Here is a 247,903-nt window from a genome sequence, read left to right on the forward strand (position 1 = left end):
GCATTTGCAACTGGTTGGCACCGTTTTTGAGTGAATTACCAAAAGTCAGATTTTTGCTGAAATTGTGACCCCGGGGCTTAGGGATTTTTTCAAAAAAAAAATTTCCGCCGGTTAAGTTGTTGAGGGCTGATTTCTTGTCCTGTGATAAAAAGTGTTCTGTTTCCATCGCAAAACCTTTCCGGGGAGCATTTGCAACCTGCTAGCACCATTTTTGAGTGAATTGCTAAAAGTCAGATTTTTGCTGAAATTGTGACCCCGGGGCTTAGGGATTTTTTTCAAAAAAATATTTTCCGCCAGTTAAGTTGTTGAGGGCTGATTTCTTGTCCTGTGATAAAAAGCCTTCTGTTTCCATCGTCAAAGCTTTCAGGGGAGCATTTGCAACCGGTTGGCACCATTTTTGAGTGAATTGCCAAAAGTCAGATTTTTGCTGAAATTGTGACCCCGGGGCTTAGGGATTTTTTCAAAAAAATATTTTCCGCAGGTTAGGTTTTCAAGGGCTTATTTCTTGTCCTGTGATAAAAAGCCTTCTGTTTCCATAGCCAAAGCATTCAGGGGAGCCTTTGCAACCTGCTAGCACCGTTTTTGAGTGAATTGCCAAAAGTCAGATTTTTGCTGAAATTGTGACCCCGGGGCTTAGGGATTTTTTCAAAATAATATTTTCCGCAGGTTAGGTTTTTGAGGGCTGATTTCTTGTCCTGTGATAAAAAGCCTTCTGTTTCGACTGCCAAACCTTTCAGGGGAGCATTTGCAACTGGTTGGCACCGTTTTTGAGTGAATTGCCAAAAGTCAGATTTTTGCTGAAATTGTGACCCCGGGGCTTAGGGATTTTTTCAAAAAAAAAATTTCCGCCGGTTAAGTTGTTGAGGGCTGATTTCTTGTCCTGTGATAAAAAGTGTTCTGTTTCCATCGCAAAACCTTTCCGGGGAGCATTTGCAACCTGCTAGCACCATTTTTGAGTGAATTGCTAAAAGTCAGATTTTTGCTGAAATTGTGACCCCGGGGCTTAGGGATTTTTTCAAAAAAATATTTTCCGCCAGTTAAGTTGTTGAGGGCTGATTTCTTGTCCTGTGATAAAAAGCCTTCTGTTTCCATCGTCAAAGCTTTCAGGGGAGCATTTGCAACCGGTTGGCACCATTTTTGAGTGAATTGCCAAAAGTCAGATTTTTGCTGAAATTGTGACCCCGGGGCTTAGGGATTTTTTCAAAAAAATATTTTCCGCAGGTTAAGTTGTTAAGGGCGGATTTCTTGTCCTGTGATAAAAAGCCTTCTGTTTCGACTGCCAAAGCTTTCAGGGGAGCATTTGCAACTGGTTGGCACCATTTTTGAGTGAATTGCCAAAAGTCAGATTTTTGCTGCAATTGAGACCCCGGGGCTTAGGGATTTTTTCAAAAAAAAAATTTCCGCCGGTTAAGTTGTTGAGGGCTGATTTCTTGTCCTGTGATAAAAAGTGTTCTGTTTCCATCGCAAAACCTTTCCGGGGAGCATTTGCAACCTGCTAGCACCATTTTTGAGTGAATTACTAAAAGTCAGATTTTTGCTGAAATTGTGACCCCGGGGCTTAGGGATTTTTTTCAAAAAAATATTTTCCGCCAGTTAAGTTGTTGAGGGCTGATTTCTTGTCCTGTGATAAAAAGCCTTCTGTTTCCATCGTCAAAGCTTTCAGGGGAGCATTTGCAACCGATTGGCACCATTTTTGAGTGAATTGCCAAAAGTCAGATTTTTGCTGAAATTGTGACCCCGGGGCTTAGGGATTTTTTCAAAAAAATATTTTCCGCAGGTTAGGTTTTCAAGGGCTTATTTCTTGTCCTGTGATAAAAAGCCTTCTGTTTCCATAGCCAAAGCATTCAGGGGAGCCTTTGCAACCTGCTAGCACCATTTTTGAGTGAATTGCCAAAAGTCAGATTTTTGCTGAAATTGTGACCCCGGGGCTTAGGGATTTTTTCAAAATAATATTTTCCGCAGGTTAGGTTTTTGAGGGCTGATTTCTTGTCCTGTGATAAAAAGCCTTCTGTTTCGACTGCCAAACCTTTCAGGGGAGCATTTGCAACTGGTTGGCACCGTTTTTGAGTGAATTGCCAAAAGTCAGATTTTTGCTGAAATTGTGACCCCGGGGCTTAGGGATTTTTTCAAAAAAAAAATTTCCGCCGGTTAAGTTGTTGAGGGCTGATTTCTTGTCCTGTGATAAAAAGTGTTCTGTTTCCATCGCAAAACCTTTCCGGGGAGCATTTGCAACCTGCTAGCACCATTTTTGAGTGAATTGCTAAAAGTCAGATTTTTGCTGAAATTGTGACCCCGGGGCTTAGGGATTTTTTCAAAAAAATATTTTCCGCCAGTTAAGTTGTTGAGGGCTGATTTCTTGTCCTGTGATAAAAAGCCTTCTGTTTCCATCGTCAAAGCTTTCAGGGGAGCATTTGCAACCGGTTGGCACCATTTTTGAGTGAATTGCCAAAAGTCAGATTTTTGCTGAAATTGTGACCCCGGGGCTTAGGGATTTTTTCAAAAAAATATTTTCCGCAGGTTAAGTTGTTAAGGGCGGATTTCTTGTCCTGTGATAAAAAGCCTTCTGTTTCGACTGCCAAAGCTTTCAGGGGAGCATTTGCAACTGGTTGGCACCATTTTTGAGTGAATTGCCAAAAGTCAGATTTTTGCTGAAATTGAGACCCCGGGGCTTAGGGATTTTTTCAAAAAAATATTTTCCGCAGGTTAGGTTTTTGAGGGCTGATTTCTTGTCCTGTGATAAAAAGCCTTCTGTTTCGACTGCCAAACCTTTCAGGGGAGCATTTGCAACTGGTTGGCACCGTTTTTGAGTGAATTGCCAAAAGTCAGATTTTTGCTGAAATTGTGACCCCGGGGCTTAGGGATTTTTTCAAAAAAAAAATATCCGCCGGTTAAGTTGTTGAGGGCTGATTTCTTGTCCTGTGATAAAAAGTGTTCTGTTTCCATCGCAAAACCTTTCCGGGGAGCATTTGCAACCTGCTAGCACCATTTTTGAGTGAATTGCTAAAAGTCAGATTTTTGCTGAAATTGTGACCCCGGGGCTTAGGGATTTTTTCAAAAAAATATTTTCCGCCAGTTAAGTTGTTGAGGGCTGATTTCTTGTCCTGTGATAAAAAGCCTTCTGTTTCCATCGTCAAAGCTTTCAGGGGAGCATTTGCAACCGGTTGGCACCATTTTTGAGTGAATTGCCAAAAGTCAGATTTTTGCTGAAATTGTGACCCCGGGGCTTAGGGATTTTTTCAAAAAAATATTTTCCGCAGGTTAAGTTGTTAAGGGCGGATTTCTTGTCCTGTGATAAAAAGCCTTCTGTTTCGACTGCCAAAGCTTTCAGGGGAGCATTTGCAACTGGTTGGCACCATTTTTGAGTGAATTGCCAAAAGTCAGATTTTTGCTGAAATTGAGACCCCGGGGCTTAGGGATTTTTTCAAAAAAATATTTTCCGCCGGTTAAGTTGTTGAGGGCTGATTTCTTGTCCTGTGATTAAAAGCCTTCTGTTTCCATCGCAAAACCTTTCCGGGGAGCATTTGCAACTGGTTGGCACCATTTTTGAGTGAATTGCCAAAAGTCAGATTTTCGCTGAAATTGTGACCCCGGGGCTTAGGGATTTTTTCAAAAAAATATTTTCCGCCGGTTAAGTTGTTGAGGGCTGATTTCTTGTCCTGTGATAAAAAGCCTTCTGTTTCGACTGCCAAAATTTTCAGGGGAGCATTTGCAACTGGTTGGCACCATTTTTGAGTGAATTGCCAAAAGTCAGATTTTTGCTGAAATTGAGACCCCGGGGCTTAGGGATTTTTTCAAAAAAAAAATTTCCACAGGTTAGGTTTTCAAGGGCTTATTTCTTGTCCTGTGATAAAAAGCCTTCTGTTTCCATAGCCAAAGCATTCAGGGGAGCCTTTGCAACCTGCTAGCACCATTTTTGAGTGAATTGCCAAAAGTCAGATTTTTGCTGAAATTGTGACCCCGGGGCTTAGGGATTTTTTCAAAAAAAAAATTTCCGCAGGTTAAGTTGTTGAGGGCTGATTTCTTGTCCTGTGATAAAAAGCGTTCTGTTTCCATCGCAAAACCTTTCCGGGGAGCATTTGCAACCTGCTAGCACCATTTTTGAGTGAATTGCTAAAAGTCAGATTTTTGCTGAAATTGTGACCCCGGGGCTTAGGGATTTTTTCAAAAAAATATTTTCCGCCGGTTAATTTGTTGAGGGCTTATATATTGTCCTGTGATAAAAAGCCTTCTGTTTCGACTGCCAAACCTTTCAGGGGAGCATTTGCAACTGGTTGGCACCATTTTTGAGTGAATTGCCAAAAGTCAGATTTTTGCTGAAATTGAGACCCCGGGGCTTAGGGATTTTTTCAAAAAAATATTTTACGCCGGTTAAGTTGTTGAGGGCGGATTTCTTGTCCTGTGATAAAAAGCCTTCTGTTTCCATCGCAAAACCTTTCCGGGGAGCATTTGCAACTGGTTGGCACCATTTTTGAGTGAATTGCCAAAAGTCAGATTTTTGCTGAAATCGTGACCCCGGGGCTTAGGGATTTTTTCAAAAAAATATTTTCCGCAGGTTAGGTTTTCGAGGGCTTATTTCTTGTCCTGTGATAAAAAGCCTTCTGTTTCCATCGCCAAAGCTTTCAGAGGAGCCTTTGCAACCTGCTAGCACCATTTTTGAGTGAATTGCCAAAAGTCAGATTTTTGCTGAAATTGTGACCCCGGGGCTTAGGGATTTTTTCAAAAAAATATTTTCCGCCGATTAAGTTGTTGAGGGCTGATTTCTTGTCCTATGATAAAAAGCCTTCTGTATCGACTGCCAAACCTTTCAGGGGAGCATTTGCAACGTGCTGGCACCATTTTTGAGTGAATTGCCAAAAGTCAGATTTTTGCTGAAATTGTGACCCCGGGGCTTAGGGATTTTTTCAAAAAAATATTTTCCGCCGGTTAAGTTGTTTAGGGCTGATTTCTTGTCCTGTGATAAAAAGCCTTCTGTTTCCATCGCCAAACCTTTCCGGGGAGCATTTGCAACTGGTTGGCACCATTTTTGAGTGAATTGCCAAAAGTCAGATTTTTGCTGAAATTGTGACCCCGGGGTTTAGGGATTTTTTCAAAAAAATATTTTCCGCAGGTTAGGTTTTCGAGGGCTGATTTCTTGTCCTGTGATAAAAAGCCTTCTGTTTCCATCACCAAAGCTTTCAGGGGAGCCTTTGCAACCTGTTAGCACCATTTTTGAGTGAATTGCCAAAAGTCAGATTTTTGCTGAAATTGTGTCCCCGGGACTTAGGGATTTTTTCGAAAAAAAATTTCCGCCGGTTAAGTTGTTGAGGGCTGATTTCTTGTCCTGTGATAAAAAGCCTTCTGTTTCCATCGTCAAAGCTTTCAGGGGAGCATTTGCAACCGGTTGGCACCATTTTTGATTGAATTACCAAAAGTCAGATTTTTGCTGATATTGTGACCCCGGGGCTTAGGGATTTTTTCAAAAAAATATTTTCCGCCGGTTAATTTGTTGAGGGCTTATTTCTTGTCCTGTGATAAAAAGCCTTCTGTTTCGACTGCCAAACCTTTCAGGGGAGCATTTGCAACTGGTTGGCACCATTTTTGAGTGAATTGCCAAAAGTCAGATTTTTGCTGAAATTGAGACCCCGGGGCTTAGGGATTTTTTCAAAAAAATATTTTACGCCGGTTAAGTTGTTGAGGGCGGATTTCTTGTCCTGTGATAAAAAGCCTTCTGTTTCCATCGTCAAAGCTTTCAGGGGAGCATTTGCAACCGGTTGGCACCATTTTTGAGTGAATTGCCAAAAGTCAGATTTTTGCTGAAATTGTGACCCCGGGGCTTAGGGATTTTTTCAAAAAAATATTTTCCGCAGGTTAGGTTTTCAAGGGCTTATTTCTTGTCCTGTGATAAAAAGCCTTCTGTTTCCATAGCCAAAGCATTCAGGGGAGCCTTTGCAACCTGCTAGCACCATTTTTGAGTGAATTGCCAAAAGTCAGATTTTTGCTGAAATTGTGACCCCGGGGCTTAGGGATTTTTTCAAAATAATATTTTCCGCAGGTTAGGTTGTTAAGGGCGGATTTCTTGTCCTGTGATAAAAAGCCTTCTGTTTCGACTGCCAAAGCTTTCAGGGGAGCATTTGCAACTGGTTGGCACCGTTTTTGAGTGAATTGCCAAAAGTCAGATTTTTGCTGAAATTGTGACCCCGGGGCTTAGGGATTTTTTCAAAAAAATATTTTCCGCAGGTTAAGTTGTTTAGGGCTGATTTCTTGTCCTGTGATAAAAAGCCTTCTGTTTCCATCGCCAAACCTTTCCGGGGAGCATTTGCAACTGGTTGGCACCATTTTTGAGTGAATTGCCAAAAGTCAGATTTTTGCTGAAATTGTGACCCCGGGGTTTAGGGATTTTTTCAAAAAAATATTTTCCGCAGGTTAGGTTTTCGAGGGCTGATTTCTTGTCCTGTGATAAAAAGCCTTCTGTTTCCATCGCCAAAGCTTTCAGGGGAGCCTTTGGAACCTGTTAGCACCATTTTTGAGTGAATTGCCAAAAGTCAGATTTTTGCTGAAATTGTGACCCCGGGACTTAGGGATTTTTTCGAAAAAAAATTTCCGCCGGTTAAGTTGTTGAGGGCTGATTTCTTGTCCTGTAATAAAAAGCCTTCTGTTTCCATCGTCAAAGCTTTCAGGGGAGCATTTGCAACCGGTTGGCACCATTTTTGATTGAATTGCCAAAAGTCAGATTTTTGCTGATATTGTGACCCCGGGGCTTAGGGATTTTTTCAAAAAAATATTTTCCGCCGGTTAATTTGTTGAGGGCTTATTTCTTGTCCTGTGATAAAAAGCCTTCTGTTTCGACTGCCAAACCTTTCAGGGGAGCATTTGCAACTGGTTGGCACCATTTTTGAGTGAATTGCCAAAAGTCAGATTTTTGCTGAAATTGAGACCCCGGGGCTTAGGGATTTTTTCAAAAAAATATTTTACGCCGGTTAAGTTGTTGAGGGCGGATTTCTTGTCCTGTGATAAAAAGCCTTCTGTTTCCATCGTCAAAGCTTTCAGGGGAGCATTTGCAACCGGTTGGCACCATTTTTGAGTGAATTGCCAAAAGTCAGATTTTTGCTGAAATTGTGACCCCGGGGCTTAGGGATTTTTTCAAAAAAATATTTTCCGCAGGTTAGGTTTTCAAGGGCTTATTTCTTGTCCTGTGATAAAAAGCCTTCTGTTTCCATAGCCAAAGCATTCAGGGGAGCCTTTGCAACCTGCTAGCACCATTTTTGAGTGAATTGCCAAAAGTCAGATTTTTGCTGAAATTGTGACCCCGGGGCTTAGGGATATTTTCAAAATAATATTTTCCGCAGGTTAGGTTTTTGAGGGCTGATTTCTTGTCCTGTGATAAAAAGCCTTCTGTTTCGACTGCCAAACCTTTCAGGGGAGCATTTGCAACTGGTTGGCACCGTTTTTGAGTGAATTGCCAAAAGTCAGATTTTTGCTGAAATTGTGACCCCGGGGCTTAGGGATTTTTTCAAAAAAAAAAATTCCGCCGGTTAAGTTGTTGAGGGCTGATTTCTTGTCCTGTGATAAAAAGTGTTCTGTTTCCATCGCAAAACCTTTCCGGGGAGCATTTGCAACCTGCTAGCACCATTTTTGAGTGAATTGCTAAAAGTCAGATTTTTGCTGAAATTGTGACCCCGGGGCTTAGGGATTTTTTCAAAAAAATATTTTCCGCCAGTTAAGTTGTTGAGGGCTGATTTCTTGTCCTGTGATAAAAAGCCTTCTGTTTCCATCGTCAAAGCTTTCAGGGGAGCATTTGCAACCGGTTGGCACCATTTTTGAGTGAATTGCCAAAAGTCAGATTTTTGCTGAAATTGTGACCCCGGGGCTTAGGGATTTTTTCAAAAAAATATTTTCCGCAGGTTAAGTTGTTAAGGGCGGATTTCTTGTCCTGTGATAAAAAGCCTTCTGTTTCGACTGCCAAAGCTTTCAGGGGAGCATTTGCAACTGGTTGGGACCATTTTTGAGTGAATTGCCAAAAGTCAGATTTTTGCTGAAATTGAGACCCCGGGGCTTAGGGATTTTTTCAAAAAAATATTTTCCGCAGGTTAGGTTTTTGAGGGCTGATTTCTTGTCCTGTGATAAAAAGCCTTCTTTTTCGACTGCCAAACCTTTCAGGGGAGCATTTGCAACTGGTTGGCACCGTTTTTGAGTGAATTGCCAAAAGTCAGATTTTTGCTGAAATTGTGACCCCGGGGCTTAGGGATTTTTTCAAAAAAAAAAATTCCGCCGGTTAAGTTGTTGAGGGCTGATTTCTTGTCCTGTGATAAAAAGCGTTCTGTTTCCATCGCAAAACCTTTCCGGGGAGCATTTGCAACCTGCTAGCACCATTTTTGAGTGAATTGCTAAAAGTCAGATTTTTGCTGAAATTGTGACCCCGGGGCTTAGGGATTTTTTCAAAAAAATATTTTCCGCCAGTTAAGTTGTTGAGGGCTGATTTCTTGTCCTGTGATAAAAATCCTTCTGTTTCCATCGTCAACGCTTTCAGGGAGCATTTGCAACCGGTTGGCACCATTTTTGAGTGAATTGCCAAAAGTCAGATTTTTGCTGAAATTGTGACCCCGGGGCTTAGGGATTTTTTCAAAAAAATATTTTCCGCAGGTTAAGTTGTTGAGGGCGGATTTCTTGTCCTGTGATAAAAAGCCTTCTGTTTCCATAGCCAAAGCATTCAGGGGAGCATTTGCAACGTGCTGGCACCATTTTTGAGTGAATTGCCAAAAGTCAGATTTTTGCTGAAATTGTGACCCCGGGGCTTAGGGATTTTTTCAAAAAAATATTTTCCGCCGGTTAAGTTATTGAGGGCTGATTTCTTGTCCTGTGATAAAAAGCCTTCTGTTTCCATCGTCAAAGCTTTCAGGGGAGCATTTGCAACCGGTTGGCACCATTTTTGAGTGAATTGCCAAAAGTCAGATTTTTGCTGAAATTGTGACCCCGGGGCTTAGGGATTTTTTCAAAAAAATATTTTCCGCCGGTTAAGTTGTTGAGGGCTGATTTCTTGTCCTGTGATTAAAAGCCTTCTGTTTCCATCGCAAAACCTTTCAGGGGAGCATTTGCAACTGGTTGGCACCATTTTTGAGTGAATTGCCAAAAGTCAGATTTTTGCTGAAATTGTGACCCCGGGGGCTTAGGGATTTTTTCAAAAAAATATTTTCCGCCGGTTAAGTTGTTGAGGGCTGATTTCTTGTCCTGTGATAAAAAGCCTTCTGTTTCCATCGCAAAACCTTTCCGGGGAGCATTTGCAACTGGTTGGCACCATTTTTGAGTGAATTGCCAAAAGTCAGATTTTTGCTGAAATCGTGACCCCGGGGCTTAGGGATTTTTTCAAAAAAATATTTTCCGCAGGTTAGGTTTTCGAGGGCTTATTTCTTGTCCTGTGATAAAAAGCCTTCTGTTTCCATCGCAAAACCTTTCCGGGGAGCATTTGCAACTGGTTGGCACCATTTTTGAGTGAATTGCCAAAAGTCAGATTTTCGCTGAAATTGTGACCCCGGGGCTTAGGGATTTTTTCAAAAAAATATTTTCGGCCGGTTAAGTTGTTGAGGGCTGATTTCTTGTCCTGTGATTAAAAGCCTTCTGTATCGACTGCCAAACCTTTCAGGGGAGCATTTGCAACGTGCTGGCACCATTTTTGAGTGAATTGCCAAAAGTCAGATTTTTGCTGAAATTGTGACCCCGGGGCTTAGGGATTTTTTCAAAAAAATATTTTCCGCCGGTTAAGTTGTTTAGGGCTGATTTCTTGTCCTGTCATAAAAAGCCTTCTGTTTCCATCGTCAAAGCTTTCCGGGGAGCATTTGCAACCGGTTGGCACCATTTTTGAGTGAATTGCCAAAAGTCAGATTTTGGCTGAAATTGTGACCCCGGGGCTTAGGGATTTTTTCAAAAAAATATTTTCCTCCGGTTAAGTTGTTGAGGGCTGAATTCTTGTCCTATGATAAAAAGCCTTCTGTATCGCCTGCCAAACCTTTCAGGGGAGCATTTGCAACGTGCTGGCACCATTTTTGAGTGAATTGCCAAAAGTCAGATTTTTGCTGAAATTGTGACCCCGGGGCTTAGGGATTTTTTCAAAAAAAAAATTTCCGCCGGTTAAGTTGTTGAGGGCTGATTTCTTGTCCTGTGATAAAAAGTGTTCTGTTTCCATCGCAAAACCTTTCCGGGGAGCATTTGCAACCTGCTAGCACCATTTTTGAGTGAATTGCTAAAAGTCAGATTTTTGCTGAAATTGTGACCCCGGGGCTTAGGGATTTTTTTCAAAAAAATATTTTCCGCCAGTTAAGTTGTTGAGGGCTGATTTCTTGTCCTGTGATAAAAAGCCTTCTGTTTCCATCGTCAAAGCTTTCAGGGGAGCATTTGCAACCGATTGGCACCATTTTTGAGTGAATTGCCAAAAGTCAGATTTTTGCTGAAATTGTGACCCCGGGGCTTAGGGATTTTTTCAAAAAAATATTTTCCGCAGGTTAGGTTTTCAAGGGCTTATTTCTTGTCCTGTGATAAAAAGCCTTCTGTTTCCATAGCCAAAGCATTCAGGGGAGCCTTTGCAACCTGCTAGCACCATTTTTGAGTGAATTGCCAAAAGTCAGATTTTTGCTGAAATTGTGACCCCGGGGCTTAGGGATTTTTTCAAAATAATATTTTCCGCAGGTTAGGTTTTTGAGGGCTGATTTCTTGTCCTGTGATAAAAAGCCTTCTGTTTCGACTGCCAAACCTTTCAGGGGAGCATTTGCAACTGGTTGGCACCGTTTTTGAGTGAATTGCCAAAAGTCAGATTTTTGCTGAAATTGTGACCCCGGGGCTTAGGGATTTTTTCAAAAAAAAAATTTCCGCCGGTTAAGTTGTTGAGGGCTGATTTCTTGTCCTGTGATAAAAAGTGTTCTGTTTCCATCGCAAAACCTTTCCGGGGAGCATTTGCAACCTGCTAGCACCATTTTTGAGTGAATTGCTAAAAGTCAGATTTTTGCTGAAATTGTGACCCCGGGGCTTAGGGATTTTTTCAAAAAAATATTTTCCGCCAGTTAAGTTGTTGAGGGCTGATTTCTTGTCCTGTGATAAAAAGCCTTCTGTTTCCATCGTCAAAGCTTTCAGGGGAGCATTTGCAACCGGTTGGCACCATTTTTGAGTGAATTGCCAAAAGTCAGATTTTTGCTGAAATTGTGACCCCGGGGCTTAGGGATTTTTTCAAAAAAATATTTTCCGCAGGTTAAGTTGTTAAGGGCGGATTTCTTGTCCTGTGATAAAAAGCCTTCTGTTTCGACTGCCAAAGCTTTCAGGGGAGCATTTGCAACTGGTTGGCACCATTTTTGAGTGAATTGCCAAAAGTCAGATTTTTGCTGAAATTGAGACCCCGGGGCTTAGGGATTTTTTCAAAAAAATATTTTCCGCAGGTTAGGTTTTTGAGGGCTGATTTCTTGTCCTGTGATAAAAAGCCTTCTGTTTCGACTGCCAAACCTTTCAGGGGAGCATTTGCAACTGGTTGGCACCGTTTTTGAGTGAATTGCCAAAAGTCAGATTTTTGCTGAAATTGTGACCCCGGGGCTTAGGGATTTTTTCAAAAAAAAAATATCCGCCGGTTAAGTTGTTGAGGGCTGATTTCTTGTCCTGTGATAAAAAGTGTTCTGTTTCCATCGCAAAACCTTTCCGGGGAGCATTTGCAACCTGCTAGCACCATTTTTGAGTGAATTGCTAAAAGTCAGATTTTTGCTGAAATTGTGACCCCGGGGCTTAGGGATTTTTTCAAAAAAATATTTTCCGCCAGTTAAGTTGTTGAGGGCTGATTTCTTGTCCTGTGATAAAAAGCCTTCTGTTTCCATCGTCAAAGCTTTCAGGGGAGCATTTGCAACCGGTTGGCACCATTTTTGAGTGAATTGCCAAAAGTCAGATTTTTGCTGAAATTGTGACCCCGGGGCTTAGGGATTTTTTCAAAAAAATATTTTCCGCAGGTTAAGTTGTTAAGGGCGGATTTCTTGTCCTGTGATAAAAAGCCTTCTGTTTCGACTGCCAAAGCTTTCAGGGGAGCATTTGCAACTGGTTGGCACCATTTTTGAGTGAATTGCCAAAAGTCAGATTTTTGCTGAAATTGAGACCCCGGGGCTTAGGGATTTTTTCAAAAAAATATTTTCCGCCGGTTAAGTTGTTGAGGGCTGATTTCTTGTCCTGTGATTAAAAGCCTTCTGTTTCCATCGCAAAACCTTTCCGGGGAGCATTTGCAACTGGTTGGCACCATTTTTGAGTGAATTGCCAAAAGTCAGATTTTCGCTGAAATTGTGACCCCGGGGCTTAGGGATTTTTTCAAAAAAATATTTTCCGCCGGTTAAGTTGTTGAGGGCTGATTTCTTGTCCTGTGATAAAAAGCCTTCTGTTTCGACTGCCAAAATTTTCAGGGGAGCATTTGCAACTGGTTGGCACCATTTTTGAGTGAATTGCCAAAAGTCAGATTTTTGCTGAAATTGAGACCCCGGGGCTTAGGGATTTTTTCAAAAAAAAAATTTCCACAGGTTAGGTTTTCAAGGGCTTATTTCTTGTCCTGTGATAAAAAGCCTTCTGTTTCCATAGCCAAAGCATTCAGGGGAGCCTTTGCAACCTGCTAGCACCATTTTTGAGTGAATTGCCAAAAGTCAGATTTTTGCTGAAATTGTGACCCCGGGGCTTAGGGATTTTTTCAAAAAAAAAATTTCCGCAGGTTAAGTTGTTGAGGGCTGATTTCTTGTCCTGTGATAAAAAGCGTTCTGTTTCCATCGCAAAACCTTTCCGGGGAGCATTTGCAACCTGCTAGCACCATTTTTGAGTGAATTGCTAAAAGTCAGATTTTTGCTGAAATTGTGACCCCGGGGCTTAGGGATTTTTTCAAAAAAATATTTTCCGCCGGTTAATTTGTTGAGGGCTTATATATTGTCCTGTGATAAAAAGCCTTCTGTTTCGACTGCCAAACCTTTCAGGGGAGCATTTGCAACTGGTTGGCACCATTTTTGAGTGAATTGCCAAAAGTCAGATTTTTGCTGAAATTGAGACCCCGGGGCTTAGGGATTTTTTCAAAAAAATATTTTACGCCGGTTAAGTTGTTGAGGGCGGATTTCTTGTCCTGTGATAAAAAGCCTTCTGTTTCCATCGCAAAACCTTTCCGGGGAGCATTTGCAACTGGTTGGCACCATTTTTGAGTGAATTGCCAAAAGTCAGATTTTTGCTGAAATCGTGACCCCGGGGCTTAGGGATTTTTTCAAAAAAATATTTTCCGCAGGTTAGGTTTTCGAGGGCTTATTTCTTGTCCTGTGATAAAAAGCCTTCTGTTTCCATCGCCAAAGCTTTCAGAGGAGCCTTTGCAACCTGCTAGCACCATTTTTGAGTGAATTGCCAAAAGTCAGATTTTTGCTGAAATTGTGACCCCGGGGCTTAGGGATTTTTTCAAAAAAATATTTTCCGCCGATTAAGTTGTTGAGGGCTGATTTCTTGTCCTATGATAAAAAGCCTTCTGTATCGACTGCCAAACCTTTCAGGGGAGCATTTGCAACGTGCTGGCACCATTTTTGAGTGAATTGCCAAAAGTCAGATTTTTGCTGAAATTGTGACCCCGGGGCTTAGGGATTTTTTCAAAAAAATATTTTCCGCCGGTTAAGTTGTTTAGGGCTGATTTCTTGTCCTGTGATAAAAAGCCTTCTGTTTCCATCGCCAAACCTTTCCGGGGAGCATTTGCAACTGGTTGGCACCATTTTTGAGTGAATTGCCAAAAGTCAGATTTTTGCTGAAATTGTGACCCCGGGGTTTAGGGATTTTTTCAAAAAAATATTTTCCGCAGGTTAGGTTTTCGAGGGCTGATTTCTTGTCCTGTGATAAAAAGCCTTCTGTTTCCATCACCAAAGCTTTCAGGGGAGCCTTTGCAACCTGTTAGCACCATTTTTGAGTGAATTGCCAAAAGTCAGATTTTTGCTGAAATTGTGTCCCCGGGACTTAGGGATTTTTTCGAAAAAAAATTTCCGCCGGTTAAGTTGTTGAGGGCTGATTTCTTGTCCTGTGATAAAAAGCCTTCTGTTTCCATCGTCAAAGCTTTCAGGGGAGCATTTGCAACCGGTTGGCACCATTTTTGATTGAATTACCAAAAGTCAGATTTTTGCTGATATTGTGACCCCGGGGCTTAGGGATTTTTTCAAAAAAATATTTTCCGCCGGTTAATTTGTTGAGGGCTTATTTCTTGTCCTGTGATAAAAAGCCTTCTGTTTCGACTGCCAAACCTTTCAGGGGAGCATTTGCAACTGGTTGGCACCATTTTTGAGTGAATTGCCAAAAGTCAGATTTTTGCTGAAATTGAGACCCCGGGGCTTAGGGATTTTTTCAAAAAAATATTTTACGCCGGTTAAGTTGTTGAGGGCGGATTTCTTGTCCTGTGATAAAAAGCCTTCTGTTTCCATCGTCAAAGCTTTCAGGGGAGCATTTGCAACCGGTTGGCACCATTTTTGAGTGAATTGCCAAAAGTCAGATTTTTGCTGAAATTGTGACCCCGGGGCTTAGGGATTTTTTCAAAAAAATATTTTCCGCAGGTTAGGTTTTCAAGGGCTTATTTCTTGTCCTGTGATAAAAAGCCTTCTGTTTCCATAGCCAAAGCATTCAGGGGAGCCTTTGCAACCTGCTAGCACCATTTTTGAGTGAATTGCCAAAAGTCAGATTTTTGCTGAAATTGTGACCCCGGGGCTTAGGGATTTTTTCAAAATAATATTTTCCGCAGGTTAGGTTGTTAAGGGCGGATTTCTTGTCCTGTGATAAAAAGCCTTCTGTTTCGACTGCCAAAGCTTTCAGGGGAGCATTTGCAACTGGTTGGCACCGTTTTTGAGTGAATTGCCAAAAGTCAGATTTTTGCTGAAATTGTGACCCCGGGGCTTAGGGATTTTTTCAAAAAAATATTTTCCGCAGGTTAAGTTGTTTAGGGCTGATTTCTTGTCCTGTGATAAAAAGCCTTCTGTTTCCATCGCCAAACCTTTCCGGGGAGCATTTGCAACTGGTTGGCACCATTTTTGAGTGAATTGCCAAAAGTCAGATTTTTGCTGAAATTGTGACCCCGGGGTTTAGGGATTTTTTCAAAAAAATATTTTCCGCAGGTTAGGTTTTCGAGGGCTGATTTCTTGTCCTGTGATAAAAAGCCTTCTGTTTCCATCGCCAAAGCTTTCAGGGGAGCCTTTGGAACCTGTTAGCACCATTTTTGAGTGAATTGCCAAAAGTCAGATTTTTGCTGAAATTGTGACCCCGGGACTTAGGGATTTTTTCGAAAAAAAATTTCCGCCGGTTAAGTTGTTGAGGGCTGATTTCTTGTCCTGTAATAAAAAGCCTTCTGTTTCCATCGTCAAAGCTTTCAGGGGAGCATTTGCAACCGGTTGGCACCATTTTTGATTGAATTGCCAAAAGTCAGATTTTTGCTGATATTGTGACCCCGGGGCTTAGGGATTTTTTCAAAAAAATATTTTCCGCCGGTTAATTTGTTGAGGGCTTATTTCTTGTCCTGTGATAAAAAGCCTTCTGTTTCGACTGCCAAACCTTTCAGGGGAGCATTTGCAACTGGTTGGCACCATTTTTGAGTGAATTGCCAAAAGTCAGATTTTTGCTGAAATTGAGACCCCGGGGCTTAGGGATTTTTTCAAAAAAATATTTTACGCCGGTTAAGTTGTTGAGGGCGGATTTCTTGTCCTGTGATAAAAAGCCTTCTGTTTCCATCGTCAAAGCTTTCAGGGGAGCATTTGCAACCGGTTGGCACCATTTTTGAGTGAATTGCCAAAAGTCAGATTTTTGCTGAAATTGTGACCCCGGGGCTTAGGGATTTTTTCAAAAAAATATTTTCCGCAGGTTAGGTTTTCAAGGGCTTATTTCTTGTCCTGTGATAAAAAGCCTTCTGTTTCCATAGCCAAAGCATTCAGGGGAGCCTTTGCAACCTGCTAGCACCATTTTTGAGTGAATTGCCAAAAGTCAGATTTTTGCTGAAATTGTGACCCCGGGGCTTAGGGATATTTTCAAAATAATATTTTCCGCAGGTTAGGTTTTTGAGGGCTGATTTCTTGTCCTGTGATAAAAAGCCTTCTGTTTCGACTGCCAAACCTTTCAGGGGAGCATTTGCAACTGGTTGGCACCGTTTTTGAGTGAATTGCCAAAAGTCAGATTTTTGCTGAAATTGTGACCCCGGGGCTTAGGGATTTTTTCAAAAAAAAAATTTCCGCCGGTTAAGTTGTTGAGGGCTGATTTCTTGTCCTGTGATAAAAAGTGTTCTGTTTCCATCGCAAAACCTTTCCGGGGAGCATTTGCAACCTGCTAGCACCATTTTTGAGTGAATTGCTAAAAGTCAGATTTTTGCTGAAATTGTGACCCCGGGGCTTAGGGATTTTTTCAAAAAAATATTTTCCGCCAGTTAAGTTGTTGAGGGCTGATTTCTTGTCCTGTGATAAAAAGCCTTCTGTTTCCATCGTCAAAGCTTTCAGGGGAGCATTTGCAACCGGTTGGCACCATTTTTGAGTGAATTGCCAAAAGTCAGATTTTTGCTGAAATTGTGACCCCGGGGCTTAGGGATTTTTTCAAAAAAATATTTTCCGCAGGTTAAGTTGTTAAGGGCGGATTTCTTGTCCTGTGATAAAAAGCCTTCTGTTTCGACTGCCAAAGCTTTCAGGGGAGCATTTGCAACTGGTTGGGACCATTTTTGAGTGAATTGCCAAAAGTCAGATTTTTGCTGAAATTGAGACCCCGGGGCTTAGGGATTTTTTCAAAAAAATATTTTCCGCAGGTTAGGTTTTTGAGGGCTGATTTCTTGTCCTGTGATAAAAAGCCTTCTTTTTCGACTGCCAAACCTTTCAGGGGAGCATTTGCAACTGGTTGGCACCGTTTTTGAGTGAATTGCCAAAAGTCAGATTTTTGCTGAAATTGTGACCCCGGGGCTTAGGGATTTTTTCAAAAAAAAAAATTCCGCCGGTTAAGTTGTTGAGGGCTGATTTCTTGTCCTGTGATAAAAAGCGTTCTGTTTCCATCGCAAAACCTTTCCGGGGAGCATTTGCAACCTGCTAGCACCATTTTTGAGTGAATTGCTAAAAGTCAGATTTTTGCTGAAATTGTGACCCCGGGGCTTAGGGATTTTTTCAAAAAAATATTTTCCGCCAGTTAAGTTGTTGAGGGCTGATTTCTTGTCCTGTGATAAAAATCCTTCTGTTTCCATCGTCAACGCTTTCAGGGAGCATTTGCAACCGGTTGGCACCATTTTTGAGTGAATTGCCAAAAGTCAGATTTTTGCTGAAATTGTGACCCCGGGGCTTAGGGATTTTTTCAAAAAAATATTTTCCGCAGGTTAAGTTGTTGAGGGCGGATTTCTTGTCCTGTGATAAAAAGCCTTCTGTTTCCATAGCCAAAGCATTCAGGGGAGCATTTGCAACGTGCTGGCACCATTTTTGAGTGAATTGCCAAAAGTCAGATTTTTGCTGAAATTGTGACCCCGGGGCTTAGGGATTTTTTCAAAAAAATATTTTCCGCCGGTTAAGTTATTGAGGGCTGATTTCTTGTCCTGTGATAAAAAGCCTTCTGTTTCCATCGTCAAAGCTTTCAGGGGAGCATTTGCAACCGGTTGGCACCATTTTTGAGTGAATTGCCAAAAGTCAGATTTTTGCTGAAATTGTGACCCCGGGGCTTAGGGATTTTTTCAAAAAAATATTTTCCGCCGGTTAAGTTGTTGAGGGCTGATTTCTTGTCCTGTGATTAAAAGCCTTCTGTTTCCATCGCAAAACCTTTCAGGGGAGCATTTGCAACTGGTTGGCACCATTTTTGAGTGAATTGCCAAAAGTCAGATTTTTGCTGAAATTGTGACCCCGGGGGCTTAGGGATTTTTTCAAAAAAATATTTTCCGCCGGTTAAGTTGTTGAGGGCTGATTTCTTGTCCTGTGATAAAAAGCCTTCTGTTTCCATCGCAAAACCTTTCCGGGGAGCATTTGCAACTGGTTGGCACCATTTTTGAGTGAATTGCCAAAAGTCAGATTTTTGCTGAAATCGTGACCCCGGGGCTTAGGGATTTTTTCAAAAAAATATTTTCCGCAGGTTAGGTTTTCGAGGGCTTATTTCTTGTCCTGTGATAAAAAGCCTTCTGTTTCCATCGCCAAAGCTTTCAGAGGAGCCTTTGCAACCTGCTAGCACCATTTTTGAGTGAATTGCCAAAAGTCAGATTTTTGCTGAAATTGTGACCCCGGGGATTAGGGATTTTTTCAAAAAAATATTTTCGGCCGGTTAAGTTGTTGAGGGCTGATTTCTTGTCCTGTGATTAAAAGCCTTCTGTATCGACTGCCAAACCTTTCAGGGGAGCATTTGCAACGTGCTGGCACCATTTTTGAGTGAATTGCCAAAAGTCAGATTTTTGCTGAAATTGTGACCCCGGGGCTTAGGGATTTTTTCAAAAAAATATTTTCCGCCGGTTAAGTTGTTTAGGGCTGATTTCTTGTCCTGTCATAAAAAGCCTTCTGTTTCCATCGTCAAAGCTTTCCGGGGAGCATTTGCAACCGGTTGGCACCATTTTTGAGTGAATTGCCAAAAGTCAGATTTTGGCTGAAATTGTGACCCCGGGGCTTAGGGATTTTTTCAAAAAAATATTTTCCTCCGGTTAAGTTGTTGAGGGCTGAATTCTTGTCCTATGATAAAAAGCCTTCTGTATCGCCTGCCAAACCTTTCAGGGGAGCATTTGCAACGTGCTGGCACCATTTTTGAGTGAATTGCCAAAAGTCAGATTTTTGCTGAAATCGTGACCCCGGGGCTTAGGGATTTTTTCAAAAAAATATTTTCCGCAAGTTAGGTTTTCGAGGGCTGATTTCTTGTCCTGTGATAAAAAGCCTTCTGTTTCCATCGCCAAAGCTTTCAGGGGAGCCTTTGCAACCTGTTAGCATCATTTTTGAGTGAATTGCCAAAAGTCAGATTTTTGCTGAAATTGAGACCCCGGGGCTTAGGGATTTTTTCAAAAAAATATTTTCCGCCGGTTAATTTGTTGAGGGCTTATTTCTTGTCCTGTGATAAAAAGCCTTCTGTTTCCATCGTCAAAGCTTTCAGGGGAGCATTTGCAACCGGTTGGCACCATTTTTGAGTGAATTGCCAAAAGTCAGATTTTTGCTGAAATTGTGACCCCGGGGCTTAGGGATTTTTTCAAAAAAATATTTTCCGCAGGTTAGGTTTTCGAGGGCTGATTTCTTGTCCTGTGATAAAAAGCCTTCTGTTTCCATCGCCAAAGCTTTCAGGGGAGCATTTGCAACGTGCTGGCACCATTTTTGAGTGAATTGCCAAAAGTCAGATTTTTGCTGAAATTGTGACCCCGGGGCTTAGGGATTTTTTCAAAAAAATATTTTCCGCCGGTTAAGTTGTTTAGGGCTGATTTCTTGTCCTGTGATAAAAAGCCTTCTGTTTCCATCGCCAAACCTTTCCGGGGAGCATTTGCAACGTGCTGGCACCATTTTTGAGTGAATTGCCAAAAGTCAGATTTTTGCTGAAATTGTGACCCCGGGGCTTAGGGATTTTTTCAAAAAAATATTTTCCGCCGGTTAAGTTGTTGAGGGCTGATTTCTTGTCCTGTGATAAAAAGCCTTCTGTTTCCATCGCAAAACCTTTCCGTGGAGCATTTGCAACCGGTTGGCACCATTTTTGAGTGAATTGCCAAAAGTCAGATTTTTGCTGAAATTGTGACCCCGGGGCTTAGGGATTTTTTCAAAAAAATATTTTCCGCCGGTTAAGTTGTTGAGGGCTGATTTCTTGTCCTGTGATAAAAAGCCTTCTGTCTCCATCGCAAAACCTTTCCGGGGAGCATTTGCAACTGGTTGGCACCATTTTTGAGTGAATTGCCAAAAGTCAGATTTTTGCTGAAATTGTGACCCCGGGGCTTAGGGATTTTTTCAAAAAAATATTTTCCGCCGGTTAAGTTATTGAGGGCTGATTTCTTGTCCTGTGATAAAAAGCCTTCTGTTTCCATCGCCAAAGCTTTCAGGGGAGCATTTGCAACCGGTTGGCACCATTTTTGAGTGAATTGCCAAAAGTCAGATTTTTGCTGAAATTGTGACCCCGGGGCTTAGGGATTTTTTCAAAAAAATATTTTCCGCCGGTTAAGTTGTTGAGGGCTGATTTCTTGTCCTGTGATTAAAAGCCTTCTGTTTCCATCGCCAAAGCTTTCAGGGGAGCCTTTGCAACCTGTTAGCACCATTTTTGAGTGAATTGCCAAAAGTCATATTTTTGCTGAAATTGTGACCCCGGGGCTTAGGGATTTTTTCAAAAAAATATTTTCCGCCGGTTAATTTGTTGAGGGCTTATTTCTTGTCCTGTGATAAAAAGCCTTCTGTTTCGACTGCCAAAGCTTTCAGGGGAGCATTTGCAACGTGCTGGCACCATTTTTGAGTGAATTGCCAAAAGTCAGATTTTTGCTGAAATTGTGACCCCGGGGCTTAGGGATTTTTTCAAAAAAATATTTTCCGCCGGTTAAGTTATTGAGGGCTGATTTCTTGTCCTGTGATAAAAAGCCTTCTGTTTCCATCGCCAAAGCTTTCAGGGGAGCATTTGCAACCGGTTGGCACCATTTTTGAGTGAATTGCCAAAAGTCAGATTTTTGCTGAAATTGTGACCCCGGGGCTTAGGGATTTTTTCAAAAAAATATTTTCCGCCGGTTAAGTTGTTGAGGGCTGATTTCTTGTCCTGTGATTAAAAGCCTTCTGTTTCCATCGCAAAACCTTTCAGGGGAGCATTTGCAACTGGTTGGCACCATTTTTGAGTGAATTGCCAAAAGTCAGATTTTTGCTGAAATTGTGACCCCGGGGGCTTAGGGATTTTTTCAAAAAAATATTTTCCGCCGGTTAAGTTGTTGAGGGCTGATTTCTTGTCCTGTGATAAAAAGCCTTCTGTTTCTATCGCAAAACCTTTCCGGGGAGCATTTGCAACTGGTTGGCACCATTTTTGAGTGAATTGCCAAAAGTCAGATTTTTGCTGAAATCGTGACCCCGGGGCTTAGGGATTTTTTCAAAAAAATATTTTCCGCAGGTTAGGTTTTCGAGGGCTTATTTCTTGTCCTGTGATAAAAAGCCTTCTGTTTCCATCGCCAAAGCTTTCAGAGGAGCCTTTGCAACCTGCTAGCACCATTTTTGAGTGAATTGCCAAAAGTCAGATTTTTGATGAAATTGTGACCCCGGGGCTTAGGGATTTTTTCAAAAAAATATTTTCCTCCGGTTAAGTTGTTGAGGGCTGATTTCTTGTCCTATGATAAAAAGCCTTCTGTATCGTCTGCCAAACCTTTCAGGGGAGCATTTGCAACGTGCTGGCACCATTTTTGAGTGAATTGCCAAAAGTCAGATTTTTGCTGAAATTGTGACCCCGGGGTTTAGGGATTTTTTCAAAAAAATATTTTCCGCAGGTTAGGTTTTCGAGGGCTGATTTCTTGTCCTGTGATAAAAAGCCTTCTGTTTCCATCGTCAAAGCTTTCAGGGGAGCATTTGCAACCGGTTGGCACCATTTTTGAGTGAATTGCCAAAAGTCAGATTTTTGCTGAAATTGTGACCCCGTGGCTTAGGGATTTTTTCAAAAAAATATTTTCCGCCGGTTAAGTTGTTGAGGGCTGATTTCTTGTCCTATGATAAAAAGCCTTCTGTATCGACTGCCAAACCTTTCAGGGGAGCATTTGCAACGTGCTGGCACCATTTTTGAGTGAATTGCCAAAAGTCAGATTTTTGCTGAAATTGTGACCCCGGGGTTTAGGGATTTTTTCAAAAAAATATTTTCCGCAGGTTAGGTTTTCGAGGGCTGATTTCTTGTCCTGTGATATAAAGCCTTCTGTTTCCATCGCCAAAGCTTTCAGGGGAGCCTTTGCAACCTGTTAGCACCATTTTTGAGTGAATTGCCAAAAGTCAGATTTTTGCTGAAATTGAGACCCCGGGGCTTAGGGATTTTTTCAAAAAAATATTTTCCGCCGGTTAATTTGTTGAGGGCTTATTTCTTGTCCTGTGATAAAAAGCCTTCTGTTTCCATCGTCAAAGCTTTCAGGGGAGCATTTGCAACCGGTTGGCACCATTTTTGAGTGAATTGCCAAAAGTCAGATTTTTGCTGAAATTGTGACCCCGGGGCTTAGGGATTTTTTCAAAAAAATATTTTCCACCGGTTAAGTTGTTGAGGGCTGATTTCTTGTCCTATGATAAAAAGCCTTCTGTATCGACTGCCAAACCTTTCAGGGGAGCATTTGCAACGTGCTGGCACCATTTTTGAGTGAATTGCCAAAAGTCAGATTTTTGCTGAAATTGTGACCCCGGGGCTTAGGGATTTTTTCAAAAAAATATTTTCCGCCGGTTAAGTTGTTTAGGGCTGATTTCTTGTCCTGTGATAAAAAGCCTTCTGTTTCCATCGCCAAACCTTTCCGGGGAGCATTTGCAACTGGTTGGCACCATTTTTGAGTGAATTGCCAAAAGTCAGATTTTTGCTGAAATTGTGACCCCGGGGTTTAGGGATTTTTTCAAAAAAATATTTTCCGCAGGTTAGGTTTTCGAGGGCTGATTTCTTGTCCTGTGATAAAAAGCCTTCTGTTTCCATCGCCAAAGCTTTCAGGGGAGCCTTTGCAACATGCTGGCACCATTTTTGAGTGAATTGCCAAAAGTCAGATTTTTGCTGAAATTGTGACCCCGGGGCTTAGGGATTTTTTCAAAAAAATATTTTCCGCCGGTTAATTTGTTGAGGGCTTATTTCTTGTCCTGTGATAAAAAGCCTTCTGTTTCGACCGCCAAAGCTTTCAGGGGAGCATTTGCAACGTGCTGGCACCATTTTTGAGTGAATTGCCAAAAGTCAGATTTTTGCTGAAATTGTGACCCCGGGGCTTAGGGATTTTTTCAAAAAAATATTTTCCGCCGGTTAAGTTGTTGAGGGCTTATTTCTTGTCCTGTGATAAAAAGCCTTCTGTTTCCATCGTCAAAGCTTTCAGGGGAGCATTTGCAACTGGTTGGCACCATTTTTGAGTGAATTGCCTAAAGTCAGATTTTTGCTGAAATCGTGACCCCGGGGCTTAGGGATTTTTTCAAAAAAATATTTTCCGCAGGTTAGGTTTTCGCGGGCTTATTTCTTGTCCTGTGATAAAAAGCCTTCTGTTTCCATCGCCAAAGCTTTCAGAGGAGCCTTTGCAACCTGCTAGCACCATTTTTGAGTGAATTGCCAAAATTCAGATTTTTGCTGAAATTGTGACCCCAGGGCTTAGGGATTTTTTCAAAAAAATATTTTCCTCCGGTTAAGTTGTTGAGGGCTGATTTCTTGTCCTATGATAAAAAGCCTTCTGTATCGTCTGACAAACCTTTCAGGGGAGAATTTGCAACGTGCTGGCACCATTTTTGAGTGAATTGCCAAAAGTCAGATTTTTGCTGAAATTGTGACCCCGGGGTTTAGGGATTTTTTCAAAAAAATATTTTCCGCAGGTTAGGTTTTCGAGGGCTGATTTCTTGTCCTGTGATAAAAAGCCTTCTGTTTCCATCGCCAAAGCTTTCAGGGGAGCCTTTGCAACCTGTTAGCACCATTTTTGAGTGAATTGCCAAAAGTCAGATTTTTGCTGAAATTGTGACCCCGGGGCTTAGGGATTTTTTAAAAAAAAATATTTTCCGCCGGTTAATTTGTTGAGGGCTTATTTCTTGTCCTGTGATAAAAAGCCTTCTGTTTCGACTGCCAAACCTTTCAGGGGAGCATTCGCAACTGGTTGGCACCATTTTTGAGTGAATTGCCAAAAGTCAGATTTTTGCTGAAATTGTGACCCCGGGCCTTAGGGATTTTTTCAAAAAAATATTTTCCGCCGGTTAAGTTGTTGAGGGCGGATTTCTTGTCCTGTGATAAAAAGCCTTCTGTTTCCATCGTCAAAGCTTTCAGGGGAGCATTTGCAACCGGTTGGCACCATTTTTGAGTGAATTGCCAAAAGTCAGATTTTTGCTGAAATTGTGACCCCGGGGCTTAGGGATTTTTTCAAAAAAATATTTTCCGCCGGTTAAGTTGTTGAGGGCTGATTTCTTGTCCTGTGATTAAAAGCCTTCTGTTTCCATCGCAAAACCTTTCCGGGGAGCATTTGCAACTGGTTGGCACCATTTTTGAGTGAATTGCCAAAAGTCAGATTTTTGCTGAAATTGTGACCCCGGGGGCTTAGGGATTTTTTCAAAAAAATATTTTCCGCCGGTTAAGTTGTTGAGGGCTGATTTCTTGTCCTGTGATAAAAAGCCTTCTGTTTCCATCACAAAACCTTTCCGGGGAGCATTTGCAACTGGTTGGCACCATTTTTGAGTGAATTGCCAAAAGTCAGATTTTTGCTGAAATCGTGACCCCGGGGCTTAGGGATTTTTTCAAAAAAATATTTTCCGCAGGTTAGGTTTTCGAGGGCTTATTTCTTGTCCTGTGATAAAAAGCCTTCTGTTTCCATCGCCAAAGCTTTCAGAGGAGCCTTTGCAACCTGCTAGCACCATTTTTGAGTGAATTGCCAAAAGTCAGATTTTTGCTGAAATTGTGACCCCGGGGCTTAGGGATTTTTTCAAAGAAATATTTTACGCACGTTTAGTTGTTGAGGGCGGATTTCTTGTCCTGTGATAAAAAGCCTTCTGTTTCGACTGCCAAAGCTTTCAGGGGAGCATTTGCAACGTGCTGGCACCATTTTTGAGTGAATTGCCAAAAGTCAGATTTCTGCTGAAATTGTGACCCCGGGGCTTAGGGATTTTTTCAAAAAAATATTTTCCGCCGGTTAAGTTATTGAGGGCTGATTTCTTGTCCTGTGATAAAAAGCCTTCTGTTTCCATCGTCAAAGCTTTCCGGGGAGCATTTGCAACCGGTTGGCACCATTTTTGAGTGAATTGCCAAAAGTCAGATTTTTGCTGAAATTGTGACCCCGGGGCTTAGGGATTTTTTCAAAAAAATATTTTCCGCCGGTTAAGTTGTTGAGGGCTGATTTCTTGTCCTATGATAAAAAGCCTTCTGTATCGACTGCCAAACCTTTCAGGGGAGCATTTGCAACGTGCTGGCACCATTTTTGAGTGAATTGCCAAAAGTCAGATTTTTGCTGAAATTGTGACCCCGGGGCTTAGGGATTTTTTCAAAAAAATATTTTCCGCCGGTTAAGTTGTTTAGGGCTGATTTCTTGTCCTGTGATAAAAAGCCTTCTGTTTCCATCGCCAAACCTTTCCGGGGAGCATTTGCAACTGGTTGGCACCATTTTTGAGTGAATTGCCAAAAGTCAGATTTTTGCTGAAATTGTGACCCCGGGGGCTTAGGGATTTTTTCAAAAAAATATTTTCCGCCGGTTAAGTTGTTGAGGGCTGATTTCTTGTCCTGTGATAAAAAGCCTTCTGTTTCCATCGCAAAAGCTTTCCGGGGAGCATTTGCAACTGGTTGGCACCATTTTTGAGTGAATTGCCAAAAGTCAGATTTTTGCTGAAATCGTGACCCCGGGGCTAAGGGATTTTTTCAAAAAAATATTTTCCGCAGGTTAGGTTTTCGAGGGCTTATTTCTTGTCCTGTGATAAAAAGCCTTCTGTTTCCATCGCCAAAGCTTTCAGAGGAGCCTTTGCAACCTGCTAGCACCATTTTTGAGTGAATTGCCAAAAGTCAGATTTTTGCTGAAATTGTGACCCCGGGGCTTAGGGATTTTTTCAAACAAATATTTTCCGCACGTTAAGTTGTTGAGGGCGGATTTCTTGTCCTGTGATAAAAAGCCTTCTGTTTCGACTGCCAAAGCTTTCAGGGGAGCATTTGCAACGTGCTGGCACCATTTTTGAGTGAATTGCCAAAAGTCAGATTTTTGCTGAAATTGTGACCCCGGGGCTTAGGGATTTTTTCAAAAAAATATTTTCCGCTGGTTAAGTTATTGAGGGCTGATTTCTTCTCCTGTGATAAAAAGCCTTCTGTTTCCATCGTCAAAGCTTTCAGGGGAGCATTTGCAACCGGTTGGCACCATTTTTGAGTGAATTGCCAAAAGTTAGATTTTTGCTGAAATTGTGACCCCGGGGCTTAGGGATTTTTTCAAAAAAATATTTTCCGCCGGTTAAGTTGTTGAGGGCTGATTTCTTGTCCTGTGATTAAAAGCCTTCTGTTTCCATCGCAAAAACTTTCAGGGGAGCATTTGCAACTGGTTGGCACCATTTTTGAGTGAATTGCCAAAAGTCAGATTTTTGCTGAAATTGTGACCCCGGGGGCTTAGGGATTTTTTCAAAAAAATATTTTCCGCCGGTTAAGTTGTTGAGGGCTGATTTCTTGTCCTGTGATAAAAAGCCTTCTGTTTCCATCGCAAAACCTTTCCGGGGAGCATTTGCAACTGGTTGGCACCATTTTTGAGTGAATTGCCAAAAGTCAGATTTTTGCTGAAATTGTGACCCCGGGGGCTTAGGGATTTTTTCAAAAAAATATTTTCCGCCGGTTAAGTTGTTGAGGGCTGATTTCTTGTCCTGTGATAAAAAGCCTTCTGTTTCCATCGCCAAACCTTTCAGGGGAGCATTTGCAACGTGCTGGCACCATTTTTGAGTGAATTGCCAAAAGTCAGATTTTTGCTGAAATTGTGACCCCGGGGCTTAGGGATTTTTTCAAAAAAATATTTTCCGCCGGTTAAGTTGTTTAGGGCTGATTTCTTGTCCTGTGATAAAAAGCCTTCTGTTTCCATCGCCAGACCTTTCCGGGGAGCATTTGCAACTGGTTGGCACCATTTTTGAGTGAATTGCCAAAAGTCAGATTTTTGCTGAAATTGTGACCCCGGGGGCTTAGGGATTTTTTCAAAAAAATATTTTCCGCCGGTTAAGTTGTTGAGGGCTGATTTCTTGTCCTGTGATAAAAAGCCTTCTGTTTCCATCGCAAAAGCTTTCCGGGGAGCATTTGCAACTGGTTGGCACCATTTTTGAGTGAATTGCCAAAAGTCAGATTTTTGCTGAAATCGTGACCCCGGGGCTAAGGGATTTTTTCAAAAAAATATTTTCCGCCGGTTAAGTTGTTGAGGGCTGATTTCTTGTCCTGTGATTAAAAGCCTTCTGTTTCCATCGCAAAACCTTTCAGGGGAGCATTTGCAACTGGTTGGCACCATTTTTGAGTGAATTGCCAAAAGTCAGATTTTTGCTGAAATTGTGACCCCGGGGGCTTAGGGATTTTTTCAAAAAAATATTTTCCGCCGGTTAAGTTGTTGAGGGCTGATTTCTTGTCCTGTGATAAAAAGCCTTCTGTTTCCATCGCAAAACCTTTCCGGGGAGCATTTGCAACTGGTTGGCACCATTTTTGAGTGAATTGCCAAAAGTCAGATTTTTGCTGAAATTGTGACCCCGGGGGCTTAGGGATTTTTTCAAAAAAATATTTTCCGCCGGTTAAGTTGTTGAGGGCTGATTTCTTGTCCTGTGATAAAAAGCCTTCTGTTTCCATCGCCAAACCTTTCAGGGGAGCATTTGCAACGTGCTGGCACCATTTTTGAGTGAATTGCCAAAAGTCAGATTTTTGCTGAAATTGTGACCCCGGGGCTTAGGGATTTTTTCAAAAAAATATTTTCCGCCGGTTAAGTTGTTTAGGGCTGATTTCTTGTCCTGTGATAAAAAGCCTTCTGTTTCCATCGCCAAACCTTTCCGGGGAGCATTTGAAACTGGTTGGCACCATTTTTGAGTGAATTGCCAAAAGTCAGATTTTTGCTGAAATTGTGACCCCGGGGGCTTAGGGATTTTTTCAAAAAAATATTTTCCGCCGGTTAAGTTGTTGAGGGCTGATTTCTTGTCCTGTGATAAAAAGCCTTCTGTTTCCATCGCAAAAGCTTTCCGGGGAGCATTTGCAACCGGTTGGCACCATTTTTGAGTGAATTGCCAAAAGTCAGATTTTTGCTGAAATCGTGACCCCGGGGCTAAGGGATTTTTTCAAAAAAATATTTTCCGCAGGTTAGGTTTTCGAGGGCTTATTTCTTGTCCTGTGATAAAAAGCCTTCTGTTTCCATCGCCAAAGCTTTCAGGGGAGCATTTGCAACGTGCTGGCACCATTTTTGAGTGAATTGCCAAAAGTCAGATTTTTGCTGAAATTGTGACCCCGGGGCTTAGGGATTTTTTCAAAAAAATATTTTCCGCCGGTTAAGTTGTTTAGGGCTGATTTCTTGTCCTGTGATAAAAAGCCTTCTGTTTCCATCGCCAAACCTTTCCGGGGAGCATTTGCAACTGGTTGGCACCATTTTTGAGTGAATTGCCAAAAGTCAGATTTTTGCTGAAATTGTGACCCCGGGGGCTTAGGGATTTTTTCAAAAAAATATTTTCCGCCGGTTAAGTTGTTGAGGGCTGATTTCTTGTCCTGTGATAAAAAGCCTTCTGTTTCCATCGCAAAAGCTTTCCGGGGAGCATTTGCAACTGGTTGGCACCATTTTTGAGTGAATTGCCAAAAGTCAGATTTTTGCTGAAATCGTGACCCCGGGGCTTAGGGATTTTTTCAAAAAAATATTTTCCGCAGGTTAGGTTTTCGAGGGCTTATTTCTTGTCCTGTGATAAAAAGCCTTCTGTTTCCATCGCCAAAGCTTTCAGAGGAGCCTTTGCAACCTGCTAGCACCATTTTTGAGTGAATTGCCAAAAGTCAGATTTTTGCTGAAATTGTGACCCCGGGGGCTTAGGGATTTTTTCAAAAAAATATTTTCCGCCGGTTAAGTTGTTGAGGGCTGATTTCTTGTCCTGTGATAAAAAGCCTTCTGTTTCCATCGCAAAAGCTTTCCGGGGAGCATTTGCAACTGGTTGGCACCATTTTTGAGTGAATTGCCAAAAGTCAGATTTTTGCTGAAATCGTGACCCCGGGGCTTAGGGATTTTTTCAAAAAAATATTTTCCGCAGGTTAGGTTTTCGAGGGCTTATTTCTTGTCCTGTGATAAAAAGCCTTCTGTTTCCATCGCCAAAGCTTTCAGAGGAGCCTTTGCAACCTGCTAGCACCATTTTTGAGTGAATTGCCAAAAGTCAGATTTTTGCTGAAATTGTGACCCCGGGGCTTAGGGATTTTTTCAAACAAATATTTTCCGCACGTTAAGTTGTTGAGGGCGGATTTCTTGTCCTGTGATAAAAAGCCTTCTGTTTCGACTGCCAAAGCTTTCAGGGGAGCATTTGCAACGTGCTGGCACCATTTTTGAGTGAATTGCCAAAAGTCAGATTTTTGCTGAAATTGTGACCCCGGGGCTTAGGGATTTTTTCAAAAAAATATTTTCTGCCGGTTAAGTTATTGAGGGCTGATTTCTTGTCCTGTGATAAAAAGCCTTCTGTTTCCATCGTCAAAGCTTTCAGGGGAGCATTTGCAACCGGTTGGCACCATTTTTGAGTGAATTGCCAAAAGTTAGATTTTTGCTGAAATTGTGACCCCGGGGCTTAGGGATTTTTTCAAAAAAATATTTTCCGCCGGTTAAGTTGTTGAGGGCTGATTTCTTGTCCTGTGATTAAAAGCCTTCTGTTTCCATCGCAAAACCTTTCAGGGGAGCATTTGCAACTGGTTGGCACCATTTTTGAGTGAATTGCCAAAAGTCAGATTTTTGCTGAAATTGTGACCACGGGGGCTTAGGGATTTTTTCAAAAAAATATTTTCCGCCGGTTAAGTTGTTGAGGGCTGATTTCTTGTCCTGTGATAAAAAGCCTTCTGTTTCCATCGCAAAACCTTTCCGGGGAGCATTTGCAACTGGTTGGCACCATTTTTGAGTGAATTGCCAAAAGTCAGATTTTTGCTGAAATTGTGACCCCGGGGCTTAGGGATTTTTTCAAAAAAATATTTTCCGCCGGTTAGGTTGTTGAGGGCTGATTTCTTGTCCTATGATAAAAAGCCTTCTGTATCGACTGCCATACCTTTCAGGGGAGCATTTGCATCGTGCTGGCACCATTTTTGAGTGAATTGCCAAAAGTCAGATTTTTGCTGAAATTGTGACCCCGGGGCTTAGGGATTTTTTCAAAAAAATATTTTCCGCCGGTTAAGTTGTTGAGGGCTGATTTCTTGTCCTGTGATTAAAAGCCTTCTGTTTCCATCGCAAAACCTTTCAGCGGAGCATTTGCAACTGGTTGGCACCATTTTTGAGTGAATTGCCAAAAGTCAGATTTTTGCTGAAATTGTGACCGCGGGGGCTTAGGGATTTTTTCAAAAAAATATTTTCCGCCGGTTAAGTTGTTGAGGGCTGATTTCTTGTCCTGTGATAAAAAGCCTTCTGTTTCCATCGCAAAACCTTTCCGGGGAGCATTTGCAACTGGTTGGCACCATTTTTGAGTGAATTGCCAAAAGTCAGATTTTTGCTGAAATTGTGACCCCGGGGCTTAGGGATTTTTTCAAAAAAATATTTTCCGCCGGTTAGGTTGTTGAGGGCTGATTTCTTGTCCTATGATAAAAAGCCTTCTGTATCGACTGCCAAACCTTTCAGGGGAGCATTTGCATCGTGCTGGCACCATTTTTGAGTGAATTGCCAAAAGTCAGATTTTTGCTGAAATTGTGACCCCGGGGCTTAGGGATTTTTTCAAAAAAATATTTTCCGCCGGTTAAGTTGTTTAGGGCTGATTTCTTGTCCTGTGATAAAAAGCCTTCTGTTTCCATCGCCAAACCTTTCCGGGGAGCATTTGCAACTGGTTGGCACCATTTTTGAGTGAATTGCCAAAAGTCAGATTTTTGCTGAAATTGTGACCCCGGGGTTTAGGGATTTTTTCAAAAAAATATTTTCCGCAGGTTAGGTTTTCGAGGGCTGATTTCTTGTCCTGTGATAAAAAGCCTTCTGTTTCCATCGCCAAAGCTTTCAGGGGAGCCTTTGCAACCTGTTAGCACCATTTTGGAGTGAATTGCCAAAAGTCAGATTTTTGCTGAAATTGTGACCCCGGGGCTTAGGGATTTTTTCAAAAAAATATTTTCCGCCGGTTAAGTTGTTGAGGGCTTATTTCTTGTCCTGTGATAAAAAGCCTTCTGTTTCCATCGCAAAACCTTTCCGGGGAGCATTTGCAACTGGTTGGCACCATTTTTGAGTGAATTGCCAAAAGTCAGATTTTTGCTGAAATTGTGACCCCGGGGGCTTAGGGATTTTTTCAAAAAAATATTTTCCGCCGGTTAAGTTGTTGAGGGCTGATTTCTTGTCCTGTGATAAAAAGCCTTCTGTTTCCATCGCAAAACCTTTCCGGGGAGCATTTGCAACTGGTTGGCACCATTTTTGAGTGAATTGCCAAAAGTCAGATTTTTGCTGAAATCGTGACCCCGGGGCTTAGGGATTTTTTCAAAAAAATATTTTCCGCCGGTTAATTTGTTGAGGGCTGATTTCTTGTCCTGTGATAAAAAGCCTTCTGTATCGACTGCCAAACCTTTCAGGGGAGCATTTGCAACGTGCTGGCACCATTTTTGAGTGAATTGCCAAAAGTCAGATTTTTGCTGAAATTGTGACCCCGGGGGCTTAGGGATTTTTTCAAAAAAATATTTTCCGCCGGTTAAGTTGTTTAGGGCTGATTTCTTGTCCTGTGATAAAAAGCCTTCTGTTTCCATCGCCAAACCTTTCCGGGGAGCATTTGCAACTGGTTGGCACCATTTTTGAGTGAATTGCCAAAAGTCAGATTTTTGCTGAAATTGTGACCCCGGGGTTTAGGGATTTTTTCAAAAAAATATTTTCCGCAGGTTAGGTTTTCGAGGGCTGGTTTCTTGTCCTGTGATAAAAAGCCTTCTGTTTCCATCGCCAAAGCATTCAAGGAAGCCTTTGCAACCTGCTAGCACCATTTTTGAGTGAATTGCCAAAAGTCAGATTTTTGCTGAAATTGTGACCCCGGGGCTTAGGGATTTTTTCAAAAAAATATTTTCCGCCAGTTAAGTTGTTGAGGGCTGATTTCTTGTCCTGTGATAAAAAGCCTTCTGTTTCCATCGTCAAAGCTTTCAGGGGAGCATTTGCAACCGGTTGGCACCATTTTTGAGTGAATTGCCAAAAGTCAGATTTTTGCTGAAATTGTGACCCCGGGGCTTAGGGATTTTTTCAAACAAATATTTTCCGCACGTTAAGTTGTTGAGGGCGGATTTCTTGTCCTGTGATAAAAAGCCTTCTGTTTCGACTGCCAAAGCTTTCAGGGGAGCATTTGCAACGTGCTGGCACCATTTTTGAGTGAATTGCCAAAAGTCAGATTTTTGCTGAAATTGTGACCCCGGGGGCTTAGGGATTTTTTCAAAAAAATATTTTCCGCCGGTTAAGTTATTGAGGGCTGATTTCTTGTCCTGTGATAAAAAGCCTTCTGTTTCCATCTTCAAAGCTTTCATTTGCAACCGGTTGGCACCATTTTTGAGTGAATTGCCAAAAGTCAGATTTTTGCTGAAATTGTGACCCCGGGGCTTAGGGATTTTTTCAAAAAAATATTTTCCGCCGGTTAAGTTGTTGAGGGCTGATTTCTTGTCCTGTGATAAAAAGCCTTCTGTTTCCATCGTCAAAGCTTTCAGGGGAGCATTTGCAACCGGTTGGCACCATTTTTGAGTGAATTGCCAAAAGTCAGATTTTTGCTGAAATTGTGCCCCCGGGGCTTAGGGATTTTTTCAAAATAATATTTTCCGCAGGTTAGGTTTTTGAGGGCTTATTTCTTGTCCTGTGATAAAAAGCCTTCTGTTTCCATCGCCAAAGCTTTCAGGGGAGCCTTTGCAACCTGCTAGCACCATTTTTGAGTGAATTGCCAAAAGTCAGATTTTTGCTGAAATTGTGACCCCGGGGCTTAGGGATTTTTTCAAAAAAATATTTTCCGCCGGTTAAGTTGTTGAGGGCTGATTTCTTGTCCTGTGATAAAAAGCCTTCTGTTTCTACTGCCAAACCTTTCACGGGAGCATTTGCAACGTGCTGGCACCATTTTTGAGTGAATTGCCAAAAGTCAGATTTTTGCTGAAATTGTGCCCCCGGGGCTTAGGGATTTTTTCAAAAAAAAAATTTCCGCCGGTTAAGTTGTTGAGGGCTGATTTCTTGTCCTGTGATAAAAAGCCTTCTGTTTCCATCGTCAAAGCTTTCAGGGGAGCATTTGCAACCGGTTGGCACCATTTTTGAGTGAATTGCCAAAAGTCAGATTTTTGCTGAAATTGTGCCCCCGGGGCTTAGGGATTTTTTCAAAATAATATTTTCCGCAGGTTAGGTTTTTGAGGGCTGATTTCTTGTCCTGTGATAAAAAGGCTTCTGTTTCCATCGCCAAAGCTTTCAGGGGAGCCTTTGCAACCTGCTAGCACCATTTTTGAGTGAATTGCCAAAAGTCAGATTTTTGCTGAAATTGTGACCCCGGGGCTTAGGGATTTTTTCAAAAAAATATTTTCCGCCGGTTAAGTTGTTGAGGGCTGATTTCTTGTCCTGTGATAAAAAGCCTTCTGTTTCGACTGCCAAACCTTTCACGGGAGCATTTGCAACGTGCTGGCACCATTTTTGAGTGAATTGCCAAAAGTCAGATTTTTGCTGAAATTGTGAGCCCGGGGCTTAGGGATTTTTTCAAAAAAAAAATTTCCGCCGGTTAAGTTGTTGAGGGCTTATTTCTTGTCCTGTGATAAAAAGCCTTCTGTTTCGACTGCCAAACCTTTCAGGGGAGCATTTGCAAACGGGTGGCACCATTTTTGAGTGAATTGCCAAAAGTCAGATTTTTGCTGAAATTGTGAGCCCGGGGCTTAGGGATTTTTTCAAAAAAATATTTTCCGCCGGTTAAGTTGTTGAGGGCTGATTTCTTCTCCTGTGATAAAAAGCCTTCTTTTTCGACTGCCAAACCTTTCAGGGGAGCATTTGCAACTGGTTGGCACCGTTTTTGAGTGAATTGCCAAAAGTCAGGTTTTTGCTGAAATTGTGACCCCGGGGCTTAGGGATTTTTTCAAAAAAAAAATTTCCGCCGGTTAAGTTGTTGAGGGCTGATTTCTTCTCCTGTGATAAAAAGCCTTCTTTTTCGACTGCCAAACCTTTCAGGGGAGCATTTGCAACTGGTTGGCACCATTTTTGAGTGAATTGCCAAAAGTCAGATTTTTGCTGAAATCGTGACCCCGGGGCTAAGGGATTTTTTCAAAAAAATATTTTCCGCAGGTTAGGTTTTCGAGGGCTTATTTCTTGTCCTGTGATAAAAAGCCTTCTGTTTCCATCGCCAAAGCTTTCAGAGGAGCCTTTGCAACCTGCTAGCACCATTTTTGAGTGAATTGCCAAAAGTCAGATTTTTGCTGAAATTGTGACCCCGGGGCTTAGGGATTTTTTCAAACAAATATTTTCCGCACGTTAAGTTGTTGAGGGCGGATTTCTTGTCCTGTGATAAAAAGCCTTCTGTTTCGACTGCCAAAGCTTTCAGGGGAGCATTTGCAACGTGCTGGCACCATTTTTGAGTGAATTGCCAAAAGTCAGATTTTTGCTGAAATTGTGACCCCGGGGCTTAGGGATTTTTTCAAAAAAATATTTTCCGCTGGTTAAGTTATTGAGGGCTGATTTCTTCTCCTGTGATAAAAAGCCTTCTGTTTCCATCGTCAAAGCTTTCAGGGGAGCATTTGCAACCGGTTGGCACCATTTTTGAGTGAATTGCCAAAAGTTAGATTTTTGCTGAAATTGTGACCCCGGGGCTTAGGGATTTTTTCAAAAAAATATTTTCCGCCGGTTAAGTTGTTGAGGGCTGATTTCTTGTCCTGTGATTAAAAGCCTTCTGTTTCCATCGCAAAAACTTTCAGGGGAGCATTTGCAACTGGTTGGCACCATTTTTGAGTGAATTGCCAAAAGTCAGATTTTTGCTGAAATTGTGACCCCGGGGGCTTAGGGATTTTTTCAAAAAAATATTTTCCGCCGGTTAAGTTGTTGAGGGCTGATTTCTTGTCCTGTGATAAAAAGCCTTCTGTTTCCATCGCAAAACCTTTCCGGGGAGCATTTGCAACTGGTTGGCACCATTTTTGAGTGAATTGCCAAAAGTCAGATTTTTGCTGAAATTGTGACCCCGGGGGCTTAGGGATTTTTTCAAAAAAATATTTTCCGCCGGTTAAGTTGTTGAGGGCTGATTTCTTGTCCTGTGATAAAAAGCCTTCTGTTTCCATCGCCAAACCTTTCAGGGGAGCATTTGCAACGTGCTGGCACCATTTTTGAGTGAATTGCCAAAAGTCAGATTTTTGCTGAAATTGTGACCCCGGGGCTTAGGGATTTTTTCAAAAAAATATTTTCCGCCGGTTAAGTTGTTTAGGGCTGATTTCTTGTCCTGTGATAAAAAGCCTTCTGTTTCCATCGCCAAACCTTTCCGGGGAGCATTTGAAACTGGTTGGCACCATTTTTGAGTGAATTGCCAAAAGTCAGATTTTTGCTGAAATTGTGACCCCGGGGGCTTAGGGATTTTTTCAAAAAAATATTTTCCGCCGGTTAAGTTGTTGAGGGCTGATTTCTTGTCCTGTGATAAAAAGCCTTCTGTTTCCATCGCAAAAGCTTTCCGGGGAGCATTTGCAACTGGTTGGCACCATTTTTGAGTGAATTGCCAAAAGTCAGATTTTTGCTGAAATCGTGACCCCGGGGCTAAGGGATTTTTTCAAAAAAATATTTTCCGCAGGTTAGGTTTTCGAGGGCTTATTTCTTGTCCTGTGATAAAAAGCCTTCTGTTTCCATCGCCAAAGCTTTCAGGGGAGCATTTGCAACGTGCTGGCACCATTTTTGAGTGAATTGCCAAAAGTCAGATTTTTGCTGAAATTGTGACCCCGGGGCTTAGGGATTTTTTCAAAAAAATATTTTCCGCCGGTTAAGTTGTTTAGGGCTGATTTCTTGTCCTGTGATAAAAAGCCTTCTGTTTCCATCGCCAAACCTTTCCGGGGAGCATTTGCAACTGGTTGGCACCATTTTTGAGTGAATTGCCAAAAGTCAGATTTTTGCTGAAATTGTGACCCCGGGGGCTTAGGGATTTTTTCAAAAAAATATTTTCCGCCGGTTAAGTTGTTGAGGGCTGATTTCTTGTCCTGTGATAAAAAGCCTTCTGTTTCCATCGCAAAAGCTTTCCGGGGAGCATTTGCAACTGGTTGGCACCATTTTTGAGTGAATTGCCAAAAGTCAGATTTTTGCTGAAATCGTGACCCCGGGGCTAAGGGATTTTTTCAAAAAAATATTTTCCGCCGGTTAAGTTGTTGAGGGCTGATTTCTTGTCCTGTGATTAAAAGCCTTCTGTTTCCATCGCAAAACCTTTCAGGGGAGCATTTGCAACTGGTTGGCACCATTTTTGAGTGAATTGCCAAAAGTCAGATTTTTGCTGAAATTGTGACCCCGGGGGCTTAGGGATTTTTTCAAAAAAATATTTTCCGCCGGTTAAGTTGTTGAGGGCTGATTTCTTGTCCTGTGATAAAAAGCCTTCTGTTTCCATCGCAAAACCTTTCCGGGGAGCATTTGCAACTGGTTGGCACCATTTTTGAGTGAATTGCCAAAAGTCAGATTTTTGCTGAAATTGTGACCCCGGGGGCTTAGGGATTTTTTCAAAAAAATATTTTCCGCCGGTTAAGTTGTTGAGGGCTGATTTCTTGTCCTGTGATAAAAAGCCTTCTGTTTCCATCGCCAAACCTTTCAGGGGAGCATTTGCAACGTGCTGGCACCATTTTTGAGTGAATTGCCAAAAGTCAGATTTTTGCTGAAATTGTGACCCCGGGGCTTAGGGATTTTTTCAAAAAAATATTTTCCGCCGGTTAAGTTGTTTAGGGCTGATTTCTTGTCCTGTGATAAAAAGCCTTCTGTTTCCATCGCCAAACCTTTCCGGGGAGCATTTGAAACTGGTTGGCACCATTTTTGAGTGAATTGCCAAAAGTCAGATTTTTGCTGAAATTGTGACCCCGGGGGCTTAGGGATTTTTTCAAAAAAATATTTTCCGCCGGTTAAGTTGTTGAGGGCTGATTTCTTGTCCTGTGATAAAAAGCCTTCTGTTTCCATCGCAAAAGCTTTCCGGGGAGCATTTGCAACCGGTTGGCACCATTTTTGAGTGAATTGCCAAAAGTCAGATTTTTGCTGAAATCGTGACCCCGGGGCTAAGGGATTTTTTCAAAAAAATATTTTCCGCAGGTTAGGTTTTCGAGGGCTTATTTCTTGTCCTGTGATAAAAAGCCTTCTGTTTCCATCGCCAAAGCTTTCAGGGGAGCATTTGCAACGTGCTGGCACCATTTTTGAGTGAATTGCCAAAAGTCAGATTTTTGCTGAAATTGTGACCCCGGGGCTTAGGGATTTTTTCAAAAAAATATTTTCCGCCGGTTAAGTTGTTTAGGGCTGATTTCTTGTCCTGTGATAAAAAGCCTTCTGTTTCCATCGCCAAACCTTTCCGGGGAGCATTTGCAACTGGTTGGCACCATTTTTGAGTGAATTGCCAAAAGTCAGATTTTTGCTGAAATTGTGACCCCGGGGGCTTAGGGATTTTTTCAAAAAAATATTTTCCGCCGGTTAAGTTGTTGAGGGCTGATTTCTTGTCCTGTGATAAAAAGCCTTCTGTTTCCATCGCAAAAGCTTTCCGGGGAGCATTTGCAACTGGTTGGCACCATTTTTGAGTGAATTGCCAAAAGTCAGATTTTTGCTGAAATCGTGACCCCGGGGCTAAGGGATTTTTTCAAAAAAATATTTTCCGCAGGTTAGGTTTTCGAGGGCTTATTTCTTGTCCTGTGATAAAAAGCCTTCTGTTTCCATCGCCAAAGCTTTCAGAGGAGCCTTTGCAACCTGCTAGCACCATTTTTGAGTGAATTGCCAAAAGTCAGATTTTTGCTGAAATTGTGACCCCGGGGCTTAGGGATTTTTTCAAACAAATATTTTCCGCACGTTAAGTTGTTGAGGGCGGATTTCTTGTCCTGTGATAAAAAGCCTTCTGTTTCGACTGCCAAAGCTTTCAGGGGAGCATTTGCAACGTGCTGGCACCATTTTTGAGTGAATTGCCAAAAGTCAGATTTTTGCTGAAATTGTGACCCCGGGGCTTAGGGATTTTTTCAAAAAAATATTTTCCGCCGGTTAAGTTATTGAGGGCTGATTTCTTGTCCTGTGATAAAAAGCCTTCTGTTTCCATCGTCAAAGCTTTCAGGGGAGCATTTGCAACCGGTTGGCACCATTTTTGAGTGAATTGCCAAAAGTTAGATTTTTGCTGAAATTGTGACCCCGGGGCTTAGGGATTTTTTCAAAAAAATATTTTCCGCCGGTTAAGTTGTTGAGGGCTGATTTCTTGTCCTGTGATTAAAAGCCTTCTGTTTCCATCGCAAAACCTTTCAGGGGAGCATTTGCAACTGGTTGGCACCATTTTTGAGTGAATTGCCAAAAGTCAGATTTTTGCTGAAATTGTGACCACGGGGGCTTAGGGATTTTTTCAAAAAAATATTTTCTGCCGGTTAAGTTGTTGAGGGCTGATTTCTTGTCCTGTGATAAAAAGCCTTCTGTTTCCATCGCAAAACCTTTCCGGGGAGCATTTGCAACTGGTTGGCACCATTTTTGAGTGAATTGCCAAAAGTCAGATTTTTGCTGAAATTGTGACCCCGGGGCTTAGGGATTTTTTCAAAAAAATATTTTCCGCCGGTTAGGTTGTTGAGGGCTGATTTCTTGTCCTATGATAAAAAGCCTTCTGTATCGACTGCCATACCTTTCAGGGGAGCATTTGCATCGTGCTGGCACCATTTTTGAGTGAATTGCCAAAAGTCAGATTTTTGCTGAAATTGTGACCCCGGGGCTTAGGGATTTTTTCAAAAAAATATTTTCCGCCGGTTAAGTTGTTGAGGGCTGATTTCTTGTCCTGTGATTAAAAGCCTTCTGTTTCCATCGCAAAACCTTTCAGGGGAGCATTTGCAACTGGTTGGCACCATTTTTGAGTGAATTGCCAAAAGTCAGATTTTTGCTGAAATTGTGACCCCGGGGGCTTAGGGATTTTTTCAAAAAAATATTTTCCGCCGGTTAAGTTGTTGAGGGCTGATTTCTTGTCCTGTGATAAAAAGCCTTCTGTTTCCATCGCAAAACCTTTCCGGGGAGCATTTGCAACTGGTTGGCACCATTTTTGAGTGAATTGCCAAAAGTCAGATTTTTGCTGAAATTGTGACCCCGGGGCTTAGGGATTTTTTCAAAAAAATATTTTCCGCCGGTTAGGTTGTTGAGGGCTGATTTCTTGTCCTATGATAAAAAGCCTTCTGTATCGACTGCCAAACCTTTCAGGGGAGCATTTGCATCGTGCTGGCACCATTTTTGAGTGAATTGCCAAAAGTCAGATTTTTGCTGAAATTGTGACCCCGGGGCTTAGGGATTTTTTCAAAAAAATATTTTCCGCCGGTTAAGTTGTTTAGGGCTGATTTCTTGTCCTGTGATAAAAAGCCTTCTGTTTCCATCGCCAAACCTTTCCGGGGAGCATTTGCAACTGGTTGGCACCATTTTTGAGTGAATTGCCAAAAGTCAGATTTTTGCTGAAATTGTGACCCCGGGGTTTAGGGATTTTTTCAAAAAAATATTTTCCGCAGGTTAGGTTTTCGAGGGCTGATTTCTTGTCCTGTGATAAAAAGCCTTCTGTTTCCATCGCCAAAGCTTTCAGGGGAGCCTTTGCAACCTGTTAGCACCATTTTGGAGTGAATTGCCAAAAGTCAGATTTTTGCTGAAATTGTGACCCCGGGGCTTAGGGATTTTTTCAAAAAAATATTTTCCGCCGGTTAAGTTGTTGAGGGCTTATTTCTTGTCCTGTGATAAAAAGCCTTCTGTTTCCATCGCAAAACCTTTCCGGGGAGCATTTGCAACTGGTTGGCACCATTTTTGAGTGAATTGCCAAAAGTCAGATTTTTGCTGAAATTGTGACCCCGGGGGCTTAGGGATTTTTTCAAAAAAATATTTTCCGCCGGTTAAGTTGTTGAGGGCTGATTTCTTGTCCTGTGATAAAAAGCCTTCTGTTTCCATCGCAAAACCTTTCCGGGGAGCATTTGCAACTGGTTGGCACCATTTTTGAGTGAATTGCCAAAAGTCAGATTTTTGCTGAAATCGTGACCCCGGGGCTTAGGGATTTTTTCAAAAAAATATTTTCCGCCGGTTAATTTGTTGAGGGCTGATTTCTTGTCCTGTGATAAAAAGCCTTCTGTATCGACTGCCAAACCTTTCAGGGGAGCATTTGCAACGTGCTGGCACCATTTTTGAGTGAATTGCCAAAAGTCAGATTTTTGCTGAAATTGTGACCCCGGGGGCTTAGGGATTTTTTCAAAAAAATATTTTCCACCGGTTAAGTTGTTTAGGGCTGATTTCTTGTCCTGTGATAAAAAGCCTTCTGTTTCCATCGCCAAACCTTTCCGGGGAGCATTTGCAACTGGTTGGCACCATTTTTGAGTGAATTGCCAAAAGTCAGATTTTTGCTGAAATTGTGACCCCGGGGTTTAGGGATTTTTTCAAAAAAATATTTTCCGCAGGTTAGGTTTTCGAGGGCTGGTTTCTTGTCCTGTGATAAAAAGCCTTCTGTTTCCATCGCCAAAGCATTCAAGGAAGCCTTTGCAACCTGCTAGCACCATTTTTGAGTGAATTGCCAAAAGTCAGATTTTTGCTGAAATTGTGACCCCGGGGCTTAGGGATTTTTTCAAAAAAATATTTTCCGCCAGTTAAGTTGTTGAGGGCTGATTTCTTGTCCTGTGATAAAAAGCCTTCTGTTTCCATCGTCAAAGCTTTCAGGGGAGCATTTGCAACCGGTTGGCACCATTTTTGAGTGAATTGCCAAAAGTCAGATTTTTGCTGAAATTGTGACCCCGGGGCTTAGGGATTTTTTCAAACAAATATTTTCCGCACGTTAAGTTGTTGAGGGCGGATTTCTTGTCCTGTGATAAAAAGCCTTCTGTTTCGACTGCCAAAGCTTTCAGGGGAGCATTTGCAACGTGCTGGCACCATTTTTGAGTGAATTGCCAAAAGTCAGATTTTTGCTGAAATTGTGACCCCGGGGCTTAGGGATTTTTTCAAAAAAATATTTTCCGCCGGTTAAGTTATTGAGGGCTGATTTCTTGTCCTGTGATAAAAAGCCTTCTGTTTCCATCTTCAAAGCTTTCATTTGCAACCGGTTGGCACCATTTTTGAGTGAATTGCCAAAAGTCAGATTTTTGCTGAAATTGTGACCCCGGGGCTTAGGGATTTTTTCAAAAAAATATTTTCCGCCGGTTAAGTTGTTGAGGGCTGATTTCTTGTCCTGTGATAAAAAGCCTTCTGTTTCCATCGTCAAAGCTTTCAGGGGAGCATTTGCAACCGGTTGGCACCATTTTTGAGTGAATTGCCAAAAGTCAGATTTTTGCTGAAATTGTGCCCCCGGGGCTTAGGGATTTTTTCAAAATAATATTTTCCGCAGGTTAGGTTTTTGAGGGCTTATTTCTTGTCCTGTGATAAAAAGCCTTCTGTTTCCATCGCCAAAGCTTTCAGGGGAGCCTTTGCAACCTGCTAGCACCATTTTTGAGTGAATTGCCAAAAGTCAGATTTTTGCTGAAATTGTGACCCCGGGGCTTAGGGATTTTTTCAAAAAAATATTTTCCGCCGGTTAAGTTGTTGAGGGCTGATTTCTTGTCCTGTGATAAAAAGCCTTCTGTTTCTACTGCCAAACCTTTCACGGGAGCATTTGCAACGTGCTGGCACCATTTTTGAGTGAATTGCCAAAAGTCAGATTTTTGCTGAAATTGTGCCCCCGGGGCTTAGGGATTTTTTCAAAAAAAAAATTTCCGCCGGTTAAGTTGTTGAGGGCTGATTTCTTGTCCTGTGATAAAAAGCCCTCTGTTTCCATCGTCAAAGCTTTCAGGGGAGCATTTGCAACCGGTTGGCACCATTTTTGAGTGAATTGCCAAAAGTCAGATTTTTGCTGAAATTGTGCCCCCGGGGCTTAGGGATTTTTTCAAAATAATATTTTCCGCAGGTTAGGTTTTTGAGGGCTGATTTCTTGTCCTGTGATAAAAAGGCTTCTGTTTCCATCGCCAAAGCTTTCAGGGGAGCCTTTGCAACCTGCTAGCACCATTTTTGAGTGAATTGCCAAAAGTCAGATTTTTGCTGAAATTGTGACCCCGGGGCTTAGGGATTTTTTCAAAAAAATATTTTCCGCCGGTTAAGTTGTTGAGGGCTGATTTCTTGTCCTGTGATAAAAAGCCTTCTGTTTCGACTGCCAAACCTTTCACGGGAGCATTTGCAACGTGCTGGCACCATTTTTGAGTGAATTGCCAAAAGTCAGATTTTTGCTGAAATTGTGAGCCCGGGGCTTAGGGATTTTTTCAAAAAAAAAATTTCCGCCGGTTAAGTTGTTGAGGGCTTATTTCTTGTCCTGTGATAAAAAGCCTTCTGTTTCGACTGCCAAACCTTTCAGGGGAGCATTTGCAAACGGGTGGCACCATTTTTGAGTGAATTGCCAAAAGTCAGATTTTTGCTGAAATTGTGAGCCCGGGGCTTAGGGATTTTTTCAAAAAAATATTTTCCGCCGGTTAAGTTGTTGAGGGCTGATTTCTTCTCCTGTGATAAAAAGCCTTCTGTTTCCATCGTCAAAGCTTTCAGGGGAGCATGTGCAACCGGTTGGCACCATTTTTGAGTGAATTGCCAAAAGTCAGATTTTTGCTGAAATTGTGACCCCGGGGCTTAGGGATTTTTTCAAAAAAATATTTTCCGCCGGTTAAGTTGTTGAGGGCTGATTTCTTGTCCTGTGATAAAAAGGCTTCTGTTTCGACTGCCAAACCTTTCAGGGGAGCATTTGCAAACGGGTGGCACCATTTTTGCGTGAATTGCCAAAAGTCAGATTTTTGCTGAAATTGTGACCCCGGGGCTTAGGGATTTTTTCAAAAAAATATTTTCCGCCGGTTAAGTTGTTGAGGGCTGATTTCTTGTCCTGTGATAAAAAGCCTTCTGTTTCCATCGCAAAACCTTTGCGGGGAGCATTTGCAACTGGTTGGCACCATTTTTGAGTGAATTGCAAATAGTCAGATTTTTGCTGAAATTGAGACCCCGGGGCTTAGGGATTTTTTCAAAAAAATATTTTCCGCCAGTTAAGTTGTTGACGGCTGATTTCTTGTCCTGTGATAAAAAGCCTTCTGTTTCCATCGTCAAAGCTTTCAGGGGAGCATTTGCAACCGGTTGGCACCATTTTTGAGTGAATTGCCAAAAGTCAGATTTTTGCTGAAATTGAGACCCCGGGGCTTAGGGATTTTTTCAAAAAAATATTTTACGCCAGTTAAGTTGTTGAGGGCTGATTTCTTGTCCTGTGATAAAAAGCCTTCTGTTTTGACTGCCAAAGCTTTCAGGGGAGCATTTGCAACTGGTTGGCACCATTTTTGAGTGAATTGCCAAAAGTCAGATTTTTGCTGAAATTGTGACCCCGGGGCTTAGGGATTTTTTCAAAAAAAAAATTTCCGCCGGTTAAGTTGTTGAGGGCTGATATCTTGTCCTGTGATAAAAAGCCTTCTGTTTCCATCGCCAAACCTTTCCGGGGAGCATTTGCAACTGGTTGGCACCATTTTTGAGTGAATTGCCAAAAGTCAGATTTTTGCTGAAATTGTGACCCCGGGGCTTAGGGATTTTTTCAAAAAAATATTTTCCGCAGGTTAAGTTATTGAGGGCTGATTTCTTGTCCTGTGATAAAAAGCCTTCTGTTTCCATCGCCAAAGCTTTCAGGGGAGCCTTTGCAACCGGTTGGCACCATTTTTGAGTGAATTGCCAAAAGTCAGATTTTTGCTGAAATTGTGGCCCCGGGGCTTAGGGATTTTTTCAAAATAATATTTTCCGCAGGTTAGGTTTTTGAGGGCTTATTTCTTGTCCTGTGATAAAAAGCCTTCTGTTTCCATCGCCAAAGCTTTCAGGGGAGCCTTTGCAACCTGCTAGCACCATTTTTGAGTGAATTGCCAAAAGTCAGATTTTTGCTGAAATTGTGAGCCCGGGGCTTAGGGATTCTTTCAAAAAAATATTTTCCGCCAGTTAAGTTGTTGAGGGTTTATTTCTTGTCCTGTGATAAAAAGCCTTCTGTTTCGACTGCCAAACCTTTCAGGGGAGCATTTGCAAACGGGTGGCACCATTTTTGAGTGAATTGCCAAAAGTCAGATTTTTGCTGAAATTGTGAGCCCGGGGCTTAGGGATTTTTTCAAAAAAATATTTTCCGCCGGTTAAGTTGTTGAGGGCTGATTTCTTCTCCTGTGATAAAAAGCCTTCTTTTTCGACTGCCAAACCTTTCAGGGGAGCATTTGCAACTGGTTGGCACCGTTTTTGAGTGAATTGCCAAAAGTCAGGTTTTTGCTGAAATTGTGACCCTGGGGCTTAGGGATTTTTTCAAAAAAATATTTTCCGCCGGTTAAGTTGTTGAGGGCTGATTTCTTGTCCTGTGATAAAAAGCCTTCTGTTTCCATCGTCAAAGCTTTCAGGGGAGCATGTGCAACTGGTTGGCACCATTTTTGAGTGAATTGCCAAAAGTCAGATTTTTGCTGAAATTGTGACCTTAGGGATTTTTTCAAAAAAATATTTTCCGCCGGTTAAGTTGTTGAGGGCTGATTTCTTGTCCTGTGATAAAAAGCCTTCTGTTTCGACTGCCAAACCTTTCACGGGAGCATTTGCAACGTGCTGGCACCATTTTTGAGTGAATTGCCAAAAGTCAGATTTTTGCTGAAATTGTGACCCCGGGGCTTAGGGATTTTTTCAAAAAAATATTTTCCGCAGGTTAAGTTATTGAGGGCTGATTTCTTGTCCTGTGATAAAAAGCCTTCTGTTTCCATCGCCAAAGCTTTCAGGGGAGCCTTTGCAACCGGTTGGCACCATTTTTGAGTGAATTGCCAAAAGTCAGATTTTTGCTGAAATTGTGGCCCCGGGGCTTAGGGATTTTTTCAAAATAATATTTTCCGCAGGTTAGGTTTTTGAGGGCTTATTTCTTGTCCTGTGATAAAAAGCCTTCTGTTTCCATCGCCAAAGCTTTCAGGGGAGCCTTTGCAACCTGCTAGCACCATTTTTGAGTGAATTGCCAAAAGTCAGATTTTTGCTGAAATTGTGAGCCCGGGGCTTAGGGATTCTTTCAAAAAAATATTTTCCGCCAGTTAAGTTGTTGAGGGTTTATTTCTTGTCCTGTGATAAAAAGCCTTCTGTTTCGACTGCCAAACCTTTCAGGGGAGCATTTGCAAACGGGTGGCACCATTTTTGAGTGAATTGCCAAAAGTCAGATTTTTGCTGAAATTGTGAGCCCGGGGCTTAGGGATTTTTTCAAAAAAATATTTTCCGCCGGTTAAGTTGTTGAGGGCTGATTTCTTCTCCTGTGATAAAAAGCCTTCTTTTTCGACTGCCAAACCTTTCAGGGGAGCATTTGCAACTGGTTGGCACCGTTTTTGAGTGAATTGCCAAAAGTCAGGTTTTTGCTGAAATTGTGACCCTGGGGCTTAGGGATTTTTTCAAAAAAATATTTTCCGCCGGTTAAGTTGTTGAGGGCTGATTTCTTGTCCTGTGATAAAAAGCCTTCTGTTTCCATCGTCAAAGCTTTCAGGGGAGCATGTGCAACTGGTTGGCACCATTTTTGAGTGAATTGCCAAAAGTCAGATTTTTGCTGAAATTGTGACCTTAGGGATTTTTTCAAAAAAATATTTTCCGCCGGTTAAGTTGTTGAGGGCTGATTTCTTGTCCTGTGATAAAAAGCCTTCTGTTTCGACTGCCAAACCTTTCACGGGAGCATTTGCAACGTGCTGGCACCATTTTTGAGTGAATTGCCAAAAGTCAGATTTTTGCTGAAATTGTGAGCCCGGGGCTTAGGGATTTTTTCAAAAAAATATTTTCCGCCGGTTAAGTTGTTGAGGGTTGATTTCTTGTCCTGTGATAAAAAGCCTTCTGTTTCGACTGCCAAACCTTTCAGGGGAGCATTTGCAAACGGGTGGCACCATTTTTGCGTGAATTGCCAAAAGTCAGATTTTTGCTGAAATTGTGACCCCGGGGCTTAGGGATTTTTTCAAAAAAATATTTTCCGCCGGTTAAGTTGTTGAGGGCTGATTTCTTGTCCTGTGATAAAAAGCCTTCTGTTTCCATCGCAAAACCTTTGCGGGGAGCATTTGCAACTGGTTGGCACCATTTTTGAGTGAATTGCAAATAGTCAGATTTTTGCTGAAATTGAGACCCCGGGGCTTAGGGATTTTTTCAAAAAAATATTTTCCGCCAGTTAAGTTGTTGACGGCTGATTTCTTGTCCTGTGATAAAAAGCCTTCTGTTTCCATCGTCAAAGCTTTCAGGGGAGCATTTGCAACCGGTTGGCACCATTTTTGAGTGAATTGCCAAAAGTCAGATTTTTGCTGAAATTGAGACCCCAGGGCTTAGGGATTTTTTCAAAAAAATATTTTACGCCAGTTAAGTTGTTGAGGGCTGATTTCTTGTCCTGTGATAAAAAGCCTTCTGTTTTGACTGCCAAAGCTTTCAGGGGAGCATTTGCAACATGCTGGCACCATTTTTGAGTGAATTGCCAAAAGTCAGATTTTTGCTGAAATTGTGACCCCGGGGCTTAGGGATTTTTTCAAAAAAATATTTTCCGCAGCTTAGGTTTTCGAGGGCTTATTTCTTGTCCTGTGATAAAAAGCCTTCTGTTTCCATCGTCAAAGCTTTCAGGGGAGCATTTGCAACCGGTTGGCACCATTTTTGAGTGAATTGCCAAAAGTCAGATTTTTGCTGAAATTGTGACCATGGGGCATTGGGATTTTTTCAAAAAAAAAATTTCCGCCGGTTAAGTTGTTGAGGGCTGATATCTTGTCCTGTGATAAAAAGCCTTCTGTTTCCATCGCCAAACCTTTCCGGGGAGCATTTGCAACTGGTTGGCACCATTTTTGAGTGAATTGCCAAAAGTCAGATTTTTGCTGAAATTGTGACCCCGGGGCTTAGGGATTTTTTCAAAAAAATATTTTCCGCAGGTTAAGTTATTGAGGGCTGATTTCTTGTCCTGTGATAAAAAGCCTTCTGTTTCCATCGTCAAAGCTTTCAGGGGAGCATTTGCAACCGGTTGGCACCATTTTTGAGTGAATTGCCAAAAGTCAGATTTTTGCTGAAATTGTGACCCCGGGGCTTAGGGATTTTTTCAAAAAAATATTTTCCGCAGCTTAGGTTTTCGAGGGCTTATTTCTTGTCCTGTGATAAAAAGCCTTCTGTTTCCATCGTCAAAGCTTTCAGGGGAGCATTTGCAACCGGTTGGCACCATTTTTGAGTGAATTGCCAAAAGTCACATTTTTGCTGAAATTGTGGCCCCGGGGCTTAGGGATTTTTTCAAAATAATATTTTCCGCAGGTTAGGTTTTTGAGGGCTTATTTCTTGTCCTGTGATAAAAAGCCTTCTGTTTCCATCGCCAAAGCTTTCAGGGGAGCCTTTGCAACCTGCTAGCACCATTTTTGAGTGAATTGCCAAAAGTCAGATTTTTGCTGAAATTGTGAGCCCGGGGCTTAGGGATTCTTTCAAAAAAATATTTTCCGCCAGTTAAGTTGTTGAGGGTTTATTTCTTGTCCTGTGATAAAAAGCCTTCTGTTTCGACTGCCAAACCTTTCAGGGGAGCATTTGCAAACGGGTGGCACCATTTTTGAGTGAATTGCCAAAAGTCAGATTTTTGCTGAAATTGTGAGCCCGGGGCTTAGGGATTTTTTCAAAAAAATATTTTCCGCCGGTTAAGTTGTTGAGGGCTGATTTCTTCTCCTGTGATAAAAAGCCTTCTTTTTCGACTGCCAAACCTTTCAGGGGAGCATTTGCAACTGGTTGGCACCGTTTTTGAGTGAATTGCCAAAAGTCAGGTTTTTGCTGAAATTGTGACCCCGGGGCTTAGGGATTTTTTCAAAAAAATATTTTCCGCCGGTTAAGTTGTTGAGGGCTGATTTCTTGTCCTGTGATAAAAAGCCTTCTGTTTCCATCGTCAAAGCTTTCAGGGGAGCATGTGCAACTGGTTGGCACCATTTTTGAGTGAATTGCCAAAAGTCAGATTTTTGCTGAAATTGTGACCTTAGGGATTTTTTCAAAAAAATATTTTCCGCCGGTTAAGTTGTTGAGGGCTGATTTCTTGTCCTGTGATAAAAAGCCTTCTGTTTCGACTGCCAAACCTTTCACGGGAGCATTTGCAACGTGCTGGCACCATTTTTGAGTGAATTGCCAAAAGTCAGATTTTTGCTGAAATTGTGAGCCCGGGGCTTAGGGATTTTTTCAAAAAAATATTTTCCGCCGGTTAAGTTGTTGAGGGTTGATTTCTTGTCCTGTGATAAAAAGCCTTCTGTTTCGACTGCCAAACCTTTCAGGGGAGCATTTGCAAACGGGTGGCACCATTTTTGCGTGAATTGCCAAAAGTCAGATTTTTGCTGAAATTGTGACCCCGGGGCTTAGGGATTTTTTCAAAAAAATATTTTCCGCCGGTTAAGTTGTTGAGGGCTGATTTCTTGTCCTGTGATAAAAAGCCTTCTGTTTCCATCGCAAAACCTTTGCGGGGAGCATTTGCAACTGGTTGGCACCATTTTTGAGTGAATTGCAAATAGTCAGATTTTTGCTGAAATTGAGACCCCGGGGCTTAGGGATTTTTTCAAAAAAATATTTTCCGCCAGTTAAGTTGTTGACGGCTGATTTCTTGTCCTGTGATAAAAAGCCTTCTGTTTCCATCGTCAAAGCTTTCAGGGGAGCATTTGCAACCGGTTGGCACCATTTTTGAGTGAATTGCCAAAAGTCAGATTTTTGCTGAAATTGAGACCCCAGGGCTTAGGGATTTTTTCAAAAAAATATTTTACGCCAGTTAAGTTGTTGAGGGCTGATTTCTTGTCCTGTGATAAAAAGCCTTCTGTTTTGACTGCCAAAGCTTTCAGGGGAGCATTTGCAACATGCTGGCACCATTTTTGAGTGAATTGCCAAAAGTCAGATTTTTGCTGAAATTGTGACCCCGGGGCTTAGGGATTTTTTCAAAAAAATATTTTCCGCAGCTTAGGTTTTCGAGGGCTTATTTCTTGTCCTGTGATAAAAAGCCTTCTGTTTCCATCGTCAAAGCTTTCAGGGGAGCATTTGCAACCGGTTGGCACCATTTTTGAGTGAATTGCCAAAAGTCAGATTTTTGCTGAAATTGTGACCATGGGGCATTGGGATTTTTTCAAAAAAAAAATTTCCGCCGGTTAAGTTGTTGAGGGCTGATATCTTGTCCTGTGATAAAAAGCCTTCTGTTTCCATCGCCAAACCTTTCCGGGGAGCATTTGCAACTGGTTGGCACCATTTTTGAGTGAATTGCCAAAAGTCAGATTTTTGCTGAAATTGTGACCCCGGGGCTTAGGGATTTTTTCAAAAAAATATTTTCCGCAGGTTAAGTTATTGAGGGCTGATTTCTTGTCCTGTGATAAAAAGCCTTCTGTTTCCATCGTCAAAGCTTTCAGGGGAGCATTTGCAACCGGTTGGCACCATTTTTGAGTGAATTGCCAAAAGTCAGATTTTTGCTGAAATTGTGACCCCGGGGCTTAGGGATTTTTTCAAAAAAATATTTTCCGCAGCTTAGGTTTTCGAGGGCTTATTTCTTGTCCTGTGATAAAAAGCCTTCTGTTTCCATCGTCAAAGCTTTCAGGGGAGCATTTGCAACCGGTTGGCACCATTTTTGAGTGAATTGCCAAAAGTCACATTTTTGCTGAAATTGTGACCACGGGGCATTGGGATTTTTTCAAAAAAATATTTTCCGCCAGTTAAGTTGTTGAGGGCTGATTTCTTGTCCTGTGATAAAAAGCCTTCTGTTTCGACTGCCAAACCTTTCAGGGGAGCATTTGCAACTGGTTGGCACCATTTTTGAGTGAATTGCCAAAAGTCAGATTTTTGCTGAAATTGTGACCCCGGGGCTTAGGGATTTTTTCAAAAAAAAAATTTCCGCCGGTTAAGTTGTTGAGGGCTGATATCTTGTCCTGTGATAAAAAGCCTTCTGTTTCCATCGTCAAAGCTTTCAGGGGAGCATTTGCAACCGGTTGGCACCATTTTTGAGTGAATTGCCAAAAGTCAGATTTTTGCTGAAATTGTGACCCCGGGGCTTAGGGATTTTTTCAAAAAAAAAATTTCCGCCGGATAAGTTGTTGAGGGCTGATATCTTGTCCTGTGTTAAAAAGCCTTCTGTTTCCATCGCCAAACCTTTCCGGGGAGCATTTGCAACTGGTTGGCACCATTTTTGAGTGAATTGCCAAAAGTCAGATTTTTGCTGAAATTGTGACCCCGGGGCTTAGGGATTTCTTCAAAAAAATATTTTCCGCAAGTTAAGTTATTGAGGGCTGATTTCTTGTCCTGTGATAAAAAGCCTTCTGTTTCCATCGTCAAAGCTTTCAGGGGGGCATTTGCAACCGGTTGGCACCATTTTTGAGTGAATTGCCAAAAGTCAGATTTTTGCTGAAATTGTGACCCCGGGGCTTAGGGATTTTTTCAAAAAAAAATTTTCCCTCCGGTTAAGTTGTTGAGGGTTGATTTCTTGTCCTGTGATAAAAAGCCTTCTGTTTCCATCGTCAAAGCTTTCAGGGGAGCATTTGCAACCGGTTGGCACCATTTTTGAGTGAATTGCCAAAAGTCAGATTTTGGCTGAAATTGAGACCCCGGGGCTTAGGGATTTTTTCAAAAAAATATTTTACGCCAGTTAAGTTGTTGAGGGCTGATTTCTTGTCCTGTGATAAAAAGCCTTCTGTTTCGACTGCCAAAGCTTTCAGGGGAGCATTTGCAACCGGTTGGCACCATTTTTGAGTGAATTGCCAAAAGTCAGATTTTTGCTGAAATTGTGACCCCGGGGCTTAGGGATTTTTTCAAAAAAAAAATTTCCGCCGGTTAAGTTGTTGAGGGCTTATTTCTTGTCCTGTGATAAAAAGCCTTCTGTTTCCATCGTCAAAGCTTTCAGGGGAGCATTTGCAACCGGTTGGCACCATTTTTGAGTGAATTGCCAAAAGTCAGGTTTTTGCTGAAATTGTGACCCCGGGGCTTAGGGATTTTTTCAAAAAAATATTTTCTGCAGGTTAAGTTATTGAGGGCTTATTTCTTGTCCTGTGATAAAAAGCCTTCTGTTTCGACTGCCAAAGCTTTCAGGGGAGCATTTGCAACCGGTTGGCACCATTTTTGAGTGAATTGCCAAAAGTCAGATTTTTGCTGAAATTGTGACCCCGGGGCTTAGAGATTTTTTCAAAAAAATATTTTCCACAGCTTAGGTTTTCGAGGGCTTATTTCTTGTCCTGTGATAAAAAGCCTTCTGTTTCCATCGTCAAAGCTTTCAGGGGAGCATTTGCAACCGGTTGGCACCATTTTTGAGTGAATTGCCAAAAGTCAGATTTTTGCTGAAATTGAGACCCCGGGGCTTAGGGATTTTTTCAAAAAAATATTTTCCGCCAGTTAAGTTGTTGACGGCTGATTTCTTGTCCTGTGATAAAAAGCCTTCTGTTTCCATCGTCAAAGCTTTCAGGGGAGCATTTGCAACCGGTTGGCACCATTTTTGAGTGAATTGCCAAAAGTCAGATTTTTGCTGAAATTGAGACCCCGGGGCTTAGGGATTTTTTCAAAAAAATATTTTACGCCAGTTAAGTTGTTGAGGGCTGATTTCTTGTCCTGTGATGAAAAGCCTTCTGTTTCGACTGCCAAACCTTTGCGGGGAGCATTTGCAACTGGTTGGCACCATTTTTGAGTGAATTGCAAATAGTCAGATTTTTGCTGAAATCGTGACCCCGGGGCTTAGGGATTTTTTCAAAAAAAAAATTTCCGCCGGTTAAGTTATTGAGGGCTTATTTCTTGTCCTGTGATAAAAAGCCTTCTGTTTCGACTGCCAAAGCTTTCAGGGGAGCATTTGCAACCGGTTGGCACCATTTTTGAGTGAATTGCCAAAAGTCAGGGTTTTGCTGAAATTGTGACCCCGGGGCTTAGGGATTTTTTCAAAAAAAAAATTTTCGCCGGTTAAGTTGTTGAGGGCTTATTTCTTGTCCTGTGATAAAAAGCCTTCTGTTTCCATCGTCAAAGCTTTCAGGGGAGCATTTGCAACCGGTTGGCACCATTTTTGAGTGAATTGCCAAAAGTCAGATTTTTGCTGAAATTGTGACCCCGGGGCTTAGGGATTTTTTCAAAAAAATATTTTCCGCCGGTTAAGTTGTTTAGGGCTGATTTCTTGTCCTGTGATAAAAAGCCTTCTGTTTCCATCGCCAAAGCTTTCAGGGGAGCATTTGCAACCGGTTGGCACCATTTTTGAGTGAATTGCCAAAAGTCAGATTTTTGCTGAAATTGTGACCCCGGGCCTTAGGGATTTTTTCAAAAAAATATTTTCCGCCGGTTAAGTTGTTGAGGGCGGATTTCTTGTCCTGTGATAAAAAGCCTTCTGTTTCCATCGTCAAAGCTTTCAGGGGAGCATTTGCAACCGGTTGGCACCATTTTTGAGTGAATTGCCAAAAGTCAGATTTTTGCTGAAATTGTGACCCCGGGGCTTAGGGATTTTTTCAAAAAAATATTTTCCGCAGGTTAGGTTTTCAAGGGCTTATTTCTTGTCCTGTGATAAAAAGCCTTCTCTTTCCATAGCCAAAGGATTCAGGGGAGCCTTTGCAACCTGCTAGCACCATTTTTGAGTGAATTGCCAAAAGTCAGATTTTTGCTGAAATTGTGCCCCCGGGGCTTAGGGATTTTTTCAAAATAATATTTTCTGCAGGTTAGGTTTTTCAGGGCTGATTTCTTGTCCTGTGATAAAAAGCCTTCTGTTTCGACTGCCAAACCTTTCACGGGAGCATTTGCGACGTGCTGGCACCATTTTTGAGTGAATTGCCAAAAGTCAGATTTTTGCTGAAATTGTGACCCCGGGGCATAGGGATTTTTTCAAAAAAATATTTTCCGCCGGTTAAGTTGTTGAGGGTTGATTTCTTGTCCTGTGATAAAAAGCCTTCTGTTTCGACTGCCAAACCTTTCAGGGGAGCATTTGCAAACGGGTGGCACCATTTTTGAGTGAATTGCCAAAAGTCAGATTTTTGCTGAAATTGTGACCCCGGGGCTTAGGGATTTTTTCAAAAAAATATTTTCCGCCGGTTAAGTTGTTGAGGGCTGATTTCTTGTCCTGTGATAAAAAGCCTTCTGTTTCCATCACAAAACCTTTGCGGGGAGCATTTGCAACTGGTTGGCACCATTTTTGAGTGAATTGCAAATAGTCAGATTTTTGCTGAAATTGAGACCCCGGGGCTTAGGGATTTTTTCGAAAAAAAATTTCCGCCGATTAAGTTGTTGAGGGCTGATTTCTTGTCCTGTGATAAAAAGCCTTCTGTTTCCATCGTCAAAGCTTTCAGGGGAGCATTTGCAACCGGTTGGCACCATTTTTGAGTGAATTGCCAAAAGTCAGATTTTGGCTGAAATTGAGACCCCGGGGCTTAGGGATTTTTTCAAAAAAATATTTTACGCCAGTTAAGTTGTTGAGCGCTGATTTCTTGTCCTGTGATAAAAAGCCTTCTGTTTCGACTGCCAAAGCTTTCAGGGGAGCATTTGCAACCGGTTGGCACCATTTTTGAGTGAATTGCCAAAAGTCAGATTTTTGCTGAAATTGTGACCCCGGGGCTTAGGGATTTTTTCAAAAAAATATTTTCCGCAGCTTAGGTTTTCGAGGGCTTATTTCTTGTCCTGTGATAAAAAGCCTTCTGTTTCCATCGTCAAAGCTTTCAGGGGAGCATTTGCAAACGGGTGGCACCATTTTTGAGTGAATTGCCAAAAGTCAGATTTTTGCTGAAATCGTGACCCCGGGGCTTAGGGATTTTTTTAAAAAAATATTTTCCGCCGGTTAAGTTGTTGAGGGTTGATTTCTTGTCCTATGATAAAAAGCCTTCTGTATCGACTGCCAAACCTTTCAGGGGAGCATTTGCAACGTGCTGGCACCATTTTTGAGTGAATTGCCAAAAGTCAGATTTTTGCTGAAATTGTGACCCCGGGGCTTAGGGATTTTTTCAAAAAAATATTTTCCGCCGGTTAAGTTGTTTAGGGCTGATTTCTTGTCCTGTGATAAAAAGCCTTCTGTTTCCATCGCCAAACCTTTCCGGGGAGCATTTGCAACTGGTTGGCACCATTTTTGAGTGAATTGCCAAAAGTCAGATTTTTGCTGAAATTGTGACCCCGGGCCTTAGGGATTTTTTCAAAAAAATATTTTCCGCCGGTTAAGTTGTTGAGGGCGGATTTCTTGTCCTGTGATAAAAAGCCTTCTGTTTCCATCGTCAAAGCTTTCAGGGGAGCATTTGCAACCGGTTGGCACCATTTTTGAGTGAATTGCCAAAAGTCAGATTTTTGCTGAAATTGTGACCCCGGGGCTTAGGGATTTTTTCAAAAAAATATTTTCCGCAGGTTAGGTTTTCAAGGGCTTATTTCTTGTCCTGTGATAAAAAGCCTTCTGTTTCCATAGCCAAAGCATTCAGGGGAGCCTTTGCAACCTGCTAGCACCATTTTTGAGTGAATTGCCAAAAGTCAGATTTTTGCTGAAATTGTGCCCCCGGGGCTTAGGGATTTTTTCAAAATAATATTTTCCGCAGGTTAGGTTTTTGAGGGCTGATTTCTTGTCCTGTGATAAAAAGCCTTCTGTTTCGACTGCCAAACCTTTCACGGGAGCATTTGCAACGTGCTGGCACCATTTTTGAGTGAATTGCCAAAAGTCAGATTTTTGCTGAAATTGTGAGCCCCGTGCTTAGGGATTTTTTCAAAAAAATATTTTCCGCCGGTTAAGTTGTTGAGGGTTGATTTCTTGTCCTGTGATAAAAAGCCTTCTGTTTCGACTGCCAAACCTTTCAGGGGAGCATTTGCAAACGGGTGGCACCGTTTTTGAGTGAATTGCCAAAAGTCAGATTTTTGCTGAAATTGTGACCCCGGGGCTTAGGGATTTTTTCAAAAAAAAAAATTCCGCCGGTTAAGTTGTTGAGGGCTGATTTCTTGTCCTGTGATAAAAAGCGTTCTGTTTCCATCGCCAAACCTTTCCGGGGAGCATTTGCAACCTGCTAGCACCATTTTTGAGTGAATTGCTAAAAGTCAGATTTTTGCTGAAATTGTGACCATGGGGATTAGGGATTTTTTCAAAAAAATATTTTCAAAAGCCTTCTGTTTCCATCGTCAAAGCTTTCAGGGGAGCATTTGCAACCGGTTGGCACCATTTTTGAGTGAATTGCCAAAAGTCAGATTTTTGCTGAAATTGAGACCCCGGGGCTTAGGGATTTTTTCAAAAAAATATTTTACGCCAGTTAAGTTGTTGAGGGCTGATTTCTTGTCCTGTGATAAAAAGCCTTCTGTTTCCATCGTCAAAGCTTTCAGGGGAGCATTTGCAACCGGTTGGCACCATTTTTGAGTGAATTGCCAAAAGTCAGATTTTTGCTCAAATTGTGACCCCGGGGGTTAGGGATTTTTTCAAAAAAATATTTTCCGCAGGTTAGGTTTTCGAGGGCTTATTTCTTGTCCTGTGATAAAAAGCCTTCTGTTTCCATCGCCATAGCTTTCAGGGGAGCCTTTGCAACCTGCTAGCACCATTTTTGAGTGAATTGCCAAAAGTCAGATTTTTGCTGAAATTGTGACCCCGGGGCTTAGGGATTTTTTTTAAAAAAATATTTTCCGCCGGTTAAGTTCTTGAGGGCTGATTTCTTGTCCTGTGATAAAAAGCCTTCTGTTTCGACTGCCAAACCTTTCAGGGGAGCATTTGCAACTGGTTGGCACCGTTTTTGAGTGAATTGCCAAAAGTCAGATTTTTGCTGAAATTGTGACCCCGGGGCTTAGGGATTTTTTCAAAAAAATATTTTCCGCCGGTTAAGTTCTTGAGGGCTGATTTCTTGTCCTGTGATAAAAAGCCTTCTGTTTCGACTGCCAAAGCTTTCAGGGGAGCATTTGCAACCGGTTGGCACCATTTTTGAGTTAATTGCCAAAAGTCAGATTTTTGCTGAAATTGTGACCCCGGGGCTTAGGGATTTTTTCAAAAAAATATTTTCCGCAGCTTAGGTTTTTGAGGGCTTATTTCTTGTCCTGTGATAAAAAGCCTTCTGTTTCCATCGTCAAAGCTTTCAGGGGAGCATTTGCAACTGGTTGGCACCATTTTTGAGTGAATTGCCAAAAGTCAGATTTTTGCTGAAATCGTGACCCCGGGGCTTAGGGATTTTTTCAAAAAAATATTTTCCGCCGGTTAAGTTGTTGAGGGCTGATTTCTTGTCCTATGATAAAAAGCCTTCTGTATCGACTGCCAAACCTTTCAGGGGAGCATTTGCAACGTGCTGGCACCATTTTTGAGTGAATTGCCAAAAGTCAGATTTTTGCTGAAATTGTGACCCCGGGGCTTAGGGATTTTTCCAAAAAAATATTTTCCGCCGGTTAAGTTGTTTAGGGCTGATTTCTTGTCCTGTGATAAAAAGCCTTCTGTTTCCATCGCCAAACCTTTCCGGGGAGCATTTGCAACTGGTTGGCACCATTTTTGAGTGAATTGCCAAAAGTCAGATTTTTGCTGAAATTGTGACCCCGTGCCTTAGGGATTTTTTCAAAAAAATATTTTCCGCCGGTTAAGTTGTTGAGGGCGGATTTCTTGTCCTGTGATAAAAAGCCTTCTGTTTCCATCGTCAAAGCTTTCAGGGGAGCATTTGCAACCGGTTGGCACCATTTTTGAGTGAATTGCCAAAAGTCAGATTTTTGCTGAAATTGTGACCACGGGGCTTAGGGATTTTTTCAAAATAATATTTTCCGCAGGTTAGGTTTTCAAGGGCTTATTTCTTGTCCTGTGATAAAAAGCCTTCTGTTTCCATAGCCAAAGCATTCAGGGGAGCCTTTGCAACCTGCTAGCACCATTTTTGAGTGAATTGCCAAAAGTCAGATTTTTGCTGAAATTGTGCCCCCGGGGCTTAGGGATTTTTTCAAAATAATATTTTCCGCAGGTTAGGTTTTTGAGGGCTGATTTCTTGTCCTGTGATAAAAAGCCTTCTGTTTCGACTGCCAAACCTTTCACGGGAGCATTTGCGACGTGCTGGCACCATTTTTGAGTGAATTGCCAAAAGTCAGATTTTTGCTGAAATTGTGACCCCAGGGCTTAGGGATTTTTTCAAAAAAATATTTTCCGCCGGTTAAGTTGTTGAGGGTTGATTTCTTGTCCTGTGATAAAAAGCCTTCTGTTTCGACTGCCAAACCTTTCAGGGGAGCATTTGCAAACGGGTGGCACCATTTTTTGAGTGAATTGCCAAAAGTCAGATTTTTGCTGAAATTGTGACCCCGGGGCTTAGGGATTTTTTCAAAAAAATATTTTCCGCCGGTTAAGTTGTTGAGGGCTGATTTCTTGTCCTGTGATAAAAAGCCTTCTGTTTCCATCGCAAAACCTTTGCGGTGAGCATTTGCAACTGGTTGGCACCATTTTTGAGTGAATTGCAAATAGTCAGATTTTTGCTGAAATTGAGACCCCGGGGCTTAGGGATTTTTTCGAAAAAAAATTTCCGCCGGTTAAGTTGTTGAGGGCTGATTTCTTGTCCTGTGATAAAAAGCCTTCTGTTTCTATCGTCAAAGCTTTCAGGGGAGCATTTGCAACCGGTTGGCACCATTTTTGAGTGAATTGCCAAAAGTCAGATTTTGGCTGAAATTGAGACCCCGGGGCTTAGGGATTTTTTCAAAAAAATATTTTACGCCAGTTAAGTTGTTGAGGGCTGATTTCTTGTCCTGTGATAAAAAGCCTTCTGTTTCGACTGTCAAAGCTTTCAGGGGAGCATTTGCAACCGGTTGGCACCATTTTTGAGTGAATTGCCAAAAGTCAGATTTTTGCTGAAATTGTGACCCCGGGGCTTAGGGATTTTTTCAAAAAAATATTTTCCGCAGCTTAGGTTTTCGAGGGCTTATTTCTTGTCCTGTGATAAAAAGCCTTCTGTTTCCATCGTCAAAGCTTTCAGGGGAGCATTTGCAACTGGTTGGCACCATTTTTGAGTGAATTGCCAAAAGTCAGATTTTTGCTGAAATCGTGACCCCGGGGCTTAGGGATTTTTTCAAAAAAATATTTTACGCCAGTTAAGTTGTTGAGGGCTGATTTCTTGTCCTGTGATAAAAAGCCTTCTGTTTCGACTGCCAAAGCTTTCAGGGGAGCATTTGCAACCGGTTGGCACCATTTTTGAGTGAATTGCCAAAAGTCAGATTTTTGCTGAAATTGTGACCCCGGGGCTTAGGGATTTTTTCAAAAAAATATTTTCCGCAGCTTAGGTTTTCGAGGGCTTATTTCTTGTCCTGTGATAAAAAGCCTTCTGTTTCCATCGTCAAAGCTTTCAGGGGAGCATTTGCAACTGGTTGGCACCATTTTTGAGTGAATTGCCAAAAGTCAGATTTTTGCTGAAATCGTGACCCCGGGGCTTAGGGATTTTTTTAAAAAAATATTTTCCGCCGGTTAAGTTGTTGAGGGCTGATTTCTTGTCCTATGATAAAAAGCCTTCTGTATCGACTGCCAAACCTTTCAGGGGAGCATTTGCAACGTGCTGGCACCATTTTTGAGTGAATTGCCAAAAGTCAGATTTTTGCTGAAATTGTGACCCCGGGGCTTAGGGATTTTTTCAAAAAAATATTTTCCGCCGGTTAATTTGTTGAGGGCTTATTTCTTGTCCTGTGATAAAAAGCCTTCTGTTTCGACTGCCAAACCTTTCAGGGGAGCATTTGCAACTGGTTGGCACCATTTTTGAGTGAATTGCCAAAAGTCAGATTTTTGCTGAAATTGTGACCCCGGGCCTTAGGGATTTTTTCAAAAAAATATTTTCCGCCGGTTAAGTTGTTGAGGGCGGATTTCTTGTCCTGTGATAAAAAGCCTTCTGTTTCCATCGTCAAAGCTTTCAGGGGAGCATTTGCAACCGGTTGGCACCATTTTTGAGTGAATTGCCAAAAGTCAGATTTTTGCTGAAATTGTGACCCCGGGGCTTAGGGATTTTTTCAAAAAAATATTTTCCGCAGGTTAGGTTTTCAAGGGCTTATTTCTTGTCCTGTGATAAAAAGCCTTCTCTTTCCATAGCCAAAGCATTCAGGGGAGCCTTTGCAACCTGCTAGCACCATTTTTGAGTGAATTGCCAAAAGTCAGATTTTTGCTGAAATTGTGCCCCCGGGGCTTAGGGATTTTTTCAAAATAATATTTTCCGCAGGTTAGGTTTTTTAGGGCTGATTTCTTGTCCTGTGATAAAAAGCCTTCTGTTTCGACTGCCAAACCTTTCACGGGAGCATTTGCAACGTGCTGGCACCATTTTTGAGTGAATTGCCAAAAGTCAGATTTTTGCTGAAATTGTGACCCCGGGGCTTAGGGATTTTTTCAAAAAAATATTTTCCGCCGGTTAAGTTGTTGAGGGTTGATTTCTTGTCCTGTGATAAAAAGCCTTCTGTTTCGACTGCCAAACCTTTCAGGGGAGCATTTGCAAACGGGTGGCACCATTTTTGAGTGAATTGCCAAAAGTCAGATTTTTGCTGAAATTGTGACCCCGGGGCTAAGGGATTTTTTCAAAAAAATATTTTCCGCCGGTTAAGTTGTTGAGGGCTGATTTCTTGTCCTGTGATAAAAAGCCTTCTGTTTCCATCGCAAAACCTTTGCGGGGAGCATTTGCAACTGGTTGGCACCATTTTTGAGTGAATTGCAAATAGTCAGATTTTTGCTGAAATTGAGACCCCGGGGCTTAGGGATTTTTTCAAAAAAATATTTTCCGCCAGTTAAGTTGTTGACGGCTGATTTCTTGTCCTGTGATAAAAAGCCTTCTGTTTCCATCGTCAAAGCTTTCAGGGGAGCATTTGCAACCGGTTGGCACCATTTTTGAGTGAATTGCCAAAAGTCAGATTTTTGCTGAAATTGAGACCCCGGGGCTTAGGGATTTTTTCAAAAAAATATTTTACGCCAGTTAAGTTGTTGAGGGCTGATTTCTTGTCCTGTGATAAAAAGCCTTCTGTTTCCATTGTCAAAGCTTTCAGGGGAGCATTTGCAACCGGTTGGCACCATTTTTGAGTGAATTGCCAAAAGTCAGATTTTTGCTCAAATTGTGACCCCGGGGGTTAGGGATTTTTTCAAAAAAATATTTTCCGCAGGTTAGGTTTTCGAGGGCTGATTTCTTGTCCTGTGATAAAAAGCCTTCTGTTTCCATCGCCATAGCTTTCAGGGGAGCCTTTGCAACCTGCTAGCACCATTTTTGAGTGAATTGCCAAAAGTCAGATTTTTGCTGAAATTGTGACCCCGGGGCTTAGGGATTTTTTCAAAAAAATATTTTCCGTAGGTTACGTTTTCGAGGGCTTATTTCTTGTCCTGTGATAAAAAAGCTTCTGTTTCCATCGCCAAAGCATTCAGGGGAGCCTTTGCAACCTGCTAGCACCATTTTTGAGTGAATTGCTAAAAGTCAGATTTTTGCTGAAATTGTGACCCCGGGGCTTAGAGATTTTTTCAAAAAAATATTTTCCGCAGCTTAGGTTTTCGAGGGCTTATTTCTTGTCCTGTGATAAAAAGCCTTCTGTTTCCATCGTCAAAGCTTTCAGGGGAGCATTTGCAACCGGTTTGCACCATTTTTGAGTGAATTGCCAAAAGTCAGATTTTTGCTGAAATTGTGACCCCGGGGCTTAGGGATTTTTTCAAAAAAATATTTTCCGCCGGTTAAGTTGTTGAGGGCTGATTTCTTGTCCTGTGATAAAAAGCCTTCTGTTTCCATCGCAAAACCTTTGCGGGGAGCATTTGCAACTGGTTGGCACCATTTTTGAGTGAATTGCAAATAGTCAGATTTTTGCTGAAATTGAGACCCCGGGGCTTAGGGATTTTTTCAAAAAAATATTTTCCGCCAGTTAAGTTGTTGACGGCTGATTTCTTGTCCTGTGATAAAAAGCCTTCTGTTTCCATCGTCAAAGCTTTCAGGGGAGCATTTGCAACCGGTTGGCACCATTTTTGAGTGAATTGCCAAAAGTCAGATTTTTGCTGAAATTGAGACCCCGGGGCTTAGGGATTTTTTCAAAAAAATATTTTAGTCCAGTTAAGTTGTTGAGGGCTGATTTCTTGTCCTGTGATAAAAAGCCTTCTGTTTCCATTGTCAAAGCTTTCAGGGGAGCATTTGCAACCGGTTGGCACCATTTTTGAGTGAATTGCCAAAAGTCAGATTTTTGCTCAAATTGTGACCCCGGGGGTTAGGGATTTTTTCAAAAAAATATTTTCCGCAGGTTAGGTTTTCGAGGGCTTATTTCTTGTCCTGTGATAAAAAGCCTTCTGTTTCCATCGCCATAGCTTTCAGGGGAGCCTTTGCAACCTGCTAGCACCATTTTTGAGTGAATTGCCAAAAGTCAGATTTTTGCTGAAATTGTGACCCCGGGGCTTAGGGATTTTTTTAAAAAAAATATTTTCCGCCGGTTAAGTTGTTGAGGGCTGATTTCTTGTCCTGTGATAAAAAGCCTTCTGTTTCGACTGCCAAACCTTTCAGGGGAGCATTTGCAACTGGTTGGCACCGTTTTTGAGTGAATTGCCAAAAGTCAGATTTTTGCTGAAATTGTGACCCCGGGGCTTAGGGATTTTTTCAAAAAAAAAATTTCCGCCGGTTAAGTTGTTGAGGGCTGATTTCTTGTCCTGTGATAAAAAGCGTTCTGTTTCCATCGCCAAACCTTTCCGGGGAGCATTTGCAACCTGCTAGCACCATTTTTGAGTGAATTGCTAAAAGTCAGATTTTTGCTGAAATTGTGACCCCGGGGCTTAGGGATTTTTTCAAAAAAATATTTTCCGTAGGTTACGTTTTCGAGGGCTTATTTCTTGTCCTGTGATAAAAAAGCTTCTGTTTCCATCGCCAAAGCATTCAGGGGAGCCTTTGCAACCTGCTAGCACCATTTTTGAGTGAATTGCTAAAAGTCAGATTTTTGCTGAAATTGTGACCCCGGGGCTTAGAGATTTTTTCAAAAAAATATTTTCCGCAGCTTAGGTTTTCGAGGGCTTATTTCTTGTCCTGTGATAAAAAGCCTTCTGTTTCCATCGTCAAAGCTTTCAGGGGAGCATTTGCAACCGGTTTGCACCATTTTTGAGTGAATTGCCAAAAGTCAGATTTTTGCTGAAATTGTGACCCCGGGGCTTAGGGATTTTTTCAAAAAAATATTTTCCGCTGGTTAAGTTGTTGAGGGCTGATTTCTTGTCCTGTGATAAAAAGCCTTCTGTTTCCATCGCAAAACCTTTCCGGGGAGCATTTGCAACTGGTTGGCACCATTTTTGAGTGAATTGCCAAAAGTCAGATTTTTGCTCAAATTGTGACCCTGGGGATTAGGGATTTTTTCAAAAAAATATTTTCCGCAGGTTAGGTTTTCGAGGGCTTATTTCTTGTCCTGTGATAAAAAGCCTTCTGTTTCCATCGTCAAAGCTTTCAGGGGAGCCTTTGCAACCGGTTGGCACCATTTTTGAGTGAATTGCCAAAAGTCAGATTTTTGCTGAAATTGTGACCCCGGGGCTTAGGGATTTTTTCAAAAAAATATTTTCCGCCGGTTAAGTTGTTGAGGGCTGATTTCTTGTCCTGTGATAAAAAGCCTTCTGTTTCCATCGTCAAAGCTTTCAGGGGAGCATGTGCAACCGGTTGGCACCATTTTTGAGTGAATTGCCAAAAGTCAGATTTTTGCTGAAATTGTGACCCCGGGGCTTAGGGATTTTTTCAAAAAAATATTTTCCGCCGGTTAAGTTGTTGAGGGCTGATTTCTTGTCCTGTGATAAAAAGCCTTCTGTTTCGACTGCCAAACCTTTCACGGGAGCATTTGCAACGTGCTGGCACCATTTTTGAGTGAATTGCCAAAAGTCAGATTTTTGCTGAAATTGTGAGCCCGGGGCTTAGGGATTTTTTCAAAAAAATATTTTCCGCCGGTTAAGTTGTTGAGGGCTGATTTCTTGTCCTGTGATAAAAAGCCTTCTGTTTCCATCGCAAAACCTTTGCGGGGAGCATTTGCAACTGGTTGGCACCATTTTTGAGTGAATTGCAAATAGTCAGATTTTTGCTGAAATTGAGACCCCGGGGCTTAGGGATTTTTTCAAAAAAATATTTTCCGCCAGTTAAGTTGTTGACGGCTGATTTCTTGTCCTGTGATAAAAAGCCTTCTGTTTCCATCGTCAAAGCTTTCAGGGGAGCATTTGCAACCGGTTGGCACCATTTTTGAGTGAATTGCCAAAAGTCAGATTTTGGCTGAAATTGAGACCCCGGGGCTTAGGGATTTTTTCAAAAAAATATTTTACGCCAGTTAAGTTGTTGAGGGCTGATTTCTTGTCCTGTGATAAAAAGCCTTCTGTTTTGACTGCCAACGCTTTCAGGGGAGCATTTGCAACATGCTGGCACCATTTTTGAGTGAATTGCCAAAAGTCAGATTTTTGCTGAAATTGTGACCCCGGGGCTTAGGGATTTTTTCAAAAAAATATTTTCCGCAGCTTAGGTTTTCGAGGTCTTATTTCTTGTCCTGTGATAAAAAGCCTTCTGTTTCCATCGTCAAAGCTTTCAGGGGAGCATTTGCAACCGGTTGGCACCATTTTTGAGTGAATTGCCAAAAGTCAGATTTTTGCTGAAATTGTGACCCCGGGGCTTAGGGATTTTTTCAAAAAAATATTTTCCGCCGGTTAAGTTGTTGAGGGCTGATTTCTTGTCCTGTGATAAAAAGCCTTCTGTTTCCATCGCAAAACCTTTGCGGGGAGCATTTGCAACTGGTTGGCACCATTTTTGAGTGAATTGCAAATAGTCAGATTTTTGCTGAAATTGAGACCCCGGGGCTTAGGGATTTTTTCAAAAAAATATTTTCCGCCAGTTAAGTTGTTGACGGCTGATTTCTTGTCCTGTGATAAAAAGCCTTCTGTTTCCATCGTCAAAGCTTTCAGGGGAGCATTTGCAACCGGTTGGCACCATTTTTGAGTGAATTGCCAAAAGTCAGATTTTTGCTGAAATTGAGACCCCGGGGCTTAGGGATTTTTTCAAAAAAATATTTTAGTCCAGTTAAGTTGTTGAGGGCTGATTTCTTGTCCTGTGATAAAAAGCCTTCTGTTTCCATTGTCAAAGCTTTCAGGGGAGCATTTGCAACCGGTTGGCACCATTTTTGAGTGAATTGCCAAAAGTCAGATTTTTGCTCAAATTGTGACCCCGGGGGTTAGGGATTTTTTCAAAAAAATATTTTCCGCAGGTTAGGTTTTCGAGGGCTTATTTCTTGTCCTGTGATAAAAAGCCTTCTGTTTCCATCGCCATAGCTTTCAGGGGAGCCTTTGCAACCTGCTAGCACCATTTTTGAGTGAATTGCCAAAAGTCAGATTTTTGCTGAAATTGTGACCCCGGGGCTTAGGGATTTTTTTAAAAAAAATATTTTCCGCCGGTTAAGTTGTTGAGGGCTGATTTCTTGTCCTGTGATAAAAAGCCTTCTGTTTCGACTGCCAAACCTTTCAGGGGAGCATTTGCAACTGGTTGGCACCGTTTTTGAGTGAATTGCCAAAAGTCAGATTTTTGCTGAAATTGTGACCCCGGGGCTTAGGGATTTTTTCAAAAAAAAAATTTCCGCCGGTTAAGTTGTTGAGGGCTGATTTCTTGTCCTGTGATAAAAAGCGTTCTGTTTCCATCGCCAAACCTTTCCGGGGAGCATTTGCAACCTGCTAGCACCATTTTTGAGTGAATTGCTAAAAGTCAGATTTTTGCTGAAATTGTGACCCCGGGGCTTAGGGATTTTTTCAAAAAAATATTTTCCGTAGGTTACGTTTTCGAGGGCTTATTTCTTGTCCTGTGATAAAAAAGCTTCTGTTTCCATCGCCAAAGCATTCAGGGGAGCCTTTGCAACCTGCTAGCACCATTTTTGAGTGAATTGCTAAAAGTCAGATTTTTGCTGAAATTGTGACCCCGGGGCTTAGAGATTTTTTCAAAAAAATATTTTCCGCAGCTTAGGTTTTCGAGGGCTTATTTCTTGTCCTGTGATAAAAAGCCTTCTGTTTCCATCGTCAAAGCTTTCAGGGGAGCATTTGCAACCGGTTTGCACCATTTTTGAGTGAATTGCCAAAAGTCAGATTTTTGCTGAAATTGTGACCCCGGGGCTTAGGGATTTTTTCAAAAAAATATTTTCCGCTGGTTAAGTTGTTGAGGGCTGATTTCTTGTCCTGTGATAAAAAGCCTTCTGTTTCCATCGCAAAACCTTTCCGGGGAGCATTTGCAACTGGTTGGCACCATTTTTGAGTGAATTGCCAAAAGTCAGATTTTTGCTCAAATTGTGACCCTGGGGATTAGGGATTTTTTCAAAAAAATATTTTCCGCAGGTTAGGTTTTCGAGGGCTTATTTCTTGTCCTGTGATAAAAAGCCTTCTGTTTCCATCGTCAAAGCTTTCAGGGGAGCCTTTGCAACCGGTTGGCACCATTTTTGAGTGAATTGCCAAAAGTCAGATTTTTGCTGAAATTGTGACCCCGGGGCTTAGGGATTTTTTCAAAAAAATATTTTCCGCCGGTTAAGTTGTTGAGGGCTGATTTCTTGTCCTGTGATAAAAAGCCTTCTGTTTCCATCGTCAAAGCTTTCAGGGGAGCATGTGCAACCGGTTGGCACCATTTTTGAGTGAATTGCCAAAAGTCAGATTTTTGCTGAAATTGTGACCCCGGGGCTTAGGGATTTTTTCAAAAAAATATTTTCCGCCGGTTAAGTTGTTGAGGGCTGATTTCTTGTCCTGTGATAAAAAGCCTTCTGTTTCGACTGCCAAACCTTTCACGGGAGCATTTGCAACGTGCTGGCACCATTTTTGAGTGAATTGCCAAAAGTCAGATTTTTGCTGAAATTGTGAGCCCGGGGCTTAGGGATTTTTTCAAAAAAATATTTTCCGCCGGTTAAGTTGTTGAGGGCTGATTTCTTGTCCTGTGATAAAAAGCCTTCTGTTTCCATCGCAAAACCTTTGCGGGGAGCATTTGCAACTGGTTGGCACCATTTTTGAGTGAATTGCAAATAGTCAGATTTTTGCTGAAATTGAGACCCCGGGGCTTAGGGATTTTTTCAAAAAAATATTTTCCGCCAGTTAAGTTGTTGACGGCTGATTTCTTGTCCTGTGATAAAAAGCCTTCTGTTTCCATCGTCAAAGCTTTCAGGGGAGCATTTGCAACCGGTTGGCACCATTTTTGAGTGAATTGCCAAAAGTCAGATTTTGGCTGAAATTGAGACCCCGGGGCTTAGGGATTTTTTCAAAAAAATATTTTACGCCAGTTAAGTTGTTGAGGGCTGATTTCTTGTCCTGTGATAAAAAGCCTTCTGTTTTGACTGCCAACGCTTTCAGGGGAGCATTTGCAACATGCTGGCACCATTTTTGAGTGAATTGCCAAAAGTCAGATTTTTGCTGAAATTGTGACCCCGGGGCTTAGGGATTTTTTCAAAAAAATATTTTCCGCAGCTTAGGTTTTCGAGGTCTTATTTCTTGTCCTGTGATAAAAAGCCTTCTGTTTCCATCGTCAAAGCTTTCAGGGGAGCATTTGCAACCGGTTGGCACCATTTTTGAGTGAATTGCCAAAAGTCAGATTTTTGCTGAAATTGTGACCACGGGGCATTGGGATTTTTTCAAAAAAAAAATTTCCGCCGGTTAAGTTGTTGAGGGCTGATATCTTGTCCTGTGATAAAAAGCCTTCTGTTTCCATCGCCAAACCTTTCCGTGGAGCATTTGCAACTGGTTGGCACCATTTTTGAGTGAATTGCCAAAAGTCAGATTTTTGCTGAAATTGTGACCCCGGGGCTTAGGGATTTTTTCAAAAAAATATTTTCCGCAGGTTAAGTTATTGAGGGCTGATTTCTTGTCCTGTGATAAAAAGCCTTCTGTTTCCATCGTCAAAGCTTTCAGGGGAGCATTTGCAACCGGTTGGCACCATTTTTGAGTGAATTGCCAAAAGTCAGATTTTTGCTGAAATTGTGACCCCGGGGCTTAGGGATTTTTTCAAAAAAATATTTTCCGCAGCTTAGGTTTTCGAGGGCTTATTTCTTGTCCTGTGATAAAAAGCCTTCTGTTTCCATCGTCAAAGCTTTCAGGGGAGCATTTGCAACCGGTTGGCACCATTTTTGAATGAATTGCCAAAAGTCAGATTTTTGCTGAAATTGTGACCACGGGGCATTGGGATTTTTTCAGAAAAATATTTTCCGCCAGTTAAGTTGTTGAGGGCTGATTTCTTGTCCTGTGATAAAAAGCCTTCTGTTTCGACTGCCAAACCTTTCAGGGGAGCATTTGCAACTGGTTGGCACCATTTTTGAGTGAATTGCCAAAAGTCAGATTTTTGCTGAAATTGTGACCCCGGGGCTTAGGGATTTTTTCAAAAAAAAAATTTCCGCCGGTTAAGTTGTTGAGGGCTGATATCTTGTCCTGTGATAAAAAGCCTTCTGTTTCCATCGCCAAACCTTTCCGGGGAGCATTTGCAACTGGTTGGCACCATTTTTGAGTGAATTGCCAAAAGTCAGATTTTTGCTGAAATTGTGACCCCGGGGCTTAGGGATTTTTTCAAAAAAATATTTTCCGCCGGTTAAGTTGTTCAGGGCTGATTTTTTGTCCTGTGATAAAAAGCCTGATGTTTCCATCGTCAAAGCTTTCAGGGGAGCATTTGCAACCGGTTGGCACCATTTTTGAGTGAATTGCCAAAAGTCAGATTTTGGCTGAAATTGAGACCCCGGGGCTTAGGGATTTTTTCAAAAAAATATTTTACGCCAGTTAAGTTGTTGAGGGCTGATTTCTTGTCCTGTGATAAAAAGCCTTCTGTTTCGACTGCCAAACCTTTCAGGGGAGCATTTGCAACCGGTTGGCACCATTTTTGAGTGAATTGCCAAAAGTCAGATTTTTGCTGAAATTGTGACCCCGGGGCTTAGGGATTTTTTCAAAAAAATATTTTCCGCAGCTTAGGTTTTCGAGGGCTTATTTCTTGTCCTGTGATAAAAAGCCTTCTGTTTCCATCGTCAAAGCTTTCAGGGGAGCATTTGCAACTGGTTGGCACCATTTTTGAGTGAATTGCCAAAAGTCAGATTTTTGCTGAAATCGTGACCCCGGGGCTTAGGGATTTTTTCAAAAAAATATTTTCCGCCGGTTAAGTTGTTGAGGGCTGATTTCTTGTCCTATGATAAAAAGCCTTCTGTATCGACTGCCAAACCTTTCAGGGGAGCATTTGCAACGTGCTGGCACCATTTTTGAGTGAATTGCCAAAAGTCAGATTTTTGCTGAAATTGTGACCCCGGGGCTTAGGGATTTTTTCAAAAAAATATTTTCCGCCGGTTAAGTTGTTTAGGGCTGATTTCTTGTCCTGTGATAAAAAGCCTTCTGTTTCCATCGCCAAACCTTTCCGGGGAGCATTTGCAACTGGTTGGCACCATTTTTGAGTGAATTGCCAAAAGTCAGATTTTTGCTGAAATTGTGACCCCGGGGTTTAGGGATTTTTTCAAAAAAATATTTTCCGCAGGTTAGGTTTTCGAGGGCTGATTTCTTGTCCTGTGATAAAAAGCCTTCGGTTTCCATCGCCAAAGCTTTCAGGGGAGCCTTTGCAACCTGTTAGCACCATTTTTGAGTGAATTGCCAAAAGTCAGATTTTTGCTGAAATTGTGACCCCGGGGCTTAGGGATTTTTTCGAAAAAAAATTTCCGCCGGTTAAGTTGTTGAGGGCTGATTTCTTGTCCTGTGATAAAAAGCCTTCTGTTTCCATCGTCAAAGCTTTCAGGGGAGCATTTGCAACCGGTTGGCACCATTTTTGAGTGAATTGCCAAAAGTCAGATTTTTGCTGAAATTGTGACCCCGGGGCTTAGGGATTTTTTCAAAAAAATATTTTCCGCCGGTTAAGTTGTTGAGGGCTGATTTTTTGTCCTGTGATAAAAAGCCTGATGTTTCCATCGTCAAAGCTTTCAGGGGAGCATTTGCAACCGGTTGGCACCATTTTTGAGTGAATTGCCAAAAGTCAGATTTTGGCTGAAATTGAGACCCCGGGGCTTAGGGATTTTTTCAAAAAAATATTTTACGCCAGTTAAGTTGTTGAGGGCTGATTTCTTGTCCTGTGATAAAAAGCCTTCTGTTTCGACTGCCAAAGCTTTCAGGGGAGCATTTGCAACCGGTTGGCACCATTTTGGAGTGAATTGCCAAAAGTCAGATTTTTGCTGAAATTGTGACCCCGGGGCTTAGGGATTTTTTCAAAAAAATATTTTCCGCAGCTTAGGTTTTCGAGGGCTTATTTCTTGTCCTGTGATAAAAAGCCTTCTGTTTCCATCGTCAAAGCTTTCAGGGGAGCATTTGCAACTGGTTGGCACCATTTTTGAGTGAATTGCCAAAAGTCAGATTTTTGCTGAAATCGTGACCCCGGGGCTTAGGGATTTTTTCAAAAAAATTTTTTCCGCCGGTTAAGTTGTTGAGGGCTGATTTCTTGTCCTATGATAAAAAGCCTTCTGTATCGACTGCCAAACCTTTCAGGGGAGCATTTGCAACGTGCTGGCACCATTTTTGAGTGAATTGCCAAAAGTCAGATTTTTGCTGAAATTGTGACCCCGGGGCTTAGGGATTTTTTCAAAAAAATATTTTCCGCCGGTTAAGTTGTTTAGGGCTGATTTCTTGTCCTGTGATAAAAAGCCTTCTGTTTCCATCGCCAAACCTTTCCGGGGAGCATTTGCAACTGGTTGGCACCATTTTTGAGTGAATTGCCAAAAGTCAGATTTTTGCTGAAATTGTGACCCCGGGGTTTAGGGATTTTTTCAAAAAAATATTTTCCGCAGGTTAGGTTTTCGAGGGCTGATTTCTTGTCCTGTGATAAAAAGCCTTCGGTTTCCATCGCCAAAGCTTTCAGGGGAGCCTTTGCAACCTGTTAGCACCATTTTTGAGTGAATTGCCAAAAGTCAGATTTTTGCTGAAATTGTGACCCCGGGGCTTAGGGATTTTTTCGAAAAAAAATTTCCGCCGGTTAAGTTGTTGAGGGCTGATTTCTTGTCCTGTGATAAAAAGCCTTCGGTTTCCATCGTCAAAGCTTTCAGGGGAGCATTTGCAACCGGTTGGCACCATTTTTGATTGAATTACCAAAAGTCAGATTTTTGCTGATATTGTGACCCCGGGGCTTAGGGATTTTTTCAAAAAAATATTTTCCGCCGGTTAATTTGTTGAGGGCTGATTTCTTGTCCTGTGATAAAAAGCCTTCTGTTTCCATAGCCAAAGCATTCAGGGGAGCCTTTGCAACTTACTAGCACCATTTTTGAGTGAATTGCCAAAAGTCAGATTTTTGCTGAAATTGTGACCCCGGGGCTTAGGGATTTTTTCAAAAAAATATTTTCCGCCGGTTAATTTGTTGAGGGCTGATTTCTTGTCCTGTGATAAAAAGCCTTCTGTTTCCATCGTCAAAGCTTTCAGGGGAGCATTTGCAACCGGTTGGCACCATTTTTGAGTGAATTGCCAAAAGTCAGATTTTTGCTGAAATTGTGACCCCGGGGCTTAGGGATTTTTTCAAAAAAATATTTTCCGCCGGTTAAGTTGTTGAGGGCTGATTTTTTGTCCTGTGATAAAAAGCCTGATGTTTCCATCGTCAAAGCTTTCAGGGGAGCATTTGCAACCGGTTGGCACCATTTTTGAGTGAATTGCCAAAAGTCAGATTTTGGCTGAAATTGAGACCCCGGGGCTTAGGGATTTTTTCAAAAAAATATTTTACGCCAGTTAAGTTGTTGAGGGCTGATTTCTTGTCCTGTGATAAAAAGCCTTCTGTTTCGACTGCCAAAGCTTTCAGGGGAGCATTTGCAACCGGTTGGCACCATTTTTGAGTGAATTGCCAAAAGTCAGATTTTTGCTGAAATTGTGACCCCGGGGCTTAGGGATTTTTTCAAAAAAATATTTTCCGCAGCTTAGGTTTTCGAGGGCTTATTTCTTGTCCTGTGATAAAAAGCCTTCTGTTTCCATCGTCAAAGCTTTCAGGGGAGCATTTGCAACTGGTTGGCACCATTTTTGAGTGAATTGCCAAAAGTCAGATTTTTGCTGAAATCGTGACCCCGGGGCTTAGGGATTTTTTCAAAAAAATATTTTCCGCCGGTTAAGTTGTTGAGGGCTGATTTCTTGTCCTATGATAAAAAGCCTTCTGTATCGACTGCCAAACCTTTCAGGGGAGCATTTGCAACGTGCTGGCACCATTTTTGAGTGAATTGCCAAAAGTCAGATTTTTGCTGAAATTGTGACCCCGGGGCTTAGGGATTTTTTCAAAAAAATATTTTCCGCCGGTTAAGTTGTTTAGGGCTGATTTCTTGTCCTGTGATAAAAAGCCTTCTGTTTCCATCGCCAAACCTTTCCGGGGAGCATTTGCAACTGGTTGGCACCATTTTTGAGTGAATTGCCAAAAGTCAGATTTTTGCTGAAATTGTGACCCCGGGGTTTAGGGATTTTTTCAAAAAAATATTTTCCGCAGGTTAGGTTTTCGAGGGCTGATTTCTTGTCCTGTGATAAAAAGCCTTCGGTTTCCATCGCCAAAGCTTTCAGGGGAGCATTTGCAACGTGCTGGCACCATTTTTGAGTGAATTGCCAAAAGTCAGATTTTTGCTGAAATTGTGACCCCGGGGCTTAGGGATTTTTTCGAAAAAAAATTTCCGCCGGTTAAGTTGTTGAGGGCTGATTTCTTGTCCTGTGATAAAAAGCCTTCTGTTTCCATCGCCAAACCTTTCCGGGGAGCATTTGCAACTGGTTGGCACCATTTTTGAGTGAATTGCCAAAAGTCAGATTTTTGCTGAAATTGTGACCCCGGGGTTTAGGGATTTTTTCAAAAAAATATTTTCCGCAGGTTAGGTTTTCGAGGGCTGATTTTTTGTCCTGTGATAAAAAGCCTTCGGTTTCCATCGCCAAAGCTTTCAGGGGAGCCTTTGCAACCTGTTAGCACCATTTTTGAGTGAATTGCCAAAAGTCAGATTTTTGCTGAAATTGTGACCCCGGGGCTTAGGGATTTTTTCGAAAAAAAATTTCCGCCGGTTAAGTTGTTGAGGGCTGATTTCTTGTCCTGTGATAAAAAGCCTTCTGTTTCCATCGTCAAAGCTTTCAGGGGAGCATTTGCAACCGGTTGGCACCATTTTTGATTGAATTACCAAAAGTCAGATTTTTGCTGATATTGTGACCCCGGGGCTTAGGGATTTTTTCAAAAAAATATTTTCCGCCGGTTAATTTGTTGAGGGCTGATTTCTTGTCCTGTGATAAAAAGCCTTCTGTTTCCATAGCCAAAGCATTCAGGGGAGCCTTTGCAACTTACTAGCACCATTTTTGAGTGAATTGCCAAAAGTCAGATTTTTGCTGAAATTGTGCCCCCGGGGCTTAGGGATTTTTTCAAAATAATATTTTCCGCAGGTTTGGTTTTTGAGGGCTGATTTCTTGTCCTGTGATAAAAAGCCTTCTGTTTCGACTGCCAAACCTTTCACGGGAGCATTTGCAACGTGCTGGCACCATTTTTGAGTGAATTGCCAAAAGTCAGATTTTTGCTGAAATTGTGAGCCCGGGGCTTAGGGATTTTTTCAAAAAAATATTTTCCGCCGGTTAAGTTGTTGAGGGCTGATATCTTGTCCTGTGATAAAAAGCCTTCTGTTTCCATCGCCAAACCTTTCCGGGGAGCATTTGCAACTGGTTGGCACCATTTTTGAGTGAATTGCCAAAAGTCAGATTTTTGCTGAAATTGTGACCCCGGGGCTTAGGGATTTTTTTAAAAAAATATTTTCCGCAGGTTAAGTTATTGAGGGCTGATTTCTTGTCCTGTGATAAAAAGCCTTCTGTTTCCATCGTCAAAGCTTTCAGGGGAGCATTTGCAACCGGTTGGCACCATTTTTGAGTGAATTGCCAAAAGTCAGATTTTTGCTGAAATTGTGACCCCGGGGCTTAGGGATTTTTTCGAAAAAAAATTTCCGCCGGTTAAGTTGTTGAGGGCTGATTTCTTGTCCTGTGATAAAAAGCCTTCTGTTTCCATAGCCAAAGCATTCAGGGGAGCCTTTGCAACCTACTAGCACCATTTTTGAGTGAATTGCCAAAAGTCAGATTTTTGCTGAAATTGTGACCCCGGGGCTTAGGGATTTTTTCAAAAAAATATTTTCCGCAGGTTAAGTTATTGAGGGCTGATTTCTTGTCCTGTGATAAAAAGCCTTCTGTTTCCATCGTCAAAGCTTTCAGGGGAGCATTTGCAACCGGTTGGCACCAATTTTGAGTGAATTGCCAAAAGTCAGATTTTTGCTGAAATTGTGACCCCGGGGCTTAGGGATTTTTTCAAAAAAATATTTTCCGCCGGTTAAGTTGTTGAGGGCTGATTTCTTGTCCTGTGATAAAAAGCCTTCTGTTTCCATCGTCAAAGCTTTCAGGGGAGCATTTGCAACCGGTTGGCACCATTTTTGAGTGAATTGCCAAAAGTCAGATTTTGGCTGAAATTGAGACCCCGGGGCTTAGGGATTTTTTCAAAAAAATATTTTCCGCCGGTTAAGTTGTTTAGGGCTGATTTCTTGTCCTGTGATAAAAACCCTTCTGTTTCGATCGCCAAACCTTTCCGGGGAGCATTTGCAACTGGTTGGCACCATTTTTGAGTGAATTGCCAAAAGTCAGATTTTTGCTGAAATTGTGACCCCGGGGTTTAGGGATTTTTTCAAAAAAATATTTTCCGCAGGTTAGGTTTTCGAGGGCTGATTTCTTGTCCTGTGATAAAAAGCCTTCGGTTTCCATTGCCAAAGCTTTCAGGGGAGCCTTTGCAACCTGTTAGCACCATTTTTGAGTGAATTGCCAAAAGTCAGATTTTTGCTGAAATTGTGACCCCGGGGCTTAGGGATTTTTTCGGAAAAAAAATTCCGCCGGTTAAGTTGTTGAGGGCTGATTTCTTGTCCTGTGATAAAAAGCCTTCTGTTTCCATCGTCAAAGCTTTCAGGGGAGCATTTGCAACCGGTTGGCACCATTTTTGATTGAATTACCAAAAGTCAGATTTTTGCTGATATTGTGACCCCGGGGCTTAGGGATTTTTTCAAAAAAATATTTTCCGCCGGTTAATTTGTTGAGGGCTGATTTCTTGTCCTGTGATAAAAAGCCTTCTGTTTCCATAGCCAAAGCATTCAGGGGAGCCTTTGCAACCTACTAGCACCATTTTTGAGTGAATTGCCAAAAGTCAGATTTTTGCTGAAATTGTGCCCCCGGGGCTTAGGGATTTTTTCAAAATAATATTTTCCACAGGTTAGGTTTTTGAGGGCTGATTTCTTGTCCTGTGATAAAAAGCCTTCTGTTTCGACTGCCAAACCTTTCACGGGAGCATTTGCAACGTGCTGGCACCATTTTTGAGTGAATTGCCAAAAGTCAGATTTTTGCTGAAATTGTGAGCCCGGGGCTTAGGGATTTTTTCAAAAAAATATTTTCCGCCGGTTAAGTTGTTGAGGACTGATATCTTGTCCTGTGATAAAAAGCCTTCTGTTTCCATCGCCAAACCTTTCCGGGGAGCATTTGCAACTGGTTGGCACCATTTTTGAGTGAATTGCCAAAAGTCAGATTTTTGCTGAAATTGTGACCCCGGGGCTTAGGGATTTTTTCAAAAAAATATTTTCCGCAGGTTAAGTTATTGAGGGCTGATTTCTTGTCCTGTGATAAAAAGCCTTCTGTTTCCATCGTCAAAGCTTTCAGGGGAGCATTTGCAACCGGTTGGCACCATTTTTGAGTGAATTGCCAAAAGTCAGATTTTTGCTGAAATTGTGACCCCGGGGCTTAGGGATTTTTTCAAAAAAATATTTTCCGCCGGTTAAGTTGTTGAGGGCTGATTTCTTGTCCTGTGATAAAAAGCCTTCTGTTTCCATCGTCAAAGCTTTCAGGGGAGCATTTGCAACCGGTTGCCACCATTTTTCAGTGAATTGCCAAAAGTCAGATTTTTGCTGAAATTGTGCCCCCGGGGCTTAGGGATTTTTTCAAAATAATATTTTCCGCAGGTTAGGTTTTTGAGGGCTGATTTCTTGTCCTGTGATAAAAAGCCTTCTGTTTCGACTGCCAAAGCTTTCAGGGGAGCATTTGCAACCGGTTGGCACCATTTTTGAGTGAATTGCCAAAAGTCAGATTTTTGCTGAAATTGTGACCCCGGGGCTTAGGGATTTTTTCAAAAAAATATTTTCCGCCGGTTAAGTTGCTTAGGGCTGATTTCTTGTCCTGTGATAAAAAGCCTTCTGTTTCCATCGCCAAACCTTTCCGGGGAGCATTTGCAACTGGTTGGCACCATTTTTGAGTGAATTGCCAAAAGTCAGATTTTTGCTGAAATTGTGACCCCGGGGTTTAGGGATTTTTTCAAAAAAATATTTTCCGCAGGTTAGGTTTTCGAGGGCTGATTTCTTGTCCTGTGATAAAAAGCCTTCGGTTTCCATCGCCAAAGCTTTCAGGGGAGCCTTTGCAACCTGTTAGCACCATTTTTGAGTGAATTGCCAAAAGTCAGATTTTTGCTGAAATTGTGACCCCGGGGCTTAGGGATTTTTTCGAAAAAAAATTTCCGCCGGTTAAGTTGTTGAGGGCTGATTTCTTGTCCTGTGATAAAAAGCCTTCTGTTTCCATCGTCAAAGCTTTCAGGGGAGCATTTGCAACCGGTTGGCACCATTTTTGATTGAATTACCAAAAGTCAGATTTTTGCTGATATTGTGACCCCGGGGCTTAGGGATTTTTTCAAAAAAATATTTTCCGCCGGTTAATTTGTTGAGGGCTGATTTCTTGTCCTGTGATAAAAAGCCTTCTGTTTCCATAGCCAAAGCATTCAGGGGAGCCTTTGCAACCTACTAGCACCATTTTTGAGTGAATTGCCAAAAGTCAGATTTTTGCTGAAATTGTGACCCCGGGGCTTAGGGATTTTTTCGAAAAAATATTTTCCGCCGGTTAAGTTGTTGAGGGCTGATTTCTTGTCCTATGATAAAAAGCCTTCTGTATCGACTGCCAAACCTTTCAGGGGAGCATTTGCAACGTGCTGGCACCATTTTTGAGTGAATTGCCAAAAGTCAGATTTTTGCTGAAATTGTGACCCCGGGGCTTAGGGATTTTTTCAAAAAAATATTTTCCGCCGGTTAAGTTGTTTAGGGCTGATTTCTTGTCCTGTGATAAAAAGCCTTCTGTTTCCATCGCCAAACCTTTCCGGGGAGCATTTGCAACTGGTTGGCACCATTTTTGAGTGAATTGCCAAAAGTCAGATTTTTGCTGAAATTGTGACCCCGGGGTTTAGGGATTTTTTCAAAAAAATATTTTCCGCAGGTTAGGTTTTCGAGGGCTGATTTCTTGTCCTGTGATAAAAAGCCTTTGGTTTCCATCGCCAAAGCTTTCAGGGGAGCCTTTGCAACCTGTTAGCACCATTTTTGAGTGAATTGCCAAAAGTCAGATTTTTGCTGAAATTGTGACCCCGGGGCTTAGGGATTTTTTCGGAAAAAAAATTCCGCCGGTTAAGTTGTTGAGGGCTGATTTCTTGTCCTGTGATAAAAAGCCTTCTGTTTCCATCGTCAAAGCTTTCAGGGGAGCATTTGCAACCGGTTGGCACCATTTTTGATTGAATTACCAAAAGTCAGATTTTTGCTGATATTGTGACCCCGGGGCTTAGGGATTTTTTCAAAAAAATATTTTCCGCCGGTTAATTTGTTGAGGGCTGATTTCTTGTCCTGTGATAAAAAGCCTTCTGTTTCCATAGCCAAAGCATTCAGGGGAGCCTTTGCAACCTACTAGCACCATTTTTGAGTGAATTGCCAAAAGTCAGATTTTTGCTGAAATTGTGCCCCCGGGGCTTAGGGATTTTTTCAAAAAAATATTTTCCGCAGCTTAGGTTTTTGAGGGCTGATTTCTTGTCCTGTGATAAAAAGCCTTCTGTTTCGACTGCCAAACCTTTCCGGGGAGCATTTGCAACTGGTTGGCACCATTTTTGAGTGAATTGCCAAAAGCCAGATTTTTGCTGAAATTGTGAGCCCGGGGCTTAGGGATTTTTTCAAAAAAATATTTTCCGCCGGTTAAGTTGTTGAGGGCTGATATCTTGTCCTGTGATAAAAAGCCTTCTGTTTCCATCGCCAAACCTTTCCGGGGAGCATTTGCAACTGGTTGGCACCATTTTTGAGTGAATTGCCAAAAGTCAGATTTTTGCTGAAATTGTGACCCCGGGGCTTAGGGATTTTTTCAAAAAAATATTTTCCGCAGGTTAAGTTATTGAGGGCTGATTTCTTGTCCTGTGATAAAAAGCCTTCTGTTTCCATCGTCAAAGCTTTCAGGGGAGCATTTGCAACCGGTTGGCACCATTTTTGAGTGAATTGCCAAAAGTCAGATTTTTGCTGAAATTGTGACCCCGGGGCTTAGGGATTTTTTCAAAAAAATATTTTCCGCCGGTTAAGTTGTTGAGGGCTGATTTCTTGTCCTGTGATAAAAAGCCTTCTGTTTCCATCGTCAAAGCTTTCAGGGGAGCATTTGCAACCGGTTGCCACCATTTTTGAGTGAATTGCCAAAAGTCAGATTTTGGCTGAAATTGAGACCCCGGGGCTTAGGGATTTTTTCAAAAAAATATTTTACGCCAGTTAAGTTGTTGAGGGCTGATTTCTTGTCCTGTGATAAAAAGCCTTCTGTTTCGACTGCCAAAGCTTTCAGGGGAGCATTTGCAACCGGTTGGCACCATTTTTGAGAGTATTGCCAAAAGTCAGATTTTTGCTGAAATTGTGACCCCGGGGCTTAGGGATTTTTTCAAAAAAATATTTTCCGCCGGTTAAGTTGTTTAGGGCTGATTTCTTGTCCTGTGATAAAAAGCCTTCTGTTTCCATCGCCAAACCTTTCCGGGGAGCATTTGCAACTGGTTGGCACCATTTTTGAGTGAATTGCCAAAAGTCAGATTTTTGCTGAAATTGTGACCCCGGGGTTTAGGGATTTTTTCAAAAAAATATTTTCCGCAGGTTAGGTTTTCGAGGGCTGATTTCTTGTCCTGTGATAAAAAGCCTTCGGTTTCCATCGCCAAAGCTTTCAGGGGAGCCTTTGCAACCTGTTAGCACCATTTTTGAGTGAATTGCCAAAAGTCAGATTTTTGCTGAAATTGTGACCCCGGGGCTTAGGGATTTTTTCGAAAAAAAAATTCCGCGGGTAAAGTTGTTGAGGGCTGATTTCTTGTCCTGTGATAAAAAGCCTTCTGTTTCCATCGTCAAAGCTTTCAGGGGAGCATTTGCAACCGGTTGGCACCATTTTTGATTGAATTACCAAAAGTCAGATTTTTGCTGATATTGTGACCCCGGGGCTTAGGGATTTTTTCAAAAAAATATTTTCCGCCGGTTAATTTGTTGAGGGCTGATTTCTTGCCCTGTGATAAAAAGCCTTCTGTTTCCATCGTCAAAGCTTTCAGGGGAGCATTTGCAACCGGTTGGCACCATTTTTGAGTGAATTGCCAAAAGTCAGATTTTTGCTGAAATTGTGACCCCGGGGCTTAGGGATTTTTTCAAAAAAATATTTTCCGCAGGTTAGGTTTTCAAGGGCTTATTTCTTGTCCTGTGATAAAAAGCCTTCTGTTTCCATAGCCAAAGCATTCAGGGGAGCCTTTGCAACCTGCTAGCACCATTTTTGAGTGAATTGCCAAAAGTCAGATTTTTGCTGAAATTGTGCCCCCGGGGCTTAGGGATTTTTTCAAAAAAATATTTTCCGCAGGTTAGGTTTTCAAGGGCTTATTTCTTGTCCTGTGATAAAAAGCCTTCTGTTTCCATAGCCAAAGCATTCAGGGGAGCCTTTGCAACCTGCTAGCACCATTTTTGAGTGAATTGCCAAAAGTCAGATTTTTGCTGAAATTGTGCCCCCGGGGCTTAGGGATTTTTTCAAAAAAATATTTTACGCCAGTTAAGTTGTTGAGGGCTGATTTCTTGTCCTGTGATAAAAAGCCTTCTGTTTCCATCGTCAAAGCTTTCAGGGGAGCATTTGCAACCGGTTGGCACCATTTTTGAGTGAATTGCCAAAAGTCAGATTTTTGCTCAAATTGTGACCCCGGGGGTTAGGGATTTTTTCAAAAAAATATTTTCCGCAGGTTAGGTTTTCGAGGGCTTATTTCTTGTCCTGTGATAAAAAGCCTTCTGTTTCCATCGCCATAGCTTTCAGGGGAGCCTTTGCAACCTGCTAGCACCATTTTTGAGTGAATTGCCAAAAGTCAGATTTTTGCTGAAATTGTGACCCCGGGGCTTAGGGATTTTTTTAAAAAAAATATTTTCCGCCGGTTAAGTTGTTGAGGGCTGATTTCTTGTCCTGTGATAAAAAGCCTTCTGTTTCGACTGCCAAACCTTTCAGGGGAGCATTTGCAACTGGTTGGCACCGTTTTTGAGTGAATTGCCAAAAGTCAGATTTTTGCTGAAATTGTGACCCCGGGGCTTAGGGATTTTTTCAAAAAAAAAATTTCCGCCGGTTAAGTTGTTGAGGGCTGATTTCTTGTCCTGTGATAAAAAGCGTTCTGTTTCCATCGCCAAACCTTTCCGGGGAGCATTTGCAACCTGCTAGCACCATTTTTGAGTGAATTGCTAAAGGTCAGATTTTTGCTGAAATTGTGACCCCGGGGCTTAGGGATTTTTTCAAAAAAATATTTTCCGTAGGTTAGGTTTTCGAGGGCTTATTTCTTGTCCTGTGATAAAAAGCCTTCTGTTTCCATCGCCATAGCTTTCAGGGGAGCCTTTGCAACCTGCTAGCACCATTTTTGAGTGAATTGCCAAAAGTCAGATTTTTGCTGAAATTGTGACCCCGGGGCTTAGGGATTTTTTTAAAAAAAATATTTTCCGCCGGTTAAGTTGTTGAGGGCTGATTTCTTGTCCTGTGATAAAAAGCCTTCTGTTTCGACTGCCAAACCTTTCAGGGGAGCATTTGCAACTGGTTGGCACCGTTTTTGAGTGAATTGCCAAAAGTCAGATTTTTGCTGAAATTGTGACCCCGGGGCTTAGGGATTTTTTCAAAAAAAAAATTTCCGCCGGTTAAGTTGTTGAGGGCTGATTTCTTGTCCTGTGATAAAAAGCGTTCTGTTTCCATCGCCAAACCTTTCCGGGGAGCATTTGCAACCTGCTAGCACCATTTTTGAGTGAATTGCTAAAGGTCAGATTTTTGCTGAAATTGTGACCCCGGGGCTTAGGGATTTTTTCAAAAAAATATTTTCCGTAGGTTAGGTTTTCGAGGGCTTATTTCTTGTCCTGTGATAAAAAAGCTTCTGTTTCCATCGCCAAAGCATTCAGGGGAGCCTTTGCAACCTGCTAGCACCATTTTTGAGTGAATTGCTAAAAGTCAGATTTTTGCTGAAATTGTGACCCCGGGGCTTAGGGATTTTTTCAAAAAAATATTTTCCGCAGGTAAGTTTTTTGATGGCTGATTTCTTGTCCTGTGATAAAAAGCCTTCTGTTTCGACTGCCAAAGCTTTCAGGGGAGCATTTGCAACCGGTTGGCACCATTTTTGAGTGAATTGCCAAAAGTCAGATTTTTGCTCAAATTGTGACCCCGGGGGTTAGGGATTTTTTCAAAAAAATATTATCCGCAGGTTAGGTTTTCGAGGGCTTATTTCCTGTCCTGTGATAAAAAGCCTTCTGTTTCCATCGCCAAAGCTTTCAGGGGAGCCTTTGCAACCTGCTAGCACCATTTTTTAGTGAATTGCCAAAAGTCAGATTTTTGCTGAAATTGTGACCCCGGGGCTTAGGGATTTTTTTTAAAAAAAATTTTCCGCCGGTTAAGTTGTTGAGGGCTGATTTCTTGTCCTGTGATAAAAAGCCTTCTGTTTCGACTGCCAAACCTTTCAGGGGAGCATTTGCAACTGGTTGGCACCGTTTTTGAGTGAATTGCCAAAAGTCAGATTTTTGCTGAAATTGTGACCCCGGGGCTTAGGGATTTTTTCAAAAAAAAAATTTCCGCCGGTTAAGTTGTTGAGGGCAGATTTCTTGTCCTGTGATAAAAAGCGCTCTGTTTCCATCGCCAAACCTTTCCAGGGAGCATTTGCAACCTGCTAGCACCATTTTTGAGTGAATTGCTAAAAGTCAGATTTTTGCTGAAATTGTGACCCCGGGGCTTAGGGATTTTTTCAAAAAAATATTTTCCGTAGGTTAGGTTTTCGAGGGCTTATTTCTTGTCCTGTGATAAAAAAGCTTCTGTTTCCATCGCCAAAGCATTCAGGGGAGCCTTTGCAACCTGCTAGCACCATTTTTGAGTGAATTGCTAAAAGTCAGATTTTTGCTGAAATTGTGACCCCGGGGCTTAGGGATTTTTTCAAAAAAATATTTTCCGCAGGTAAGTTTTTTGATGGCTGATTTCTTGTCCTGTGATAAAAAGCCTTCTGTTTCGACTGCCAAACCTTTCAGGGGAGCATTTGCAACTGGTTGGCACCGTTTTTGAGTGAATTGCCAAAAGTCAGATTTTTGCTGAAATTGTGACCCCGGGGCTTAGGGATTTTTTCAAAAAAATATTTTCCGTAGGTTAGGTTTTCGAGGGCTTATTTCTTGTCCTGTGATAAAAAAGCTTCTGTTTCCATCGCCAAAGCATTCAGGGGAGCCTTTGCAACCTGCTAGCACCATTTTTGAGTGAATTGCTAAAAGTCAGATTTTTGCTGAAATTGTGACCCCGGGGCTTAGGGATTTTTTCAAAAAAATATTTTCCGCAGGTAAGTTTTTTGATGGCTGATTTCTTGTCCTGTGATAAAAAGCCTTCTGTTTCGACTGCCAAAGCTTTCAGGGGAGCATTTGCAACCGGTTGGCACCATTTTTGAGTGAATTGCCATAAGTCAGATTTTTGCTCAAATTGTGACCCCGGGGGTTAGGGATTTTTTCAAAAAAATATTTTCCGCAGGTTAGGTTTTCGAGGGCTTATTTCTTGTCCTGTGATAAAAAGCCTTCTGTTTCCATCGCCATAGCTTTCAGGGGAGCCTTTGCAACCTGCTAGCACCATTTTTGAGTGAATTGCCAAAAGTCAGATTTTTGCTGAAATTGTGACCCCGGGGCTTAGGGATTTTTTTAAAAAAAATATTTTCCGCCGGTTAAGTTGTTGAGGGCTGATTTCTTGTCCTGTGATAAAAAGCCTTCTGTTTCGACTGCCAAACCTTTCAGGGGAGCATTTGCAACTGGTTGGCACCGTTTTTGAGTGAATTGCCAAAAGTCAGATTTTTGCTGAAATTGTGACCCCGGGGCTTAGGGATTTTTTCAAAAAAAAAATTTCCGCCGGTTAAGTTGTTGAGGGCTGATTTCTTGTCCTGTGATAAAAAGCGTTCTGTTTCCATCGCCAAACCTTTCCGGGGAGCATTTGCAACCTGCTAGCACCATTTTTGAGTGAATTGCTAAAGGTCAGATTTTTGCTGAAATTGTGACCCCGGGGCTTAGGGATTTTTTCAAAAAAATATTTTCCGTAGGTTAGGTTTTCGAGGGCTTATTTCTTGTCCTGTGATAAAAAAGCTTCTGTTTCCATCGCCAAAGCATTCAGGGGAGCCTTTGCAACCTGCTAGCACCATTTTTGAGTGAATTGCTATAAGTCAGATTTTTGCTGAAATTGTGACCCCGGGGCTTAGGGATTTTTTCAAAAAAATATTTTCCGCAGGTAAGTTTTTTGATGGCTGATTGCTTGTCCTGTGATAAAAAGCCTTCTGTTTCGACTGCCAAAGCTTTCAGGGGAGCATTTGCAACCGGTTGGCACCATTTTTGAGTGAATTGCCAAAAGTCAGATTTTTGCTCAAATTGTGACCCCGGGGGTTAGGGATTTTTTCAAAAAAATATTATCCGCAGGTTAGGTTTTCGAGGGCTTATTTCCTGTCCTGTGATAAAAAGCCTTCTGTTTCCATCGCCAAAGCTTTCAGGGGAGCCTTTGCAACCTGCTAGCACCATTTTTTAGTGAATTGCCAAAAGTCAGATTTTTGCTGAAATTGTGACCCCGGGGCTTAGGGATTTTTTTTAAAAAAAATTTTCCGCCGGTTAAGTTGTTGAGGGCTGATTTCTTGTCCTGTGATAAAAAGCCTTCTGTTTCGACTGCCAAACCTTTCAGGGGAGCATTTGCAACTGGTTGGCACCGTTTTTGAGTGAATTGCCAAAAGTCAGATTTTTGCTGAAATTGTGACCCCGGGGCTTAGGGATTTTTTCAAAAAAAAAATTTCTGCCGGTTAAGTTGTTGAGGGCAGATTTCTTGTCCTGTGATAAAAAGCCTTCTGTTTCGACTGCCAAACCTTTCAGGGGAGCATTTGCAACCGGTTGGCAACATTTTTGAGTGAATTGCCAGAAGTCAGATTTTTGCTCAAATTGTGACCCCGGGGGTTAGGGATTTTTTCAAAAAAATATTTTCCGCAGGTTAGGTTTTCGAGGGCTTATTTCTTGTCCTGTGATAAAAAGCCTTCTGTTTCGACTGCCAAACCTTTCAGGGGAGCATTTGCAACTGGTTGGCACCGTTTTTGAGTGAATTGCCAAAAGTCAGATTTTTGCTGAAATTGTGACCCCGGGGCTTAGGGATTTTTTCAAAAAAATATTTTCCGTAGGTTAGGTTTTCGAGGGCTTATTTCTTGCCCTGTGATAAAAAAGCTTCTGTTTCCATCGCCAAAGCATTCAGGGGAGCCTTTGCAACCTGCTAGCACTATTTTTGAGTGAATTGCTAAAAGTCAGATTTTTGCTGAAATTGTGACCCCGGGGCTTAGGGATTTTTTCAAAAAAATATTTTCCGCAGGTAAGTTTTTTGATGGCTGATTTCTTGTCCTGTGATAAAAAGCCTTCTGTTTCGACTGCCAAAGCTTTCAGGGGAGCATTTGCAACATGCTGGCACCATTTTTGAGTGAATAGCCAAAAGTCAGATTTTTGCTGAAATTGTGACCCCGGGGCTTAGGGATTTTTTCAAAAAAATATTTTCCGCAGCTTAGGTTTTCGAGGGCTTATTTCTTGTCCTGTGATAAAAAGCCTTCTGTTTCCATCGTCAAAGCTTTCAGGGGAGCATTTGCAACCGGTTGGCACCATTTTTGAGTGAATTGCCAAAAGTCAGATTTTTGCTGAAATTGTGACCCCGGGGCTTAGGGATTTTTTTAAAAAAAATATTTTCCGCCGGTTAAGTTGTTGAGGGCTTATTTCTTGTCCTGTGATAAAAAAGTTTCTGTTTCCATCGCCAAAGCATTCAGGGGAGCCTTTGCAACCTGCTAGCACCATTTTTGAGTGAATTGCTAAAAGTCAGATTTTTGCTGAAATTGTGACCCCGGGGCTTAGGGATTTTTTCAAAAAAATATTTTCCGCAGGTAAGTTTTTTGATGGCTGATTTCTTGTCCTGTGATAAAAAGCCTTCTGTTTCGACTGCCAAAGCTTTCAGGGGAGCATTTGCAACCGGTTGGCACCATTTTTGAGTGAATTGCCAAAAGTCAGATTTTTGCTGAAATTGAGACCCCGGGGCTTAGGGATTTTTTCAAAAAAATATTTTACGCCAGTTAAGTTGTTGAGGGCTGATTTCTTGTCCTGTGATAAAAAGCCTTCTGTTTCCATCGTCAAAGCTTTCAGGGGAGCATTTGCAACCGGTTGGCACCATTTTTGAGTGAATTGCCAAAAGCCAGATTTTTGCTCAAATTGTGACCCCGGGGGTTAGGGATTTTTTCAAAAAAATATTTTCCGCAGGTTAGGTTTTCGAGGGCTTATTTCTTGTCCTGTGATAAAAAGCCTTCTCTTTCCATCGCAAAACCTTTCCGGGGAGCATTTGCAACTGGTTGGCACCATTTTTGAGTGAATTGCCAAAAGTCAGATTTTTGCTGAAATCGTGACCCCGGGGCTTAGGGATTTTTTCAAAAAAATATTTTCCGCCGGTTAAGTTGTTGAGGGCTGATTTCTTGTCCTATGATAAAAAGCCTTCTGTATCGACTGCCAAACCTTTCAGGGGAGCATTTGCAACTTGCAGGCACCATTTTTGAGTGAATTGCCAAAAGTCAGATTTTTGCTGAAATTGTGACCCCGGGGCTTAGGGATTTTTTCAAAAAAATATTTTCCGCCGGTTAAGTTGTTTAGGGCTGATTTCTTGTCCTGTGATAAAAAGCCTTCTGTTTCCATCGCCAAACCTTTCCGGGGAGCATTTGCAACTGGTTGGCACCATTTTTGAGTGAATTGCCAAAAGTCAGATTTTTGCTGAAATTGTGACCCCGGGGCTTAGGGATTTTTTCAAAAAAATATTTTCCGCAGGTTAGGTTTTCAAGGGCTTATTTCTTGTCCTGTGATAAAAAGCCTTCTGTTTCCATAGCCAAAGCATTCAGGGGAGCCTTTGCAACCTGCTAGCACCATTTTTGAGTGAATTGCCAAAAGTCAGATTTTTGCTGAAATTGTGCCCCCGGGGCTTAGGAATTTTTTCAAAATAATATTTTCCGCAGGTTAGGTTTTTGTGAGCTGATTTCTTGTCCTGTGATAAAAAGCCTTCTGTTTCGACTGCCAAATCTTTCAGGGGAGCATTTGCAACGTGCTGGCACCATTTTTGAGTGAATTGCCAAAAGTCAGATTTTTGCTGAAATTGTGAGCCCGGGGCTTAGGGATTTTTTCAAAAAAATATTTTCCGCCGGTTAAGTTGTTTAGGGCTGATTTCTTGTCCTGTGATAAAAAGCCTTCTGTTTCCATCGCCAAACCTTTCCGGGGAGCATTTGCAACTGGCTGGCACCATTTTTGAGTGAATTGCCAAAAGTCAGATTTTTGCTGAAATTGTGACCCCGGTCCTTAGGGATTTTTTCAAAAAAATATTTTCCGCCGGTTAAGTTGTTGAGGGCGGATTTCTTGTCCTGTGATAAAAAGCCTTCTGTTTCCATCGTCAAAGCTTTCAGGGGAGCATTTGCAACCGGTTGGCACCATTTTTGAGTGAATTGCCAAAAGTCAGATTTTTGCTGAAATTGTGACCCCGGGGCTTAGGGATTTTTTCAAAAAAATATTTTCCGCAGGTTAGGTTTTCAAGGGCTTATTTCTTGTCCTGTGATAAAAAGCCTTCTGTTTCCACAGCCAAAGCATTCAGGGGAGCCTTTGCAACCTGCTAGCACCATTTTTGAGTGAATTGCCAAAAGTCAGATTTTTGCTGAAATTGTGCCCCCGGGGCTTAGGGATTTTTTCAAAAAAATATTTTCCGCCGGTTAAGTTGTTGAGGGCTGATTTCTTGTCCTGTGATAAAAAGCCTTCTGTTTCCATCGCAAAACCTTTGCGGGGAGCATTTGCAACTGGTTGGCACCATTTTTGAGTGAATTGCAAATAGTCAGATTTTTGCTGAAATTGAGACCCCGGGGCTTAGGGATTTTTTCAAAAAAATATTTTCCGCAGCTTAGGTTTTCGAGGGCTTATTTCTTGTCCTGTGATAAAAAGCCTTCTGTTTCCATCGTCAAAGCTTTCAGGGGAGCATTTGCAACCGGTTGGCACCATTTTTGAGTGAATTGCCAAAAGTCAGATTTTTGCTGAAATTGTGACCCCGGGGCTTAGGGATTTTTTTAAAAAAAATATTTTCCGCCGGTTAAGTTGTTGAGGGCTTATTTCTTGTCCTGTGATAAAAAAGTTTCTGTTTCCATCGCCAAAGCATTCAGGGGAGCCTTTGCAACCTGCTAGCACCATTTTTGAGTGAATTGCTAAAAGTCAGATTTTTGCTGAAATTGTGACCCCGGGGCTTAGGGATTTTTTCAAAAAAATATTTTCCGCAGGTAAGTTTTTTGATGGCTGATTTCTTGTCCTGTGATAAAAAGCCTTCTGTTTCGACTGCCAAAGCTTTCAGGGGAGCATTTGCAACCGGTTGGCACCATTTTTGAGTGAATTGCCAAAAGTCAGATTTTTGCTGAAATTGAGACCCCGGGGCTTAGGGATTTTTTCAAAAAAATATTTTACGCCAGTTAAGTTGTTGAGGGCTGATTTCTTGTCCTGTGATAAAAAGCCTTCTGTTTCCATCGTCAAAGCTTTCAGGGGAGCATTTGCAACCGGTTGGCACCATTTTTGAGTGAATTGCCAAAAGCCAGATTTTTGCTCAAATTGTGACCCCGGGGGTTAGGGATTTTTTCAAAAAAATATTTTCCGCAGGTTAGGTTTTCGAGGGCTTATTTCTTGTCCTGTGATAAAAAGCCTTCTCTTTCCATCGCAAAACCTTTCCGGGGAGCATTTGCAACTGGTTGGCACCATTTTTGAGTGAATTGCCAAAAGTCAGATTTTTGCTGAAATCGTGACCCCGGGGCTTAGGGATTTTTTCAAAAAAATATTTTCCGCCGGTTAAGTTGTTGAGGGCTGATTTCTTGTCCTATGATAAAAAGCCTTCTGTATCGACTGCCAAACCTTTCAGGGGAGCATTTGCAACTTGCAGGCACCATTTTTGAGTGAATTGCCAAAAGTCAGATTTTTGCTGAAATTGTGACCCCGGGGCTTAGGGATTTTTTCAAAAAAATATTTTCCGCCGGTTAAGTTGTTTAGGGCTGATTTCTTATCCTGTGATAAAAAGCCTTCTGTTTCCATCGCCAAACCTTTCCGGGGAGCATTTGCAACTGGTTGGCACCATTTTTGAGTGAATTGCCAAAAGTCAGATTTTTGCTGAAATTGTGACCCCGGGCCTTAGGGATTTTTTCAAAAAAATATTTTCCGCCGGTTAAGTTGTTGAGGGCGGATTTCTTGTCCTGTGATAAAAAGCGTTCTGTTTCCATCGTCAAAGCTTTCAGGGGAGCATTTGCAACCGGTTGGCACCATTTTTGAGTGAATTGCCAAAAGTCAGATTTTTGCTGAAATTGTGACCCCGGGGCTTAGGGATTTTTTCAAAAAAATATTTTCCGCAGGTTAGGTTTTCAAGGGCTTATTTCTTGTCCTGTGATAAAAAGCCTTCTGTTTCCATAGCCAAAGCATTCAGGGGAGCCTTTGCAACCTGCTAGCACCATTTTTGAGTGAATTGCCAAAAGTCAGATTTTTGCTGAAATTGTGCCCCCGGGGCTTAGGGATTTTTTCAAAATAATATTTTCCGCAGGTTAGGTTTTTGTGAGCTGATTTCTTGTCCTGTGATAAAAAGCCTTCTGTTTCGACTGCCAAATCTTTCAGGGGAGCATTTGCAACGTGCTGGCACCATTTTTGAGTGAATTGCCAAAAGTCAGATTTTTGCTGAAATTGTGAGCCCGGGGCTTAGGGATTTTTTCAAAAAAATATTTTCCGCCGGTTAAGTTGTTTAGGGCTGATTTCTTGTCCTGTGATAAAAAGCCTTCTGTTTCCATCGCCAAACCTTTCCGGGGAGCATTTGCAACTGGTTGGCACCATTTTTGAGTGAATTGCCAAAAGTCAGATTTTTGCTGAAATTGTGACCCTGGTCCTTAGGGATTTTTTCAAAAAAATATTTTCCGCCGGTTAAGTTGTTGAGGGCGGATTTCTTGTCCTGTGATAAAAAGCCTTCTGTTTCCATCGTCAAAGCTTTCAGGGGAGCATTTGCAACCGGTTGGCACCATTTTTGAGTGAATTGCCAAAAGTCAGATTTTTGCTGAAATTGTGACCCCGGGGCTTAGGGATTTTTTCAAAAAAATATTTTCCGCAGGTTAGGTTTTCAAGGGCTTATTTCTTGTCCTGTGATAAAAAGCCTTCTGTTTCCACAGCCAAAGCATTCAGGGGAGCCTTTGCAACCTGCTAGCACCATTTTTGAGTGAATTGCCAAAAGTCAGATTTTTGCTGAAATTGTGCCCCCGGGGCTTAGGGATTTTTTCAAAAAAATATTTTCCGCCGGTTAAGTTGTTGAGGGCTGATTTCTTGTCCTGTGATAAAAAGCCTTCTGTTTCCATCGCAAAACCTTTGCGGGGAGCATTTGCAACTGGTTGGCACCATTTTTGAGTGAATTGCAAATAGTCAGATTTTTGCTGAAATTGAGACCCCGGGGCTTAGGGATTTTTTCAAAAAAATATTTTCCGCAGGTTAGGTTTTCGAGGGCTTATTTCTTGTCCTGTGATAAAAAGCCTTCTGTTTCTATCGCCAAAGCTTTCAGGGGAGCCTTTGCAACCTGCTAGCACCATTTTTGAGTGAATTGCCAAAAGTCAGATTTTTGCTGAAATTGTGACCCCGGGGCTTAGGGATTTTTTTAAAAAAAATATTTTCCGCCGGTTAAGTTGTTGAGGGCTGATTTCTTGTCCTGTGATAAAAAGCCTTCTGTTTCGACTGCCAAACCTTTCAGGGGAGCATTTCCAAGTGGTTGGCACCGTTTTTGAGTGAATTGCCAAAAGTCAGATTTTTGCTGAAATTGTGACCCCGGGCCTTAGGGATTTTTTCAAAAAAATATTTTCCGCCGGTTAAGTTGTTGAGGGCGGATTTCTTGTCCTGTGATAAAAAGCCTTCTGTTTCCATCGCCAAACCTTTCCGGGGAGCATTTGCTACCTGCTAGCACCATTTTTGAGTGAATTGCTAAAAGTCAGATTTTTGCTGAAATTGTGACCCCGGGGCTTAGGGATTTTTTCAAAAATATATTTTCCGTAGTTTAGGTTTTCGAGGGCTTATTTCTTGTCCTGTGATAAAAAAGCTTCTGTTTCCATCGCCAAAGCATTCAGGGGAGCCTTTGCAACCTGCTAGCACCATTTTTGAGTGAATTGCTAAAAGTCAGATTTTTGCTGAAATTGTGACCCCGGGGCTTAGGGATTTTTTCAAAAAAATATTTTCCGCCGGTTAAGTTGTTGAGGGTTGATTTCTTGTCCTGTGATAAAAAGCCTTCTGTTTCCATCGCAAAACCTTTCCGGGGAGCCTTTGCAACTGGTTGGCACCATTTTTGAGTGAATTGCCAAAAGTCAGATTTTTGCTGAAATCGTGACCCCGGGGCTTAGGGATTTTTTCAAAAAAAATATTTTCCGCCGGTTAAGTTGTTGAGGGCTGATTTCTTGTCCTATGATAAAAAGCCTTCTGTATTGACTGCCAAACCTTTCAGGGGAGCATTTGCAACGTGCTGGCACCATTTTTGAGTGAATTGCCAAAAGTCAGATTTTTGCTGAAATTGTGACCCCGGGCCTTAGGGATTTTTTCAAAAAAATATTTTCCGCCGGTTAAGTTGTTGAGGGCGGATTTCTTGTCCTGTGATAAAAAGCCTTCTGTTTCCATCGTCAAAGCTTTCAGGGGAGCATTTGCAACCGGTTGGCACCATTTTTGAGTGAATTGCCAAAAGTCAGATTTTTGCTGAAATTGTGACCCCGGGGCTTAGGGATTTTTTCAAAAAAATATTTTCCGCAGGTTAGGTTTTCAAGGGCTGATTTCTTGTCCTGTGATAAAAAGCGTTCTGTTTCCATAGCCAAACCTTTCCGGGGAGCATTTGCAACCTGCTAGCACCATTTTTGAGTGAATTGCCAAAAGTCAGATTTTTGCTGAAATTGTGACTCCGGGGCTTAGGGATTTTTTCGAAAAAAAATTTCCGCCGGTTAAGTTGTTGAGGGCTGATTTCTTGTCCTGTGATAAAAAGCCTTCTGTTTCCATCGTCAAAGCTTTCAGGGGAGCTTTTGCAACCGGTTGGCACCATTTTTGATTGAATTGCCAAAAGTCAGATTTTTGCTGATATTGTGACCCCGGGGCTTAGGGATTTTTTCAAAAAAATATTTTCCGCCAGTTAATTTGTTGAGGGCTTATTTCTTGTCCTGTGATAAAAAGCCTTCTGTTTCGACTGCCAAACCTTTCAGGGGAGCATTTGCAACGTGCTGGCACCATTTTTGAGTGAATTGCCAAAAGTCAGATTTTTGCTGAAATTGTGACCCCGGGGCTTAGGGATTTTTTCAAAAAAATATTTTCCGCCGGTTAAGTTGTTTAGGGCTGATTTCTTGTCCTGTGATAAAAAGCCTTCTGTTTCCATCGTCAAAGCTTTCAGGGGAGCATTTGCAACCGGTTGGCACCATTTTTGAGTGAATTGCCAAAAGTCAGATTTTTGCTGAAATTGTGACCCCGGGGCTTAGGGATTTTTTCAAAAAAATATTTTCCGCCGGTTAAGTTGTTGAGGGCTGATTTCTTGTCCTGTGATTAAAAGCCTTCTGTTTCCATCGCAAAACCTTTCCGGGGAGCATTTGCAACTGGTTGGCACCATTTTTGAGTGAATTGCCAAAAGTCAGATTTTTGCTGAAATTGTGACCCCGGGGGCTTAGGGATTTTTTCAAAAAAATATTTTCCGCCGGTTAAGTTGTTGAGGGTTGATTTCTTGTCCTGTGATAAAAAGCCTTCTGTTTCCATCGCAAAACCTTTCCGGGGAGCCTTTGCAACTGGTTGGCACCATTTTTGAGTGAATTGCCAAAAGTCAGATTTTTGCTGAAATCGTGACCCCGGGGCTTAGGGATTTTTTCAAAAAAATATTTTCCGCCGGTTAAGTTGTTGAGGGATGATTTCTTGTCCTGTGATTAAAAGCCTTCTGTTTCCATTGCCAAACCTTTCCGGGGAGCATTTGCAACTGGTTGGCACCATTTTTGAGTGAATTGCCAAAAGTCAGATTTTTGCTGAAATTGTGACCCCAGGGTTTAGGGATTTTTTCAAAAAAATATTTTCCGCAGGTTAGGTTTTCGAGGGCTGATTTCTTGTCCTGTGATAAAAAGCCTTCTGTTTCCATCGCCAAAGCTTTCAGGGGAGCATTTGCAACCGGTTGGCACCATTTTTGATTGAATTGCCAAAAGTCAGATTTTTGCTGATATTGTGACGCCGGGGCTTAGGGATTTTTTCAAAAAAATATTTTCCGCCGGTTAATTTGTTGAGGGCTTATTTCTTGTCCTGTGATAAAAAGCCTTCTGTTTCGACTGCCAAACCTTTCAGGGGAGCATTTGCAACTGGTTGGCACCATTTTTGAGTGAATTGCCAAAAGTCAGATTTTTGCTGAAATTGTGACTCCGGGGCTTAGGGATTTTTTCGAAAAAAAATTTCCGCCGGTTAAGTTGTTGAGGGCTGATTTCTTGTCCTGTGATAAAAAGCCTTCTGTTTCCATCGTCAAAGCTTTCAGGGGAGCTTTTGCAACCGGTTGGCACCATTTTTGAGTGAATTGCCAAAAGTCAGATTTTTGCTGATATTGTGACCCCGGGGCTTAGGGATTTTTTCAAAAAAATATTTTCCGCCGGTTAATTTGTTGAGGGCTGATTTCTTGTCCTGTGATAAAAAGCCTTCTGTTTCAACTGCCAAACCTTTCAGGGGAGCCTTTGCAACGTGCTGGCACCATTTTTGAGTGAATTGCCAAAAGTCAGATTTTTGCTGAAATTGTGACCCCGGGGCTTAGGGATTTTTTCAAAAAAATATTTTCCGCCGGTTAAGTTGTTGAGGGCTGATTTCTTGTCCTGTGATTAAAAGCCTTCTGTTTCCATCGCAAAACCTTTCCGGGGAGCATTTGCAACTGGTTGGCACCATTTTTGAGTGAATTGCCAAAAGTCAGATTTTTGCTGAAATTGTGACCCCGGGGGCTTAGGGATTTTTTCAAAAAAATATTTTCCGCCGGTTAAGTTGTTGAGGGTTGATTTCTTGTCCTGTGATAAAAAGCCTTCTGTTTCCATCGCAAAACCTTTCCGGGGAGCCTTTGCAACTGGTTGGCACCATTTTTGAGTGAATTGCCAAAAGTCAGATTTTTGCTGAAATCGTGACCCTGGGGCTTAGGGATTTTTTCAAAAAAATATTTTCCGCCGGTTAAGTTGTTGAGGGCTGATTTCTTGTCCTATGATAAAAAGCCTTCTGTATCGACTGCCAAACCTTTCAGGGGAGCATTTGCAACGTGCTGGCACCATTTTTGAGTGAATTGCCAAAAGTCAGATTTTTGCTGAAATTGTGACCCCGGGGCTTAGGGATTTTTTCAAAAAAATATTTTCCGCCGGTTAAGTTGTTGAGGGCTGATTTCTTGTCCTGTGATTAAAAGCCTTCTGTTTCCATCGCCAAACCTTTCCGGGGAGCATTTGCAACTGGTTGGCACCATTTTTGAGTGAATTGCCAAAAGTCAGATTTTTGCTGAAATTGTGACCCCGGGGTTTAGGGATTTTTTCAAAAAAATATTTTCCGCAGGTTAGGTTTTCGAGGGCTGATTTCTTGTCCTGTGATAAAAAGCCTTCTGTTTCCATCGCCAAAGCTTTCAGGGGAGCCTTTGCAACCTGTTAGCACCATTTTTGAGTGAATTGCCAAAAGTCAGATTTTTGCTGAAATTGTGACCCCGGGGCTTAGGGATTTTTTCGAAAAAAAATTTCCGCCGGTTAAGTTGTTGAGGGCTGATTTCTTGTCCTGTGATAAAAAGCCTTCTGTTTCCATCGTCAAAGCTTTCAGGGGAGCATTGGCAACCGGTTGGCACCATTTTTGATTGAATTGCCAAAAGTCAGATTTTTGCTGATATTGTGACCCCGGGGCTTAGGGATTTTTTCAAAAAAATATTTTCCGCCGGTTAATTTGTTGAGGGCTTATTTCTTGTCCTGTGATAAAAAGCCTTCTGTTTCGACTGCCAAACCTTTCAGGGGAGCATTTGCAACTGGTTGGCACCATTTTTGAGTGAATTGCCAAAAGTCAGGTTTTTGCTGAAATTGTGACCCCGAGCCTTAGGGATTTTTTCAAAAAAATATTTTCCGCCGGTTAAGTTGTTGAGGGCGGATTTCTTGTCCTGTGATAAAAAGCCTTCTGTTTCCATCGTCAAAGCTTTCAGGGGAGCATTTGCAACCGGTTGGCACCATTTTTGAGTGAATTGCCAAAAGTCAGATTTTTGCTGAAATTGTGACCCCGGGGCTTAGGGATTTTTTCAAAAAAATATTTTCCGCAGGTTAGGTTTTCAAGGGCTTATTTCTTGTCCTGTGATAAAAAGCCTTCTGTTTCCATAGCCAAAGCATTCAGGGGAGCCTTTGCAACCTGCTAGCACCATTTTTGAGTGAATTGCCAAAAGTCAGATTTTTGCTGAAATTGTGACCCCGGGGCTTAGGGATTATTTAAAAAAAATTTTTTCCGCCGGTTAAGTTGTTGAGGGCTGATTTCTTGTCCTGTGATAAAAAGCCTTCTGTTTCGGCTGCCAAACCTTTCAGGGGAGCATTTGCAACTGGTTGGCACCGTTTTTGAGTGAATTGCCAAAAGTCAGATTTTTGCTGAAATTGTGACCCCGGGGCTTAGGGATTTTTTCAAAAAAATATTTTCCGCAGGTTAGGTTTTCAAGGGCTGATTTCTTGTCCTGTGATAAAAAGCGTTCTGTTTCCATAGCCAAACCTTTCCGGGGAGCATTTGCAACCTGCTAGCACCATTTTTGAGTGAATTGCCAAAAGTCAAATTTTTGCTGAAATTGTGACTCCGGGGCTTAGGGATTTTTTCGAAAAAAAATTTCCGCCGGTTAAGTTGTTGAGGGCTGATTTCTTGTCCTGTGATAAAAAGCCTTCTGTTTCCATCGTCAAAGCTTTCAGGGGAGCTTTTGCAACCGGTTGGCACCATTTTTGATTGAATTGCCAAAAGTCAGATTTTTGCTGATATTGTGACCCCGGGGCTTAGGGATTTTTTCAAAAAAATATTTTCCGCCGGTTAATTTGTTGAGGGCTTATTTCTTGTCCTGTGATAAAAAGCCTTCTGTTTCGACTGCCAAACCTTTCAGGGGAGCATTTGCAACGTGCTGGCACCATTTTTGAGTGAATTGCCAAAAGTCAGATTTTTGCTGAAATTGTGACCCCGGGGCTTAGGGATTTTTTCAAAAAAATATTTTCCGCCGGTTAAGTTGTTTAGGGCTGATTTCTTGTCCTGTGATAAAAAGCCTTCTGTTTCCATCGTCAAAGCTTTCAGGGGAGCATTTGCAACCGGTTGGCACCATTTTTGAGTGAATTGCCAAAAGTCAGATTTTTGCTGAAATTGTGACCCCGGGGCTTAGGGATTTTTTCAAAAAAATATTTTCCGCCGGTTAAGTTGTTGAGGGCTGATTTCTTGTCCTGTGATTAAAAGCCTTCTGTTTCCATCGCAAAACCTTTCCGGGGAGCATTTGCAACTGGTTGGCACCATTTTTGAGTGAATTGCCAAAAGTCAGATTTTTGCTGAAATTGTGACCCCGGGGGCTTAGGGATTTTTTCAAAAAAATATATTCCGCCGGTTAAGTTGTTGAGGGTTGATTTCTTGTCCTGTGATAAAAAGCCTTCTGTTTCCATCGCAAAACCTTTCCGGGGAGCCTTTGCAACTGGTTGGCACCATTTTTGAGTGAATTGCCAAAAGTCAGATTTTTGCTGAAATCGTGACCCCGGGGCTTAGGGATTTTTTCAAAAAAATATTTTCCGCCGGTTAAGTTGTTGAGGGCTGATTTCTTGTCCTATGATAAAAAGCCTTCTGTATCGACTGCCAAACCTTTCAGGGGAGCATTTGCAACGTGCTGGCACCATTTTTGAGTGAATTGCCAAAAGTCAGATTTTTGCTGAAATTGTGACCCCGGGGCTTAGGGATTTTTTCAAAAAAATATTTTCCGCCGGTTAAGTTGTTGAGGGCTGATTTCTTGTCCTGTGATTAAAAGCCTTCTGTTTCCATCGCCAAACCTTTCCGGGGAGCATTTGCAACTGGTTGGCACCATTTTTGAGTGAATTGCCAAAAGTCAGATTTTTGCTGAAATTGTGACCCCGGGGTTTAGGGATTTTTTCAAAAAAATATTTTCCGCAGGTTAGGTTTTCGAGGGCTGATTTCTTGTCCTGTGATAAAAAGCCTTCTGTTTCCATCGCCAAAGCTTTCAGGGGAGCCTTTGCAACCTGTTAGCACCATTTTTGAGTGAATTGCCAAAAGTCAGATTTTTGCTGAAATTGTGACCCCGGGGCTTAGGGATTTTTTCAAAAAAAAATTTCCGCCGGTTAAGTTGTTGAGGGCTGATTTCTTGTCCTGTGATAAAAAGCCTTCTGTTTCCATCGTCAAAGCTTTCAGGGGAGCATTTGCAACCGGTTGGCACCATTTTTGATTGAATTGCCAAAAGTCAGATTTTTGCTGATATTGTGACGCCGGGGCTTAGGGATTTTTTCAAAAAAATATTTTCCGCCGGTTAATTTGTTGAGGGCTTATTTCTTGTCCTGTGATAAAAAGCCTTCTGTTTCGACTGCCAAACCTTTCAGGGGAGCATTTGCAACTGGTTGGCACCATTTTTGAGTGAATTGCCAAAAGTCAGATTTTTGCTGAAATTGTGACCCCGGGCCTTAGGGATTTTTTCAAAAAAATATTTTCCGCCGGTTAAGTTGTTGAGGGCGGATTTCTTGTCCTGTGATAAAAAGCCTTCTGTTTCCATCGTCAAAGCTTTCAGGGGAGCATTTGCAACCGGTTGGCACCATTTTTGAGTGAATTGCCAAAAGTCAGATTTTTGCTGAAATTGTGACCCCGGGGCTTAGGGATTTTTTCAAAAAAATATTTTCCGCAGGTTAGGTTTTCAAGGGCTTATTTCTTGTCCTGTGATAAAAAGCCTTCTGTTTCCATAGCCAAAGCATTCAGGGGAGCCTTTGCAACCTGCTAGCACCATTTTTGAGTGAATTGCCAAAAGTCAGATTTTTGCTGAAATTGTGACCCCGGGGCTTAGGGATTATTTTAAAAAAAATATTTTCCGCCGGTTAAGCTGTTGAGGGCTGATTTCTTGTCCTGTGATAAAAAGCCTTCTGTTTCCATCGCAAAACCTTTCCGGGGAGCCTTTGCAACTGGTTGGCACCATTTTTGAGTGAATTGCCAAAAGTCATATTTTTGCTGAAATCGTGACCCCGGGGCTTAGGGATTTTTTCAAAAAAATATTTTCCGCCGGTTAAGTTGTTGAGGGCTGATTTCTTGTCCTATGATAAAAAGCCTTCTGTATCGACTGCCAAACCTTTCAGGGGAGCATTTGCAACGTGCTGGCACCATTTTTGAGTGAATTGCCAAAAGTCAGATTTTTGCTGAAATTGTGACCCCGGGGCTTAGGGATTTTTTCAAAAAAATATTTTCCGCCGGTTAAGTTGTTTAGGGCTGATTTCTTGTCCTGTGATAAAAAGCCTTCTGTTTCCATCGCCAAACCTTTCCGGGGAGCATTTGCAACTGGTTGGCACCATTTTTGAGTGAATTGCCAAAAGTCAGATTTTTGCTGAAATTGTGACCCCGGGGTTTAGGGATTTTTTCAAAAAAATATTTTCCGCAGGTTAGGTTTTCGAGGGCTGATTTCTTGTCCTGTGATAAAAAGCCTTCTGTTTCCATCGCCAAAGCTTTCAGGGGAGCCTTTGCAACCTGTTAGCACCATTTTTGAGTGAATTGCCAAAAGTCAGATTTTTGCTGAAATTGTGACCCCGGGGCTTAGGGATTTTTTCGAAAAAAAATTTCCGCCGGTTAAGTTGTTGAGGGCTGATTTCTTGTCCTGTGATAAAAAGCCTTCTGTTTCCATCGTCAAAGCTTTCAGGGGAGCATTTGCAACCGGTTGGCACCATTTTTGATTGAATTGCCAAAAGTCAGATTTTTGCTGATATTGTGACCCCGGGGCTTAGGGATTTTTTCAAAAAAATATTTTCTGCCGGTTAATTTGTTGAGGGCTTATTTCTTGTCCTGTGATAAAAAGCCTTCTGTTTCGACTGCCAAACCTTTCAGGGGAGCATTTGCAACTGGTTGGCACCATTTTTGAGTGAATTGCCAAAAGTCAGATTTTTGCTGAAATTGTGACCCCGGGCCTTAGGGATTTTTTCAAAAAAATATTTTCCGCCGGTTAAGTTGTTGAGGGCGGATTTCTTGTCCTGTGATAAAAAGCCTTCTGTTTCCATCGTCAAAGCTTTCAGGGGAGCATTTGCAACCGGTTGGCACCATTTTTGAGTGAATTGCCAAAAGTCAGATTTTTGCTGAAATTGTGACCCCGGGGCTTAGGGATTTTTTCAAAAACAAAATTTCCGCAGGTTAGGTTTTCAAGGGCTGATTCCCTGTCCTGTGATAAAAAGCGTTCTGTTTCCATAGCCAAACCTTTCCGGGGAGCATTTGCAACCTGCTAGCACCATTTTTGAGTGAATTGCCAAAAGTCAGATTTTTGCTGAAATTGTGACCCCGGGGCTTAGGGATTTTTTCGAAAAAAAATTTCCGCCGGTTAAGTTGTTGAGGGCTGATTTCTTGTCCTGTGATAAAAAGCCTTCTGTTTCCATCGCAAAACCTTTCCGGGGAGCCTTTGCAACTGGTTGGCACCATTTTTGAGTGAATTGCCAAAAGTCAGATTTTTGCTGAAATCGTGACCCCGGGGCTTAGGGATTTTTTCAAAAAAATATTTTCCGCCGGTTAAGTTGTTGAGGGCTGATTTCTTGTCCTGTGATTAAAAGCCTTCTGTTTCCATCGCAAAACCTTTGCAGGGAGCATTTGCAACTGGTTGGCACCATTTTTGAGTGAATTGCCAAAAGTCAGATTTTTGCTGAAATTGTGACCCCGGGGGCTTAGGGATTTTTTCAAAAAAATATTTTCCGCCGGTTAAGTTGTTGAGGGTTGATTTCTTGTCCTCTGATAAAAAGCCTTCTGTTTCCATCGCAAAACCTTTCCGGGGAGCCTTTGCAACTGGTTGGCACCATTTTTGAGTGAATTGCCAAAAGTCAGATTTTTGCTGAAATCGTGACCCCGGGGCTTAGGGATTTTTTCAAAAAAATATTTTCCGCCGGTTAAGTTGTTGAGGGCTGATTTCTTGTCCTATGATAAAAAGCCTTCTGTATCGACTGCCAAACCTTTCAGGGGAGCATTTGCAACGTGCTGGCACCATTTTTGAGTTAATTGCCAAAAGTCAGATTTTTGCTGAAATTGTGACCCCGGGGCTTAGGGATTTTTCAAAAAAATATTTTCCGCCGGTTAAGTTGTTTAGGGCTGATTTCTTGTCCTGTGATAAAAAGCCTTCTGTTTCCATCGCCAAACCTTTCCGGGGAGCATTTGCAACTGGTTGGCACCATTTTTGAGTGAATTGCCAAAAGTCAGATTTTTGCTGAAATTGTGACCCCGGGGTTTAGGGATTTTTTCAAAAAAATATTTTCCGCAGGTTAGGTTTTCGAGGGCTGATTTCTTGTCCTGTGATAAAAAGCCTTCTGTTTCCATCGCCAAAGCTTTCAGGGGAGCCTTTGCAACCTGTTAGCACCATTTTTGAGTGAATTGCCAAAAGTCAGATTTTTGCTGAAATTGTGACCCCGGGGCTTAGGGATTTTTTCGAAAAAAAATTTCCGCCGGTTAAGTTGTTGAGGGCTGATTTCTTGTCCTGTGATAAAAAGCCTTCTGTTTCGACTGCCAAACCTTTCAGGGGAGCATTTGCAACTGGTTGGCACCATTTTTGAGTGAATTGCCAAAAGTCAGATTTTTGCTGAAATTGTGACCCCGGGGCTTAGGGATTTTTTCAAAAACAAAATTTCCGCAGGTTAGGTTTTCAAGGGCTGATTTCCTGTCCTGTGATAAAAAGCGTTCTGTTTCCATAGCCAAACCTTTCCGGGGAGCATTTGCAACCTGCTAGCACCATTTTTGAGTGAATTGCCAAAGTCAGATTTTTGCTGAAATTGTGACCCCGGGGCTTAGGGATTTTTTCGAAAAAAAATTTCCGCCGGTTAAGTTGTTGAGGGCTGATTTCTTGTCCTGTGATAAAAAGCCTTCTGTTTCCATCGTCAAAGCTTTCAGGGGAGCTTTTGCAACCGGTTGGCACCATTTTTGATTGAATTGCCAAAAGTCAGATTTTTGCTGATATTGTGACCCCGGGGCTTAGGGATTTTTTCAAAAAAATATTTTCCGCCGGTTAATTTGTTGAGGGCTTATTTCTTGTCCTGTGATAAAAAGCCTTCTGTTTCGACTGCCAAACCTTTCAGGGGAGCATTTGCAACTGGTTGGCACCATTTTTGAGTGAATTGCCAAAAGTCAGATTTTTGCTGAAATTGTGACCCCGGGCCTTAGGGATTTTTTCAAAAAAATATTTTCCGCCGGTTAAGTTGTTGAGGGCGTATTTCTTGTCCTGTGATAAAAAGCCTTCTGTTTCCATCGTCAAAGCTTTCAGGGGAGCATTTGCAACCGGTTGGCACCATTTTTGAGTGAATTGCCAAAAGTCAGATTTTTGCTGAAATTGTGACCCCGGGGCTTAGGGATTTTTTCAAAAAAATATTTTCCGCAGGTTAGGTTTTCAAGGGCTTATTTCTTGTCCTGTGATTAAAAGCCTTCTGTTTCCATCGCAAAACCTTTCCGGGGAGCATTTGCAACTGGTTGGCACCATTTTTGAGTGAATTGCCAAAAGTCAGATTTTTGCTGAAATTGTGACCCCGGGGGCTTAGGGATTTTTTCAAAAAAATATTTTCCGCCGGTTAAGTTGTTGAGGGTTGATTTCTTGTCCTGTGATAAAAAGCCTTCTGTTTCCATCGCAAAACCTTTCCGGGGAGCCTTTGCAACTGGTTGGCACCATTTTTGAGTGAATTGCCAAAAGTCAGATTTTTGCTGAAATTGTGACCCCGGGGCTTAGGGATTTTTTCAAAAAAATATTTTCCGCCGGTTAAGTTGTTGAGGGCTGATTTCTTGTCCTATGATAAAAAGCCTTCTGTATCGACTGCCAAACCTTTCAGGGGAGCATTTGCAACGTGCTGGCACCATTTTTGAGTGAATTGCCAAAAGTCAGATTTTTGCTGAAATTGTGACCCCGGGGCTTAGGGATTTTTTCAAAAAAATATTTTCCGCCGGTTAAGTTGTTTAGGGCTGATTTCTTGTCCTGTGATAAAAAGCCTTCTGTTTCCATCGTCAAAGCTTTCAGGGGAGCATTTGCAACCGGTTGGCACCATTTTTGAGTGAATTGCCAAAAGTCAGATTTTTGCTGAAATTGTGACCCCGGGGCTTAGGGATTTTTTCAAAAAAATATTTTCCGCCGGTTAAGTTGTTGAGGGCTGATTTCTTGTCCTATGATAAAAAGCCTTCTGTATCGACTGCCAAACCTTTCAGGGGAGCATTTGCAACGTGCTGGCACCATTTTTGAGTGAATTGCCAAAAGTCAGATTTTTGCTGAAATTGTGACCCCGGGGCTTAGGGATTTTTTCAAAAAAATATTTTCCGCCGGTTAAGTTGTTTAGGGCTGATTTCTTGTCCTGTGATAAAAAGCCTTCTGTTTCCATCGCCAAACCTTTCCGGGGAGCATTTGCAACTGGTTGGCACCATTTTTGAGTGAATTGCCAAAAGTCAGATTTTTGCTGAAATTGTGACCCCGGGGTTTAGGGATTTTTTCAAAAAAATATTTTCCGCCGGTTAAGTTGTTGAAGGCGGATTTCTTGTCCTGTGATAAAAAGCCTTCTGTTTCCATCGCCAAACCTTTCCGGGGAGCATTTGCAACCGGTTGGCACCATTTTTGAGTGAATTGCCAAAAGTCAGATTTTTGCTGAAATTGTGACCCCGGGGCTTAGGGATTTTTTCAAAAACAAAATTTCCGCCGGTTAAGTTGTTGAGGGCTGATTTCTTGTCCTGTGATAAAAAGCGTTCTGTTTCCATCGCCAAACCTTTCCGGGGAGCATTTGCAACCTTCTAGCACCATTTTTGAGTGAATTGCCAAAAGTCAGATTTTTGCTGAAATTGTGACCCCGGGGCTTAGGGATTTTTTCAAAAAAATATTTTCCGCAGGTTAGGTTTTCAAGGGCTTATTTCTTGTCCTGTGATAAAAAGCCTTCTGTTTCCATAGCCAAAGCATTCAGGGGAGCCTTTGCAACCTGCTAGCACCATTTTTGAGTGAATTGCTAAAAGTCAGATTTTTGCTGAAATTGTGACCCCGGGGCTTAGGGATTTTTTCAAAAAAATATTTTCCGCAGGTAAGTTTTTTGATGGCTGATTTCTTGTCCTGTGATAAAAAGCCTTCTGTTTCGACTGCCAAAGCTTTCAGGGGAGCATTTGCAACATGCTGGCACCATTTTTGAGTGAATTGCCAAAAGTCAGATTTGGCAGGGATTTTTTCAAAAAAATATTTTCCGCCGGTTAAGTTGTTGAGGGCGGATTTCTTGTCCTGTGATAAAAAGCCTTCTGTTTCCATCGTCAAAGCTTTCAGGGGAGCATTTGCAACCTGCTAGCACCATTTTTGAGTGAATTGCCAAAAGTCAGATTTTTGCTGAAATTGTGACCCCGGGGCTTAGGGATTTTTTCAAAAAAATATTTTCCGCCGGTTAAGTTGTTGAGGGCAGATTTCTTGTCCTGTGTTTAAAAGCCTTCTGTTTCGACTGCCAAACCTTTCAGGGGAGCATTTGCAACGTGCTGGCAACATTTTTCAGTGAATTGCCAAAAGTCAGATTTTTGCTGAAATTGTGACCCCGGGGCTTCGGGATTTTTTCAAAAAAATGTTTTCCGCCGGTTAAGTTGTTGAGGGCTGATTTCTTGTCCTGTGATAAAAAGCCTTCTGTTTCCATCGCAAAACCTTCCCGGGGAGAATTTGCAACTGGTTGGCACCATTTTTGAGTGAATTGCCAAAAGTCAGATTTTTGCTCAAATTGTGACCCTGGGGATTAGGGATTTTTTCAAAAAAATATTTTCCGCAGGTTAGGTTTTCGAGGGCTTATTTCTTGTCCTGTGATAAAAAGCCTTCTGTTTCCATCGTCAAAGCTTTCAGGGGAGCATTTGCAACTGGTTGGCACCATTTTTGTGTGAATTGCCAAAAGTCATATTTTTGCTGAAATTGTGACCCCGGGGCTTAGGGATTTTTTCAAAAAAATATTTTCCGCCGGTTAAGTTGTTGAGGGCTGATTTCTTGTCCTGTGATAAAAAGCCTTCTGTTTCCATCGTCAAAGCTTTCAGGGGAGCATTTGCAACCGGTTGGCACCATTTTTGAGTGAATTGCCAAAAGTCAGATTTTTGCTGAAATTGTGACCCCGGGGCTTAGGGATTTTTTCAAAAAAATATTTTCCGCCGGTTAAGTTGTTGAGGGCTGATTTCTTGTCCTGTGATAAAAAGCCTTCTGTTTCCATCGCCAAAGCTTTCAGGGGAGCCTTTGCAACCTGTTGGCACCATTTTTGAGTGAATTGCCAAAAGTCAGATTTTTGCTGAAATTGTGAGCCCGGGGCTTAGGGATTTTTTCAAAAAAATATTTTCCGCCGGTTAAGTTGTTGAGGGTTGATTTCTTGTCCTGTGATAAAAAGCCTTCTGTTTCGACTGCCAAACCTTTCAGGGGAGCATTTGCAAACGGGTGGCACCATTTTTGAGTGAAATGCCAAAAGTCAGATTTTTGCTGAAATTGTGACCCCGGGGCTTAGGGATTTTTTCAAAAAAATATTTTCCGCCGGTTAAGTTGTTGAGGGCTGATTTCTTGTCCTGTGATAAAAAGCCTTCTGTTTCCATCGCAAAACCTTTGCGGGGAGCATTTGCAACTGGTTGGCACCATTTTTGAGTGAATTGCAAATAGTCAGATTTTTGCTGAAATTGAGACCCCGGGGCTTAGGGATTTTTTCAAAAAAATATTTTCCGCCAGTTAAGTTGTTGACGGCTGATTTCTTGTCCTGTGATAAAAAGCCTTCTGTTTCCATCGTCAAAGCTTTCAGGGGAGCATTTGCAACCGGTTGGCACCATTTTTGAGTGAATTGCCAAAAGTCAGATTTTTGCTGAAATTGAGACCCCGGGGCTTAGTGATTTTTTCAAAAAAATATTTTACGCCAGTTAAGTTGTTGAGGGCTGATTTCTTGTCCTGTGATAAAAAGCCTTCTGTTTCCATCGTCAAAGCTTTCAGGGGAGCATTTGCAACCGGTTGGCACCATTTTTGAGTGAATTGCCAAAAGTCAGATTTTTGCTCAAATTGTGACCCCGGGGCTTAGGGATTTTTTCAAAAAAATATTTTCCGCCGGTTAAGTTGTTGAGGGCTGATTTCTTGTCCTGTGATAAAAAGCCTTCTGTTTCCATCGTCAAAGCTTTCAGGGGAGCATTTGCAACCTGTTGGCACCACTTTTGAGTGAATTGCCCAAAGTCAGATTTTTGCTGAAATTGTGACCCCGGGGCTTAGGGATTTTTTCAAAAAAATATTTTCCGCCGGTTAAGTTGTTGAGGGCTGATTTCTTGTCCTGTGATAAAAAGCCTTCTGTTTCCATCGCCAAAGCTTTCAGGGGAGCCTTTGCAACCTGTTGGCACCATTTTTGAGTGAATTGCCAAAAGTCAGATTTTTGCTGAAATTGTGAGCCCGGGGCTTAGGGATTTTTTCAAAAAAATATTTTCCGCCGGTTAAGTTGTTGAGGGTTGATTTCTTGTCCTGTGATAAAAAGCCTTCTGTTTCGACTGCCAAACCTTTCAGGGGAGCATTTGCAAACGGGTGGCACCATTTTTGAGTGAAATGCCAAAAGTCAGATTTTTGCTGAAATTGTGACCCCGGGGCTTAGGGATTTTTTCAAAAAAATATTTTCCGCCGGTTAAGTTGTTGAGGGCTGATTTCTTGTCCTGTGATAAAAAGCCTTCTGTTTCCATCGCAAAACCTTTGCGGGGAGCATTTGCAACTGGTTGGCACCATTTTTGAGTGAATTGCAAATAGTCAGATTTTTGCTGAAATTGAGACCCCGGGGCTTAGGGATTTTTTCAAAAAAATATTTTCCGCCAGTTAAGTTGTTGACGGCTGATTTCTTGTCCTGTGATAAAAAGCCTTCTGTTTCCATCGTCAAAGCTTTCAGGGGAGCATTTGCAACCGGTTGGCACCATTTTTGAGTGAATTGCCAAAAGTCAGATTTTTGCTGAAATTGAGACCCCGGGGCTTAGTGATTTTTTCAAAAAAATATTTTCCGCCAGTTAAGTTGTTGAGGGCTGATTTCTTGTCCTGTGATAAAAAAGCTTCTGTTTCCATCGCCAAAGCTTTCAGGGGAGCATTTGCAACCGGTTGGCACCATTTTTGAGTGAATTGCCAAAAGTCAGATTTTTGCTCAAATTGTGACCCCGGGGCTTAGGGATTTTTTCAAAAAAAATATTTTCCGCAGGTAAGTTTTTTGATGGCTGATTTCTTGTCCTGTGATAAAAAGCCTTCTGTTTCGACTGCCAAACCTTTCAGGGGAGCATTTGCAACATGCTGGCCCCATTTTTGAGTGAATTGCCAAAAGTCAGATTTTTGCTGAAATTGTGACCCCGGGGCTTAGGGATTTTTTCAAAAAAATATTTTCCGCAGCTTAGGTTTTCGAGGGCTTATTTCTTGTCCTGTGATAAAAAGCCTTCTGTTTCCATCGTCAAAGCTTTCAGGGGAGCATTTGCAACCGGTTGGCACCATTTTTGAGTGAATTGCCAAAAGTGGGATTTTTTCAAAAAAATATTTTCCGCCAGTTAATTTGTTGAGGGCTGATTTCTTGTCCTGTGATAAAAAGCCTTCTGTTTCGACTGCCAAACCTTTCAGGGGAGCATTTGCAACCGGTTGGCACCATTTTTGAGTGAATTGCCAAAAGTCAGATTTTTGCTGAAATTGTGACCCCGGGGCTTAGGGATTTTTTCAAAAAAATATTTTCATCTACAAAAATATTTTCATCTACAAGGTATCAGAACAAAAGGAATGAGGAGGTGGAAGGGGAACCAAAACAGTTTTATTAACAAGTAAACAGCAGGCATAAAAAGGTAAAGGTACCCCTGCCCCTACGGGCCAGTCTTGACAGACTCTAGGGTTGTGCGCTCATCTCACTCTAGAGGCCGGGAGCCAGCGCTGTCCGCAGACACTTCCGGGTCACGTGGCCAGCGTGACAAAGCTGCTCTGGCGAGCCAGCGCAGCACACACGGAAACGCCGTTTACCTTCCCACTAGTAAGCGGTCCCTATTTATCTACTTGTACCCAGGGGTGCTTTCGAACTGCTAGGTTGGCAGGTGCTGGGACCGAGCAACGGGAGCACACCCCGCCGCGGGGATTCGAACCGCCGACCATGCGATCGGCAAGTCCTAGGCACTGAGGTTTTACCCACAGCGCCACCCGCGTCCCTTAAAAACAGCATACAAAGCATAAAATCAAACATACCCGACAGGGGCTACCCAATATCCCCTTCAGCTGCCCAGAGCCCCAGGTAGAGCAGCAGGAGAAAGACCCCGACCGTCAGTCTCCCAGCATCAGGTCCTTTGATCTGGGTAGAAGCTCTCTGGGCCCCTCCCACCTATGGCTTTTATAGCCTGCCTTGATGTAACCAAGTGCACCAGGCATTACTCATGATTAGCCCAGGACCCTGAGGTGGAATTAATACAGAGCGGCTGAGAGTCTCCCACTACATGCAGCCGGGCATCCAGCCAGCAACACAGAAGAACCCAGGAAACTCCTGACAGGTGTGTGAAACACAAGAATCCAGCAGATCTCAAACTGGGGATGTTAAAGGGAAAGGGACATGCCACCTAACTCCTCGAAATACAATTGTCTTCCGCATTTCCACTACACACCCACACCCAGTTAAGTCCTTCAAGCTATTTATCTTTCAGACCCCTGCAGAGGTCTGGAGAAGTCTGCTCCCCTTGCCTAGGGGGCGGTGTTGCACACTGGCATCCGGGACCCTCAATTAGTCAGATTGGGGGCAGGGGGGTGCTGCCCAAGTCATGGGGATTCCCGGCTGTGTAACGCCCCCGCCGGATGTTTAAACTGTGGCATGGCCAGAGGGTATCCTCCTTTTGAGCCTTTGCCGGATCTCGCAGCCCACCCACCCTCTTTTTACGCATTGCTATGACAGTGACCTTGCTATGGACATATGTCAGCCACCATATTGTTGGGGCCAGGTAGGAATTTGTCCACTTGGCCTATTGGCATCAGCCACTTGGTTTTTGCCTACCTTGTAGCAATCGTCACAACTTTGTAAGGTTAGGCATTGGGTAAGCCTTTGTGGTGGGATGGGAGGTTGTAGCCTCCACCTGCCCCTCCTCAATAAGGGTATCTCGTTAAAAGGATCCGGGGGTGTGGATCCTGTCCAAAGCCTGGAGGTGGGCTAGGGCCATGCCACGACCCATCAGGGACCCTGGGGGTGCCCTGATTTGACATATGTCACAGGGCTCCCCCTACAGTTGGTTTACCCTTAGTGTGGCTCCCTGTAGTCTGGTTTCACCCAGTGCCTAAGCTAAACTGCTCACATCTGTAACCAATAAAGTTGTGGCCTGTCTTTTTTGCCCATTAACCTTAATCATCTGTGTCTATTTATTGCTCCCTTTCCCTTATGGGTTATCCAAGAACCCTTAAGTGGGTTCCCTATCAGTAGGAGAAAATAACAGAGGCCAACCAGAGAATATTGAGAAGCAAAGCAGCTAATAAGCCTGATCTTTATTAATCTGTTGCAACGGGGCCCGGGGCCTTGCCATGCAAGTGTGGGGGGCTGAATTGGAAGGCATGTTCCCACCCGTCTGTCTCCTTCAGTGCCCGGCCCCATCTCCTTCAAACCCCAGTGAGGATTGAAAGCCTTCTGTCATCACCCCTGCAAGGGGTTCTTCACAAAGGGGCACTTTGAAAGCTCTGTATTTTGCTACAAATTCTTGGCAATCAGGGCTTCAAATAATATAAGGTAATTGATCGGTGGATAGCCCCATGCACCTGTCATCTCTGGTCTTTTACAGGTGGGAAATAAAGATCTCGACTGCCAGCCTGAAAAGATTTGAGCCACTGCTATAAGGATGGAAGGGTGGATTTGGGGTGAGCTCTAAGGGGAGGAATAGGGGCTGCCAGGATCTAAGCAGAGTTGGCAAGCAATACGAGGAGTAGAGGCAGCCCCTATTTTTACACGTTCCCTTTTCTTGAAGTTCTGCATCAGTAGCTCTTTGGGGATTGGAGTGAGCAGTCGACATCCGACTTTGGAGATTCATGACATTTCAACGGTAAGTGGGATTCAAGGGCAAAGGGGTTATTGGGTTGTTCTTTTTGTTTTTATTTTTATTATGTATTTTGTGGTTTTCTATCCTGATTTTCTTCTGTGAACCGCCCTGAGACCCCCGGGTATAGGGCAGTATATAAATTAAATAAATAAATAATAAAAATTCGCCATACAAATTTCTTGCGGCTTTCAGATGGTTAGAAATAAAACTGTAATCACGACATCAAAAGAAAAGAAAGATAGGCTTTATTTGTGAGTTTCTGTAACACAATACAAAAAGATTGTAGAGCTATTCCAACACCATACCAAACCTATTCTACAGCAAGGTATTTGTGTTGCTCAAATTCCAAAAAAAAACAACACACCCCACAAGCCCAATTCAATTTTTGTCTTTTATATTTGCATGGTCCAACAAAGATTACACACCTTTAGTATGTGTAAAGACGCAGGATGCCAAGGGCTGAAACAAGCTATGGCAATGCCTTTTGATGGAGAGTAGCTTAAATAACATTGAGTAAAACAAAGTAGGGCATATTTCAATTTTAGTGCCCCAGGAAACATAGTGGCGAAAAAGAAAAGCTTTTACATCAGTAGTTGTTTTCAGTTCCATTTGTTGGATCATAGTCACAATAGTTCTTTGAATTTAACAGATCTAGTACTGGGAACCCAGCATATTGTACCAAGGTTGAGAACCAATAGTGGAACATTTTATTAACATGCTCAGCGGTGGTAACCTAAAAGACCTAACATTACTTATCAGCTTTAGGTTTCAGATGTAGCATGGAGATGAAATGAGATGTTGCAAACTAAAGAAAACATAAACAATTAGACTTAATACATCTTTCTCTGTTCCCATTATGGCTGGAAATAATCAAGCAATGGAAAGTTAAATTGTCTACATTGAGAGGGGGCAGGGGAAAGAGAAAGATTTCTTTGCAATTTTTATCTTTCAATGACACTTCAACTATAAATTGGCTCACACAAAATGTTCCTTTGGAACAGAAAGATGACACTTCTAGGGTGAAAACATTAGCTGAAACTGTTGATGGGAAATAATTTGATTTATTTCTGTTTAATACTGTTTCTTGTTATGAACATTATCCCTTGCATTAACATTAAATCAGGTTTTTTTTAAAAAAAAATCTGAATAATTTCAACAGTTTACACACTAGTTTAAGATTACTTTTCTAGCCTATCTCAGGTGGAGAAACTGACATTATCTAAATATTGTTCTTCTTCATAAAAAACAGTGCTTCTAAAGCAGACATAATGGGGGGGGCATTGACAAAACTACAAGGGTCAAAAATATTATATTTCTGCACTGTTATTCTAAAGCACTAGAAAACGTAACTACATTATTTTAAAATAGAGATACAACTTAATGAAATGTGGGGTATATGTGCCAAGTTATTAGCAATGCAAAAGACCAGCTTAAGCATATTTTCCCTAAATCAATTACAAAAAGAAAAGGTGCCTTTTTAACAAGTACGCACAAAGATTGATCAAACATTGTTCTTATTCCATGTTACAAGTGCTACTTGTTTATAAAACTGAAACCTTCTCTTGCATTTAAAATGTACAGCATACACTACATTTTGCCTTTTCTCTTACCCACTCATTCAATCCATTTTGACAAAAATAAACCATTTAACGCACATGTTTATGGAACAATTGCTGATATGTTATGCATTATAACTTGCATAGAGCAGAAACTTTACTTGGAATTGCTAACCGTGAGTCTCAATCGTGCCCATCGTTTGGCAAGCGCCGGTGCCAAAAAACACATTTTGTGGCACATAATCTTTAGCCATATTTATCCAGGAATTCCCAGACATTCAAAACAACTCCTGTATTATACTTCCATTACCAGCAATGGAGTAAGTATTTTGCCTTGGCTTTCCCAAATCAATCCAGCACTGTAATCGGATATGCTCTAAGACCGCATCTCTCCTTACATGTGGAAAGAAAAACCAGCAACGCATTGGTTTCTTTTCTTTTCCAGAGTAACTAGTAACTCAGATGACGTGGCTAAGTGAGTATTTGGTAGATTGCACAGTCTTGGCTGCATGTCAACTATGCAAGCTGAGCTAGTGGAAAAAAAATTGCCGTCCATTGTAGGAACAACACAGCTGGCACAAGAATCGTTCTCAAGCTTGTACCTTTAAGCCAGTACAGGTTTGGCATTTCATTCTCTAAACATTAATTGCAATGGAAAAACTGACAGGGTCTTCCAAGCCTGGCACCTATCCATCTGCCATGAGTGTATACAAACCATAGTTTGATTCTCCTGGTTTAATGTACAGCAAAATGTTTACTGAACGCAGATGGTGAAGTAGAAGAAAAGGGATCACTAGATCCTAGTTCTCCGTAAGAGCTCTGCTGTGCTCCAGAATGTGCCTCTGGTGTCATTCGCTGCTTTCGTCTTTCTCTGAAGATGCAGGACTATCGCGAACAGGCAGCAGGTCATAATGAGAGGGGATGTGGCTGTTTTTTGGCAGATCGTAAAGATCTTGGCTGAAAGGTCCCTTGTTATTAAACGTTCCCTGGATAACGCTGACTGTAGGTTCTGCAATAATAAAAAACATACAAACACATTGGTGCTCCGATATCGGGTGAACAATCACAACATTTAATGAAAATTAATGTAGTAGTCCCACTGTGGTTTTCTGTACTTTAAAGGTCTTCAATATTTCTGATACAGCATCAAACAATCTTCAGTCACATTAAAGAAGACTGTGAAATAACTAACTCAGTACATATTCATGAAAAAGCTTGCATTTTCATGAATATGTACTGAGTTAGTTACAACTACAAAATTAAACATACCCTAGTATGTATATGGATGAAGGGCAAGGGGCTAGAATTTTTTTTACTAAATAAAGACATGAATGAAATACTGTTTTTCATATGTTCATCTATTATGCATTGTGAGCTTATGTCTGGTTTTCAGTTCAGCCACCCTTTGTAAAATATGTATTATTTTTAACTTGAGAAACGCTTCCAGGATGTGCGTTTGTGTGTACAATGATGGCAAAACACTCTGTCAGGACTCACCAACTTCATAGACATTCTTGTTGGTGGAAGCAGAGTTGCTAATTTCTGCATAGGCAGAATCCCTTCGTGCTGGAGACTTCATTTCAACATATCCACATTCTGTATGTTTTGGTGTCAGTGCTGGCGGGTCTTTAATAGTGGCATAAGGATTTTCAGAACTGCTTAAGGAGCAGTTACTTAAATTGTATTCAGAATTCTTTACTAGATCTGAGAAAACAGAAAAATAATGTTTTAATTGTACTCTTCAAAGAATAATATATTTTAATTACAAAATTAAGCAAAATGCATATGATCTTGAAAAATTAAATGACCTTTTTGCTTTTTGGCAAATCTCCTTTGACATTTTCGGATTTCATATTTTAACACAGTGAAACAAACCAACGAACAAAACGATATCCACAACGCTCCTTTTCAAGTACCAATTTATTGCTCTTCTAACACAGTCTATTGTGGAACTCACGGTGAGCTCACATGCAGGACTGATCAGGCCCATGGGCTGCTTAGCTGCAACATAAGATGCCCCAAGACCATTCTCTGAGCCCCAATATATTTAGATCTGTAAGAAAACTCACCTTTCAGAGATTTCCCCGTACAGCCTCTATCGATTCCAAAAGCTCCTGTAAAATATTGAGAGGCACAACAGCATTAAATTGGGATAAACACAGCAGCGTTAAATTCCCAAAACAGTCATTTTAAAAATCTATTGCAATTTAGTCTTTTCATTTTTAATGCACAAGTTTGTTGGTCATTGTTGCCACCCTAAGGTCTGTATAACTGCGTATCTTAGGAGCCTGCATTGATATGCCTGTATATCAGTCAAATTCCCAGAAGCCATACTCTTGGGGAGATAGCTGGAAAACATCACCATAGTCTCCTTGCAAAGAGAGATGGAAATGACGCATGTTGTCTTTCCCCCATAAAATACAAATTGTGATGCACAAAACTGGCATTATTATTATTATTATTATTATTATTATTATTATTATTATTATTATTTCTGTACCAAGCTCATTGAGGTAGCCTCCATGCTTCCAGTCAGCAGGTAGGGTTCCTGTGTAGTCCACAACAGGGCCTCGCTTTCCAGAATCCACATTTTTAAGATTCACAAACAGTTGGTTGTTGTTTGACTGTTTCAAATAAAGACAGAAGGCAGAGAATGAAGATGGCAACGGCTCAGCAACATTTGTCATAGAGAGAGCAACTGTAGTGCAAATAAAAAGATATGGTGTTTTATACATGTAAAGGTAAGGTAAAGGACAGTTAAGTCCAGTCAAAGGTGACTATGGGGTTGTGGCGCTCATCTCGCTTTCAGGCTGAGGGAGCCGACGTTTATCCAAAGACAGCTTTCTGGGTCATGTGGCCAGCATGACTAAACAGCTTCTGGCGCAACAGGACACTGTGATGGAAACCAGAGCACACGGAAATGCAATTTACCTTCCCGCCGCAGCGGTACCTATTTATCTACTTGCACTGGTGTGCTTTCAAACTGCTAGGTTGGCAGGAGCTGGGACAGAGCAACAGGAGCTCACCCAATCGCGGGGATTTGAACTGCCGACCTTCTGATTGGAAAGTCCAAGAGCCTCAGTGACTCAAATCACAGCGCCACCCAGGTCCCCATACCTTTTATACATGTAACATACCAGGAACAACATTCCTTAAGTATGTAGCTAATGTATATTTTTACCTTTGCCAAAGTCATCCTGTCCATGTTGTTGGCATTCACTTGGTTTGAACACTGCGTTAGAGTGTGATAGCTTGGGTTGGAGAAGTAATGGCTGTTAGCATTGCCACCATTACTGTGAGGCATCGTCTCTGTGAAAGGAATGAAAAAGTGAGTGCTGCGTCATTGCTCCTCCTTGGCCTTACGCAACTATGTTGAAGAACAAGCCAACAGTTCGCCTAGAATTAAAATACAATATGGATTTATATGATCAATACAGATTGTTCTTCTGTTCCTAAAATGCATCTTTCTCTATATGATACAATCCCACTGCCTTTCAGATTTTGACTGATAGGAATCTCCTGTCTTTCTTGTGTCTCTATATATCTTCTCTTTCTCCTCAAGCTACTTATAGTCTCTCAGCCACTGCTGTCTGCTTGTTTCACCAACCTCTTAAACAGGATACAGACAAAAACGGATATGTTGTCTTCCCTCTCCAAACGGTTTCTATGAGACAAGCCACACAGAACACTGGTATCCTGCTAATTTCTCCCTGCTTCGCATGCTGGGAGTCAGCCTTGGGGAAATTTACGGCACTTTTTTTCACACAGCCTTCCCACTTCCCTGAGTTAAATTTCTCCTTCCTCCTTTAACCACAGTTGAAAGTTTACTGGAAGGAATATTAACTTCAGTTAAGGCTAACCAGCTTTTTCCTTAAGCCAGAATGCAAAATGGTAGAGTGATTCTCTGATAAGCATCTTGATGGGTACAGTCCTTGGCTAGCCATGTTTGACAGCGTCTATTGTAGCCAAAAACCATGGGCAAACTTGGCGAAAACATTTTTTAGAATCATAGAATCATAGGGTTGTAAGGATCATCTAAGTCCAACCCCCTGCAATGCAGGAATCCTCCGCCAGTCGTAGGTTTCGAACCCACAACCCTGGGATTAAGAGCCTCGTGTTCTACTGAGCGACCTATCCCTTGGAGAGACTTGCGCTGAAAGGCGGCATATACGGTAAATAGTTTAATATACAAAAGTATTTATGTTGTGAACTGCCCTGAGATCTATGGGTATAGAGCGGTATACAAATTTAATAATAAAATAAAATAAAAATAAATAAACAGATAAGGGGTACTGCTTGCATAGAGTCTTTGCTATAGGCACTGTGTCACTACAGAAATTGCTGACATAGTAAAGTGTTACTAATCACCCGCAAGTGAATGAAAATACACAGCATATGAACTTGATAAAGCTAAAAGAGGATAAACAGTTCTGAAAGTCAGAGAAAACGTGCTGTTTGCTAAAGTATGCACTCAGCATAGACAGGATTAAGCTTTGTATCACTGTGTTCCTACCTGAAATACTGTAGTCTGTATTGATGACCCTCATGGCAGGAGTATAGGTAACTGCAGGCATATTTGTTTCCTTCCCCTTCTGCTTTTGCCTATAAATGATGAATAGTGCTAGCAGGAAGAGGACGACAAGGACAAGAATAATTATGCCAGCGATGGCTCCAATCTGGTAAGAATCAGCAGGGATGGCAGCACTAGTGCGGCTTAAGCTGTTCAAATTTCCCACTATAATTACTCCAGCTGGGAAAGAAGAAAGACAAGATGCATGTAAGACGTAGTTTTAACTTCAGTGCCTACTCAATATGTTCAATGGGGCTTACTCCATATTAATACACTAATACATTAATACACATCCTCTAAGCAAAAAGTGAACACTCGTTAAATAAAATGCAGACGATTTCCACACAATTTGATGAAGTGCAAGTGCCACAGATAAGATCGAGCAAAATGATCCACACAGAAACATTAAGTTTGGGAGCCAAATTACCACTCCACTTTGTCAGGCAGCCTAGAATACTGTACATTTCTAGGAGCAGGTAGGAAGGAAGTACCTAAGACTGCAAGTCGAAACATACCTACAACCATTTGTGCATTAACCAGCACTGATATGTTCTGTCGCTACTTGCAAAGTTTGCAAAGAAGAAGGAAATAACATCAGAGACGCATATAATAGTGGGGGAAAGATAGATGCACTGAGTATGCATCAGAGGATCGCCAAAGCATGTGCCATCAGGACACAACATCATCAAAGCTAGAAGTCAGGTCATTCGTTATTCAGATCTAGATACCCCCCACATTACTTTGTCATGCTTGCGCTCTTGGGTTGGGGCAACTGGCTAAAGTGTTTCAAACGGCTCTAATTTTGGTTCCTCTGCTTCGTTTTTGTTGGGTTGGTGTTGGTTAAATGTTTAGTTGGCGTTGGTGGTTATTTTAATTTGGGTATAACTGTAAACTGTTTATTATTGTTATTGTTGTTGGTTTCTATTGATGTATTGGTTTGTTTGTTTCTTGTAGAGGATATTTTGTTTTTTAATGTTTGATGCTTTGCTGTGTTCTTATATATGCTATAAGCCGCCTAGAGTGGCTGGGGAAACCCAGCAAGATGGGCAGGATATAAATTTAAAAATATGTATTATTATATATGACAACCAGCAGCAATCAGCAGGGTGGTGAAAGGGGTGATGGTGTTCCTCACCTGTCTTCCTAAAGCCAACTGGCACTGCAAGTTACTGAGAGAGAGACAGGTGAGATGGCAGGGCACAGGTATGCTAGCAGGGGCACGCCAGCAGGATTTTTGGATTAGCTCTGCTGCCATGCCGTATTCTCGGTAACCAGCAGCGGCACTCAACACTGGGAAGTCAGGTGAACAATGCTATGCCCTTGACCACAACTGCCCACAACTCAATCCTATACATGCCTACACAGAAATTAAGTTTCTCTGGGCTGCATTCAATTAAGGTTTACTTGGAGCACTGAAATTAATGTACATTGCTAAATTAGGCCCATTAATTCCAGTGGAGCTACTCTGAATAAAGGTAAGGTAAAAAGGTAAAGACCCCTGGATGGTTAAGTCCAGTCAAAGGTGACTATTGGGTTGCTGCACTCATCTTGCTTTCAAGCCAAAGGAGCCGGCATTTGTCCACTGACAGGTTTCCGGGTCATGTGGCCAGCACGACTAAACCGCTTCTGGCGCAACAGGACACCGTGACGGAAGCCTGAGCACACGGAAACGGCGTTTACCTTCCTGCCACAGCGGTACCTATTTATCTACTTGCACTGGTGTGCTTTCGAACTGCTAGGTTGACAGGAGCTGGGACAGAGCAACAGGAGCTCACACGATCACGTGGATTTGAACCGCCGACCTTCTGATCGACAAGCCTGCTGAGTTCAGTGGATGAAGAGTTTGGATTTGATATCCCGCCTTTCACTCCCCTTCAGGAATCTCAAAGCGGCTAACATTCTCCTTTCCCTTCCTCCCCCACAACAAACACTCTGAGAGACTTCAAAGAAGTGTGACTAGCCCAAGGTCACCCAGCAGCTGCATGTGGAGGAGCAGAGATGCGAACCCGGTTCCCCAGATTACGAGACTACCGCTCTTAACCACTACACCACACTGGCTCTTACCAGGGAGTAAGTGGGACTTACTCCCTGGTAACTGGGTACAGAATTGTGGCCTTAAGGTATAGGTAAGCCCTGTTAGAACAGCGGGACTTGCTTCTGACTAAATATGCATCCGATTGCACTGTTAGGCTGAAGTCCTGATCATACTTGCAATTAAGCAGTGGGACTTGTGTCTGCGTAAATATGCAAATAATTGCCCTATAATGGCATGCTGCAGCACCATAACATGACCACTTGCAGTGTTCGAAACTCTCATTGTTCCAGACGCATTTTGCGACAGGGAATTTCTTTGGTGCGGGCCATTTCTGAGCTCTGAGTGCAGTACTGCACCTAAGATTTCAGATTAAAACTGCACAAAGGAGGAACTTTTTCTGCCTCCCCACTTCCAGCTACTATCTGAAGACTGGAGAAGAGACCCTCTTAAGGATATTAGGGGGTGGGCAGGGGAAGGACTAGACCGTGTGAAAAATGAATCTAAGATTTTAGCTGCAGTTCATTCATTTTCAGCTTTGTATTCTTGCTATTTAAAAAGTGCACCTAGACATTCCATTGTTGCGCCCATAACCTAGTTTAAGGTGCCATTTAGCTCCTAGCTTTCATATCTCAGTTTCTAACACTGACCACTTGTCTAATTAGGGTATTCCAGTAGAAGAAATGCCCTATTTTTTCCTTCTCAGATTTTTATTTCTTTTTGGTGGGGACGGGGAAGTTAGGCGTGGCATTTTTGTCATCATTTTGCAATTCTTCTTGCAGCCCTGCATAAATACCAGCATTTCAAAGCTTGTTTTTATTTTGGCATTATAGGAAAATATTACCTTGGTCACATCTCGCTCCTTTCCACCCAGGGCTGCAGTAGCAGGTTCCTGTGATGTGGTCACAAGTTGAGTTGTTCAAACAGTCACAAATTTGCCGGCAGCCATAACCATATGTACCTGAGGGGCATTCTGTAAAAAAGAATAACAAGGTATGAACTGCAGCTTCCCACCCACCAGTGGCGTAGCGTGGGTTCTCAGCACCCGGGGCAAGGCAAGTAATTTGCGCCCCCTAACCCGTGGATTTTAGCACTCGAGTCTCTTCCGCGCCCCCCCAGATGTTGCGCCAGGTGCAGCAGGCCCCCTGCACCCTCCACGCTACGCCACTGCTCCCACCACAAGTCTTCAGGACAGCCATCCGAAGGCTGGCGCGGGGAGAAGGTCTCTCCGCCCCACCGCCAGGCTTCGGAGCATCCTTCCGAAGGCTGGCGCGGGGAGAAGGTCTCTCCGCCCCGCCGCCAGGCTTCGGAGCAGCCTTCCGAAGCCTGGCGGTGGGGCGGAGAGCCCTCCTCCTGCCGCCAGCCTTCGGAGCAGCCTTCCGAAGCCTGGCGGCGGGAGGAGGTCTCTCCGCCCCACCGCCAGGCTTCAGAGCAGCCTTCCGAAGGCTGGCGGCGGGAGGAGGTCTCTCCGCCCCACCGCCAGCCTTCAGAGGAGGTCCGAGGACAGTGGGGTTCCTGCTTCCTCCAGGAGGGCCGGCCAAACGCGCCCCCCCAAATGTTGCGCCCGGTGCGGCCGGCACCCCTGGCGCCCCCACGCTACGCCACTGCCACCCACCCCTTTTAGCCTATTCCAGTTTGTGCTCAGCTGAAATCTCTCAGTAACGGTAACCATGATTTAGTAAATCAGAACTGTGTGTAACTGAGATCTTTAATTGGTTAGCAATGGAAAATGAGGCGGCAGCACACCATACGATTAAAGAGCTTTGCTGCAACACATCAGACAATTTCATCTCCAGGTGTTCTGCAGTTTTCTAGAGAAAGGCCAATGAATAAGACATTAAATGTATTATGATTTAATGTAATATGCTTACGGAATAAATTTATTTTATTTTATTTTTTTAATGAAACTTTTAGATGTTCCCAAATTAGGATGCAGCCATCATGTTATATAACACTAGAATTAATTTTCCATTGTTGCTCTTTTGAAAGTCTGGCTTGTATAGAATTAAAAACTCTACAATTTGCCATTTTCAAACTCCCTACTGTACTTTTTATAGTTTACTGTAAGAAATCTTGTAGATTTCCCAGGCTATCCCTAGGTGGCAGTGTTTCATTGTGCAAGTTCAAGAAAAATCAGCCCCAATCGATGTGTTTAAAATATGTTCACAAATGCATATCAAGTATGACTGAAGCATATGGGCTTAAAGAGGTTCCATTTATTCAGTAACAGAGGGAAGCTGACACTGTGCTGCTTAGAAAGCGCCACTCAAATCCAGAGAGTTAGACGGCTAAGAAACCAGGCAAGCTCACAGAACAAAAACAACTTCTTCAGTTTTTCTTGTGGTACCACCTATTTTACAAGTTATGCCTAGGTAGATATGTTTTATTCAGATTGAAGTTCAGTCTCCTGGCTATTAACTGTAAACATTTTGTACCCCCGAAATGCACATTTTAAAAGAAAAAAATAGCATAATTATAGTGAATTGCTTCCTCTTCGCAGTGTGTCAAAAAATAATTATTCTCAAAGCAATGAAACAAAAGTAACTCTTTAAAAAAGGATATCAACAGTCACCAGTGGTCTTCTAGAAGTTCTTACAATCCTGAACACAATCTACTAAGACAGTCCTACATACATGCCATATATTTAAAGCACATGACTTCCCCCCCAAAAAGTATCATCTGCAGTTTCTAAAGGGGGCAAGAAATGGTAGCTCTGTGAGGGGTAAACTACAGTTGCCAAGATTTTTTGTGCTTTAAATGTATTATCTGATTTAAATGTATGGTGTGCAGACAGGCTGGGTTCTGTTGGAGTACAAGCCCCCAAGCCCAATCTTATACGTGTACGCTCTATTTGCCTGGATGGTATTTACTTCCCTGTGACTCTGGTTAGGGTTGCAGCCTCAAGCATTTCTTCATCATCATCACCATCATCATCACCATCATTATTATTATTACTATTATTTAAACTGGTCAACAACAAATTTGTTGTCTGCGTTTTTTCAGTTGATTTAGGACGAATCTGATGCGCTGAATCCAAAAATCACATTGGTTTTGCTAAATCAGGTCATGTTTTTGAGCTATGGCCACATGTCGTTTTTTTACGTTTTTGTTCACATGTATGCTTGTGTGGAGCATTTTAGAAGAAGTTGGTGGGGGTAAAATGCCATGTTGAATAATTCTTTTGATTGGAAATGATTATTTTAATGATAAGAAGTATTCAGGTCCGATAGTTCTGGGTGATTATGTCGAAAAGGGATCAGTTTGAAGTCATAAAACCTCAAAATCTTCCATAAATTGGTACGGCAAAGCATAAAGTTGGAGGATCAAAACTAAGTTAATGGGGCAGCCACCCCACGAAGAATTGTCAAAGGACTCTGCCAAACTGTTGGCATCCAGATTGAAGGAAAAAAAGCTCCTCTCTGACAGTGCTCGCATCAGCTTCTTCCACAACAGGCATCAAGAGTACCTCCGTTTTTTCTCGGAAGAGAAGGACTTGGTGTACTGTGCAGATATTGCGCAGCTTCTGCTCAAGCTTGGAGTGCCACAGTACGAACCCAAAGATTGGAGACTGTTCACTGACAGCAGCAACCGATCACTGAAATGTGTTCTGCTACACAACAGCAACCAGTTTGCCTCTATACCCCTGGCTCACTCGAATACACTGAAGGAGAACTATGAAGCGGTGAAGTATGTGCTGGAGAAAATTGGTTATGATCAGCATAAGTGGTTTATTTGTGTTGACCTGAAGATGGTGAACTTTTTGTTGGGACAACAGTCTGGCTTCACCAAGTACCCATGTTTTCTGTGCATGTGGGATAGTAGGGACCGTGCTCAGCATTACACGAAGAAGGACTGGCCTGTGCGGGAGGAACTGGTGCCTTGCAGAAAAAGGAACGTCATCAACGACCTTCTGATGGACAGAGACAGAATACTCTTCCCACCGCTGCACATCAAGCTCGGCTTAATCAAGCAGTACACCAAGGCTCTGGACAAGGATGGTGACTGCTTCACTTATTTGTGCCAGGCTTTTCCAGGATTGACCATGGAGAAGTTGAAAGCTGGCATCTTTGACGGTCCTCAGATCCGTCAGCTCATCAGAGATCCAGAGTTCGGAAACTCAATGAACGAAGTGGAACTGGAAGCGTGGAAGGCATTTGTTCTGGTAGTGAAGAACTTTCTTGGCAACAATAAGGCCAGAAACTACGCAGAACTTGTCAACAACTTGCTGACTGCTTTCAGAAACCTGGGCTGCAACATGAGCGTCAAGATGCACTACCTATTTTCACATATGGGCCGGTTTCCTGAGAACCTGGGTTCAATGAGTGACAAGCAGGGGGAGAGATTCCATCAGGACATGAAAGAGATGGAGACCAGGTATCAGGGTCGCTGGGACGCAGTCATGATGGCTGACTACTGTTGGACTACGAAGAGAGACCTCCGTGCTGCTGAGCATTCCAGGAGTTCCAAGAAATGGAAGTTCAAGCCCTGAAGTTTGAAAAATGGTGAAGCAACATGCAATTTACGTGTACTTACCTTTATCAATGCCCACCATTCAGTTTACAGTAATCAATGTTTCTATCAGGTAATCAATATATGTTGTTGGAAAAACATTTTTTTCTCTTAAAAACATATTTAGGATGATATGTGTTGACAAAAATCAGCTGATAATGCAACAAAAATGTAATTGATTTTGTCACAAGATCTGATTTTTTTCAAATCAACATAGCACAAAAACCTGACCTGATGGAGAGAAATGGATGCCATTTCCTGATTCAGCAGTGCAAAAATACCCTAAATCAGTTGTAGAAATCTAGACAACATTCAAAAAGTGAAAAATTGTTGCCCAGTGTTATTATTACTATTAATTGAATTTATATACCACCCTATACCCAGAGGTCTCAGGGCAGTTCACAGAACAAAATCAAAATATAAACCCACAAAATACAGTATTAAAAAAAACAACCCCAATCCAATCAACTAAAGGCCTGGTTAAAAAGAAACGTTTTTGCCTGGCGCCTAAAGGTGCATAATGAAGGCACCAAGCGAACTTCCCTGGGGAGAGCATTCCACAGATGGGGAGCCACTGCAGAGAAGGCCCTGTTCTTGTGTTGCCACCCTCCAGACCTATCTACTTTTAGTTTCATTGATTTCAAGAGAGATGGGGGGAAATTAGCAAAGTCACCAGGGCCCTCCACCAAATCTGTGAACTGCAGGAGCCTCGCAAGGCGAAGTCTTGACTCAACCACTTACTATGCATTCAGTTTCACTTAACTCAATATGCGTAACACCGAGTTGCAAGCCTATACTATGGGTGTGTCTTACAGAAAACCTTCACTAGCTGTCAATATGGAATTTTCACAGTCTTGGCTTTGTCTTGAGTATGAAAAACAGCTTTGTAAGATCTAATCCACTTATGCATTTCCCCTTCACTATATACAAGGACCTTGTTGCCAACATACTCTGTTCACAGTGTTTTCCCATGAATCCTGTGCGACATGTACACTGCCCTGAGATGTGATCACAGTCGGCTCCATTCTGACACTGGCAGATTAATGCACAGTCCTTTCCATAAAACCCCAAAGGACATCCTGTAGGAGAAAGGAAGAAAGAGAGAAAATAAAACACCCTATACTTAAAACTAGCTTTGTGGCTTTTTAATAATATATTGAATGTTACCATAACTGACACACAGAATTTATACTTTCCAATTCATTTGCCAAACAAGATATGAAGTGATTATGTGAATAATATTGGTCACATTACTTAGAAAGTAGCGGGACTTACAGTGCAAATTTAGTGGGAAGCAAGGCCTACTGAGTTTAAAGGTGCTTAGCCCCAGGTAAGTATACATAATACAGTGCTGTGATTCTTACTACTTCCTTAGACTTTCAATGTAATGCCAGTGGGATTTCAAGTAAGAAGAGAAAGGGATAACTTTTCAGTACAGTGGTACCTCAGTTTATCAACTTAATCTGTTCCAGAAGTCCGTTCTTAAACCGAGGCGTGCTTTCCCTAATGAGGCCTCCCGCCACCGGTGCCCTTCCACTATTCGGATTCTGTTCTTAGACCGAGGTAAAGTTCACAAACTGGGACATTACTTCTGGTTTTCCAGAGTTCATAAACCGAATCGTTCGTAAACAGGACTGTTCTTAAACCGAGGTACCACTGTAATGCCATTCTTTGGGCATACAGAGGACCCTCGGGTTACAGACACTTCAGGTTACAGACTCCGCTAACCCAGAAATAGTACCTCGGGTTAAGAACTTTGCTTCAGGGTGAGAACAGAAATCATGCGTTGGCGGCGTAGCAGCAGCAGGAAGCCCCATTAGCTAGAGTGGTACCTCAGGTTAAGAACAGTTTCAGGTTAAGAACGGACCTCAAGAACAAATTAAGTTCTTAACCTGAGGTACCACTGTATATCTTAAAGAGAATTCTGGTGCACAAGACAGAGGAGGGGATCCCACACAAATATTCCATTTCAACCTGAAGACTTATTATACATAGAGATGCTAGACTCAGCCAATTTTATTTTGTGCCAATTTGTTCTGTCCCACTTTTGTTATTTGGTGGACTTTTAAAAATTACAGAAATTCACAAATAATAGCATTTAGATTATACTCATCTTTTCCTAAAATATGCACTTTGTGTGTCTCCTAAAATATACATTTTTGTACATATTTATCTGCTAAATAGCATATTTATGTTCATTTCTTTAGAACTGAAACTGCATTGCAAAATTTGGAGAAGTGCACAATCTGACTGACAGCGACATTCCTGTCCGCATACAATTAGGCAAATTAGGTCAGTTTGCTTCAAATTGTTGCCCAAGTGAATCCCCCCCCCATCCCTAATTACACATAGAGAGATCGTCATTCAAAACCAGCAAGCAAAAAAACCCCGAGCACTGATGGTTCAAGCAGCACAGAGCAACCATATGGCTCTGCAATAAATACATGGGCTTCTTCCCAGCAATACTGAGAGTTTGTGTGCTTCAAAAAGTGAAATCATGCCATTATTATAAGCGTGGGTGAAGGGCACTCAGCGGCCAAGATCTTTTGGAAAAATATGCTGACTTGCAAAACAATCTTCATTCTCAATGGTGCAAGGGGACTTCCATTTATTTAAATTTATATACTGCTTAATTGCAGAAAAAGGCTTCAAAGCAATTGACAAAAAAGACAGAGCAGTAGAATTACTACTTTAAAAATCACAAATGTAATTTAAAACATAAAGAAGGGTGATGTACTGGTGGTATTGGACTCCTGCCAAGTTGGCAAATATGTACAGACAAGTACAAATACCTGCTGGAAATGTAAAGAAAAATGTGTGGTGGACTTGTAGGGTAACAAAAGCTTTCTGAGAGATGATATATAATGAAATGGGGGGAAGAAATGCTTAAAATAACCTTTGTTAAGAAGCCAGATGCTTTTCTATTAGGAATTACAGGTACCGACATCCCAAAGGAACAGAAAAGACACTTTATATATGGAACAACAGCAGCCCAGATGTTACTAGCCCAGAGATAGGAAGAAGACAAAGTCCCTACCAGAGAGGAGTGGCAAATCAAGCTGATGGACTATGCAGAGATGGAAAAACTGACTGGAAAACTCAGAAATCAAGAGAAAAAACTTTACAAAAGAATGGGGAAAATTTATAAGTTATTTAGGAGACCACTGAAAGCAGATGGAAACATTAGCAGGATTTTGATCTCACTTGTAGTGTAACAATTACCATGGATAATATGGTTTGGTATAAAAATTGGAGTATGGAAGAATATGCAATAATTAAATGTTTAAAACGGGACTCCATGGAGGGGATGGGAGGAAGTCCTGAGAGTCAGAGGATTCTCTTTTTATGGATATGTTTTTTGATTCTTTGTGTAAAACTTTGTATTTGTAAAACCAAATAAAAATGATTTCAAAAATAAATAAAACAAAAACATAAAGAAGGTTAAAACTGAAATAAAATAGCCTAAAATAAATGAAAACTACTACAAGCTTTCTAAACATCTGGGCAGGCTGGTCTAAATAAGAATGTCTTCTACAGGTCAAAAGGAAAACAGTGAAGATGCCTGGCTGGTATCAATAGGAACAGCAAATGGTCCCAAGGCAAACTGTGCTTGCTGACTGAATGAAATACTGTGTACAGTGGTACCTTGGGTTACAGATTCTTCAGGTTACAGACGCTTCAGGTTACAGACTCCGCTAACCCAGAAATAGTACCTCGGGTTAAGAACTCTGCTTCAGGATGAGAACAGAAATCGCGCAGTGTCGGCAGCGGGAGGCCCCATTAGCTAATGTGGTACCTTAGGTTAAGAATAGTTTCAGGTTAAGAGACCTCAGGAACAAATTTAGTTCTTAACCAGGGGTACCACTGTACTATGCTTGAGTGTACACATGCCATTACTTGCTGTCTTGCCTGCGAACAGCTCCTGAATGTATCCCCCTTATTTGAAATTACCCAGAGGTGCATGCATGTTGTTCTGGCTCTCAGCTGAGTCCCTGGATTATACTTTCTCTACCACTAGCAAACTCTTTCTAACACGTCACTACAGAGATAAATATTAGGAAACTCACTTTGGGTGCAGTAGAGACCAGTCCATCCCGGTGTACATTTACACTCCCCATCATAGGCACTGCAGCGAGCTCCATTGTGGCAGTTGCAGGTATGGATACAATTTGGGCCCCAATGGGAAGGAGGACAAGCTGAAACAATTAAAAAAAACCCCAGTTAGTCTTATTTGGCAAAACAATAACACGGCTCTATAGGACTTTGCTGTTTAGCCCAGGTCACTACAGGTGTTTGTGAATATTATTCATCTTATAATTTCAAATCAGAACATAATTTACAAATGTGATTTCTCGGTTGAACTCGGGATTTTTATTATAGTTTTATAATGTTTACCCATCAGCTCTCTATGTGGATTTTGGTATTTACAGCAGCACAATATATACATTTAAATAGTGGCTATATTTAACCCTGCTGCAGTGTAAGGCTAATTTTCTTGTCTACAAAATTGTATTTATCTAATTCCGTGCGTACAAATTATGGAGCAGGGGAAACAAGTAAAAAGCAGAAACATTTCCCCTTTTTTTCTGTTTAAGCCCCAATATGTCATAGTGAATAAACTACAACTGGCTCAGCTTTATACACTAAGGTGTGCAACAACCACAAGATTTTTGGGGGGCCCTCATCTGATGCTGCTGAAAAAAGCCCACTTCAGTCCAGGCTGGTTTGTAGACTGCCTGCTTCCATTTGGGATCCATTAGAGACTGCTTCTTTTGCCCTTTCACTACTGGGAAATTCAAAAACGGCTGTAACTATTTTTCCTTTTGACAGAAGTGGGTAATATTTGCAGGCATGTGAACTACTGCACAGTGAATAAAACCTGCTAAATTACTGGCAAATGGGTCCCAAGCCTTTTTTTATATGAACAAATACATTTAAAGTTTTTCTAGAAAAGGAAACATCAGTAACTTCTTAATTTTGGGGCAGAATTGGATGGAATGTGCATGCAAGGCAATCCCTTCTAAGGGTAGGATCCTGCCAAACTTCAAATGGATAGATACCGTGGTTTTCTTGCAAGGGTTGCAGTTATAGTTTTTTTATACATAAAAAACTCTCATATATATATATATATATATATATATATATATATATATATATACACACATACATACACACACACACACACACACACACACACACACACACACTTACTTTTATATATATAAACACACATACACATGTCATCTCTATATGCCATATTGGAAAATGAAGCTCCTGACAAAATGGCAAAACATTTACTAGGTCCTGTGATTATTCTGCCTAAGCAGATATGCATCCAGATCTCTAGGTCTGGATCTTTATTAGGTAGCCATTGTTTTAAATTGGGGCTCTGTCTGCAAGCAATAACAGCCCTTCTGTCTTGTAATCAAGAAGTATTATTACCCAAGGTAAAAGATAAAGGGAAAAGACCCCTGGACAGTTAAGTCCAGTCAAAGGTGACTATGGGGTTGTGGAGCTCATCTTGCTTTAAGGCTGAGGGAGCCGGGGTTTGTCCACAGACAGCTTTCCAGGTCATGTGGCCAGCATGACTAAACCGCTTCTGGTGCAGCAGGACACCATGAGGGAAACCAGAGCGCACAGAAATGCTGTTTACCTTCCCGCAACAGCGGTACCTATTTATCTACTTGTACTGGTATGCTTTCGAACTGCTAGGCTGGCAAGAATGGGGACAGAGAAACGGGAGCTCACCCCATCATGCAGATTTGAACTGCCGGCCTTCTGATCGGCAAGCCCAAGAGGCTCAGTAGTTTAGACCACAGCGCCACCCAAGACAGGCTTTGGGATAATACATTGGAATGGTTTCAGTTGGGAGCAGTACGTGACAACTGGTAATCTGGTAATTCTTCTTCTTGTGTTGTCACACTGTAAATTATTCCTAGGTACCAGTTTGATGCCAACCTCTCTCTCTTTCTCCCCTCTGCACCCCATTTTATTGGCTGAGTATTACTGCTATTGGCTGGGTACTGTTAAAATGTTATTTAAAGTTACCTGTTTGTGACCAGGCAATATTAATTATGAACAATATACCATAAAGGGAAGGGACTTATCATCTGAACCCTCAGATCCACTGAACCACACCAGCAAAACACATTATCAATGTGAATAACAGCCTTCATTGGAAGCCACTAATGAGGTGAGGATCACAGTTCTTTGCCTGGGGACTAATTTTTGTTTTCATCAGTTCACCAATCAATAAGTCTTTCCATGTCATAGCTTTTTATTTATAGAACAATCAAGACAACTGTACTGTTGTTAATGAGTTGCTACATAGCTGTACAACACCGCCCTGATATTTCATGAGAGGGCAGTAAACAAGTTAATAAAGAACCATTATGCACATTCAGATTTGATTTATACAGATCTAAGGACTAATGCAGAGTAGGGTTATTTACAGCAAATATAGTTTGCTTGTGCGTCATTTGGGGTGGGCGAGTGTCCATGGCTCTCAGCCCCATTTTTTAAAATGATAACTGGAAAAAATATAATAATTAATTTGTCAATTTGGTTCTGATTCTTCTATGGGGAAAAGCTGGTGAACAGTTCAACAAGTAAGAACTGTTAAGTCACATACGCAGAAATCTTTAAGAAGTCTTCGTAGAGGTCACACTGAAGTAACTTTAAGCTAATGGGATCATTACTTTCTGTAAGCCTTATAGTATAAGAACTAAAGGTCTTAATGGAAGTCAAATAAAAATTACCCTTTTCCTTGTCTAAAGGTCAGTCATGGTAAAGATTCCATTTCATTCTACTGGCATCTTTTTGTCATGCAGTATTTTTTTTCTATGCATAAAATGCCATTAATGCTTGGGGGGAGGCATTCAATACACTATTGGTAGAATCTATACAACTGACTGTGTTAGGAAGTCTGATTTCCCCCCAAAATGTGATACTGCCATGGAAAACTGATGTACTTTGAAGTACAAAAGTTTGAGATCTATTAGCAGTTTACACACAGCAATTTTGAGGGGGGGGGGGAATAAACAAAACTAAAAGTTATATTAATTCCAAAGAACCCCCTAAAAATAAATAAAATACTTGTACTTACGCTGAGAACAGTCACTACCAATCCAGCCAGGATAACATTGGCAAGATCTGTCAATTGGATTGCAGGTTCCATTGTTGGTGCATGTGCAAATTCCTGCACAATTCTTCCCAAATCTGCCACTGGGGCAGACTGTAAAAAGAAACCATAGAACTCATGAATATTCTGCATTCTTGCAGCTCATTTAGACCAATGATAATCAAATCTTATTTTCCAATAGTTTTATTTAGCTTCAGAATGGGCTCTATACACAGTAATATTTTTTAAAAAAATACAAAGCTACTGTCTGAAAAATATAACTTTGACAGTAAACAGGAAAAAAGGAGAAAACACTATTGTACTCGGTGTGGTATTACACTACAGTGTGTTTATTTATTTCTTGAAAATCATGTACCACTTGATTGTAAAAGCGTCTCAAAGCAGTTTACGAAAATAATTGTGATTTGTACCTTCATTGCAGAGAGCTCCTGTGAAGCCAGGTAGACAGTCACACAAACCAGTCACATGGTGACATGGGCCACTGCTGTGAACACACTGGGGGCAGGCCTGGCTACAGCGATGACCATAAAATCCGGGAGAGCAAACTGAAAGCAGAAATACGTTATCATATTCACCTTACATTGGTACATAACAAACCCAAATCTAATACAGTTGCTTTCAGTTCACTGCTGAAGTCTTGAAAACATTTGAGAAATCTGATTTATGCAGGTCACCTGCTTCACAAAGGCAATCGCCCTAGTGGCACGTTAACAAATCTAATACTTTAATAACAGTTTAGAAGAACAACTTAGTATGCATTGCGGTTAATTTAAAACAATTATTGCTGTTGATGCTGATGAATAATGACATATGTCTATAACAACAACTGCTGCTGCTATTAATATTTCAATGTAATGATTATACCATCACTCCCTGAGTTGTAGTCTACGTGTCTGGCAGAATTGTATTGGTCATGGGGGACGGGGATGGCACTGTGGTCTAAACCACTGAGCCTCTGGGGCTTGCCAATCAGAAGGTTGGCGGTTTGAATCCCCACAATGGGGTGAGCTCCTGTTGCTCTGTCCCAGCTCCTGCCAACCTAGCAGTTTGAAAGCATGCCAGTGCAAGTAGATAAATAGGTACTGCTGCAGCAGGAAAACAAACAGCATCTCCGTGCACTCTGGTTTTTGTCACAGTGTACCATTGTGCCAGAAGCAGTTTAGTAATGCTGGCCACATGACCTGGAAAGCTGTCTGAGGACAAACACCAGCTCCCTTGGCCTGAAAGCGAGATGAGCACCGCAACCCCACAGTTGTCTTTGACCTGACTTAATCGTCCTTTACCATTTTACCTATTGGTCATGGCTTGCCGCAAGTATGGTCAGAAAATAATAGGTTTGCTAAATTTAATCTCAAGAACTTTGAGGCACTGGCAAGATAAGAGACAGCCTCCTAAATCAATCTCATGATTGGCCAGTTCCAGGTGAAGATGCAAGGGGAAGGTCTTTTTTAGGTTCTGTGGACACAGAATGCCAAGCAACAGGGATGGGGGTTACTGGGGTGCCCCCTCAGCTCCTCTTTCACAGTAGGTGAAGAAGGACACAACTCAGCATATGAACTGAGCCGGGTCCCTTTGTCCTTGGTAGGGGCTGGGGGAGCAGTTGGTGCCTACTGTTTCCAGTTGTACTGCTTGTATTTATGCACTGAATTTCATACCTGAAGGAGTGTCTCCACCCGCATCATTCTGCCCGGACACCGAGGTCCAGCCCCAAAGGCCTTCTTTGGGGTTACAGGGAACCAGGCAGAGGGCCTTCTCGGTAGTGTCACCCGCCCTGTGGAACGCCCTCCCATCAGATGTCAAGGAAATAAACAACTATCTGACTTTTAGAAGACACCTGAAGAAAAACGGTTTAGGGAAGTTTTTAATGGTTGATGTTTTATCGTGTTTTAAATATTCTGTTGGGAGCCGCCCAGAGTGGCTGGGGAAATCCAGCCAGATGGGCGGGGTATGTATGTATAAATAAATAAATAAATAGGAGTCTGGATTTGATATCCCGTTTTATCACTACCCTGAGGAGTCTTAAGGTGGCTAACATTATCCTTTCCCTTCCTCCCCCACAACAGACACTCTGTGAGGTGAGTGGGGCTGAGAGACTACAGAGAAGTGTGACTGGCCCAAGGTCACCCAGTAGCTGCATGTGGAGGAGCGGAGACGCGAACCCGGTTCTCCAGATTACGAATCTACCGCTCTTAACCGCTACACCACACTGGTATTATTTATTATTATTATTATTATTATTATTATTATTATTATTATTATTAATTAACTCATTGCAGATTTGTTAATAATAAAGCTATGGCATCTCTTTAATTGCCTCATGTCTTTTTTCTGGTGGGGAGGCGGACAATTGTTGTTAATGATTATGATGAACATGGCACATGCAAACAACAACTTCAACAACATCATTATAGAATACTGAATCTTTATGCTATTATTTGTTATGATTATCATTTGTGTAATATTTTTCCTCTCCAGCTGTACAGGGCTGAATCACTGTAACCTGGCAGTTCCTGACGTAACACAAGTTTAAAGTTCTGTTTCCAGCTCAAGGGCAATCAAAGTGCAGACAACCATACACTGCTGCTTGCTTTTATTCAACTCAGGACTTTAAAAAACAAAGCAGTTCAATTCATTTTTATGCCAAATACACTAGCTCCTTCTTCTTCTTCACAGATACATCACCATTTGGATTGCTAGAGGAAGAAAGAAGCTGTTGGGGAGAATTTCTCTCTTTACTCCTTCAGCTTTTCCTGGAATTTCTTTCACTGGCAAATTAGTATATTAAGCAATGCTTCAAGTTAAGTGCCTGTTGTTAAGCAGCAATTAACATTTACAAAGCTAACTTTTGCCTTTAAATAATTTGAAGTCATTTAGAAGTCAGCATGCCCGCCTGAGGGCATGCTTGAAACAGGTTGCCTGATCAAAAAGGGAGTCCAGAGACCCTCATGTCTTTTCAATAAAGCAGTAGGCCAGTCCTATTATTTTCCTTCTTCTCCTTATAGTCCAAACTGGATTTGCGCAACTTAAGATACCTAAGCAGTCTTGAAAAGCCTGATTCTTTTAAATAGTCATTTTGGTAATGTAATGGGGAGGGTCACTGCTTTGCATTATTATGGTGATGATACAACATCATTACATCAGTGTCTTTATATTAGCTAAACAATTAACTTTAGAGCCATTATAGATGGTGAGAACTGCTCCTAGCCATGGAAACAATCCATCAAAGGATGTCTGTAGCTTTAACAGAATACTTAACAGGGCTGCCTTCAGATGTCTTCTAAAAGTGTGATAGTTGTTTATTTCCTTGACATCTGATGGGAGGGCGTTCCACAGGGCAGGCACCACTACCAAGAAGGCCCCCTGCCTGATGAAATTCTTACATCCATTACTTTTCGCAGCATTAGGAGACAAGATATAAATCAGAGGTTGGGCATCCTTATCTGCCCCACCCACCCCAGGTCACATTTGGGGTAGGGGGATCAATCACATGACATCACAATGACATCAAGTGAATCATTTTTGCAGAGCACTGTGCAAAGAGCTTAGTAAGCCCTGTTGATTGCCCGTGCTTGCCGAGTGCTTTGCATAGGTGTTTGCACAGAACTTCGCATGTGGTGACAATCAGCTGACTGGTGGCGCCTGAAAAGCCACTTTTGCCCAAGCAGTGTCTTCACCTTCTCTATACCTAACATCACCAGGAGGAAAGGTAAAGGACCCCTGGATGGTTAAGTCCAGTCAAAGGCGACTATTGGGTTGCTGCACTCATCTCGCTTTCAGGCTGAGGGAACTGGTGTTTTTCCACAGGCAGCTTTCTGGGTTATGTGGCTAGCATGACTAAACCCCTTCTGGCGCAACAGAACACCATGATGGAAACCAGAGCACATGGAAATGCCATTTACCTTCCCGCCGCAGCGGTACCTATTTATCTACTTGCACTGGTGTGCTTTCGAACTGCTAGGTTGGCAGGAGCTGGGACAGCATAACGGGAGCTCACCACATCGTGGGGATTCAAACTGCTGACCTTCTGATCAGCAAGCCCAAGAGGCTCAGTGGTTTAGACCACAGTGCCACCTGTGTCCCTTATCATCAGGAGTAGGACAGGTGGGTATGGCTTTGCCAAAATGGCCTTGCAGGCCAAATGTGGTGACTTGACGGGCAGGCCAAAGGTTCCCCTCACTGTTGTAAATTATCTTGGCAAAAATCAAGATTTGTATACGTAATTTGTTGTATTTTTGGTGTGTTTTTCCCTTAGCCCTCTTCCACATTCTTTTCCAGAAATAACCGTTCTCTCAATGTGTCTGAATCTGTCCTACTTGTCTTCCAACTAAAACAAAGCCAAATATTATGGATCTGCGCTAAGGATGCCAAAAACCACTTCCTCATGAATCAGCCAAATTGTACAGCAGCTGCCAGGAGCATTCTACCTAAAACTATGGTTGAACCATATGGCAAACAGCTTAGAAATGTTTATAGCCCCAGCATGGGGATGCTATCAAAGAGAGGTTTCTCTTCCACTAGCTTTTACGTGGGTGGTACAATGTTTGGAACAGTCCTAACTTTTTTACCACCCCCCCCCCCCCCATTTTACAAAGGCAGTTGGCAATAGTATCTGTGACCCTATGCATTTTCCACAGCGTCAGACGCCAGTCTTGTTGGATGTTGGGTAGTTGGATAGATAATATGCAAAATTACAAATTAAACAATAGTAACAAGATTACTGCCACAGCAAATTTTATTAGTAACAGTGAAAGTGCATATTGTGATAATCACAGAAAATTCTAGTACTTAGCACTGGGTTCCATTTACAGTAAGGTAAAAAAAAGGTAAAGGACCCCTGGATGATTAAGTTCAGTCAAAGGCAACTATGGGGTGCGGCGCTCATCTCGCTTTTCAGGCTGAAGGAGCTGGCATTTGTCTGCAGACAGCTTTCCGGGCCATGTGGCCAACATGACTAAACCACTTCTGGCACAATGAATCACTACGGTGGAAGCCAGAGCACACGGAAACACTGTTTACCTTCCTGCAACTGCGGTACCTATTTATGAACTTGTGCTGGTATGATTTCAAACTGGAGATCACCCCGTCGTGCGGATTTGAACTGGCAACCTTCCGATTGGCAAACCCAAGAGGCTCAGTGGTTTAGACCACAGCGCCACCCCCGTCCCTCAGTAGCTTACAATACTACTAGTAGTTTACAATACTACCATTCAGCATTATAGCACAGCCATAATAAATACAAGAACAAGAGACTTAGAAGCTTACTTCTTTGGCAAGTGGTGCCTCTGTAGCCAGGTGCGCATTCACAGATCCCTTCGTCTGGTGAACATGATGCTCCATTTTTGCAGTAACAGGACAGCGAACAGTTTGGACCCCAGTGCCCTTCAGTACATACACTGTCACAATGCATGCCTACAAGTGTACAAGCAGACAGAGCTGTCACGAACTGCAGGAAACCTCTCCAATCAAAGGTATCACAAGCACGAGGCTGCTAACACTGCACAGCTATCAGAAGGAAAATGATGCAAGGAAGAACCATGCAAAAGCATTGTTTATTCTGCAGTGCCTTATGCAGCATATCAGAATGCATTCAAATGGTGTGTTTTTAAGATATGTGTTGTACGCAACTCTGCCATTCCACTCGTGCAACAGACTTCCACTCATACAATGGAACTTTCCTCTTCTCTCTCCTGCAGCCCCTTGTTTACCCCCAAAGCTGCTCTGAAAGGTTGGGGGGATCCTCTAGAGCTGATTTGGACTATGTGAGGGGAGAGGGGAGGAAGTGTCATTGCACTAGTGGAACGGCACTCGCACTGTGTTGGATACGACCCAATATATTTAGAAATACATACTTTATGGTAAGATAAGCATTTAAACAGATATTTTGTGCATTTAAGTATATATTTAAATATGAATTTTCACATGGATTACACTGGGCAACAATTTTTTACTTTTTGAATGTTGTCTAGATTTCTACAACTGATTTAGGGTATTTTTGCACTGCTGAATCAGGAAATGGCATCCGTTTCGCTCCATCAGGTCAGGTTTTTGTGTTATGTTGATTTGAAAAAAAATCAGATCTTGTGACAAAATTGATTACATTTTTGTGGCATTGTCAGCTGATTTTTGTCAACACATATCATCCTAAATATGTTTTTAAGAGAAAAAAATGTTTTTCCAACAACATATATTGATTACCTGATAGAAACATCGATTACTGTAAACTGAATGGTGGGCATTGATAAAGGTAAGTACACGTAAATTGCATGTTGCTTCACCATTTTTCAAACTTCAGGGCTTGAACTTCCATTTCTTGGAACTCCTGGAATGCTCAGCGGCAGGTAGGTCTCTCTTCGTAGTCCAACAGTAGTCAGCCATCATGACTGCATCCCAGTGACCCTGATACCTGGTCCTCATCTCTTTCATGTCCTGATGGAATCTCTCCCCCTGCTCGTCACTCATTGAACCCAGGTTCTCAGGAAACCGGTCCATATGTGAAAACAGGTAGTGCATCTTGACGCTCATGTTGCAGCCCAGGATTCTGAAAGCAGTCAGCATGTTGTTGACAAGTTCTGCATAGTTTCTGGCCTTATTGTTGCCAAGAAAGTTCTTCACTACCAGAACAAATGCCTTCCACTCTTCCAGTTCCACTTCATTCATTGAGTTTCCGAAATCTGGATCTCTGATGAGCTGACGGATCTGAAGACTGTAAAAGATGCCAGCTTTCAACTTCTCCATGGTCAATCCTGGAAAAGCCTGGCACAAGTAAGTGAAGCAGTCACCATCCTTGTCCAGAGCCTTGGTGTACTGCTTGATTAAGCCGAGCTTGATGTGCAGCGGAGGGAAGAGTATTCTGTCTCTGTCCACCAGAGGGTCGTTGATGACGTTCCTTTTTCTGCAAGGCACCAATTCCTCCCGCACAGGCCAGTCCATCTTCTTGTATTGCTGAGCATGGTCCCTACTATCCCACATGCACAGAAAACATGGGTACTTGGTGAAGCCAGATTGTTGTCCCAACAAAAAGTTCACCATCTTCAGGTCAACACAAATAAACCACTTATGCTGATCATAACCATTTTCTCTAGCACATACTTCACCGCTTCATAGTTCTCCTTCAGCGTAGTCCAATGAGCCAGGGGTATAGAGGCAAACTGGTTGCCGCCGTGTAGCAGAACACATTTCAGTGATCACTTGCTGCTGTCAATGAACAGTCTCCAATCTTTGGGTTCGTACTGTGGCACTCCAAGCTTGAGCAGAAGCTGCACAATATCTGCACAGTACACCAAGTCCTTCTCTTCCGAGAAAAAACGGAGGTACTCTTGATGTCTGTTGTGGAAGAAGCTGATGCGAGCACTGTCAGAGAGGAGGTTTTTTTTCCTTCAATCTGGATGCCAACAGTTTGGCAGAGTCTTTTGACAAGCTGAGGTCGTGAACTAGATCATTCAACTCCTTTTGGGAAAATGGATGTGGAGCATCATCTTCAAGAACGACTTTTTCTTCTTCATGTCCTTCAACACTGGAGGCATCTTCATCACTAATGTCAGGAAGTTCTCCGAAGACAGGCACTGGAATTTCATCACAATGAGCTACAGGACGACGTGCTGATTGAAGATCAGGATACTTGAGGCTGCTCCAGTTCTTTCTGTTGATCCCAGTCACATCAACAGCGCAGAAGTAGCAGTCAGTAACATGGTTTGTCGGCTCCCTCCAAACCATGGGCATTCCAAAGTTCAGACTCCTCTTGCCATTGGTCCACCCACGTAGAGTCTCAGTGCATGCCTTGCACACCATGTGTGGTGCCCAAGCTTTATCCTGGTCACCAGGTTTAATACCAAAATAGCTTTATGCTTTGCCGCACCAATTTATGGAAGATTTCGAGGTTTTATTACTTCAAACTGATCCCTTTTCGACATAATCACCCAGAACTATCGGACCTGAATGCTTCTTGTCATTAAAATAATAATTTCCAATCAAAACAATTATTTGACATGGCATTTTACCCCCACCAACTTCTTCTAAAATGCTCCACACAAGCGTACATGTGAACAAAAACGTAAAAAAATGACATGTGGCCATAGCTCAAAAACTTGACCTGATTGAGCAAAACCAATGTGATTTTTGGATTCAGCGCATCAGATTCGTCCTAAATCAACTGAAAAAACACAGACAAAAAATTTGTTGTTGACCAGTGTTATTATTAACTGCAGTTAATGCAGGAATGGCACAGACTGGAAATTGACCGATATTTCCCATCCTGAATGGGAACAGATGCTGAGCTAGAAGGACATTTGTTGTTTACCCAGAAAAAACCCAGTCATTTTCTTCCTATCTTTTTCCGGCCCTGTCATTCCTTTGGGGGAGGGGATCCGAGTTCAGTTTCAGATTATTCTTTTTCTGTTTTGAATGAGGAAAATCTGAAGGCAACAGCTACTGAAGAAACCCATTTATGTACTAAATTCAGTGTTTTTTTCTAAAAAAAATGTTTAGGGGTACTCTCATTTTGACTCAAGAAAATCACCATTTTATAGTTCAAATCGGGAAAAATAAACACAGTAAATGGACAAAAGTACAAAGATTCACAAAATGTTTAGGAGTATGTGTACCCCTGTGTACCCCCAGAAAAAATCACTGGTAATCTGATTACTGCTAGGTTTTCTGCCCAATAAGTGAAGTACAAGACAGATTCAAAACATTAGCAATGCTAAGGACCTTGGTTATTCAATGTTTTGCCTCATTGCTTTTTGCAAAAGTTTATACAACATGGGCAGAACTCCAGCACATATTCTTCTTCTTTGGCGACCACTCGTAGCCGAGTAAGATTGTCTTCCACGAACATGGTCTGAGCAGTGAATCTGTAAGTAACTATGGAGGTCAGTTTTGGATCCACAGTAACACAACAATGGCTCATAGGAACCATAGGTCTTTTTCACCCCTCTTTTACAGTTAGTAAAACTAACTCCCTTGATTTCTTTGTTTTTTATTACTTCTCAGAAGTCTCCTTTCATGTCAAATGCCAGTCGGAATCTACTGCAGCTCTCAGACCTTATTGTGTCTACAGTGCTTTCTATTATCAATTGACTTATTATTAGCGTACAGCTACTGAATGAATCATTCGGCTAAAGAAAAAGGGGACTAAATCCAGAAGAATGACTAGCTTTGTAAGTATTTCATGAAAAATGTGCTTCAGCTCCACTTGCTATTAGACTTCTTAAACGAGCAACTCAGGAAAACAGGACCACCCCCACCCCCCCGGGTTTTGCACAGGAAGCTTTATTTAAATCACCCCAGAGTAATTATTTTGCACAGTTTGCTGAAGAACTGGGAAAGACTGCAAGACAATTCATTACTGTGGCTGCCTGTACAATAAGCAGTCCCACCCACCTGCTCTATAGGGGATGTGTCCTGTCTGAGAAATATTTCCTGTTCGATGGAAGAAAGGTGAATGAAGGTCAAAACCTTTGCAACTTTGACCCTGACGCTGACTTAAGGCTGTCAGAGAAGCTGCCACAGAGGCAACTGTAGTGGAAAATGTGTCACACTGAAATTTGACAAGAACTCAACAACTAATTTTGCACAGGATGCTGAACAACCATAAAGGGACTACTTTTCCTGAGTGAATGCGCAAATTTGAATGGAATTTGAACTGATTGCCAAGACACAGAAGACTCGTTATGCTATCAGCATTTTACAAGCTGATTTTTGTCTGCCTAGCTAACGGAGTTTTCTGAATCAAGACACAAAGTACCTTATTTTTCAACAGCTTAGAACAACCTTTTTCAACTTGTAACCTAAACAGAGGCACCTAGATTTGCATCTGAATGAGATTCGTAAGTGAAAGATACTGAGGCTCCTTATACCCCACTGAAAGCTGCATGAACGCAGCACCTGAAAAAAAAACAACATGAACATGCTGCAAAGTTCTAAAATACAGGCTCAGATGTAGGAATTCATGTGCATATGCTTGGAGGAGACAAGTGAAAACGGCTGAGCAAAAAATCTGGTTCCAGTAGAACCCAGTAAAGAAAAACTAGTATACAGTCCCCACTTGCCTTTTTACTGGTTTCCACCTGACTTCTCCAATGGCCATGTGTTAAGTTGCACATTAGTAACGTGAACTGAAAGAGTTCTGAGTGGTCAATGTGGCATATTTTAATGAATTTTAAGTAAAAATGGTTCAAAGGACGTATGTTTAAACATATTATAAGACATACATGCTCAGCCCAAATTCATCTGGTTTAAGTTCATGACTGCATTTGCATGTACCGTATTTTTCGCCCCATAGGACGCGTTTTTCCCCCCTCCAAAAATGAAGGGGAAATGTGTGTGCGTCCTATGGGGCGAATGCAGGCTTTCGCTGAAGTGTGGAGAGCGAGAGGGGTCGGTGCACACCGACCCCTCTCGCTCTCCAGGCTTCAGGAAGCTACCCGCAAGCCTTGGGAGCTCCGCGGGAGTTCCCGCCGGGCTCCCAAGGCTTGCAGATAGCAGCCTGCATCCCAAAGCCTGGGGTGCACTGCACAGCGTGCCCCGGGCTTTGTGCAGATATCGGGCAGCCCGACAAGCTTGGTGGACAGCGGGGAGGCGGAGCACCGCCATCCTGCTGTTCCCCGACCTGGTTTGGAGGCTGGCGCTGGGGAGAAGCGTGCTTCTCCCCAGCGCCAGCCCCACAAGCTCGGGGGACAGATATCCGCAAGCCTGGGGAGACCGGCGCGACTTCCCGCCGGGCTCCCTAGGCTTGCGGATAGCAGCCTGTTCTGGGGGCTGGGGTCAGGGGAAGCTTGGGCATCCCCCGCCCCAGCCCCGCGCCTGGGGGGGGGAAAATAATTTTTCCCCCCTTTATTCCCCCCCCCAAAAAAACTAGGTGCGTCCTATGGGCCGGTGCGCCCTATGGGGCGAAAAATACGGTAATTCTGAACAGCTTTTACACCCCCCCTCTTCCCCTTCTGGCACAACCATGAGAAGTATAGACATCTATGCTTCCATTTTTATTAATCACACTTTGTGTTACATCCAAACCCTAAACTGTGGTTTATTTTAACTACTGTTTGCCTAAGCAAGTAAGCTTAAAAGTGCCCCTGCCATAATAAGCCTACAGTACTGTGTGAGTTCATCAGCCAGCGCTAACCGCCATCATCTTAGTGCAAAATCCTTATTCTTACAGTAATATGAAATTTCCACACAAGCCGCTATTAGGAAATGAATGATTTGATCCTTATGTACCAGGATACTTTTCATGAAGACTGGCTGTCTTTTCTTTCTCTTAGTAATTCTAACCCTGAGGAGAAGAAGCCCCTTAATTCTCAGAATTAATTTTGGAGGGCTTATCTAAGCTAAGTTTGGATGCTCAAAGATTACAGAAGTCATATGTAAATATGCAGAAAATGCAATATTGAAAGACCAGTTGAAGCAATGTACATACTCTGTGACACAGATCGGAGTACAGTGGAACCTCAGTTGTCGAACATAATCCGTTCCGGAAGACTGTTTGACTTCTGAAATGTTCGACAACTGAGGCGCAATAGGCGGTAGGCAATTTCAATGGAGAAAAGCGCCTCAGAAGCCGTTCAACTTCCGAGGTACGCTTGAAAACGGAAGCATTCACTTCCGGGTTTTCGGTGTTTGGGTTCTGAATCATTCAGCTTCCAAGACACTCGAAAACTGAGGTTCCACTGTATATAACAAAGTATTTGATTGTTATTTTTTGTTGCCATTAAAGAAATATATAAACAAGCAAGCTTCATAAATTACCAATAGAAGTTATTGTGCTTTGGTAAGCCAACTTAAGACAAGTTCAGACATTACAACAAGCTGTGGTTAGTTACAAACAGAAATGAAAGCTTAGTAACTCCTTGTGGCCACACATACAAGAGTCTAAGGCTCACTTACATTCACACAATACACTTAAAGCATATTTGAACCACATCGCTTTCCCCAAAGAATCCTGGGAACTGAAGTCTGTTAAGGGTGCTGGGAACTGTAGCTCTATGAGGGTTGAACTACAGTTCTCAGGATTCTTTGGCGAGAGCCATGACTGTGAAAGGGGTAGAAATGTGTTTTCAATGTATAGTGTAGGTGTTGGCTGTCACAGCTTAACAGTCCGACTGAGAGAAAACCTGTGTGTGTATATGCACATATACAGCTAACCTGATTTTTTCTCATAAGTTTAGGTTCTTGTCCATAAATATTAATCTATTATATTTATTTTATCTCTGTATAGCTCACACAGAAAATTTCTAAGAGAATCTGCAGCAGACGTGTGCATGCTCAGATTTTGAATAACAAATGTCAGCAAACAGCTCTGCCTTATTTTTTGAATGATTTAAGACTGCAGACAACAGAGCTGCGTGGGTAATTTGCATGCAAGTCTTCCGACACAATTTTAACTAAAATCAATATGAATAATGTATCCAGGAAGCTCTGAACGTTTAAAATGTGCCCTATGAAACAAAAGAATTATGAATAAGTTGGTACGCAAATTTCATTCTTGATAAGCAGATTGGTAAGGAAAAGTTTTTGCCAGGATAATGGACAAAGAACTCTTTGACGGCCTTTGCAAGTTGCTAGGCAATAGCTAAATGGTCATGATAAACTTCAGCTAAGCAGCTCTGAAGAAATCCTCATGCATTTAATGCTCAAAGGACTATGCCAAGTGTTTCACATCTAAATTAGCATTCCTGCAGCATCTGTAATTGTGTGAAAGAAGTAAATAATCCTTTGAGTGGTAACATCTATGTTGTTATAATGTTATATATATTAAGACTTTAATTATACACACGCCTACAAGGAAGGAAGTGTCATTGAACTCAGTGGGGTTGACTTATAAGCAGGCAAATATAGGATCGTGTTGTGAAATACTTTTAGTAATGCAACAGTGTGATGTACTGCACTGAGGCTGTGGAACATAAGATCCAGGCCAACACCACTGACCCCAAAGGAGAACCTATACCAGCACTGGGACTCAACTCTCCACACCTCCATTGCTGTTGCAGACCCAGTAACTAGCTCACACTGCCAGCTAGTAGACTGAGTATCAGGAGAAATTTCTCATATTGAAAAGCCACAATAAAGGTCTCTTCAAAAACCAACATTTCCACCATAGGGGCCAGCTCCTAGGGGCAAACACCCCCAATAAAATATTTGAGGGGGCTGCCCCTCCGAAAGTTGATGGGCATTGCCATTCAAATGGTGTGGATGTGCCGTGTCCTGTGACTGATTATGTGGGCGGGGCTTACCTACCCCCCAATATTCCATTCAAGTTGGCACCTCTGATTTCCAGTACGTATTTTGAAAAGCTGTTTGTTCACTATGCATTTTGACAGCTCTTATGATTCTATAACCAAATTTTGCATGGTAGTTCTTGGGATCAAGGAGCAGATTTTTCATCTATGTTTGGATACAACTGGATACAAAACTGTGGACTGAATATTTCAAAACTGCACTGGTTTTAACCAATGATTCCCACACTTTTTACACTTTTTTGTTTCTTAGAATTTCCAAGCAACACTAGATATGAAGATGCTAATACAGCAAAGCAAAGTAAGTCCTACACTGAAAACTATAGTTACCCCCATTAATTTATCCCCAGAATATTTTTATTGTGAGCGATATTTGGTATTTTCTGCTATATGACCACAGGAACTGTATCATAGTGCTCTAACTCCTGATTAACACATCCAAAGGTGTAGCCATGTTCATCTGTCGCAGAGATAGACAGATAGATAGATAGATAGATAGATAGATAGACCTGTAGAACTCAGTGCACGGTCTGAGACCATCCCCCTTGATGGAGCTAAGCCTGTCTAGGTTTGGGCAATTGCCGAGGAAACATATGTATATTGCCTTAGGCTTCATGATGGAAGAAAGGCAGAATATAAAGAGTAAGAAAATATATAAATGCATGTGTTGAAATCAACTTCATAAGTCTTCTGGCATAATAAATCCATTAGTTTTGAGGTGCTACAGAACTCTTGATTTTCCTGATAAAACAGTTATTGAGGTCAATATGATTGGTTTGAGGTCTCAGAAAATCTTTTACAAAAAGTTTCAACACCTCTTCTAACTCCTTAAAGCTATTTTCCTATTAAAGTAAGGGCAGGCACTCAAGGGAACACAGGTGCATCCTTCAGAGGAAAACTTCAGGAGAGTATTCTCAAGCAGAACAACCCAGGCACATAAAAAAACAAAACAAAAACCAGAGTGCAGTGTGAGTGTGTACTTAAGCAAGGAGCTGAGGCAGCTGGAAAGGATAATTTAAGAGAAAGAGAAACTCAGTGGAACCGAGAATGGAATGGTACGGAGGGAGAGGCCTAAATAGCGCTGGTGAAAGAATGGTGTCAACTAAGAACAAAACAAAGGCACAAACTCACACAAAAAGTGTGTTTTGCTTTCGTCAGAGGTCCACGCGTTGCTAATTTTAAAACCCGTATCATTTCAGAGGCTGTATTAATGCCACAAACTGCAATTCCTTTGCTTCAATTTTTTGTATCGTTGGCAAATGCATAGGAAAAGAAGTACAAGATACATTGTTCCATTTCCCGCAAGAGGACCTCAAATGCAGTATTTGGGTTGAAGAGCAACCTTGCACTTTGTCCCCAAACACAAACAACATGAAAAAAGGTGCACTGCTTGCACATGAATTGGAAGGGGGGGCTAAGTATTGGATTGGGGGTCCAGCAGCTTGCTGCTGTGTATCTACTTCAGCACTAGTGGTAAGGGCACATGCTTTTATCAGGTCTCTCAGTCAGGATGCAAAACAGTGCTGTGTTAAACAAAAACAAAAATCTTACAGTAGACAAACATAGAGTCCACAGTCCAATTTGCTGCCTTAAAACAGACAGGACTAATCCATAAATCAGTATTACAGTCTGCTATGCTACCAGTGTTTATAATGCCTCATAGTACACTAGTAAAACTTCATAACTGGAGACCTAACATAAGTTTTTAAGTGCTCTTGCACCAAAGTTATCAGCAAGCCCTGACATTTTCCACAAAATGTCACAGCACAGCAAAAAATAATGTGCCATGACCTGTAAAATGCTTCAACTCTTTCCACAAAAACCTGTGCTTTTCATAACGGTTTAATGGAAAATCCTTGTCAAACAGAGTCCAGATTTGCTGATCTTACAGACATACTTTGAAGCACGACATCAACGTGGCTGCTTTTGGAAGAGGTGGAATTGTTCAATGAGGACATAAAATCCCAACCCTCAAATCCACACCGGCTTGCTGAGAGCAAAGTCTGGTGTACGGAGTCAGGACAGAGATGGGGAACTTGTGGCTTGCCAATTGTTGTTGGACTTCAGTTCCCGTCATCCTTTACCATAGTCCCAGCCAACACTGGTAAGGGATTATGGAAGCTGTAGTGCGCCACCTGGAGAGCCACATGTTCCTCATCCAATTTAGAGCATATGACTAGGACCAGAGAGATTCAAAGACGAGACATTATTAAAATTTGCATACCGCCCTATACCCGTAGATATAAGGGTGGTTCACAGCATAAAATTACAATATAAAAAACACAAAATGCATCATAAAAATAAAAACAGAAGCAACCCAATAATCCTCCCTCCCACAACACATATAGAAGGGCATCGGATATTAATTAGCTAAAGGCCTGATTAAAGAGGAAGGTTTCTGCCTAGCACCTAAAGGTGTATAATGAAGGCACCAGGTGAATTTCCCTAGGGAGAGCATTCCACTGACGGGGAGCCACTGCAGAGAAGGCCCATTCTCATGTTGCCACCCTCTGGACCTCTCATGAACACAAAGAAGGGCTTCATAGGATGATCTCAGGGTCCAGGTAGGTTCACACCACATTTTCCATTACTTGCATTCAAGCCATATCCCTATCTGCTTAATTGCCCCTAAGTTCTTGGTAAACCAGGGAGCTGAATGGATGCCCCATGTCAAGAGCCAGTGAACTGCAGCCAACAGTCTTCTCAGTGAAAACCCTTCTGGGCTGACTATGCCCATCCGAAGTGGATCTTTCTGGGCAGTGGGCAGGAAGGAGTATAAAGGACTTCCTTTCCTAGCTGAGTCTTGCTAAGGCAAGTAGGTCTTCCTGAGCTGTGGTGTCTTCCAGTATTCCCAGTTGTTCTTTGGTTCTGAGTCCTGGCTTGTTCTTTGGTCCTGCCTTGCTCATCAGTTCTCACTACTAAAGTGTCTCATGGCTCCTGACAGGAACCACGCCAAGGGAAAACTCACTGACGGGTCTCAGAGACTCCCATCAGATTCTATCAACCTCTAAGAGTGGACCATTATAATAGCCCCACCACTGCTGTAGAGGGAAACAGTTTGTGCCAGTCACCAACTCACCAGGAAGTGATCTTCCCGTAACATTCAGTTCCTGGAATAACCATGAGATTATCTGCCTTTACAGAAAAGGAGTAGAATCCTCAGGCTCCATGAACAGGATTATTTATGTATATTTAGTACATTTATATCATGCTTTTCTTTCCTCGTGTAACTCAAGAGTGGCATACATATAATTCCCAGGTAATCGCCTAACCAGGCACTCAGCAGATGCAGTCTGTCCTGCAGCTACCTTGCTTGAAAGAGGCAAAGGAGAGAGAAAGTACCCCTTTTGTACTGAAAGTCACTCCCTCCTGGTTTCATTTTGCCGCCTAACATACTGTTTTACTTTGGGGGCAAACAGGGAGGTGGCAATTTTTCATTTTAAAAACTGGCATAAGCCCCTGATCAAGATGGGAAACCTATTTGGGATTGGAGACCCGTAACTCAATTTCACCCCCAAATATAACTGTCTTGGTTAAGTATGCTGGTTTCAAACCATTTCCAACATTTGTGTCATTTGGTTCTTATACTTGTTATGTGCAGGCAATAGTTGTTGTCCATTGAATAAACTGATCTAGATCTTATCCATTTACTGAACGGTTAGGTAACCTTTGGCCCTCCAGATGCTCTAGACTACAACTCCCATCAGCCCCAGCAAACATGGTCAATGGACAGGGATGCTGGGAGATGCCATTCATCAACACCTGGAGAGCCAAAGGTTCCCCACCCCTGATTTAGAGAACAATGGTAAAACCCTACCCTACTTTGGATGCTGCTGTACTATTGCCCCACTCATTTCAAATGTACCTGACCATCCTGGGAGGCAGCGACAATAGCCAGTAGTGGGATGACAGCCATCTGCATGGCTGCAGTCACAGCGCTCTGAGCAGTCCAACCCGTATGTGCCATCCTGTCAGAAAAAAAGAAGACAAAATAATGCTGAATGTAAACAGTAAATTTTAGATGGGATTGGTATGCAAGTGGTTTAGAGGTTCAAATTTCTGGGCTCCAATTGATGGGATAAAAAGCAATTCCTGGCTGATTTTCATATATTTGTACAGGGAAAGGACATCACTCAGTGGCAGAGCAATTGCTTTGGATGCAGAAGGTCTAAGGCTCAATCCTCCGACTCTCCAGGTGGGGTTGGGAATGTCCACTGTCTGAAACCACGGAGAGATGGTGCTAGTCAGCACTGACAGTACTGAGCTAGATGGAGTAATGGTCTGCCTCAGCATAAGAGAGCTTCCTATATTCTTATGTTTTTCCCTAACGGGCCTTAAAGCAGCTCGGAAGGGGGGATTTTGATCAGGGGAAACAGCATGGGGTCCTGATCCAATTGCTCTCTCATTCATACAAATGCACAGTAACACCATGGGTAGATTTAAAAGAAATGAAAAGAGGTGTGAGATGTTGACTGGATTATCTAGCTACAGGTTAGTCTTTGCCACCAAAGATTAACTGTCTAAGTACAGCTATAATTCAGAGGCGGACTTAGAGGAGTGCAACCAGTTTGCCCACACCAGATGGAGTATGGAGGTCCTGGGCTGTCAAGACAACCAGACCCCACTCTTGGCCTTACTGATGTGGTCTCAAGGAAAGCAGAGCAATACGTTTGTCACCAGCTTGGCTGCAGGAGGAGCCAGAAGGGAGCCTTCAAGCCGCCATTTGACCATTTTAGGGACTCCACTCCAAATTTGTGTAGAGTTTACTCCTTAGCCTTTTGTTTACCAGAAGATACCCTACAAGGCAGTTTTAGGTTCAGGATCAGACTTTTCCTTCTCCTAGATGGGCTACCTTTCCAGGTTGAAGAGCCCCATCTGCCCCTCACTTCCCTCTACAGCACAAGCAGAAACCACCTTTTTGACCACTGGACCCGCTATTGGTCTCGTCCACTCAATCTGCCGGAGCCTGTCTTTGCATGCAGGGGAAATCCTTAACTCACTGGGGGTTTAAGACCCATTGGCTACCCTCACCTGGTTTAGCCGGCCAGTCAAAGCTGTTTCCCAGGGTGCGGCCTCTGTAGCATGCTGACAGCTTTTAGGAACCACAGGTGAGAGCAGAGTGCAGGGTGGGGACCAAAGCTGGACAAAACTACCCCAGAAGGAAGACAATATGTCACCCACCAGAGGTATTACCTGTCCCCTAGCACTCCATACACCCCTTTAAACAGTGTTACATCTTAAATTTAGCAGGACAGCTTAAACATTTCTATGAATATTGAAACTCACAAACTCCACCTTTTAGTGGAATGTGTTTAATTACCTGGCAAGGGTATTCACATTTTTCTCCTCTCCATCCTGGAGCACAGGTGCAGGTTCCATCCAGAGTATTGCATGCCCCTCCGTTAAGGCACTGGCATGTTAAATTGCAGCCAAGACCCCACGTCCCACTAGGGCAGTTTATAGAACAGTCAACTCCATGCCAACCTGCCACAATGAAAACAAAACACCTCTTTTCAGTAGAGAGTTCTAATTTTCAAATTCTTCCTGCCTATTTCTTCTAACAATCAATGTCAGATTTCCGGAGATGCTTAGTGCCGTGCAATCAATGGGCTCCCTTTCTGAAAGATGGCCACAACTGTCTTTCCCCCCTTCTTCTTATATTCTGCTGTCTTTGCAGTGGCACTAACAGTGCCACTCACCACCCTGCCTACCCTCTTCCTGGGTGGGATTTTAGTGGATGGTGGGCAGCAGTGCCACAACTGAATCAGAGCCAAGCTGAGCGCCTATCCATGGTGGTCTCCCACCATTTTAATTTATCTGTAATGCAATGTTCTGGCTTATAGATAAGGGAGCGCACAATTCCCTTATGGACAACTTTCTGGGGACTACATGTCTGGAGACTGCATGTCTGAGAGGCAAAAGCAGACAGAGCAATAAATGTGACTTTGTACAATAGGCTACTTTCTAGTCATGCAAAATCAGACACCCACACACCTATCCAGCCGGGGGGGGGGGGGACTGGCTTACATTTTAGGAACATTAAGATGCCAAATGGACATGGATAGGAGCTCAGCTTTGCTACTATCAAAAGTGAACTGCTGGCAAGGTCACTATGCAGTAACACGGCAGGTTCAGGCCAGTTTAGGGAGAGTCCTGAGGGCCAGATAGACTTCTGATGTGAAGATACAGTTTTGACTGAGAATTTTAGCATAAAATGGATGGCGGCTAACAGATTGAGGTTGAATCCTGACAAGACAGAAGTACTGTTTTTGGGGGACAGGAGGCGGGCAGGTGTGGAGGATTCCCTGGTCCTGAATAGGGTAACTGTGCCCCTGAAGGACCAGGTGCGCAGCCTGGGAGTCATTTTGGACTCACAACTGTCCATGGAGGCACAGGTCAAATCTGTATCCAGGGCAGCTGTTTACCAGCTCCATCTGGTACGCAGGCTGAGACCCTATCTGCCTGCGGACTGCCTCGCCAGAGTGGTGCATGCTCTGGTTATCTCCCGCTTGGATTATTGCAATGCGCTCTACGTGGGGCTACCTTTGAAGGTGACCCGGAAACTACAACTAATCCAGAACGCGGCAGCTAGACTGGTGACTGGGAGCGGCCACAGAGACCACATAACACCGGTCTTGAAAGACCTACATTGGCTCCCAGTACGTTTCCGAGCACAATTCAAAGTGTTGGTGCTGACCTTTAAAGCCCTAAACGGCCTTGGTCCAGTATATCTGAAGGAGTGTCTCCACCCCCATCGTTCTACCCAGACACTGAGGTCCAGCATCGAGGGCCTTCTGGCGGTTCCCTCACTGCGAGAAGCCAAGTTACAGGGAACCAGGCAGAGGGCCTTCTCGGTAGTGGCGCCCGCCCTGTGGAACGCCCTCCCACCAGATGTCAAAGAGAACAACAACTACCAGGCTTTTAGAAGACATCTGAAGGCAGCCCGGTTTCGGGAAGCTTTTAATGTTTGATGTATTATAGTATTTTAATATTCTTTTGGAAGCCGCCCAGAGTGGCTGGGGAAGCCCAGCCAGATGGGCGGGGTATAAATAATAAATTATTATTATTATTATTATTATTATTATTATTATTATTATTTAACACACAGCTTTTTTAAAACAACAACAACAACAACACCATTTGTCTTGGGATAGATGTTAGAAATTACCCAGTAGGGATTATCACTACCTTTCCCCAACTATTGTATGTGATAGTAAGATACAAATATATAAGAGCTTAAGGGAAAGGAGCCTTTGTTAAAAAGGATCTGAGCTGTCCAAGAACAATTAGTTTTAAGCTGATACTTGTAAACATTTTGGTCCATAAAAGCATAGGAAATGTGGTGGAGATGCCCCGTCTAGTTAAAATTAAAAATAAATGCAATTATGTGTAATCAATAGTGAAACAAACAGGATTCCTAATTTTATACTTCACTTACAGCAAGGGGAAGAAAAATAACTCTGTGCTGAATCTAATCAATATGTTGTTCAAAACACATGTTCTGTGATGAATTTGTCTCACGACCAGAGTCCCTAGCTGCATAATTAGCTGTTTAGGAAAGGCATTTTGTTGACGCAGGCCACTGTGCACTTAACAGAATGAATAAAAATGTATTTCCTATAGTCAAGGGCTGGTTACAATTGTTATCTTATAGCTCTGTTCCATTTGCTTATTTGTTATGTTGGACATTTAGGTCCTTTCTGAGATGATGCTAGCATCCCCAAACATTATTTGAAAATCATGTATTTGTGCTCCGTTTGATTGTCTCAACACCTCAGTACTGCAGAATAGTAGGATCAAATTTGTTGAGATTTTGAGAAGAGCTTGGTTGTATGAGCAGTGCTTAGAAACCACAGAAGAGGGGAGGGGGATTCCATTCTTACTTTTTCATTTTGCAGTTTTGCTTATATTTAACACCTCTGGTAACATTAGAAGGTCTCAGCAGCCCTTTGCCTTAACATCCAGTTAGTAAGTGATTTAAAATCCATGTCCCACTTCTTGCCTTAAAAAAATAAATTAATGTTTCATATGACTCCCGTATTACAAGTAGTACATTATTTATCCTACCTGCTTTGCAGGTACAAGAACCATCCACAGGGGAACAGATGGCCTCATTTTTGCAGCTGCATGTTGAGGAACATTTTACTCCGTATGTTCCAAGAAGGCAAGGAATAGAGCAATCAGAACCCTAAAACATGGTTGACAAAAAGAAAAGCCATATTGCAATTGAAAGGAAAGTTGTTGGCCTTTTGATTCCAATGACTACACAAGCAGTCTCTGAATGAATAATTGCCATTATTGAATTTTAAAGCAGAGCATATATCTTCACATGCATTGTCCTACATCTCTGTGCAAGAGATAATCAGTACCTACTGACTGCTTGCACATAGCATATTCACAGCAAACAAACAAACATGCAACATAAACATATTTTCTTACTGAGATTATCCCCAGGCAGGAAAAATAGAATATATGAAAGTCTCTTAGTGCATTCTAGATATCCATTTGCTCACTCTGAAATTGTGCAAATATTAGGAAGTGCATAATCTATAAGAAATAAGAATGTGTACAATTTGCATTTCCACAGTGTTTTCCTCTTTTCTGTCATGATATACAGAAACTCTGCAGAGTGTCTTAGATGCCCTCGCTCTTAGGAACTGCAGGTGAAAATTTGATGCACAGAATAATGTGCACCCAAGTGCACGTGGTGTCTACTGCTTTCAATTTCATGGAAATTCATATGCACATCTGAGTGTTATGTCCCCCTACTTAAGCTCTGGCAAGTTAGCTAAGGGGCTTAGCTTATACATCAAGTTGCTGCTATTTCTTTTTGACACAAAGCAAATTTAATAGCGGAAGCCGAACCTGCTAGACTGCCACATCATCCTTAATAAAAGATACTAATTTCATATTAGTTGGCATGAAAGATAATGCATCATTTCACAATTTTACCCTTATTCCTGTTACTTCTACTATAAGCAGAGGCAACTAAAGGCATACAATGTAAGTAGAAATAGGTGGAAAAGAAGAACAGCAAAAAGTGTAACAGAACTTTTTGACAAGAAAAAGTATCATTGCTTTTAAGATTGTATTATAAGCATTACATTTTTATATAAACACAGGTGATTGGTTGCTACATTAGATGTCAGGTTTACACCAATAATTCAATTTATAATGAGAATTACACGCTGTCACTTAAATCCCTGGATCAGAACTTCCCATAGTTCCACCTGCTTCTTTTCCACAGGCCCTGCCAGCCAGGTATTTATCCTTCTCCTGGACGTGGGGCCAAGTGTTGATACTGGTCAGTTGGCATCGCACCCAGGTGAACGCCCCCTAGAGTCCTGCCACCATTGGCCAATTTGGAGGCAGGAGTCTGATCCGGCTGGCAATAGGCCAGTTCACAGGGGAGACGTGGTGCCCACAAGGCAGCCCGCCCAAGGAGGGCAAACGGATTAGCAGCTTTCCATTTTTCTTATTCTCAAATACAGACGAGGAGATTCTAATAGATTGCTTTATTGAATTCCAGAACCTGTAGGTGTGATCTTAAGGCTATCCCCCTCCTGACATACATTTTAAAATTCAGTTTATTTTTTTTAAGGCGATTGGTTCACCTACATTTTATCAGTTACCACTACAAGCAACTCAGTGGACACATTTGGAAGTGGCGGATATTGTGTTAGCTTTCCTTGTTACAATGCTACTGCATCTGTCTTGATTTCTAACATTCCCTTTCCACTGTTGCATTACTGAACTGTTGCTTTTTAAAATAAATATAGAACCGTGGCACACTAAATTTCATTCACACCGATGAGTGTGGTGTGACACGCTGGCACCCTTTATGTGCTTCTGTTCCCCCTTGATTCACACATGAAAATGGCAAGAAAGACCTGTACCCCAAATTTCTTTCATCCAACCATTTCCGGGGTTAATGAGGTTGTAAACAGATTTTATTTTTTTTCTACAGGCAATTAATGTGGAAATGGACGTTAGACTTCCAGTAGATTCTCAGAAGTGGCCTTTATGACATTTGACAGATCACATAATACATAAAAATTATCAAGTAGGAAGCATCAGGAAAATGCAGTCACTGTGTCCAAAGGACTGATAGCTGCTGAGATAGCCAATGAGGAATAGTCAATGACAATCGAAATCGTGTACCTTAAATCCTGGGGCACAGATGCATTTTCCAGTCACACTGTCACAGTCAGCACCATTTTGGCAACTGCAAATCTGTTGACAAGATTCTCCATAGAATCCCGGGGAACATGTCTCATTACAGTAGAGTCCAGACCGGCCTGGCTTGCAAGAACATTCTCCAGACATAGGATGACAGCTGTGACCAAGGCATGAAAGGAATAAAACATTTGGAGTTAAATATGACACCAAGAATCCAATGCAGCAAAATACTCTTACAGACACATTATAAAAGGATTTCACACAGGGGGCTTTAAAAATAAAATGAAAATGCATGCATTGGAGTGGGTGGGGATACAGGAACACACACTGTAATATTATATTACCTATGTAATAGTAAATCGGACTTCTATTTATTTTGTATCTTAAATAATTAAAAACATTCCTTTTGTATTGTGGAAAATTTCCTGTTACATGGGTATGGTTAGAATTAATTTCTGGGGTGAGCAGTGACAAAAGTAATCTGAATAAACAACCATAATATCTTTTCAAATGAAGTGTAAAAACCTCTGTGTTTCACTGATGGCTCATTAGGGTGCAACTCACCCGCCTACTCCCACAAACTGACTACCACTAAACTCATGCTCGTAATCTGCATTCTGCTTTATTATGAAGACCATATTGAAACTTAGTGCTCCTTTATGATACATCCATGAGCTTCTTTGTTAGTTAAAACTAAAGATATGGCGTTAAAAGGCATTCTTGCATTTAACGTGCCGTGTGGAATTTCATCCCAAAGCAAATACGAGCTTCAGAGCAGGGATTCCTACAGCAGTGGAAGAAAGGGTTAAATTCCTTCCATGTCTGCTGTACTTGCCATAATACCTGCTCTCACACTGATGCTGTGAATTTGAATTTAAAAAATAAATAAATCCTGCGCAAATATGCATTTAACTCATGTGTAGTTTGGCCCCGAGTAAGAAACCTATATATGCTTCCCCTCGCTTAAAGTGGTGTGCTAGCCTGCAACAGATTTCCTTCCTTGAAATGACGCCAAATCACTTTTACAGAAGAAAGGTTGGGGCACTTTTACAACCTTGGAGAATATGGATAGCCTGTGGTTTCCATACCTGGTGAAAGACCAGCTGTCTTTACCTGAAAACAGCAGCTCCATTCAATAGCAGCTTCATTCAGTAACAGCCACACAGCTGTTGTCTTGTAACAAATGGACACCATCAGCTGCGCTAAGATATATGTGCCGGGAAAGTGGACACAAAGGGGTGCTCTGTGGTTCTCTGGCAGACAAAGCACTCAGCTTAACGCTCACCAAAGGGAAGCCTTAATATCCAGATCAATTATGTTTACAATAGACAGCTTGTTTAAAGATGGACTCTGATCACTGATTGAAGTAATATTCCCCAAGGCCTCCTGAAGGGGGAGGATGTACCAAAATCCAGACACATCAAATGAATTATGGCTGGAGATGGCCTTCCTTCAGTGATTTGCGGGGGAAATCCTCGCTGTAAGACTCCTTGCTCATTTAATATAACTTCCTTAATGCTTGATGTTCTTTATCACTATTACTAACTGCTGTGACCACCAAAAGACACTGGCTTTCTTATGAGAGTAAAACAAAAAGCATAAAAGCACACACACAAGTATAAAGTAAGTTTTCCATTCAACTCCAATCTGCAGAAAGCAGGAAGTGCACATTTTTTTCTAGCTGATATGTGTTACATGTTTCTGAAATCTTTGGGAAACATAGCGGACTGAGATTATTCATTACTATTTCATTATTTGAAATATTTGATCCTAATTTTCAATCTTTGGTTTTCAAGGCAGTTCATAATTAATCCAGAGTGCGGTGGCTAGACTGATGACTGGGAGCAGCCGCTGAGACCATATAAAACTGGTCCTGAAAGATCTACATTTGTTCCCAGTACATTTCTGAGCACAATTCAAAGTGTTGGTGCTGACCTTTAAAGATCTAAACGGCCTCGGCCCAGCATACCTGAAGGAGCATCTCCACCCCTATCGTTCAGCCCAGACACTGAGGTCCAGCTCTGAGGGCTTTCTGGTGGTTCCCTTACTGAGAGAAGTGAAGCTACAGGGAACCAGGCAGAGGGCCTCCTTGGTAGTGGCACCCACCCTGTGGAACACCCTCCCATCAGATGTCAAGGAAATAAACAACTACCTGACTTTTAGAAGACATCTGAAGGCAGCCCTGTTTAGGGAAGTTTTCAAAGTTTGATGTTTTACTATGTATTTATATATGCTGGAAGCTGCCCAGAGTGGCTGGGGCAGCCCAGTAATATGGGCGGGGCACAAACAATAAATTATTGTTGTTGTTGTTGTTGTTGTTGTTGTTGTTGTTGTTGTTGTTGTTATTTCCATTTGAGGTCAGAGAAAATGATATGGGCAGTGAGTTTGCTGCAATGGTGCTCAGTTCTCCTTATGAGAAGAGGCATGTACAAAGTGCTCGCCTACACAGGTGTACTGCATGCAGCCTGTTTTCAAAACCCAAGACAACAGCTCCATTCCAAGGAGTACTTGAACTTTAAGAGCGCTCCTATCCCCAATATCCAAATGCTGCTTTAAAAAAATAAACAAAACCTTCTTAAAGAGCTAATAGCCGTTCCACGTAGTGAGAAATTGCAGCTCCTGGTGTGCACATTTCAAATGATCCTAGGGATGACAAATAATCCTGGGAGTGATGGAAGATGATGACATGTGTTCCCTCCCATGGACATTGTCTCAGGGGTAAAAGATGGCTGTTTCCATTTAAGGACCCAATCTAAACAACTTTATCGCACTAGCCATTGGCCACAACAAAGCTGAATTAAAAAGAAATACAAGCAACACAGGTGGCGCTGTGGGTTAAACCACAGAGCCTAGGACTTGCTGATCAGAAGGTTGGTGGTTCGAATCCCCACGACGGGGTGAGCTCCCGTTGCTCGGTCCCAGCTCCTGCCAACCTAGCAGTTCGAAAGCACGTCAAAGTGCAAGGAGATAAATAGGTACCGCTCCGGCGGGAAGGTAAACAGCGTTTCCGTGCGCTGCTCTGGTTCGCCAGAAGCAGCTTAGTCATGCTGGCCACATGACCCGGAAGTTGCTCCCTCGGCCAATAAAGCAAGATGAGCACCACAACCCCAGAGTTGGCTATGACTGGACCTAATGTTCAGGTGTCCCTTTACCTTTATTTAGATCTCTGTGTTTCCCCTTACAGTTCATGCCTATATTGTCCAGCGTCTTCTTTCCAATCTTTTTGGCCACCAAAGCAAAAAGTGGGTGACTTTTTGAAGCGTTTACATCGCTAAGAAGCCATAGGACCTTCTCTGACGGGGAGAGGTATCTTTCCTGTATGGACAGTAGGGTGAGAAATCACCTCCAGGGTCCAATGTATAGTGGGCTAAATAGTAAATAGTGCAAGATGTCTTCCCCGCAGTTGCCCACATATACATAGTCTGTCTTTGTATGGTACCTTGCTATATCGTCTGTCCAGGATGGTGGAGGGCATAGCTTGAATCGCAGCTCAGTAAAAGCAAATCTAAGTGAGGCTGGCCGTCTAAGTATCTAAAGGGGAAAGACTGTAGCCCAGTGGTACATTATTTGCTCTGCATGCAGAAAGTGTCAGATTTAATCCTTGGCATCTCTAGGTAGAGCTGGGTGAGACCCCAGTCTGAAATCTTGAAGGGCTACTGTCTTTCCATGTAGATAATACCCATCTTAACCACTGAAATATGGCTGCTTTCCATATCACTTCTTCTTTCACAACAAAGGCCTCAAGAGCATTCTGCAAATTCCCAAGTCCCGCTACATTCCTTGAGATTCATCCCACAGTTTTCCAGAGGGCCCCTTGACTCTCAGGAGCAGATGCATCGGGTGCAGCAGTAGGAGCCAGGAAAGCCCCACTGAATAAGCACAGCTCCACTTGTTCTTCTTTAAGTCTTTGGGGAATAAGAAATCCCTGTTCGTTCATTTTCTCTCTTTCTCTTTAAGTAGAAGTCAAACTGTGACATTGATATTCTGTAGCCCTGTTCCCCAGCCACAGTGTGCTAGGAAGCCATAGCTGCGCACATATTGATTGACACCAAAATTAGTATTCCGTAATTTGTAATTAACATATAGGAAGCAGAAACACTTTGGAAGCTTTTGATGGCTCGTGTTTAGTTAGTTTAATTGGCAATGCACAGCGCACACAGATGTTAAGAAATGCGGCACCTACTTATCTCTTAAGTTCACATCTTAGGGAATCTGCTTGCACGCAGGACATCAAATTAGTATCTAAATCTGCAATTAATCAAATATTTTACTGCCAGTGACAAATTATGCAGAGATGCCAGATACATTGTGCCTATGGCTCTTAGGTATGGTGCTTATCATTCTGCAGGTATGGCCAGATCAGACCAAAGGCTAAGCTGGTCCAGCATCCTGCTTTCCAGTGACCAACCAGATGCCTTTGAGACAAGCAGGGTATGAGGGCACAGCTGCACTTTCATGGTGACTACTGTTTTGAAAGTCAAAGCTCTGAATGGCAAAGGTCAGCAATACAGTACATTGAAAGGAAGAAACTTGCCTCCACGCCCCAGACTTTCTTTGGGAAGAGCCAAAGTAGAGCCTATTGCTGAGGATAAGAGACTGATGGGAAATAGTATATGACTAAAGGTAAAAAAATGGTAAAGGACCCCTGGACGGTTAATTCCAGTCAAAGGCAGCTATGGGGTTGAGGCACTCATCTCTCAGGCCGAGGGAGCCAGTATTTGTCCAGACAGCTTTCTGGGTCATGCGGCCAGCATGACTAAACTGCTTCTGGCGCAACGGGACACTGTGACGGAAGCCTGAGCACACAGAAACGCCGTTTACCTTCCTGCCGCAGCAATACCTATTTATCTACTTGCACTGGTGTGCTTTCAAACTGCTAGCTTGGCAGGAGCTGGGACAGAACAATGGGAGCTCACCCAGTCGTGGGGATTTGAACTGCCAACCTTCTGATTGGCAAGCCCAAGAGGCTCAATGGTTTAGACCACAGCGCCACCCACGTATCAATACCCCACAGCGAAATCCAATGTTTTTATGCTATTGAATGGTGCATACAGTGTGTTAAGACACACTTTTTAAAGAGACATGTGAATATATTTTGGATATGTTCAGGCATATCTGAAATGTTTTGCTTTCATCCTATACTGCCAACTTAAACCGTTTGCTCTTTTGAAGTAAACTGTAGAATTAACAAACAGATGCTCCCACGCCTACATGATTTCTAAGTCCATTCCATTTGTCACAGAAAAGAGGAAATGTCAAAAACATGTTCAAAAATAGTCACATGCTTCTGTTTACATCTGAACATCTGCAGTATGACTTGACCAAAGCTGTCTTTCCAGTGGTATAAATGAAGGAACAGCTGTGTTGAACATGAATCAAGCATTAACCTTGAAATATCAGAAATGCTACACAGTGCTGTGCCATACATTCTTGTCAATGTAAAATGTTTATAGCAGACTTTAGTTAATCTTCTAAAAGCTTAATTATAGCTTCTACATACAGATTTTATCAGAAGAAAGGTGCATTGGTTTGGTAAAACTTTATTCATTTAACTAGCTCAACCTGGTAGTTATTACATTACCTATTGCCCACGGGGAAATGGCACATGGGAAAACAGGAAGCACACCAGTGAAAAGTCATGTTAATGAAAATGAGAAAGGAATGTAACCAGCTCCCACGTCAATTACTGAACACATCAAGCAATCACAATGTTTAAATATATAATCCTTGCTGATCATGATGCCACACAACAGTGAAAACATTTCTTTTAAAGCTTCTCTGCCACTTGGTGCAACAGTTGAACCATAAACTCTGATAAAAACCATGGATTCCACCATGTAAGGATTAGCTCTCTGACTGCTTGCCACAGCAATCTTGCTTAAAAATGTATATACATCTTAAATACTGGATTAAATGCAGCCACCCCCACTGCATGCATGCCCAGGCTTGTGTGCATACAGTTGTGCTCCCTCCCCTTTTTGAAACAGCAGCTGTCTTCTGCTCTCTCACAAGAGTGTTTTCATTTATTCCCAGTTTCAACCTGATTCAACCACTTAACTAATTCTACCTATCGCCCACAACTGGTAAAACTGCAGCACAAGATGACTGATACTTAGAAAAGGCAGCCAAGACTTCCTGTTTACAAGCAATCTTCACTATTCTTTTCTGAGAAATGAATGGGAAAACTAGCCATCCTTTCAGGTACTGGCACATTGGACTAGAAACCAAGGAGCTTCAGAGCTGTGGTTAGTAGCTACCAAGAATGCCATCTCAATACTGCAGAGAAGCAACAGAACCTCCTTAAAGTCTTATAAGACCTTAGTCTAGCTCCCTCTATATTTGGCCAACTGAAGTTGCCCAGACCAGCATAGGACAAGAATGTCTGCCAAAAGTTCTAGAAGCTTACCTGTGAGTATTTGGCAAATAGCAGGGGCATTTTTTGTCACATTTGAGACCATAGACACCTTCGGAGCACAGTCTTGTTTCGCAGCGTTCTCCTGTGTATCCTGGCTCACAAAGGCATGCACCACTAATGTGATAGCATTTTCCACCATTCATGCATTGGCACGTCTCTGCACATTGTACTCCAAAGGTTCCCACTGGACATTCATCTTGGCATCTGTTGAGAAAGTCGGGGAGAGAGACATGTTCTTTACTTTCTGTTAAAATATTTTGAAGTTCTATTTGGAATCTCCATTCCTAATACCTTCCATAATGGCAAACGCTGCATCCACACTGTACCTTTAAAGCACATTCAAAGTAAATTCTGTACCTCAAAGAATTATGGGCATTCTAGTTTACCTCCCACTGAGTTACAATTCACAGTAACCCTTAACAAACTGCAATTATTGGGGGGGGGGGGGCTTTAAAGGTATAGTGCGTAGAAGGCTGTGAAAGGAATGCACAACTCTAAAAAATAAAAGGAAAAAAATTTCAAGACAAGCTTTCGCTTACACAGTAAATTTGGGTGCAAAGGGACAAGGATATAAACATGCACAACATGAGAAAATAACTGCTGAAGAAATACCAGATGGGTTCTCTAGTGTGCAAAACTTCTATGTGAATGAGGAGGGAGTGAAGCAAGTCCCTCTGCAAACACCTTTAAAATGATTCAGGTCAATGGTTCGATGATATAACATGAACACAAAGGATGGAAGTGGAATCCTTAGTATACCAACAGAGAAAAAGCAACTGTTCTTTATATAAACAGTCAAGAGGAAGAAAGCAAATCTCTGCTAAAGGACTGCTTAATAATAGACTAGGATAAATGCTAAGAGATGGTTGTTTCTATTTAAATCAACAGTTAATCTTTTAAAGCCCATTTGTATGAAGCGATTCCACTTTTGTCAGATCTCCGCACTCAAATAACAGCCAGCTTCTTTTTCTTTAGAATGACTATGTACTGACTAGAACATTGTATATGTTTTCTTCTAGTTGATTTCTCCCACCCACCCAAGGCTATGAAGAGATGAGGACTCACCTGGTTTATATGAAAAACTGCCCAAACAGGTCAGTTCCAAGACCTTAACAGGTTTTGTGTCTGTGTGTTTCTCAAAGAGATTGAGATGCATAGCCACACATGAAGCCCCATGTGGCCACTTTCTGATACTATTTAAGTCTTATCAGTATTCCACCTCTGTTCTTCCCAATCAGATTATTTCATACAGGTTAGGGCTAGAAGAATATAAACTCAGATCCATTTGTTGCAAGGCAACACTATCGCTACCATAGATCATTCAGACCAGAAACACGTGTGCAACCTAGAGAGAGTACCACAGCATTCACATTGCAGTTTATTCCATTTTCAGGACATTCCCCTTTTAGCCTTCACATAATGTTTGAGCTTTCACAAAATAGAAAAACCACTTCCAGAACTTTAGCGGAATATAGCTCAAGTTTAGCACTCATTTCCATATTATTTGCAAATGGATTTTTTTTTCTGGAAGCAAATAACATGGAAATGAGTACAGTCGTACCTTGGAAGTCAAACAGAATCCGTTCCAGAAGTCCGTTCGACTTCCAAAACGTTCGAAAACCAAAGTGTGGCTTCTGATTGGCTGCAGGAAGCTCCTGCAGCCAATCAGAAGCCGCAGAATTCCCATCAGATGTTTGGGTTCCAAAAATAGTTTGCAAACCAGAACACTCACTTCCGGGTTTGCGGTGTTTGGAAGCCAAAACGTTCAAGAACTAAGCTGTTTGAAAACCAAGGTATGACAGTATTAAACTCACACTATATTCCACTATAGTTCCAGAAGTGGCTTTTATGTCGCATGAAAGCTCAAATATAATGTGGAAATTGAGAGGCAATGAAAAGTCGTGAAACTAGAATAAACAGCCATGTGAATGCAGCCTAGTGTTGTCCCAGAAAAGTATCTCTAAAATGAATAGTTCCAGCTGTCTCAAGCAACGTAACAAAGTTACAGGAAAAGGCAACGGTTTTCCTTCCCAGCTCCAAATGTGGCAACGAGTCAGATCCTTAGAATAGTGTATCAGCAAAACCTATTTAATTAATCTTTTGCAACTGGAAAGGCACCACACATCAGTGATATAGTACATACCACCTAGCAAGCATGAAATCTCAGTTTCAAACCTGGTATCTCCATTTAAAAGGATGAGGATGCAAATAATGGAGAAGACCTCTACTTAAGACCTTGGATAGTTACTGCTAGTCATAGTTAATACTTAGCTAGACGGCCAAGTAGTCTGACCTGCTCTAAGCCAATTATTTCCAGCTACCACGGAGGGAGAGAGTTCACCCCATTATGTTATCTCCCTAGATGCAGCACTTATAATACCTCAGAGGAAAGGGGGAATTTTCTTTAGATGCTTGTTTCTTAGAACCCAAAATTCTACCATAATTCTGACATGTGAAATATAAGGCATAACTTTAAACCAAATTTTTGTTCCACACAGAACCCAACAGGATCTATCACACGAGAAGTCATTTTACCCTCGAAACACAAGTGCCTTCACTTCACTTCAGGGTCAAATCCACAATGAATAATCCGGCATAGTGTGTTATTTCCTGTGGCAGTTGGAGCAAGAACTAAGAAAGAAAGCCTCTACCAATGTTCTGTGCTCCTTCCAACACACACAAAAATGGTTATGCAGATAATTGACGGTTAGGAAAAGAGGCCAGGGTTAAGGCCAGCTGCTACACATTCTTTTCAAACACCACAGACAGTATGCAAGATTTGATGAAACATAAATGGGGAGCACAGGGAGTTCTTAGTACATAGTAGCAAAGGGAATAATCCATTGGGAAGGTCTCTTGCACAAGTTCTACTGACATGAAAAGGAGCAGAGCCAAAGTTCCTTCTTTGGCAAGGATGCAAATAAACCCACTTGGGGAAGTTGTCAGAATTTTTCCTCCCCTCCAGTTCTGACAGTGATTCCTGATGGTAAGTCACACAGAAAGCAGGGAACACAGAAGACCAAAACTCTGTTAGCTGAGAGAGGCTAAGGGAGGATGCCACCGGATCCTCCTTCACAAATGGGGCTGTGAAAATAAACCTTTCTCCGAGATGCAACCTGACAAGTTCACTTCCAGTATCTGGGGTAGGGGAGTATACATAACCTTAAGTTTCATGCATCTGACAAGGTTGTTTGCTGGAAAAAAAATAAGTTTGTTTTACTTTTTCATGTTTATTTATATTTTTAAAATGGTTTTGAATATTTCTAGTAGGTTTTTGTTGTTGCTTTCATCAGTTTGGGGACATTTCTTTTTCCAGACGTTTCATATTGGTTTTGTTAGTCATGTTTTGTTAACCTTGGGGAAGCATATAATGCCAGTTGCTTGGGAACAGACGTGGAGAGGCTGCTGTTTTGGGGCTCAATTCCTGCTTTTGTGGGCTTCCCATTGGCATCTGGTTGGCCACTGTAGGAAACAGGATGCTGTGTCCTAGCTGTGTCCTTGGTCTAATCTAGAAGGGCTTTTCTTACATACTTCTTTGGAGCCACAACTGAAGTGCCCCAAAATGAGGTGGCCTAAAAATGTGTGCTGGCTAGGAAAAAAAGAGCTTCAATCAAGCCATCACCACTATCTTTCCACAGTTCATAGACAAGCCTCCCATTATGCTCCCATCTCATTTGGTCTCCATCTCATGGGTTTCCCCTTGCAATGGGAAAGACAAGCAACACATCAGACCACACATTTTCCATCACCTTTTATTTCATGCAGAACTTAGAATCTCATGTCCTGGATGGGGTTCCCTGCCTTCTGCTCTCTGTCATTCAGGGCCCCCTCCAGCATCCCTTTCCCCCCCTTTATTTTATTTTTTTGTTTTTTTAATATGGCGTCTCGCTCATCTCTTTGGGGCTCTTCCCAGTTAGCTCTTGCTAGATTTTATTGACAGCATCTTCAGTTAAAAGCTCTCCGGTACAAGAGGAATACCTGCTGAGCCTCTGCCAGTCAGAGTAGACAGATGTAGGACCAAATGCTTCAGATTCACCTAAAGCAGCTTAATACATTCAACACCAGATTTCAAAAGCAGACTTTGTAAATTCAAGAAGTCAGCTTTGAATTCTAAAATGTTGCTGAATTTTAAATGTTAGTTGTCAGGAAAGAGAGAGTGCTTCCATCTCCCATCCAAATAAGGACTGCAAGCTTCTAATTCTCAAAAGGCCTAACGTTGCAAGTCGATATTTTTGTGGCCTGCAAAATGCAACAGCATATTGATCACAAAAGGAAGGAAACACACGCTGAGTTCCAGTTCAGTAGCTGGGGGGAAAACCAGGTCCCATCTTCCTTCCTTCTAAAAGACTTCAACTTGCTAACCAGGATTTGGGGTCCTGACATGAGCCATAAAAACAGAAAATAAGTGAAATTGTAATTGTAGAGCTGCAAACTTTCTCAGAACCAGCAGGGGGAGCAGAGCAGTGATGTCATAATTAGCCAGTATGTAATCAGTCTTTCTCCAGGACAACAGTTTTAAAACACTTTATAAAAAGAAATCTATAGTAGCTAGAGAATATATTTTTTCTCCAATAGTGGGATGGCTGCACTTTCCTAAGCTCCCAGCAGCAGAGTCACTGCTGTTTAGAAGGAGCAACAGTGGGAGCCAATAGGCAAAGGTAAAGAACCCCTAGACGGTTAAGTCCAGTCAAAGGCAACTATGGGGTTGTGACGCTCATCTCACTTTTAGGCTGAAGGAGCCAACATTTGTCCACAGCCAGCTTTCTGAGTCATGTGGCCAACATGACCAAACTGCTCCTGGCGCAACGGAACACCGTGACAAAAACGAGAGCGCATGGAAACGCCGTTTACCTTCCCGTCCCAGTGGTATCTATTTATCTACTTGCACTGGTGTGCTTTCGAACTGCTAGGTTGGCGGGAGCTGGGACAAAGCAATGGGAGCTCATTCCGTCACGGGGATTCGATCCACCGACCTTCCGATCGGCAAGCCCAAGAGGCTCAGCATCACCTGCATCCCAATATGCCACTCCTGCCGCTGCACCTGCAGAGAGCCAACCTCCCAACACCCTTGGCCATCATACTCTCCCTTCCTGGTAAGCAGCAACTCTGCAGTCAGGAGGTCAGATAAGTGGTATCAGCCCCCCACCCCCAATCCACTACAGGAATTCGGTCAACAGGTGTTTACTGAATAACTCTTGAGGACACACTGAATCTTGGAATTTAGGGGGAATCTCCACTGAACTTTGAGGACACACTGAATCTTAGAACTTAAGAGGAATCTCCACCGAGCATCCCCACTGAATCTGGACAACTGTATAGTGGTACCTTGGTTCTTGAACTTAATCTGTTCCAGGAGTCTGTTCGACTCCCGAAACAGTTTGAAAACCAAGTCTCGGCTTTCAACTGGCTGCTGGAGCTTCCTGCACTCAAGCGGAAGCCGCACCAGACGTTTGGCTTCCGAAAAACGTTCACAAACTGGAACACTTACTCCCAGGTTTGCGGCGTTCAGGAGCCGATTTGTTTGACTACTAAGCCATTCGGGAACCAAGGCACCACTGTATTGGAATTCTCCCTTCTGCTTAGTAGCCATGGTAGAAAGTGGCGAAGTTGTATTTGCTTACCGTTCGCCTGTGTAACCAGGGCTACAGTGACACTGCCCTGTAGCTGAGTCACATGTCCCCCCATTGTGACACTGGCATTCTTGAGAGCAGTTCTTTCCGTAACGCCCTTCAGGACAAGGCTGACCACAAACTGTGCCCTGTTTGGAAACAGAATCTCAGTTTTATGCCTGGGAGTGCAGCTGCGAGAGGGAAAGACGAGGGGGGATCTGAAGGAAGCAAGGAGATTAACATGTTCGTATACCAGACAGCTTGTGCACATCTTAAAAATGCCAGATACCGTTTTAGCTTGCAACACAACAAACGTTTGCCTCAAGTGTTAGGGTGCTAATTTGTTGGAATGTTCATTCTGTAAAATAAATCTAATCCTAGATTTAATTTCTAAGCAACAGTAAACATTTAGATATTTTAAATATAGCTCTTCTGTGTTCAGGCATACATTGTAATACAAGGAGATACTTTAGAGTCAAAATGCTTCAAAGGGAAAGATAACTTGTTACATCAATCTTTTTATTTTAAATTTGTTTTCAACTGTAAATTTTATTTTATTTTTCTAAAAAAACAACACCTGCTACACAGATTTTGCTCAGACCCCTGCCATATGTAAGATTCTTCGTCTAATCAACGTTTTCTAAAAAGTATGTTGGCTTCATGGAATAGCAGCTATAAAGCTTGAACAATGGTGACAGACAACTGAGGACAACAAACCGCAGGCTGACTCAGAGAGAAGTTGGATAATAATAATAATAATAATAATAATAATAATAATAATAATAATAATTTATTATTTATACCCCACCCATCTGGCTCCCAACAGATGATGATGATGATGATGATTTTATCAAAGTGATAAAACATCAGACATTAAAAACTTCCCTAAACAGGGCTGCCTTCATCTCTGAGAGGGCACCAGTGCTGAATTCTTGCAGCACTTCTCTCTCTCTCCGACTTCTGACTATGCTTTTCAAACATAAAATACAAAATGGAAGGCAAAAAGAGACACATTATTGGAAGATGCTTACAAACTTTGGAAAAACTTCCTCCATGTGGAGGTCTACCAAAAGAGAAAAAAGAAAAAAGCCAGGTGCTTTCTGTAATTGCAGTGAAGTGTTTGGAGGATATTCATGGAGTATATAGGGGAATTATCTTTAGGTCCTCGTCTTCTGTACAAAATGTAAAGCTGTAAATATTTGTTTAAGTGGTCCATAGCCTTAGGGATAGAGCAATAGAATATAAATGCATACATGAATTCCCATACAACTATAGAAGCAGGACAGAAATTTAGATAAATACAAGTCACTGACTTGGTAGAGCTTTAAGTGATTCATCTTGTGTGGGACAGAAAGCTTACATTTACTCTTCCTGTCTAGGCTCATGCGAATTGGTAGATGCCGATTACCATATGTTTTTGTAATGGTTTGGTTCTGATCCCTTATGATAGTATTGTGTGCTGACACATTTCCTCTTTTCTTGCCTGATGTTAGGCTGTGGTTCCAATTACATTTTTCTCCAGAGGCCCACAGTAACGGAAGCTTATACTCTTTTATAAAGGTACATTTACCATCCATCCAGGAGGACAGGCACATTCCCCAGTTACATGATGACATACTCCACCATTCTGACATGGGCATCTTTCTTCACACTGTGGCCCATGTTTACCAGGAGGACAGAGATCCTCACAACTAAAAAAGAAACAAAAGCATGTTGAATACTACAGATACTTTTAAATATATTGACATTTCTCTGGTGCTTTTAATAGGCTGCACATTTATTTCAGCTAAAGAATGCAAAACTAATCCATAAAAACAAAGGGAGCATTGCACCAAGAGTTTTGCTGCATAAGCAGTACAACTCCCCAGCTTACAATGGAGCGCACAGACGTAATTCCTGGTAAATTGTCCCTATGTTAGCAATTAAAGGACTGCAGAAATAGGTCTACTTCCTTACATTTTTTTCTTCCCTGGTCCAATTTATAATTGAGTTGCACTGGGGGGGGGGAGGCGATGCTAAAATTCTAATGAGTATTATTAATTATCTAATTGTGGTAATGTTTGCAGGATTTTAGCCCTATTGTATTAAAAATATTAAGGCTGGCGTAGAAATTGTACAGTGCTTCTTTCTGTGCCCCAGGAGAAGCTGGCTTTTCAGTACCTTACCTTTTTTCTTTTAGCATGTGCATTGAGGAAGGGGGGGATTTGTGCCTGGGGCAATCAGCTTTTTTTATCTATCAGCCTGGGTTCTCCTGAAGGTATGTACTAAATCAGCACATGCTCCAAGTATCCTTATTTACCATGGACAATCCCAATTCCCTATTATTTGGTGACTGTCTAATTTTTGTCTTCTGAGGATACTTTGCTAATACTGTGGCCAGAGTTACCATTCTTTAGATTGTTTCAGCAAAGGGCATCTTACCCATTTTGAATATCTTCTGCTCTGGGATCCACAATTACAGTAGAAGCTTCAAAACAAAAAAGTGCCATCCGTAGCAGCTGCCTACAGAAAAATTCACTACTGTTCTCTAAGGAACTAATACCTTCCCCCACTCACTATAATCCTGTATGATGTGTTAGACCCGTGGTTCCCAACGTGGGGCACCCCCCCACACACACACACACAGGGAGACAATTTGATTTTTAAGGGGGGGCAATTTGAGAATGAGTTAGACCAAGTTAATGGCCTTTTAGGCTTCCGCCACGTGAATATGAGTTCATTTTTTGAATAATACGAATTATACGTTGGGGGGGGGGCATTAGGATTTTAGAGATGCTTAGGTGGGGCATGGTCAAAAGAAGGTTGGGAACCACTGGGTTAGACTGAGAAGGATTGTGGTTGCCTCAATATAATTACGGTAAATGAAAGTCATCACTGAGCAAAGAGCTGAACCCATGCTTCCCTGGTCCCAGTCCAACACTACAAGCAGCGGATCGTGAAAGCTTAATCTACAACACAACAGTCTTTAAGATTTGTTGTTTTTGCCATATTTCTATTACAGTCAGACCTTGGATCTTGAATGCCTTGGCTCCCAAACAAATCGGCTCCCAAACCCGATCGAAACCCGGAAGTGAGTGTTCCGGTTTTTGAACGATTTTTGGAAGCCGAATGTCCGACGGGGCTTCTGCGGCTTCTGATGGGCCGCAGGAGCTTCCTGTGGCCCATCAGAAGCCACACTTTGGTTTTCGAACATTTTGGAAGTCAAACAGACTTCCAGAACAGATTCTGTTCAACTTCCAAAGTACAACTGTACTTAATTTTTATCTTCTGTTTTAGCAAGCTGGACCTGGAACTGAGAGGCAAATTCAACTCCCAACCCAACCATAAGCAAAGAGCAAGTTGTTTAACCCTCACTGATGCAGTATGGATCATCTTGTCACCCACGCCAATAAATGACGCGTATCGTGAAATCTGCTGCTATTCCACACATATAACAAATACAACTGTTGCATACAAGGCTCCGGTGTATCCAGGAGGGCATCTGCATTCTCCAGTCACATGATCACAAGTGGCTCCATTCTGACACTGGCATTTCTGGTGGCAATCGTTTCCATAGGTCCCTTGGTCACAGTGTTCTTCGCAGCGCCATCCCTTGAATCCAGCAGCACAGTGGCAGGCTCCAGTGATGGGATTGCACAAGGCTCCGTTTTTGCATTGGCAGCGACTACTGCAGTGCGGTCCCCAGTGGTAACTGTCACATGCTGAGTGGAAAGCAAAAAGCAAGGGTGACAATGGCTCCCTGAACCACTTATTCTCCAGTACTTAAATTATTATGACTCAGCAATTTGAAATTAGCAGCACGAAAGTGATTTGCTTGCTTTTTCTTTTTTAAAAAAGCCAAGTGATTTTTCATTGGACTGATAAATGTTCCCAACGTTGGAAACATAAGCTTTTGAGTTGTGCATTACTTTTCCTCAAGTATAGGTGGTTGTATAAAAAAGAAGGTTGGGAGGGGGGTTGCAATATTTATCCAGTTCATTATTGCAAACCGGTTACTGACATACCGTAAACAGGATTTTTAAATTTATTGGATTCTCCCCAGAAATCCAAACTAAAGGGGTAGAGGAAATATGGGCTGACATTTTGATGGCAGCAATGCCACGTGGACACAACAAACAACTTGCATGCATGAGGATTATCAATCCCACAATAAACACCTCTCTGGAAGCACATGTAGAGAGAATCCATGCTTTATTGCAGGAAATGTTAACCAAATGAAGCTGATCGTTTTAAAGCAAATGTAGAGAAATATTCCAAACAAGAAAACTGAAATAAGAACCCATATCTGTGTACAAATTTAAATCTAGTTTCTTTGTATTTTCTTGTTGACTTCCCCCCTAGAGATATTATTGCTAACACTGGTAAAAATTATTCAAAGTTGGGGGCTTTCAGTCTCACTGGTTTAAATGAGAGTGATTTAAGCATGGGCCCTGGAGTCTTTGAGACTAAAATAAACCCTCAACTTTTTGATGTACTGTGAATATTTTTTGCCGGAGTGTAACCTCTAGCAAGGCCTCAAGAGAAACTTTAATACAACTTCAGTATGTTCTATATGCATCGTTCCATTTATTGTTCATTTCAAAATGTTCTGAATCCTATAAAAGGTAGCAGCTCACATGACAAGGGGAATGATGAGTTTCATCATTCCCTACCAAGTCACTGCAACTGTAACAACTTTGATAAAGTTTCCCATAAGTGAAAAATTTATCTTGATTACTGCTTTAGTTATTTGGCTGTATTCATCAATACAGGACAGCATATTTGAAATTATTTTTGTGAACTTATTCAAAAATTCTTAAATATTATTATCATTTATTGCATTTATTAAATATCCTGCCCATCCTCCAGAATGAGACCAGGGCGGCAAACAAATCCACAATCAAAAACAAAAACACACTCTTTAAAACATTCTAAAAACAATTATAATTTAAAACATCCAAAAGCAGTTATTCCATCCAGTGATATGGCTCCATTATGCCCTAAAGTGATAAATAATCTGTCAATGTGCACTGTCAAAGTGTATTATATCAAATCCATTATTTCACAGAAAGCTTACATATGAATAGTAAGTACCTCCTAAGATCTCCTATTTGCTCCCTTTCACGAGAAAATATAAAAGGTTTTTTTAATAAAGAAATAAAAATGGAAGCACTAGAAGTAACCCATAAAAAGGTCATATGGAGTTCACCAAGATTTTGCTAAACATGCGCTCAGAGCATCTGCTTTTTATTTTCATGTTGTTCTGATAACAATAGTATCGTGGCAAAATTCCAGAGGAACTACTTTATGATCAGACACACTCAGCCTGCTTAGTGACTGACAGCTATTGTTCTCATTGCCTTCTCCTGAGGCAGAGTAATCAGGCAGAGAACAGACCTACTTTCTTAAAGGAGACACAAAGAACTCAAGACATCTCCTCAGGGTGAAAACTACTCTAGCAGAAGGTTTAACCATTCAGACCACGCAAATAAAAAAGGACAGGCGCTTTTAAGGATAATTTCCCGTATGTGATTGGTAACCTAGATATATCATAAGATCACAGATTACCTTGACGTGACCATTTCTTATTGAACAAGATTCTCTTCTAATGGCATTTATAATTTGTAATGTGCAATGGAAATAATTGGGTCTATATCCACTATGGCAGATAGTTCCTTACATTAGATAAGGTCTTATAGCATTCATAAAGACTTTGAAATGCTTCCTTCCTAGGCTGGCCGAATTTCAAATTCATTTCTGTATTCTACACTGTATGCAAACGCACTACAATTAGATATTACATTGCTCTCAAAAACTGTGAAGTTTTATGGCTGCTCTTGGAAATTAAAGATTATTATCTTTAAATAAGATAAATAAATAAAGCCCTTTGAATGGGTCTGGGCAGACAAGAAAATGCTATGTTTACACTTAGGCAGTCCTTACATCTCAGAAAGCAAAATGCTCTGAGACACATGTATGCTTGCATTGTGTTTGTTAGACAGACTTACGTTCCCCAAAGGCCTTAGAAAGACCACCAGACTTTTGCTTTACACCTCCTTGCGTATTCAGATTACAGTCCCCCTTCAAGTGGAACAAGACTGTTTCAGCCAGTCTCCCAAGAGAGATTTAAAAATGAACTCCAATGTCTTGGAATGTCTGAACAAACCACCATAGAGAATTGAAGAATTTAAAAGTGACCATCAGACATGGAATAAAATGGACCATTTTCATCCCGGGGGTAGATTTGTACTAGGTATGAACTTGGCCCAGTATCTTTATATTCAGCATACTTCAGCAGAGGGAAACAATTCTTTTGGCTCATAAAGCCCATCACATATTGTTTTACTGACTGCTGGAAGCAAGATATTTGATGCAACCCACCAATGGTCATGCAGATGTTTAGAGAGACAGCTTAATCATTCTGAATGTTACCACAGCAAGTTTATATCACTCCACATTTGCTATGGTATTAACGTACACCAGACAGAACACAGGCTAGCTTACATAAACTGTAGATCTTGAGCCCGTGACATTTTTCAAAATGCCAAACCATGTTCCTGTCTCTTTACCACGGTTGTTGAGGTGAGTTGTATACTGTGCCTGGCCGTATGTCTAAATTTAAACTATTTCAGCTGTAAGATCATCTTTCTGAATAAAGGAATGTAATTTATTGGTTTCCTGGATGCGCGTAGCTCATTGTGATTGTAGAGGCCTTTAAAAGATAAAGCAGGTGTCTGCTGGCAAGTTTTCCAGGTCCGTGAACATTCTAGCTATAAGTCATCAATGAATCGGGGCTGCTACTCATATGAATTTTCCCCAGCACCAATATCATTCCAGTGTAGGGGAGGAAATACATGCTTAGTTATCACTTGAATTGAGAGATACATCATGAATTTCATTTTCCCATAAGTACATAAGTCAGAAAGGTGCTACACTCATTCGTAATACTTAAACTTAACATTTATATCACACTTTGAATGTTCAACGAACTTCACACACCTAATCTTGTAAATTTTACAGAACAACAAACCTGTAATGATATTATTACAGTGGTACCTCGGTTTCCAAACGCTGAAAACCCAGAAAACGACATCTGATGTGGCTGTCGGCTATTGTTTCCAGGGCGCCTGCACCAATCAGAAGCTGTGCCTTGGTTTTCGAACATTCCGGAAGTCAAACAGACTTCCGGAATGGATTAAGGTTGGAGCTTTTGTTTTTGCTTTTTGTTTTTGTGACTATGTGGAACCCAGTTCAGCTACTGATTGATTGATTGTGCGACTGTGGAAATGGATAAAAGCCCTCCATCCAAACAAAGACTATCATCATTGCAGGTAAGAAAAGAAAATAATTTTAATTTTTATCATCTACAATTCTGTCTTATTTATTTTATAGTACTGTACATTGATTATCACTTTCATTTTTTGGGTCAATGGTCTTATTAGATAGTAAAAGTCATGTTAAATTGCTGTTTTAGGGGTTGTTTTTAAAAGTCTGAAACGGATTAATCTGTTTTGCATTACTTTCTATGGGAAAGTGCGCCTTGGTTTTGGAATGCTTTGGTTTTGGAACAGACTTCCGGGACGGATTAGGTTTGAGAACCAAGGTACCACTGTATGTTCATATTGCATATGGGGGCCTAAGGGTGAAAGGGATTATTCTGCCTACAATACAGTATTAGCTGCTTCAATACAGTATGCCAACTCTCATTACAATTATGTACATGCAGAGAAATTATCATGGCATCTTTACAAGCAATAGTTTACTCAACGCCCCACCCCTTCAGAGTCATGTTAACAAATGTCAGATGTGGAGCTGTTCTACATGTTGTCTAGGTATCTTATCTACAGTGGTGCCCCGCAAGACGAATGCCTCGCAAGACGGAAAACTCGCTAGACGAAAGAGTTTTCTGTTTTGGAGGTGCTTCGCAAAACGAATTTCCTATGGGCTTGCTTCGCAAGACGACAATGTCTTGCGAGTTCCTGCTGGTTTTTTTCCCTCCCCCCCCTTTTTCTAAGCCGCTAAGCCGCTTATCAGCTGATCCGATCAGCAGATAAGCCGCTAAAAGCTGCTAAAAGCCACTAATAGCGCTAATCCGCTAATCCTTCAATGGGCTTGCTTCGCAAGACGAAAAAACTGCTAGACGAAGAGAATCATAGAATGGATTCTTTTCGTCTTGCGAGGCACCACTGTACATACGGATACCTACCTATTTTTGCAATGCGTGTAAGAAACAGAGCATTCTCTCTTTTTACCTATCTTAATATCTTTGATATCTTAATATCTTTGAAATCAACAGGATTATCAGCGCAGTCCTGTGCATGTGTACTCAGAGCTCAGCCATACCTTCCAACACGATGCAGCCCAAATCTGAGACACCATCTTTTGGGTACGAATTTCTGCAAGAGTCACATGACCCAAGCAATATCAAAGACCTGAAAAAGCGATCTCGGACCGAAATCGCGCAAGAGCAAGGGGCCCAAAATGGCCGTTGTACTTTCATGGGGGGGAAACAGTTGTCCCAGTTTTTCTGGGGCAGTAGATGGGTATGAGCTCAACCCCAGTGAATTCAATGTAACTTACTCCCAAGTAAGTATGTACAGAATTGCAGCCTTCTGTCAATTTATACAAAACTATCATTGGACATTTAGTAGTTCCAGAGCATTTCTAACGAGGACAATTAGCAACGTTCAAGTTGAAAGCATGTCCACCCCTGTCAGCTGCGCAAAACTGCTTTCGGGAGCATTGTTGTGGTTGACCATGTCCACCTGCAAATTGGCCAAGCTGGACAAGTCGCTTTGCCTCTACTGCAGTGAATTGGGGGGGGCGGTCAGTGTGTGGGTGCAGTTAAATAAGTTAATTTGATGGTGTGGTAAATTAGATCACATTCTTAGCAGGGAAGTGTAGGAAAGGTTAAGGTCAACTAAGGGAGCAGATAAGCATCCTTAGGCGCCTTTGAAGGTGAAGGACGTTCTTGGAGGTCAGCTCCTCCTGGGTTGCGAGTCCCTTAGCCTGGATATGGAATTTTCTTGAGGTTCACCTGCTGCAGCTACCTGGAGTTTTGGGGACGCACAAGAGGATGGAGCAGGAAGGCCTCCCGATGTCTGGACTTTGGGGCTATGCTTTGTCATGCTGCTTGGAAGGTGTAGGGTTCAGCTTATCCAAAGCTGAGATTTAGGATATCTTCCCATACTTCTCATTTCACCCGCATATATTATTTTTAAAAAATGTGGTCCTATTTCAACCTATCACTTGTGTTGTCCCACCACTTTGTTCTAGGCCTGGTTGCAACCAAACACACTAGGTTGCCTTTCTATCTACCTGTCAGGATTCTGATACGGATCTGGCCTGTGGAGTCAAAAAGCCAAAGAACGTTACCTACCCAAGTATCATGACTAATGTACAAAAAAGCCTGCACCATTGCTAAGAACAAATAATATTACTGTACAGGACAAGTAAGTCACGTTGTTTCTTGCCTAATACTGACCGACTTCACAGACTCAGAGAGTTGTAGAGTTTGAAGGGACACTATAGGCCATCTAGTTTAAGTCTCTGTAATACAGAAATCACATTTAAAAGGTCTCAGATGACAAGTTGAAGAGATCTGTCAAGAATAGCTACTTGGAATTGTTGCAAGGGATAAGGATCAGCCAGACGCAGCAATGGAGAATAAGAAGGTGAAGTTTATTGCCAGGCAATAAGGACCCAGTTGGAATCTCTTCCAAAGAACTGGGACCTCGATTGACAGAAATACAGGGGTCTTTATACCTGAGCAAATCACAGCAAATCATAGATCATAAGACAATCATGAAGGACTCATAACTTGGTCAGCAAAATATCAGCCAATCAGCAAGCAGTTGTCACGCTCCTAGCTACTGGTATAGCACTGGTCCAGCACAGGGTTCAAGTTCCGCTTTCCAATGCTCCCAGTGACGCTCAGTCTAACCTTTCCCCTAGTTATGACAGGACAGGGAGCTTGGACATTTTGTGGTTTTGCTCTTCCTGTTCTGTGGATTAATTTAGCCTGTTCCTGATGGGGAATTTGTACCAGAATCTCTGATTCATGTCTTGTCCGGGGTTCACAGATGTTTCTAGGGGAAAGGTCGGTTCCTACTTGCTGTTCCAAGCAGTTTGCATTTTTAGCTAAGGCACAGCTTCCCTTTTGATTCAAGTGGATTTATAAAATACTGTAATCCTTGATTCGTGTAAGCATATATATTGAATATATTGATTATTGATAACTGGTTATATGGATAGTATAGGGGTAGCCCTTCCTTCCTTGCCTCATTCCCCCCTTTTCAAGCTCAGAGAGAAGATTCATCTGACTCCTGAGCTTGAACACCACTCAGGACATCAGAGTAAACCGTTGCTTCCTGCAATGGGGCTTGTTCCTGCACTGGGACTTGTTCCTGCACTGGGACCTGTTCCCCAGGCATTGGGACGCGTTCCCTATGCATTCGCTCGTAACCATCGTCTTCCTCTGGCTCATCTGGCACTGGGGGCAAAGCTCTGTATATTGCCATAATGTGAGGGTCAGTGAAATGCTTAACATTGCGGGCTATCATTCCCCTAAGCAAAGACAGACAACAAGGAATTACAGAAAGAAACAACAGAAACACAATTCCTCCTATGGCTAAGACGGTCAGAATGCCATGCACCCACCCCTCACCTGGTATCCACGACCATACCTTTTCCCAGGGATTCTGGGTGGGTGTGTTGTCAGCTACCAGAGACTGCAGTTTTTGCAATTGGTCCTCAATTGTTTTGTTAAGGTCGTGGAATTTAACCTGGCACCGACCTTTTGGGACAATTTTACAAAACCCGCCTGCTCGTGCAAGGAGGTAGTCCAAAACCATTCTATGGGTCATTGTCAGCTGGTTCAAATCCTCAACCTCTGACTGCAAGGAGCGCAAGACATGGGTGGTGGCATTGATAGTTTTCTCCAGTCTGCATGTGAGAGCAAACAGTGCCTTTCTATTTTGCTCAGCAACTACTCCTGGGTAAATTCCCATTGAGAGGAATCCTATAAATCCACCCCCAACGCTCCCTACAGAATTTGCCAGATAAATTTCATCCACACAGTGGTCGCCTAGGGCCTCCCTTTTCCGTCTGCTTGCAAGATGAGGTACCTTATGATTGATTTCCACTGCAACCGGAAAGGTAAATGCCCCTACGCCAACACACTGGTATTTTCCTGGGTGGAAATTTGTTGCCAATCCATCATATAAAAACCAGAGGTTAGGATCTTTAATCATCCAACCAGAACAAATGGACCCTTGTCCGGTGAAATTAACCGAATATTGAGGAAAGTATGGGTACAGATCTGAAGAGGTAGTATTGCCCTGGTAGGAGGCATTGTGGGATCCCCAAAGCCAAAATTTATCCGAGCATTGGGTATAATTTCCCAGCCATCCTTTGTCCATGTGGTACTTAACTTGGGGCCAATACTTCCATTTAGAATTCCATACTCCAGTGGCATGACAGCAAAAACATAGACCTTTTGTGGTTCTGGTATATCTGAGATATCTATAGGGGATGTCATTCAAATATGAGCAAAATTGCAATGGAAAGCTATTATTTAGCACGTGTGCTAAAAAAACCTTCATGAATAAAACACTGCTTTATCTCATTACTTCATCTCATAGCATTTAAAACATTAAAAAGCATATGGAAGCAGCACGGCTGTTAATCTGCTGAAAACAGGCTGTCTTCAAATTAATGACTATCCTCAGGTTACAGACTGTTGGGCAGGGGGTTAATCAGCATATGTACCATAGTGACTCATTGCTGTTCCAAGGTAAGAGACAGGGGAGGCAGAGGAGACAAACAAAACCTAACTTCTATTAAGCTAAGGGTAGCAAATTACAAGTCAAGCTTAAAGGAGGTCAAGAAGGAGCACACTGCAAATGCAAATTTGTCACTTGGGGGGGGTGGAGAAGCACCACTTAAAGTAACTTCTACAAATTATAACACTATAATGATTTTTAAAACCTCATGGGAATGATTTCAGAATGCGGCAGCCAAACTGGTGACTGGGAGTGGCCGCCGAGACCATATTACACTGATCCTTAAAGACCTACATTGGCTCCCAGTACGTTTCTGAGCACAATTCAAAGTGTTGGTGCTGATCTTTAAAGCCCTAAACGGCCTCGGCCCAGTATATCTGAAGGGGCGTCTCCACCCCCATCATTCAGCCTGGACACTGAGGTCCAGCTCCGAGGGCCTTCTGGCAGTTCCCTCACTGCGAGAAGTGAGGTTACAGGGAACCAGGAAGAGGGCCTTCTCAGTATTGGCGCCTTTCCTGTGGAATGCCCTCCCGTCAGATGTCAAGGAAATAAACATCTCTCTGACTTTTAGAAGACATCTGACGGAAGCCCTGTTTAGGGAAGTTTTTAATGTTTGATGTTTTATTCTATTTTTAGTGTTCTGTTGGGAACCACCCAAAGTGACTGGGGAAATCCAGCCAAATGGGTGGGGTATAAATAATAAAATTCTTATTCTTATTCTTATTCAGACCTAAATGAAAACAAAAAAGAAGTCCATATTATACTTTGGCTTCAGAATTTCTTCTCAGGCAAACTTTCAGAATAGGCCTTGGATTCACATGCTCCTTCTTCTGCTTCTCCCGTCTCCCAATAAACACCACATTTTGACAGCCACGGATATGATGTCCTTATTCTTTTCCCCCTGAATTGAAAGAACGTCTACTAGCTTGGGCCCTACACCCAATCTGTTCCCCAGGAAGAATTTGTGAACTAACGTGTTCAATCTAATTGAATTATATTTTTGCATCAACTGGGAAGGGATAGTTCAGATCAAATATTAATTTGGGCTGCCTTCTGGGCATCTATTTTCAATGAAGAAAACATGGTGCTATAAGAACAAATACTCTGAATTATCACAGCCTATAAATTAACCCATTATGCTTTTCCAAAATACCCATGAGAACATGCCTCTCAAAAATGAACAATGTGGAACTGCTAATGCTAATGATAAAAAAAAATGTAGAAACATTTACATGATTGCAGGTGGTGCACAGATCTCACAGCACTTTTCTATAAGAGAGGATATTGTTAGAATCCTGAGAATCACAGGGCTGAGATTTTTCATTGGCAAGGCCTTGAAGGAGCTATTTCATCTAGCTAGGATTTCATGGAAACGGTGGAGTGCCTTCACATGCAGAGTGGGTGCGATGCTGCTGCAGTTTGTGTACCAATATCATGTAAATTGTAGTGGCTTTATGTGAGCCCTCCATCGCCTGTCCAACCACCCCAACCGGCATCATCTCCATGCGGACCCAATCCTACTGCCTGCCCCCAGTGCTCCCATGGGCAGTTGTATGGGGCCAAGAAATGTGAAGAAACAGACTAAAATTGGCAGTGGAAGCTAGTTTCTAGATATCATGATTACGGCAATGTTTCCTAAAGAAACCATAAACCGCCTTAAGGAAAACTGCCAATGTTCCTTATTAACTTTAGCTGCTTTGATACCTCATTGCACTCACTGAAAAAATTCAAAAACCTGACATGTTTTTCAGATGCGAGCAGAATACAGAGTTGTACCTTGGTTTTCTAATGCATTGGGCGTCGAACATTTTGGCTTCCAGACGATCGGAAACTGGAAGTGATTGTTCTGGTTTTCAAACATTATTTGGAACCTGAATGTCCAACATGACTTGCATGGCTTCTGATTGGCTGCAGGAGCTTCCTGCAGCCAATCAGAAGCTATGCCTTGGCTTCCGAATGTTTTGGAAGTCGAACAAACTTCCAGAATCGATTCCATTCGTCTTTCAAGGTACCACTGTAATGCTGAAGTACGCAAAATATGCAATCTGTTCATAGTGTTCATGAAAATTATTTGTAAACAATGCTAATTAGGTTCTACTAAAACATACAGATTAGCTGTAGCATTCCAGCTCACACCATTGCATCTCTGTCCAACTCAAAAAGGAGTCCAGGTGGGAGTTCACTTGCAGGAACGGTGATGGCCAAAAAGCCACTTCCAACACTCTCCTGAAGGGTGCACTAGTTCTGGGGATGAATGGGAAGAAGATTTATAAGGAATCCCTGCCCATCTCCTTCTCTTCCCCCTCCTTTGGATACAGTAGAGGGGGCAATGGTGAAGGTGAACAGGGTCGGCCTTGAGGGACCTAAACAGTTTGGAGCTGGGTGCCATATTGAGGGAGCAGAACCAGGAAGACCTCCCACAAACCTGAAGGAGTGTGACATGCGTAGGTAAGGAGTTGGCATTAAGGCACACCTGCAGGTTAGGCCCACCTAATCACGACAGGTTTAGGAGACTAAAAAGAGTATTTCCCACATATGGTTTCATTTCCCCTATGCAGTTCCTAAGTTCTTAATAAATTGGCCCTGGTTAAAGCCATGTTCAACTAAATGTGGTATAGTCCAGTCCATCCTTTTCCTAGTAAGGAGGAGAAGGAATGTACAAAGTCTCAAAACGAATGACAGCGGATGGATCCAGACACGTCAAAGAAGTGTTTCAGTTTAAAGTGATGTAAATTTAAACAGGGAAAACAGGTTGAGAAAAATGGGACTTCACTTTGCCATCCGATGGCACAATATTATATCACACATACAACACATATAAATCACTTTTTCTTTATCAGCCTAGCTGAGCCCAGTGTGAGAGTCCTCCTGAAAATACATCTATCTGAACAGGCCCTTTGTATACCAAGTTTTATTTTCTGTCCTTTGTTTCCTAGAACAACCCATTCTTTTGGCACATGGCAACAACTTATATGTTCTCCTATTTAAGTACAGTAAAGTGCTTCCTGCTTAATGCTCAGGGGAAATAGGATTTTGAGGTATTACAGAAATGTTGCATTCTGCACCTCAAGTACAGCCCCTTAGAGACACTGTTCTTAAATAATATACAGTATATTATAAGCAAATAAAAACATTTGATTAAACTTTTGTTCGCTTTCTCCCCTTAAACATTCAGATCATTTGGGAGCAATATTGCTTTAGTCCTCTGTAGTATATATTCAGCAGATCATGCAAAATATAGAACATTTCACTTACAACAACATCTCAAGTGAAAAAGATGCCTTTGGGACTAAGAATATTGCATTATATAAACACAATTAAAATGCACAGTACTCTAAGCCAATGCCAGTTTACCATCAACAGCAACAAAGGCAAATTATAAATGCTCTCTGAAGCTCAATGACAAATGAAAACTTTATACACAGAAACAATCCCAAGTTACCAAAACTTTCCTCCAGAAAAAAACAACTTAGCTGTAATGTAATAGACATCATGCTTCGGACTTTTGCACATCTGAAGATGCATTTCAGTGCATTTCACATTCTAATCCAACTCTAATGCACACTACTTGAGATCCAGTCTTACACTTTCCTAAACTTGCAGTGCTTGGCAAACTGAGAAGCAAGAAACTCTGATATTATATAACTGGAAAGTGATACATTGCTTGCAATGATTTATTTATTTTTAAAAAATTTAAATAAAATTATTGTTGTTCCAGAAATAATTGCATATTTTGTAAAGTTCACTTTTTCACATCTATGTTTCCTATAGCCTTCCCCTTCTATTCACTTTTGTATTCAGGAATCTAAGCTCCCCCTCCCCCATTTCTTTCTTTTCTTTTGTAAAAGCTTTTTGACCAATGAAGTAGAAGAAAAGAGAAAATGTAATGCTCAGAGGTATAAAAACACTTCAATTGTATTGCTTTCAGACACTATATATTTCACAAGACACTTTAAGGCATTTTGGAATATAATACATGAAACTGAATAACTGTTTAAAGCAAGTTTGGATAGTTCTTTTTGTTATTCATATACTGAAAAACAGGATACACTGGAGAATAATTATGATGACAGGAAACGTAAAACCACAAATATGAATGTGGTTCATCACCAAGATACAACCTTTGGCGGGTTTTCCCATGCTTAAGTTTCTTATTATCTCACAGTTGTTGTTTTTTAATGGAAGTTAAGGATTGTTGATGCTATACACACACACAATACCAAGGAAACAGTGAAACCCAAAAAGGCTACCTGAATTACTTTTCGTGCTGGCTCACAAGGCTGGTATGGATGACAGTTGGTGGCCTGAACCCCACCACCATTTTTAGAATATGAAAATACACATGCATACTTATTGTGTATGATTAAACAATATGTAACTGATTAATTGGTTTACCTTCTGATACAAATGAACTGGGGATAATGATTTGCATGTAATATGAATATGGGCCAAACAAAGAATAGTTGTTCCTGTATTGAAGGGAAATGAATGATTTCATTGGCAGCATAAATGCTATATCTCAAATTTAGATATATACTACTATTGGGCTTGTATTTTTATTTTTTTTTTAGTCATCCCTTCCAGTTGAATGGAATCAAATACAGTATTTGTTTTCTGAACTTGAAGATCTGTAAGCTTGAACTTGATACAAAAGGATGGTGTATGTTTTTATAGCATACTATGCTTTATAATAGGGGACATGGGTGGCGCTGTGGGTAAAACCTCAGCGCCTAGGACTTGCCGATCGCATGGTCGGCGGTTCGAATCCCCGCGGCGGGGTGTGCTCCCGTCGTTCGGTCCCAGCGCCTGCCAACCTAGCAGTTCGAAAGCACCTCCGGGTACAAGTAGATAAATAGGGACCGCTTACTAGCGGGAAGGTAAACGGTGTTTCCGTGTGCTGCGCTGGCTCGCCAGATGCAGCTTGTCACGCTGGCCACATGACCTGGAAGTGGCTGCGGACAGCGCTGGCTCCCGGCCTCTAGAGTGAGATGAACGCACAACCCTAGAGTCTGGCAAGACTGGCCCATACGGGCAGGGGTACCTTTACCTTTACCTTTACCTTATGCTTTATAATATATTATGTTATAAAATATGTGTGTTTGTCTCTTTTTATACAAATGGGTTTTTTCCTTGTAACATTATTTTCTACCCTCTAGCAGATTTTCTTGCAGGTCCTGAGCTTGCCAAGTGATGTTTAAATGGGGTGGCGGGGGGGGGGGGGGAGATTAAACTCCTTACTCCAATTATTCCACCTATCCTCTGAATGCTGGATTCTCTCTTTCAAGTCAGCTGAAGACTTCCTATCTTGAGGTGGTATTCAACCAAGTTTACTCAAAGTAGACCCACTGAAATTAATAAACATGACTAAGAAAGGTCAATTAATTGACCACTAATAATGAAACAAATGTTGTAGATATTTTTCTACATTTATTATGCCATTTTTGTGATATACAAATGACATGAGAAAACTTGGTATACTTGTTTGTATAACATTATTCTTGTTTATAAAACCCAATATAAAAAATAAGGTCAATTAATTTCAATAAGTCTATGCTGGGTAAATGCTAGCCTTGGGTAAAAACCCTTTAAGTTTGAATACTGGTTAAGCTTGCAAAATGTGAATCTAAAAATTGTGAGTCCTGAGGAACTCAGATTAGGTCCAGGATAGATAGATAGATAGATAGATAGATAGATAGATAGATAGATATTACAAGATCTACATAAAATTGTAACCAGTTTACATAAAACTATGCAATATTTTGAGCTTCAGATCCAGGATTAGATAGAAAGGGTTGCTATAACCTTAAGTTAGAGAAACGGGTTGAACCACAGTTCAAGAAGGACACTGACAAACTGGAACGTGCCCAGAGGAGGGCAACCAAAATGGTCAAAGGCCTGGAAACGATGCCTTATGAGGAACGGCTAAGGGAGCTGGGCATGTTTAGCCTGGAGAAGAGGAGGTTAAGGGGTGATATGATAGCCATGTTCAAATATATAAAAGGATGTCATATAGAGGAGGGAGAAAGGTTGTTTTCTGCTGCTCCAGAGAAGCGGACACGGAGCAATGGATCCAAACTACAAGAAAGAAGATTCCACCTAAACATTAGGAAGAACTTCCTGACAGTAAGAGCTGTTCGACAGTGGAATTTGCTGCCAAGGAGTGTGGTGGAGTCTCCTTCTTTGGAGGTCTTTAAGCAGAGGCTTGACAACCATATGTCAGGAGTGCTCTGATGGTGTTTCCTGCATGGCAGGGGGTTGGACTCGATGGCCCTTGTGGTCTCTTCCAACTCTATGATTCTATGATTCTATGAACATTACCTCATGGCTGAGCTGCTCTATAGTTAGTGCATTCTTTTTATAATGAATATAAATGTAGCCATCTTTTCATTCGTACATCAAAATACTTATTTACCCTGTCGCATCGGACTCCCATCTAGTCTCCTGCTGCCAAGTCCAGAAGAACAGCAGCATACAGATATGGACAAACCACCCTGAGATCTGCAGGTATAGGGCAGTATATAATTTTTAATAAAACACTGAAATATTTGGTTCAAGGGCATGTGATTAATTCTCGTTAGACAAGTATTACAACTGTAATTGTAACTCTTTCCGTCCTAGAACCATTTTTTTAAAGGATCTGCTCCACTTCTTACTCAACAGACATTTCCAATAATGGCTCTGGTTCAGTTCTGGTTCAGTTGAAAACAAGATCCAGCTTTGAGTTCAAGTTCAGATTTGGTTTGATTCCCTGGTTATTCTCCTATTGAGTTAGCTGAGTGCATTCCCTGGGTTTGGGATGTCAATTCACTTCAGACTTTCAGGGGCTGATTAAAAACTAAATGCTTCTCTGAGAATCTGGCAGTGTTTGCATCTCATGTGCATATCCCACAGAGATTGTGCCAAGGGATCCTGTTTCTCCTCTCTTCTGCGTCTGCCAGGTCCTGTGAGAAACATAACTGTGAGTATGGAACTTGCAAACTTTACAGACATTCCTGATGGGAAATGGCACCACAGGGAAGCAAGATGATTGTGTCTGTAAAGTTCCATAATAAACGTGCACAATTCAGAAATAAAAAGATGTGGAGGGTTTGTTTTTTCGCTTTTGATCTGTCATGTCTGTTTTGTCAACATGAAATGTCAAGTTTAAAAAATGTCTTTCCTTTTTTTTCCCTTTTCTTGGCCAAACACTCTCACTAAATCAGGGGAGCAAAGTACAGTGGTACCTTGGTTCTCAAACACCTTGGTACTCAAACAACTTGGAACCCAAACACTGCAAACCCGGAAGTAAGTGTTCTGGTTTGCGAACTTTTTTTGGAAGCCGAACGTGCTCCGTTTTGAGTGTTACGCTTCCAATTTGAGTGTCACACTTCCGTTTTGAGTGTTACACTGAGGTCTGTCTGTTTTTGCTATTTATTTTGCCTTTTTGTTTTTGCGGCTTTTTTGTTTTGTTTTTGTGACTGTGTGGAACGTTTCATTTTGAGAAGCGTAAAGGTGTTGCGTAGTGACAATGAATCACAGGTGAATGCTGGGCTATGCTGCTGCCACGCACTAGGGAGGAGCATTCAGGCCTGGGTACAGGAGGGAACCCACTACAGGAGCCCTTGGGAGTGATGAGAGCAGTGGAGGCCCAGGTTGGTGCTGCAGAAGCAGTATAGCCAAGGGCCCAGTACACCTTAAGGAGCATCTCCACCCCCATTGTTCAGCCCAGACACTGAGATCCAGCTCCGAGGGCCTTCTGGCGGTTCCCTCACTGCAAGATGTGAGGTTACAGGGAACCAGGCAGGGCCTTCTCAGTAGTGGCGCCCACCCTGTGGAACGCCCTCCCATCAGGTATCAAGGAAATAAACAACTATCTGACTTTTAGAAGACATCTTAAGGAAGCCCTGTTTAGGGAAGTTTTTAAAGTTTGATGTTATAATGTGCTTTTAATATTCTGTTGGGAGCTGCCCAGAGTGGCTGGGGAAACCCAGCCAGATGTGCAGGGTATAAATATATTACAGTGGTACCTCGGGTTACATATGCTTCAGGTTACATACGCTTCAGGTTACAGACTCCGCTAACCCAGAAATAGTGCTTCAGGTTAAGAACTTTGCTTCAGGATGAGAACAGAAATCCTGCTCCAGTGGCACAGTAGCAGCAGGAGGCCCCATTAGCTAAAGTGGTGCTTCAGGTTAAGAACAGTTTCAGGTTAAGTGCGGACCTCCAGAACGAATTAAGTACTTAACTCGAGGTACCACTGTATCATCGTCATTATTATTATTATTATTATTATTATTATTATTATGTTTTAGAATGTTAAAGTCTGAGCTGGGGAGTAGCCATTGATTTTTCACCATATAATAATAATCCCCTCACATGCTCTGAATGCTTTGAGAAACAAAGCGTTTCCTAAGTCAGTTTTATTAAGACTGAGATCCACAGAACTGCTTCCACTGCAGTTCTAACCATCTCCCTTCCCTTCATATTATTTGGAAACAAACAGATCAATCAATACTATTACAGCTTCGTGAACAATTTCCCCCGACGTGACTCTGACAGTGTGGTGTGCTGATTCTGTAGCTGCAAGGGACAGCTTCAACTTGTTTTGTGTCCAGTTCAAATGACATCGATCTGTCTACAGTATTCACTCAATAATCCTTTAATTTAGTTCCAATGAATGTCAAGTATTTTGCTGAAAAGAGCATATTTTGTATGTGTATATCCCATTACATAATGTAACGTGTCTTTCCCATCCCTTCATCCATTTTCATCAAAATACACTTCAGGCAATACAAACACTCGCTATTATGGTAACATGTTTGCCAAGGAAAGATCAGATAGAAACAAAAACAAAAAAGCCCAAAGTATCACTTTTCATCTATGATAATTTTTGGAGGATGCTATGGCATGTCATATTCTGACGTCTCTGCTAAATCTTTGACTCAGAGTGGATATCTCATACTTTGTGAATATGAAACTACTACAATTACCATTTCAAAACAAAGCCAAAGGAGAAAATTGTGTGCTTGGAGTTACTTAGGGGAAATTGTGAACAGTGTAAGAGGGGCAATGTTTGGAAGCAGCAGGAAGGTCATTGTATAGCGAGATGTTTGCTGACCTAAGAAAAAACACATAGTGTGTAAAGCAGGGACGCAGGCGTAACAGATAAGAGATTAGAAATCATTTTATAATGAGAGACTAGGAAAGCAAAATGCATCAGGTGGCTCTGCTAGGACTAATGAAATACAAGGCTCTGGTGCTGCAGTGAAAAGAGGTGAACATCCCCGGCAGATGCATCTTGCAAAAACAGTGCACTAGAGTGTGTTTATACTGGGCTGTCCACACATCAATCAACATTATTAGTTGTTTGGTGATTATTTTGCTTACTATATTGTTGTTGGAGGGGCAATTTTGCACTACAAAATTTTGCAGTATGTGATATGACATGTCACATAATTTCAGCCGGAAGCTACAGGACATTCACTGACTGGGAATGAAGCAGTATGTTCTCTCTGAAACTTTTGCAGGTCCAAACAGTATTGAAAGCGGAATCATATATTACCAGCCTGATACTATTGGGAGCACAAATCATAATTGCACAATAAAAACAACATCTGGAGGGAGCCTCAATGAGAAGGCAGCAATTTTGCTGCATGTTGCTTCATTCATTATTGTAAGCTACCTCATGTTATCTATCAGAGTCACAACAAGCATTTTTTTTACCTTACTCCACTTCAACACAAGGAAGCGTTTTCCATTGGGGGGGGGGGTTGGTGGAAGGCAGTAGTGAGTTTTATTTTACCTTGACCTAAGTAAGAACTCCGCTTTAATTACGCTTCATGCTATCAGTTAGGGCTCATCCAGACTCCCTTTGGTGCTGCATTCCTAAGCAAAGGTCCAAGCTTTAAAGCACTGTGTCCGAGCACTTTATTTTGGCCCCACAAAACCATGCCTTTTGCCAGTTAATCGGAGCAAGCAGCAACCCATGGAAAACTCAAATCGCCATTCATTCCGAATCAGCATTATAAAGCGGGTTTTCACAAGAAAGTGCCAGAGCAAAAAGAAGAAGAAGAAAGCTGTATCATTTCCTTAGCTGCAAGGGTATGCAAAATCAGAAGGTCTACAATAAGAGTTTCAGACATGTTGCATGTCAGCTGCAAAGTAAATAAAGATTTCAGTAACAGAGCAATCCTAACCCCAATCCTCTGTGGCAAAGTGGCAGAGGATTCTCTCTGCATCTACCAAAAGTGCAGGTGGGTGAAAGCAATAGCCAGCATCAATCCTGAAACATGGAGATTAGCCTAAACCTAATCTGGGACTTCCATTTGGAGAAGCCTAGAGCTGGTGCAGCAAACATCAGCAATTTTTACTACCACCATCTTCCATCCTGGCCAGCATAACTAGAGAGCTATGGATCTGGTGAGGCTCCACCACTCTGTCCAGTTTTGCTGCACCAGAACTGCAGCCTAAGGAAGCAGTGCACTATTTTTACTAAACCGAAACGGGGATTAAGGACCATACTACAGATTATGTGAGAGATCTGTAATTGGAATTCCTGATCTATGTACGTTTTCAAAAACCAAAATACAGCTGCAGGGCTGGGACTGCCAATTAGTTGAATGTGGGAGGGTGCTTGTTGGGAGATATTATCATGAACTGAGCGCAGTATATGAATAGTTTGGCCCTAACTCCTGGTACTTTTAAGGAGAAATCTGCTGAACTCAAAACTGATGTGACTTCACATCCAGTAATTGAGAAAATGATCATCTACAAGACCGATAAACAACAAAAAACAAACTAGATGTAAAGAAATAAGTAAAAGAGTGTGTGTTTAAAATCATTTCAAATCAAATTTGCTTTCCGACATGTTAAAAAGTTGTGATGATTAGTTGGATTATAGCTACATATCATGGAAACAGATATTAGGAATACCTATGATAGTTATAGGGTTCCAACAGATTAGACATGTTTAAAATCACATTGTTAATATGTCTGGGAAAAAAGTTGTAGCTATTCTTGTATAAATAGCAGGTCTTTTATTTACCCCCCAAAAATATGTTTCACTTAAAAGAGTATACGTGAAAGCAGCTGCTCCAACAATTTCTGAATGGCTTAAAGCACAATATACAATTGAATTTATAAACAAAGCAACACATTTTTATACACTGATGATAAGAAAATAAGTTTGATGAAAAAAGGATTATATTTGCCATGTATTGGAACAAGTATTAGGATAATAATGTTCAGTCTTGCTTGACAGAACACATCGCCTAGTTATTTTTAAAAAAATCTTAAAGGAAGTTTTAATATGCTATGTATGCATTGAACCAATTACAGATGGACAGAGTAGATGTCCACACACTTTCTCCCAGGATCACTCATTTGTTTATTTGGTGAGAATCCTACTACCACTTCACAATGAAAAGCTCTATTTGTCAACACAGATGAGGAAATCACACATGCCTTACAGCTCAGATAATAACAAACAGCATAGCTCAAATTATGCAAGCTAAAAGCGTTGCTTCGTTTTGACTATGGCCAATTTGATTTGCAGCAGGGCAATCCAATAAAAGCAGCATCTCATTCTTCTTTTGTCTGCTAGGGGAACATGGAGGCATGCCAGAAAGCCCAGGCTGCTTCTCCCCAAACCCTGTCTCAACTGCATGTGAACAAAATGCCTTTTTCTTTCCTAATCTGTCCTTGAAGTATAATTTTTCTGAAGGTTTTTTTTTAAAGCACCAAGTTAGTTGCAATTCGTATGCAAAAACTTTTTACAGGGGATCACTAACATCCCAGGGGATCTCTCAATTCAAGGTACAGGCTCGGCAACAAGGGCTCTTTCACATGACTTCTGTTGCACAGAGACAAGAACACAGTATCTGCACTGTTGAACCCCATGACATTAGCAGCAAGTGGCAAAAGAACAGAGAGAAAGCAGGGACAGAAGAAAGAGCTTTAGCACCAGCAGAAATGAAAGGAAGAAGAAAATAGTTATGGAGAACATAGCAACAAGACTTCGTTCCTCAAAATGAAATCAGTGGATAATTGAATTTGGTTAAATTGCTGTGCTTTCTTCCGTATTAGAAAAGCAAAGGAAAAAGAACAAAAGCCCCATTTTGCAGGTATGCATAGGCATATTTTGCTGAGTTTCACCTGCAGTTTTAATAATATTTGAAGGAACAATACAAATGTCTCCAAGAAAACAGCATGAAAGAAATGCACATGAGAACCCACACTTACGTTTTCTTCTAGACTTCCAGGGAGCCAGAACAGACAAATTGCTACCCTGTTACTAGAATAACACAGATCTCCCCACATTCTAAATACCTTCCTGAGAGCATATTTTAGGATTGACCCACTAGTCGATTGTACCTTGTTTGGGGGTAGTTTCTATATACTGACTGTTTCTAGAGTGGTTGAGTTGCATCCAGCAATAGTTGCACTCAGAGGAGACCCATTAAAATTAATCGGCATGGCAAATGTAGGTTCATTAATTTCAACGGTCCCACTTCACATAAAACTCAAATACAATTTAGTGCCATAATTGGCCTGTTATTGTCTTGCTTGGAGCAAGCACATTGAGTTAAAGTAATAAGGCACAAGCTCATCACACTCACAGGTTAAGTGATAAGATAATAAGCATGATGACCAATTCATGCCAGTTTTTGGTCTTTTGACTGTCAAGTATGAATCACAAGGATTTATGTAAATAACAACATGTGAATTCACCTAGCGATACTCAAGTTAAAGTGAAATAGCTGTGTTTACTCATTTCTTTTTTTCTTGTATCACCATAACAAAACTAAATCTGTGTCCTTGCTATATTTATCTATGTTACTTAGTAGTTTCAGTATACCAGAATGTAGCATTTTACACAGTTGAGTTTAACAAACAAAAGTGTAAAAAAATTCATCGATAAATTAGATCCGAAACATGAGAAATTGGTTGCCATTTCACTCAAGGAGGCTCCTTTACCTTGCTCCAATATTTTTTTGCCAGTTCACATTTCTATCACATGTGGGAGGGAAACACCCTTCTTTTTCATATTTCCAACATATGTCTAGATAGTTTTTATTTATTCTATGTATTTTTCAGGGGTGATATGCCATCTGCACAAGAATTTAAAGCAGTTCTCTTTTATGCCCATATTCAAGGAGAACTTACCATACATGCATTTAACGAAAGCTTTCCCCACACATCAACTTAATATTTTCTCCAATATTTTGGGCCCATTTTACCATGTAGTCTTTGACTTTGTCATTTTTAATAATTGATGGATTTCCCCCAAAATACGTTTGTTTTTATTCTTAACGTCCCAAACTCTGTAGTATCTCTTATTTGTCCATCAGTTGTAATAAAATACTACACATATTGATTTTGAAAATATTTGAACTGTGGTTAATTTCCCCCTTGCATCTTTCTTTTGGCTTTAAATATGAAACCATATTCTCCTGAATTTATTAGAAGTTTGAAAAGGTATGGTTGTTCAAGCTATTTTGTTGCAATAGCAGCTTTTCATATCATCTGTTCCAGTGCTAAAAGCCACGTCCTGTGTGCCAGGAAACAAATTAATGTAGGGTTTTATCTGCTGACATTTGGCACTTCCTAATTTAATAAAGAGAAAACAGAGAAACAATCATACACAGAGAGATCCTATACCTTCATGTAAATCAGAGCTGACTTTTCAGACAGGCACTGGGGATTCCTGGCACAAGATTTTAAAATCTCCTTGCAAAGAAGGGGAACAGAACAGACAGAGCCCCAGACAGACGGTAGCAGATGTAGACTTACCACTGGAACAGTTGGGTCCACCCCAGCCAGGCTCGCACTGACAGGTGTTTGGAGCGATACAGCGACCATGGATACATTTATCAGCACAGTGAGCTGTCAGAGAAAGAGGGAAATCATCAAAGAAAGAAGGAATGAAAATATTGATTTTTTTTAACCACCTACTTTCCATAATCCAGCTGTTTTATACTGTCTCTGGTTTCTCCTAAAAAACAAAGACTTATTTAGCATATTTAAAGTTTTTAATAACTTCCCCACATTTGCTGGGTGTTTAATATCCTTGGATTGTCCTCTCTAGTTTCAGTATTTTGGAAGGAATTTCACCATGGCTGCTTCAACTTTATATATCTATCCAGATAGGAAAAAGCAGCTCCTGTCCTTTAGTGACTCTATATTAGCAACTGTGTGCAGGAAAGGTGCTTGACAGAGCAATCGTAACCAGGTCAGGGAGGAGAAGAATTGGGGAGTCACACCTACATCTGACTTCTGCTGGTGAGGATGAAAAATAAGGACAGGGTTTTTTGTCCATCTTTGCTGTGCCAGCTCCATTGGGTGAGCCACATGGCTTCTAATTCCACAGATTCATAGCCTCTGGCCCCTTGCTCCCACAATGCCCTATTTCTGAGCTTTTATCCATTCAGGCCTCTGCCACAGGAGAGCCCCCCTGCCATCTCTAGAAGCATTCATCTTCTCCAGTGGAGAGGTGAATAAGCTGCATCATAATTACCCACCCCTTCTGTTCCTGCTCTCTTGTTTTATCTCTCTCTTTTTTGTGTGTCACATACATGGGTGATATACACCATTTATTTGGCAACCATTTCTTGGTCTTTTCTTAATTTTGATATACCAGTAAGTCTCATATCATGATCATCAGTGAATATGATAGCCTGTGGCTACTGCATTCAGAGGTAAAAGCAGGAGAAGAGTATATATACTACACACACACACACACACACACACACACACACACACACACACCAGCTTCTCTTACAACATTGAAAACAAAAATTCCAGTGGTATAAAGAATGAAAAGGGTGGCATTGACTGCTATCAGATTTTCCTACAGGGCAGGTGCGTTCAACATTTTCCCTAACTGTTGAACATCCTTACTATGGGTCTCTACAATTAATCCCTGGTTCTAAAGTCACAATCAGCATTGCAGATAATGTTGCAGTCCCTACTCTCAACACTCTACCCTGTATAAGGTGTTAAAAGGGCAATTATCCACTGAATAAAGGTAAAGGTAAAGGGACCCCTGACCATTAGGTGACCGACTCTAGGGTTGCGGTGCTCAACTCGCTTTATTGGCCGAAGGAGCTGGCGTACAGCTTCCGGGTCATGTGGCCAGCATGACTAAGCCGCTTCTGGCGAACCAGAGCAGCGCACGGAAACGCCGTTTTACCTTCCCGCTGGAGCAGTACCTACTGAATTTTTTGCTCTATAAGACTCACTTTTTCCCTCCTAAAAAGTAAGGGGAAATGTGTGTGCATCTTATGGAGCGAATGCAGGCTGCGCAGCTATCCCAGAAGCCAGAACAGCAAGAGGGATTGCTGCTTTCACTGTGCAGCGAACCCTCTTGCTGTTCTGGCTTCTAAGATTCAGAATATTTTTTTTCTTGCTTTCCTCCTCCAAAAACTAGGTGTGTCTTGTGGTCTGGTGCGTCTTGTACAGCGAAAAATACGGTATTTATCTACTTGCACTTTGACGTGCTTTCAAACGGCTAGGTTGGCAGAAGCAGGGACTGAGCAATGGGAGCTCACCCCATCACGGGGATTCGAACCACCAACCTTCTGATCGGCATGTCCTAGGCTCTGTGGTTTAACCCATAGCGCCACCCGCGTCCCGATCCACTGAATACAAGTACCTAAAAACTGACATGAACTTTGGACAAAATATGTGAGAAACAGTAGATACAACCCTCCCTTTTCCCTGGGTCATTATCCCCTCTTCCTGTTGTCTTCCCTATTGTCCTTTCACTCTTGCTTCCTACCACAGCATTCCATGACATTTTTTTGTAAAATGGTGCCAATCTGCATATTAAGGATGCTTCTAAGGCCATGGCATTCTGAAGAGTTTTGATTAAAACAAGATTAAATTTTGGTCTTCATATGCTAGGAAACATTAAAAAAATAATAGCACAGCTGCTGGGGAGATATGTCACACACCAGAAGCAGCTGTAAGAATATTTACGTTTGGACTGAGTTCAAAGACTTGCAGAGTTTTAGGAAGGTATAAGGGGATGCGTTTGTATCATGGCTTGCCAAGAAATTTTAAGAGCAGATGCAGGAAAATGTTGAAGTACAAAGCCTAGTGTACCTTGCAATGCAATGCTACCAATTACCCGAAGGTAAATCTTAATACATTCAGTGGGGCTTGCTCCCAGGTGTGTGGTTAGAGGACTGCAGCCTTAAAGTCTAGTTTTCTATTAGGAATACAAGGAGCTGCAGCATCAGGAGGCTAGCCTGACCTGCATTATCTAACTGGCTGTGATAACATAATAAAGTGGTTTTCTCAAAGCGACTGGAAAATTACTGCTAGGCACAGAACAATGTTATAAACATTATTATTGCAACTCTTGACCGGAAACCAGAATCTGCCTTTTTCTGTGTCCGATCATTTTTGTAAATCTATAGAAAAATATCTAGTGTTGGGCAAATGTTGTGTCTTCAGGAACTTGGGCAGAGGTTTCTTTCTCTTGCTGCTATTGGATAGCTTTAGCATAGTTAGGAATAAAAAGTTTTGTGTCTCTTGTGTAGGATATCTTTTTTTTTTTTGTCCATTCTGCAATTTCCTGAAGACATTGGGGTTGGACCTGAGACCGTTAGTATGGTGCTCTAAAGCCCGTCCACCTATAAACATCTGTCAGATACAGATGTTATGAAGTATTCCCTTCTCAAAGGAGAACATGTCAATAAAATCAATTCCTTAATGCTAAAAGTGTGCAGAAATTAATTTATTTGCAGATTATATTTTCTTCTGCAGGTAACAATGGCTTTAGACGTGCATTTGCATAGACAGCATGTTTCTGTTTTGCTGATACTACTGGGTTATGCTGGTTTGGTTGTCATTTGAACAGAAAACCAAAATCCTAATACCTACTTAAGGGGGCCTATACGAGAGGGGGAAAGTGTGGAACTGGTATCTCCTATAGAATACTGAGTGAATTACAGTGGTACCTTGGTTCTCAAATGCCTTGGTTCTCAAACACCTTGGTTCCCAAACTCCAAAAACCCTGAAGTAAGTTTTCCGGCTTTCAAACGTTTTTCAGAAGTCGAACATCCGATGTGGTTGTCCACTATTGTTTCTGGGGCGCCTGCACCAATCAGAAGCTGCGCCTTGGTTTTCGAACATTTCGGAAGTCAAATAGACTTCCGGAACGGATTAAGTTTGGCGCTTTTGTTTTTGCTATTTATTTTGGGTTTTTTGTATTAGTGGCTTTTTTAGTTAATTTGTTTTTGTGACTGTGTGGAACCCAGTACAGCTACTGATTGACTGTGTGACTGAGGAAATTGATAAAAGCCCCCCAACCAAATAATGACTATCATCAGTGCAGGTAAGAAAAAAATATTTTTAATTTTTATCATCTACAATACTGTCCTATTTATTTTATAGTACAGTACATGGCGTTTCCGTACGCTGCTCTGGTTCCCCAGAAGCGGCTTAGTCATGCTAGCCACATGACCTGGAAGCTGTCTGAGGACAAATACCAGCTCCCTCGGCTTATAAGAGCGAGATGAGCACACAACCCCAGAGTCATCCACAACTGGACCTAACAGTCAGGGGTACCGTTACCTTTACCTTTACAATGATTCTTGCTTTCATTTTATGGATCAGTGGTCTCGTTAGATAGTAAAATTCATGTTAAATTGCTGTTTTAGGGGTTGTTTTTAAAAGTCTGGAACGGATTAATCCGTTTTGCATTACTTTCTATGGGAAAGCGCACCTTGGTTTTGGAACACCTTGGTTTTGGAACAGACTTCCAGAACGGATTAAGTTTGAGAACCAAGGTACCACTGTATAAGAAGAATAAAAGGCAGCAGTAGTAGGGCAGTGGTTTCAACTAGTCGCCCTTTGGTTAGTTTCTAGTTGAAAGGATATTTGAGCCAAATATAATCATTTAAAACATCCACAAGAAGTTGCAATTTTCTTCAATACCAGCTATTGCCAGTGAAAACAAAATAAACCACTCTGTTTTTATTTACAAGACCAACATGAAAAGTTGGCACTAGAAAAAAGGAAACAAACAATAAATGTTATTATCTATGTGTTAATTCTATATGTTTTCTGCTTCTTTTGCTACTATCACTGCACATGGGCAAATACAGCTGGAGAAAGTTTATTCCCCAGGGGAGCTCGTTATCCAAATCAAGTTTGTGCAGTGAGATGACAACATTTGGAGTCATCTCAGTCCATCCCAGAGAGCAGGACAGAAAGACAAGCCAGAAGCCAGCAACAAAAGTTCCATGTGCACCCAGGAAATAAAGTGAGTTTTGTTTTATTTTTTGAAATGGCAAGCGGATGGAAGCATCAGGGAGGATGGACCTTGAGAATAATCCCTTTATTGTCATGTCACTCTCAAGGCCAATGTTCATGGAATCTCAGACATTCATCTCCATCCCTTCCTCTGCAGGAAGAGACCACATTTTTGTTCCCTTTTGCCTGAGAAAGCCACTGTCCACTTTTAATCTTGCACACAAGGATCTTCCTGGCTGACTGACAGCTGAAGAAATAATCAGTGGCTCTTCTAATCCTGGCACCAGAGATGCTAGACAGGAACTTACAACTGCCAACTGGAGCTGTCGGTCGAAGAGTTATGCATCCATCAGCATTGGCACTTACAACGAAAAGGAATTCAGAGAGGGTGAATTAAAATACAGCCTTTTCAATTACTATCAAATCTTCTTGTTGAAGTCAAGACAAAAAGACGTGCAAGCCCCTAAGACACCTGCACAGGAAGGTCTACTATGGACTGAAGTTTGGATTAATGTAGCAGTGACCAACTGGTGTCACTCCATCAGGAACAATGCTTTTTGGGCTCCATAAAGAAATGACCCTACAGCTATATGAAAGCATACTGATAACTCCAACACAATAATGTTAGACCTGTATTTCTGTCTCCTTTTCTGTTTTCACTTAAGAATCTCAACTATGTGCTGAGAATCTTTTTTTAAAAAAAAATGTTGTAGTTAAATACACACTAAGGCTACAATCCTATAAAGACTTAATTGTAGCAAGCCTCTTTAGAACTGAACATTTATATGATTACTAGCTTTAAAAAAAGTATACCAAACTAAATGAACTCTAGAATTACTTTCAAAGATGGGAAGCACTGACGATTAAGTGCTCTGTGATACTTCCTTTGCTACCTGAGGACAAACAACTGCTGTCATCCAGTATATAATCCAAACAATACATTTTATCTGAATTCTATTAGATATTAGCAGTTGTAATTGAATTGTAATTGAATTGAATTGTAATTGAATTGTAATTGAATTGAATTAACACATACTTTTCAGTTCTGCAAAGTTAATATTCTTTTCAGATATTAGTGCCTGTACTGCAATGATACACTACATTAGCCCTTAAACCAAATAAGATATTGGACATCAAAAATAGAAAATTTTGACAACAAAACACTTTTCTCTCCAAAGCTCCATCAGAGGCAACTCCAAACATGCAAATCACATTACTTTGTGTGCACTGGTGCTCTCAGACATGGAAAAGTCTGCCTGAAAAGGTTATTTGTGTGAAAGATATAAACTATTCTGCCAAGACAGAGGTCAACCTGCTTACCAGATGTTAATGTGCAACTACTGAAAGCCCACTTCTTATTATCTGGCCATTACTGGAATCATTTGAAAAATAAATATTTGGAATTGCCAGCTGCCCTTGTGGGGCAATAAAGTGAGAAGGGTAAAGATTGTCATTTACAAGAAACAATTGGAAAGCAATGATGGAGGCTGAGGGCATTTAGCAGAACCACACAAATATCAGTACTGTGACTACAATCTATACGATTCCTTACCTGCCCTTTATCCTACAGTCCCAAGGCAGGTTCAACAATTTGAAATCAAATTTTAAAAACAGTTTAAAACAAATCATAATCATAGTAATAGGGTGGGTCCTGAAGAAGTATATCTCAGGTATCGATTGCCAGGGCAAAGTGGTCCGTCTTTAACATACAATGGAAACTTTACATTGAAGGTGCCAGGCATACCTATGTGGGAAGGGAATTCCTCCATCTAGTAGCTGCCACAGAAAATACCCTCTCCCAAGCCACACAAACACTGAACTTATTAGAGCAGTGGAGCTACCAAGATGGCTCCCTCAAGATGGGACGCGGGTGGCACTGTGGTCTAAACCACTGAGCCTCTTGGGCTTGCCGATCAGCAGGTCAGCAGTTGGAATTCGCACAACGGGGTGAGTTCCCGTTGCTCTGTCTCAGCTCCTGCCAACCTAGCAGTTCGAATGCATGCCTGTGCAAGTAGATAAATAGGTACTGCTGCGGTGGGAAGGGAAACAGCGTTTTCATGCACTCTGGTTTCTGTCACGGTGTCCCATTGTGCCAGAAGCAGTTCAGTCATGCTGGCCACATGACCCAGAAAGCTGTCTGTGGACCCACGCCGGCTCCCTCAGCCTGAAAGCGAGATGAGCGCCGCACCCCATAGTCACCTTTGACTGGACCTAACCGTCCAGGGGTCCTTTACCTTTTTTACCTCCCTCTGCTGATGTGTACCCTGAGAGTATATGTAGGGAAGGAGGCGTCCTCCCCCCCCCCCAGATATTTGGGGCATAAGTCGCTTAAGGACTTTGAACACTAATGTGAGTGTATTGAATTGGGCTTGGGAACAAACTAACTGACTAAGAGCCTCTGTTAGTGTCAGCAGTCAATGCCACAGATTGATAGACAGTCAGCAACTTCTCACTTGCACAGTGCCAAAGGAAGACAGCCCCTGACTTTACCCTTGCCTCCCGTCAGCTACTGTGTGCTTTCCCCTCAATTGCCCCACAGTGGATGTCAAGATAATCATCAGCAAATCACCAAACCAGCCTTACATTTCTTTAAAGAAGCATTTGAGTTCTCAGGCAATGGTCATTTGGACTCCTGTTCTCAAAGATCAGATAGTCACGGGAAACACTAATACACTTCTCCAAAAGTTGTACACATAGAACTGAAATCTTGATTACTTAAGCAAATTCTAATGTGATAGTAGCAAAAATCAGTTTACTTACGGATACACATTTCTCTGCTTTCATAAAATCCAGGGCAACACTGAGATTTCCGCCTGTACATAGTTTTTTCTCCATGCCTATAGGCAGTACGGTAACTGATTCTATTAAAACACATGAAAGCAAAATTTGTTAACAAGTACTTGAATATAACCAACTATGGATAATTAGGGATATTGCTGACCTATAAATCAACCCTCCTTTTCCTTTGTTAATTAAGTATTCCTCCCACTAATTCTATATTGGACTGTTCAACTATTTCAAAAAATATCTTAAGACTTTCAGATACAAACATAAACAAGCTGAATAATTATTAGAACTCAAGCCAGCAATGCATCCTTCATATGTGGGAAACTGGATTGATCAGACATAGCCAATCTATCCCAGAGGTAGTCAATACCCTCCAGATGTTGTTGGACTCCATCTCCCACAAGACTCCATCATCATGGCCAATGGTTTAGGATGATGAAAGCTGCAATCCAACATCATCTGGAGAACACCACATTCGCTCCCCCTTGGGATAGATTTGAGTGTCCAGCATAGGGTTAACACAGCAGAATTTGTGTAGTTATACACACTGATTTAATTGAGCTGAACTCGAAGAGGAATTTATTTATTTCAGAATTTAGTAATTGCTCTACATTCAAGGAATACCTGTGTGGTGTAGAGAAAGAAAGAAAAACCATTAATCCTATCATTACTAAGAACAGATATAAAATACAGTAATTTGGGGAGGCTTGGCAGAAAATGAAGTGAGAATTCCAGGGAACTGGGGCCGCCATGAGAAAAACACATGCCAGAGTCACAGCATACGTTACTGCAGTGGCTCATGGCACCATCAGTACAAGCATAAAATCTGAAGTGCCTTCATTTCTCTACTGTTCAAGAAGTATTGAAAAATGACCACCCTCTATGGTTATATCCCATATAACAAGATCCATCAAAATACATGGCAGGCATGCTACAGAACTGCGTGATCAATTCCTATTTTCAGATAGTAAAAACTGAATAAGCCACTGCATCAACATTACAAGTCTCTCTGTAATTCTCTAAAGAAAGGGAACATATTTTCACACTAGTACCTCACACAATCTTCCACAGCCCAATAATCCTTTGTAAAATACAGTGAGCACTTGAGAGGATTATCTACCTCATAGTCTTACTTTGCATAACTTATACCCAGAAGCACACACATGCCGGCATGCAAACTATGGTTGCACTCATATGATCTCATTTGTGCTTGATATAAATTATTCTAGACTCTTTTTAACGTGAAACAATCATTAATCACCTACAAAGGATTATTCTAGCAATGCAATATAAGAACATAGTTTATTGTTTATAAGCGAATCACCTGTGTCGTGTGCATTTAAACCAGTTCAGAATGTCTGTGCAGCTGGTATAGTAAATTTGATCAAAAGGGTGTGGATAGGATTCTTGGACTGTAACAGAATAGCTGCACAGAAACAAAACAAAAATATTAAGTATGTACTCTACTGGAACGATTGTTAAGTGAAATAAAGTATAATTATGAGGGAAACAAATATATAGGTTTACCAACATTTCAGAGATATTATCTGTGAAAGTGAACACTCACCCTGTTTCAGACAAAACCAATCAATTAGTCTTTAAATTGTTCTACATCAAATACTATCTGCTTACTATAGTTACATCTTTGATTGCAGAAAAGTATTGTAAACTATGAGGATGAGTGGCAAACTTTTTTCCTTTGGTGCAGACCTGCGTGCATATATTCGTCTAATGTTTTGTTGCAGCCCAGAAAGTAAGTGCCTGTTTTCAGCCAGCATCTACTAAAGGAGTTTTCCACTTTTTAAGGCAATGTTTTCTTCCACTTTCTATCATTTGTGTTCAGAGGTGTCCCAACAGCTAAAGGAGGGCAACACAGCAAACATTAGAAATGGATTGTGAACCAGAATGCTTTTCTGAACTATTGTTCATAGTTAACATTTTAATAAAATTTCCATTAATATAGCAAATGTGGTGCTACAGCTGGATGATCCATACAAATATTCTTACTCTGAAAATGAGGACCACAAAATGTGAGGAAATGTGATTTGCACCTAGAAAAGCAATCTCGCCACTTAGATTTGAATATGTGAGAATTGAAATCCTGCTTCCTTAATTCCAAATCTATAGCAGTTTCAGTATGTGGCGCTCATCTGAATAAACTTGTTTTGGTTTTTTTTAAAAAAATGAATGAATGAATACCCCTCAAAAATATGTATGAAAAGTCTAAATACAGTAACTATAAAGGTTCCTTGGAGAGCACCTACATGAATTACACAGGACGGCAGTTTCTGTTTATCATTGCCAAAGAAAAAAGTGTAATTTCACTAAGGTGTCTCATGCTCCTATGCTAACCTACTATAAAATAAGTCCCAGTGAGTTTCATAGGACTGTACTGCATAAACCTGGTGCTCTGCTCATTCTTAATTCACTTCGAAGCTAGTATCTCATTCTTTCCCCCTACGTTCGCAATTTAGTTGGAATTATCCTTTAGGATTGCCAAAGATTCAAGCAGCAACAAGTAATTTGTTGACTACCATCTATTCCAGTGCAACTGCTAGTGGTATGGTAACTTTCCAGATGGTGGTTTATATGTTCTTCCCTCTTGCCACACCCCTGAATATTGGAAGAAGAATGAAAGAATACTATATTTAGAAATAATCACCAGTCAAACATATATATATATATATATATAAAAAATGGTGGTTTCTACTAGTTTTAGGGGCTAGATTCAGACTTTCTTACGCTTAGAGAAGACCTTTTGAAATCTATGAAACTTAAATTTAGGCAAACTTACGGCAAATCCCATTGATTTCAGTAGGTCTAAGCACAACTAACGCTGGATCAAACAACATGCAATCAATGTTTCAGATGTTTACATGAAAAGACACAAAAAATTGAAGGCTCCAAAATGAATAAAAAAAGCATCTGAATTTGCTTTTGCAAGCTTGGTATGGTGCTAAATGTTCACCCACAGCCCTTCAACTCTCTGTATGCATGAGAACTCCAGTGGATATGCTGTGCTCCTCCTGTATATGTAATTCCTTCATTCATTTAAGCAAAGGAGACAGCTCTGTGCACACATCCCTTTGTATGCACAGAGTTGCCAGTGGAAGACACACTGCACTAAAATTATAGCTGTATTTTCCTCCCATGTGAAAATAATTAAACCAACAAGTTTTAAGGTAGATTTTAAAAGCTTCATAATTATACCTGGATGGCTTCCAATAGGGCTAATTTGAATATGCACATTCTCCCACAGAGTTAATTGGATTAAAGGTTTCCATTTATAGTGTGTCTGGTATTTATACAGTGGTACCTCGGGTTACGAACGTAATTCGTTCTGGAGGTCCATTCTTGACCCGAAACTATTCTTAACCTGAGGTATGCTTTTGCTAATGGGGCCTCCTACTGCCGCAATGTTGCCAGTGCACAATTTCCGTTCTTATCCTGAGGCAAAGTTCTCAACCCAAGGTACTACTTCCAGGTTAGTGGAATTTGTAACCCAAAGTGTTTGTAACCCAAGGTACCACTGTAATGGTTTCTATTTCCCATTCCAGGCATGGATATATTTTAAAGTAGAATATATGGGGGGGAGGGGCTCAGTGATGCATTTTTTTCTATATAGCTTGCTTTGGGATACAGAGCACACAGATCTATTTTCATACATGCAGTATGCACTTTAAATAAACATAAACATGGACATAAACTACTAGCAAAATAGCTCTTAAATGTTACCTCTCCCAGTGGCTACAGACATTTGGATCCTCAAGATTTAGGGATAAAGTTGCAGTCACCCAGTGGTACAAAAGTATGAGAGGGAAGTGAACAAACCAGTCCAAATAAAGAACCATCTTTTTCACAGAATAGCCCTGTGTGAAAAGAGAAAACAATTGCTAATATTACTGTTAGGTACTTGTTACAACCAAGTCCAACCTTGCATTGATGGAGGATGAAGCAACCTGTTTCAGATGGGACTATAGGAGTGGATATATGAAAATAAGAACTGGTGTCTGAATGGTGGAAAGCACAATAAACTTGGCACAGGTGTATCATTGTATAAGTGGGGAAGAACTCATACTTCCAGTGACATGAAGGCGTTGAGAATTGCATGTTAATATCTTCTTCAGCAAGGTAGGGGATGTTCTAGGATGCAGTTCTCGGATGCAACAGACTAGATCACACAGGTCACTTTTGTTTATTTAATATGCAGTGCAGTCATAGCATGCCTACTCAAAAGTAGGTCCGACTGAGTTAAGTGGCGCTTACTTCCAGCTTGTGAGTATAATTACTATTAATAATTAATTTAATTTAATTTGTATACTGCCCTATACTCACAGGTCTCAGGGCTGTTCACAACATAAAATCACACTATAAAAACACAAAATACATAACAAAAACAAGCCAACTATCCCCCCTTCCACAACACATTTTAAAAGGGCATTGGATGTCAATCAGCCAAAGGCCTGGTTAAAGAGATACGTTTTCGCCTGCCACCTAAAGGTATATAATGAAGATGCCAGCAGATTCTCCCTGGGGAGAGCATTTCACAAATGGAGAACCACTGCAGAAAAGATACATTGCCACCCTCTGGACTTATCATGGAGGAGGCACACAAAGAAGGGCCTCAGAAGATGTTCTCAGGGTCCAGGTAGGTTCATATGGAGAAAGGTGGTCCTTGAGGTATTGCGGTCCTGAGCTGTGTACATACCCTCCAACATTTATCTGAAGAAAATAGGTATGTCCTATTCCATAATAATAATTTTACTATTTATATCCGGCCCATCTGACTGGGTTGCACCAGCCACTCTGGGAGGCTTCCAATATATAGAAAAACATAATAAAACATTAAACATTAAAAAACTTCCCTATACAGGACTGCCTTTAGATGGCTCAAGGGTCGGATAACTCCATATCCTGCAACATTTCTCTGATGAAAATAGGGACATCCTACCATACCCTCAACATTTCTCCAATGAAATTAGGGACATCCTGAGGAAAAGCGGGACATTCTAGGGTCAAATCAGAAACCGGGACAGCTTCTCTAAATTCAGGGACATCCCTGGAAAATAGGGACGCTTGGAGGGTCTGTAAGTACAGGACTGCAGCCTTAGTCAACTTTCCATTGACTATTTATAAATGGGCTTCCTTCACTGCTCTAATTCTGCTTATAGGGACATAATCAACAGAACTCATAGAAGATTAACACAAACCTTGAAAGAGTAGGGGGAGAGAGACTAAAACAGGGGTGTCAAACTCAAATTCATCGGGGGCCGCATCAGCAGTTTGGTCACCCTCAAAGGGCCGGTTCAAGTTCGAGTGTCTTCAAAGCCCATGACACCTTTAACAGCTGGATTAAGTAATGCAGAGCTTCTGGTTCATGGAACACTACACCTTGATTTCATTTGAATACATATATGAATATAAAAATTGTTTCCTGTTTGGCTTGGTGTTTAAGTTACACAAGATGTGCAGGTTTTAATTTTTCTCATTCCCCAAATTTTAATCGAGCATTTGTTTGGATTTTTTCCCCTTTGCTACCTACCCTAAACCTTTGAGGAGGGCGGGAACTGATGGCCGGACCCTGTAATAACATTGAGGAAAAAATTGCATGATGTGTAGATACCCTAAAAAATAAACCAATTCCTTATCAGCTTTTTTCCATATATAAATTTGTGCAATGCGCACCCTGTGGAAGCCGCGCCTGACGTTATTTACAAAACATGCACTTGCGTATCGAATTTGCTTTTGAATCGCGAATCCCCAGAGGCGGAGGATGCTGTTCACTGGGCAGCGCGGAAACCCGCCTAAAGAAACAAATAAAGAAAAGAAAAGCAAAAGCACGCCGCCCCGAGTATTCACAGGGCGCGCTCCCGAAACACAAGCGCGCTCTCGGTCTCCCTCTCTCCAACGCGTGCGAAGCTGGCTCTGCCCTTCTCCGCGTTCCACCTCACGCAGGCGCGCTGCGCTCCCGCCAGGACTTATTTCACCCCGGCGAGCCCGAAAAGAAGTTGAGAGCAGCAGCAGCGACCTCCCATATCCAACCCCGCCCTCGCTGTGTCAAATAAGTCTCGGCTAGGTAGCTGGAGGAGGGGGAGGCCTGCGCCTGCGCAGAAGGGACCCGAGGCGCCCTGCGCGCGCGCTGCAGCCCAAGCTTCCCTCACAGATATATACAGTGGTGCCCCGCAAGACGAAATTAATTCGTTCCGCAATTTTTGTCGTCTAGCGAATTTTTCGTCTTGCGAATCACGAAATCCCATAGGAATGCATTGAAAATCAATTAATGCATTCCTATGGTCAAAAAAAGTCCAAACAAAGCCAAATTTGGTACAACAGTTTATTAACTGCTCTTTAAAGTCACACATACTGTAAAGAGCAGTTCAAAAATTTAAGGGAAAATAAATTAACTTTATAAACAAAACATGTCTTTGTTTTTAGACAAAGAAAAAAAAGTCGCGAGACGTTTTCGTCTTGCGAAGCAAGCCCATAGGGGAATTCGTCTTGCGAGGCAAATCGAAAACGGAAAAACCTTTCGTCTAGCGAGTTTTTTGTCTTGCGAGGCATTCGTCTTGCGAGGTACCACTGTATAGACCAGACTACACGGGCCACATGACAAGGTCTGGTGGGCCGGATTCGGCCTGCGGGCCTTGTGTTTGACACCCGTGGACTAAAAGAATGACAGTGAATGGCCTTTAGGATGCATTTGTTTCCAACAAGCCATAGATCACGGGTAAATATTTGCTTGTGCATGGGATGTGACTCTGCTCTTAGAAGTTTATGTTTATTGCACAAGACACCAATGTAGCCACAGCAAGCAAGACTGCTGCCTAGGAACATAGAAAGCCACCTTAAAACAAGCCACACCACTGGTCCATCTAGCTCAGTATTGTCAACACTGATTAGCAGCAGCTCTCTGGGATTTTAGACAGACAACATTCCTAGCTAAGATGCCAGGTATTGAATCGGGGATCTTCTGCGCTCAAAGCAAACATGCTGCCGTTGAACTGCAAATATCCTGTAAGCAGCAATATCCATTCTAGATTTGCTTCCAGTACCAGAGCACAGTTGAGGAAAAACCAGCATAAGACTAGGCTGAGCTAAATTGCATTCATGGGTTTCTGCACTTCTCAGCTACACAAGCCCTTTGTTCTATGCATGTCAAGATTTGAAAGCTCCTTAAGTAGCATTAATACTGTGGTAGTCAATGAGCTATATTAACCAGGAATGAAAAGTTGTGCACTTGCAGTTTAATTTCCAATGAAGCAGTGATTTCCCTTATTAAAGCAGATTATGCAGGTAAATTGTATTTCCTTTTCTTAAAATGTCAATAAATTTCCTACTGAATGCCTCTAACAAAAAAGATTAATGTAAAAAAGAAGACTCAACTATTTGCATGAACCCCCTAGTGTACAACTTGATTGCATCCTAGTTCTTTTGCTTAATTATTAAGGAAAATCAAAACAGAAAATCAGTACAACTGATTAGCATTGCTAAAGTGTTTATATTAGCAAAAAAAATGTAGAAGATTTAACTCTATCTACAGTATGCAGAAATGCATTTCTAAATGATACATTAATATAAAGGTCTCAAGGATTCCTCATAACTGAATGAACAACACTGACAACACAAACTATAAAGGGGTTGAAAGTTTCATATGTCAGTTATGTTGTTTATAAAGAACATTTTTAAAAAGATACCCAGTGACCACTTTTCAAGGCCCCCAGATGGAAGATTACATAAGTGAGTGTCACAGTAGAAATGACATGTCAAGGTAAATGCTGATACTTATTGGGAGCTTTGTCTGAGCTCCTGCCAACCTAGCAATTCGAAAGCATACCAGCACAAATAGATAAATAGGTATTGCTGCAGTGGGAAGGAAAATTGTGTTTCTGTGCGCTCTATCTTCCATCAGTGTTCCATTGCTCCAGAAGTGATTTAGTCATGCGGGCCACACGACCTGGAAAAGTCTGCGGACAAACGCCGGCTCCCTCAGCCTGAAAGCGGAGATGAGCGCTGCACCCCATAGTCAAATTCGACTGGACTTAACCATCCAGGGGTCCTTCACCTTTACCTTATAAAAGGTATTGGGTAGAATCCAATGTTAGTCCTACTCAGAGTAGACCTATTGAAAATTAATAGACGTGTCACCTGGGTCCATTAATTTCAATGAGTCTACTATGAGTAAAACTACTGACTATCCCATATAACTGGTGGAAAGATAGCATTGTTTGCGATTATGAGAAATAGTTGCAGTAGTAAAAAAAAAATTCTTTAGAGGACAGGATCTGAAATGAGATGGCACACTCTTGCATAATAATCAACAAAAAGGTAATGGTTAGGGGATGGTTTTTATTCAAGGATACTAGCTTGGCACACTCTCGCTAATCCCTTTCCCTGAGGGATTTCCTAGTTTTCTTGGATTTGAATGAAACCTAGTGCAGCTCTAACATGTCCAGTCCCATAAGCAGGATTGAGGTATTGTGAGTGGGCTTTCATACTCTTTGCCTCCCTCTTAAATGTGAGTTTGCATTTTTTGAAATTCGTTTTTTTGAAAAGCATTGCATTTGCACCATTGTTAATAATAACCATGGTTAGCTTCAAACAAAAGTGCAATCAAGAACGTGAAGTGGATTTGTAAACACTAGTTAAAGTCCACCACTGTCCTAACTGTGAACAGGAACCCATGGGATTTGGCAGACACCTGAGGGTGTCTTAGTCTAGCATGTGGCAGCTATCTGGATCCACCCAATATCAGAAAAGCAAATAAATTACTGGTTTAGATTTTCCATTAGTATCCCTGGAAAATAAACCGTGAAGTTAAAGAAACACCACATATTTCCATTGGAAAGGAAATTATAGGACAGTAAAAACTTCTTTGGTATGACCACTCCAGATCTCTTTCAAAGTAAGAATCCCCCCCAAAAAAAATTAATTAGCAATGGCAATTTATTCACATACGAGTCTACCTTTGTGATCACATATCGTATATACCTTTTTTTAGCATAATTTTAATATTTTCTTTGCTAATCATATATTGAAATGGTGCTCTGTTCTCAAAAGCACTTTGGAGAAGCTGAAATCCCAGTAGTGTGCTAAAGGACTTTATAAATGGGAGTGTGTTTCCATGAGCCCAGCTATCATCTAAACAGCTGCACATCATATGACAGCTGCAAGAATAGCAGGTTTAAAGTTTTCATCCACTTAGAATGGTGATTATTCTACTCACAGAGCAGCCCACAAAATGAACGGCACTAAACTGGTTTGGAAAACAACAGCAATGGGTTTGGGGTGGGCTATTTCAGACCCACTAGAACAGAGGTAGTCAACCTGGCACCCTCCAGATGTTGTTGTACTACAACATCCAGCATCCCTGGCTTTTGGCCAGGCTGGCTAAGGCTGATGCAAGTTGTAGCCCCACAATATATGCAAGGCACCTCACAGCTAGAACTGTATGAAATGGCATATGCTGTTCTTCATACAGCTTTCTTTTTGTGCAATAAGGGTAATGGAATAGTAAACAACTTTTACATCAGAATATTTGGCTGCTTGCTATGCAGTAACCACAGGTACTAAATACAAGAAAGGGAAAGCAAGAATATGTGGACTAGCCCTGCTCCCTTTGTGCCACACACAAGCTGGCATCATGTTCCCTGTTTAATAATAATAATAATAATAATAATAATAATAATAATAATAATAGCCCGCCCATATGACTGGGTTGCCATAGCCACTCTGGGTGACTTAACAACAAAATATAAAAACACAGTGAGACATCAAGCATAAAAAAAAAACTTCCTGATACAAGGCTGCCTTCAGATGACTTCTAAAATTTGTGTAGTTATTTCTCTCCTTGACATTGGAAAGGAGGGTGTTCCACAGGAAGGGTGCCACTACTGAGAAGACCCTCTGCCTGGTTCCCTGTAACTTCACTTCTTGCAGGAAGGGAACTGCCAGAAGGCCTACAGAGCTGGACCCTAGTTTCTGGGCTGAACAATGGAGGTGGAGGCGTTCCTTCAGGTACAGTGCTGAAGCTGTTTAGGGCTTTAAAGGTCAGCAGCAATACTTTGAATTGTGCTCGGAAACATACTGGGAGCCAGTGTAGAATGCTCCGCAAGAAGGGTGGCCATGCAAGTTCAAAGCAAGATTACACAAACACAGATATATGCACGCACAGGGCTACCTCCACAGGGATGAAGATCCCTGTCAGCATTCTCACCCTCATGGTGGGGAACCTCGAGACCATGAGCCAAACACGGCCTTCCAGAGTTCTCCCTCTGGCCCTCCAGTTTATGCGCCCTCTCCCCAGGCCAAACCCTTCATGGGTCCTTTTGCCTAGCTGGAATGAGTCCTTGAACTGTGATAATCACTCTAACTTGCTTGCCTAGATGGGAGGGATGCATGTAAAAGCATGTCTATAACCCCCCCCCTGGCTTTTGTATAGCTGCAATACTGTACAAATGCAGGAGTCATATCCATTTCTTTGCCCACCTTTGCTTCTGCCTCACCCACATTCTCCACTGGAAAGTGACCCTTGCAATGTTGCCCTCCAGAGAATGTTGCCTTTGGGGCTGAAAAATGTTGCCCACACTTGCTGTAGAGAACTCTATGTGCATACACCTGTACTTGCACAGGTATCCTTCCAACTAAGGTAAAAAATCCAAGACAGGGAACAAGCCTAGGACACGCAGGTGAAAGTTAAAAAAAGGTAAAGGACCCCCGGACGGTTAGGTCCAGTCAAAAGCGACTATGGGGTTGCAACACTCATCCTGCTTTCAGGCCAAGGGAGCCGGAATTTGTCCACAGACAACTTTCCGGGTCATGTGGCCAGCATGACTAAATCATTTCTAGTGCAACAGGGCACTGTGATGGAAACCAGACAACACGGAAATGCCGTTTACCTTTCCGCAGCAGCGGTAGTTATTTATCTACTTGCACTGCCGTGCTTTTGAACTGCTAGGTTGGCAGGAGCTGGAACACAGCAATGAGAGCTCACCCTGTCGCGGGGATTTGAACCACCAACCTTCTGACTGGCAATCCCAAGAGGCTAAGCGGTTTAGACCACAGCGCCACCAGCATCCCTAGGACATGCGTCAGCATCCAGAGGCACAACCAGCACCCCACATTATTGTACATCTACACCCCATCAAACAGCATTCTCAACCCCATGGCAGGAGCTCTAAGCATGTGCAAATGTACTACAGACTGGTTCAGAACGTGCAGCAGCAGGCAGTGAGCTCACTAAATGCTCAGCGTCTATAGGACAGGACCAGTCCAACGATTATTGCTAACTCTTTCATACATTCTGGTCCCACAGGTATTGAAACCTCAGTATGGCTTTTGCTGTACACAATCTCTGCTCATAATGTATTCTTAGACAATAAACAACAAACACAAGGCAGCAATGTGGGACTTTGGACATAAAAACAAAAATGTTATCTTTTGTTGACAGACATAAACATTAATTAAAGCAACCAATGCTGACCTTATCAAAACTTGTATCTGACCCAATCTTGTCAGCAGTGATTAGTCTCATGTTAACTTGTGGCTATGAATAAACTTGATTGCTTTTATCGATTCTGCTTGCAGTGTTAATAGATAACAGGCATTAAATGCAGCAGGAGCAATACACTAGGAAATCATTTTCACACATGTATATATTTTCACATTCTGTCACATACCTTATAATCTGGCTCATGGCACATAAAGTAGAATATAAATTTGCAAGGCAAATCGTTAACTCATTTGGTATGGAGGACTGCCATAACCAGCATTAGGTATTTACTGACGAACTCAAATAAAGGAAAATATACCTTAAGCATTTGATAAAGTTAATATAATGAAGAGTATTTTAAGGGCATAGAATGAAGGCTAAGGCATCAAATGTCAAAACTGTATTTTGAGAAAATGCAAGCTAACTTATCTATGAATATATAGAAAAGAGAGCTCAAAAATAGTTTTAAAATAACAGTATACCTGAAGAGCCATAGAGTAATATTCTTTATAAATGCAATAGCATCTTTTTTAAAAAAAAAATGTTGGCCACAAATAATAGAAGACTTGTGGTGCACATAAACAAAAACAGGTACTATATCAGAAAAGAAGCAAAGACTAGTCCTTCTGTTTCTAGGCATTCCAAAAGAAGTTATGTTAAAAGTATTAGCAACTTTAAAAATTTAGGATATACATAACCTTAGGGGCCTGCAATAAACATTTTATGAAAAAGCTATAAGTTAATTACTGCTTGCAGAAACAAAACAAACCTATCGATATAAAAGTTTAAGCTTTTCAGAATATTTATTTGGATTATGTTTTACATCAGTTTCACATTAAAATTGATTTGATGAATTCACCTAGGATAGAGCTTTCCAAACCTTTCATGTTGGTGACACACTTTTTAGACATGCATCATTTCACGACACAGTAATTCAGTTTTACTAGCAAACTGGGGGTTAAACTAACCTTTTTCTAGCTCTGGGAGGAGCGTGGGGAGCATCCGCACAACACACTGACTAATGTGTCACGATACAATGTTTGGAAAGCTTTGACCTAGGGATTTTCTCAAACAGTTCTTTTAACAGAACAGAGTTCATCCTCCTCAGATATAGCATACCTTGTGCTTTTATTTTTAAAAATTCAAAATAGACTCCACATATTCTCAAAGGGTATAGCCAGGCCATTTTTTCCTTGCATGATCTACTACAGAAAGCCATGGAAGAAAGTGGCCCACCAGACACCACATTTCATGATCCAGAGCCTACAAATGCAATAAAAGTATACAGAATGGGGATATGTCATCACTGCAGCATGTTCTGCCCTGCTGTACATACCTTTCCTCATTCCACAATGAGGAACCGGTGAATGAATGAAATTACTTTTAAAACAGCATCTGATATTTGGCAGTCGAAATACAAAATAATGCTATATACACTAATTTAATAGTGGTAAACAAACCTATACATTATGCACAGAAAACACTTTGATAATTTCATACCAATTTGATATCAAAGTTCTCAATTGTTATTCATATCAATCTAACTTTTCTTAATGCTACTTTAAAAAAAGAAAAAAGATGCCCCATGTCATTAAACTCTCACATTCATTTCCTTTAATGTGAACAGAATCTGCTTTAGAGACAGCCTGCTTCATCATTAAAAGGATCCAACAAAGGCATTGCCTTAGAAACCCTAACAATCAAAGACTTTTTGTTGTAATTAATATTTTTTCCAAGATAAATCATCCTATTAAAATATGTAAATTGGCTCTGGTTTCAGGTTATCTGAAACCTTCTGAAAGTGAATTTGGAAGCTAATTCCTTGCTGTGAGCAGTAATTTGAAGGGAAATGAATGATGAGTGTATTTTTATTAACATAAGCAAAAAAAAGATTTCAGTCCTTTAACCATGTTCCTTATAGAGTACTTATTGAATTATTTAAATCTGACTGCACCCCCTTTTGAAACTGGATAGTACTGATAAAGGGTGCTTATCTGTCATTACAAAAATGGATTGTCATTGGTACCATTGTCTAAGGAAGCACCTAGGAGTTATACTGCATTCAATAATCCAAGTTTTACAGCTATTTCAATTCCATTTCTCCTAAAATAAAATCTGTGGCTATGGACTTAATGAGGCACTTTGTTAAAGTTATTCTCTATAGTAAAAATTAAGAGAAAAAGGGGGGGAGAGAAAGTTCTACAGCTTAATTGCAACATGTGTTATGAAGCACTTTACAGTGATTGACTGGAGAGAGAGGGTGTGAAGAGTGTGTGTGTGTGTGTGTGTGTGTGTGTGTGTGTGTCAAACTCTGTGCCAAAAAAAGGCTTACATACTACATGAGCAGACTTTACATCCCAACTGGTATTAATGGTTTCTTTCACATTATATACTGTTAGTCATTGAAAGCTACCCAGATATTATGCATGGATTCTGTCATGAAAGACTTAAAAGACACTGATTGCTGGGTAGCTTTTTGTTGCCGATTACCCTAATTTACTACCTTCAGAAACCATCATTAATGGTCCCTATTACATCAAAGTACATTAAAGTTAAAATATATATAGGGTAGGAGCCAGATACATCTGTGGGATTTGAGAATATAATCACCCGGCAATGTTCCATTGATTTCAACTGGAGCACAAGCACACTTAATACAGTGGTACCTTGATTCTCAAACGCCTTGGTTCTCAAACGCCAAAAACCCGGAATTAAATGTTTTTCAGAAGCCGAACATCCGATGCGGCTGTCGGCTATTGTTTCTGGGGCACCTGCAGCAATCAGAAGCTGCACCTTGGTTTTTGAACATTTCGGAAGTCAAATGGACTTCCGGAATGGATTAAGTTTGGCGTGCTTTTTTTTTGCTATTTATTTTGTTTTTGTTTTTGAGGCTTTTTCGGTTAATTTGTTTTTGTGACTGGGTAGAACCCAGTTCAGCTATTGATTGATTGATTGATTGATTGTGTGTGTGTGACTGTGGAAATGGATAAAAGCCCCCCATCCAAACAATGACTATCGTCAGTGCAGGTAAGAAAAAAAGTTAATTTTAATTTTAATCATCTACAATACTGTCATTTATTTGACAATACAGTACATTGATCATTGCTTTCATTTTATGGATCAATGGTCTCATTATTCAGTAAAGTTCATGTTAAATTGCTGTTTTAGGGGTTGTTTTCAAAAGTCTGGAACGGATTAATCCATTTTGCATTACTTTCTATGGGAAAGGGCACTTTGGTTTTGGAACGCTTTGGTTTTGGAACAGACTTCTGGAATGGATTATGTTTGAGAACCAAGGTACCACTGTATTTTGGATTGTATTCATAATATGCAGCCGCTGCTACAGAACAAGACAAATAAACCCAGACAAAAATATTGCTGGGGGTGGGGGATAAATTTCTTTTCTCTTAATGCCCTTTTCCTATATAACTTTTTGACCACATTGAGCATGATTCTTTAAAGCCTTGTATTCAAACCCTAACTGACAGAATACAGTTAGGAAACAGTTGTTATTTACAATATCTGTCTGGTGAAAAAAAAAAGATTAAGAGATCAAGTTTCCCTTGACTTCCAAACTAGTCGAGCCACAGCTGGTGCATCAGATTTTGAGCAACTGTTTCACATACACACAACAAGACTTCTGTCTTTCCGTGGGGTTTGCTCAGGTCATCTGCATGTGGTGTGGATTAAAGTAGCAATAAAGCTCTATTATAAAAGTAGGCTAAACAGTGAATTTATACACCAAACTCCTGTGACACTGGTAAATTCTGTCATCTGACACTCTCTTCAGAGGGGTTTCCGTATCTTGCACACAGAGAAAGGTCTCTTTTAAGTACAATTGAAAACAGTCCAAAATCTGTGATTAATCCTGTGTACTGTCAGGCTGAATATAAATAATGCAGAGGAAATTTCAAGATAAATGTAATGTTATGTGGGAGAAAAAATGTTTTGAGAAGTACTACCTTCCAAATGTACCTTTCAATGGGCACAGTATCTTCAATTTACACACAGGCCTCTGTCATCCAATGAATCGTCCCTTAAAACTACTAAAGCTTAAACGAGTAAATTACCAATTGTGGCTAGCAAGATTACTTTTTTTGCATTTGTCAAAGCTTTGCTAGTGTGTACTGAGCCTTGGAAGCTTTTTTATTTCAGCATTGTGAGAATGAGATGTGTATGACAGGAGAGATGTGCAAATTTATGACACACAGCTGTGAAAATGTGCTTTGAGTTTAAAGGAAAATTCAAATGCTGAGGTTCATATTTTTTTAAAAATATCTTTGTTAAATAGGTGAAGCACGCCTCCATACTATGAACTTAATGAACACACATTTCTTCCATTTGGTACACCTTTCAAATTAGCCCACAAAAGTATTGCTAGCCTGCTGGGAACTGATAGAGAAACAAAGAGCTCCATCCTTCTTGAGACAACCTGATGCATTTTTATGCTGAAAATGGGGAAAGTGTGTGTCCCTTCTCCAGTGGCAAGCTTGGTTTCTATGCTAGCTGCATAGTAGAATGGAGTACTCTGTCCCTCCTCCACCAGCTTACTCATTCGTCACCTATGGCTACCATGTTTGATTACAACATTGGAGTAGCAGACATTTGTCATAAGAGAATGGCATATCATTCATGATGTGCTTCAACACAGTTATTTTTTCTCATGGTTTTCTGCGTACATATGTACTGCAGTAACAGTTCAATGAGTGGAGTTCATATCCTACCTTAGTCTAATCTAGAATACCAAAACATCTGAGAGAAGGAGCCAATTAAGGCAGTGATTCTAAGCAATTTGTCCTTTAGACATCCTCCTGCGAAAAGGAAGAAGTTGGCAGCTGCCCAGATGAGCCACGGAGAGGCACCCCCCTCCCTTTAGACCTCTCACGAGTGAGGTGGGGGCAGTCCAGGCGACCTATGGAGGAACCCCCTATAGACTTCCTCCCATGAAGAGGAAAGAGATAGCAGCACGTTGCCCAGGCAACCATGGAGTCCTACTTGGGAGTGAAGGATCAATTGGTGGCATCCGTAAAGTGGACAGTGGTGGCAGCAGAACAATTGCCGAGGACTATTGTGACTGTTCCTCTGCAGATTGCCTGGCCTTCCTGCCACCAACACTGCCCTCCAATACTACTGCGAAGGCCTGGCAGCTCTCTAAAGGTTGTCATCAGGCTGTAGTTTTCTGTGACCAAGCAAACTGCAGCATGGCGACAGTCACATTTTGAGTGTATAAATGTGTGTAAATGTTAAGAAATCTTTCAAAGACTGTAATACTTCTTATCTGAAAGTTAGTTCCATTGAACCGAATGATTCTTAATTCTGAGACAACACGCAAAGGATAGGCACTATTAATATGTTATGTTGTATTTTCATTATTCTGCTTTGGACAGGAATCCCTAACATAGTTCCTAGGGAGTAAATGCAGTGGGAAAGTGGGAATACTCCAGTCTCACTCTATGGGAAGAAAAACAGTGCCAACTGCTTTGTTTTATCTGTATGCACCAACAATCTCTGCAACTATACACCATAAATATAAATATGGCTGGATTTTATGCTCCTATAATAGCAATTAGATGTCTAAATGGCATGGGTTTATCTATTGCTGCCCATGCAGAATGTAATTCCACGAATGCATTATGACTTCATCTTTCTATTCTCCCCACTGCACCCCCTGTGGGCCTTCAAAATTTGCTCCAGAGGGCTGGGGGACCCTCTGGAACAGATTTTACAGCCACACAAGGGCTGCAGGAGGGAGAAGATGAAAGCCTGTCTCCTGAGCAGAAATCTGCTTGCACAACACTGGATTCCACCCAAAACTATTAAGTACTGTTCTATAAAAATAGAGCAATGGTGAAACTAGAAAACAACTACAGTATATTGAGTAATTTTCAAAAATAATTCCTCAGCTCTCCCATACTATCTTACAAACATTAAATAGCCAGTTTTATGTGACTGTCATTTTTTTAAAAAAAGTGATTATTTTAATGAAGGTGACTTATCTGCAGAAAAAAAATTCAATAATTAAAATCCACTAAAGTCATTAATGATGTTCTGCAGCCCAATAACACCCTTTAACAATAGTTCATGAAAAGCTCCAAGGCATCACTTTCAAAGTACTTCTCTAATAGAACACAATGCCTTTTACTCACCCCACCCGCCATGTCTGCATGACTCAGAAACAAGGGTGTTTTTTTTAAAAAAATAAATGGTTAAATAAAGCTCCTTCTCTTCAAAGTTGCCTCTTACAGAATAGAAACAGGCTGTCTAGCTCAGCCCTACACTTGTGAAGCCTTTATTCGTCTAACGACTCTAACCCATTCAGCTGTGTTGTCACAGTGATCATTTTTCCTAGGAGGCTGGATCTAGTCAATGGAAAGAATGTCTGAAGCAGATAGCCTAGACAGGCTCTGTTTCTGGGTTCAGGCCTGGTGGTGTGTCAACATTCTCCTCAATTTTTTCCTTAACTGCTGACAATGATCAAAAATTTACTGAACATGTTTTACCATGATTACTTCCCTAGTTAGAAATCATCGATGGCAATTCTCAGGAATCATTAGAGACTTGCAGTGACTTGATTCAAGTGTGTTAGTAGCTCCAAATTGTTAGGCTTTTTGGAAAATTTGCATATTTCAACATGCATTACTCTAACCATATTTTACAGTCATTATAAGTAAAAGTGAGGTTAGCCAAAATGGTAAATCTAGGAGAGTGTGATAAATTATGTGTTGTCTGTAGAATATAGGAAGTAGTGATTATAACAGTAAGAACTCAGATTTCTGTTCTTAATAATGCCCATAGTATAAAAAGTGGAATCTTTAAATGAAACTACTCTTAGTTTGATATCACCAAATAATTGAGTAGTTTAATTGATATAAATTGATTTCAATTGCTCTACTCTGAATATGCCTTACCTGGCATCACCCTCTCTTATAAATTGTAACACAACTAAACAGCAAAACAGAGTTTCAGATTTCTCAGTGGATTATATGATCCTCCTTGAAGCAAATTTTGTTGACACCTTTTTCCAAATGTATATAAATAAATAAAGTTTTTTTAATAGATTAGTGACAGCTAACTGAATAAACAAGATAAATTATTTAACACAATTCCATTGGCAATGACAAAGAAACTGCTTTTGTTTTCCTTTCACCACTGCAAACACCCTTGTGAGTTATAGCATCAATTATTCAATTAATGTAGTGTAAGTCAGGGTTAATTAAGATAACTTCACTAAATCTGAGCTGCTAGTTCATTCAAATCCTGCAAGCAAGCCCAGCAAGGCTTCTGTTTTAAGCTATCAAGTTGCTGAGGCTTAGCAAAGTTTTTCAACCTCCTATCTTCTCCCATGCCAGAAAGCTAAACAACAAATCCCCAGATGAAAACTTATGAACAAAGTAGAATAATATTTATGACTACATCTTGGATATTGTGACACTACATAAAAGAAAACATATAGGATCAGATTTGATTCAAGTATTAAAACATAACTAGTTTAGTTCTATGACTAGATGGGATGGTGGGGTTTAAAGAGTGAGATCTTTTCTCTTTTGAACTGTCAAAGATTTAAATGAGGAATTATAGACTGGACCTCCTTTTTCCACAACTTGTGGAACCACATTCTTTCCTCTGAAAATTCAGCAGTCAAAGACCTATTGGAAAGTGAATGCAAGAGAACGGAGGCTAACTGAATCTTTCTCCAAATGTAGTACAAAATGTCCACAAACCACTCAGATATTTTAAGACTCTCATTTCTTAATCTTCTCTTCTGCAAGTCTTCTACACGGCATTTTTTTTCATGGGTTACCAGACCACTCTTTTGGACATGCTCTGGTTTATCCAGATTCTTCAAAAAATGTGGCACCCGGAACTTGATAAAGTATTTCATATGTATGCAAAATAAGGGGGGGGCTGTTACTTCCTGTAATTTAGACATTGTGTTTCTGTTGATACAGACCAAGATTGCAATAGCTTTTCTAACAGCTGCACTACACCACTGGCTCATGTTCAGCTTGTATTCCACCGAGTCACCTAGATTGTGTGCACTGCTACAAGCTCAGTGTCCTTCATACTATACTATAGTAGTGCTTTTCATTTATTTGTACCTAAATGCAAGACATGGTATTCATTTCCAGAGTGTTTCATCTTCCTGGTTTCAGTTCAGAGTTCCAGACTATCATTTTGAGTATTGATTCTGTCTTCTATGGTGTCTGTCAGAACTGGACTGAGGGCAACAGTGTGAGGTGAGCCAGGAGCCAGGAATCATGAGACAGGCCAGAAGTCAGAATCAACAAGCAAGGAAGGACTCAGTGGCACCAATCCAGCAATACATGTGCACAACAGTAAACTGCTGTCGATATGTGACCTCTAGTTAGAGCATCACTGAGGACTGTGCTGGTCATCTTTCCAGGGGATCCAGGATGAATGAATTTTTCTCTCCCCTTCTTGTGTTATTGCTATGATCTCATCACACAGTAGCCTTCACTGCATGCTTTTTAGGTTCAAATATCAAATGCATATAAATCCTCAACGAGCTAGGGATATGCATATGAAAGCTTGCTTTCAAATATATATGCCCCTAGATGGGCCGGCCAATTATATTTTGGAATCATTGTTAGGTGATGATTCAAAATATACTGCATGAATGCAAGGACACATATAATGCCTGTTTTACACACAGTCAAAAATACAAATGCTAGAAATGGCAGGATAAGTTAAATAGCACTGCCCTGAGATTCATTACTGGGATAAAAAAAGAGCAGCTATCTTCAACATGGTATGTTTTGAAGGCAGTTCCCATCAACTGCAGCTGGGGATGTTGGATAAATCCAAAGGAAACAGAAACAGGAGTGGAAATTGCCAGTGTTTGTTGATTTTTATTTTTCACTTCTGGAACAAATACTATCGGTATTCACTGCTGGCGCTTTCAGTCCACAAAACAATACATAAATGATGACCCCCCCCACCCCCATTTGTATTGCGGTGCACTAGGGTCAGGTAGCATGATTAACTGTAATTAAGCACATAAAATTCCACCACAGCAAGACAAATAACACAGTTTTTGTCAGAAGCTGAATTGCAGCGGAATGGAAAAAAATGGTGCATGTGCTGAACATAAAGGAAGTAAAACAAACATTGCTTTCTTATATTCCTAGCCCCAGCCTGCATGGCCAATGATCAGGAATGATGGAATGATCAGGAATAACATCTGGAAGCCAACAGGTTGGGGAAGGCTAAATTGGAGCAAAGCAAAAGTTCAATAATGCCTTACATTTTAATGTTACAGCTTCCAATTTAACCTTTCATTTGATAATCCCTTCATTGCCTGATCTATGAGACTGCCAGCCAATGAAGACAGTATCAAATTAAAGGGTAAGAATGGAACATGGAACATCAAAATGTAACTCAATGGCTAACTTACTGCATATGACCTGCACCTGTTATCTCACTATGAGCAGGATAATTAAAGCAAATCTGGACTTCTTTGGTTTAATCTGTGACTGATCCCATAATATTGTTATGAGTTTAGCTGCCTTGATCACCGTCGATCTGAGTACTGACAAAAGAACATTAATATTTCTTAATGACTATCTATGGTAGTCTTAAAACAGTTTGCAAGAAATAATTAACTTTGGAGTTTGAAACTGAGACAGAGGCAGAAGCTGAGAGAAAGCTAAAAGCTTCTAGCTGGAATTAGCTGGAACAAAGGATGCAACATTGGGGGTGGCCACACAAGTTGCTCTCTGAAAATCTGCTGGCTTTTAGAGCTCTGCTTGATTCTAAATCTCAATTGTCTTTAATTGTATGTCATATATTGCATAAAGCAAATATTACAAGGATACTGTAAGTCTCCCATTTTTTTGTCTACTTAAGGAAATGAAACCCAGGAGTTCTGGAAGAACTGCCTGGAAGGAGGAGTGTTAACAAAGTAGACTTTCTAAGCTTGGATCTGCCAAGTTTTGCCTGAATATAGGTTTGAGCAGGCTACATCTCCAGCTAGCCATGCATAATGGCTTCTTTGTCTAGCTGTCACATGAGCAGCGTTGTGTTACTATGATTGTTACTCCAGGCTTAAAATGGAAAGCATGCTTTCCAACAGACCACCTACTTCTGTGTTTCATAATTAATACTGTTGTACTCCTTTCATAGTTAATCAGTTTAGGAGATTAATGCAACTCTGGAGAACTGTGATAAAAACAGTTCTGATAATTCAGGGAGTTTCTAACATGATTATAATGACTCAAAATAAAAAGGCTTGTGTTTCTGTACCTGAGACCCAAAATTTCAAGTGTTAAGGAAGCAACATGCTGTGTACAAGCATTATACAATCGAGTGGAAGAAACAAGAATTTCAGAACTACAGCTGACTTCTTCACCCTTTGATTATGTATTACGATTCAGGTGGTCTTAAACGCTTATGGTATCTCAACTTTCCAAAAATATACGTGTCTGCTACTAGCAGGGTCATCTTTAGCAGATGCAGCGCTGGGGTGCAAATATCTGCCCAGCACCCCCAAATTAACACAGACAGGGGGGGGCGAAGCTGTGCACTGCCAGACATGGGGGGGGGGGTGCAACTCTCCCCCATGCTGCTGCAGGAGAGCAATCCCCGCAGAGGCTTGGGAAGGAAGCTGCATGCCTGCCAGACATACAGTTGGCAGGGCGCAAGTGGGCATGCAGGGAAAGGGAAACGTCCCCCACTCACTGGGGGGCCCCTGAGAGGCCGGCACCCTGGCGCAACGCATCACTAAGCCCTATGGGAAAGTCGGTTCTGGTTACTAGGAATATTAAGCACAAAGGAAAGGATATAGCTAAGATGTCTGTTTTACATGCAGATAGTTCCAAATTCAAACATTAATATCTCCAGGTAGGTCTGGGAGAGTTCCCTGTGTGAATCCTGGAAAGCTATTGCCAGTTCAGTGTAGAAAATACTATGCTAGCTGGAAGCATTGGTCTGACTCAGTGTAAGGAAGCTTCCTATATTTCTATGGGACTAAGCTTCCTATGTATCTACAGGATTGACCACTGTTCTTCAAGCAGCAGATTGTAACCCAGCCTACGGAAGTTGTAGCACTTGTATAAATAGGATGATACCAGATGTCAAGGAAGGAAGGCCACCTGCACTTTTAACAGGCAAACAGAAAGGGATGTTTAAAAGGTGTAGTGTGTGCATGTGGTGCTCAAAACAGTTTCTCGTTTGTAAAGTGCCTACTGGCCCAGAAATGTTGCTGACCCCCGTCTGAAAGTCAGAAACACTGACTTGAAAGTTTAAAAATTGAAAAGGAGGTTTTAAGTTCTAGAGTTCAGTTAAAAGTAGCTCCTAAGTTTGAAAACGTTAAATATTAATAGTGTATACGTTTGTATACATACAGATTTATATCCGTTAAGAAAATAACAACCATGTAACACTGTGAAAAAGAGGCTCAATACAGCACAAGTAGGTTTTGCTTCTTGAGCGGTACCAGGAAATAATTAAAGGTTACACCCACTTTCTCTGACCAGAGATCACTGACCGAGCAAGCTCTGTAAAATGTCCATTTAAGAAATGCTTAAATTGATTTATGAAGTAGACTCTGTCTGATGCTGTAGGCCAGGGGTTGTTAACCTAGTCCCTACCGCCCAGTTGTGGGCATTTCAGGATTCTAGGTGGGTGGTAGGGGGTTCTACGGCACAAGCTGAATCCTCTTTCCATCGAGCACTGGTGGGCAGTAAGGAAATTTTACCATGAAGAAAGATGCATTAGTGGGCGGTAGGTATAAAAAAGTTGACTACCCCTGCTGTAGGCAATCATATTCTTTTGAAACAGGAACGGTCCAAATTACTCCAAAAAGGTTGAGAGGGTCTTAGTTTTGCTTGAAAAGCTAAAATAACATTTTCTCAAGAAAAGAGAGAGAGAACAAGTAGCTCCAAAACAAAAACAAACAAAAAAATAGAATATCATAGAGTTGGAAGGCACCACGAGGGTCATCTAGCCCAACCCTCTGCAATCAGGAATCTTTTGCCCAACATGGGGCTCAAACCCATAACCCTGAGATTAAGAGTCTCCTGCTCTACTGACTGAATTACCCCAGCTTGATTTCTGCAAGGAAATCAAGAGAGTCTGCTGTGTAACAGCAACTCTCAATTCATATAAAATCAAACAAATAATAAATATTACAAACTGACTTTTCACAGCCTTATGGCTTTATGTGACACCATATAGAAACAACTACAAAGAAGCTCAGCCAGACAACCTACAGACTTCAACAAAATGCCTTACATACTACACAGTTTGCCAAAGAAAAGCTTATATTCTGCCTTTCAGATAAGGGGACTTACAAACAATTCATGTTTCAATGATATAAGAAAAGCCGATGGAGATAAATGATGAAGTGGTAAAACCACTGGAATAAGGCTAATTGTCAGCCACTAATAGTGCATCACATTATTGAACAGGAACAATAGCTAAGGCAGGTACTTAAACTGCATTCCACCATTAGAAAACCTGAACATTGTAAATGTTAATAAGATGCAGACTATTGTGTAAAATATGAGCAAGAGAGGACATGACAGAGGTTTACAAAATTAAGCATGAAGTGAATAAAATGGATAGAGGTTTTCCTTTCTCTCCCCTAACCTGAGAATGTGGGGTCACCCCATGCTATTTACAACAGCTGTTGCTCAACAAAAAAAGGACCCTGATCCAACTGTAGTACTATAGAAACAGGCACAGAAAATTGTAATGAGCTACGATTGTTGTTTTTGCTCTGTGTTCTACCGTACTACCATTTCCACTCTACAAAGAAGAGTATCCATGTTCTCTCTTTTATTTACTGTGTTGAAGCAAATAACACCAAAATTAGTTCCTGTCACATGATGTCGAAGCTTCTTTGGTGGGAACAAGCTTGAGACAAATTAGTCATATTATACAGAACCGGGAATAACTAGCAGCTGCTCATTTTGGACGTGATGGACAAATACAGACGTAAACCACTATGCTCAAGATGAAATTAAAAGCCAAACTTGCCAGTTTTACAAAATTATCCAATAATGAAATATTGTTAGCCAAATTGTTTTAATACAGGTCATAATTTTATAAAAGTATACAAAGTAATATTATTTAGGATGTAATAAAAACATGGAAAGAAACTATTAATTTCCACTGGCAATCTAGAACACATGCTGAAGAGTACAGATTGTTATAATCTGCACCATGAGAAAATATGGTCCATGGTATGTTGCATACTCAGATAAAAAGGTTTACAGCATAGCCAATCAACTGGCATTCCTAACTTGAGCCTGAAAGATGTAAACAAGTTATTCAGCAGCATAAGAGAACATATATGCTGGCGACTCAGTTTACTATTTTCCTAAATCCAGTTACAGTAGTTGCATCCCATAGTGCAGGCACATCAGGAAGATCAGACATAGCTAATTAAGTGTGCTCTTTTCCTGAATTGTGTTACTGGGCATTCAGGGGTATTTACAAGGAAAAATGAAGAGTGAAGCCAGCTTTCAGTTTCAGTCTTGCATTAAATATAGAGCTCAGTCAATGGACACATTTCTTTTAAACAAAACAAAGTGGCTTATCCAGTGCGAAAGCAGAGCACTTTCACTTCTCCAGACTTGTCTTTAACCATCCCAAGTTGCTGAACAATAACAGTTTTCCCTCAAGGCACTACTCTAGCCTTGTATCCAATCTAGCTGACCTTGCTGAGCACAGCTAAGAATTTTGATAAAACCAGACTGAGTTTGCATATTATGTGAGCTGAAATGCTCGTAGAAAATGACCTGAAATCCTGTGTCCCACTAAACTTAACTAGATTTATTTGCACTCAACCAGTATTTATTTTATTTTTAAATACTTCTATACAACTGTTTCTCAAAAAAAATGCACAACAAAAATCAACCATAAAATAATGAAATACATGAGCCCAGTCAACAATTAAACAGAAGTGATGACATAACAAAACAATGATAGTCGTATCTTGGAAGTCAATCAGAATCCGTTCGACTTCCAAAATGTTCAGAAATCAAAGCACAACTTCTGGTTGTCTGCAGGAAGCTCCTGCAGGCAATGAGAAGCCGTGGAAGCCACGCCGGACATTCGGCTTCTGAAAATCGTTCAAAAACCGGAACACTCACTTCCGGGTTTCGATCATTCAGGAGCCGATTTTTTCGGAAGCCAAGGCGTTCGAGATCCAAGGTATGACTGTACTAAGTAATGGGACATAGCAGTGTTCATCAACTGTTCTCAGCTGCTACCTAAAAAAGCAAGGGTTTTGCACGCATCTTCATAAAGAGCATGGTGGAAGCTGTATGGACTCTTCCAGAAGAAAACACAGCACATAAGCACTGTTACAAAAAAGGTCTTGCTCCTGATGGAGCCAAATGTAAGCTTCCCCATGAGTGTCACCAGAATATAGGGTGCTATAGACCTAAGTAATACACAGAGTGGATCTATGAGACTTAATATACTTGTTCATTGATTTCAGTGGGTCATATGCAACTAAATCACTGAACAAGTGGAAACCAGCACAATGATGCCCACTCTCACAATGGGACTCTTCTCCCTGCACCCTCCACAAATCTACTCATAAAGGAGGCAGGAGAGATTGTTCCATCAGCTGGTGGAGCAATTTCCTTAGTGTTATGATGAATACAACCCAGTAAGTCTATTCCAGGGTGGGGAACTTTTTTCAGACCAAAGACCACATCATCATCTGAACAACTTTCCCAAAGCCAACTTCCCCAAATAAATCTTAAGTTTAGTGGGACACAGGATTTCAGGTCATTTTCTGCGAGCATTTCAGCTCACATAATATGCAAACTCAGTCCGGTTTTATCAAAATTGCTAAGTTTCTTAGCTATGCTTAGCAAGGTCGGCTAGACTGGATACAAGGCTAGAGTAGTGCCTTGGCCCTTGAGGGAAAACTGTTATTGTTTTGCTAGAGGCAAAAAATGGCAAAACAACACATGTAAACTTTTTTTTATTATATTTGTTTACACCCCGGCAAGAAACACCAAAAGTATAGAAAACAAACAAACATTAAAACACAATTAAACAGTGATAGAATTTAAATTATATGCACATATAAAATCTGTTTAAAACGTACAGATCATTACAATAAAAACTGTGTGGGATCCTCCCTTTAATGAAAAGCAGTCCAATTCCAAAAAGCCTGTTGGAACAAGAAATTCTTCACCTACCTGTGGAAGGACAGCTAGGAGGGAGTCTGTCTAGCTTCCCTACAGAGAGAGTGCCAAAGTCTGGGAGCAGTCACTGATAAAGCCTTCGTAAAGCAGGCTGCTCTCATAGCTCTTGCTATCCTCTATCCAGCCAACCAAGGACACATTACACTCTATCAGGCAATGAAGTCTAGATGTGACCAGGGGAAAAGAAAACAAAACTCCTTCTAGTAGCACCTTAGAAACCAACTAAGTTTGTTATTGGTATGAGCTTTCGTGTGCATGCGCACATGCACACGAAAGCTCATACCAATAACAAACTTAGTTGGTCTCTAAGGTGCTACTGGAAGGAGTTTTTGTATTTTGTTTTGACTACGGCAGACCAACATTGCTACCTACCTGTAACCGGGGGAAAGGGTGTGGCTGAGAAGGAAGCATGGCTTGGAGAGAGTCCTGAGGGCCAGACAGAGAGGCCTAGAGTTTGTGATGACTGGAACTGATGGGAGCTGCAGTCAAAACATCTGGAGGGCACCTAGTTGGTGAATGCAGTTGTAAATGAATAGCACTGTCCTATCTTAAAGCCACCAGGCAGGATAGGATTGCTCACAAAACCCTTATTCCAGCAGAGCACAATGCTACATCAGTGGAAAGATGCATGCCATTGGACAGAGAAGCAATGACTGGCTTGAACCTTGCACTGTCAGGAGTCTGCTAGGGCACTAGTCTTTAACTAGTGGGTTGGGGCCCACTAGTGGGTCACAGCTTCATCCAAGTTGGATCGCAACAGGAGCACTGCCACCACGCAAATATATAGAAGGTTAAGAAATGGGTCACCAAATGAGTGTTTGGGTTGAAAGTGGGACCTGGCTCTGAAAAGGTTTAAGACTATTGTGTTAGTGCAAAAAGAAGAAGAGGGATGAAGGGACATGGCAGGGAAATTGATCGGGATCCTATTCTCAGTCAGAAGTAGTCCTAGCTCAAATTATGCAAACTTCATACTCCAACAACAAAAGTGGCATCTATTAAAATGCTCCCACCAAAATCAATGGGGAGCCCAACATAACAGCCCAAAGCCAGCCATAATGGAGGCTTTCAATGAACAAAAATGTTGGCACCTGTTTGTCTCTTTGATACTCTCAGAACTCACTCCTATGAAGGCATTCTCCTCCTCATGTGATCAGGGAGAGAGCAAGAACACATTAGCCATTCTATGCATCATAACCCCAATGCCAGCACTCTCCACATGTTGCAGGTACATAATTGAGAGATCTAAATCATGCCAGAATCCTCAGCGAGCACAGCAGGCATCTCGCTGCAGGCATTTGCCCTCCAATGCATAGAGGGTGGTGGGGCACCTGGGTAGCTGGCATACTCTGCTCTCTCCTCACACAATTCTAATTGTGTGAAACACCTGCACAGGTCTTCGCTTAACAACCAACCTTGTTCAATAAAAGTTCAGACTGCTGTGCCTCTTTTATCCTCAATAATTATCAGTTGGTGAGCACCCTCCCCACCCTCTGGAATCCTTCCTATTCTTCATAGGACACAGATGTTTGAGGCTGGAGAAGAGCTCCACCATCACACCCTACCAGGGCTAATGTCTCTGCATCTCCTACCAAAACACTTGCAAGAGGGAGGCCAGGTAGATCAATGTCTTCTTGGCTCCCATCATCACCATCCATTGGTTTCCAAAAGGAGGGGGGGTGATGACATGATGAAGGTATGTGTGATGTAGAGAAAGTGGGTAGAGAGATATTTTACTCTCTTTCTCCTAACACTACAACCCAGCGTCATCCAATGCAGCTGAATATTAGAAGATTCAGAGCAAACAAGAAAAGGCAGTTCTTCACATACTATATCATCAAACTGTGGAATTCACTGCCACGGGATGAAATGATAGCCACCAACTTGGATAGTTTTATTAAAAGCAGGCTGGGAAAATTCGTGGATTGATAAAAAGTCTACCATTCACTCATTCATTCATGCATACCCCACCTTTTCCCCTAACGGGACTCAGTGGCAACTAATTATGGTGGCTGTGTTCTGTTTGGACACTTTGAGAACAAGATAGTGGATGAAATGGGCTTCTGGTCTTTAGAGAGGAAGACTGAAACAGACAGTATGACACCTCTTCCTGATCCTTTTCCCCTGACCCAGATCTACCACTGAACAAAAGGAGCACATTTTCAGTCTTTTAGAAGTACTGTGTGCAGCCATCCATCAGGATGCCCAGGCCTCATGCCTCAGGCAGCGAAAGGGGCACAAAAGAAGCTTGTTGGTGTTGCAGGCTGGTAGTAGGACAGAGAAATGACCTTAGCTTTCTCACTACAGCTGCCCCCACCGCCGCATTTGTCCCCAGCAAGTGTCTGAGTAACAAGGAAATATCTATTCCCTGCTGCAAATCCTCCATGTGAATAGATCTTGACTATGAAACATGTTTTTTCTGTTATTCATCAATCTTCAGGAGACAACAACCCCACCCACCCTCAAAAAACAGCCTAGAATGGAGAAACATTACACTTTTCCTGCTTGATGTACAAGAGTTCCAATACAGCAGTCCCATGAGGGGAAAGGCACTGACATTTTCCCACCCTGACTTCTAGGAAAGCAAGACACATCCTGCTCTGTGTTCTATGCAGTCCACTGGCTTATGTGATTGATTATGCATCAATTATAAATGGCCATGGAAACATTCCATTAATTCCTGATTTTGTATATAATTACATGTACTCATAGTTTTTAAGCACTAACTCTACACCATACCACATATACAAAGGTTAATACTGCCAGTGGAGTGGTGCATGGGGCAATTAAAGCCTTCTGACTTTGTAACACACCGTTATTAGAATGAAGCCTGCAACAAAATGCTGCAGTATGGAAGTTTAAAGTAAGCTAGCTCCAGGAAAAATATTTTCAAATACAACCAAACCCAGTAATTTAGATAAAAACAACCAAAACCCAGCAGCAGCATTTACAGTAACACCTTTCAGTTAAAAGACAGAGATACATTTTGATCCAGGGAACCAGACTACAACATACATAGAGTTTAATTTTAAAAAAAAAATAGAGAGAGGTTCTGGGGCTTAAAGTAGTAAGATATCCCTGTTTTCCATCCTGGAACTTAACCAGGTCAGGAAAAGGTATTCTGCACTTGTTCTGAGCATTCTTCTTTTTAATTATTTCACAAGCATTGCCAACAAAGTTTGGAACGAAACCAAAGCTTCCACAAATTAAAGTATTCCTTTTAGGCCATTCTCAGCAAGAAATATATGGATCACATGAAACGAAAACAAAGTTTTACAGCTACGGTCAAAAGTTTTCTCTCTCCAGCTCTAGAGCAAAGCAGCAGCTGTATAGGATGTTAAGCTAGCCAGGCATTTAAAACCCAGTGCTGAACTATCAGCAAAACAACCCAGACCGACAGCCCACCCCTCAAGAAACGCAAAGTGCATGCTGAGTAGAAGACATTCCTGCACGAACTTAGGAAGGTAGGGGTGAGGAGATGGGGACAAGGAGTTTTCTTTCTCAAAACAAGCCTTTTGTTAGAAGGAGCTCATTTAAATAGAGGAAAAAGTCGCAATGGATACGGGAGAAAGTGGAACAACAAAGACAAATGGGCAAAGCGCACCCAGTACACCGACAGCAGTAGAAAGTGTGCCGCCTTGGAAACGTAGGGAATTAGCTTTTATAGGCAAAAATATTATTTATCAGATTTACTTGAAGAGATACGTAGGCTGCTGTGCTCCATTTGTTTACCAAAAAAAAGTTCATTTCACAAGACTACTTTGCCCACAATGACGTTCCTACAGGGGTGTCCCATCTAGTGTGAAAGTTGTGTGTGCCAACGGCATACATGTCTCTTTCGACAGTTGACTAGGCGGGGCTCACATGACCTCCTCCATGTATCCAAACATGTGGAGAGGGTCCTGGGACCAGCAGGCAAGCTTCACTTCCCGTCGCCACTATGCACCGTAATCCATTCCTCAGTGTCCAAAACACATCAGGAGGAGTTCTATTTGCACACTACGTTCTGAGCACAGAGTCACTCCAAGCAAGGAGAGACCTTTATCGCACCGCGGCCCCTTCTCCCGTGGAGCAGCTCCACAGGTGCACACCAAAACAACCCCTTCCAAAAGAGTTTGGACACATGGACATCAAGGGATGAGGCCTGTCCATGTGGCCCTGCAACCCCTACCACACCTTGAACACCACGGTGGACCCCACAACTATTATTCAGAATGGAGCAAGAGAGGCAGGGGGAGGGACATTGGCACAGCCAAGATTTATTTAAGGGGGGCAAGACACCCACCTGTCACCATCCTCTGTCTGGCACTGCCTGGGGGATCCAGCATGAAATGGCTCAGCAACAATTTTATTATTACTATTATTTTACTGTGCTTACAATTATTACATTTATTACTTTGTCAAAGAACTTTAAATACAAACACCAGAACATTACACCCAAATTTTCAGCAGAGGAACATGCATGCACAATTTCTCAGGGTCTCTGGGGGAGAGCCAGTGCAGTATATTGGCTAGAAGAGAGTTGGACTGTGACCTAGGAGATCTGGGTTCAAATCCCAACTCAGCCATGAAGCAACAGTTTTAAATTACTTCCTTCCCACCCCAAGCGCTCAGAAAAAACACCTGTCAAAGCCCTTCTACAATTTCTACTTTCAGTTAGTTGTTTTTATTTATTTCCTGGGGGGGGGGAGTTGCCCCCTGCTCCCTCCCCCCACCATGCGGGGTGTGTGGCACCGAATTTTGACACTCAAATTTGTAATGAGAATGAGATTTGCATCCATGGTTATGGGGGGGAGGTTGCCCCGAATTTTGACATGCTGATGTCCGCCCCCGTGCAGAGCAGCGCTACCTCCCCCTACCGCGTTTCCCCCGACGGGTCCAAACGAGCCTCATTCAGACAACCAACCGCCCAAGGCTCGGGGAAGCCGGCAAAGTTTTAGCCCGAATCTTAGCTCCCCACCCCAATTCCGCCCCGTCGCCTGACCTTCAACGGACAGCTCCCGTGCGCGTGAACGGCCGCATCACTCCCAACATCCCCCCACCCCCGACCCGATCGTCTGAACGGAGCCCCGGACCGAGGCGTGGACGCCACACACACGCGCATCGTCTTCAAGTTACTCACGCGATACCCGTGTACGCCCCGTCGCCTGACCTTCAACGGACAGCTCCCGTGCGCATGAACGGCGGCAGCAGCAGTACCACCCAAGCCCCCAAACGATCGTCTGAACAGAGCCTCGGACCGATGCGCGTTTGTGTGTGTGGCGTCCACGCGTCGGTCCGCGGCTCTGTTCAGACGATCGGGTGGGGGGGGGCTTAAAGTTCCGCACGCGATACCCGTGTGCGGGGTGGGGTTGGGGCTTCCCCCTTTCTTTGGGGTCTTCTCCCAACCCGCGATTCCCCCTCCGGACAGGCGCGAAGCGAGCGGCGGAGGCACCTGCGCTTTTCCCGCCTTCGCCAGTCCCTCACCTGCTATAAGCGGAGCCGGGCGGACTCGTCTCCTCAGGCTCCTCCGCGACGGACGGAGCGAAGCGACTTCTTTCCTTTCCCCAAAAAAGCCCAGCTCCCCTACAGGCCGTTCGCCAGAGGCGCCATGGCGCTTCCTCCCGAGCCCGGTCCGAGCGGCGACAACTCCCGCTCCGGAGCCTCAACTTTGCCCGGCTTGAGGTGAAGCGACTATTGAGGCGGCTGCGATAACCGACGGGGCGCCGGAGGGGACAAACGAGCCAAGCCGGCGACCGGCGCCTCCGGGGGGAAACTCGCGCCTCTCCCCGCTCCTCCCTGGCCTAGGCTGAGCTCAGGTGGCCGGCGGCGGAGGCTGCCCCACAGCCAACTTGAGGCGGAGGCGGCCGAGGAAGTTCCGTCCCGGGCGCGGCAGTGAGAAGCGAGGGGACGACCAATGCCAATGTCGCCGCCGCCGCCGCCGCCGCGCTTCGCTCAGCCTGAGGAACAGGTGTCGCCGCCTGAGGTCGTGAGGCGAAGGCGAAATCTCTCGACCCGCCCCGTCGCGGCGGAGCCTGTTAGCACGCGCGGCCAACTTTGCGCATGCGCGGGGCGGAGGCGGGAGTGGGGGGAGACGCCCTCCTGCCTCAAGTTCCCTCACGTCGATGGCGGGAAACTAAGAAGTCTTTTTATTTATTTATTTATTTATTTATTTATTTATTTATTTATTTATTTATTTATTTATTTATTTATTTATTTTTGTCAAGTTTTTTTGTTTGTTTTTTTGTTTATACTTGTCTTTTCCCCCCCAAAAAATGTATTGGTTTTCACAACATTATAAACAAACAAAAACATAAGACAAACAAACATAAATCACGGCATTATTAAAAATTACACTTATTAACATTGTTAAGTGACTTCCTGACTTCCCCTTGGTTGAATTTCATTGCATATCCTTTTAACGGTTTTCCAAATAGATAGAAATAGATAGATAGATTTTTTATTGTCATTACACTAGTGCAACATTGCACCAGTGCAACGAAATTGGATGCCATCCCTTAAAAACAAAAGCAAAACAACAGCAACAACCAAACAAACCACCTTCCAACCACACCCACACCCACACCCATCAAACTCCCAGGTCTCACTATCGAGTTACAGCATTCAACAAGGCCACAGCTCTTGGATAGAAACTATTTTTCAGTCTATTTGTCCTTGACTTGATGTTTCTATACCTCCTGCCAGAAGGCAGTAGTGCAAACAGACTGTATCCCGGGTGAGATGGATCCTGCAGGATGTTGTTTGCTTTCCTAAGGCAACGGGAACCGTACAGTTCTTCCAAAGGTGGAAGAGGGTGCCCAATAATCCTTTGGGCTGTGGTTATGACCTTCTGGAGCACCTTCCTCTCCCTAGCTGTACAACTGGAGAACCAAGCACAAATACAGTATGTAAGTATGCTCTCTATGGAGCCTCGGTAGAAGGACACCAGCAGTCTCTCACTCAGATTGTTCTTTTTTAAAAGTCTGAGGAAATAAATTCTCTGCTGGGCCTTCTTCACCAGAGCAGTGGTATTTGCGCTCCAAGTCATGCCCTGATCCATAATCACTCCCAAAAACCTGAATTCCGCCACCCTCTCCACCCGTTCCCCGTTGATATACAAGGGCTGAATGTCCGCCTTTTTTTTCCTGTAATCCACCACCAATTCCTTGGTCTTAGCCGTATTAAGAACCAGATTGTTCTCTCCACACCAAACACAGAGCCGCTCCACCTCGTCCCGATAGGCGGACTCATCCCCTCCTGAAATGAGCCCCACCACCGTAGTATCATCAGCAAACTTGATGATTTTGTTGCTGGAATAGATGGCTGAACAGTCATACGTATAGAGAGCATAGAGCAGGGGACTCAACACACAACCCTGTGGTGAGCCGGTGTTAAGGCTAAGGGCTGTGGACACATGTGACCCTACTCTAACCCTCTGAGAACGTTCTGACAAAAAATCCAAAACCCAGAGACAGGTGGAGTTGGGGAGTCCAATCGTCTCTAGCTTGGACACCAGTCTATGGGGGAGGATAGTGTTAAAAGCAGAGCTAAAATCCACAAACAGCAGCCTCACATAATTCCCCGGCTGCTCCAGATGGGACAGAGCAGCATGGAGAGTGGTGGTGATAGTGTCTTCTGTGGATCTATTTGCCCTGTATGCAAACTGGTAGTTGTCAAAAGTTGATGGAAGACAGGAAATAATATGACGACGCACCAGTTTCTCAAAACACTTCATGATGATTGGAGTCAGTGCAACTGGTCTGTAGTCTTACAAAATTTAACTTAAACGTTGACATCCTTAAATCTTCACATTATTATGGAATTAAACATATTAATTCACCCCTTAACATAAATAAAATCCTAAGCCAATTAAGTATCTGCAAGCTGTTTTCAGTTAATTTAACTTAACATATTTAACTAAGTAATCATTAAATTTAATCCACTCTTCCTGATATACTATATACTTGTCAAGTTTTTTTGGTGTGTTTTTTTGTTTATACTTGTCAAGTTTATACATTTCACTCATTTTACAATCATTTTGACATTTCAATGGGAGCTCATCCCACCCCGGGGATTTGAACCACCGACCTTCTGATCGGCAAGCTCAAGAGACTCAGTGGTTTAGACCAAAGACTAACCATGGGCAGTACCACGTCACTCCCAAACTTGGATAAACAGGGGCAAGATCATATCCTAGACAGCAGCACATGTAGACAACAAGGCTCTGGGCACACACAAAAATAGTTCAAATGTTTCTATGCCTCCTTTGAGAGGAAGCTCTTTTAAGGCAGCTTACCATAAAATACCGAAATACCATTCAATAAAAATGCTCATAAAGCGGGAGACCAGCAACTGATGAAATAGGCAGGCCACCCAAAATTGCTAAAATACCGTCCAAACTAACAGCGAAAGCAGACTACTAATAAAACTCCCTTGCAATGGAAATTCAGCAACAAGAGGTGAATTTTCTTGCAAGAACACACAAAGTCAGCCCCACATGGGAAAAAGCACATCTTGGGCAAGCATTGGAAGCAGCACATCCTAGACATACATGAGAATCAATAGCACATAATAAGCAGCAACATGACACAGACAAACATGGGCAACAGGTCTGAATGTTGTTAGCAAGATGTCATAGGCAAAAGAGGGTAAATAGGCATCACAAGAAAACTTGGGTAGATCTTTCAATGAGAAACATGGAGAGAAACATACATCTTGGGCAAACACTACACAAATGAAAACATGGGCTTTCGTACATTGATAGCAGCACATCATGGATCAACAGAGGCTAATAATAATAATAAGGCATCAGAATGTCATAGGCAAAGATAGGCATTAGCACACCACAAGAAAACATGGGCAGAAATGTGCGTCAGGCCAAACAAACAAAGGAAGCACAACAGCATGGCCCTAGACCAGGGGTCTGCAACCCGCGGCTCCGGAGCCGCATGTGGCTCTTTTACACCTTTGCCGCGGCTCCGGGGCGGATACTAGCAAGGGGAGGAGGCGCATTGTGCGCCCCGACACTCCCCACTGTGGCGGGCGCTGTACTGGCTGTGACGTCGCATGGGGGTGGTGCGTGCGTTAGTCACGCACCGTCCCGACGTTACCTTCCCACCCGCTGTCAGATCGCGGCTCTGGAGATATATTTGTTTTAAATGTTGCAATGGTTTTGCGGCTCCCAGGTTTTTTTTTCTTCGGAAATGGGTCCAAGTGGCTCTTTTTGTCTTAAAGGTTGCAGACCCCTGCCCTAGACAGGCAAACAGAGGTAAGAGAACAATCATGAGTGAGTGAATATACTGCCAGGCAGCAGCTTGTTGCTTACAACCAGGCACATGAGCAAACATGCAGTAGCACATCATAGCAATGCCACGTAATGGAAGAGACAGGAAGACCACTTAAACTAATATGAGCAGCTGTAGTACACGAACCAACACCACCAGCAGCAAAAATGATGGACAAGGACAGGCAGAAGCAGGCTCTGAAAATATGAGCACAATGCACATCAAAAGCAACACACTGCAGCAAATTACAAGCAAATGTACATAGAAGCAGCACATATTGTCTTCTTTTGGGAGTCGCCCAGAGTGGCTGAGGAAACCCAGCCAGATGGGCGGGGTATAAATAATAAATTATTATATTATTATTATTTCACAAACACATCCAGATCACCCTGCGTCAGGGAAACGCGCATGTGCATAGCTGAATAAGCTGCACTGAGCGTAATCACCAATTAAAATGGATACCATGAAACTTTAGGATTACACAACAGATTTACACTAAATCAGCAAAAAGAAGACTCATGTTCTTCTGTTTTAAATATAATTTACACCAGAGGTGAGGAACCTCATTACACCTTCCTCAAGTGCTTCTGCCAGTGTCCTTGAACTATGATAATGCCTCCTGCTTACCTGGTGGAGAATGGATGGATGTGAGAATGCAGAAACACCTGAGTTTTGCATGGCAGGAGTGGGCAAAATTAAAAAATCACTTCCATTGCTTCACTCACTTTTACCCCTTGCCCAGACCACTACTGGTATGTGGTCCTCAGAAAGCTGCCCATGAGGGAATGCAGCCCGTGGGATGGTTCCCCACAGATGGGCACACACACACACGCAACATTTTTGAACGGCTATAATTCAGTCATCCTTCATAAGAATTTTCTGTTTGGCCAGATAGCATCCATAAGATTTGGTACAGTAGATTTCATGTGAATGGGATACCATACTGAAATATAGGCTTCTTGTACTTTATAAAGTTATTCTGATCAAAACTAGCTGCCTAACTAGACAGCCATTCCAACAGGCATTGCTCGAGGGAGCCCTTACATAAGTTTACACCAACAGACTCCCGGCCACCAATTTTAGCCAAATTATATCTACAGAAGCTAGAAGAATTGTCAAAAGAGGTCAGGCAGCAGATTAAAGCACTGCTTACAGCTAATACATTCAATATAAAATGTGGGAATGTCTTATACTTTATACTCTACCACCTAATTATTTCTGCATCATTTTGTTCCACTGCTGTTCTTTTCTGCCTCTTATTTCGTTGGCGATACAATGGGACTTGCTCCCAGAAAAGTATGCATAAATAAACTTCTCCTACCTGGGCAGTTATATTCCCACAAGGGCCAACCTTGATGCCAAAATCCAGCATTGCCTGAGCTCTGCGAGTGGAGCTCTCTCCTGATTGAAATGCAGAGTGTTTGAGGACTGGGACATTTGCAGGGAAACCAAAATGCCTGTTTACAAAGCTATCAAATTACCAACCTTACTGTATGCTTCTGAAACATGGAGCACTTCTAAACGCCATCTCCAACTCCTCGAAAGATTCCATCAACGGTGTTTCCGAAAAATTCTACCCTTCACTTGGGAAGACAGGCAAACTAATGCCAGTGTACTGGAAGAAGTAAAGGTCACCAATGTCAAAGCAACAATTCTTCAACATCTACCGTATTTTGCGCCCCATAGGACGCTCCGGCCCATAGGACGCACCTAGTTTTTTGGGGGGGGAATAAAGAAAAAAAATTATTTCCCCCCCAGGTGCGGGGCTGGAAGAACCAGGTCGGGGAACAGTGGGAAGGCACGCTCTGCCTCCCCGCTGTCCCCCGAGCTTGTGGGGCTGGCGATGGGCAGAAGTGCGCTGATCCCGGGACTGCAGGCAGCTCTGCGCCGCCATCGGGAGCGGGGCGGGGCTTCGCCCCCGGCTCCCGGTGGCTGCGCAGAGCTGCGCTGATCCCGGGACTGCAGGCAGCTGTGTGCCGCCATCCGGAGCGGGGCGGGACTTAGCAATTTTTTAAAAAATGTAGTATAAACACCAACAATTGGGAAACACTGGCCTGCGAGCAATCCAATGGGAACAGCCTTTTACCAAAGGCTTTGAAGACGCTCAAACTCAGGATGAAAGGGAGAAACGTGCTAAGAGGAAAGCATGCTTGGCAAACCCTCATCATGATCAACTCCCACCTGGAAGGACGTGTGGATCCAAAATTGGACTCCACAGTTACTTATGGACTCACTGTTAAGACCGTGTTCATGGAAGACAATCTTACTTGGCTACGAGTGATCGTCAAAGAGAAGAAGAACAGAAGAGCATAGGAATGTAGACGGAACACAGTATTTTCCTAATATTCACAAGGAATACACGTGGGCACATTTCATCTCTTTGGAACTGGAAACTTGTTTATCTGCGCAGGAGAACCTCAGCCAATATTCCGACTCACCCACAAGGGCAAGACCACCAGGGGCTGTTTCATGGACTGGCTTCTCTATCTAGAATATTCACATAATTAGAATGCAAACAGCTTTGCAAATGAGGACACTTTTCTTTTTCTTTTTCTGCAAAAAATTAATCAAAAGCCAAATGGTAAAGTCATTACTGTGAAAAATCAGCCAAAGAGAAATAACTGTGTTTTGTTAAGTGCCTGTAGAAATGTATTTGAAAACAGGGCCATCTGCTGTCTGCAATAGTCTTCATCCAACTTTGCCATCCAGCTTTGCTTACATGTCAAGGAACGAATGCAATGCCTTTATTTATATAATGTAATACATGGCAAGCTTTCAAGTGGAATCTTTAACCCAGTGATATCCTACTTACATTTTTGACATTATAAAGTTTCTCTGTAGAACCTATGTTTTCTACCTCCCTAAAACCCGCCTAAGCTACTCCAACCCCTATCCCTAAATATCACTCTGAAAATATACAGGGCTCTGCAAAGCATTAAATAAAAAGATGAATGAAAATGTGTAAATACCAAAAACAAAATATAAATCCTCTTCTCCTCTCGCACACACCCATGGACACACTTTCAGGCTGCTCCTACCACTCCTGACTCCTGGACTGGATACCTCTGGTTTGTGACCTTTAAGCCAGAATTGAAAAAGATGTCACAAAGGGGGGCAGGTCACTGTTACCTTGACAACCCACCTACCTGGACACTGCTCCTGAGTCTTCAAAGTTCTTCAGAACTTTGAGGCACCTGATTGTCTGAAACATCTTGTTGAAACATCTCTGTTCATATTCATATCTCCATTTCAGATTATCTTGATTTCTAAGAGAACCACCATTTTATAGTTCAAATTGGGGGAAATAAATTCAGTAAATGGACCAAAGTACAAAGATTCACAAAATGTTTAGGGGTATGCGTACCCCTGTGCCCTCCCACCCCCCACCCCGAAAAAGCACTGCTTTAACCTATGTAATAGAGAACACCATATCTGAACTTCATTTAAATTTGATCTGAGACATCCTACCAGTGGTTAGTTTCGTGCTTTATAACACATTTCAGGTTTAGTGCTAGTAGCCATCTATCTATCCCACCATCAGGAGCAGCCCAGCACATTTTTCCCCTGGGGGCAAAAACAGAAAATGATGCCCCCTGTTGCTGTCAAAGCCCCACTGCCCAAGTCGCCCACCAAAGCTACCCTCTGCTGCCCACCAAAGTATATTCTACTTATATGGTGTACTACTTTTCTATATTTTTTGACCTGAGCAAAATTAAACAATGCTGAATTTAGAGGTGAGAGATTATCTTAATTTTATTTTACAGTGGTACCTTAGTTCTCAAATGCCTTGGTACTAAAATGCCTTGGTTCCCAAACTCCCAAAACCCAGAAGTAAGTACGACCGGAAGTAAGTACAAACATCCGCTGCGGTCGTGGGCTATTGTTTCCGGCTGTGCCTTGGTTTTCAAACATTTCGGAAGTCAAATGGACTTCTGGAATGGATTACCGTTTTTTCGGTCTATAAGACACACCCAACCATAAGACACATCTAGGTTTTAGAGGAGGAAAACAAGGAAAAAAATATTCTGAATCAAATGTTGTTAAAGAGGAAGGAGGAGGGAGGATCAGGCTGGGGAAGCTGGATCTGCTGGCTGCCTAGCAGTGTTGTCCCTGCTGGGGGGATCGGAGGCGGCAGGTAAGACGAAGTGACACTCTTCAGCGAAGTGGGAGGAGGAAAGGAAGGGAGCCCCTTCCTTTCCTCCTCCCGCTTCGCTGAAGAGGCGCTGTGCTGCTCTGCTCTGCTGAACCCAGCAGAGCAAGAGGGAGAGCTGCACAGCACCTCTTGGTCTGCTGGCTTCCCAGCGAAGCAGGATGAGGGACGGAAGGGGCTCCCTAAGGGCTCCCTTCCATCCCTCATTGTGCATTGCTGTGAAGGCAGCACAGCAAGAGACGCTGCGCAGTGCTCTGCCGGGTTCAGCGATAGCTGCGCAGCCTGCATTCGCCCCATAATACGCACACACATTTCCCCTTACTTTTTAGGAGGGAAAAGGTGCTTCTTATAGAGCAAAAAATACGGTAAGTTTGGTGCTTTTGTTTTTGCTATTTATTTTGTGTTTATGTTTTTGAGACTTTTTCAGTTCACCACTTCTTGAGGGCTTCCCAGCGGCAGATCAAAGTGCTTGCATGGTAATGTATATAATGCTTAATGTTTAATGTTCTCACTCACTTGTGTTTGTATTGCTTCTGAATCTCATAAAAAGAACCACCTTGCATTTGGCAAGACACAGAGGTGTTTCAACAACATGTTTCAGACAGACTATCAGGTGCCTCAAAGTTCTGAAGAACTTTGAAGGCTGAGGAGCAGTGCCCAGGTAGGTGGGTTGTCAAGGTAACAGTGACCTGCCCTCCTTTGTGACATCTTTTTCAATTCTGGCTTAAAGGTCACAAACCAGAGATGTCCAGTCCAGGAGTCAGGCGTGGTAGGAGCAATGTGAGAGTGTGTCCATGGGTGTGTGAGAGAGGATAAGAGGATTTATATTTTGTTTTGGTATTTATGCATTTTCATTCATCTTTTTCTTTAATGCTTCCCATAGCCTTGTATATTTTTACACTGATATTTAGGAGTAGGGGTTGGAGTAGCTTATGTGGGTTTTAGGGAGGTAGAAAACATAGGTTTGGATTGTGTGTGTTAAATTACCTTTCTACAGAGAAACTTCATAATGTCAAAAATGTAAGTAGGATTTCTTCTGCTGCTACTCATAACTTGGCGTGAGGGGACTGGGGTTACCCATGTTGCCTCGTCTCTCTTGAAGGTCACCAGTTGCTCCCCTGTGATGCTGAGTCCAGACTTCATTTAATGCAGAGCTTTCCAAACTGTGTGTTGCGACACCTGCAGTGTGTATAGGTGTGTCATGCAAACGCTCGCTTGCTCCTCCCGGGGCTGGAAATGGGTTAATTTAACCTCCAGTTTGCTAGTGAATCTGAATTACTGTGTCACCAAATGATGTATATCTTAAAAGTGTGTCACCAACATTAAAAGTCTGGAAAGCTCTGATTTTATGATTCACATGAGGCCTGTCTTTACCACCTACTGAGCTACAGAGACCAGTAGAATTACAATGGTACCGTGCTTCTCAAATGCCTTGGTACTCAAACAACATGGAACCCAAACACTGCGAACCCAGAAGTAAGTGTTCCAGTTTACAAACATTTTTCGGCAGCCAAACATGCTCCATTTTGAATGTTACACTTCCGTTTTGAGTGCCACACTGACGATTTGAGTGCTACACTTCGGTTTTGAGTGTTAGACTGAGGTCTGTCAGTTTTTGCTATTTATTTTGTGTTTTTGATTTTGAGGTTATTTTTGTTTTGTTTTTGTGACTGTGTGGAATTCAGTTCAGCTACTGATTGACTGACTGTGTGACTGCAGAAATGGATAAAAGCCCCCCATCCAAACAATCATCAGTGCAGGTAAGAATATATATATATATATATATATATATATATATATATATATATATATATATATATATATATTAACCATCTACAATACTGTCTTATTTATTTTATAGTACAGTACATTGATTATTGCTTTCATTTTATGGATAATGGTCTTGTTAGTAAAATTCATGTTAAATTGCTGTTTTAGGGGTTGTTTTTAAAAGTCTGGAATGGATTAATCCGTTTTGCATTACTTTCTATGGGAAAGAGCACCTTGGTTTTGGAACACTTTGGTTTTGGTACAGGCTTCTGCAAAGGTTTAAATTTGAGAACCAAGGTACCACTGTATTTCATGATATACTTGTTCATGCTTTTGCAACAGATTAAATTTTATTAAATTGTAGCCCCCTAAAACAAGTATTTTATAGCTTTTCTGGCCATTACTGAAATTCTGGATTTGTATCTAATTGCCTACAAATGAAAACAAATTGTATTTTGCTGGTTCGATAAATACATTTCTTTCATGTGTCAAACCTGGAATATTTCCAGCAGAGGGCAGCCTAACATAACTTTGTTTGCCAGATTGGCCCTCCCTCCCCAGTTATAATTTTTAAATGTGTTAATTAAAATTGTGATTGGACTTTCTACAGTGATGACATCCTAAAAAACTAGTACTACAATAATGTGTTATGTCAGTTCAGTGTTGAAACAATGGAAAGAACACCTGATAGTAGCATAGTTTTTTTTGTTTGTGCTGTCATAGGTAGTTGTGTAAATAGATATGACCAACCTCGGAGATTTTTCCTTAACTTATTGGAACCGATTAGCATCTATGGGTCTTATTTATTTAAGTAATGTCGGAGAAAGGGAAATACCATAAGCTTTGGATGTGCAAATTTATAACTCATAACAGAAAGTGCTTTCAGGCAAAACATGATTTCAAGGATCACTGCCTGCAATTTTGCCTGGTTTGATTGTCTTCCATACGTTTTTCTTAGTATTCAGAGTCTTCAGAGGTGACAGAATAGCAAATGAAAACTGCCGTAAGGAAAAGTTTGCAGGCTTAATTGACATAAATGAAAATGTCAGTAAGCCATTGATTTTAAAACAGACTGGAAAGGGTGCGTTTCTGTAGACTGAATATAATGACCATCTCAACACTGTTGGCAAATGCTTCAGAAAATATCAGTGGCATGTTCTGATACTTTGTATCTCATTCATTGTATTTCATTTCTGTTCTTATGTCTTTTGTGGCCCAGCTCAGGATAGAACTATATATAATCAAAAATACAAGGCAGCAAGAGAAAATATCAGTCTCATTTTTTCGTATTGCAAAGAAAGAAAAATACATTATGGTACATTTTTGCAGAATAACCTTACATTGTCAACTTGTGTAAAATGGATCTGCTTAAATGACAGAGAGAGAGAAGAAACGTGTACCTGGCAAAAACGTTTATCGTTCTGACATCCCACAGTCTCTGCAATCTATATTATAACTTAGCTCATGTCTTTCTTCAAATAATTTTACTGCTCTTATTCTCGCCCCTATCAGGAACTGCCAAAGAGAGACAGTGGGAATGAAGGAAATGCACAGTATAAAGATGGCAGAACATGAGGAGAATTCTTCTACACCAGGCATCCCCAACCTTTGGCCCTCCAGATGTTTTGAGACTACATTTCCCATCATCCCTGACCACTGGTCCTGTTAGCTAGGGATCATGGGAGTTGCCACAGGTTGGGAATGCCTGTTCTCTTGGGCATTGTCGGCCAATTGGTGCCAAGGAGGGACAGAACATTCTTTATGTATGCTGCAACAGCAGCAAGAATACTCATAGCAAAGTATTAGAAGACACAAGATCTACCCACCTTGGAAGAATGGCAGATGAAGGTGATTGACTACATGGGACTGGCTGAAATGACTGACAGAATCCGAGACCAGGGGAAAGAGACGGCGGAAGAAGATTGGAAGAAATTTAAAATTTATCTTAAGAAATATTGCAAAATTAATGAATGTTAAAATGTTGTGGTTATATAAAGTAAGGGTTACAGCTGTTAAAGATTAAGTAAAAGACATGAAAAGGGAAATCGGATAAAATTAAGGGTAAGGATTTGCTGAAATAATTTTGGGAATTGGAACGCAGAAAGGGGAGGTATGGGGAAGTCGATGAAGTAAGTTTATGGAAAAAAAGGAGTTGAAATTATACGTGTTTGTTTGTTACTGTATGTATATTTTTGTATCGTATGTATTGTATGTGTTTTTAAAACTTGTGAAAACTTAATAAATATTATAAAAAAAGGGAATGCCTGTTCTACACAATACAGTGGTACCTCGGTTTTCGAATGAAATCCGTTCCGGAAGACCGTTCAAGTTCTGAAACATTTGAAAACCGAGGCGCAAAGGGTGCCCTGCAAATTTAATAGAGAAAATTGAGAAAAATAACATATGCATTCAGCAGAAGCTGTTCGACTACCGAGGTATGTTCAAAAATAGAAGAATTTACTTCCGGGTTTACGGCGTTTGAAAACCGAAACGTTCATTAACGGAGGTGTTAGAAAACTGAGGTACCGCTGTATAAAACCACAATATATATAATCAAAATAAAAACAACAACCCAATAATCCTCCTTCGCTGACTACTTCTTCTGCTTTGTATAGTGTACAATGCCTTCACTGACCACTTCCTGTGCTTCGCAGAGTGTACAATGCTCTCATTGACCACTTCCTTTTCACATTCCTAAAAGTCTTTAGGACATCTGTAATCCCCTTATAAGCAGTCACACGCCCTACAAATATTAACAGTATAATCTCCATAGCTTCCTGGGGAGCTCCAGGCATTTCCTATCATAACTGAGAACGCTGCAGATGCAGAAGCTTTTTCAACTGCCCAGAGCCTTTTATGAAGGCAGATGTCATACTCTTTTCTGATGTAGCTGTATGGTTACGAATTTCTAAGTCACTTTGACCCTTGCAGTGAATACCTATGAACAGTGTTAGAAACAGAGATATGAAAGCTAGGAGCTAAATGGCACCTTAAACCAAGGTTATGGGCACAACAATGCACAAATAACAGTCGTCTAGGTGCCTTAAAAAAAACCAAGAAGAATACAAAGCTGAAAATGACTGAACTGCAACTAAAATACAGTGGTGCCTTGCAAGACGAAATTAATTTGTTCCGTGAGTTTTTTCGTCTAGCGAATTTTTCGTCTTGCGAAGCACGGTGTCGGAAAAGTTTTGGAAAAGCTTCAAAAATCACCAAAAACCTCAAAAAAGGCTACCACACCGCGTTCTATGAGTTGCTCCTCGAAGTCAAGTCGCAACTGTATTAACGGTGTTAAGAAAAAGGAAACAAACTTGCAAGACGTTTTCATCTTGCGAAGCAAGCCCATAGGGAAATTCGTCTTGCGAAGCAGCTCAAAAACCGCAAAACCCTTTCGTCTAGCGAGTTTTTCGTCTTGCGAGGCATTCGTCTTGTGGGGCACCACTGTATTGTGTTCATTTTTCACACGGTGTAGTCCTTCCCCTGCCCACCCTCTAGTATCCTTAAGAGGGTCTCTTCTCCAGTCTTCAGAGAGTAGCTGGAAGTGGGGAGGCAGAGAAAGGTCCTCCTTTCCGTCCACTTTGTAGTTTTGATCTGAAATCTTAGGCTCAGTACTGCGCCCAGAGTTCAGAAACGGCTCGCACTGATGAAATCCCCTGTCGCAAAATGCGCCTAGAACAATGGGAGTTTCGAACACTGCCTATGAACCAACAATAATCTTTTAAAGTGATGACTTCATTGTATTTTCCTTACATTATTCCCTACAATAATGGAAAAAGAGGGACGCTATTAGCCTTTTAATAGTACTTCTGGAAGCTGAGAAAAGGGAGAGTAGATTTGGATGATTGGTTGGTCCCTTACCTTTCCCGCCCCGACCTGGCCACAGTGATCCATGCGACAGTCACCTCCAGGCTTGACTACTGTAATTCACTCTACGCAGGGCTGCCCTTGAAGCTGTCCCAGAAACTCCAGCGGGTGCAGAATGCTGCAGCGAGGCTCCTCACAGGGTCTCTGCCATGGGAGCATATTCACCCAGTGCTTTTCCAGCTGCATTGGCTCCCAGTGGAGTACAGGATCAGATTTAAGGTGCTGCTTTTGACCTTTAAAGCCCTTCACGGCCTAGGACCCTCGTACCTACGGGACCGCCTCTCCCGGTATACCCCACGGAGAGCCTCAAGGTCCATAAATAGCAACACCCTAGAGGTCCTGGGCCCTAAGGAAGTTAGATTAGCCTCAACCAGAGCCAGGGCCTTTTTAACACTGGCTCCGGCCTGGTGGAACGCTCTGCCTCATGAGACCAGGGCCCTGCAGGATCTGATTTCTTTCCGCAGGGCCTGTAAGACAGAGTTGTTTCGCCTGGCCTTTGGCTTGGAGTCAATTTGATTCCCTCCCCCTCTTTCTTTTTTCCTCTCTTCTCCCGTGATGAGGCTGCATTTTAATGTTCTAATGTTGTATTTTAATCTCATGTTTAAGTTGTATTTCAATCAACTTGTTTTTATTATTGGTTGTTAGCCACTCTGAGCCCGGCCTTGGTAGGGTATGAAATAAAATTGATGATGATGATGCCTTGGAACAGTAGGAAAATGCCTGGAAGTCTCATGGCAGTTGAATGGAAAACACAAATATTATAAGCAGCAGAAGAGCAGTTGGGAATCCTGCTGAAAGCAGTAGAAAAGCTAGGGCTGCTGTACATCTGGGTTGTCCCAGACACATCCGGGAACCGGGCTGCAAAATGATGTCCGATTTGCTGAATCGGCAAAATGTTGAGGAGAACCCGGCAAGCAGGGTGCTTAAAAACATTTCCCCAAAGCCCCCCAAACTTCATTTTTGGGGGGAGATGTTTCCCCCTAAAGCTCAACAACTTTGTGCAACTTCAGATTTTTACTTTTTGGGAATATGAAAACCCTAGAAAAGGAAAGAAATGGTAATAGCAGAAATGAATGAAATGATAGAAAATAATGGGATATCAACAAATGAATAACAAAATGTCCAATGTTTTAAAGGTGAAAATAAATGGAAAAAACAAATCAACTGAATTTCTTGCATGCAAGCCCATTGAAAGTGATATAAAAGATCCTTCATTTCTTAGGATCCCCGCATATATTTCTTTTGTTTCTTTTATTCATATTCAACGCTCAACCCAATGGTCATAGAGTGAGTTAAAGTTCAAAGGCAAAAAATACAAGACTACAGAAAATACTGGTAAGAATAAACCACAGTTTAAAATCAAGGAAAACGACTCCTTTTATTTAGATATTCATAAATCATTTCTGCTGATCCAAGGCCCATTGAAAAAGACACATCTATTCCTGTCATTGGAACTTGTCGATCTTTTCTCCCGCGCAGTGAGAGGCGGAGACGCTTGGGCGTCAAACAGCTCTTATGTTGGCAGCGCTTTAAGAAACGCCCACAGACAGATTCTACGAGTGACTAAGGGCAGCCACGCTGAGATGGGCTGTGCAGTCCGAAGGGTTTAACCAGGCAATCCGATGCCCAAACGGGACAGGATTATGCACGAGTAACTCCCAACCACTACACAATGGATCCAAACTACAAGAAAGAAGATTCCACCTAAACATTAGGAAGAACTTCCTGACAGTAAGAGCTGTTTGACAGTGGAATTTGCTGCCAAGGAGTGTGGTGGAGTCTCCTTCTTTGGAGGTCTTTAAGCAGAGGCTTGACAACCATATGTCAGGAGTGCTCTGATGGTGTTTCCTGCTTGGCAGGGGGTTGGACTCGATGGCCCTTGTGGTCTCTTCCAACTCTATGATTCTATGATTCTATGATATCTCTTTTTTTAAAGGGTTTGACTTACCGGTTTCTTTTTGCTGCTTATAATCCCCCAAAGTCTTCTAAGCAACAAATAACAACATATTAAAGTACAATAAAACAATAGTTGCAATCAACAAATAAAATATGAACAGCAGCAGTGCAAAAAAAGACATAAAGTTTTTGAAGCAATACAAAGCCTGAAAAATCTGTTTATCAGAACGAAGGTGGCATGAGTGCAACCTCCTCTTGAATTGCACTTTACCCCAGAATGCAAATTATTCCATTGTCTCCTGAGACAAATGGATGCCAACACACAAAGCATTCAGGGCTGGCCCACCCAGGAGGCAGGGTGAAGCCTCAGGCGACAGAAGCTCCTGGGGGGTCCTCACACTCTTACCTCTGCCGGTGACAGAGGAACACCGATTTCCTGTGAGATCTCACAAAGTCTCACCAAAGTCTCACAAGATCTCAGGGAATGCAAGAGGGCTCAAGAGTTTTTTGAAAGATCTCACAAGATCTCACCCAAAATCAGTATCATTTCTCCCTCTCTCTGGATAATATTTATTATTAGTTTTCAATTACAATATCCAATAAAAACCTCAATATAACAATGTCAATTAAAATACAAATACAAATCATTCCAATACTAAATAACAGTGTGTAATTTAGATGGCCCCCCGCATGCTAGGACTGCTGGTTTGACGATGCATTCCAAAATCTTAGTAATTTCAATTACCTTCCCATCATAATATTAATCCCTTATACAGTGGCACCTTCGTTTGCAACCATTTTGGATGACAACCATTTTGGATTAAAACCACGTCAATCCCAGAAGTGCATGTCCCCCCATTTTTATTACAACCCATTTTTTATTGGATTACAACCCATTTTTTTTGGGAGACCCCATTGGCGAAAGCGCGCCTTGGGTTACAACCTGTTTTGGTTTACAACCGGACCTCTGGAATGGATTATGGTTGTAAACCAAGGTACCACTGTACCAGCTGCAATATTTTTGACTTCTATTCATGTTAGCAGATTAATTTATAAACACTACAAGTGAAGATATCATACTGTATCATTATACTTCCTGTGTGGAGATTTATTCTGTTCTTGATATCTCTTCTTGTCCTTGTCAGTCTTTTTCCCCCCTGGATTTTGCTGAAAGTCGTCATGCCTTGAGCAGAGCGAATATCCCGATGTTATTCTAACAATACGATTTTAACATTGTTGTTGTTTAGTCGTGTCCGACTCTTTGTGACCCCATGGACCAGAGCACGCCAGGCCCTCCTGTCTTCCACTGCCTCCCGCAGTTTGGTCAGACTCATGTTTGTAGCTTCAAGAACACTGTCCAACCATCCCATCCTCTGTCATCCCCTTCTCCTTGTGCCCTCCATCTTTCCCAACATGAGGGTCTTTTCCAGGGAGTCTTCTCTTCTCGTGAGGTGGCCAAAGTATTGGAGCCTCAGCTTCAGGATCTGTCCTTCCAGTGAGCACTCAGGGATGATTTCCTTCAGAATGGATAGGTTTGATCTTCATGCAGTCCATGGGACTCTCAAGAGTTTCCTCCAGCACCATAATTCAAAATTATTTTAACATTACGTAGTTGCAAAAATCACCCTTTCTCTGTAGCCTGTTTTAGCTGTGTGTGTCCCTCCCCCCTCCAGCTTTTTCCCCAGTAGCAGAAGAGGCAGGGTGGGCAGCGGTGCCAGCAGAGCAAGGTGTCATAGCGGCAGTGCTGACAGAGGAGGTAGCACAGCAGCAGTGAATTGGGATGAACCACCTCTGCTAGTATTATAGCTTTTGCTTGCTTGTTTGTTTGTTTCCACAAGAGACGTGCTGTGTTTTGCTTTGAAAATGACATTCAGCGAATTAACGGGGATGCTTTCGAGTAATATTAAGCAACATCACTGGGCAAAAAAACAATACCTGCAGTTGCTAAGGTAAAACTGCTTGACATTCTTGTGCGCAGCAAGAGCTACCTGTTGTAAAAGAGCATCCCATCAAAATAAAATTAATCTGGAAGAAGGTGTAAGTCTCGGCGCCAGAGATAACAGACTATCTGTGATATTTAAAAATCATCTGAACATTTCTTCAAGAACAAAAATAGAAAAAAAAACCCTGTTTGCTATGGCTGATGAAGATAAATGTGTTGCTTTATTGAAATGTCAACCCGCACTTACTATATCGCCGGCTTCTCACATTTGAAAAGAGTGGCAGCATTTCTTAAGAGAATTTTGTCAATTTTTTCCCAAGTCAACCTTTAACTGAAAGTCCTCTTTCATATGGCTGAACTAAGGGATTGCTCACATCACTGCTTACTGCCGCTCCCACTGCTGGTTTTAGAAGCCAAACTCACACAACATTAGTCACAATCCATATTGATCTTGTAGTTCATGGACAAATACGTTTCCCTCCATCAAATCAGATTCAATCCAACTAGAAAACGTAAGAGATACCAAAGGAGCAGAGATGATTATTTATGTATGCAACGACAGCAGCATGGATACTACTGACCCAGAGATGGAAAGAAGATAAAGTCCTGACCAGAGACAAATGGCTGATGAAGATGATTGACTTCGCTGAAATGGCTAAATTGGCTGGGGAAATCAGAAACCAGGAAGAGAAGAACTTTAAGAAGGAATGGGGGGAAATTACAATGTATTTAAGAGAACACTATAAACAACTAAAAACTTTGGCAGGATTTGAGTAATGCTTATAATGTATGAAAAACAATGGTAAAACTGGATTATTTTTTAAAAAATAGAATAAGTGAAGCAGTTGAAAAAAGATTGATAATGGTAACCATGGAAGGGCGGAGGGGAGTCGAAGGATCCTAAATGATGATACTGATGTTTAATATTTGAATCTAAATTTGCAGGGTAAACCTAATAAGAAACATTTTCAAAAAACTAGAAAACATAAGCCATACTCAATTCATCCCTTTGAATGGTTTGTACATTTGAGACAGCCAGCATGCATGCGTAGATGTGCCGTTCACTCAGTACGCAGCGGCAGTATTATATTCTGGATTAATTATATTATGGCTGTAGGTATTTTGGTTTCGTCAAGCCCATTTCCTCTGGTACCACCTCTCCCCCAGCACCTGAAATCTCCCCCAACACTCATTGGAAATCTCATTGAGACACTACAAATACCTCCAAAACTATTGGTGTGCTTTTTTTGCTTTTTTCTGGTCAAGATTGGTTGAAGGTTGTGTTCTGTTAGTTTATCTGAAAAAAACAGGAAATATTTAAAAGCACCATAGAAGAAGAAGAAGAGTTTGGATTTGATGTCCCGCCTTTCACTCCCTTTAAGGAGTCTCAAAGCTGCTAACATTCTCCTTTCCCTTCCTCCCCCATAACAAACACTCTGTGAGGTGAGTGGGGCTGAGAGACTTCAGAGAAGTGTGAGTAGCCCAAGGTCACCCAGCAGCTGCATATGGAGGAGCGGAGACGTGAACCCGGTTCCCCAGATTACGAGTCTATCGCTCTTAACCACTACACCACACTGGCTCTACAGTGGCTCTAAAGTCCACAGTGCTCTCTTCTCCAACATCCCACCCACCTAACAAAAACATCTTGTCATGTTCTGGCCCCAAACCTCCTCAGCAAATAGGAAACACATACATTCTTTACACTGTGTTTAGAAAAGAGATCAGAATACAGTGGTGTCCCGCAAGACGAATGCCTCACAAGACAAAAAACTCGCTAGACGAAAGGGTTTTTCGGTTTTGCGTTGCTTCGCTAGACGAATTTCCCTATGGGCTTGCTTCGCAAGACGAAAACGTCTTGCGCTTTTTTTTTAAAGCCGCTTGAAGAGGCGCAGTTGCGACGGACCGTGCTTCGCAAGACGAAAAACATCGCAAGACGACAAGACTCGCGGAACGAATTATTTTCGTCTTGCGAGGCACCACTGTATACAATTTTCGTGCCTCAAAACACCTGGTCTGTTGCCACCACTTAGCAGAGAAACACAACTTTTGTAACATGATGCACAAGCAAAAAAAATGATGTCTTATCGCTACTCTAGCTCTGCTGAACCCAGCTGAGATACTAAAGAGGAATTGGCAAGAATGCTGACCTACTTGTATTAAGGAGTTAGCAATAAATTCTCAAATGTACAGCCCAGAGATTAACTAGAAACAGGTACTCCACTATTTAAACAGTCTGGAGGATTTAATTAATCCAGTTTAAAGATCTGGTACCTTTTTCATTATTTTTAAAGGAAAGTGTGATTTGGGATTGTTCTATTTGAACTGTAAACTTCAACCCACCATGCAATTAATCCTCCTTCTCAGAAGAAGGAAAAAATATTTAAAACAAAGGCACATTAGATATGGTACTACATACTCTTGTAATATTAGAGATCTGGAGTGGTCAGAGATTCGTGTCCAGCTTGGATAAGAAAAATAATGTGTAAATTGCTGCTACATTCCTCTCTGTGTGAGCTTGTAGTGATTCTCTAATTATGTGAAATTATTTATTACCACCAGGCTATTTACACTCAAAGCCAGATGGCTCATTATGGTCACTGAAGATGTTATTTAAATCTTGTGTTAAAAATTTCTTCTGCAAAACAAACTCAAGACAGATGCTTCTGTAGCTGTTGGCTTCTGTATTTACATAAAGCTTCCTTGTCTACATCCTGGCACGTTGGCACAATTGTCTTTTGAGAGATTGGCGCGTATTTGCTTTCCATTTTTATCATCCAGGCTCACATATTGTTTCTGAACAGTTAAGGCACCGCGTAGTGTACCTGTGAAAATATACCTACGGTAGTTCATTCATAAAGGTAAAGGGACCCCTGACCATTAGGTCCAGTTGTGGCCGACTCTGGGGTTGCGGCGCTCATCTTGCTTTACTGGCCGAGGGAGCCAGTGTACAGCTTCCGGGTCATGTGGCCAGCATGACTAAGCCGCTTCTGGCGAACCAGAGCAGTGCACGGAAACGCCGTTTCCCTTCCCGCCGGAGCGATACCTATTTATCTACTTGCACTTTGAGGTGCTTTCAAACTGCTAGGTTGGCAGGAGCAGGGACTGAGCAA

At 41.8% G+C, this 247,903-nt stretch overlaps 1 protein-coding gene across 1 annotated transcript; it reads right to left on the minus strand.

The window, feature by feature from the left end:
- Positions 1–107,430: 107,430 nt before the first annotated feature.
- MEGF10 (multiple EGF like domains 10) lies at positions 107,431–227,932 on the minus strand. Its single transcript, XM_083464414.1, has 25 exons — positions 227,375–227,932; positions 198,971–199,104; positions 196,560–196,661; positions 195,209–195,309; positions 187,979–188,071; positions 165,901–166,147; positions 164,017–164,137; positions 162,459–162,595; positions 156,829–157,041; positions 150,405–150,579; positions 148,311–148,431; positions 145,564–145,727; positions 144,109–144,211; positions 132,277–132,423; positions 127,425–127,559; positions 126,979–127,107; positions 123,941–124,069; positions 120,824–120,952; positions 116,209–116,337; positions 113,276–113,512; positions 111,944–112,071; positions 111,263–111,386; positions 110,832–110,876; positions 110,260–110,466; positions 107,431–109,771 (listed from the first exon to the last, which is right to left on the minus strand). Exons 2-25 carry the CDS (start codon positions 199,084–199,086, stop codon positions 109,611–109,613), a joined length of 3,393 nt encoding a protein of 1,130 aa, XP_083320540.1. The 5' UTR covers positions 199,087–199,104; positions 227,375–227,932; the 3' UTR covers positions 107,431–109,610.
- Positions 227,933–247,903: the final 19,971 nt, after the last annotated feature.

This window comes from Podarcis liolepis, assembly GCF_965112155.1.
Source record: "Podarcis liolepis genome assembly, chromosome: 11".
Classification (NCBI taxonomy): Eukaryota; Metazoa; Chordata; class Lepidosauria; order Squamata; family Lacertidae; genus Podarcis; species Podarcis liolepis.

Excerpts from the sequence above, each read along its gene's own strand:
- MEGF10 (XM_083464414.1), bottom strand. The coding sequence starts at position 199,086 with ATGGTTCTTTATTTGGACTGGTTTGTTCACTTCCCTCTCATACTTTTG. Across the intron at positions 127,108-127,424 it reads AGGAGCTCTCTGCAATGAAG|TCTGCCCCAGTGGCAGATTT; the intron begins GTACAAATCACA and ends TTCTTTTTACAG. Across the intron at positions 112,072-113,275 it reads TACAGACTACAGTATTTCAG|AGACGATGCCTCACAGTAAT; the intron begins GTAGGAACACAG and ends TTCCTTTCACAG.